Source organism: Mustelus asterias, chromosome 19, assembly GCF_964213995.1.
Source record: "Mustelus asterias chromosome 19, sMusAst1.hap1.1, whole genome shotgun sequence".
In the NCBI taxonomy this organism is placed as follows: Eukaryota; Metazoa; Chordata; class Chondrichthyes; order Carcharhiniformes; family Triakidae; genus Mustelus; species Mustelus asterias.
In genome coordinates this window covers 67,365,238-67,653,595 of record NC_135819.1, presented here as the reverse complement: position 1 = coordinate 67,653,595, position 288,358 = coordinate 67,365,238, and the positions used below count along the sequence as shown (strand labels likewise).

Sequence of the window (288,358 nt, the reverse complement as noted above, 5' to 3'; positions counted from 1 at the left end):
TCATGCCATTAGAAAAGGGGTGGTATGGTAGCACAGTGGTTAGCACTGCTGCTTCACAGCGCCATGGACCAAGGTTCGATTCCCGGCTTGGGTCACCGTCTGTGTGGAGTTTGCGTGTTTTCCCTGTGTCTGCATGGGTTTCCTCCCACATTCTGAAAGACCTGCTGGTTAGGTGTGTTGATCCGAACAGGCCCGGACTGTGGCGACTAGGGGAATTTCACAGTAACTTCATTGCAGCGTTAATGTAAGCCTTTCTTGTGACTAATAAATAAATAATACATAAACTTTAACTTTAAAAAGGGCCAGGAGAATTGCAAACTATTTGGCGCTGGGTGTGAAACGGATTTTTCGGTCCACACACTATTCCAGGATCAAAGTGATCTTCTAACATTGTGGAGAGGTCGGAGAATCGCCCCCATGGCGGTCTATACATTGAAGTTTCTCTGCCTGGAGCATTAACACATTCAGTATGGCATCTCATGGTAAACTTTTCAAATGTATCCTTCATTAATTAACATTTTTTCCCTCAAGTTCTGTTTTCTTGGAATGCTTTGTGTTTCCTGTGTATTACACATTTAATATTTAATATACATTTAACCTCCATTGATTATCTGGACTGTAAAATGTAAAAACCTTGAATCCTCGTATTTCACATCCTTTATGTGGGAACTGTCTTACATTCTGTGATGATGATATCTCCTCAATCCACCATTTTGAACCATGTGCCACTTTGATTCCCTCAGAGGTTTGGACATGTTTTATTTTTAAATCATTTAAATCACTAGAAACCATGGCAGCTTTTTAAAAGTGTCTAATCTATAAATAGATCTTTCCATGTTTTGTATCAACTGCTGATGGTTTATTTTGAGTTCTACCTACCTTTCCAAAACTCTCAAGCTCACCACAATTTGGCATCTAAGCTTTCTAAATGTTTCACTGAAGGTCCTCTACACCTCTTAACATATTGAACTTGACATTGTTTTTTCCTAATTATCTCCCCTCCTGTCTGACGGGGTTTACCCTTGGTTGGAGTATCGGTTCCTTTGCTCAAGAGACCATTCCTTAGATGATGCCACATTATCGCTTTGAAATGAGACCAAAATAAATACTTTAATTTGCAGTAGAGCACCTTTGACTACCTCAGGATGTCCCAAAGTGCTTTATGAGAGGGTGGCACAGTGGTTTGCACTGCTGCCTCATAGCTCCAAGGACCCGAATTCGATTCCCAGCAGCGACTCTGCACCTTCTCCCCATGTCTGCGTTGGTTTCCTCCCACAGTCCAAAAGATGCGCTGGCTAGATGATTTTGGCCATGCTAAATTCCCCCTCAGTATACCCGAACAGACGCTGGAGTGTGGCGACTAGGGGATTTTCACAGTAACTTCATTGCAGTGTTAATGTAAGCCTACTTGTGGCAATAATAAATAAATATTTTTTTTAATGAATTACGTTTGAAGTTTGCAGTGTTGGAAACACGACAGCCAATTTATGCACAGCAAGGTTCCACAAACAACAATGAGATAATCAATTGATCTGTTTTTTGTGATGTTGGTTGAAGGATAAACATTTGCTGGAATACTGGTGTGAACTCCACTGCTCTTCAATTTAAGGGCAAAATTGTACTTTGGGTATAAGGTTACCAACTCTCCAGGATTGCCCTGGAGTCTCCAAGAATGAAATAATCAACTCTTGGACTCTGCCAGCAACCATCAAACCATAGAAAAGTTGCAGCACAGGAGGAGGCCATTTGGCCATTTTGTCTATGCCAGCCTGTGGACAACATGCAAGAAAAAAGACATTGGGGCATTAAAACAAAAAATAGTATTTAGAAACATAGAAAATAAAAACAGGAGGAGGCCATTCAGCTCTTCGAGCCTGCTGCGCCATTCATTATGATCATGGCTGATCATCCAACTCAATACCCTGATCCCACCACTTTTAGCAGTTTTTATGTTATTTATTTTAAAATGATAGGTGGAAAATAAATGCTTTTTTGGGCAGGACAGCCGAAGGTGGGAAGTTGTGCAATGTTACCTCGAGGAATATGTCAGTCTGTGCTGACAATCCTGTTTGGGATATACCCACTTGGACCAGGATTGCAATGTCACAGTGTCAATCCATCTCAAACATTCAACTGGCGATGGAAGAAGAAATTTTCTCCCTGCGCTTTGACTGGATCCAAATCAGATTCCAGAGGTGGAAGCTGGGTTCCTGACCCACCCCACCACACTCTTCAGGCCCGGTGACAACGTCAAACAGAGGACTGCAGTGCCTGATGTAGGATGAAGTTATCTAAAGCCCTGATGTGAGTGTGCGTGAGTCAGGCAGTTGGTTTGTTTTGTGTAAACAGCCACACCATTTAAACAGCTGCCTCATCTTTACTTCTCTTGTTATTTGTTTATATAAAATAACTAACGTCTAATTCTGCCTTTCGCTCCATGGAACTGGGCTTCATACATTTTTTTAAAGGGTTAGTCTCCTCCTCATCTCAACTTTGGTGGTTTGTTTTCTGCACTATCAGTCCTGGCCCTCTGTCCAGGCTTCTCAGTGGATTGCCACATGATGTCAAGTCAGTCAACAGGAAAATCAGGCAAGGTGGTATAAACGAATGATCCATTTGTTGTTGCATGTTTTTCACTCGTTGTCTGAAGTTAAATGTTTCACCCCTGAATGTTTTATCCTTTGTTGAGCAAATATATTGGATGGAATTCTCCCAAAAAAGATTCAAAGTGTTGGCCCCAGCAGGAAAATCAGGGAGATTCCCGCCGGGAGGGTCAGTATGATTCAATTCACAATGCAACCACACTTAGAAAGTTTTTCAGAGCCTGAGGAGATTCTCACTGAATTCTCCCAGTGGGGACCGACAGATGCCAACATGGCCGGTTCCTCAGAAATCAGGTGTCTTTTTTAAAGGGCCCCACAATCGCCAGTCAACCCTACACGCAACCGCCCCCCCCCCCCCCCCCCACACCTTCCCCCCTTCATACTCGCTGGCTAAGACCACCCCTCCAATTTGTTGGCATCAGGCCCCTCCACCTCGCTGGTACCAGCATCCCCCACCCCCGCCCAATGAATGACACCCCACTATGGGGTTGCCAAATCTCCCCCAATCTGGCCTCACCTTCAGGCCTCCTTTCCCCCCCCCCCCCCCCCCTTTTTCAGACCCCCTCACCTTTGTCATTGCCAACTTAGTGCCAAGGGCAGCAGTGCCAGAGCATTACCCAGCCATTTCCCCAACCTCCCGGGGGCTTTAATGGCCTCCCAGCACCCCTGCGTGGCCAGCATGACTAGTTTCCGTTTTGGAAACTATTAGTGTTTGGCGCTGGGTTCCTGCTGTCCTGAGGGTTGGAGAATCCTGGAAGTGAGGGAAATCCAGCCTCAAACCAACAAAGCATATTTAAATAAGACTTAAATATGGGAATCTGGTTCACGCCCTCGCTGGGCGGCACTAGATTATATCGTTGGTGGGGGGGGGGAGGTGTGGGGGGGAGGCAGGGAGAATCCCAAAGGGACAATTCCCTGGCCCAGAGCGGTCTCAGCGCGATATGTGCATGAGCCCATGTGGCCAGAGAATCACCCCCAATAAGTGTCACGGACCCAATACAGGTAGATGGAGCTAAGATACAGATCAGCCATGCTCTAATTGAATGGTTGAATCATCTTGAGGGGCTGAGTGGCCTGTTCCAGTTCCGATGTTCCTAAATATGCACATTGGGTCCCAATGACATCCAATTACAGGTCCGCCAGCACCAATCTCCCCCGGTATCATAAACAAGTGCTTGTTCTCCATTTTGATCCCATATTTGCAGACTACATGATTCCTGGGGAGAGATGCAGTAAAATCAGGTCCTAGCTTTGACCAACATCCACACACGTGCTTTCCAATAAGCTTCACAGGGTAGAGACCAAGTATAGGATTTCTTCCTGCCTCATCCCCACCTTCCCTCAACCTCAACTCTGAGAAATTGAGCTAACCTAAATAGAATCATAGAATCCCTACAATGCAGGAGGCGGCCATTCAGCTCAACAAGTCTGCACTGACGCTTCGACAGAGGATCCCATCCTGGCCGGAATTGCACCCAGGTTCCTGGCGCTGTGAGGCAGCAGTGCTGACCACTGTGCCACCGTGCCACCCAATGCAATTACACACTGGCAAGATTGGGAGGCCTGACAGAGCACCAGCTGTTTTAATGATCTTTAATCAGATACAAGTAAATGCAAATGGCGTTCACGCCACTAGCCAGCGGGAAGACTGACCCACCGTTAACCCACCATTGGGAGAACTACAACGCTGGTATTCTTGGAAGGCTCATGCCCCGCCCCTGTTGCCAGTGAGAATGGAGAATTTGGCGCTCAGCCAACTCTCCAATCACAGCAGCGGGCCCAGAGAATCCCAACTGCGGGCGAGGTCTGAGGATTCGGCCCAACATGTTTCCAAGCCAGCGGATTTCTGACTAGATCCCGCTAGCTTCTCCACTCCCACCCACCACCAAACTTGCCACAGACATTCTATGTTGTAATTCTAGCATTTATCCCTCAACCAAAATGATGAATCATTATCACATTGCTATTTGTGGTTCCTTGGTGCGCACACTTTGGCTGTAATGTTTCCCACATCATAATCAAAACACCTTCTAAAACACCTCAGTGGGTGGAAAGGACTTTGGGACAACTTGAGGTCCTGGAAAGTGCTGTATAAATGCAAGTTCTTTCTTAGTGTGTTTATTCACTCGTGGGAGGTGGGCCTCACAGGCAAGGCCAGAATTCATTACCCATGCCTAACTGCCCTGAAGAAGGTGGTGGTGAGCCATCTTCTTGAACTGTTGCACTCCATGTTGTGTAGCTAAACCCACAATGCTGTTAATGAGGAGGAGTGAAGGAACGGTGATTTATTTCCAAGTCAGGTTGCTGAGTAGCTTGTCAGGGAACTTGCAGGTGGTGGTGTTCCCATGCATCTGTACACTTGTCCTTCTAGATGGTAGAGGCATTGGAAAGAGTACCCGAGGGAGCTGCGATGAGTTGTTACGGTGCATCTTGTTGATGGTATACATTCCAGCCATTGTGTGCCAGTGCTGGAGAGTCAAGAGTTGAGCCATTTGCTGCATTATACCCAGCCTGTGACCTGCTCTTGTGGATACAGTATTTATTTGTCCAGTCCAGCTAAGTTTCTTGTCAATGGTGGCCCCAGAATGTTAATTGTGTGGAGTGGTTACATCATTGAATAAAAGGGGAGATTCCCCCTTGTTGAAGATGGTCATTGTCTGGCAGTTGTGTGGCACAAATGTTACTTGCCACTTGGCAGCCCATGTCTGAATGATATCCAGGTCTTGCTACATATGGATATGGACTGCTTCAGTATCTGAGGAATTGTGAATGGAACTGAACCCTGCTACAAACCCGATACCAATATGGTCACCTTTGAATCTGAACAAGAATGCAGACTTTCCACTGGGTCTACAAGTAGACAACATGAACATTGAGGTGGAAGATGTGTTCACAATCCATTCATTGCACAAGTGTGCAACTTCAACCAGAAACAGTCAATGACCTACAACCAAAGACACTGTGGAAAACTATCATCGAAGGATGGCCAGATACGATGAGAGATGCCAGCCAACCTCAGGTGTTTCTGGCCATACAAAGATGAACCTGGTATCTCAAGATGGATAATTTTCAAAGAGAAACAAGTCCTTGTGCCTGAAGTTCCTGACAGGGCATTTTGTCACAAGCACACCAGGGACTTATGTGGATGAGATGACTGGCACATGGTACAGTCTATTGGTCAGGGATTAACACTGACATCGGAAAATTAGGGTGGATGTGCGAGTATGCCAGAGCCACCAGCCACAGCAATGTAAAGAACCTCTACACCCTCACCAGCCTCCATCAGTTCCTTGGTGTAAAATTGCCACCAATCTAGTTACCATAAACAGAGACAACTTAGTCGAGATTCTTAGGTTACTTCTCCAAATTTCCGGTTATCAAGCAGGCTAGGGGATATGGCAGACACATTGGATGCAATATTCAATCTGTTCAGCTCAGCCTGATGGGAAAATGAGCCACAGTATATGGGCAAACCTTCAGGGAGATGTACGTCAAATGGGGTGTGAACCATGTGATCTAACAACCTCATTGAGTGGATGTTCCATACCATCAAATCACTTATCCTGAAGTGTAGGACAATTAAAGAAGATTTTTGTGTCACCGTGTTAAACCTCTGAGCTACACCTCTGGATATGGATTTACCTTCACCAGCAGAGATCATCTTTGGAAGGCAAGTGAGAACGATCTTGCCAAGCCATCATCCATCTGAACTCTCTGAGATTCAGGATGGCACTTCTCGATAAACAAGAGAGGTTGAAGGTGATGCATGACCAGCATGCAGGTGCGGATGACCTTAGCTGTACATAGATCAAAAGATCAGGGTCACACACTCCACACTGGGGACATGGTTATTCACAGAAATATCCAAAGTGTGCAGTGAGCCCAGGCCTTATGAAGTCATAATATGCAATGGAGCGATGTTCAGGAGGAACAGAAGCCAGCTAAGAGAAATGTTCAACATGCCAATTGCACACAGCCAACATGAAAGAACACACCCAGACGACAGCAATGGTTGGAACACCAGGACAACAACCAAGACACCAACAATATGTTTTTGGATCAATAACAGCCAAGGGCAAACCCACATCTCCAGAAGGTCACACCGTAATAAGATCTGGAAGAATTGTCAAACCACCAAAACAATGAATGGAGTCAGTGACCTCCAAACTCATAAATTATACAATTGTTATTTCTGTACTCATAACGCTTACAATCCCTATCTCTGTATAACTGTGTTTGCTATTATTCAGTATGTATGTGTCTCATTTTTAATGTATGAGATTTATCTTTGGGAAAGAAAATGTTGTAATATTGCTTTAAGAGTGATGGCTGTTTGAGAAGCTCAACATGCAGATGAGCCAGATACCGGGATGCCATCATGTGGCCAGGAGTCAAGGTCTCAGTGCGCTGTAACACCCTAGACAACAGGATGTGTCGAGAGATTGCTCCATTGCTTGTACTGATTTAGCTGTAAATAAATCCTGCCACAGCTCCTCAAGCAAACAGAAACTCTTTTGGATATTGTGTGGGGTAAGTACTTGAACTGAATGAGTTTCATTGCAGTCTCCTCTGCCTATCACCAAATACAATTAATTGCCCCTTTTGCTCCTGACAACAACAAATTTCATTTATAAAGTGCCCTCAACATAGCAAATACATCCAAACACACTTGACGGGAAATTTGATGCACATTAGGGAGTATTAAGACAGTTGATCAAAAACTTGGTCAAAGAGGTTGGTTTTACAGAGCATCCTAAAGGAGGACAGAGAGGTGGGAAGGCAGTGTAGCCGAATGTTTTGGGAGGTATTCCAGAGTTTAAGAGCCAGGCAGATGATAGCACAACATCAGAGGAAATTGGGTGCTGCTCCCGAGATCAAAAAAGGAAAAATGCAGCCATCTCCGAGTATTACAGAACTGGAAGAGATTATGGTTTTGCTTGTGCTACAGTTTACAGAGAATGGATGGTTACAGACTGGGTGATGGTTGATGTTTGGAGACTGAGCGATGGTTGGAGACTGGATGATGGTTGGAGACTGTGTGATGGTTGGAGACTGGGCGATGGTTGGAGATTGGGTGTTGGTTGGAGACTGGGCGATGGTTGGAGATTGGGTGATGGTTGGAGAGTGGACGATGGTTGGAGATTGGGCAATGGTTGGAGACTGGGTGATGGTTGGAGACTGGGCTCTGGTTGGAGATTGGGTGATAGTTGGAGACTGGGCGATGGTTTGAATCATAGAATCATAGAAGAATCATAGAAACCCTACAGTATAGAAAGAGGCCATTCGGCCCATCGAGTCTGCACCGACCACAATCCCACCCAGGCCCTACCCCCATATCCCTACATATTTTACCCACTAATCCCTCTAACCTATGCATCTCAGGACACTAAGAGGCAATTTTAGCATGGCCAATCACCTAACCCGCACATCTTTGGACTGTGGGAAGAAACCGGAGCACCCGGAGGAAACCCACGCAGACACAGGGAGAATGTGCAAACTCCACACAGACAGTGACCCAAGCCTTAATCGAACCCAGGTCCCTGGAGCTGTGAAGCAGCACTGTGCTACCGTGCCGCCCTATTTGGTTATGTGATTGGGGAAAGGCGGGGGAAGGGGAGTGGGAGCTACTGTTACCATCTAAAATCATGGACAGCACCTTGCCTTGGGTGGCAAGGCTTGAATGCTCCTATATGTCCCTGTGACCCGTGCGACTAGGAGCATAACTCCTGGTCAGGCTGACTGAGGGCGGCACAGTAGCACAGTGGTTAGCACTGCTCCAGGGACTTGGGTTCGATTCCCGGCTTAGGTCACTGTCTGTGTGGAGTTTGCACATTCTCCTCGTGTCTGCGTGGGTTTCCTCCGGGTGCTTCGGTTTCCTCCCACAGTCCAAAGATGTGCGGGTTAGGTCGATTGGCCATGCTAAAAATTGTCCCTTAGTGTCCTGAGATGCGCAGGTTGGAGAGATAAGCGGGTAAATGTGTGGGGGTGGGGTTGGGTGGGATTGTGGTCGGTGCAGACTCGATGGGCCCAGTGGCCTCATTCTGCACTGTGGGGTTTCTATGTTTGATATTGGGTGATGATTGGAGACTGGGCAATGGTGAAGACTGGGCGATGGTTGGACACTGGGTGATGGTTGGAGACTGGGTGAAGGTTGGAGACTGGGTGATGATTGATGACGGTTGGAGATTGGGTGACGATTGGAGACTGGGTGACGGTTGGAGACTTGGCGATGGTTGGAGATGCAGTGATGGTTGGAGAGGGTGTGATGGTTGGAGACTGGGCGATGGTTGGAGACTGGGCGATGGTTGGAGACTGAGCGATGGTTGGAGGCTGGGTGATGGTTAGAGACTGGCTGTGAGCCCAGTATCAGTTACTCTGTCCTCAGGCCAGCCATGGTGCAGATTTCTATGCACTATTTACAAAGATTAAAGTTGGCTTAATGTTGGGTGGACCAGCCGAGATCACCATTTACCTGCATCCCCTGCAGTTTTAATCGTACAACGTGTGAAATTATTCTTGAAATTATTGACCATCTCCACTTTCCAGGTCCTCACATGGCTGGCCATGTTTAATTGCCTGAGCAAGGACAGGTGGCAAGCTCTTTGGTTATGTGATTGGGGAAAGGCGGGGGAAGGGGAGTGAGGGCTACTGTTACCATCTAAAATCATGGACAGTACCTTGTCTTGGGTGGCAAGGCTTGAATGCTCCTATATGTCCCTGTGACCTGTGCGACTAGGAGCATAACTCCTGGTCAGGCTGACTGAATCATTCAGGTGAAATGGTAGGGGTCAGACCTAGGTAAAGAGATCGCCCATTGGCGCTCCTAGCTAGGGGGCTGTGAGTTGGGCTAATGACCTGTCCATGTAAGGATGCCCAGTCTCAGCTGGCTGAAGAGCATGGAAGTTCTCCTGTCAGCTTAGACAATAGTTAACCCTGGTCCAACATCACCAAAGCAGATTATCTGGCCATTGTCACCATGTTGTTTATGGGAAGCTGTTGTGTGCGAGTTTGCTGTGTTTCCTACGCCATAAAAAGTGACTACACTTCAAAAAGCAGGAAAGGCACTATATAAATATGAGTCTTTCTTTCTATTCATTCTTCTATTCCACTGATCTCTGTGATCTGGTGGTTTGAGATAGATTTTGGTGCTTGAGCTTTAGTTACGGAATCTGCTGAGACTCACACATGAAGAATAATCACTTTGATGAGCACATTAGAAACTGGGTATTTTTCTCAATGGTCGAATGTTATTCCCTTTTTTGGGTTATGGTGTACAGAGATTTAAAACTTGTTACATCTCATTGACTTTGTGAGACTTTTGTTACTGGCATGGGTACTAGTTTTGAATCATAGAACCTTACAGTGCAGAAGGAGGCCATTTAGTCCACCATGCCTACAGTGGACTAAATGGCTCTTTGAAAGAGTTGATGAATTTAGTGGCATACCCCAGCTTTTTCCCCGTAACTCTGCAAATTAGACCTCGCCAAAAGCCTATCCAATTTTTGTTGAGCAAAGTTTGGTTCAATATGCGAAGTTCTGTGAAATACTGGGTCATTGGTATCAATCTTTTGTGGACCAGTTGTTCAATTGAGTTACTGATAGATGATTCAATGTTGTTTGAGCAGACATCTGATGCAAATGATATTCCGGTGGTTATTTTAAGATGCTGGGTTTCATTGACAGCTGTATTTGGGTCTGTGAGAAGGGGCTCAGGCCAATGATTCTTTCTAATCCCCTGACAGACAGCTCTGTGGCCTAAAGCTCACAATTAGCCACATGTATTGGTGAATAACATCCCTTTGAGCTGTCCTGTAAAAGACAACATAATCAATGAAAGTGTGAAGAGACGTATAATTTATAAAATATGTTTACTCAAACCCCAATTGCACTGTGTGGGACATGTTGCTGATATACCTGATTCCAGACCTCCAAACTGCCAAACTCAGACCTTGGTAATGACAGGAGATCTCCCTCCAGCAGGACGGTGGAAATGCTTCAGGCATGTCTTCAAAGTATCTCCGAAGAAATCAAATGTGTTCACTGGCTTGAGATCGACTAAAATGGAGAAGGTTCATACTGGAAGATACCGAACATGTCAAGAGACTTCCTTGGCAACGTGCAAAGTCCAGGTGTCGGAGTGAGTGCGCAAACCTCCAGACAGCTCATCTACCCAATCCTTCCAGCATCACCTGACCAAATGTGGCATGGCCTCCATATCGTGCATTGGACTTGTCAGCCATCTCAGATTCCATCAAACTGCAGTGGAAACAAGTCATCCTAATCCCGAAGGACTGTCTGAGGAGAAGAAGAACATATTTTTGGGCAGCATAGTGACACAGTGGTTAGCGTTGCTGCCTCACAGCGTCAGGGACCCGGGTTCGATTCTCAGCTTGGGTCACTATCTGTGTGGAGTTTGCCTGTTCTCCCCGTGTCTACTTGAGTTTCCTCCGGGTGCTCTGGTTTCCTCCCATACTCCAAAGATGTGCAGGTTATGTTGACTGGCCATGCTAAATTGCCCCTTAGTGTCAGAGGGATTAGCAGAGTAAGTGTGGGGATAGGGCCTGGGTGGGATTGTTGTTGGTGCAGGCTCACTGGGCCGAATGGCCTCCTTCTGTACTGTAGTGATTTAATGATTTGGCTGATGGCTGATTCAATATCTCCCATTCTACACCATCGTCCAAAATCAACAATATTCCCATTAAGCAAGCAATCATATTTCAAGGTTATATTAAGAGTTGGCAAAGTACAGAATTCATTGTTGTTTTCATACTTTGAGAACAGGAAAATTTTCAATTACTATAAATATCCCATTTGTTCTGCATACAATACACACTAGGGCAACAGACCATTCGGCCCAACCATTCCATGTTGGTGTTTATGCGCTATAGGAACATAAGAGCAGGACTAGGCCATTTGGCATGTCGAGACTGCTCTGTCATTCATTTGGATCATGGCGGATCATCTACCTCAACACCACTTTCTCGCATTATCTCCATATCCCTTCATGTCCTTTGGGGAAGGAAATCTGCCGTCATTACCTGATCTGCCTTCGTGTGACGCCAGAGTCTCAGTAATGTGGTTGGCTCTTCAAGGGCAACCACGGATAAACAACTGGCCAGCCAGCGACGCCCATGTCCCACAAATGAATTTTAAAAATGTAATTAGTCTCCTGAAATTGATTTCTGTCTTGAACACTCTCAACGATTGAGCTTCCACAGACCTCTAGAGAATTTCAAAGATACACCTACCTCTGAGAGAAGAAATTCCCTCTCACCTCAGTCTTAAATTATTTCCCTTTCATTAATCCATGTTAACTCTGCCCAGTCATATAATTATTGTCCAAGTATTTGGTTATAATAGATCCTTTATAATAGATTTTAATATTTTCCCTACTACTGACATCAAACTAACATGTGTAGTTCTCTGTCTTCTCTCTCCCTCCCTTCCTAAATAATGAGATTAAATTTGCTACTTTCCAATCTGCAGGAACTTTCTAGAATCTATGAAATTTTGAAAAGTAACCACCAATGCTTCCATTATCTCTACTGCCACCTCCTTCAACACTCTTGAGATGTAACTCATCAGATCCAAGAGATTTATCAACTTTCAATCCAATAATTTTCTGAGTACTAGTTCTTTATTAATACTAATTTATTTTAGTTCCGTATTTGCACGAGTCCCTTGGTTCCCTGGTATTTCTGAGAGATTTTGTTTAGCTTCTCCACTATGTCCCTGTTGTCCATTATAAATTCTCCTATGCCCACCCATAATGGACGCACAGTTGACCTTGCAAATTTTTTTCTTTTTGCGTACCTAAAGAAGCTTTCATAGTTAGCCGTTATGTCTCTTGCCAGCTTGTGTTCATATTCTCTTTTTGCTTTCTTCATCAGTTTCTTGGTCCTACTTTGTTGGATTCTAAATCATTCCCAATCCTTGGGCTTACCATTTTTTCTGGCAACTTTATTAGCCACTTCTTTAGGCCTAATGCAATCTTTCAGTTATTTCGTTCACAATGGTTGATTCACCTTTCCTTTTGATTTGATTTGATTTATTATTGTCACATGTATTAACATACCGTGAAAAGTTTTGTTTCTTGTGCTATGCAGACAAAGCATACTGTTCATAGAGAAGGAAAGGAGAGGGTGCAGAATGTAGTGTTACAGTCATAGCTATAGTGTAGAGAAAGATCAACTTAATATGAGGGTAGGTCCATTCAAAAGCCTGATGGCAGCAGGGAAGAAGCTATTCTTGAGTCAGTTGGTATGTGACCTCAGACTTTTATATCTTTTTCCCAACGGAAGTAGGTGGAAGAGAGAATGTCTGGAGTGTGTGGGATCTTTGATTATGCTGGCTGCTTTTCCGAGGCAGTGGGAAGCATAGACGGAGTCAATGGATGAGAGGCTGGTTTGCGCGATGGGCTAGGTTTCATTCACAACCCTTTGCAATTTCTTGCGGTCTTGGACAGAGCAGGAGCCATACCAAGCTGTGATACAACCAGAAATAATGTTTTCTATGGTGCAGCTTAAAAATTGGTGAGAGTCATAATGGACATGCCAAATTTCCTTAGTCTTCTGAGAAGGTAGAGGCGTTGGTGGGCTTTCTTAACTATAGCATCAGCATGGAGAGATCAGGACAGGTTGTTGGTGATCTGGACACCTAGAAACTTGAAACTCTCGAGCATTTCCACTTCATCCCCATTGATGTAGACAGGGGCATGCCCTTCACTACGCTTCCTAAAGTCGATGACTATCTCCTTCGTTTTGTTGACATTGAGAGAGAGATTATTGTCATCGCACCAGCTCACCAGATTCTCTATCTCTTTCCTGTACTCCACCTCATCATTGTTTGAGATCTGACCCAGTATGGTGGTGTCATCAGCAAACATGAAAATCGAGTTGGAGGGGAATTTGACCACACAGTCATAGGTGCATAAGGAAGGGGCTGAGGACACACACTTGTGGGGCACCAGTGTTGAGAATGATCGTGGAGATGGTGTTGCTGTCTATCCTTACTGATTGCGGTCTGTGGGATAGGAAGTCTAGGATCTAGTTGCAGAGGGAGGAGCCGTGTCCCAGGCCACAGAGTTTGAAGATGAGTTTTGAGGGAATAGTGGTGTTGAAGGCTGAGCTGTAGTCAATAAATAGGAGTCTGACATAAGTGTTTTTTATCCAGGTGTTCCAGGGTTGAGTGTAGGACCAGGGAGATGGCATGTGCTGTGGACGTTTTGCGATGATAGGCATGAATCCAAGCAGCCTGAGAGACCAGGTTGGGTTTTTGTGTCTTAGAGAAATGTATATTTGTTGTAGACCATGTAATACTTATTTAAATTCTGGACTTTGCCTGTTTACTTTCAAATATTTTAGTATATTTTCCTAAACCATCACAGCCAACTTGCCCCTCATACCTTCATAGTCCCCTTTATTTAGATTAAGATCCTAGTTTTAAAATGAACTAATAACTATTAAACTTAATGCAAAATTCTATCATATTATGGTCACTATTTCCAAAATGTTCCTTTACAGCAACGTTATTAATTCGCCTTTTCTCATTACATAATACTAAATCTAAAATCCCTAGTTGGTTCTTCAATGTATTGCTCCAGAAACCCATCTCGTACACACTCCAGCAATTCTTGTTCCACAGCTTTAGTGCTAATTAGGCTTACCCAGTCTATATGTAATTTGAAGTTGTCCTTATTATTGTATTTCCCATGTAAGGTGCAGTTTTAATTGTCTGATTTATACTGTGTCCAACATTACCTCAACAGTTTTGTGGTCTATGAACAACTCCCACCAATGTTTGCTGCCCCTTGCTGTGTTTCTTAGCTCCACCCAAACTGATTCTATATCTTGAGCCTTCAATCTAAGATCCTCTCTCACTAATATACTGATTTCATCCCTTATTAACAGTGTTACACCACCTGCTTTCCCTTTTTGACTGTCCTTCCCAAATGATGAATATCCTTAAATATTTAGTTCCCAGTCTCAGTCACCCTGTAACCGCGTCTCCACAATGTCAATTAAATCATACCCATTTATCTCTATTTGTGTCTTCAATCATCTACCTTAATGCAAATATAGCATGCAGTCAGATGTCTTGGTCTTTTTAACATTATTCTGCATTCTGATCCTATTCGATATTTGCTCTACTTTGTCTGCCTTCTAGTTTCACTTTTCATAGATTCATAGAATCCTACAGTGCAGAAGGAGGCCATTCGGCCCATCGAGTCTGCACCAACCACAATCCCACCCGGGCCCTACCCCCATAACCCCATGTATTTACCCTAGCTAGGTATTTACCCTAGATAGTCCCCCTGACACTAAAGGGCAATTTAGCATTGCCAATCCACCTAACCCGGACATCTTTGGACTGTGGGAGAAAACCGGAGCACCTGGAGGAAACCCACGCAGACACGGGGAGAATGTGCAAACTCCACACAGTCAGCTGGGAATTGAACCCGCGTCCTTGGCGCTGTGAAGCAGCAGTCCTAAACCACTGCAGTCCTAACCAACGTGCCACCAATTTTTTGCTTCCTGTGATCAGTTTTGCTACCCTCCAAACTGAGTTCCCTCTCAGGCTCACATCCCCTGGCCAATCTAGTGCGAACCCCCCCCAACAGCGAGGATGTTAGTGCCAGTTCTGTGAAGGTACAGACCATCCATCTTGTGCAGGTCACCCCCTGCCCCAGTGCCAGTCCCAATTCCTCGGATATCTGGTGCCCTCCCTCACACACCAATTCTCCAGCCATGTGTTCAGTTACTTAATCCTCAAATCCCAAAGCTCACTAGCACGTGGCATTGGGAGCAATCCTGAAATTACTGCTTTTGAGATTTCCTAACACCTTAAAATCTGCTTTCGGAGTCAAATCCTTCTTACCTATTTCAGTCTCAACCACATTGCTATGGGTCTGGAGTTATATGCGGCCAAACAGGGCAAGGATGGTAGATTATGGGTTTTTACAATGATGAATGGTAGTTTCATAGTAACCATCACTGAGATTGTCTTTATATCCCAGATTTATTCATTGAATTTAAATTTAAATTCCACCAGCTGCCATGGTGGGATTTGAACCCAAGATCACAGAGCATTAGCCTGGCCCATTTGATTGCCAGCCCAATGACATTACCACTACACCACCATCTCTCCCACTCAAGCCTGGTTCCATCATTTTTCACCTAAACCCATCATCTTAACCCTATTCCCTTCTCCCTCGTTTACTTGTCTAGTTTCCCGATGAACGCATCCACTGCACACTGTTCATTTCAATCATTTCCTATGCTAGCAAATTCCATTCATGTAAAGGTTTAATGTTCAATAATTTATAAGATGTCATTCTGGGCTCAGTTGGTAGCACTCTCACCTGAACCAGAACATTGAGGTCTCAAGTCCCTCTCCAGGCTGAGATTACAATGCAGTACTGAGGGAGTGCTACGTTGTCGGAGATGCTGTCTTTCAGATGAGACATAAACAGTCTGTCGTGTCAGCTGGACATCAAAGATCCCATAGCATTAACAAGAGCTGGGGAGTTCTCCCTGTTGTTATGGCCAATATTTATCTTGCTATCATAAAAAACGGATTACCTGGTCATTATCGCATTGCTTTTTGTGGGAGCTTGCTGTGCACAAATTGACTGCCATGTTTCTCTCCATTATAAAGCTTCACTTCAAAAGTACTCCATTGACTGTGATGTGCTTTGGTAGGTCATGAAAGGTGCTATACAAATACACATTCCTTTCCCCCTTTGTTTGGTAAACTGAGCTATCCTCTGACAGGGGAAAACTACTTCCATTTGCTGAGATCTAGGAAATTATGTATCGGGTCATATTATTATCCAGTGAGTCGGAACAGTGTGACGGGCATTCTCGGTTTGACCTCTGGGTGTCACCGCATTTACCAATATATTGGGTAGTTCAGGGCACTCTCCAGGGGGTAGAATGTGATCTAATGTAAGTGCCCAAGATAGATTTCCAGAAATTCCAGCATGTGACTGAAGGAACATCCAGGCCCTGTGTACTTTCGATTCTTTATTCTCTATCCCATCAGGAAAAGTCGGGGAAGGAAAAGACAGGAAGGGCTAAGGTTAACCCAGATTCTGTTCATCTCTTTTAACATCTCGTTATGCGGCTTGGTGCTGAAGTTTGTCTGATAACACAACTGTGAAGTAGCTTGGCATGTTTTACTACGCTGAAGGTGCTATTTAAATGTCAGTTTTTGTTGTTAACTGAAGATTTTTAGCCCTTTGAGGTGACTGTCTCAAGCATTTTGCCCCATTACGGGGCATCGAGGTTGCTGGGAATATGAGAGTCTACTCCTGATTATTTGTTTCATTACTTTCAGCCTTGTGCAATATTTAGATAAACACAACCTTCATATCACTCATCAATCCTGTATGGAAAAAATGTTTGGCCCATCCCATTGTTTGGAATGGCAGTTTTTGTTTAGAATGACGTATTTGTCCAGCCTTTTCTTTTAATGGTTTTATTTGTTGCTAGGGATTGCTCACATGGTCTCCTTTCCAACATTACAACAGCAACTATTTTTAAAAATTATTTCATTGGTTGTAGAGCGCACTGAGACATTCTGAAGGGTGCTATATAAATGCAAATTATTTATTTTCAATGCCTTAGAGTAGGTTTCTCTACTTTACCAATTGGTAATTTACCAATTCAGGGAGAATTTAGCATTGCCAATGCACCTAACCAGCACGGCTTTCGGACTGTGGGAGGAAACTGGAGCACCCAGAGGAAACCCACACAGACATGGGGAGAGCGGGCAAATTCCACACAGACAGTGACCCAAGCCAGGAATCGAACCCTGGTCCCTGGTGCTGTGAGGCAGCAGTGCTAACCACTGTGCCACCGTGCCACCCCAAATGGCACCCTAACCCCAAACTTGCTGTTTTTCCTGATGATAATCCCATGCTGAAGTAAAATTCCATAAACTCCACATCTCTTCATTATCCCACCAGGTATCCGATCTGTGCCACCTTACTTACTTATGATGTGGAGATGCCAGTGTTGGAGTGGGGTGGGCACAGTAAGAAGTCTCACAACACCAGGTTACAGTCCAACAGGTTTATTTGGAATCACGACCTTTCGGAGCGCCTGATGAAGGAGCAGTGCTCCAAAAGCTCGTGATTCTAAATAAACCTGTTGGACTTTAACCTGGTGTTGTGAGACTTCTTACTGTTACTTACTTGCTGTATATGTTGTTGTCCATTATGATTATAAGAAACCACAGGCAAGGCTGGTCCACTTCCTATCCAATGTCTAGGCTTCTTCTAGCAGTAGTCACTGCTCAGTGGTCAAGTTGCAGAGGACAGTAAACAGTCAACCACATTGCTGTGTATTTGGAGCACATATCAAGCAGACAAACTGAGAACATTAGTCTTCCTTTTCTAAAGGACATGGGAGATGCATTTTGACAACGATACAGTAGTTTCATTGTCACCATTGTTGGTATTGGCTTTTTCCCCTCCAGATTTTATTTAATTAATTGAATTTAAATTCCCCAGCTGGAATATGGATGCTCTTTGACGGTTTGTGTTGGTGTATGCATTGTTTTATTTATTCGTGGGATGTGGGCATTTATTGCCTAGCTCTAATTGACCTTGAGAAGGTGATGATGAGCCGCCTTCTGGAACAGCTGTAGGCACACCCGCAGTGCTGTTAGGGAGGGAGTTCCAGGATTTTGACCCAGCAACAGTGAAAGGAACAGGGATATATTTCCAAGTCAAGGTGCTGTGTGGCTACGAGAGGAACCTCCAGGTGGTGTTCCCAGGTATCTGCTTCTTGATGCTAGCAGTGTGGGTTTGGAAGATGCTGCCTAAGGAACGTCCATCTTATAGATGGCACACACTTTTGCCACTCTGTGTCAGTAGTGGAGGGAGTGGACACTTGTGGATGGGATGCCAATCAAGCGGACTGTTTTGTCCTGAATGGTGTCAAGATTCTTGAGTGTTGGTGGAGCTGCACTCATCCAGGCAAGTGGAGAGTATTCCATCACATTCCTGACTTGTGCCTTGTAGGTGCTGGACAGGCTTTGGGGAGTCGGGAGATGGATTACTCGCCACAGGATTACGAGCCTCTGACCTGCTCTTGGAGCCACAGTATTCATATCGCTAGTCCAGTTAAGTTTCTAGATGTTGATAGCGAAGGATTCAATGATGGAATTGCTGTTGAATATCAAGGACCGATGATTCATTTCTCTCTTGTTGGAGATGGTCATTGCCAGGCACTTGTGTGGCATGAAGGTTACTTGCCACTTATCAGCCCAAGCCTGGATATTTTCCAAGTCTGGTTGAATTTGGACATGGATTGTGTCAGTAAAACCATAAGACCATGAAACATGAGCGCAGAATTAGGCCATTCAGCCCATCAAGTCTGCTCCAGCATTCAATGAGATCATGACTGATCTGATATGATTGATAATCCTCACTCCACTTTCCTGCCTCATCCCCATAACCCTTGATTCCCTTACTGATTAAAAATCTATCTATCTCCACCTTGAACATGCTTAATGACCCAGCCTCTATAGTCCTCTGTGGTAAAGAATTCTATTGATTAATTACTCTCAGAGAAGAAATTCCTCCTCAACTCTGTCTTAAATGGATGATCCCGTAGTCTGAGATTATGCCCTCTGGTCCTAGACTCTCCCACAAGGGAAAACAATCTCTCAGCATCTACCTTGTCGAGCCCCCTAGAATCCTATAAATCTCAATAAGGTCGCCTCTCATTCTTCTGAACTCCAGTAAGTGCAGGCCCAACCTATTCTACCTCTCCTCATAAAAAAAGCCTTGCATACCTAGGATCAATCCAGTGAACCTTCTCTGGACAGCCTCCAATGCCAGTTTGCTAACCTTAGATAAGGGAACCAAAACTGTTCACAGTATTCCAGGTGTGATCTAACTACTGCCTTGTATTGTTTGACCAAGATTTCCCTATTTGATCCATTGGTTGTGGGATTGCTTAGCTCCGTCCATCACTTGTTGCTTACGTTGTTTGGCAAGTACTGCTGAATTGTAGATTCATCAGATTGACACCTCATTTTTAGGTGCTCCCAGCATGCCCTCCTGCACCTTTCATTGAACCTGGGTTAACCCCCTGACTTGCTGGATATGCCGGGCCATGAGGTTACAGATTGTGGTTGAACCCACTGCATCTCATGGATGCCCAGTGTTGAGTTGCTAGATCTGTTCGAGGTCTATCCTATTTAGAACAGTGCTAGTGCCACACGACACAATGGAGGGTATCCTCAATGTGAAGACGGGAATTTGTCTCTGCAAGGACTGTGCTGTCGTCACTCCCACCGATACTGTCATGGACAGATGCCTCTGCAGCGGACAGATTGGTGAGATGAAGCCAAGAGTGTTTTTCCCTTCTGTTTGCTCCCTCACCACCTGCTGCAGTCCCAGTCTAACATCGATGTCCTATAGGACCTGACCAGCTTGATCAGTAATGATGCTACTGAGCCACTGTTGGTGGTGGACATTGAAGTCCCCACGAAGAGCACATTCTGCACCGTTGCCGCACTCAGTGCTTCCTCTAAGTGGTGTTCAACATGGAGGGGTCCTGATCCATGGAGGAGTACTGACATGTGCCTGCATTTGTTTGTGTGTGTGTGTTTATATGTGGATCTGTGTCTGTATGTATGTCTGTACATGTGTGTGTTAGCATATATGTATCTGCGAGTCTGTCAGTGTAAATGTGTCTGTATATGTGGGGGTAGACAGTGGCATAGTGGCAGGGTCTCTGGACTGTGAATCCAGTGAATACTCTGGGACATGGGTACATATCCCACCACGGCAGCTGGTGGAATTTGAATTCAGTTAATAAATCTGGAGAATGAAGCTAGTCTCAGGATTGGTGACCTTGAAATTATTATTGACTCTCATAGAAATCCACCTGGTTCCCTTTGGGAAGGAAATCTGCCATCCTTACCTGGTCTGACCTACATGTGACTCCAGACCCACAGCAATATGGTTGACTCTTAACTGCCCTCTGAAATGGCCAAGCAACCCACTTAGTTCCAGGACAATCAGGGATGGGCAACAAATGCTGGCCTTACCAATGACATCCATGAAAGAATGAAGAAAACAAAATATGCGTCTATGGGTCCGATTTTACCATTTTGATTCTAAGTGCTGAATCTGGGTGCAATTCAGATCCGACTTGGAAACCTGTTCCCAGGGGCCCCCATACGCACTTTGCCTGAAAAAAAATCGCGAGTCTGAATCGCACTGTGAGCGGGGCTTATTGCACCCGAAACGCCGCTGTTCCGATCAGAGCTTTGAACTGCGCATGCGCAGTGAGAAAAAAAGGGAAAACTGCTTCCCTGCCACATCGCCCCGGGCTGCAAAAAGCAGATAAAGCGGCCCAGGAGCAAAAAGCGGGAGCGATGGCCTCCACAGATATTGCCCCACCCCCACAACATAACTGTCCCCCTTATCCACCCACCCCCCCAGTACAAGACCGATTGCGACCTCCTGCCCCCCTTCCCCCCCACCGATCCCCCGCAGAGTGGCAGCAGACCCTCCCGCTCCTGCCCCCCCCCCGCTCCTCCCTCCCCCCACCAAAGATCCATCTGGCCTCCCTCCTCCTCCCTCCCCCCCCACCAGAGAATGATTGGGCCTCCCCCCCCCTCAACCAGAGAATGATCTGGCCCTCCCCTCCACCACCAGAGAACCATCGGGCCTCCCTCCTCCCCCCTTCATCAGAGAATGATCTGATCCGCCTCCCTCGCCACCCCCACCACCAGAGAATAATCTTGTCTCCCTCCTCCTCCCCCCTCCCAACAAGAGAATGATCGGACCTCTCTCCACCCCCCCGCCCCCCACCAGAGAATGGTCTGATCCGCCTCCCTTCTTTCCCACCCACCTCTCGCTCCCCCCCCGCCCCCCCCCCCCATCCCACCACCACCACCGATCTGAGTCAGAGAGCCATTGGAAGCTCTTACCTCTTCAGAAGCTGGAGTGCCCGAAACAGATCTTTGCCGAGCTTGTCTGTTTCGCGTCAAATCTGGACGGGCGAATGCGATGGTAAAGGGGGAAATGCTGGTAAAGTTGGGCGTGCAGCCCATTAATTCAATTTAAATGCATGCAAATGCATTTAAATCGCTGATGCGCCCGTTTCGGGCGTGGTTCGGGTCACGGCCATTTTCGGGCCTTGGTAAAGTGGGCATCTGCGCAGACATGGGCGTGGATCGCGCTAATCGCCTCACGCCCGATTTTACCAAGTTTTCGTGCCCAAAAATGGGCGTGACGCAATGGTAAAATCGGGCACTATGTGTTTGCATTGGATATGTGAGTGCGCAGTAAGAGAAATACATCAACAAGCCATTTTATTCTTTTCACATTAACAATTACCCTTTGGTGGAAAATATGCATTACTCTGAGATAGGATTCACTTCACGAATCCTTCGCAGTGTCATTATATTTCAAGTTAATGTAGGTATTACATTATACACAAGCATCACTGTGGTTATTACTCTGTGAGCATTCTGAACCATCGTGGCCACTTGGAACAGTACAAAACCTAGAGCAGAAAGCCATTCACATGAACCTATTACTGAAACATGTGGGCATGTAGTCTATAACCCTTCCTTTAGCAGAACATGACAAATTCTATAGGAGCAGCGGTGGGAGGCTGGTGATGATGGAGGTTGGGTGATGTGGAGTTTGGGGTTGGCGGGAAGCAAAGAAAATGAAGAATGTGTTTTGGTTCTTGTGCTGGTATTTGTCTATTCATTTTTGGTGAATTATTCAATGACGCAACAGATCAAGAGCTGGAATTAACCCCTGATCCTGCTGACCCCTGAACCCTGCCATTGGACTCACCATTTGCTTAGCCTCTTGTTGGAATGTTAATCACTTAACTGAAATGCAAAATGATTCAGATCAGACAAGACACAAGAAAACATTACACTTTGAAATAATCAGAAACTTCCTTTTTTATTAGAATGCTGTAGTCAGTATACAACTGGATTTAATTACACGGGTAGATCAAGGTTACAAACATAATGAGCTTTGAATGTTTCTATGTAAACCATTTACATTATTTACAATAATCATCTCACTGACAGTCTTCTGACAAGGCTAATGTCTGCGGGGCTCATACTAACAAACTCAGTATCTATGCATCTCACATTAAAACACCCAACACGTCCATCCTCATCTCTCATTCTGCCTAACATACTTGCCATCCATTCTTATGCCTGACGCGAACACACCTGGTTTGTGTGTCCCCATGTCTCACACTGTAACGTTGATAGCAAATGGGGTGGTGGTGGGTGATTGAGAATGGGGGTGGGGGTGTGGTGGGTGGTACCATAAGTCTTGTCCACTGCCATTGTCATGGTTTTAACACTTTCCACCTCATTGCACAGTGTCCAGAAAATGTTGTGGGCAGCCAGTCCCCTCGCTGAGAACTGACTGGCATTCCCTGAGTTTATGAGCACTTTATTGTTACTGTGGTATTCCCTGCTCCAGGACAAGGCAGGAAAGGCAATCTGTAATTGACCACTAGGAAGGAATTCTATTCCTTCCTCCCTTAAGATCATATGAAATAGGAGCAGTAATAGACCATGGCTGGAATTTTACCGGCACACCGGCCCGAGGCTCGTAAGATCATGCCCGAGGCCAACAGAGAATGCCGCTCTGCGCGCCTCGCCCACCCCGATTTCAGGGACATTTGTGCCAGTAAAATCAGGGCCCATGTTCCACCATTCAATAAGATCAATGTTGATCTGATAGTGACCTTAACTTCACTTTTCTGCTTTCCCCCATAAACCTTAACTCCCTTCACAATAAAAAAAAATCATCCAACTCAACCTTGAATATATTTAATGACCCAGCCTCCACAGGTTGCTGGGAAGGGAATTCCAAAGACGAACGACTCTCAGAGAAGAAATTGCTCCTCAACTTCATATTAAATTATTTTGAAACCATGCCTCTAGTTTTGGATTCCCCCCATGAGAGGACACAGCATCCCAGCAACTACCCTCTCAAGCACCCCCAGAAACTTAGATGTTTCAATAAGATCACCTCTCTCTTTATTTTTTAAATTATTCTGTCCTGGTTTCTAAAATCTTACCAATCTTCTGGGCTACCACCAATCACTGGAACATTGTACATCATTTCTTTCAATCTGATATCATTCTTAACTTCCTTCTCATAGCATCTTTCTTTCTCAATGGAATATATCCTTTTTGAAAGTTATGAATTATCCCCTTAAATTTCTACCATTACTTCTCTACTGTCTTACCTTTTAACCTATTTACCCATTCCACTCTAGCCAACTCTATCTTTTTACCCTTGTAATTGCCTTTATTTAAGTTTAAGACACTAGTTTTAGACCCAAATGACTCACCTTCAAACTGAATGTGAAATTCTATCATATTGTGATCACACTTCCCTATAGAAAGTTTTTTGCTTTCTCTTCAATCTCTGCTCTGCTGGCCTGGCTAAGATCAGAACCTCACACACACAAATTAACTGAATGGATCTTATAACTGGGGTTGTTCACCAACAGAAGGGGGAGTCCATTGAGGAGTCTCATGGCCTCTGACCCAGTCACCCAGCCAGAACAAAGGAAAACATAGAGATAATGGAAGGGAAAATGGAAAAACCAAGGCCGGAATTCTCCGGCCGTTCTGGTCCTGTCGGCAGTGCACCCCCGCCTGCCAATTTCCCACCCACATGGGGTGACGTCAATGGGAATTCCCATTGACAGTGGCGGGACCAAAGAATCCCACATCCCGCCAGCGGGAAACATGCAGCTGGGAGGCTGAAGAATCTCTCCCTCAAGTCTGGTTACCTTGTTACAATCAGCATTTGTAGCAGAGGTGGGATGGGAGGTCCTGTAGGGTCACATAATTAGTTGGCTATTCTCAAGCCTTGATGCAAACTGGTTAAAGTGCACTCAGAAAATAAAGCTTTTCTGATTGTCTGGATGTAACAACATCCAGGAAACAGCATTTAGCAATCTGATAGGGTGCAGTGAATGTAGAGTCAGTGGGTTGGCTCCCATACCAGCAGGTTAGTGTGTGTCAGGTTCAAAACTAATTCTAACAATGAATAATTAAAACCAGTGCTTACTGACCATGTGACATGAATGACCAGAGTGATGGTCATTCATTAATTCCTCCTCTTCTTTTTCTCCCCAACCAATCTGGTATAGGAAGACCTATAGAAACGAAGGGAACATAATCTCAGGACATTTAACAGGCAATATCTACATAGAATCATGGGATCCCTGCAGAGCAGAAAGAAGCCATTCGGCCCAGTGAGTCTTCACTGACTCTCTGACAGAGTGTCTTACCCAGGCCCTTTTCTCAGCCCTATCCCCATAACCCCACACATTTATCATGGCTAATCCCCCTAACCTACACATCTTGGGACACTAAGGGGCAATTTACCATGGCCAATCCACCTAACCTGCACATCTTTGGACTGTTGGAGGAAAGCGGATCCAGAGGACACCCGCACAGACATGGGGAGAATGTGCAAACTCCACATAGACAGTTACACAAGGTCAGAATTGGATCTGGGTCCCTGGCGCTGTGAGGCAGCAGTGCTAATCACTGTGCCATCGTGCTGCCTGTATGTGAGGGACTATTGATCTTCATTATGAGGACTTGTTTTCAACAGAAGGGTCATGGTTAAAATTTGGTAAAAGGTCTTCACACTCTTCTCCTTGCTGTACACTCAATGGTTGATAATAAAATACATATGCGTCTCCACCCAAAACATTAGCTATTTTTCTCTCCCCGGGGATGCTTCCCAATCTGCTAAATATTTTCACCATTTTCTGTTTCTATTTTAGAATTCCAGCATCTGAAGAATTTCGCTTTTGCCCAGTTCTCCTCTAACTCCAAACATCCTCGTTGCTCCAGCATAGCCAATGCTTGTATTTAATGGTCATTCCCATGAATTACAACGGATTTTTAAAGGCTTGTACTTCATTGTGTTTGTTTTCTGTCGGTTGAGGGATCATTGGCCAAGATAATTTACTTTCTCTTTTTAAATAGTGTTCTGGTGGGAGTGATTCTGCTCCTGGTCTATTGTACCCAGGGCAGAGGCATTACAGCCATGCAGTCTACACTCACAGAATCACAACAGTGCAGAAGAAGTCCATTCAGTCCATCAGGTCTGCACTGACTCTCCAACAGAGCATCCCACCCAGGCTCTATCCCCATAATCCCACATATTTAACCTGCTAATCCCCCTAACCTATGCATCTTGGGACACTACAGGGAAATTTAGCATCGACAATCCACCTAACCTGCACATCTTTGGACATTCTGTAGAACGTTTGGTGAACATCTGAAGATTGGAGTCTGATGATTGTCAATCACCGATATTGGCAGCAGAGTTTCCCTCTGTCTTTCCTTCCTCCCACATTCCACAGGCTTCGAAAAGCCAACAACTATTCTTCACTGGCCTCATCTTCTCAGGTCCCATTCATTTTAGCTTGCAGCATTTTTGATTCTTAGGATGTGAGCATTGCCCAAGTTTGATAGAATTGAGTGGCTTGCTCAGCCATTTCATTGGACAGTGAAGAGTTAAGCACATTGATTGGGGAAGGAGGGCTGAATTCACATATAGGCCAGACCAGGTAAGGACGTTAAATGAACCAGTTAGATTTTTACAATGAGCTCCATGGATCATTTTTACTGATAGCTGCTTTTTAAAAAAATTCACATTTTTGAAAAGCTGCAAACAAATATTTAAACTGCCATGTTGAGATTTAAATTCATATTCACTGCCTCTCGAGCCAACATAACCACTATATTACTACATCCTTCACTACCATATTGTGGTCCACAGTTGTCAATATCTAACACAAATACTTATTTTCGGATTCAAAACCTGTTCAGTTATTACTTCTGCCTCTGGATTGGTTCATGATTGAGACAGGACACGTGGTAAAAGTAACACTGGAAGGTATAGAATATCTTGGATCTCACCACTGGGGCTTTCCCCATCTTATGTAGACTAATGGATAGAGATTGGTTCTGTAATTTGTCAGTGAGTTGTTGTCATACCAGAATGATAGAAGGTGAATGAGATGTACTTTAATCTTTTTTGCCCAGTAATTACTATGTCTCTATATTGTTATTATTTATTTTATTAGTGCCATAAGGCTTACGTTAACTCTGCAATGAAGTTACTGTGAAAATCCCCTAGTCGCCACACTCCGGCGCCTGTTTGGGTACACTGAGGGAGAATTTAGCAAGGCCAATGCACCTAACCAGCATGTCTTTCCGACCCGTTCCCATTCCCATTCCCCAGTCATAGGAAAGGACATTCCACCTTTCCTCCTCGGAGATGCAGCATTGCTGGTCAATTATCTTCCAGTGTTGAAATAGCCAGGATCAAGAAACTGTCCCTTGGGAGATCATGATCCCTAGCATCTGATTTAATTGTTCTATGGACAGTGTGTTGGGGTCTCACTGCACAATAACACCTCCAAAAATAGAATTAAACATTTAGATTGTAATCAATGTGCACTAGTAAAGGCAACACTGAGCTTTGATTATGGGATTCCAGGGTAGTATTCTGGTTCACAAGCAGTTTGGGATTCTTACCTCCCGGGAGTCTTCAGGAATTAAACAAAAAAAGATTCAATGGATAGTGTCATCTTAAAGGGGCAGCACATCAGTCTGTCAAAAGGAATTTTACAAAACAGAAACCTCCTGTGGACCAGTTCAGACTATTCATTGTGGTAATGCCTTTGGAATCTGGTATAAATTTCACTAGATGTGCAAGTGAGTTTACAAAAACACACCAATCTGATGGCAGTAGTTCTAGATGAGGTATAATCCTATGAGCATTAGCTGTTTTTCAGTAACTCATTTAAGTACCCATTCTAAATGTGTCAGCAGGACTGGGTATGGCAGCAGACTGAGAGAGGAGTATCACAGCCAAACACAATCCTGTCCTCACCCCAGTTCCACACTTTGAGCTTCAGTTGGTGACCAACACCCAGAAGTCTGGTTGGTTTTCTCCAGCCTGGCCACTTGTAGGACTTCCAGGTGACACTGCAGCTGAGATTAGCCAACCCAGTGGATTGGGTTTGAAAATGGGATCCTTCTACTCTGGGTGGGCGTCAGTGTCATAAAGGACAGTATATTCAACCAATTTGTAAGAAAATATGAGATAGGAACAGGAGTACACCATGTGACCCATTGAGCCTACTCCACCATTCAACCAGATTGTAGCTGATATTCTTAACCCAGTTCCACTTTCTTGCACTATTACCGTATCCCTTAATTCTCTTGATTTCTCTAATTCATAGGTATTGTTATTGGGACACTGCTGCCTCACAGCGCCAGGGACCCAGGTTCAATTCCTGGCTTTCTTCACTGTCTATGTGGAGTTTACACATTCTCCCCCTGTCTGCATGGGTTTCCTCCGGGTGCTCCATTTTCCTCCCACAGTCCAAAAGACATGCTAGTTAGGTACGTTGGCCATGCTAAATTCTCCCTCAGTGTACCTGAACAGGCGCCGGAGTGTGGCGACTAGGGAATTTTCACAGTAACTTCATTGTGGTATTACTGTAAGCCTACTTGTGACATTAATAAATAAACTTTAAACTTTAAACCTTGATGGCTGATTGTTCAGCATCTCTTGAATCAGGCCTACACAGTTTCTGCCCTGCAAGAGTGAAAGCGCTTTGCACTTTTTGACCTGGACCCATGATTGATTCATACTCACCCACCCACGTATCTAACCCAACGTTGGACTGAAGTGCATCTCCAGAGGACTCTCAAAAAATATCTGTGAAGCACAAATGGAAATAAGTTAAAACATTTGATTTGAATGGCTGAACATTAGAACATCTGGCAGAGAGGGCATTTAACCCATCAAGCTCGTCCCTTCCACAAAACATGTATCATCTATTCTGGATACTACCTCGCTCAATTACTCAGCTGTGAGAGAGTTCTGTCCACTCACTGCTCCCCGAGGGTACCAAGTAGAAAACTCATTGATTTTGATATTTCTGCGATTCAACACTGACCTGCTGTCTCCACCATCCCGAAGTCAGTATCTCACCAAATTTCTTTGTTCTCAGTCTTGTGTTTATCAGCAGAATTGTAGGAAATATTTAGCAGGTCATTGACATCTGAAGCAATAACTCTGATCTCGCTCCACAGATGCTGCCAGATCTGCTGGGTAGTTCGAGCATTTTCTGTTTTTATTTCAGCTTTCCAGCATCTGCAATATTTTATGTTTCTACTGACATTTATCCAGGTCTTTTACCGAGCCAGAGGTCAACAATGAACTCAATGTGAGACGTTCAATGTATTTCTGCAGGATTTGACATCACATAAGTCTACAGTGAGTACATCCTTATAGAGCCCATTCCTCTCACCCAGATGGTTCACCTTCCTTGTATTAATGTCCATTCCCTCACATTGATCCAAATTATAAATCCATCCTTAAATGTATAGTCTATCCACCCGTGCCATCAATCTACCCTCTATTCATTGACCAACCATCATGCAAGATCCCAAGACAGTTCTGATGAAAGGTCATCAATCTGAAACATTAACTCTGGTCCTCTCGTCACAGGTGCTGTCTGAGCTGCTGAGTATTTCCAGCATTTTCCGGTTTTATACCAAGATAGAATTTGTGTCAGAAAGGCCTATGAATTCGCTGGTTGCCCCCATGTATCATCAGTAGACAGTATATTATGAGACATATTGACTCGAGGAACATATGGAGAGCAGGGGACCCAGATCAGAGAAAACAGAAAGCCATTGAGCTGGAGAGAAATCAGCAAAAACAACAGCAATGTGCGTGTACTACAGAAAGATGTCCCAAAGGACTTCACCAAGGTGCAATCAAACAAAAATGAGCACTGAGCCAAAGAGGGAGATGATAAGAGTGGTGGCCAAAAGCTTGGTCAAAGAGATGGTCAAAGAAAAAATGGAGGAAATCCGAGAGATCAGGACCTGCATGGTTACCAATGATGGGACAAAAGGAGGGGGAATAAATGCGAGGCCAAAGAGCAAGGAATGGAAAATTCTGGGACAGTTGTAGGAATGGAGGCGGTCACAGACATAGGGAGAGATGAGGCCGGAACAAGACTAAACACAAGCATCAGAATATTAAACAAGAGGCACTGGGGCACAGGAAGCTACTGAGAGCCAGTAAGAACAGTGTGATGAGTAAATCTTAGTGCTGGACACTGAGATTTCTATATAGAAATACAGAAACTAGAAGCAGGAGTAAGCCATTTGGCCCTTTGAGCCTGCTCCGCCTTTCATTTTGATCATGGCTGATCATCGAATTCAATATCCTGATCCCCCCTTCCCCTCATATCCCTTGATCCCTTTAGCCCCGAGAGCTATATCGAATTTCTTCTTGAAATCAGACAACGTTTTGGCCTCAACTTCTTTATGGTAGTAAATTCCACACATTTATCACCCTTTGGGTGAAGAAATTTCTCCTCACCTCAGTTCTAAAAGGTTTACCCCTTATCCTCAAACTATGATATGGGTAGCAGAATTGAAGATTGTGGAGAATAGGTGTTCAGTCAGGGCAGTATTGAAATAATAGTCTGGATGTAAGAATTTGAGCATCTGATGGACTGTAGCAGTGTTGAAGATGGACAATGTTACTAAAGTAGACACACTCGGTCTTTGTGATGAATAGGATATAGAATGGCACAGAAGAAGGCCATTTGGTCCATCAAGCCTGTGCTGGCTCTCTGCAAGCGCAATCCAGTTAGTCCCACTCTCCCAACCTTTCCCCAAAGCCCTGCAAATTTAGGTTCTTATCCGATTCCCTAGAAAGCCATGATTGAATCTGCCTCCACCACACCCTCAGGCAAAGCATTCCCGGTGGTTACAAATCGCTGGGTAAACACGTTTGTCCACATTTCATCTTTGATTATTTCACCAATCATTTCTACTTGCTGTCTTTCCCACAATAATACTAATAACAACCACATGGTTCTGAATGAACCATTAATATGCACATATGAAAACTATTTTTATTCAGTTTTCTCTCCTGCCCAATTGAAATCGGTCACTATTTTTCAGTTATTATTTAAAAAACCATTACTCAAAATTATTTGTAATACCTGTGCTTTAGCCTAGTAATTTTTTTACAAAGTAGATAGATGCTGGAATTTCCATTTGTAGTCAGAAGCTCAGACTGAAGTTGAATAGGACACTGAGGTTGCAAACAATTTTGTTCACTCTGAGACAACGGCCAAAGGAGGGAAATCAAATCAAAATTGGTGGGTGGGTGGGAGGGAGGGTGGGGGAGGGGTGAAGATGATGGCTTTCGTCTTGCCAATATTGAACTGGTAGAAACAGAAGTTCATTCAAGATTGGATGTCGGACACACAGACAGCGGAGGGGTTGAAAGAGGCAGTGGAGTGTTAACTACATTTCTGTGAAAGCTAACCACATATCTTTGCATTATGCTGCTTCGTCTCGTGACAGCATGTAGATAGGAAGAGATGGGGGCTAAGGATAACACTCTGAGAACACCAGTGGTCAGGTAGGGGGTGGGGGGGTCACATCAAAGGAGGATGGGCAAGAGTAAAAGTTTTATTGAGGGCAAAAGTAACAAACATACAGGAGAGGGAATGGTTGAGCAGATCAATGGTTAAATAAGTATCGTGGCAAACTGAGGTTAGATATTGCCTGTCTACTTCCATTGTTTTGATAATTGACAAGAAAATCTCCAGCAATTTGCTTGTATCCCTCACTATCCAAATTCCCAACCTCTCGTCCTTCCATGTCCCACAACTCCCTACCCCTCACCCCTGGAGAACATTGGGCGCCACGGTAGCACAGTGGTTAGCACTGCTGCTTCACAGCTCCAGGGATCTGGATTCGATTCCCGGCTTGGGCCACTGTCTGTGTGGAGTTTGCACATTCTCCTCGTGTCTGCGTGGGTTTCCTCCGGGTGCTCCGATTTCCTCCCACAGTCCAAAGATGTGCGGGTTAGGTTGATTGGCCATGTTAAAATTGCCCCTTAGTGTCCTGAGATGCGTAGGTTAGAGGGATTAGTGGGTAAAATATGTAGGGATATGGGGGTAGGGCCTGGGTGGGATTGTGGTCGGTGCAGACTCGATGGGCCGAATGGCCTCTTTCTGTACTGTAGGGTTTCTATGATTTCTATGAGGCAACTTGAAAAGCTGGATGTAGCTTGGAGGAAAATGTTCTCCAGGGGTGAGGGGTAGGGAGTTGTGGGACATGGAAGGAAGAGAGGTTGGGAATTTGGATAGTGAAGGATACAAGCAAATTGTTGGAGATTTTCTTGTCAATTATCAAAACAATGGAAGCAGACAGGCAAATATGAAATGGCAAAGGTTTTGCTTGTGACTATTGATAGGGAAATTTATGCTGAATAAACAGTTCAGGAAAGGAAATGAGGGTAGTGATTAATGGGCAAAGTATCCAAAAGGGAGCGGAGGGAGAGAGAAATGATAGGTGACCTGGTCAGGTGTCGGGAGTGCAAGGGAGATCAGGGGAGAGAAAGACCTGAGTGAGGACAAGAAGAAAGAGAGCCAGAAATAATGGCTCAAGCCAGGGGCAGCATGGGAATGGTCGCATGGAGAATTCAGACATTGCAAAGGCAAGTGCTGGTTATAAAAGGCCACAAGGAGGGCAAAGTACAACAGAGCTCAAAAGTTAAAATCCAAAATGGATGAAGTTGATTTGTAGAAAGGGCAGAAATAGTTGTCATCACCAACATGCTAATGCCCAGGTCCAGAAAGCATTGTGGAGAAGGAGAGTATGAGAGGCATGTTGCTGGAGGAGTGGGAAGTCACAATGAGACAAGATGTGTTGCTCTCGAGATTCCCCAAGGTGGGCAGTGGCCTCAATGTTGGCAATGCAGACTAGAGGATTTTAGCATATCTGCAGGGGAGCTATATGCGTAAACCCCAAGGGAGCCAGGGGTGGGTGGGAGGTAAATCCACGGGGTTGTAGGAGACGGTGGGCATGGGGCAGCTAGTCCAAGGAATGGTTGTTGGGAAGTGTGGAGAACAAAACTTGTAAGAAGAGCCGAAAGTTCCAGTGGAAGAGATGTCCCAAAGGATGCCTGGGATCAGTGGCCACTGGAAACAAGTGTCCAGCAACAGACATCATTCATCAGGAGACAGAGCAGGATGAGAACAAACACAAACAGATCAAAGGGGGCAAAGCATAGAACCAAACACTTGCAGCCGAGAAGAGAAAAGCTGAGATTGCAGGAATAGATTGGCTACTGGAATAGAGGCACCTGGCAGACCATAGTCTCGGCAGAAAGTGACAGCCAAGGTTGAGAAGACAATAAATCTGAAAGTCAGGGTGGAGGCTTGTTCCAGTACAATGCACGTGTTATTTAAGGAGCCAAGGTGAAGCTGAGATGTTAGAAGCACTTTGCAAAACAATCCTGAATCTCAGCAGATAATTCCAGCATGTGGGAAATAGACACTGTGGCCTGGATTGCACTCCCACTAAATGGGCAGCAACTGAGTGGCACAGCAGAACCCAGAGCTGAGATACAGCAGAACCCAGACCCAGACAGAGTAGAACCCAGACCCAGACACAGCAGAACCCAGACCAGAGTCACAGCAGAACCCAGACCTGAGACACAGCAGAACCCAGACCAGAGACACAGCAGAACCCAGACCCAGACACAGCAGAACCCAGACCAGAGACACAGCAGAAGCCAGACCAGAGACACAGCAGAACCCAGACCTGAGACACAGCAGAACCCAGACCCAGACACAGTAGAACCCAGACCCAGACACAGCAGAACCCAGACCCAGACACAGCAGAACCCAGACCCAGACACAGTAGAACCCAGACCCAGACACAGTAGAACCCAGACCCAGCAGAACCCAGACCCAGACACAGTAGAACCCAGACCAGAGACACAGCAGAACCCAGACCTGAGACACAGCAGAACCCAGACCCCGACACAGTAGAACCCAGACCCAGACACAGCAGAACACAGACCCAGACACAGCAGAACCCAGACCGAGACACAGTAGAACCCAGACTCAAGACACAGCAGAACCCAGACACTGCAGAACCCAGACACAGCAAACCCAGACCCAGACACAGCAGAACCCAGACCTGAGACACAGCAGAACCCAGACCTGAGACACAGCAGAACCCAGACCCAGACACAGCAGGACCCAGACCTGAGACACAACAGAACCCAGACCCAGACACAGCAGAACCCAGACCCAGATACAGCAGAACCCAGACCAGAGACACAGCAGAACCCAGACCTGAGACACAGCAGAACCCAAAACTGAGACACAGCAGAATCCAGCCAGACTCAGACACAGCAGAACCCAGACCCGAGACACAGCAGAACCCAGACGCAGACACAGCAGAACCCAGACCCAGACACAGCAGAACCCAGACCCGAGACACAGCAGAACCCAGACGCAGACACAGCAGAACCCAGACCCAGACACAGCAGAACCCAGACCCGAGACACAGCAGAACCCAGACGCAGACACAGCAGAACCCAGACCCAGACACAGCAGAACCCAGACTCGAGACACAGCAGAACCCAGACCCGAGACACAGCAGAACCCAGACTCAGACACAGCAGAACCCAGACCCAGACACAGCAGAACCCAGACCCGGACACAGCAGAGCCCCAGTCCTGTTGGGTGGGGGACACCGGGATGTCAGTCGTGGGCAGAAATCTTTTACTGGCAATTCTCGGTGTCAATAATTTCAGGTGGATGGAACAGAATGAATTCCCGGGAATTCACTCAGGGTGAGTCTTTCTGCGGCTGGATGGATGTTTCAAGGGGAATGGCGAGCCCCTGAGGGCAAAGCTTTGTGACAGCTCTCTCCAATCCTGTCTCCTTTCCTTCCCCTTGATGCCTCTTGGCAGCAGTGTGGCTGGGACCAGCAGCTCTGCGGTATTGGGATTGCCCTGGGTTCCGCTCCGCCTGAAGATCTGTATTGAGTTCCTCCCACTTACTGGGGTAAGTGCCATGGCTGCAGTATACGGTGTCTCCTCCCATAGTTTCCACGCGAGTCAAGGCAGTAATTATTTGACAGACTATTCGACCTTGAATAGTTGTGTGGGGAGTGGGGGTTGTGAGTTAGGCTTTCTATGTCCAATACTCAGCTATACGCAGGCATAGTCCACCAGGTCTCACTACATAGCAATCGGGAGCTGGAAACATGACTGGCTCTTCCAGAGGCACTGAGGCCAATTATTGGGCCGTCTGATTGGCTGAGAGGAGTGGACTGCACACCTTCCTGAACTGTGCAACTCGGGCCATTCACCAGCTGAGTGAATTGGCCACCTTTATAATTAATTGTGTCTCTCTATCTGGTACTGGGTCTTCAGTCACTCACATTTAGGCAAGAGACAAAAAGATCCAGGTTTGATCTGATTAAATAAACAGGACCTATTTAAAGTCGAGAATTCCCCCACCCACTCCTGTACCTTTTAAAGCAGAGTACTGGATGCGGAGCTCATAAATTATGCAGAAGAATTTCTATATTGGCTGTATTATTCTCTGTGATAAGAAGTGTTGATTGTCTCTCAATAATTTCGCAGCGTTGGTGCTACAGTTGTTAGCCTTTCTGTAAGATTGTCAGCTCGCCAATGCACCTGTCACCCTCCGCCGCTGCTGAACACTTTCAGTGATTTGAAAGGAGCTCTGGACACCAACTCTCCGTGCCGTCCCAAACTTTAGGGGTTGGGGGCACGCTGGCACAGTGGTTCGCACTGCTGCCTCACAGCGCCAGGGACCCGAGTTTGATTCCGGTTTGGGTCACTGTCTGTGTGGAGTTTGCACATTCTCCCCATGTCTGCGTGGGTTTCCTCCGGGTGCTCTGGTTTCCTCCCACAGTCCAAAGATGTGCGGGTTAGGTGGATTGGCCGTGCTAAATTGCCCCTTAGTGTCAGGGGGACTAGCTAGGGTAAATGCGAGGGGTTATGGGGATCGGGCTTGGGTGGGATTGTGGTCGGTGCAGACTTGATGGGCTGAATGGCCTCCTTCTGCACTGTAGGATTCTATGATTCTCCTATCTGGCCAAGTATTGAGTTCAATGCCAAAATCCTCAGTAGAAAGTGTCTGGATTGTGAGACCCTCCATTTAGCATCAGCAAAGCGTGCAAGAGATTCACTGAAACAGGGCTGAGTTTGAGAGTCACTGGGATTTTGTTGTGTGATCAACATTTCTGCTGGCATCCTGCTTCAGATAGCAAGAGACCACAATTGATCAGTCTTGGAGGGGGCATGCCAGTAAACGTGGAATTGATCGTCACGATATGTGTGCTTAAAACATTGATATCCATCATAATTGATGTCAGAGCGGTCAGAATAGTCATTAGCGTGGCTGGGCACCCTTCAATCAGACAATCTTTTCAGAAAGGAAGTCTTTCTGTCCAATTCATAGCTATTCAACCAGGTAGAGGCAACAGATATTTCATAACAAAACTTAGTGTAAATTTGCAATGAACACAACATAATACATTCAAATGTGCTGTCATGTGTCAGTGTCAGAAGTTCCTCTCAGTGTAAATAGTGCCATTACGTATTTATTCTGAGGCCTATCTGGGTGCACATGTGTGTGTACCTATTGTCTGGACTTCTTTCCTTCAGCATATATGTCTATAGTCTCAATGTATTTCTGTGTGTCCTTTCTTCTGTGTGTGTGTGTATATATATACAACTCCCTGTATCCCTGACACCGAACCATTTGGTACAGAAGGCCATTTGACCCATCATGTGTGTGCCAGCTCTTTAAGAGAGCTACCCAATTAGCTCCTCTCCCTTGCTGTTCCCCCATAACTCTACAACATTTTTCTTTCAAGTAATTATACAACTCCCATTTGAATGTTATTATTAAATCTACTTCTGTGGCCCTTTCAGGTGCCACAGTCCAGGTCATAACATGAAAAGAATTCCATCTTGCCCCTCCTATTTGTTGCCAATTATTTTTGTCTGTGTGTGTCTCTTTTTCTCTCTGAGCTCCGAGCCATTTTCAGTTCCATATCATGCTATTGATCAGATTTCTTGGTTATCCGGATCCTCGCGTGAATATATTTCTTATGTTATCTCTGTCATGTATTCTCTTTTGCCTCTTTAACTCTGTCTGTAGCTGCTGGACTTTTCATAGTTGCAACACTGGTCCTCCATTAGTCAGGTCAACCCAGATCTGATGTACTCTTCCTGTCCACCTCTGTAACATAGCCCCACTTTTTATGGTTGATAGACAATGGGAGTGCTCTGCTTTCTGGCTATAGTTGGCAAGTCTAGAACCACCGGATCCCACTATCTCACCAGTGTGAGTTCTACCATTGCCAAAAACAGCCATGCAGTTATCTCCTCTGGCCCAAGCTGGCAATGTGTCTTTGGCATGTTGTGAAACCGAAGCAGGTAGTGTCCTCCAATGAAGTTCCGGCACTGTACTTCCACACTGAACGGACTCCATGAAGTCATCCAGCACCTGGCTCAATATCAGACAGTGCAGAAATGAGACACAATAGCAAAAAGTCCCCATGGCAAGGAAAAGTGACAAGAGAATCAATACCATCAATACAGCTCAGTTACCAATGTGGCAAGGTCACAGTACACCAGGGAACATTTCACCAATATCGAACAGTAAAAAGACAGAAAGGGAGATTGCAATTGTACTGGCAACAACAGCATTAGAGAGCTAGTGAGAAAGTGAAGACTTTGCGACATGAAGACAAAATGGAAATGTTCGAGAAACACATTGTACCATCTCTTGCCCGACCTCCATCTTCCCCCAAACTTTATTTTCCCTATTGTTACCATCCTTTTATATTCTTCAGTCTTTTAAAACCCATGTTCGGTGTCCCTTGATCATTACTTCTTGATTTACCTCATCTTCTTTCCTACCTTCTGTTGTGCCCTATACTGTGGACTTTACTCCCTGAGTCTCGACCGTCAGAAGTTGTATTCTCTTCCTGGACAATGATGGTTGCCGTGCATCCTTTTCCTATATTGGCACTACACATAATTGCTCAAAGGCCATATACAAAAGCAAAAATGTGCTAGTGCCAAAATGGGCAAAGGAGAGATGCCTTTTGCTTCGATCATCTTAGTCCTTTTCCAAAGGGCCTCAGTTCAATTCCAGCTCTTGTAAGAACTTTGACTAGTTTTTATTTGGATGGAGCTGATGAAATCCTACCCATATTTGTTCAGTTATTCACATTAAGCCAAAGCTAATGCAATGTCACAGCTGGAGTCCAGGCACCAGGGAATGGTTTAAAAGGCTTTTTGGTGGAATATTGCTGATGACATTGAGCTTGTCTCCTACTGTTTCCCAGGAATGCTCTTCATTCTCAACCAGAAAGAATGAATGAGATCTTATCTTAACATTTCTGCTACATTGTCCACTTCAGCACTGCCAGTAGCCCTCTCTCTTCCCACCCAGATGGTCCATATTGGGCATGTTGTCCATCCTTTCCAAATCTCTTTATGGCCTTACTCTCCCTCTTTGCAGTTTCCCCCAGCCCTAAATATGCCAGTGCCTTCAGATACAGGGCTCCTATACATTGACCCTCATTTCATTCCACCTTTCATGATAGAGCCTTGAGCTATATTGGCCACATCCTCTGCAGCTTTTCCAAAAGCTTCCTACCTTGTTACCAAGTACCCCACCTTCAGATGCCCATAATAACTATCGCTTTGCACATATATTTGCTCAAGCCTCCCAAGTTCTTTTCAATTACTGTTCAATCTTCCTCTTCACCTCTGTGGAAGATTCTTCAAAAAGTACCAGATAAAAGCAAGATCTTGTTGTTAAGTTCCCATCTATACATGGGTAAAGTTTCCAGTTTCCAGTCTGTTAGCAGGATTACTGGAGAAAATGAATTGCCTTTGTAGCCTACTGGTGTGAGCAAATATTTTCCCAACGGTTGCATGTTCTGGGAGTTTTTTGAAGAGTTTGTAAGATCATAGCATCAGAAGGAGCACTAAATAATTTACAACTGTGCAAAAGATCACCTTCAACCAGGTGTTCCATTCAGTTCATGGGTTTGGCAATTTAAAATGTAGGCAAGAATTGATATTAAAAAAAACTATTTCACTTGTTGTCCCCGCCTACATATTTAAATCCTCAACTGAAGCTTAAACTCTGGATCTCCTGACTCAGAGGTAAGTGGGCTACTATTGAACCAAGCCTGACCCCTGGCAGAACTTGGCTAAAAGAAGAGTGGAATTTCCAAAGGAAGGGTTCAAACGACAATTTTGTTTTTAGCCATTTCTCCAGGGATTTGGTCAAAGTAACAGTGAGGGATCAGAGGAAGTTCCTGTGGAAATTCTAAGCATGGGTGACTAGTGCAGGTAAATTACATTGTTACTTGTACTTTCAAAACCATATACATTTTGTTGTAATTACCCTCACCACAAACCTTATGTCAAGCTGAGAGGACTTCTTCCTTGAGGGTCCTCGAAAGGGGCACTTTTGTGATTTGTAGCCACCTCAGCCAGATGAGAGCAGGACAGTGGAGCCCCAAAACCTCCTTGGATGAGTTTTCAGAGGACTCAGAGTTCTGCATCACAACCTCCTGGAGCTAGGTTGCAAGGTACGAGTATGGAAAGTGAGTGGAATGTGAAGCCAATTTGCTCTTCCAACTGACTGTATCCCTGTTCATTCACCTTGTTTTTGGCTGGCCTATCATGTCAGCGGGCTTCAGTGGGCCAGATTGAATACTGACATGGAGGTTGCCAATGACTGAACAAGGCAAACAAGTATCCTATTCCAATTATCTCCCAGATGGTGATAGAGGCATTGAAGAACTACCATCTGCCTTGTTTGCCTTACATGTCCCTTGGTTTGTTGTTGAAGATCTTCCAGTCTGTACAGTGTATCACACAGAGAGAGAAATAAAACCATGTAGTGCATCTAGCAACAAGCAAAATGTATTCTGTGCTTGGCTGACAGTACAGTGTGTATAAGCTTAGTCCCTTGGAGGCAAAGTTCTGATGTTGGCTCCACCTGACCTGAAGACTGCATCTTCCTGCATTTTATCATTGTCCTTGGGACTGTAACTGCTTCGGGGTTGAATTCAATGGACCTGAATGTACCTGTCTCAACTGTAGAGACAAGAAAACAAAAATGGTTTTATTAATATCTTTGGATCAGAAATGAGCCAGAAATACAAACAGACTACTCCAGATGCTATAGTGGCATTGAATAATTCATGCTGCCCAAGTTAGAGATAGGAAGGAAGGGTTTTTTTTCATTAATTTAGTAATTGATATTAAGAAGCCTATTAAGAAGATCATTAGCCCCCCGCCATGAGCTCAGTGAGTTCACCCAGGAAGTAATTGAGCCACGCAGACCTTGAATATCCAAAGTTCAGTCACCAGCCCCTGTGGCATAGTCAGGGCACTCATAGAGGTGCCATAATTGATACAGCACCCCTGGTTTAAGAAAGAGAAACCCATCCTGAAAAGTATCCAGTGACTCCTGCTCAAAAGTGCAATGTATGAGGATTGACCTTTTTTTGATTCCCCCTCCCATGGTTTAATAGGCTGATGCATCCATTGCCAAGGCTGATAGATGAGCAATGATTAGTTGGGTGAGATACTGCCTGTGGTACAAGCACAGCGAACTTCTTAAGGAGATGAGGCGGGAGGCTGAATTGGAAAGGGGACAATGAATAGAAAGATAGTTGAAAGAATGATCAGCACTAATGTCAGTAGACAATCACATTAAGCAACATTGATTTTAACATTCCAGATAAAGTAAATGGAATAGTATTGCCTTAAAATAGTGGACAGAGGATATTACATCAACACATACGGCTTTTGACTGCTACGATCAACAGTAATTTCTAGGTTGTCAGGAATAATGTTTGCTCACTATACCTGATGTAGGAGATAATTGTTTCCCAATAGAAGCCCCGTCTCAAACTTACCGGATGATTCTGACTGAGGAGGTGACATCTTCCTCCTTCAGTACCTTGAGATGTTTAGTAATCAAGGCCTCAGTCCAACCAAGTCTTGGGGGTTTGCCCTTTGGCTTTATTTATTGTAACATGGACAGCTTATGGCGATTGACCTTGGCAGCTCCTAATGTGATGTGGGATTTGAGAAACCATCTTGACTGTACGTGTGATCACAGCCAAAGTCTTCTATAGTCAAGAGGGCAGATTCTGCAGTGAGTCGCGGTATTTTTATTTCTGTTGGGAGAATGGAGCGGCTGGAATTGTTAAACAATAAATACTTAGGCTGCAGAAAACTGGTACAGTCCTTGCATTTTGGCTTCCTTCTCTATTTCTTTGCTGTCTTCAGTGTACAAGGTCACATAAGGACTAGGAGCTGGAATAGGCAATCCAGCCCCTTGAGACTGCTCTGCCGTTCAATATGATCATGGCTGATCTCATCTCAACCTCATCTCCACCTTCCTGCCCGCTCCCCAATAACCTTCATCCTGCTACTGATTAAAATCCTATCCATCTCCTCCATGTTTATTCACAAATGTCAAGGACGTTGTTAAAGGTTTCTGAGGAGAAATATTTGAATCATTTCAACTCATGATCAGCTGCTCATATCAGGATGTGTAGGATTCGTAGTTGGACAAGTGCACAAATGTTTGACTTTCTAAAGTTGCTCAACATCCAACAGCATAAAACATCAGTGAGTTAGTGTTCAGAATCTGCCTGAACAATCTGTGTTGACAATAGCTTTTTAAAAATGCTCCTATTTTATGGATAGGTTGTTTCTGTAATAGGGCTGCTGTTGTGGCCAGTTGGAATCAAGATCCCTCCACTCCAAATGCTAAAACTACCTATTGTGTATAATCTCACAGAACCATTGTAGGGGCTGGAAAACATCTTGCTGCTAGAAAAGGGTAAAGGTAACAATAACCATTCCAGCTACTGAACGGTCTTAGTTACTTCCATTTATACCTACAATTCACTTAAAGGAACCCAATGTTCACACAAGGTTCTCTAATGATCCTCCTTATTTCCAGGAGGTAGTAGAACCAAAAGAACCACGTTATTTCTCATCAGGATGACTTAATGCACAAGTCATGCATCATCGTGCCAAGTGCTCACGAGCAAATGGAAAGATCTTGCCATACACATTTTTATGAAGTTGCTTCCCCTTTGAGGCAGATAGTTTCATTCAGTACCCATTACAGTGTATCTTTTGATTTACCTAGTACAAAGCATGGCAGTGTGTTTCAGAAACATTTTTCAATAGATAATCTACAACACATGCACCTTCTCACTACCACTCCAATAGGAAGCCATTGGCATTGCATTGCTGTTGGTGTCTAGTTGTTGAAGCAGGGTTTTATCATACTCCAGGTGGGGTTTGGGTGTTGATGCCTACTAAAGATTTTCCAAGTCGGCATTGTAGCATATTGGTTATTTCTCTGCTCTGTTTATGGCCCTATGGTAATTCACTGATTGTGTGTTGTCACAGTGAATTCTACCAGTGCCATACACAGAACAGGAGTCAGAGTCACCCCAAACAATTCAGTGAAACTGAGGCTAAGCCTCAGACCTGCTTTTTCCATTGTAGTCGATAAGTTGATACAAGGTTGGCAACCTGGTTCCTCTGCCCTTCAAACTATTCACATATGACAGGGAGCAGGGTGCTTCCTGTAGTATATAACAAGCTGATGACACCAAAATATGTGACTGGACGACAACATTATTCATACATTGCATCATTCAAAATAATCTGGAATAGGTAAGAAATGATTGAAGGTTTTAAGAACACAAGATTCTGGGCAGAAACACTCATCAATGAAGCTGATGAAAAATGTCCATTGGCAAGAAACTGCCAATGATACCAAGAAAAGTTGACGTCAGGTGACTTCCAGCATTCTACGATGATTGACCATTTATGAAAGGTTTCTAATCAATGTGAATCTGCCATTAACAGAGGCAGTCAAACATTGGATAATGCATTGTAAGAATACAGCATTGGCTGCTGAGGCATATTTTTTGAACCCTGAACAGTCCAGTACTAGGTTTGCATGTGGGATATTATGGAAAGTTTGCGCCTCCTACCTTCAAAGGGATGTTGACATACTGGGCTGGCAATGATGATTCCAGGATTCTGGCCTTGATCTTAATGTGGAAACGATCCCAGATCTGAACTTGATTCCACTGGAAAATAGAAAGAGAGAGACAGATGTCTGTAATCCATGGATAATGCATACAAAATACAGAGAATGTAGACTATTTCTCTTGGATTATAAGCACAGGATTGCAGGGCAAAATACAGCATTAACAAACCTCAGGACTTACAATTAGAATAATCAACCGCAACTCAAAAAATAAAGTGTGTACGTACAACAAAAAACAATTTATATGCTTCAAAAGAAATTGTAACAACATGGATAGATTGGGAGTAACAACTTGGAGTGGTATATACAGCTGGCAATCAAATGTTTTGAAGGCTTATGCTGCATAACCAGAGAAATGTGATTGATTAGGTATTTGGCTGAGAACAGGAATGTTGGGGGTAGATGGGGGGAGTGGTCTTGGTGGGTGGAGATTGGGGAGAGAAATGTGGTTTGCAGCAAGCAAATGACCAAGGCTGAATTTTTCAGGATGGACGTTCTGATGTTCTGCTTGATAACTTTTGTGGATCAGACAAGAGTCATGCCGAACTCACACCCAGCAGTATAAATGGGCTGGGTGGGATTCACTAAAGTGGGAATTGCATGCGATCTGTGGAGCAAGTCGGTTTAACAAGACAAGTGCTGTTTTCTTGTTCAATATTTTCTTAAGGAGATTAATGGAAGTGATTACACAAAGCATGAGGAACACCTGAACTCCAACCTATTGAGAATAGGGCACCTGGGAACAATAACAGGCTAGTGGTAACAGAGGTGATCAAATGATATCACAAGTGAAAAGCTTGGATGGTTTCGAGTAATCATTTGAGCCTCCCCCCCACCACCCCCCCCCCCCCCCCACCCCCCACCCCACACCCCCACCGATGAATCAGTTAGTTAAGGCAATATAGATAATAAAATGTCAGGTAATGATCCTTAGTCTATGCTGTTACCTGGGCTCAGCCGTGCAACACTGTATTTGGCCTCAGTTGACGTGGTGAGATCTGCCAGGATTTCATGTTCCTTGTTCAATCTATTTGGGTGGGTAAAAAGATAGGACAAGATTGAGTTTGCCTGTGATGACCACCTGGATCAAATAGCTGGAGAGCATTTGCACAATGAAAAATGGAACAAGATCCTAGTGGGTGGCAGGATTTATGGAGCTGGACCCGAGGAGGTGGGGAAGCAAGAGAATTGATGGAAATGAAGTATGAAAGAAAATGATCCAAGACTTAAGAGATTACTACCTTGAAATTGTCACCGACTAGATAATCTTGAAAATTTTACATAGAGCAGATACTTTTGGAAGGTGGATTTGTGGCTGTGCATATGGACCCTGCATGGGGTTGACCATGCCAAGTTGCCCTTTTATGTCAGGAGGACTAGCAGGGTGAATATGTGGGGTTAAGGGGATGGGACTTGGGTGGGATTTGTTGATGGTGCAGGTTCGATGGGCCAAATAGCCTGCTTCTGCACTGTAGGGATTCTGTGACTCTATGATTCTGTTAGGTTTGTTCCTACATCACTAAAGGATGGCGATGCATTACCAGAAAGATTAACAATTGTGATCTCTTTCCTACAGGTGAATGCAGAAGTTGTTTGGGGTTCACTGCACATTTACACCACTCCCAGTATTCACTTTACCATGGTCGCCAGTGAGCTTCCTCACTAAACCAGTTCATGTGTCATTTTTTTGGAGATGCTTAAAGTGATAAATACACTTGCTATTAAGAGCAAGAGAAATACATCCAGTGAAACTAGACCAGCCAGTCAGCGTTTGTCTCTGATTATTTCATCATAGACACCACTCACACCACCTACTTTTAGATGCACTAAGTTTCAATCCCCAACATTCCCTGAAAACAAACTGCTCAATGATATTTAATCACACATTCACTGACACTCATCCACACACATTCATTCACACACAGTGGGGCTGAGATGCTCTAAGGCAAGGTTGGATATTATCTTACACAGAATAAATGGGAAATTGCAAAGGAAAACGCTTCTCCAGTGCTCCCCAGTAATATGATTATTACATTGGCTCTCTCCAGTTCCAAACATTTTGAGGTTTGTTGCATTATAAACTTCCCTGAAATCAGTCAATGCCGCAATGTGACCTTATTTTTTAAGCATTGAAACCCATAGCTGGTAAGCTGATTAACAATGTTCTTTTTTAAAATGGCGTGTCTCTTTAAATAGAAGATGGCCAGTGGTATCCACCCGGCGGGAAAATCAGTCCTTTAATCTCGTGATTAAATCAGGTCCCTGGTCTGAAATGCTAAGTTATGGATTGCTTTGGAGGCAGAACCTGAGAACTGGCGTTTATTTGGCTGTGGACATGTAAACATTTTGGGGCAGTTGTGCCAACAAATGGATGTTTCTACTCCCTGTCTATCGCTGTAGAACCCTGCATATGTGCAGAATGCTTCTGTAAATCACATGCAATGTTGTCAGATGTGGGTTCTAAGCCAGAATCATAGACCACCGAAAGAGGCATTTCAGCCTGTCTTGCCCGTACCAGCTCTTGGGAAGAGCCGTCCAATTAGTCCCACTTCCCCGGTAGCTCGGTACATTTCCTCCTTTCCAATGGTAAATCCAATTCTCTTTGGAAAGTACTATCGATTTCACCAGCCTCTCAGGCATTGCATTGCAGCATGTGCTAAAATGTGCTGTATGTTCCATAGTGTCTTTGACAAGTAACTTAATTTCTACGGAAGTACTGGCATTTAAACGTTTTTTTTAAAACTGGGAAGTTGAAAGAGTCACACTATAAAGCAACTGAATTGAGGTAAGAGATACAGAATTGATCATGGAATCTGATGCAGCAAAACTATCTTCATTTCTTTGCCAAAAGATCATCCCTTCAGTAAATTCCAAAAAGTGTGGCTGATTCCAGTAATAGGTGATTCGGGGTGTTATTTTATTTAAGTTGGGCCGATTGCTACAATTAACCTTAGCTTTAGCCCCGAGGCAGACGATCTCTGCAGGAATAAAGTAAAAAGTACAATCCCCTTAGGGGAAAGCAATACTCTGGGAGTGCGGCAAGGAAAAATAAAAGTCATTTAAAACCCCAGTAACCGGGAGACAGGAATAGGGGGCGATCCGTCAGATCAGAACAGTTTAAAGTTTAGCTTCAACCGAACCCGAGCAAAGCGAATAAAGACTGAATCAGAAACTGGGAAGTGTGTCGGGAGACTGAAGGTAACTTGGCTGCAGAGAGCAGAGGGAAGTCTTCCCAAACATCCGCCGGGATCCAAACTGAAGCTCTTCCCACACATACAGGGAAGGGACACCTACAGAACAAGAAATTCCAGACATTGGGAGGGGATTGATGCAAAAGGATCGTCAAGTGAGGATCTATGTCATCACCTGGAACGCAGAGCGGTGTGTCTGACCAACCAGTACAGATAGCAACTTTTCGACGACATTTAAATTGTTAGCACGTCTGAACAAGTGCACTTTATCAACACACCAACTTGGAGCAGGAGTAGGCCACTCCGCCCCTCAACTAGATCATGGCTGATCTGACTGTACCCTCAATTCCACATTCCAGCCAATAACCCTCCCCCCACCACCACCCATCGCTTCTGAAGAATCTACCTTACCCCCGCCTTAAACACATTCAAAGACTTTGCTTCCACCGCCTTTTGAGGAAGAGAGTTCCAAAGACTCACCACCCTCTTGAGAGAAAAACATTCTCATCTGTTTGAGCGATGCTGGACAGTAAACCACTCGCCCCCGCTCCCCCCCCCCCCCCCCCCCGACCCCAGGTAGAACCCCTGCCAAGATTGAATATAATGTAATGATATATACAAATCTTAATTATTATAGACTAGTTCCCGGAAGGGGTGAGGGTAACACGTTGTGTAAATCTCCAAAACATTACACTGAATATTAAAAATAGCTTTCGAAACATTAGATACAGAGACATTGATCAGAGAGAGACAATTGAGTGACATCTACGGACTTCATGTAAAAAGATGATTTTGTAAGTATTGTGTTAGGACGATCTACAAATATGGTTGCTAAATAATTAATGCAAAACTACATGTGAGGTGGCCGAGGATGTCTCCCGGGTTTAAAGTTGTATTGCTGCTGGGTGGGGTGTTGCATTATCCAAGTGGCCACGAAGGGTTGAATCTGGGCACATAAATTATGCCATCGCAATGAGACAAGACAGACAGCGAGCGGCATGGGTCTGGACAAAAGTACAGTACCGAGTGCAGTCAGGCAGGCCTAAGACCATGATCGAAGCGGCGGATGAAAGCAAATTACTGCGGACGCTGGAATCTGAAACCAAAAGAGAAAACGCTGGAAAATCTCAGCTGATCTGGCAGCATCTGTAAGGAGAGAAAAGAGCTGACGTTTCGAGTCCAGATGATCCTTTGTCAAAGCTAAAAGACATAGAAAGCGGGAGATATTTATACTGTAGGGTGAAGGAATGAAAGATGAATCATAGTCACAGAAACCAGGGGGAAAGACTGCTAATGGCAGCCCATAGAGAGAATAAAGGGTGTGAATGGCCAAACGGCAGAGAAGCTGTAAGCTGTGACAGATAACGATGTTGGGGGAGGGGGGAAGATGGGACAGAGGTAGAATGTAGAAAAGGGGAGGGGGGGGAAGGGAAGGGGGATAAAGTAGGGGGGAAAGAAGGGGGAGAAGAAAAATGAAATGAAGCTGCAGTCTCGGAGAGTAAAGCCAGGAGATTGAGTCTGAGAGAATAAATCAAAGACAGCAGATTCAGTCTCAGAGAAAGGCAATGACGGAAGATTCAGTCTCAGAGAGTTTCAACTCTGAAATAAGACGCAGTGAATGAAAACAAAACAAAATGCTGGATAAACTCAGCAGGTCTGGCAGCATCAGTGGAGAGAGAAGCAGAATTAATGTTTCCACTCCCTCAGACATTTCGTCAGAGCTGACGGGAGAGGTGGTGGACAGAAAATGCAGTCCCGGGTTAATTGACGCATTGCTGTGTGAGAGCGACTACCACCGGGGAGGGAGGATTTCACTGGCATTGCGAACCATTGCTGAATTGTCCACTTTGGGACACTGATTGAAGAATGTCTGGTGGTTAATGAAGACGGGGGGGGGGGGGGAGTCTCGAGTGGTTTATGAAAGTCAGTCGAAGGCCAAGGCAATGCAGCAGTAGCCAGGGGTGGGACTACACTGCAATGCACCAAAGCAGCCTGGCTGCCTTCCATCCACTCCAAACCCTTTCCATTTTCCAATTCACTGAAATGTGCCTCCCTCCTCCCAAAGCCGGGGGAGCTGGGGGAGGAAGGGAAGATTTGGTTAAACACAAATGAGTCTGTTTTTGCTGATTGGTATCTGGTCTAAAGATCTGATTAGCAGCAATATTCAGGATTTAATACTTGTGAGTGACGCCCGTCTCCCCATCAGATAGAAATGAGATTTTCTGCAAGCATTATCTGTCCGTTGCAAAGTGGAGGGTAATGATCTGAGACACTTGATTCAAAATCACAGTTCAGCGGGGAAATTCCAGGGATCGAAAATGTCGGGTATTTAAACGCGGGGAATATAAAAGTTCTGCCCCATGAATTTATTGATGTTTCCCTGGGCGTGAACGATGTAACTCATTTCGTTTAGAAATAATGCAATAGATTCATTCTAGAGAACGCGTGGGGAGAAACAGATTTTTTCAACTTATTTAGTAAGGAGATATTGTTTAGAAGAGATTAGACCTCGAAATACTGCAGTCCCATAAACGTGAGGATGAGCAGGGGAGGGGGACTGATGCACTAAGATATAAAAATGTTGTTCGCATTTCGAGACCCCTTTCAGAACACAGATCTAACCATCAACTTTGAAAAAGAATGCATTCTGGAGGTACAAGTGTTTAAATGAAATAATTACAATGGAATCGATTTGAAAAGCTAGAAGGCTGCATTCATTGTGTGTTTTTTTATTTGCATTCGCTTCTGGTCTGCCTGGGTTTTACTTGCAATTGGAAAGATTAATCTCTCACCCAACACTAAGTAATCCGATGCCCCCGGATCAGCAGAACCTCAGATTTTAAATCATTTTTTTCCCTCTGTTTAAATCCTCTAGGATTCCGGCGCCTGCTCGCTCATCCCCACTCATTGTGCTCTGAGCAAGTGTTTATGAAAACACTGCCAAGACATCAACAATAATAAGTTAAGGATTTTTTCCCCCCGAACCGTAAAAGACTCTTTAAACATTTTGCCTATTTTTGTTCAGTTTGCAATTTCCATCTGCGCCTTTAATCGATTATCCGAACGGCGGAGATCCAACTCCAGGTTCCATTCTCTCAAACAGCTCATGGAGGGAATGGTTACTCCGATTTGTCGAATGGACATTGCCGGGAGCCTTGTAGTTTAAGTTTATTTATTAGTGTCACAAGTAGGTTTACATTAACACTGCAATGAAGTTACTGTGAAAATCCCCTCCATTCATTCCATCTGGAGGAGCGGGAAACACTCGCTCCTTTCATCCTGAAATCTGCATTGGTGAAATTGACTGAATTGGGAACCCGGTCAGTTCCACCCAGCAACGTCTCTGCTTTTATTTTCCATATTAATATTTGATATCACCCCATGTAGACTGGGAAGTCCATGTAATAATACTCCATCTCTTCAACAATCTAGGTAACTCCCAGAATAATGTATCACACCCTTGGAATAATAAATCTCCAGAAATTCTACAACTCGCATAATGAAATTCCCGGAATAATGGAACGTTCTGATAACATCATTCCAGGTTTCATTCTGTTTCCTCGGATCTGGTTTATATTTGAGGCTGAAATGAGGAGCCGCTTCGAAGCCGCGTTTTTGTTACTTCACTGATTTGATTTGATTTATTATTGTCACATGTGTTAGTGATCATTTTGCCAGCAGCCTCTCCCCATCTCCCAAAGCCCGACTTCTCTTTTTGTCCACTCGGGAGTGGCTGGCTACTCCTTTGGTCGGTGGCTGGATTTTGACCGCCCGCTCTGGCGTGTGTACCGAACCCAGGGACAGAGAGGAAAATCTGAAAACTATTCTCCCCCGATGCGAATCTCACATTCGCTGTACTGTCTCCACCTGCGCCACCGGACATACAAATGCACTTGTCATCACACCTATCTGTTCATCAACACTTTCTCTCTTTCAGTCTTCATTTTTATTTTGCATTTTCCATCTACCTTTTTTGGTGGGTAGAATCTGTGACCGGCAAATCTGCCTATTTAATACATACATTCACCACTCTCCCTACACCTGTCATTGCAAAACTCTCTCACTCTAGCAAATATCCGGGTATGATGAGATATAAACAATTTATATGGTTAAAATCTGTATCTCTAATGATTCTTTCTAATTTTAGTCACAACAGTATCTTTATTCACTAAGTTCAACGTATATTCTCCTTGTTTGTCCTGGGGTAGAATGACTGTATCCCAGATTTTGTAATCTCTCTCTCTCTCTCGGCTGTACCATCTTGAAATTGTTCCAACATCTGGACTGACATATTGTGCAGAAGATGCCGCAGTATTGCGACATTCTGTGCATTATCCCTTGCCCCGCCCCAGAAGCACTCCGATTCCCCCCCTCCCTCCGCTCAGAATGCTGATGTGCAGAAATGATTGATTCCAAGCTGCTAAGATGCTGTAAGTGATTTTTTCCCCGACGCCCAAATGGTTTTCTGAGCAGTACTAATTTGTCCCATTTCCTGGTATAATCGATCTCCTTAAACTAGAGTCAGAGCAGGAGGGGGGTGGGTGCGGGGGGGGGCACAAAAAAAAAGACATAAGGAGAAAGGCACAGAATAGAATGGAGAAACAGACGCAGGGAGATAGAGGGGGCAACTAGGGATTATAAGGATGTGGAAAGGGGTCACGACAGAAGACAATAAGATACACAGAGAGGGTCATAAAATACAGGAAGGGAAATAGAGAAAGAAACAGAGAAGGCAAGTGAGGAAGAGCAGAGATACAGAGATGGAGGGAACGGGGGATGCGGTAGAGAGAGAGACATACGAACATAGATTGACTCTGTGACATGCTGTTCGGTATTTAAATAAACCAAGAATTTTAAAGCATCACAGCTCTATTATCTATCTTACTTATTGTCGATTTACTTTCCCCCGTTTATTTTTCGTCTCTATTATCAGTCATTTGCAGGGGCCACTCACGGGGTGAAATTTCGTTATATATATATATAGATAGATAGATTTCTAATAGAAAGTGAGTTAAAGGGATATGGGAAACAGGTGGGGAGGTGGATTTGAGACCAGGGAGAGATCAGCCATGGTCTGATTGAATGGCGGAGCAGGCTCGAAGAGCTGATTTTGCCTACTTCTGCTCTTAATTCCTATGTTCCTGCGTTCCTATATACATTTAACAACGAGATATTGTTGGACAGCATTCTTTAAAAAATCAAGATAACGTTTACAAAATAGGTTTGAATTCCTGGAAAGAAAAATCGCAATGAACCCAGCACTTACCAGGATGGAAATCTGAGGACAAATGAATAGGTGGTTGGGGAGGGGGATTCATTTATAACATACAAGAATCAGAAATTAAACAAGTCATCTTGGTATATTATTTAGCCCTTGACTTAGCCCCTGGGATAATCGCAAACGGGTTGACATAGTGAATTCTTTGAGTGGCAGCGAGAGATCTTTGGGCGAAGATTTTTTTTCGATGTAAATATTGTCTCTTTGTGAACAAACGGGTCCAGGCAACTGCATCAAGTGACAGACCACTGGGCCATTTTTACATTTATCTATTTTAGATGGCAATCCAGAATTTGAAAAGGTGGGGGCATTGATGGGCAATAGAATCGAATTCAATAACCTGGTGAACATATCTCCGGACTGGCACTGATTCCATTTCCCAAAATGTATCCGTGCATTGATTGCACTAGTCTGTGTGTATTAACTCATCTAACCGGTGTGTGTGTGTGTGGAGGGTGTGTGTGGGCGGGTTGTGTGACGGTGGGGATATCTGTGGGAGGGTATGTGGAGGGTATGTGGAGGGTGTGTCTGTGTGAGTGTGTGTGGTGGGAGGGTATGTGTGTGTGTGGGGGGGGGGGTTGGGTGTGAGTGTGTATGTGGGAGAGTGGATGTGAGTGTGTGTGGGGGGGAGGGGAAGTTGGGTGTGTGTGAGGAGTGGGTGTGTGAGGGTGTGTGTGGGGGGAGGTTGGGTGTGAGTGTCCGTGGGAGAGTGGTTGTGAGTGGGTGGAGGGGAGTGGGTGTGTGAGGGTGTGTGTGGGGGGGAGGTTGGGTGTGAGTGTGTGTGGGAGAGTGGTTGTGAATGTGTGGGGGCAGTGGGTGTGTGAGGGTATGTGTGTGTGGGGAGGGAGGTTGGGTGTGAGTGTGTGTGGGAGAGTGGTTGTGAATGTGTGGGGGCAGTGGGTGTGTGAGGGTATGTGTGTGTGGGGAGGGAGGGAGGTTGGGTGTAAGTGTGCGTGGGAGAGTGGGTGGGTGAGGGTGTGTGTGTGGGAGGATGGGTGGATTTTTTTTAAAACAGGGCTAGTAAAACAAACACCTTTTCCTCGCCGTATGCGAAATATTTGGGGAAATCATTGAATGCTATTGGGTTGCGCAACTCCAGACTAGGTCTGGATTGCAAATGTTCACTCCACTCTGTTTCGTTTTCTATGCAAATATCAATAGCGGTTCCAAGACTGTACAAAAAGAGTGAAAACCTGTAGCTCTCTTTACATAACAACCTCTCCCAGTTCGGAGTAATTCATTGTGCGGGAAGCGATTGGGGACCTTGCCGAGAGAGAGGATAAAGCATCTGCCGAACACAAGCCTTTCTCTATTTTCACTGAGCGGTTTCAGGTTAATGTAAAAGGGATCATTACATTACACCTCCTCATCCAGTAACTTTCCCTTGCCCAGAGACAAACCCTTGCATATTCAATGTGATGCAGGTACAATGTCAGACAGGAATAGGGGGGAAGCACGTAAGAACAGGAGTAGGCCATTCGGCCCTTCCAGGCTGTTTTGTCATTCAGTTAGAGCACGGCTGATCTGCAATTTAACGAACCCCCACCCGCAAAGCTTCTATAGCTTTCTTGGGGAGAGAGAATTGCAACTTCACAAAATGATGCCTCGCATACGGCCATGTGCAGGAGGGTCATATGATAATGGGCGCTTTATAGTTCGAAGCTAGTTTATCGTTGCAGGCAAAGACTATCACAGTTGTGCTGATTAATTATCTATAAACTGCATCATCGGATTACTGGGGGGTTTATAGATTGGAATTAAAGACCAGCGCAGAAGCGATGAACCTTATGTTGCAAGTTGTAATATTGATCACAAAATGCATTTCGGAATCTCTCAATTTCGTTTTGCTTTGTCCTCAGGAAATAAAATTCATCACAAAATGATCCGGTCCCTGACTCCTGCAGCCACAGTATCTTAAAGCATTGATATGGGGGTTGTGGGGAGCTAGGCGTCCCTCCCTCAGAGGATTCATGACCCCCTTCTCCACAGACCCCCTCCGCCTCCCACATGATGTTATTCCTGAACAGGTCCAAGCCGCCATCCCAGTTGCGAATTCCACGAAAAAGCTGTGTGAAAGCTCAAACCCTTTCATTAAAGAAATCTGTTTCAGCGCCGGGGAAGGAAGCAACTGAATAAAATAACCACAACCGACAACCTAAAGACCGTTCAAAAACACATTTTTGCTGTGATGGGCTTTTCAACAGAGACAACGTTTGCTGAAAGTCAGACATATAAAGAAAAGGGGCGATAAATATTTAATACCTACCACACCAAGGTGAGGCCGTGCAGACCACAGTCCTTCCTTATTCCTTCACAACACTCTCGCCCTCCGGTCTGAGCTGGAATCGGGATAACAAAACCTTCTGTAAATGCGACAGCTGCATTTAACCCGCACTGAGACAAACAACCGGAGCGGCTGTGTATTTCCAAATGCTTTTCTATTTTATTCTATGTCCATGGACTGTTGGCAAATAAAATGGAAGCAAACTATTGTTTCCTTCTTTTCTTTTTAAGAATTTTCCCTCCTAAAATAATATTTTTTTTAATGTAGTATTGTATAAAATTAACCCGAAACACACAGAAACATCGCTGGCAATTGACAGAGCAGCTCAGTACCAACTGTCTTGTACCCACGCGGAGATGCGGTGTTTTTTAACATCAATTTAGTCCAGTTGGTATTTTATCAAGACCCGGGTTGAATCTGCAGCCGCTTCTTTTGCTCAATCAGCCGGAGCCTTGTGTACAAGAGGAAATTGGTTTTTAAAACATAGGAGAAGATAAGAACTTTGAAGAGTTGGTATCAGGTTATGTATCTTAAATGGGAGCAGGTGATGGACCAACAGCCGCGGGGGTGGAGAGGGAGAATATCAGCGGTTTACGGTCAAAATTCCCCGCTCCAGTGCGCTGGATTCGGCCAGCATTGTGCTAATCACACTGAAACTCTACCCTGTGTTGTTTCACTCCTCCCACTCCCCTCCAATATCTGCTCAAACCTAAACTCAATCAGCTTGGCATTTTGCTTTGGAATGGAAAGAAGCTGAAAACTCGAAGCCCCTCTGCAGACCAGGAATTAAATTATTTCCCCCTCTCCTCTCCACAGATGCTGCCTGAGAATTTCGAGTGTGTTGGAATTCCAGCATCTTGAGTATTTTCCTCTGAAATTGGTGGGGGTTGGGGTGAGGTGTGCAAAGGGTTAACGGATCTGCTCAATCCGCCTTTTATAAAATCTCTCCGATGCGGCAGAGTGCGTGCTCTTAATCTCATCTCGATCTGATTACCAGGCTTCTCTGCACAGACTGAGCTATTCTGGGAGAGACCTGATGCAGAAGGGGAAGTGGGGGTGGGGTTGGGGGGGGGGGGTGAGGAGGGAGTTGGAGAGCGGAACGATGTGCTGACAGGGAAGGACATTGCCGGCTTTAGATCGGATGACAATCTCCTTCTCCAGTTACAGTCCATGTCCCTGAAGTGACTGAGAGCAAGCTGGAGTTCATTGCCCCCTCCCCCCTCCCCTCGCTGTTAAACTGAAATTATCCGCCTTTAATTCCAGTCGGGTTGCATGTTTTGTTCGAATAAATCACATTTTGAACCTTTTTGCTTTAACGGGGCTGGCCCGGCGCACAGGCAGGTTCCAATCCATATAGAAAGAAAATCTATTAGAAAGTACACAAAATACTCAGTATATTGGGCCTTCGCCAGCTAACTAACAATAATCAACACATTTTGACTTTCTGTCTATATTTTGTACATTCAATACATTTGCTCCACTGTCTGAGTGCATCATTATGCGGGCCTGAATTTTAATAGGAGATAATGCTATCCATCTAATGGCTTGCTATTGTTTTTACACTGTTTTTGGTCTATGTCCATTTATATATAAATCCTTTGGCAAAGATCTGGGGAATTTTTTTCTGTAATTTGGCACATGTGAGATTTGCTCCCAGTCTGACTACATGGAGAAGGGTCTCAGTTCTTCCGAGAACAAGCAATGACGTTCAAGTATTAAAAAAAAGACCAAATTAATATAATGCCGAGCGGATTTCGGGGATAAGTCCTTGGGTGAAGGCAAACTGGACCGGAATACAAAAGCTGGCACTGTCCGTGTCGCACAGGGACGCAAAAAGATACAGAGCAACCCTGTCCTAAAAGACCCCGAGACAGTCAGATACAGGGAGTGTGGGAGACAGAGAGAGGGAGAGAGAAAGAGGGACATTGGGGAGAGACAGCAAGAGAGAATGATACAGAGAGAAATGGAGGGACAGAGGGTTCGACAGAGGACGGACAGATAGTGACACAGTTGAGAAGGACAAAGACATTAAGACAGAGACAAGATGAAGTAAATTCTCCAGTCTCTTTAACTCTAAATGTAGTCTTTAACTATTCTCTAAATGTAGTCGTTATTATGGTATTTTAATAAAATGTTAATTCTATTTTAACATTTACGACTGAGAGTCCTAGTTCTATAATAGATTCAGATTACGGTATAGAAATATTAAAATTGCATTAAACGCCTGTAAACGATTCACACACAACACAATTACTTTAAAATACTGTCCATATTCCTAAACTGATATAAACTTGAGATTGTAAAGTGGCAGAACACAATCCTTGGTTAAAAGGCACCATATTCCAAACCTAATTCGCTCTATTTGATTGAAACTGATCGGTTCCAGAGTTTATTGCAAGCTATCGTGTGAAAATAAGTCTCATTACAGATTTATATGAACGAAGAGATGGCCGCCTTTACAGCATTTGAGTAGTAGTTAAGAGAGAGGAATTGAATTCCAAAATGTCTCAATCACAGGGGAAGACTGACGAAAACTCTTGTTTAGAATATTAGAAATGGCACATTTCCAAGACTGAGGTATATCTGTACATACATCGGTACTATGCCTCATATGTTGTCCGAATTCACTATATATACACAACTTTATGTAGACCTATTTGGTATCAGTATAAATTTCCCGTAAACACATTGGAATTTATGATAATTTTGCAGGATATTGCGCTGTTACTTACGATAAAGCACCTTAACTACAAGCAGCGAAGGAACCGCAGAATTTGGGGAGGGGTAGTGGGCGAGATACAGACAGAGGAAAGTGATGATGCAACCTCACTTCAGTCTATAGTTTGCACCCGGTCACATGAACCAATAGCCACGGCTTTGGATAAATCTGTAGGCGTGAAGTCTTTGACAATCGTTGTCACAGGCTGTGATACCCTTGCCCAAGCTTTAATAACCTTTGTGTTTTTCCATATTCAGAAAGAATGGGCGTTTTTGCTACAGCGGGAGTATAGCAGCCCAGCTGTACAAAACATCTCTTTGTTTCCTGCTCGCTGGTTCTTTGTTTGAATAATCTTAATTTTTAAGAAAAACTCAAATTTAGGAACATCCCGAAGGGAGGTTTTTGTGGACATTCTGATTAGCAACCCGAACATTTGCGAAACGATCCTCAAGATCTGCATCAATTAATAAACCGTTAGATTTCTAACAAACATGTAGGGTATGATAGATTGAGGTTTTAAAATAACATTAATCGAAACGAGTAAATAAATGCTTAGATCAAGTTATACTCAGACAGTCTCCTCCCTTTTAAATAGTTCAATTCAGATTGTCCGATAAATAATTTACTTGTCACTAAACTCCTATTTTAGATCCAACTGAACTTTAATTCTTGGGTAATTCAACTTTTTTGTTTGGCAACGAATCAGAATGTGTTCTATATATCTATTTTACATTGGGAATTATCAATGAATTTTAGATATTTCATTTACATTGGAAATTAGCAGAGTTTTAGATATCTATTTTACATTGGGATATATAAGTTTTATATATCAATTTAACATTGCGAGTCATCAATGAGTTGTATATATTTATGTTACATTCGGAATTAGCAATGGGTTTTCTATAACCATTTTACATTCGGAATTAGCAATGGGTTTTCTATAACCATTTTACATTCGGAATTAGCGATGGGTTTTATGTAACAATTTTACATTAGGAATTAGCAATGGTTTTACATAAGTATTTTACATTAGGAATTAACAATGGGGTTTCTCTAATAATTTTACATTAGGAATTAACAATGGGTTTGCTATAATCATTTTACATTAGGAATTAGCAGTGGGATTTATATAAGTATTTTACATTGGAATTAGCAACAAACTGCTTATATCTATTTTACATTCAGTTGCAATACTTGATAAAATTGTGCAACCTTCTGCTTTGATGTCTTTATTTAAAACGACACCCTGTTCCGGCAAAATAAAGGAGGAAAATGTTGACGGGGGCGGGGTGTTGGGAGGGCGGTTCAACCCTGGGACTATGAATCGCAGCCCAGTCCTGATCTCACTGCCAGCTCTTTCTAACTCTGCTTACCCTTACACACAGACTCGTTGACATTTTAATGCAGGCAATAAATGTATGCAAATGACTTGAAACTGAGCACGGAGAGTTTGCACAATTCCACAATCTTTAACGAAATGAAAAGCTGGCGAATCGAATTTCATACCGGCGGCTGCGAGCCGATATTAATGGGGAAGTGTCCTTTAGCCAGTTGATATAAATACTATTAGCATCACAGTTTACCGCCTAAAATCAGTCTCAAACGAGTCGGTGATAACTGTGAGCGCTGTGTGAGTGAAATCCCTTAAATACCATTCCCGAAATCAGTGAAATGGAGTGAAAGTCACTCCGAGACTCTGTGCGTTATTAGCCCATTCGTTCATTCGGAGAGTGCGGATAGTCTGCAGACAGATTCAGAGCCGCCTTTTGGGAAACATTCAAACTCCCGCTTAATGCAATCCACCCGAATCTCTCCCTTTGAATGTGGGCTTTCCCGGACACCCTTTATCTGCAAATTCACCACTGCAGTACTGAAAATATATGATTTCCAAAACAAAAAAAAATCTCTAATTCTCCCGAAAGAAAATGCAGGGTAGCCACCAATAAAAGATTCGCTCCCCGTGGCGAGGTAGACTTACCTGGAATGCGCTGGGGAAGATTCGCCATTTTCCACCAAGGCTTTGATTCTGGGCTGGGGGCCGATCTGCCTCAAGGATGGGAGTTCCTTTTATTCTTTTTGTTTACAAAGAATGGATTGCTGCCAAACTGCGGGAAACAGGATTGAGACTGAGCTTCCTCTCTCTCTCTGTCTTGTAGCTGCTGTTCCAGATGCCACGCAGGGAACCCGCTTGAAGACTAAAAACTCTCGGAGCCCGTCTAAACATATTTTAAAATTTCCACTGCCAATCCTGAAACCCCTCCTCTCTCGATTCCCTGAGACAGACCACCTCCCCTTTCAGCTACACCCCCCCCCCTCCCCCAGCCTCCACTCTCAGTCTTGTGGCTACCTGCTCTAGGGCCACACAAAGGAAACAGTGCACCCAGAACAGCCTGACTTCCGCGATCCTGAGTCACAATTTAGCCCAAACTGACTGTCTCTTGTACCTGTACAAAATGGAAACAGGAACTCTCCCCATGTGTCTGCTATCGGCTCATCCCGCTGCTGCTGGACTCTCCCTCTCTCTCTCTCTAACTACCTTTATCTTCCTCTATTTATCTGCCACCCCCTTCCTTATTCTCTCTTTCTCAGCAGCTGAAGCAGACACTGTCCAGGATAGGATTTGTCATGTAAAGATGTTAGACTGTAAGCATCTTACCTCTAGTCACTAATAGCTAATCCTATCGCACCCTCTCTCTCTCTCTCTCCCTCACCCTCTCTCTTCCCAATGTCACTGACTCTGCAGTCTCTCCAGGTGACTTTTTAAGGTGGATCAGATGAATCGAACGCACCTTAAGAAGCGCAAGGCACATACCATTCCGAGCAATTAGCCAGGATCTACCATCAGATAGGACCGGCGGGGGGGAGGAGGAGTTATTGGGGAAGAGGCTGAGATGGTTCATTCTAGAAATGCCTTTTATTGTCAAATCAAAAAGGACAGGAGGGGTCTGTTTACCAAACTGTATATTGGTGAGAGTTGCCTGTTGAGGGGGAACGGTCTGGTATAAAAGCCTGGCTGTATTTTAACTGGTTGGGGAAGGTATGCTGTCACAGCGCTGCCCAGTTACCTCCTCAATCACTTACCTGTTTCAAAACCGCAGGCTCCCTGTCATCACAGTCTGCGGCTCAAACTCTCTCCCAGGACAACCCTTCTTCTGTCGCTTCCGCCTGTCTCCGCCTTCCCTTCCTCGCCCAGTCACTCGACAGCTCACTCGCTGCCCAATCAGGCGCACAAACTCCCGCCCAAGCTCTCAAAATGCAGCAGCAACACCCTTTCTGTTTTTGTTTTTCAGATTGGGGAATGAGAGAACCGCTTTCCCCCGCACACACAGAACAGTTCCTGACTGAGGGTCTATCCAGGGCCCCTCTCAGTTGGACTGGTGGGGTTGGGGCGAGGGGGGGCGGGGGGCGGTGTTGGAATTACCTGCCCTTCACAGAATGCTGTATCTGTACCCCCTGCCCTGCATTCGTGGATGTGAATTGGTATTTTTGGAAGTGTGTCGATGCTGCTCCCAGTTACACACTGCTCCACCTGTTCTCACTGACCCTCACTCTTAGCCGCAGACATTTCATTTCGTTAAATGTCCAATCACACGCTTCTGCACTTTGTCAGTTTTTGCTGACTTTTCATTTTATTCTCAATCTCCATCTGTCTCTCAATCTCTCACAATCTGGTCTGTCTGAGCCTCCCTCACTGTTCCTTTCTCTCTCCCCGTCCCTTTGTCACTCTGCTGTATCCCATCCCTCTTTCTCTCTCAGTCATGCGACACACACTCTCACACACTGTCTCTGTTCACTCTCATCCGCTTGCTAAGCCATGGAATTCAATGTAATCCAACACCCCTCAACGCACTCTGAGGCACAGGCACACACATTCACTCACACACACACACATTCACTCACACACACACACACAAAACACACACTCACAAAACACACACAAAACACACACTCAAAACACACACACTCAGATTCACTCACGCACACAAAACACACTCACATTCACTCACTCACAAAACACACATACTCACTCACAAAACACACACACTCACAGATTCACTCACACACACACACTCACTCACAAAACACATACACACTTACATTCACTCACACACACACCAAACACACACACTCACAGATTCACTCACACACACTCACTCAAAACACACACACACAAAACACACACACACTCACAATCACTCACACACACACAAAACCCACCCACACACAAAACCCACACACACACTCGCAAAACACACACAAAACACACAAAACTCACACAAAACACACGTACACACACAAAACACTCACACACATACACACACACGTTCACTCGCGCACACTCACAAAACACACACACATACAACACACAGACATACAGACACTCTATCACACGCACACATACTCACACACACACACACACACTCTCTCGCAAACTCTCTCTCACACACACACTCACTAAGCGTGAAAATTCAAATCCCGGAGGCAGCGACTGCTATAGGGGCTGGAATGTATTTTTGAAATTACAATGAATATACACCTTTACAATGTTCCAAATTACCCATTTTAACAAGAACTGCCCGCTTTGGAACGTAATTTCCAGTCTTTCCCGTGGGGCCTCCTGTTTACCGCCGGTTCCCATTCTGAGAGTCCGCACTATTTTGTCATTTCGTCAGAGAGTTTATATTTTAACTCTATTTCCCAACTCGCCCTTTCCCAGGTCAGTAATTCATGTCGCTAAAATTCTTCAAATTGCACTGCCTCCCTTTTGTGTGTGCCTCTCTGAGATGCGAATATCTCTGCATTTGCACCTCTGTCTGAGTGTGGAGATAAGTCTCTGCAATCTGTGTCTGTGTGCGTGTGCGAAACACATCTGACCTGTTCGGTAATCCATCCAGCATGCTCTTCTAGTCATGCTTCCGCCTCCCTTTCTTCCAGACTGGGCGTCTCTCCCTCTCTGTTCTCGGTGCTTTCCCCTCTTGTCTAAACAATTCATAAAGATCGGGTGTCATCATCCAGATGATTTTACTAGCGCCTCCTCTGTGTAGTCTCTTCCAGGCTGCCACCACCCACCCAGCCGTCATCCATCTCACCCTGGAACCACAGAAGCCACCTGTGCTTTAGCTTCTCCCCTCCGCTTACACAGGGAACAACGCATTCTTTCCACGTAATTATATATAATGATCACAATGCCGAAACGGAGAGGTTTGTTGCAGAGTAATCCTTCTCTGGACACAGTTTGTCATTGAGAGGCACAATGTAGTCGTGGACTAAAGGAGCTTAACATGTACAGGGCAAAATATTGTACTGTTAGTTTAGCCATCATTCACTACAGAATCATTACAGCGCAGAAGGTGGCCACTTGGCCCATCGAGTCTGCACTGGCTCTCTGAACGAACGTTCTACCTAACCCCACACCCCTGTCTTATTCCCCCTAATTTTGCATATTCTTTCTTTTCAGATAGAAATCCAATTCTCCTTTGAATACCTCGATGGAACCTGCCTCCAGAATCCTCTCAGGAAGTTACTTCCAGACTCCGACCACCATCTGGGTGAAAAAGAAGTTCCTCACATCACTTTTACTCCCTTGGCCAGTTATCTTGAATCGGCGCCCCCTCCTTTTTGATGCTTTCTCGAATGGGAACAGTTTCTCACTATTTATCCTGCCCTCAGGATCTTGAATACACTTCTCATTTCGAAATCTTCCCAAACTCGTATAGAATTTAAAAAGGTTATGCTTAAGATTATTTAATTAAAAATAAACGTAATAATGTTATTAAACCGCATTCCTACAGTTTGTTCTGTAACAAGATTAATAAATAGATGTGCAATTGACAAGTTCGTCATTGATATAAAAAAGAGTTGTTTCTGATCTTAACAAGGGGATGAAGGGAGAGAGGGAGGGAGTGAGATGGTGTAATGGCAGCTTTCATTTGCTAAATGGCATTAGTGAAGCAGTTGGATTTCTCATGGCCAGTTTTACTGATACCACTTTATTATTCTCAGGTATCTGTAACTCATTTAAATAAATAATCTTAAGCATAACCTTTTTTAATTCTGTACTCAGTTCAAATGCTGACATTGCCATGGTGAGAGATTATTCTGGGTTATTAGTCTAGGTGCCTGGATTATCAGCCAATAACATAGCTCCTGCGCTAAGCACACGAGAAACAGGGCCAGGGGTAGACCATCGGGTCAACTGAGCCTGTTCCGCCATTCCTGGCTGACTTTAGGCTTCAATTCCACTCTCCCTATGCAATATTATTGTTAGTATCATTCCCATTCCTTGAGGAATAATGGGAGATATTAGACAAGTGCATTTCAATCATTTAAATAATTTAAAATATTATGGACAGATTGAACAAGGGATGCTGCTGCTTAGACAAGGGATGCTGATTTGCCCAAACTCAATATATTTGTACTTGCTGCCCATTTCCTTTTAAATACGCTTAGGGCAGGATAGACCAGGAGCGTGAGGCCTGACAAATGCACCTTTAGAGCACGAGCAAACTCCGCAGTAAATATCATGGATTGAGCGGAGTGGGGTTAAAATGGTACTTTAACCCAGAAGAGTGAAACTAAGCTTCAAACTGACAACAGATACAAATACACAGAAAATATTCATTAAAAAGCAGAACTGAGATCCAACAATTGAATGTTCATTATATTCATTTTTATCGCTTTCTGATTACTCACACTCAAATCCAGTTATCCACTCACCCCTCCTCCCTGAAACCCATTTCAATCCAGTTCCCGCTCTCTGTCCATTGACCACTTTAAATCCAGTTCTCACTGTCCATGAACCGGTTTCAGTGCAGTTCCCACTCCCTGTCCATGAACAGGTTTCAATCCAGTTACCCACCCCACCCCACCCCTCCATCCATGAACCGATTTAAATCCAGTTACCCACACTTCACGGGAACTGATTTAAATCCAGTTCCCACTCCCTGTTCATGAACCGATTTAAATCCAGTTTCCACTCACTGCACAGGAACTGGTTTAAATCCAGTTCCCACTCACTGCACAGGAACTGGTTTAAATCCAGTTTCCACTCACTGCACAGGAACTGGTTATAATTCAATTATCCTGTGTGTCTGTGTATCTGTGTGTGTGTGTGTGTGCGTGCGTGTATCTGTGTGTGTGTGTCTGTGTGTATTTCCTGTAATTGGAATCAACATCGTTTTAAACAGAAACCCCACGATAGCGATAAACTAATTGGTAATATTTAATATGTGCAAAATTAATATTTGAAATTAATTTGTCCCCAACTGAAGCGGTTATTTTGAACAAATTGGATTTGATAGGAAATGAACTTGTCTTGTTTTAAACCGTCCGCTAGTTTTTTTTGTTAAAAACCTTATGTGAACACGCGACTTAGATAGAGAGAGAGATAGAGAGAGAGATAGAGAGAAATAGCATAAAATCAAATTGAAACCTCCAAACTCTCCGCCCCCAACACCTCGCAGCCTCGATATTTCACTCATTGCGGTGTTTAATGTAATGTCTTAGCTTTCAGCCAAGTTACCTGCGCTCAGGCCGGGTCTATCTTCCTGTCTCTTCTTGTCCAGGCCCCTCTCTCCTGATCCAGATTCCGTGGAGAAGGGTTCGCCTCTCCCCCTCAGCTCTGTCTCTTCAGAATCGGATGGCAAACTGCACGAAACATCGACTTCCCCCCCCCCCCCCTCCCCGCCCCGTCCCCCACCTCTTTTCCCCCGCACCAGAGGACAAAATAAATAACAGTGAAACAAAACAGATCGGGCTGGAGAGCGAGGGAGAGAGCAGAGGTCAGGAACAAGAGGTGGTTTGCTTCTATCTGCCAAATTGGCACTCCCTTTATACCAATAAGCCTACCCAGCCTGCCCTCCTGTGACTTGGCTTGTTTGCTCTGCTCTCGCTTACCTGCTGTTGGCAATCACTCGGATACTTTTAGAAGCCCCTTTTCCATATTTGATGAACTACCTGAGGCCGATCGTGTTTCTCTAACCACCTCCCCCGCCCCCCCCCCCCCGCCTTTCCTAACCAACCAGCCTCCCTTCTCTCTCAATCTCTTTCCTGCTTTCACCAACCCGAGGCCGTGACAAGGAATCCAACCCAAATCTCATTGTTTCCCGTCCACGTGTGTTAAACCCAATCGCCGGGTAGAATTGTGAGTAGAATATGGTGTGGGGGGGGGGGGGGGTGGGGGGATCCCAGATAAACCTGGGCCAGAACTGAAAGCTGAACTGACTGTCCTCACAAAAGGAGATTGGACTCCAGCGGTTGATGAATATTTTAACGGCCCCGGATTAAGCTCCCACCCTCCACCGCCCAGACTGCACATGACGCCCCTTGCCCCGGCTATCTGCTATCAGCAGGTGTAACACAATCTCACCTGTGTGGCAATTCTCCAGCCCAGTCTGTAACCGAGCCTTGCCGATAACAATGAGGATACAGGGAATTAAACACAGCCTCCAGTGGTTTAAGGCGGCTACGCTTACTGGGCAGGCTGATCTCATTTTTTCCCCCACTTTCTAAATGACAAGGACATTTCAGTCACAATACTGTCCTGTCATTTAGACTGAACGGCCTCATTGCCGGGAACGGCAGCTGCCCGAACCCCCACACAAATCCCCACTCTGCAGCAACTGGGAGAATGAAATGAACTCGGAAAAGGGACCATTCGGGGCGACATTATTGTTAGAAATAGAAAATAAATGCTGGAAATACTCTGCAGGGCAAGCAGCAGCTGTGGAGGGAGAGGGAGAGATCCATGACCTTTCAATAGAATATTACATAATTACTGTGTCAAATCTGATTGCAGCAGTTTGGAGCCATTTCGTTGATGTTTTGCCGAGTGCGCGTGCATGGGTGTGTATGATTCTATGTGTGTATGTGTGTGTGTCTATGTATGTGCGTGTATGTGTGTGTGTATGTATGTGAGTGTGTATGTGTGTATGTATGTGTGTGTGCGTGTATGTGTGTGTGTATGTGTGCGTATGTATGTCTAAGTATCTGTGTATATGTAGAATCATTGACACAATCGTAGACACTAACACAGGGAAACATCAACGAAATAGATGCGTGTGTATGCGTGGATGTGTATGTGTCTATATATGTATGTTTATGTGTGCATGTATGTGTGTCTATATATGTGTGTGTGTGTGAGTGTGTGTATGTGTATGTATGTGTGTCTGTATGTGCGTGTGTCTATGTGTGTGTCTATGTATGTGTATCTATGTATGTATGTGTGTGTGTGTATGGTGGGGGATATCATTCCATGTGTGTGCATGGTTGCATAGTGTGCGTCTATGTGTGAGTGCGGCTGTGAGAGGGTTTGAATGAGTGGGCCTGTGAGCTAATGGACATCGATTCAATTCTAGTTTCGGTGACAGATCCTCGGCCCACACAATATCTTTCATTCTCGAGGTGGAGAACAGCCTGTTCTGTATTTTCGCACTAACCCACTGCTCAGACAATTCAGCCAAAATAAGGAATAGCGATCGGGAGATAAGTCAATGCAATGGCCCAACCAGCCTGAGGTTTCCAATCTAGCCCAGACCCATGAAACGGGAGCTTCCTTTGTCTGCTGGCTGCAGAGATCAGAGTGTGGAATAGTCACGGTCCAGTTCCGACTGAACATGGGTCCAAGGCACAAAACTCACTGCCCTTCATTTGGCAATCTCAGTCAGGGTTGTGGGGAGTGCAAGCAGACTCGATGATAGGAGGGGAATGGGTTACTACATGTTAAACCTTTCCTGGGAGGGATTGAGGCTGATACCTGGGCCCCGAAATGCCAAGTGTTTCACTTCCTAGTATGTTTGCCCCAAGTGCAGCACCAACAAGCGCATAAGGTACAGGCGCAGGAATAGACCACTTAGAACACCACCCCCGCACCCCCCCCCCCTCCAAAAGCCCATCCCGGATCATGGCTGATCTTGGGCTTGAACCCCATTTCCCACCCTCTTGCCATATCCCTTCATTCCCTGAGAGACCTAAAATCGGTCTATCCCCAGCCTTAAATATATTAAATCATGGAGAACCCACAACCCTCGAGAGCGGATAATTCCAAAAACCTCACCAAACTAAACTTCTGAGTGAAAAAAAAATCTCAGTTTCAATGAGTGACCCAGAAGACTGAATCCCCCTACCCCAACACCCCACCCCCCCACCCCCCTCCCCCTCACCCCCACCCTAGATTCCAACCTCTGTTTCTAACCTGTCAAACCCCCTTCAGAAATGTGTATGTTTCAGTGAGATGGAGAAAGAAATTGGCATCTAAGAATCGCCCTTTTAAGTATAAAATGTTGCTGAGTTAGGGTTCACCGGTCCTGTCAGTAGCCCGATAGACAACACAAGATTCAGCCGGTGTCACCTACACCGAGAAACTACAATAACCGGTACATCGATTGGCACCAAGATAAAGGCAAAATACTGGGATGCTGGAATCTGAAACAAAAACCGAAAATGCTGGAAAATCTCAGCAGGTCAGTCAGCAGATTGTCAGAGATTTTCCAGCATTTTCTGTTTTTGCATCATTTGACACATATTTAGCAATATGCTAAATGATTTAGTCATATAAAATCATTTGATGTTATAGAATCATAGAATCCTACCGTGCAGAAAGAGGCCATTCGGCCCATCGGGTCTGCACCGACCACAATCCCACCCAGGTCCTATCCCCATAACCCCAAGCATTTACCCCAGCTAGTCCCCCTGACACGAAGGGGCAATTTAAGCATGGCCAATCCACCTAACCCGCACATCTTGCTATGTTGTTGATATCATGTAAGCTTCAATTTGCCACCAAAGTCACTATCTAAATCCGGTTCCGCAAGGTTCATTCATTCTCTCTGCATGTCCCGTACTTTTCCATTGTAAAGCTTTTTTTTAACAATAATATTTGGGTACAGAGGTATCCGCTAATCTAAGGAAACACGCCTCTAAATTTATTAGACTCCGTGAGTTATTAAACTCTGAGAGGTGGTAACACTGGGGTAGATTTAACACCGGTAAACTCTAGCTGGGATGAACGATAATCTCATTCACCACATAAAACAGAAAGTGATCATTTTCCTATTTATTCGCTATTCGTATATAAAACAACCCAGGCAACGCAATCCTATATTCCTAAAAAATATAAATAAAAATCAGTGTTCTGTGTAAAAGAAAATAGCTGGTCAGTTTCCACCGCCAACTGCACAATTAATAATCACAGCAGAACATTTAAAATGTGTAAAATATCAAATATTTAGCAATTTTAGTGGTCAAGGTAACCTGGCAAAGTTCTGCGTTTTTTAATAAATTTCATTAATCCGTCCCTTCGCGTGTGGAGTGGGGTCAGCACACGGCTCTCTGACAAATTGACAAATGCAAGGTTACACTTCAAAGACGGGTATCATTATTCCACATTATTCTGGATATATCAACAAGTTGTGGAGAACGGTACATCCCCTGACTTATTCAGTTCAGCTGAAAGAAGCAAGAATTCCACCCCCCTCAGCTAACATCGCAACCCCTTTCTTGGGGTCTCATTCAGCTCACAGGAACACACTGAGACCCAGTAAAGGGGCAGGGGAGAATTGTCCATTTTATTTTGTGGGGTGGAGGGAGAGAAGCTCACAAAACCTCTTCACTGTTAATGTTGTGTTTGCGCCTGTATATTTCAGTGTACAAAAAATGGTTCGCTTCTCTCTCTGGTGTTCTTGTACTATTGATATAACCTCGTTTCTTATGTCCAGATGGAGTGCAACTTGCTGTATATGAAATAAGTATCTTCGCAGCATTTATAAGGAGCATTGTAAACTGTCTGTAACGGTCCTTTGACTTAGTGAAGCATCTCAGAGTGTCAGTTGATGTATGTAAAGAACCTGAACGTTATTGCACTTTGAGGTGATGGCCTTTTTAGAATGTTCTTGCAGATTTCTTACGGAATAAGTATATATTTTATGGGGGCGGGGGGAGGATTGTGTCCCCGCAGCTCGCCCGCAGCCTGGGGCAATGCAATTAAAGGGACAGTCCCCCTTTCAAAATAAACCCACCAAATACTCATCAGTCAGCTGCTTTTCTGGGGGCTTATTTCATACAACATTGGAAAGGGACTGGGCGAGATGCCGAGTGAGGAGAGGGCTAGAGTAAGAAGAGGTGTGCAGAGGGAATGGGGCAGGGATGAATAGGCTGCCAGGCTCTGGAAATGATCCTAAACCTGACACAATCTATTGTTCTAAGAGCCAAGAGGAATAGAATGCTTTAATTGTCAGTTTGATTGTGTTCCGATCTTGTGGATAATCACTGCGCCATTCTGCTCCAGGTTAAGGAGGGCACAGAGATGCTGACACTGTGTATTTCTAGGCGGAGAGTGAGGGGTGAAATGTTCACATCTTCCCCTCTGCAGCCCGGTTGCTATCCTTCCAGAGTGTCGAGATCAAACTTGAATTAAAAACAAAAACACATCTGTCAATAAATAAACCCCACTCTCTCATTCCGGGCACCTTGGTACTTGTACGAATCCTGACCGTGGATTCCCAGTCCCAATTTCCACTCTTAAAAGCACTTCCTCCGAAACAAGTTCTGAAGCATGTGTCATTCGGTATAAATATAGAGGGTCCCGAATGGGTTAATGCCGTGCCCTGGGCTGGCCGCTTAACTTCATTCGGTATATTTTTTTGGAGGGGAATGTCGCGTCAGATGTAAACACTTCAGTTTAATGACACGTTGCTGATCACGAGTCTCGCGTTATGTATGTGTGTGTGTACCCTGTGCCAGGATTACGGTCCTTTGATAAAAGCAAAATACTGCGGGTGCTGGAATCTGAACTCAAAACAGAAAATGCTGGACAATCTCAGCAGGTCTGACAGCATCTGTGGAGAGAGATAAGAGCCAATCTTTAGAGTCTGGAAGACCCTTCTAAAGACCTTGTACAGAGGACTTCTTATTCACCAATTTACTTTCTGATTGTACTTTCATTACAATTCCTTACTTTCTGTGTATTTTCTGTGGACTCCTAAGTTGTTAAGTGCTCAATATGTAGTTTTAAATCTCTATTAACCTGGTAAGGCAGAGGTGGATAGATTCTTGGTAAAGGGGGGTTGGGAGGGGGAGATTAGGTTATCTGGGTGTAGGTGGAGTGTAAATTTGTGGTTACTATCAGATCAGCAATGATCTTATTAAATGGTGGAGCTAGCTAGAGGGGCTGAATGGCCTACTCTGCTCCTTGTTGGTATGAGCCATGTAAATAAATGGTCAGGTGTATGTTGAGAATCCAGTTCTACAAAGCAAGGTTCTGTCCAAAGGCTGCTGCTCCCCGGCTCTCTCTCTCTTTCTGTGGCCATTGCACATATCCTGGGCGGGACTTCTGCCCGCGCTCACCCCAAACCGGAAAATCCCGCCTGCAGTCAATGGACCTTTGTATGGACTGCCCCCCCCCCCCCCCACCACCCGCTCCGATTCCCATGGCAGGTAAGATGGGAAAATTTCCCCAACCCTTCCCCCACCCCCACCATGCTTTAAAATAGGAAAAAACATCCCTTTGACCAGAACCAATCTTATTGTACTTAGAAGGAAGGTTTAATTTGTATCAGGTTAAGTTAAGCAGCAAAAGCCTTTTTTCTATATGACTTGCAGGTCTTCCATGGGCTTGTTCATAGTCAGTCAGCCCTGGCTCAGTGGATAACATTCTCATCTCTGACCAAGAAAGCCCATGTGTTCAAACCCCACTGCAAAAACCTGAGCCCCATGTTCAGGCTGCCAGTTCTGAGCAGTCTTGTGGATGAGGTGTTACGCTGAGTCCATCTGCCCACTCAGAGAGATATAAAATATTACATAGCACTGTTTGGAGTTCTCCCCAGACAATAATTCACCCACAATATATATGACAAAAATAGATCATGGTAACATTTTTTTGCGGGAGATTGCTGTGTATGAATCACCTGCCGTATGTTTTCTTATTTGTTCATGGGATGTGGGCATCGCTGACTGGGCCAGTATTTATTGCCCATCCCTAGTTACCCTTAAACTGAGGGGCTTGCAAATCCATTTCAGAAGGAAGTTAAGAGCAAACAACATTACCGTGGATCTAGAATCACATGTTGGCCAGACCAGGTAAGTCCTTCTCTAAAGGGCATGGGTCATAGGTGAACCAATTGGGTTTCGACAATTAACAATGGTTTCATGGGGACTTGTTCTTTTAAATTCCAGATTTTTATTCAAATTTCAACATCTGCTATGGTGGGATTTGAACCCAGGTCCCCAGAGTGTTACCCTCAGTGTCTGGATTAGTAGGCCTGCAACAACACCACTACACCATTGCCTCCTACATGACATCAGGGGCAACACTTTGCAAGCGTTACCTTGACAGTAAAAAGCCTTAGGATCCCCTGAGGTTGTCAAAGGCACTACATAAAAGCAGGTTATTCTTATAGCAAGCTATTACCATATCCCCAACAACTCCCTTTCCTGTTGTGTGTGTTATCACCTCCTAAATCCATGCCAATCTTTCCAAGAACTCCATGTTTGAACCCCTCCAATTTGGTTTCCGCCCTGTCACAGTACAAAAACTCTTATCAAAGTCACAATTTACACCCTATGTGATTTTGACAAAAGTAAACAATCCATTTCATCCTTTTAGACCCTGTGGGTAGTCCTTGACATGGGTGACCACACAATCCTCCTCCCACACCACTCCACTGTCATCCAGCTGGCTGGGACAGCATTCACTTTGTTCCGTTATTATCTATCTAATCGTAACCAGATATATCCCAGTGAGGAGGAAGGATTCTAGGAAGGAGTTAAATCAACCATGGTTAACTGAGGAAATTAAGGATAGTATTAAACTGAAAGAAAAAAAATCATACAATGTGGTAAAGATTAATGGTAAAACAGAGGAAAAAACCAACAAAAGATGACCAAAAAATAAAGAGAGAAAAGATAAACTATGAGGGTGAACAAGCCAGTAATATAAAAATGGACAGTAAGAGTTTCTTTAAATATATAAAAAGAAAGAGAGGTACCAAAGTGAATATAGGCCCCTTAGAGAATGAGATTGGCTAAATACTAATGGGGAACCAAGAAATGGCAGAAGAGTTAAATAAAGACTTTGCATCAGTCTTCTCGGTAGAAGACACTAATAACATTCCAAAAATACTAAATAATCAAGTGGTAAAAGGGGTGAGGGGGGGAGAGGAAAAAAATACAATAATTATCACTAGAGAAAAAGTAATAGGGATATTAATGAGGCTAAAGACCGATAAGTCCCCTAGACCTGATGGATTGCATCATTGGATATTATAGGAAGTCGCTACAGAGACAGCGGATGCATTGGTAGTAATCTTCCAAGAAACCTTAAATTCTGGAAAAATCTAAGAGGAATAGAAAACTGCCAATGTAACACCCTTGTTCAAGAAGGAAGGGAGAAAATAAAGAGATAACAATAGACCAGTTAGTTTAACGTTTGTCATTGGGAAAGTATTAGAATCCATTATATAGGATGTAATAGCAGAGCATTAGAAAGAGAATCATAGAATCCCTATAGTGCAGAAGGAATCCATTGAGTCTGCACCTACTCTCTGACAGAGTGACTTACCCAGGCCTTCTCCCCCACCCTATCCGCATAACCCCACACATTCACCATGACTAATCCAGCTAACCTACACATGTTTGGACACTAAGGGGCAATTTAACATGGCCAATCCATCTAACCTGCACATCTTTGGACTATGGAAGAAAACTGAAGCACCCAGAGGAAACCCATGCAGATACAGGGATACAAACTTCCCACAGTCACCCATGGCCAGAATTGAACCCGGGTACCTGATGCTCTGAGGCAGCACTGCTAACCACTGTGCCACCGTGCCACCCTAGAGAACTTGAATGCAATCCTCCACTACCACAACTTTTGCAGTTGAGTATCCTGCATTCAGGACATTGCATGTGTCAGCAAAACCAAAGTGCAATGGGCTTGCCTCACCCTATGCGAACCATTTGCAGATCATGGTTTCAAATACATAATATAATTAAGCAGCTCAGCATGGCTTCAAGAAGGAGAAATTGTGCCTGACAAATTTATTCGAATTCTTTGCACTGGTAACCAACAGGATAGATAAAGGGAACAAGTAGATGTAATATACTTGGATTTCCAAGAGTGTTTGATAAGGTACCACACAAAAGGCTACTTAATAAGATAAGAGCCCATGGTGTTGGGGCTAGTACACTAACATGGATAGAGGATTGGCTAACAAATAAAAGACGGAGACTTAGAATTAAAGGGGCATTTTCAGGATGACAAGCTGTAACTAGTGGAGTGTCACAGGGATCAGTGCTGGGGCCACAATTATTTACAATATATATTAACGATTTGGATGAGGAAAGTGAATGTACTATTGTCAAGTTTGTGGATGACACAAAAGTAGAAGTAGTGAGGATGACGCAGTCTATAGAGGGATATAGACAGGTTAGGTGAGTGGGTAAAAACTTGGCAGATGGAATATAATGTAGGAAAGTGTGAAGTTGTACACTTTGGAAGGAAGAATAAAGGAGCTGAATATTACTTAAATGGTGAAAGACTACAGAAAGCTGCAGCATAGAGGAATTTGGGTATCCTTTTGCATAAATCATAAAAAGTTAAGTATACAAGTTTCGCCGGTAAAGAAAAGGCAAATAGAATGTTAGCCTTCATTTCAAAGGGAATGGAGTATAAAAATAGGGAAGTTTTGCTAAAACTATACAGAGTACTAGCTAGAGCTCGCCAGGAATTCTTTGAAAAGTTTTGGTCCTTTTGTCTAAGGAAAGATATACTGACATTTGAGCTAGTGCAGAGAAGGTTCACTCGGTTGATCCTGGATATAGAGGGATTTTCTAATGAGGAGAGGTTGAGTAAGTTGTGTTTGAGGTTGGGGAGACGGGGGTGTAACGGTATTGTCACTGGACCTGGGTAAATCCCACCAAGGCAGATGGAGAAATTTGAATTCAATAAAAAGATTTGGAATTAAGAGTCTAATAACAATCATGAAACCATTGTTGTTTGTTGTAAAAACCCAACTGGTTCACTAATGTCCTTTAGGGAAGCAAGCCTGTTCTTACCAGTTGCAGACTTTGTGTAACACTGAGATATTTAACCACAGAGAACAGTTTAACTGATAAAACGTCTAAAAGTGAGACAGAATGAGAGCACACAATTAAGTTTATTTATTAATGTCTCAAGTAGACTTACATTAACAAGGCAATGAAGTTACTGTGAAAATCCCCTAGTCACCGTACTTCGGCGCCAGTTCGGGTACACTGAGGGAGAATTTATCATGGCCAATGCACCCTAACCAGCACGTCTTTCAGACTGTCGGAGGAAACTGGAGCACCTGGAGGAAACCCACGCAGACACGGGGAGAACATGCAGACTCTGCACAGACAGTGACCGAAGCCGGTAATCGAACAGGGGCCCCTGGCCCTGTGAGGCAGCAATGCTAACCACTGTGCCACCGTATCACTGAGGGAGCAGGAGGAGGGTAGGAGGAGGGTAGAATAGAAAAAGGAGAGAATTGGGAGAGAAACAGACTGATTCCTGGGATGATGGGATTGATGTATGAGGAGAGATTAAGTCGGTTAGGATTATATTCGCAGGAGTTCAGAAGAATGAGGGGGAATCTCATAGAAAACTACAAAATTCTAACAAGACTAGACAGGTTAGATGCAGGAAGGATGTTCCTAATGGTGAAGGCGTCCAGAACCAGGGATCACAGTTGAAGGATAAGGGGCAAACCATTTAAGACTGAGATGAGGAGAAATTTCTTCACTCAGGGAGTGGTGAGGCTGTGGAATTCACTACCACAGAAAATAGTCAGGCTGAATCATTGTGGTCGTGATTCACCCATTTTCAGGCTAAGTGCTCCGGCTGGCGAGAGAACGGGAGTGAATCACTCTGGCACTGGGAGTGTCTGTCGGGAGGGATTCAGTTACCTGACAGATGCAAATTCATGCATCCCGCAATTCATGCCAGCCAGCCCCACTGCTCCAAGATTGGGGCGCCATTTGTAAAGAGTACCCCACCTCCCCATCCCCAAAAAACAAAATGATGCCCCTCCAACCCCTCAGCAAAGAGGGGCACCCTCCTCTCCACCAATCAAATAACAGATCACTCCTTCCCTCCCCCAAACACGCAACATGCAGGATTGAGGGTGATCTGACCCTGCCACCTCAATATCCCCAGCCTCAAATGCCCACTCAGACCCCAAGATCCCCACTTGGCCCCACTCCCCTCTCAGATATCTACTCAGCCTCCCACACAGCCCCCCCCAGATCCCCATTTGCCCCCCCCTCAGATGCCCACTCAGGCCCCCCCCCACCCCCCGCTTAACCCCCCCCCAGATCCCCACTCGGCCCCACTCCCCTCTCAGACGCCCTCTCAGCCCCCCAACTCAGCCGTCCCCCCCCCACCGATCCACACTCAGCCCCCTCCCCCCTCAGCCTCACGTTCAGGCCACATGCCTTGGCAATGCCAGCAGTGAACTGCCTCCTGGCACTGACACCCCTGACTTGGCCCTTCGGGCCTTGAGGGGGGGGAATCAAGGAAGTAAGGCCAGTGCCCATGTGCCCCTCTGCTGCTGCCAGGCTACCGGTGTCTGATGGTGCATAGGTCAGGCTTTCATCTGTTTGTGTAGCTAATTATTCCTGGAACAGGTCGCTAGTCTGTCGCCGGGGGCTTAGAGCTTGAGGGGCATTACATCATGCACACACACACACACACACACACATACACACAGACACACACACACACACATACACACAGACACACACACACACACACACACATACTCACAGACACACACACACACACATACACACAGACACACACACACACACACACACATACTCACAGACACACGCTCACACACACACTCATTCACACACACGCACACACACATTCACACATACACACGCACACACACACTCTCACACACACACATACATACACACACACACACTCACACACACTCTCACACACACACACACACTCACACATACACTCACACACACATACATACACACATACACACACACACATACACACACACACACACTCACATACACACACACACTCACACTCACACACACACATTAGAATGATGAAAGAAATGAATGAGATATATGTCATACACTGGACCACTGGGCCCATTGTATGAGAGTTGGCCCTTTTGAAAGAGCTATCAAATAATTCTGCTCCACTGCCTTTTCCTCATAGCCTTATAAAGTTCCCTTGTAGCATCTTTCCAATACTTTTTTAACCATAGAATAGAAACATAGAATCTCTACAGTGCAGAAGGAGGCCATTGAGTCTACACCAACCTTCCCAAAGAGCATCTTACCCAGGCACAACCCTCACCCTATGCCCATAGCCCAATCGCTGGAGTGTGGCGACTGCAGTGTTAATGTACGCCTACTTGTGACACTAATGAATAAAATAAAAAAATAAAAAATAAAATCTATGCATTTACCATGTCTACTTCATCTAACCTACACATCTTTGGACACTTTACCATGACCATTCCACCTAATCTTCACGTCTTTGGACTGTGGGAGGAAACCGGAGCACCCAAAGGAAACTTACGCAGACACAAGGAGAACACGCAAGCTCCACATAATCACCCAAGATTGGAATCGAACCCGTGTCCCTGGCACTGTGAGGCAGCAGTGCAAAACACTGTGCCATGATGTGGATACATTGGTAATAACTTGTCAAGAATAAATAAGAAAATGCAAAGCTGAGAAGTTGATGGTCCAATGTGTGTCTTGGTTTGTCCTTTCCCCTTCAGCCCGAGGGTCTGGGTTTGAAAACAGCCAGAGTCCAAAAATAAAAAGCTGCTATTTCTAAAGTTTGTGATCACAAGGAACTGGGTGAGACTGTCATAAGCACCCTTTACAGTCACTAGAGCATGGGGATAGTCTGAGCTTGGTTCAAACACAGGTAAAAGGGATGAAAAGGGAGAGGGGTAACCCACTTAGCAAGACAAAGGGGAACAATCCCAGCATAGCACTAGGGGAGTGCTGCATTGCCAGGGGTGCTGCCTGTGAGTCATTAAACTAAGGTCCCAACTATACTCTCAGACGAACCTAAAGGATCCTATGACATCTTTTCAAAGAAGTGCGGGGGAGTTCTCCCCACTGTCCGAGTATATGTCCATCCCACAACAAACATGTCTAAAACAGACTATCTGCTCACTGTCACATTTCTGCCTGTGGGATCCACTTGTGCATAAATTGTCTGCCATCTTTCCAACAAGCGGCTACACTTCAAAAGTATGTCATTGGCTGCAAAGTGCTTTGTGACATTCTGAGGTTCTGAAAGGTGCTATATAAATGCACGTTCCTTTTTTCTATCTATTAATTGCTATCTATCTACTTTTATATTATAGTCATTTGGTAGAACAGAACTTGGGTATTGCTGAAAAAAGAGACATGTCGAAGCAAGAATACTGATATAAGGAGAAACGAATGCCATATGAGAAAAGAGTGCTGATTGGTTGGTACATAGGCTTTGATTGGCAGTGGTGTTGTCATGGAGAATGCACCAGGTGATTGATAGTTAACTGCCAAGCATTGTTTGAAAAGATAAACCAGATTTCCTGACCCTGGTTGGCCAAGGCATTGTCCTGAGGAATGAGTCAGTGAATGTCTGTCACTTATTTTGTTCAGCTGAAACAGGCTCAATGTGTGTACATGTTCTTTCTGTCTGCAAAAAACAGGGTCCTATGTTTAATATTTGTAGCTTTCAGTACATGCAAATGTGCCAAACTGCAAGCCTGACTGACAATATTAAATTGGTTGTCAGTGTAGTTCTTAGCACACTGAGAAATATTTAGCAAATGTTGTCCAATCGCAGAATCAATGTTGGACACTGTGTATTGAGTTTTGCAAGCGCAGGCTGATTGGGTACAGTTTGTACCTTATCCATTGTGAACAGTGACTAGGACATCTTGTTTGGTATGTTCCAGTCTCTGGGACACACAACCTACATACCTAGCATAACATCAGCCCTGAAATTCATATACCACATTACTCATTTGTGTGATAGGCTGAACGCCTTTTTGGCTTGATGGCAGCATCATGTACCTGGTGAATACCACTCGTGTTGTTACTGCACAGTAGCATCACCAAGTTTTGAGATACATTGGTCTTCCAAGGTAATGTGGGGCAGACTGGGCACATTTTCGGATCTAAAGTGATGGCCTGTGGTCCATGCATGATTTTGCACGATATACAGCGAGCTGCAGATTGCCTTTGATGTTCCCTATTTTAGCATCAAGCTCACATGGTGAGTAGATGACTTGGGCCCTATTGATAAGGTTACCGATAAGATCAATATTACAGAGTGTGAAACTGTAAGAATCCCAATGCGAATATTGACCAGTGAAGGTAGGTTTGTGGTAGATTATGATAGAGAGACTCCTAGCAGATTTCTGTTGTTTTCCCCTTGTTGGGAATTCTTGCAACATGTCCTGATGAGTGCACGATGAAAAACTTCGACATCTCTCTTTTTGCAGCAATATCTTAACATTAATATTCATCCTTGGGATAGGACATTTGTGGGCAGCTTGGCCTTCTAGCAGACAAACTGAGCGGGGGTAGCATGTGCACAGGCTCAGAAAAGGACACATGGGCACCAGCCTTTGGGAAAGTGAAAGAGAGAGAGAGAGGATACACAGAGAATAATGCGGAAAGTCCTGGGGGATGGGGGCAGGGGGTGGGGAAAGGGCATGTGTGGAGGGAAAGCAGGGATAAGTAAGAAGAAAAATCAGCCAAACCGGTCTGTGCAGTGCCTTGAGATCAGATTCCAAATGAAACAGGAATAATTGGCAGCTGAAAGAACAGCGTAGATTAGACAACTGTTCAATTACACACAAAGATAAAGTTATATATTTCAATAAATAACCATGGATTCAAACGCCGATCATTACAGAAATCAATAGTGACAGATTCAGAAGTTAAATCTGGATGATTTTTCTTCCAGTTTGTTTATTTCTTTTTCAGTCTCTCCTCCTGATTCTTGGCTGGGCTACCAGACATCCCCCCCCGTGCTTCACTCAATGGATTATTCTCTGTGCGTATGCCTCATGTCAATGAGCTATTCGACTGTTAGGGGCACCAGCCTGGTGCTTGGACCCTGCAGAGGGCTTTGTGGTGAAGGTTTTCTAGCTGAAATAGTAACTGTTTAGTTTTCTCATTCTTGATCCAATCCTCACCCAATGTCAGCACATTCACTCTGACCAGTGGGGACAGACAGAGTGCGTTCAGGAATATGGGTGCCAGATGTTTTACCTCTTTCTTAACCAAGCTCCATTGTAGCCCTTTCACTAATGCATCAATGGAGATACGGTAACTTTGCACAGACTTAGGATATAACCTGGGCCCTTCCAGTCTGAAATATTCTAATTATTGTTAACATCTTTCTGTTTCGGGAGAGGCTGGGCTGTGTCCAGGGTGTACGTCTTGTAGTGAACATCATCTGTTGTGGTGTAGAGGCCGGTTCGAGAGTGGCAGTCCCTTCCTCAGCTGGCACAGGTGACTAGCATTGGCCTGAGGTCAACTGATGCTTTTTCCATCCAATGGACTCTCTTTCCTGCCATCTGGTCACTCCTTTTGACTTGTTTTTCCCTCGTCAGCAGCCAGGACTCGGATCCTGGTCAACTTGAGATCATCTCACTTGCAGACAGCGGGGGTCTCGCTTGCAGACAGTGGGGTCTCGCTTGCAGACAGCGGGGTCTCTCTTGCAGACAGTGGGGTCTCTCTTGCAGACAGTGGGGTCTTGCTTGCAGACAGCGGGGTCTTGCTTGCAGACAACGGGGTCTTGCTTGCAGACAGTGGGGTCTCGCTTGCAGACAGCGGGGTCTCTCTTGCAGACAGTGGGGTCTCTCTTGCAGACAGCGGGGTCTTGCTTGCAGACAGCGGGGTCTCTCTTGCAGACAGTGGGGTCTCGCTTGCAGACAGTGGGGTCTCTCTTGCAGACAGTGGGGTCTCACTTGCAGACAGCGGGGTCTTGCTTGCAGACAGCGGGGTCTCTCTTGCAGACAGTGGGGTCTCTCTTGCAGACAGCGGGGTCTTGCTTGCAGACAGCAGGGTCTCTCTTGCAGACAGTGGGGACTCGCTTGCAGACAGCGGGGTCTTGCTTGCAGACAGCAGGGTCTCTCTTGCAGACAGTGGGGTCTCACTTACAGACAGTGGGGACTCGCTTGCAGACAGTGGGGTCTCACTTGCAGACAGTGGGGTCTCACTTGCAGACAGCGGGGACTCGCTTGCAGACAGCAGGAACTCGCTTGCAGACAGTGGGGTCTCACTTGCAGACAGCAGGGACTTGCTTGCAGACAGCGGGGTCTTGATTGCAGGCAGCCTGATCCCATGCCGATAACAAGCTTAACCGAGAGCAAGTTTTTGGGGATGCAGACATCATCCGTTTGACAAACACGACCTAGCCAATAAAGTCACCACTGACTCAAGAGGAAAACTTGCTGGGGAGCCCAGTGCACAGTTGTATTATCTGCAAACTGCCGTATTACCAGCACAGAGGTGTATTACCTGCACACTGGTGTATTATCTGCACACTGGTATATTACCTGCACACTGGTGTATTATCTGCACACTAGTATATTATCTGCACACTAGTATATTATCTGCACACTGGTATATTACCTGCACACTGGTGAATTACCTCTACACTGGCGTATTACCTGCACACTAGTGTATTATCTGCACACTGGTGTATTACCTGTGCACTGGTGTATTATCTGCACACTGGTGTATTACCTGCACACTGGTGTATTATCTGCACACTGGTGTATTACCTGTGCACTGGTGTATTATCTGCGCACTGGTGTATTACCTGCACACTGGTGTATTATCTGCACACTGGTGTATTACCTGTGCACTGGTGTATTATCTGCACACTGGTGTATTATCTGCACACTGGTGTATTACCTGCGCACTGGTGTATTACCTGCGCACTGGTGTATTACCTGCACACTGGTGTATTACCTGTGCACTGGTGTATTACCTGTGCACTGGTGTATTACCTGCACACTGGTGTATTACCTGCACACTGGTGTATTACCTGCGCGCTGGTGTATTACCTGCGCGCTGGTGTATTACCTGCACACTGGTGTATTACCTGCATGCTGGTGTATTACCTGTGCACTGGTGTATTACCTGCACACTGGTGTATTACCTGTGCACTGGTGTATTACCTGCACACTGGTGTATTACCTGCGCGCTGGTGTATTACCTGCACACTGGTGTATTACCTGTGCACTGGTGTATTACCTGTGCACTGGTGTATTACCTGCGCACTGGTGTATTACCTGTGCACTGGTGTATTACCTGTGCACTGGTGTATTACCTGCACACTGGTGTATTACCTGCGCACTGGTGTATTACCTGCGCACTGGTGTATTACCTGCGCACTGGTGTATTATCTGCACACTGGTGTATTACCTGCACACTGGTGTATTACCTGCACGCTGGTGTATTACCTGCACACTGGTGTATTACCTGCATGCTGGTGTATTACCTGTGCACTGGTGTATTACCTGCACACTGGTGTATTACCTGTGCACTGGTGTATTACCTGCACACTGGTGTATTACCTGTGCACTGGTGTATTACCTGTGCACTGGTGTATTATCTGCACACTGGTGTATTACCTGCACACTGGTGTATTATCTGCACACTGGTGTATTACCTGCACACTGGTGTATTACCTGTGCACTGGTGTATTACCAACACACTGGTGTATTACCTGCACACTGGTTTATATCTGCACACTGGTGTATTACCTGCACACTGGTGTATTACCTGCGCACTGGTGTAATACCTGCACACTGGTGTATTATCTGCACACTGGTGTATTACCTGCGCGCTGGTGTATTATCTGCACACTGGTGTATTATCTGCACACTGGTGTATTACCTGCGCACTGGTGTATTACCTGCACACTGGTGTATTATCTGCACACTGGTGTATTACCTGCGCGCTGGTGTATTACCTGCACACTGGTGTATTATCTGCACACTGGTGTATTACCTGCACACTGGTGTATTATCTGCACACTGGTGTATTATCTGCACACTGGTGTATTACCTGCACACTGGTGTATTATCTGCACACTGGTGTATTACCTGCACACTGGTGTATTACCTGCACACTGGTGTATTATCTGCACACTGGTGTATTATCTGCACACTGGTGTATTATCTGCACGCTGGTGTATTATCTGCACGCTGGTGTATTATCTGCACACTGGTGTATTATCTGCACACTGGTGTATTATCTGCACGCTGGTGTATTATCTGCACACTGGTGTATTATCTGCACACTGGTGTATTACCTGCACACTGGTGTATTACCTGCACACTGGTGTATTACCTGCACACTGGTGTATTATCTGCACACTGGTGTATTATCTGCACACTGGTGTATTATCTGCACACTGGTGTATTATCTGCACACTGGTGTATTACCTGCACACTGGTGTAATACCTGCACACTGGTGTATTACCTGCACACTTGTGTATTACCTGCACACTGGTGTGTTATCTGCACACTGGTGTATTATCTGCACACTGGTGTATTACCTGCACACTGGTGTATTACCTGCACACTTGTGTATTATCTGCACACTGGTGTATTACCTGCACACTGGTGTATTACCTGCACACTTGTGTATTACCTGCACACTGGTGTATTATCTGCACACTGGTGTATTATCTGCACACTGGTGTATTATCTGCACACTGGTGTATTACCTGCACACTGGTGTATTACCTGCGCACTGGTGTATTACCTGCACACTGGTGTATTACCTGCGCACTGGTGTATTACCTGCACACTGGTGTATTATCTGCACACTGGTGTATTATCTGCACACTGGTGTATTATCTGCACACTGGTGTATTACCTGCACACTGGTGTATTACCTGCACACTGGTGTATTATCTGCACACTGGTGTATTACCTGCACACTGGTGTATTATCTGCACACTGGTGTATTATCTGCACACTGGTGTATTATCTGCACACTTGTGTATTATCTGCACACTGGTGTATTATCTGCACACTGGTGTATTACCTGCACACTGGTGTATTACCTGCACACTGGTGTATTATCTGCACACTGGTGTATTACCTGCGCACTGGTGTATTACCTGCACACTGGTGTATTATCTGCACACTGGTGTATTACCTGCACACTGGTGTATTATCTGCACACTGGTGTATTACCTGCGCACTGGTGTATTACCTGCACACTGGTGTATTATCTGCACACTGGTGTATTACCTGCACACTGGTGTATTATCTGCACACTGGTGTATTACCTGCGCACTGGTGTATTACCTGCACACTGGTGTATTATCTGCACACTGGTGTATTATCTGCACACTGGTGTATTTTCTGCACACTGGTGTATTATCTGCACACTGGTGTATTATCTGCACACTGGTGTATTACCTGCACACTGGTGTATTACCTGCACACTGGTGTATTATCTGCACACTGGTGTATTATCTGCACACTGGTGTATTATCTGCACACTGGTGTATTATCTGCACACTGGTGTATTATCTGCACACTGGTGTATTATCTGCACACTGGTGTATTATCTGCACACTGGTGTATTACCTGCACACTGGTGTATTACCTGCACACTGGTGTATTATCTGCACACTGGTGTATTACCTGCACACTGGTGTATTACCTGCGCACTGGTGTATTATCTGCACACTGGTGTATTATCTGCACACTGGTGTATTATCTGCACACTGGTGTATTACCTGCACACTGGTGTATTATCTGCACACTGGTGTATTATCTGCACACTGGTGTATTATCTGCACACTGGTGTATTATCTGCACACTGGTGTATTACCTGCGCACTGGTGTATTACCTGCGCACTGGTGTATTATCTGCACACTGGTGTATTATCTGCACACTGGTGTATTACCTGCGCACTGGTGTATTACCTGCACACTGGTGTATTATCTGCACACTGGTGTATTACCTGCGCACTGGTGTATTACCTGCACACTGGTGTATTATCTGCACACTGGTGTATTATCTGCACACTGGTGTATTATCTGCACACTGGTGTATTACCTGCACACTGGTGTATTATCTGCACACTGGTGTATTACCTGCACACTGGTGTATTATCTGCACACTGGTGTATTATCTGCACACTGGTGTATTATCTGCACACTGGTGTATTACCTGCGCACTGGTGTATTATCTGCACACTGGTGTATTATCTGCACACTGGTGTATTATCTGCACACTGGTGTATTATCTGCACACTGGTGTATTATCTGCACACTGGTGTATTATCTGCACACTGGTGTATTACCTGCACACTGGTGTATTACCTGCACACTGGTGTATTATCTGCACACTGGTGTATTATCTGCACACTGGTGTATTATCTGCACACTGGTGTATTACCTGCACACTGGTGTATTATCTGCACACTGGTGTATTATCTGCACACTGGTGTATTATCTGCACACTGGTGTATTATCTGCACACTGGTGTATTACCTGCGCACTGGTGTATTATCTGCACACTGGTGTATTATCTGCACACTGGTGTATTATCTGCACACTGGTGTATTACCTGCACACTGGTGTATTATCTGCACACTGGTGTATTATCTGCACACTGGTGTATTATCTGCACACTGGTGTATTATCTGCACACTGGTGTATTATCTGCACACTGGTGTATTATCTGCACACTGGTGTATTACCTGCGCACTGGTGTATTATCTGCACACTGGTGTATTATCTGCACACTGGTGTATTATCTGCACACTGGTGTATTACCTGCGCACTGGTGTATTATCTGCACACTGGTGTATTATCTGCACACTGGTGTATTATCTGCGCACTGGTGTATTACCTGCGCACTGTGTATTATCTGCACACTTGTGTATTATCTGCACACTGGTGTATTACCTGCGCACTAGTGTATTATCTGCACACTGGTGTATTACCTGCACACTGGTGTATTACCTGCACACTGGTGTATTACCTGCACACTGGTGTATTATCTGCACACTGGTGTATTATCTGCACACTTGTGTATTACCTGCACACTGGTGTATTACCTGCACACTGATGTATTACCTGCGCACTGGTGTATTACCTGCGCGCTGCTGGTATTTGACACTCTGTCCTGCCAGGAGATGTCCAATATTCACCTGAGGCAGTGGAGGTGGAAGCTGTTCAGCTGCTTTTCTTAGTTTGCTTAAGTTGTCCGTGCCTCACTGCTGTAAGGGAAGATATTGAGACCACAAGCCTGACACACACGGAGGTTTGCATTTTCGGTTAGCTTGCTGTTGGTCCAGACTCGAGCGCTGAGGTTTGGTCGCTTAAGCCTTGGCAATCCTGAATTCAGCAAGGGCAGGTTACTGGTAATTGTTGATCCAAGGTGAAGTTATTGAACACGTCAAGAATAAAGTTGTCGATGTCGATGGGAGGTGAAGTCTCCACATCCTGACCCATAATTCTGCTGACTCTGGTTGTCAGTCCAACCTCCTTGCAGGCCCAGGAGAACCAATCGACAAGCTGCTGCTGAGTGAACGTCAGTGTAGAACGCCAGTGTGGCACCATCAAGAAACACACCGCATGGAGCAGGATATTTCACACTTTGACCTGGGTGCATAATCTTACCAAATTGAACAGCTTTCTATTGGCTCTGGCGTACAGGGTAGCGACCTTGCTGCTGAAAGTGTACAATAGCAGCACGGTGAAAAATATGCCAAACAGACGCGGCCCTGCTTTACCCTGGCTGCTGATCCTGACAGCTCCATTGGAACTGGCAAAACTCTGCAGATTCTCCTGCAAAGAAGAAACGATGCCGGGGGGTCCGGGTGGGTGGCTTATTTACCAGATCAGTTTAAACCGTCTGCCTCTGCTGACAAGGCCAAAGGCCTTCTTGACGTCTGTGGAACAATGTCGACTGCTTTGTCCTCTTCACAACACTGCCCCTGTAACTGCCAACGTGAGAAATTCATGTCACTCATTGATCTGCCAGTCCTGAAGCCGCACTGAGATTCAGGGTAGATGCCTAATGCCAAGCTCTGCAATCTGGTCAGAGCCTCGTGAACAAGGACCTTCCCCACAATACTTAACCGGGAGATGTCTCAGTAACCTGCCCTTGCTGAATTCAGGATTGCCAAGGCTTAAGCGACCAAACCTCAGCGCTCGAGTCTGGAGCAACAGCAAGCGAACCGAAAATGCAAACCTCCGTGTGTGTCAGGCTTGTGGTCTCAATATCTTCCCTTACAGCAGTGAGGCACGGACAACTTAAGCAAACTAAGAAAAGCAGCTGAACAGCTTCCACCTCCACTGCCTCAGGTGAATATTGGACATCTCCTGGCAGGACAGAGTGTCAAATACCAGCAGCGCGCAGGTAATACACCAGTGGCCTGAAAATGGCCGCGATCCGATTCATGCCCAAAGCGGGAGCAACGGCGATTTAAATGTGTATACTTCAATGCCAGGAGTATTCGCAATAAAGTGGGTGAACTTGCAGCGTGGATCAGTACCTGGGACTTCGATGTTGTGGCTATTTCAGAGACATGGATAGAGCAGGGGCAGGAATGGATGCTGCAGGTCCCGGGGTTCAAATGTTTTAGTCGAAGTAGGGAAGGAGGTAGAAGAGGGGAAGGGGTAGCATTATTGGTCAGAGATTGTATCACAGTGTCAGAGAGGAGGTTTGATGAGGACTTATCTGTTGAGGTAGTATGGGCGGAGATTAGAAATAGGAGAGGAGAGGTCACCCTGTTGGGAGTCTTTTATAGACCTCCTAAAAGTTCTAGAGAGGTTGAGGAAAGGATTGCGGAGTCAATCCTGCTTAGGAGTGAAAGTAATAGGGCAATTGTTATGGGGGATTTTAACTTGACTAATATTGACTGGAATTGTTATAGCTCTAGCTCGTTAGAGGGGTCAGTTTTTGTTCAAAGCGTGCAGGAAGGTTTTTTGACTCAGTATGTAGACAGGCCAACTAGAGGTGAGGCTATATTGGATCTGGTGCTGGGAAATGAGCCAGACCAGGTGCTAGACTTGGAAGTTGGTGTGCATTTTGGTGATAGTGACCACAATTCGGTTACGTTCACCTTAGTGATGGAAAGGGATAGGCATGAACCTCGGGCCAGTGGTTTTAGCTGGGGGAAGGGTAATTATGAGGCTATTAGGAGAGAATTAGGAAACATAGGTTGGACTAGGAGATTACAGGGACTGGGAACGTCCGACATGTGGAGTTTTTTCAAGGAGCAGCTACTGCGAGTCTGTGATAGGTATGTCCCTGTCAGGCAAGGAGGAATTGGTAGGGCTAGGGAACCGTGGTGCACCAAAAAAGTTTCTTTGTTGGTTAAAAAGAAAAAGGAGGCTTATGTTCGGATGAGACGTGAGCACTCGGGTAGTGCACTAGAAAGCTTTAGATTGGCTAAGAGGGAGTTGAAGAGCGAGCTTAGAAGGGCTAAAAGGGGACATGAGAAGACTTTGGCGGATAGGGTTAAAGAGAATCCTAAGGCGTTCTATAGGTATGTCAAGAACAGAAGGTTGGTTAGGGCAAGTTTAGGGCCAGTTATAGATGGCAGAGGGAAGTTATGTGTGGAACCGGAGGAGATTGGTGAAGCATTGAACCAATATTTCTCTTCGGTGTTCACGCAAGGGGACATGAATATAGCTGAGGAGGACACTGGGTTGCAGGGGAGTAGAATAGACAGTATTACAGTTGATAAGGAGGATGTGCAGGATATTCTGGAGGGTCTGAAAATAGATAAATCCCCTGGTCCGGATGGGATTTATCCAAGGATTCTCTGGGAGGCAAGAGAAGTGATTGCAGAGCCTCTGGCTCTGATCTTCAGGTCGTCGTTGGCCTCTGGTATAGTACCAGAAGATTGGAGGTTAGCGAATGTTGTCCCATTGTTTAAGAAGGGGAACAGAGACTTCCCCGGGAATTATAGACCGGTGAGTCTCACTTCTGTTGTCGGCAAGATGTTGGAAAAAATTATAAGGGATAGGATTTATAGTTATTTGGAGAGTAATGAATTGATAGGTGATAGTCAGCATGGTTTTGTGGCAGGTAGGTCGTGCCTTACTAACCTTATTGAGTTTTTTGAGAAAGTGACCAAGGAGGTGGATGGGGCAAGGCAGTGGACGTGGTATATATGGATTTTAGTAAGGCGTTTGATAAGGTTCACCATGGTAGGCTTCTACAGAAAATGCAGATGTATGGGATTGGGGGTGATCTAGGAAATTGGATCAGGAATTGGCTAGCGGATAGGAAACAGAGGGTGGTGGTTGATAGTAAATATTCATCATGGAGTGCGGTTACAAGTGGTGTACCTCAGGGATCTGTTTTGGGGCCACTGCTGTTTGTAATATTTATTAATGATCTGGATGAGGGTATAGTTGGGTGGATTAGCAAATTTGCTGATGACACCAAAGTCGGTGGTGTGGTAGACAGTGAGGAAGGGTGTCGTAGTTTGCAGGAAGACTTAGACAGGTTGCAAAGTTGGGCCGAGAGGTGGCGGATGGAGTTTAATGCGGAGAAGTGTGAGGTAATTCACTTTGGTAGGAATAACAGATGTGTTGAGTATAGGGCTAACGGGAGGACTTTGAATAGTGTGGAGGAGCAGAGGGGTCTAGGTGTATGTGTGCATAGATCCCTGAAAGTTGGGAATCAAGTAGATAAGGTTGTTAAGAAGGCATATGGTGTCTTGGCGTTTATTGGTAGGGGGATTGAATTTAGGAGTCGTAGCGTTATGTTGCAACTGTACACAACTCTGGTGCGGCCGCACTTGGAGTACTGTGTGCAGTTCTGGTCCCCACATTACAGGAAGGATGTGGAGGCTTTGGAGAGGGTGCAGAGGAGGTTTACCAGGATGTTGCCTGGTATGGAGGGGAGATCCTATGAGGAGAGGCTGAGGGATTTGGGATTGTTTTCGCTGGAAAGGCGGCGGCTAAGAGGGGATCTTATTGAAACATATAAGATGATTAGAGGTTTAGATAGGGTGGATAGTGATAGCCTTTTTCCTCTGATGGAGAAATCCAGCACGAGGGGGCATGGCTTTAAATTGAGGGGGGGTAGTTATAGAACCGATGTCAGGGGTAGGTTCTTTACCCAGAGGGTGGTGAGGGATTGGAATGCCCTGCCAGCATCAGTAGTAAATGCGCCTAGTTTGGGGGCGTTTAAGAGTTCCGTAGATAGGTTCATGGACGAAAAGAAATTGGTTTAGGTTGGAGGGTCACAGTTTTTTTTTTAACTGGTCGGTGCAACATCGTGGGCCGAAGGGCCTGTTCTGCGCTGTAATGTTCTATGTTCTATATTCTATGTTCTAATTCTTGCAGTCACTGTGATCCCCTTTGTTTTAGTACACGGTGACTATTTTTACATCACCCGTGTCTTAAGGCACAAATCCTTTATTGCTGTGGAGACAAGAAAAGTTTGTGGAGATGCTGCAGCGGTGCTGATTTCTCACTTTGGATGATTTTAGGTGGAATGCCATTATATCCTGGGGCTTCACCACTGGCAAGACAGCTAATGACTTTGTTGAGTTCTGGTATGGGAGTCTCAATGTCCATCTCCTCCATGACAAGGAACTCTATTCAACATTCTCCATTGCGTAGAGTTCAAGATAGTGTTCCGTCCACCTGTTTGATATGCTCATTGATAATCATCCCTACCTTTGCCTTCAGGAGAGTTGGTTTCGTTACTGTTGGGTCTGTTGCTTTCTTGATTCCTTCATATGTGGAATCATAGAGTCCCTACAGTGCAGAAGGAGGCCATTCAGCCCATCAAGCCCGCACCAACAACGATCCCACCCAGGCACTATACCCGTAATCCCACATATTTACCCTGCTAATCCCCATGACGCTAAGGGAGAATTTAGCATGGCCAATCAACCTGACCCGCACATCTTTGGACTGTGGGAGGAAACCGGAGCACCCGGAGGAAACCCACACAGACATGGGGAGAACGTACAAACTCCACACAGACAGTGACCCGAATCTGGAATTGAACCCTGGTCCCTGGAGCTGTGAGGCATCCCTGGTTTTAGCTGCAGACTGTATCTGCTACAGAGGCTTAACAAGTATTGATTGGGGCAGTGTGGAGCAGTCTGTTGAGATTTGATTCTGACTGCTCTGAGAGTATCTCGATTTGATTTGCTGGGTTCTCCTCTTGGTCGCAGTAATCGGCCCCGTTTCAGCCCAATGAGCCTCCAATGAGTTAACATTCCTCTGATCCCTTTCCCCATAAACAATGGGCCTGATTTTACCATTGCGTCGTGCCCATTTTCAGGCACGGAAACGTGGTAAAGTCGGGCGTGAGGCCATTAACGCAATCCGTGCCCGCGTCCGCGCAGATGCCCACTTTACCAAGGCCTGAAAATGGCCGCGATCCGATTCATGCCCAAAGCGGGAGCAACGGCGATTTAAATGTATTTGCATGCATTTAAATTGAATTAATGAACTGCCCGCCCAACTTTATCAGCATTTCCCCCTTTACCACCGCGTTCGCGCATCCAGATTCAGCACGAAACAGACATGCTCGGTAAAAGGTCTGTTTCGGGCGCTCCAGCTGCTGAAGAGGTAAGTTCGAGCTTCCAGCGGGTCTCTGACGCAGTGGAAGGAGGGGGGGGCGGAGGGAGGAGGGAGGCGAGTCAGATCATTCTCTGGTGGCGGGTGGCGGGGGGGGGGGGGGGGGGGGGGAGGTGGGGTGGGGGGGGGTGGCGGGGAGAGTGGGAGAAGGGAGGCCCGATCATTTTCTGGTGGGGGGTGGAGGGGGAGGCGGGTCAGATGTATCTCTGGTAGATGGGGGGGAGGGAGGAGGGAAGCCAGATCATTGTCTGATGGGGAGGGGAGGGAGGAGGGAGGCCTGATCCTTGTCTGGCAGGGGGGGGGAGGGAGGCCAGATTGTTGTCTGGCAGGGGTAGGGGGGAGGGAGGAGGGAGGCCCGATCATTGTCTGGCGGAGGGGGGGAAGGAGGCCAGATCATTGTCTGGTGGGGGGGGGGGGTCAGGGGCAGGGGGGTCTGCTGCCACTCTGCGGGTGATCAGTGGGGGGGAAAAGGGGTAGAGGGTCGCGATTAGTCTGGGTAACGGGGGGTGGTGGGTGGATAAGGGGGAAAGTTATGTTGTAGGGGTGGGCAATGTCTGTGGGGCCATCGCTCCCGGGCCGCTTTATCTGCTTTTTGCGGCCCAGGAGCGATGCGACAGCAGCGCAATTTTCAAATGTTTTCCTGTGCATGCGCAGTTCAAAGCTCCGATCATTTCGGGCATGCTAAGCCCCGCCCATGATTCGGATTTTTCTTTCAAGCTGAGTGCGTAAGGGGGTGCCTGAGAACAGGTTTACGAGTCGGATCTGAATTGTGCCCAGATTCAGCACTTAGAATCAAAATGGTAAAATCGGGTCCAATGAGTGCGGAGTTATCGTTGGGGCAGGATTTAGCAGGCCCGTTCCCGGGGGTTCAAATCCCATCATGGCCGCCAAATTTCATGAGAGGCCAAACACGGGATTTGCCCCGGCCAGATTCCCGATTGTGATCGTCCCGGGCCCCTCCCAATGATGCGATCAGAGAAAGGAAGGACGCGGACCTCATTTGCATTAATTTTAATCTATTAACATATACTTAGCGTGGTTAATGTCACACCTTCAGCCCTCACTGAATCTTCCCACCCACCAGGGACATAGATACACATGAAGTTAACTGTTGACAAGCGGAGTACTCGGAGAGTAAGAAGCCCCCTGAGCTTTCAGTGGGGGATTCAATCATCGCAAGTAGTGTGATTTTTTTACTGTGAAACTAACTCAATGCTCCGGGTGCTTTGGTTTCCTCCCACAGTCCAAAGATGTGCGAGTTAGGTTGATTGGCTATGCTAAATTGCCCCTTAGTGTCCCAAGATGTGGAGGTTAGGGGGATTAGCGGGGTAAATACTTCGGGTTACTGGGAATAGGTCTGGGTGGGATTGTCCCTTAGTGTCAGGGGGATTACGTGGGGCTACAAGGATAGGACCTGGGTGGGATTGTTGTTCGTGCAGACTTGATGGGCTGAATGGCCTCCTTCTGCACTGTAGGGATTCTATGATTCACTTTTAGCAAGACCAATTTCAAGCAGCATTGTCCACATTGTGCCTTGTGGGTTCTCTGTCAAGTACACCTGTCTTACACGTGTTAGCAAACTGCAGAGGGTCAACGGTAAGGTCAGGTTGCAAGGTCTTTATATTCCAGCTTGTGATGAAGACTTAAAGTCTTTTTTTCAAAAACCCATTGATGGGACATGGGCTTCACTGGTTGGCCAGCATTTATTGCCCATCTCTAATTGCCCTTGAGAAGATGGTGGTGAGCTGCCCTCTTGAAATGTTGCAGTTCATCTGGTGTAGGTACACCCACAGTGCTGTTAGGGAGGTAGTTCCAGGATCTTGATCTGGCAACAGTGAAGGAACAGCGATATATTTGCAAGTCAGCATTGTGAGTGACTTGGAGGGGAGCTTGCAGGTGGTGGTGTTCCCATGTATCTGCTGTCCTTGTCCTTCTAGACAGTAATGGTCATGGGTTTGGAAGGTGCTCTCAAAGGAATCTTGGTGAGTTGCTGCATAGTATCTTGTAGATGGTACACACGTTTGCCACTCTGCGCTGATGGGGTGGCAATCAAGCAGGCTGCTTTGTCCTGGATGGTGTTGAGCTTCTTTAGAGTTGCTGGAGCTGCATTTATCCAGGCAAGTGGAGAGTATTCCACCACACTCCTGACTTGTGTCTTGTAGATGTTGGACAGGGTTTAGGGAAGGTCAGGAGGTGAGTTACTCGCTACAGGAGCCTCTGATCTGCTCTGGTAGCCACAGTATTTACATGGCTAGTCCAGTTCAGTTTCTGGTCAATGGTAACCCCCAGGATGTTGATAGTGTAGGATCCAGCGATGGGAATGCTATTGAATGTCAGGGGGCAATGGTTAGATCCTCTCTTGTTGGAGATGATCATTGCTTGGCACTTGTGTGGCATGAATGTTACTTGCCACTTGTCAGTAACATTCAGGTCTTGCTACATTTGAACAGGGACTGCTCCAATATCTGAGGAGACACGAATGGTTCTGAACATTGTGTAACCATCAACGAACATTCCCACTTCTGACCTTATGATGGAAGGAAGATCATTGATGAAGCAGCTGGATTGGTTGGGCCTCGGACACCACCCTGAGGATCTCCTGCAGTGAATCCTGAAAATGAGATGATTGATTTCCAACCACCAAAATCATCTTCCTTTTCGCCAGGTATGACTCCAACCAGCGGAGAGTTTTTTCCCTGGTTGCCATTGACTCCAGTTTTGTTAGGGTCCCTTGATGCCATATTCAGTCAAATGTAAAGCTAGTATTGCCTGGTGCATAGATTAGGAGTTCTCAAGAGATGACTCTCTAAGCTCTAAGCCTCTACTGAAGCGAGCAGGCCATGGTGGGGCAGTGTCTAACTGACTAGGGCTTGCCCAGTTTGAAGCAGACAGCAGCTCTCCAATGAGATGGTAAGTAGCCCCTGGCACTCTTGCTCTCTGCCAATCGAGTGAGAGTTTATAACTGTTTCTTCCTGTGCTGTGCCAAAATAGGGCATGAAGCTGGGCAGTGTCCTCTCCAGGGTGCAGGCCTGGGCATTAATGTGGAGACCCTGAGTTGCCCAAACATCAGGAACCCCCTCTTGATGTTGCTAGTATTGTCCAAAGGAAAGGATGAAACCAGTATTATTTGGTACCAGCCCTGCTGCAGGAGTTATCAGAAAGCTACCTGATCCCTTACACATTGTCACCTACAGGACTCCATTCCGGATTTTCTGTCAGCAGTTACTCCCTTAGATTTCTCTCCTGGGAAACTCACAAGGCAGCAGAGCTATTGCATATAGCTGGGGGCCATGTACCATGTGTCTGGGTCTCAGACCTTCTCCAAGTCCCCTGCAGTTCAGCCTGGGTCTGTGAGGTACCCAGTTTATGTGTGTCACCATGGGGAGGTGTCACACACGGCTTACTGATGAACAGGCTATGTACTGGCAGGAGAGGCTTCGCACTCGACTCTCCGCAATAATTAAAGCGATAGCCAGCGGTGAGAGTTGAAAGCAAAGGGTGAAAAGCTGACTGACCACTACCCATCATCCACAACACTAACACACGTGATGTGTCGTATCAACCGGACACGCACAAAAATATTACAGACTGAGGATATAACTGTTCTGACATTGAGTCTTTCTGTCTCAGACTCTGGGCGTGGAACTTGGTTCTCAGACAGACTGTAGACATACTCTGGCATCTGCTTAACATTTGTTCACTTGTTTATTAATGCGACATTTAAACAGGGAACAGTTTACAGAATAGACACATAAGCCGGAATTTTACCTGCCACGCCCACCCCGGAATCGAGACAGGCATGGCTCGCAGAACTGAAGTGCCCTTTGGCCTCTGGCGAGGTTTTACGAGTCTCGCCAAACGAGGTCATAAAATACTGGCCATAGTTTCTAAGCGTGGTTCTAACCTCTCTCTCTCTCACGCTGTCTCTCTCTCTTGTTCTCTCTCCCTGTCTCTCTCTCTCACTCTCTCTCTCGCTCTCTCACTCTCTCGCTAGCTCTCTCTCTCTCTTGCTCTCGCTCTTTCGCTCTCTCTCTTTCTCTCTCTCCCTCTCGCTCTCTCTCATTCTCTCTCCCTCTCATTCTCTCTCTCTCTCTCTCTCTCGTTCTCTCCCTCTCTCTCTCTCTCTCTCTCGTTCTCTCTCTCCTTCTCTCTCTCGCTCGCTCACTCTCTCTTGAATCTAACACATGACTGATTGGTGTCAATGGTGCATCATCACCCACATTGTACATGAATGAAGTCCATCTGTTAACCTTTCATATCACACCTTCACCCAAGAACTATCCTATTTTTTAACAACAAAATGAAATCATGGGTGGGATTTTCCGGCCGCGCCCACCCCAAGACTCGCCTGAGGTCAACGGACCCTGATAGTCCGTGTCCCACCCGCTACGATTGCCGTGATGGGCAGGATGGGGAAATTCCACCCTATGTCTTTTACTGTTTACATTACATTCCCGTAACTTCCCTTTAGAACAACAGATTCTATCCTACTTCAATTCCTACTCTTCCCCTCCCCAAGTCACAATGCTGGAGGATTTAATCTCCCTCAGTATCCTCAACCTTTAAGGAAGATGTCTCAGAGACATGAGGACTTTCCTCTGCCTTACCAGCAATTTATCAGCATCACTGCCAGCATAACTGGAAAGCTGAGTATCGGTTCCGGGATGACTGAACTAGAAGGACAACAAAGACTTTGGAACGAAAGACTGATTCAAAAGAGAAAACTGCAGAGAATCATCTTTAGACTTTCTGGGACTAAGAAAGAAGGGCTCAGGACACTCTGAGGAATTGTCACTCCCTTGAAGGACTCTGGGAAGAAGCTTCAGAATAGGAATGACCTTCAACTCCAGAAACAATTGTCACAGCTTTAACATCCACTGCTGGCGTAAAGACAGAAAAGGCATTGAAGATGAACTGTGGGACAAGACCTTTGCAGCTTGAGAAGTGTTAAAGATTCTGCTGCAGCTTCTGTGCTGGCCTCCAGCTCTGAAGGAGAGAAGACTTTGGGACTGAAGTATGGGGACCAGTTGATTTTCACAATGGGGAGGTACCAGCTATCGAACACTGTGATCCTCTCTGCACTCTGACCCAAACTCAGACAAAGCAACCTGTCTGGAAGACTCTGCATGGACAACAGGAGGTGAAGTAGACAAAACCTCAGTAAATTCAGTGGAACGAAGATCTGAAAGTCGCTCAGCCACCAAAAGCACAGCTGATTGTTTGAAGAAGACAACAGGGGCATCCTGAGATACATCCGTCAGTGGGAAAGATGGATCATTCTCTAGGACTTGAACAAACAAGTGATCACTCAATGCTGCAATGGATTCTTCCTCATCACTCTCTGGGATGTGCCAACTCAGGTCCAGCAGATCTTCATGGGAATGGTCACCTCTGCTATAATGCCTTCTGTACCTCTGGCCTTACTTTGTGAAGAATTGAGAGAATTATAATTCCATGTCTGCCATGGGCCTAGTGGATGGTGTCTCTGTGGAAGAAAGGAACTTGTTGCTGAGTGTAAACTTGCTCAGCTGCTGAAGACTGGATTTCCGCTGCTTTGAAATAAAAGGTTGATGATTGTTGCAAGAAAGACATTCAAATGTTGAGCATCGTTTGTTTTTTTTCCTAAGATTCCCAGAAGTATGCCAACATCGCCTCTCAATATGTTGATTGTGGACAACGCAGAGAGAATCGATGATCGATTGTCACTTGTAGTGAGGAGCTGCAATAATCCCGCCTTCAATTGGAATGGTAATGCCATCTGAACCTCAGCTGAAGCCAGGCAAGATCAGCCGCTGATATGTTAACAGCTGCCCCAGTATCAATTTTAAAAGTAGTATCAAAGCCTTAATCTTGGACTATAACAGCCAGTCATCTGAATTAAGGCTATCTACAGGTGGCACGGTGGCACAGTGGTTAGCACTGCTGCATCTCAGCACAAGGACCCCCAGGTTCAATTCTGGCCTCGGATCACTGTCTGTTTGGAGTTTGCACATTCTCCCTGTGCCTATGTGGGTTTCCTCCGGGTGCTCCGGTTTCCTCCCACAGTCCAAAGAAGTGTGGGTTAGGTGGATTGGCCAGGCTAAATTGACCCTAGTGTCAGGGAGATTAGCAGGGTAAATATGTGGGGTTATGGGAATAGGACCTGGGTGGGAATGTGATCGGTACAGACTCGATGGACCAAATGGCCTCTTTCTGTACTGTAGGGATTCTATGATTCTATGATACCTCCCCTATGAATTTTGTACGATCATCATTTTCTGGATTTACCATTTCTTGGAAGGAATGTGTTTTGTAAATATTGGCTGGTCTGCTTCTCTGATTACACACATCAACTGGGTACCTCACAGACCCAGGCTAAACTGCAGGGGACTTGGAGAAGGCCTGGCACCCAGTTACTGGATTTGCAGGAATGCTTGAAACATCCAGTTTTTTGGCACTGGAAGCATTCCAGTCCCCTGTTGGGCAATCTTGGCATCAATGCTGGGATTTTGCAAGTAGCTCAAAATGGCTGCTGGCATGGGGTGCTGCCTTTTCATTGGGTTTGTGGGCTTTTATGTGGGTACAGAAGATGGTGAAGCCACTGCCCGTGGGCCTACACAATCAATGGCGTCATGAGAAGCCTTGCTCTAAACTTGGCCTGCCTCGCATACTGGACTACTCGATCCCATGTAGGATCAATTTTGGTCTACAGAACATTGGAATGTTTTTCATTCCAAACACCATGATATGCAATCATGGATTAGTTTGTCTTTCAGCACCCCATATCCACAAGACTAGCTAGGCAATAAAGATCAGTTAGAAATCGATTCCTCAGGTCATTGTGAGTGCTGATTAAAGTGTGCTTGTTCAAATACTCAATTTTACATCAGGCTAAAGTAAGTGTCGAAGGCTATAATAACAGAATCAAAGTGCACGGTGGACTCCTGGAGAACATCTGCTACTGAACCTACTGCATAAAGAAAGTTTATTTATTTATTAGTCACAAGTAGCCTTACATTAACACTGCAATTAAGTTATTGTGAAAATCCCCTTTTCACCACACTCCGGTGCCTGTTCGGATACATTAAGCATGGCCAATGCACTTAACCAGTATGTCTTTTAGACTGTGGGATGAAACCGGAGCACCCGGAGGAAACCCACGCAGACACGGGAAGAACGTGCAAACTCTGCACAGTCACCCACGCCGGGGAACGAACCCAGGTCCCTGGCACTGTGAGGCAGCAGTGTTAACCACTGTGCCGCCGTGCCACCCAAACTTGAATCTTTGGCTCTTTTTTGGTGATGACCTGATGTTACTCGGTACTGGAGAAAACAGCATTTCCATAACTCCCAGTGCTGGCCTCTTGCGGGTCCTCAAGGCTGACAACTGGGCAGGAAAAGGGCAGGTCTGCTCACCAGATACAGTCCAGTTTGCCTCTATCCTCTCGAATCATAAAATCATAGAAACCCTACAGTGCAGAAAGAGGCCATTTGGCCCATTGAGTCTGCACCGACCACAATCCCACCCAGGCCCTACCCCAATATCCCTACACATTTACCCGCTAATCCCTCTAACCTACGCATCTCAGGACACTAAGGGGCAATTTTAGCATGGCCAATCAACCTAACCCGCACATCTTTGGACTCTACTGAAATTTCTCCAGCTGCTTTCAAAGGTCTCTTCACTCTATGGTTCTTACATTAACACTGATGTGTCTTTTACGTCAACAATCCCGTTGATGCCACCATGTTCTATGATTGGGTCTTTCTGTCTCAGCCTTTAGACATGGAACTTGGTTCTTAGACAGACTGCAGACACACCCTGCTCTCTGTTTCTTAGTGCGACACCTAAACAGCTTACAGAGTATGCACACTGCTCCTAGGTATGATTCGAATCCATCTCACAACAACAATGTAACACATGACTGACTGGTGTAAATAGTACATCCTCATCTACCTCATATAGTAGCATGTCCCATCTGTTAACCCTTTAGGCCTCAATAACCTGGTCCCTCCCAGTCTAAAATATTACAGACTGAAGATATAACCTGCAGTCTATCACAGGATCACAGAATTGTTATGGCACAGAAGGAGGCCATTTGGCCCATCGTGTCTGCACCGACTCTCCAAATGAGCATCATGGCTTAGTGCCATTCCCCTGCCTTTTCCCCGCACCCCTGCACATTATTTCTAAACAAATCATCGAATTCCCTCTTGAATGTCTCGATTGAACCTGCCTCCACCACACTTCCAGGCAGAGCATTTCAGACCCCAAACTCTTGTGTGAAAAAGTTTTTTCTCACATCTCATTTGCTCCTTTTGCAAATCACTTTTAAATCTGTGTCCTCTCGTTCTTGATCCTTTTACGAATGGAAACAATTTTTCCCTATCTACTCTGTCCATGATTTTAAATGTCTTTCTCAAATCTCCTCTTGGCCTCCGCCCCTCCAAGGAGGACAGTCCCAATCTCTCCAATCTATCCTCATAACTGAAGTCTGATATATTAATGGCTGAGGACACAACGTGGCCCCTCACAATCTAAAATATGTTCGACTGAGCGTATAACCTGGTCTCTCCCAGGCTAAAACTAGGTTATAATTGGGGTCTTCCAGCTTGACAGACAAGGCTTCTATAATGCTTATCAGAATGCATGGCTGCGCACTATCACAGATATAATAGAATTGGTCCTGATGTGTAAATGAGAAGAACTGATAACACTAACATTGTACACTGCTGTGTTTATTGACAAATTATATATACATTAAATTGTTCTGTTGGTTTATAATAGTTCTTGTCTCACTCATGTGTATCACCTTCTAAAAAATCAGGAGCTTATTTCAGTTGATAGTATCTAAGTCACAAAGCAAGGGGAGTTCATTTATATAGGCTCCTGGATTTTGCTATCGTATGACTAGACATTGGGTGGTAATGGCAAACCCCTGATCATAAGGGACATGGTGGCCTGAGTACAGGACAGAGCAGGTTGTCGAAGCTAAGAGAATACCTGGAACAGATTGAAACTTGATACCGGGCTGCTGAGAGAAATAAAGAGAGGGCCAATTAGCTCACTGCCACACTGCTGAGGTCAGGGAGCTGCAACTAGAAGCAGGCATCAAATGATGATAAAATATTGATGGAATGGAATTAGATGACTATTGATGTGATGCATTTCCCAACCTGACAACAGTCCATCAAGATTGCATTTCAACTTTCAGTAATCCGGTACAGAGAGGGGGAGATAGACAGAGAGCAGGAGAGAGGGAATGAGAGACTGAGCTGGGAGTTGAAGGTAGACAGCTGGAAAGAATGAGAGAAGGAGCCACGGAGACAGAGAGAGTGAGAAAGAGGGTGAGGCAGAGGAGGAGAGAGAAAGGCTGGAAGAGAAAAAGAGAGAGAGAGAGAAAGTGAGAACAAGTGATAGAAAGAGTGGGAGTGCAAAGTGCAAAGGCAAGAGACAGAGTGGAAGGGAGTGGAAGGGAGACAGAAAGAGCAAGAGAGGAAGACGCAAATAGAGTGCAGGAGAGGTAGATAAGAGGCTGAAAGAGGGGGAGTATTAAAGAATGTCTCTTTCCTCCGATATTCTGAAGGTTTTATTCCCCTTTGGGTAGGATCAGAATCCCGCTCAGACTTCTAAACCCTACACTGTCAAATTAAACGATATTTGGAATAATCTGCTGACTGAGCCATCCTGCTAACTGACCTCAATTATATTGTTCACAATCTAAGTGACAGCTAGGTGGAAATTTAGTTCTGGATTCAATTTGTTGTTTTATTTCAAGCACCTCCTTCACTCTTCCCTAAATTGAAAATAAAGCATTGTGATCCAGGCCCTCTGCACACACAGTGACCCATCTCTCATTGTGAAACTATCCTCAGGTGAAGGCCTTTATCCCTTCCTTTGGTTATCTTGCTGAGAGGTCATTGACTTGGAGCATAGAATCATAGAATCCTGACAGTGCAGAAGGAGGCCATTCGGCCCATCGGGTCTGCACTGACAACAATCCCATCTAGGCCCTATCCCCGTAATCCCACACATTTACCCCACTAATCCCCCTAACCTACGCATCCCAGGACACTAAGGGGCAATTTAGCATGGCCAATCTGCCTAACCCGCACATCTTTGAAGTGTGGGAGGAAACCGGAGCACCCGGAGGAAACCCACACAGACACGAGGAGAATGTGCAAACTCCGCACAGACAGTGACCCGGGAATCGAACCTAGGTCCCTGGAGCTGTGAGGCTGCAGTGCTAAGCACTGTGACATCATGCCCTCTGTTCCTCTCTCCACAGATGCTCCCTGGCCTGCAGAGAATTTCCGGCATGTTCTCTCCTGTCAACCCTCTGGCCATCCCACCATGTCTTTCCCTCTTTTAGTGAAATAAATGGAAGAAATGTCCATTTCACCCCCAAAAAATTGGAAAGGCACAGCTCAGGAACATGTGCTTTGTGAGAAAGATCCTTAATTAGGAAGAAAAGTAATTCCCCCTATAACTAAAAGAGGAATCGATTAATTGATACTACATCTGAATCCGAATTGTGTTTATTTGCAACTTAATCTTATCTTCTTCAGTGCTGTCCATATTGAGATTCAACAAAGTTATTAATTACACAGGGGTGGGGGCGGGGGGGGGGGAATAAGTGAGATCAGAATACATCAACGCACAGGTCACTGTTCCTCGTCGATTGTGCTGGAGTCTTGGGAGCCCGAGTGACAAGAATAAGGCAAATGGTTTTAACTCTTAAAATGCCAGTCGCTGGATGTGCCCTGCTAACTTTCGGGACACAACAACAACTTGCATTTCTATAGCGCCTTTAATGTAATTAAACGTCTCATTGCACCTCACAGAACCATTTTGAAACAAAATGAGGAAGTTCGCCACATAAGGAGATATATTAGGGTGTTGGCCAAATGTTTGGTCTGATCGTGGATTTATGGAATGCATTAGAGGGGGAGAGTGAGGTAGAGAGGCAGAGAGGTTTAGCGAGGGAATTCTAGGACTTGGGGCCTTGGCAGCTGACAGCACAACCACCAATGGTGCTCAAGGAACTGGACTTAGATGAGCACGGATATCTCGGAGGTTTCTAGGGCTGGAGGATATGACAGAAATAGGGAGGGCTGAGGCCATGGAGGAATTTGAGGAATTTGAAGATGGAGAAACCATGGGTGAGAATTTTAAAATCAAGGTATTGTTTGAACAAGAGCCAAAATGTCGGTCAGTGAGCTCAAGAGCGATGGGAAAACAAGGTTTGGTGTGATTTAGAAGAGACACCAGAGCTTTAGGTGGTCAGAAGTTAGTGGAATGTGGAATGTGGGAGGCCAGCGTGGAGTGCTTTAGAATAATCAAATCTCGAGGTAACAGTGGAATGAATGAGGGTTTCAGCAGTAAATGGATGGTGAAAGGTTATACCAGATGTCCACCATATCCATTCAAGTCTGTTTCCTTCAGACTTAGGTGAGTGGAGATGAGAGCTACATCAAGGCTATTAGCCTGGATGAGAGAATCATAGAATCCCTACAGTGCAGAAGGAGGCCATTTGGCCCATCGAGTCTACACCGCCTCTCCAATTGAGCATCTCATCCAGGCCCTATCCCCGTAACCCCACGTATTTACCCCACTAATCCCCCTAAGCTACACATCTTTGGACACTAAGGGGCAATTTAGCACAATCAATCAACCTAACCCACACATCTTTAGACTGTGGGAGGAAACCAGAGCTCCCAGAGGAAACCCACGCAGACACGGGGAGAATGTGCAAACTTCACACAGTCATTCAAGGCTGAAATTGAACCTGGGTCCCTGGTGCTGTGAGGCAGCATTGCTAACCACTGTGCCGCCCCAAAGATGGAGAGAGGGTGGAAGTTTTACTGGAGGCTACATGAATGGAGGTGAGGATGTGATTGACTATATCGGTAGCTACAGGGTAGTTGTGGTGAACAGAGGGCCAAAGTGCAAAGGGCCAAACAAGGGGCCAAACAGATGTCAAAAGTGCAGTGCAAGCAAAGTATTGGGAGAGTTTTCTTTCCAAGGGAAAGCATAGAAGGAAGTCATGTTCAAAGGCAGATATGGGTGTGGAGTGACATAAGGAAGTTATCAGACATAGATTTCTCAGTGATTGATACAACAGGAATAGCAAGGCCACGTGAGATGGCAAGGTCAAGGAGGTGACTGTGAGTAGGGGATGGAGAGTTTGCATAGAGGGAAAGATTAAGGGTGGATAGTCGGGTACAGAACTCAGAGGAGGGAGAACATGATGAAATTACTGAAGGATTGTTTTTATAATAGCAGGCTAATAATCCAGAGGTCTGGACTAATAATCTGGATGTGGAAATGCCGGCGTTGGACTGGGGTCACTCCATCTGACGAAGGAGCAGCGCTCCGAAAGTTAGTGGCGTTTGCTACCAAATAAACCTGTTGGACTTTAACCTGGTGTTGTGAGACTCCTTACTAATAATCTGGACACAGAAGTTCAAGTCCCATCATGGCAGCTGGGGGAAATTTCAATTTAGTGAATTAAGTAAATCCAGAATAAATGTTTATCTCAGTAACAGTGACCATGAAACGATTGATTAAAGAAATCCATCTTGTTCACCAACATTGTTTAGGGATGAAATCTGCCATCCTGACCTGGTCTGGCCAATAGACACCCACAGTGATTGACTCTTCATTGCCTTTGACAAGCCACTCAATTCAAGGATAATGAGGGATGGACAACAAATGCTGCCCTTGCTATTGATGGCCACGTCCCATGAATGGATCAGAAAAAAATCAGTGCTGTTTCTGATTATTCAACAATTTAAGTGTCATACACTCTGTGTAAAATAGCTCCTTAGTCAGTAAGGAAAGTGATACATGAAAAAATACTGTTTATTCAGCAGGTTACTTACTAAATTATATATGCAGCAATATTGTTCTCGCAGGGTGTAAGTGTTACTCAATGCGTAACCTCTTAAAATTCTTTCACACGCAAAGATCGGCCATGATCTTATTGAAGGCGGAGTAGGCTTGAGGGGTTAGATGGCCTACTCCTGCTCCTAATTCTTATATTCTTATAGGATGTTGGCTAGGTCAGTACTTATTGCCTATCCCTAGTTGCCCTTGAGAAGGTGATGTTGAGCTAGCTACTTCTTGAACCGTTGCAGTCCACCCAGTGTAGGCACACGCCCAGGGCTATTAGGGAGAGTGTCCTAGGATTTTGACCCGGTGACATGAAGGAGTGTCATGCAGTTCCAAGTCAGGATGGTGTATGGAAACAAGGCGTTGCCGATTAAGTGGACTCCAGGACAAAGCAACCTGTTTGATTGGCACCCCATCTACCACCTTAGGCATTCTCTCTCTCAATCACAAATACATAATGGCAGCAGTGTGCACCATCTAAAAGATGCACTGCAGCAACTCACCAAGTTTCCTTCGACTGCATAGTCTAAACCCGTGACCTCTACCATATTGAAGGACAAGGGCAGCAGATGCATGGAAACACCACCACCCACATATTCCCCTCAAAACCACACACTATTCTTACTTGGAATTATATTGCCTTTCCTTCATAGTCACTGGGTTTAAATTCCAGAACTCCCTTCCTAACAATATCGCAGGTGTACCTACAACAGATGGACTGCCACAGTTCAAGAAAGGGGTTCATCACCACCTTCTCAAGTACAATTAAAGATGGGCAACAAATGTTGCCCCTAGTCAGTGACACCCACATCCTGTGAATGAATAATTAAAATCTAATTAGACTGTTTATTCACCATTTAAAGTTTATTTATTTGTCACAAGTAGGCTTACATTAACACTGCAATGAGGTTACTGCGAAATTCCCCTCGTCGCCACACTCTGGCACCTCTTCGTGTACACTGAGGGAGAATTTATCATGGCCAATGCACCTAACCTGCACATCTTTGGACTGTGGGAGGAAACCCGAGTGCCTGGAGGAAACCCACGGGGAGAATGTGCAAACTCCACACAGACAGTGACCCAAGCCGGAAATTAACCCTTCAAGAGTTACTGTAAGGACTCTGGTTGCTGCTGTTTCTGAAAAAGACAGCATTTTCATGAAAAGGCAATTCAGCAGTTTTAAAGAAGCTGGAAAACTCTTGACCCTGGTTAATGCTTCCAAAAGGGTCACGTGATGGTTTATGGTTTTGAAAATAAAACCATGCCTCGAAAAATGTGTTATGAAGTTGATAGGCTGGTTTATTTCTAGGGAGGAAAAGCGAAGGAGCAACTGCTTGGGTAAAGAATACAACAGCTCCTGAAGATACCAGTGATAAGGAAGGACTGTAGAAAAAGGGATAATTAGCCGTTGATATCTAAGGAAATAAAGGAAGATATCAAATTGAAAGAAAATGCATACAAAGTGGCAAAGATTAGTGGGAAACTAGAGGATTGGGAAATCTTTAAAGGTCAACAGAAAGCCACAAGAAAAGCTATAAAGAAAAGTAAGATAGATTGTGAGAGTAAACTCGCTCAGAATATAAAAACAGATAGCAAAAGTTTCTACAAATATATAAAAAGAAAAAGAGTGGCTACGGTAAACATTGGTCCTTTAGAGGGTGAGAAGGGGGATTTAATAACGGGAAATGAGGAAATGGCCGAGGCGTTGAACAGGCATTTTATGTCAGTCTTCACAGTGGAAGACACAATTAACATGCCATAAATTGATGACAAGAAGGCTAAGGCAGGTGAGGACCTAGAAATGATTATTATCACCAAAGAGGTAGTGTTGGGCAAATTAATGGGCTAAAGGAAGACAAGTCTCCTGGCCGTGATGGAATGCATCCTAGGGTAGTAAAAGAGATGGTGCGGGAAATAGCTAATGCACTCATGGTAATTTGCCAAAATTCACTGGACTCTGGGACAGTTCCAGCAGATTGGAAAACAGCAAATGTTTAAAAAAGGAGGTAGACTAAAGGAGGGTAACTATAGTCTGGTTAGCTTAACTTCTGTAGTAGGGAAAATGCTTTAATCTATCATCTATGAAGAAATAACAAGACATTTGGATAGAAATTGTCCCATTGGGAAGACACAGCATGGGTTCATGAAAGCCAGGTCACGTTTAACTAATTTGCTGGAATTCTTTGAGGACATTATGAGCGCTGTGGACAATGGAGAACCAGTGGATGTGGTGTATCTGGATTTCCAGAAGGCATTCTACAAAGTGCCACAGAAAAGACTGCTGCACAAGATAAAGGTGCACAGTGTTACGGGTAATGTATTATCATGGATAGAGGATTGGTTAACTAACAGAAAGCAAAGAGTGGGGATAAATGGGTGTTTTTCTGGTTGGCGATCAGTGACTAGTGGTGTGCCTCAGGGATCAGTGTTGGGAGCGCAGTTGTTTACAATTTACATAGATGATTTGGAGTTGGGGACCAAGTGTAGTGTGTCAAAGTTCACAGATGGCACTAAGATGAGTGGTAGACCAAAGTGTGCAGAGGATACTGAACGTCTGCAAAGGGATATAGATAGTCTAAGTGAGTGGGCAAGGGTCTGGCAGATGGAGTACAATGTAGGTAAATGTGAGGTCATCCATTTTGGCAGGAACAACAGCAAAATGGGCTATTATTTAAATGGTAAAAAATTGCAGCATGCTGATGTGCAGAGGGACATGGGTGTCCTTGTGCATAAATCATGAAAAGTTGGTTTGCAGATGCAGCAGGTAATTAAGAAGGCAAGTGGAATTTTGTCCTTCATTGCCAGAGGGCTGGAGTTTAAAAACAGTGAGGTTATGTTGCAGCTGTATAAGACACTGGTGAGGTCACACCTGGAGTACTGTGTATTGTTTTGGTCTCCTTACTTGAGGAAGGATATACTGGCACTGGAGGGAGTGCAGAGGAGATTCACTAGGTTGATTCTGGAGTTGAGAGGGTTGGCTTATGTGGAGAGACTGAGTAGACTGGGACTATACTCATTGGAATTTAGAAGAATGAGGGGGGATATTATAGAAACATATCAAATTATGAAGGGAATAGACAATAGACAACACACAAAGGGTTGTGAATCTGTGGAATTCCCTGCCCAGTGAAGCAGTTACGGCTACCTCATTGAATGTTTTTAAGGCAAAGATAGATAGATTTTTGAACAGTAAAGGAATTAAGGGTTATGGTGAGCAGGCGGGTAAGTGGAGCTGAGTCCACGAAAAGATCAGTCATGATCTTATTGAATGGTGGAGCAGGCTCGAGGGGTCATATGGCCTATTCCTACTCCTAGTTCTTATGTTCTTAAGACTTAGAACCAGTTGAAAGCAAAAAAGCGAATGGAAGTCATTCCGAAGTCACTCTGTATTCTGTAATCAACTTACCTCAACATTTCCACAAAGTCGGCCTGAAAAGTGGTGCAAGAGTCATTGGCTATTTCACAAAGCAGTGCTGAGACCAAACATATAAGCCGGACACCATTTCAAAGACTCCACCACCTATCGCTCTCCCTCGAACCATTGACTTTTAACCTTTTGGCAAAATTCCTCTATCCTATATTTTTTTTTGGTGAGTGATTGTGTGTGAGTGTGTGTGTGAGAGTATGTGTGTGTGTGTGTGTGTGTGTGTATGTGCATGTGTGTGTCTGTGGGTGTGGTGTGTGTGGGTGTATGAGAGTGAGTGTGTGTGTGTGAGTGTGTATGTGTGTGTGCATGTCTGTGGGTGTGAATGTGTGTGTGTGAGAGTGTGTATGTGAGTTTGTGTGTGTTATGTATATATAAAGTTACATGTAATGTTATATTTATTCATTCGTCACAAGTGGGCTTACATTAACACTGCAATGAAGTTACTGTGAAAATCCCCTAGTCGCCACACTCCGGTTCGGGTACACTGAGGGAGACTTTAGCATGGCCAATGCATCTAACCAGCACGTCTTTCAGACTGCGGGAGGAAACTGGAGCACCCGGAGGAAACTCACACAGACACAAGGAGAACGTCCAAACTCCACACAGACAGTGACGCAAGCAAGGAACTGAACCCGGTCCCTGGCACTGTGAGGCAGCAGTGCTAACCACTGTGCCGCCCTGTGTGTGTGAGTTAGAGAATTTAGAAAGTGTAATTATTATATTTTCACGTTTCATGCTGTTTGGTGATAAGCTTTGCATTCTACTTGACAAGTCTGGTTTTATAATAAACACATAATTACGTTGTTTATTGAAGACACTTGGGTATTGAGTGGTAAATTTGAGATTCACAGGTAAGCCAGATATCGAGCAGCATAGCTAGCTGAGGAAATCATTTACATATATATTGAGACCCGTGGGGTCGAGAATCTAGAGAGACAGTGCATTCTTCCCACCTCGGCCAGAACAGTGTAGAGGGAACTTTATTCCGCATCTAACCCGGGCTGCAGCTGATTTAGGGAGAGTGCTCGATAGCGACATGGTATGCCTGAAAAAGAAAGGATTAAATTATCTCTTACCTTGATGATCGTATTTTCAATCAACAATTTATTTAGTAATTTAGCAAGTAGTTAAATAAGCCGTGTTGGTAACGTCAGGCTGGATAACATGATATTGCAATCCTAGCTGGGGAGAGTTTATATCAAAATGATGTGGGTAAAATGTATTGTCAATCAGCAGGATTCAAGGCTATAGCATTCCCTTTTTAATCTTCGCCTCATGCATTAATAATGAAAATAGATCCGACTGCTGAATAATTTTTAGGCTTTGATAATCAAAGGGAGATGAGCTTCGGAACGTGCAGTGTTCTGTTGGTGCTAATCACCAGGTGTCTTCTCAAAGAAAGGTTTCAGACCTTTTGTTATTCCCCTTTAAGCCCACTTCCCTCCACCCTCTCCCCATGGAAATCATCATCTTTGTCTTCTCTGACGATAACTGAATCTATCAGTATGAAAGTTTGTTGCTTCCCCTTCATTGCCAACCCTTGGCCATTTTCCTTTGGTAGATGGTTCCAAATTTTACCAAAATCCAGCAGGTGTGGAAAACCCAGTTGACCTACACCCAACCGCCACGGGCAGAATCCGGTAAATAATTGAGCATAAGGAAGGAAAATTATTTGTAACAATAAAATTAAAGACCATTTGGCCCACATGGCCTTTCCTTTCCCATTAAACCGTGTGCAATTTGCATCTTCATTAATTCCAAATCATCACCAGGATAGCCGGAGGTAACTATTCCAGGTAAATATGAATAAAATTCCACTGATTTCTCTCTAATGTAGGGACAGCCAAGTTTTTGGCCCTTAAAGATGGAGTGGAGAAGGTACATGGGTACATATCAGAAAGCCACAGGGACCCAAATACAGTTTAAATGAATAATCTTATGAATTTGCAATCTGTGAATATAGTAACATTAATATGAACTAAAAACAGATAATGCTGGATAAGCTCAGCAGGTCTGGCAGCATCTGTGGAGAAAGAAACAGAGTTAATGTTTCGAGTCCACAAGGCTCTTCTTCAGAACTGAAGAGAGGTAGAAATGTGATGGGTTTTATGCTGTTAAAGAGGCGGGGAGCGGGGGCAATGGTGGTAGTAATGGTACGGTGGGACTGCAGTGCCCAATGATATGCAGCCCAATGAATGCTTTCTAAAGGAATTTGGATGACCATTTGAGGGAAATAATCTTGTTGGGCTACAAGGATAAACTAATTGCTCAACAGAGAGCCAGCATGACTCAATGGGCCAAATATCCTCTTTCTGTGATGTAACTATGCAGTGGATTTCCATGGAGACAGGGAGCTTCTGTGGATCTTGAAAAATAGCAGGCAAGATTCAGATGTGGAAATCCTGGCCCAATTCCGACAGATTTAATTTTTGCTGGTAGGGGAAAGGGACGGGATTCACAGAGGAGGGAAACCTACAGTTAACAGGAGCATTTAAACCCAGTGCTGAGTTCAAACACACCCCATTAGGGCTGGTATAAGGGCCTCAACCCAGGGTCTGGGAGTCGCAAACTGGTGGAATCAATCGAAATGCTTTTGAAGGGTGAATAAGATCTGAATAACTGTCATGTTTCGAATTTTCTAAATCCCTACTCTTTAATTTTGAAAATAAAGAGTCAGAGTTAAAAAAGAACCTCTGCTGGACTGCTTTGATTGATAGGCATGGGTTAGGAAGAAGTAGCATCTGGTCTCTCAGTTTCAATGCAGTTCTTTGTTGACTATTCCCCAAGAGCTATCATTATATCATTATGAATGCTTGGCTACATTTCAAAAGCTACAATTATCTCAGCAGGGACTCCTGAGTTCAAAGCTTGATTGACAACTTTTTAAAAATTCTTTCTCAGGATGTGAGCAGCATTGGCTAGGCCAGTATTTATTGCCCATCCTTAATTGCCCTTGAGAAGGTGGTGGTGAGCCAGCTTCCTGGACTGCTGCAGTCCACGTGGTGTAGGTATACCTACAGTACTGTTAGGGAGGGAGTTCCAGGATTTTGACCCAGTGACCGTGAAGAAACAGTGATATAGTTTCAAGTCAGATGTTGGGTGGCTTGGAGGGAATTTACAGGTGGTTGTGTTCCCATGCATCTACTGCCTCATCCTTCTAGGTGATAGAGATCACGAGTTTGGAAGGTGCTGTTGAAGGAACCTTGGTGATTTGCTGCAGTGCATCTTGTAGATGGTGGACACTGCTACCACTGCGTACCCATGGCGGAGGGAGTCAATGTTTAAAGTGGGGGAAGGAATACCAATCAAGTGAGCTGCTTTGTCCTGGGTGGTGTCAATCTTCTTGGCTATTGTTGGAGCTGAGATCATCCAGGAATGTGGAGATAATTCCGTCACACTTGTGCCTTGCACGTAGTGGATAAGCTTTGGGGAGTCAGGAGGTGAGTTACTCTCCACAGAATTCCCAGCCTCTGACCTGCTCTGGTAGCTACAATATTTACATGACTCCTCCATTTCAGTTTCTGGTCAATGGTAACCAGCAGGATTTTGATAGTGAGATTCAGTGATGGTCATGTCACGTAATGTCAAGGGGAGATGATTGGATTCTCTCTAGTTGGAGATGGTCGTTGCCTGGCAATAATGTGGCATGAATGTCACTTGCCAGTTATCAGTCCAAGCCTGCTTCAGTCTCTGGGGAATCATTAAAGGTGCTAAATATTGTGCAAAAATCCCCACTTCAGACCTTATGATGGGGGGAAGGTCATTGGTGAAGTAGCTGAGGATAGTTGGGCCTAGGACACTACCCTGAGCAGCTCCTGCAGAGATGTCCTGGGACCGAGATGATTGACCCCCAATAATCACAACCATCTTCCTTTGTGCGAGGTATGACTCCAACCAATGGAGAGTTTTCCCCTGATTCCCATTGACTCCAGTTTTGCTGGGGCTCCTTGATGCCAGACTCAGTCAAATGCTGTCTTGATGTCAAGGGCAGTCACTTTCACTCGAACTTAAAGAGGCTATTAAAGGATTCACTATCTTTGATGTGACTATTGATTAGAAGTTTGTTTTTATAAGAGATTAACCACTTCATAAGATTTAAAATTTTAAATAGATTTTATGAATAGGAGTTTCTTCACGAACAAGCGAAAGCTTATTAAATTGTTAGAATTTGTTTTCAATTCCACATGGTTTCAGTGGTCTGCCCATAGTGGATACTGGGTAAGTGGCTACGGAGATGGCATGGAGGTTATGACTGGCCATGGGGGTTTGATTGTTAGTCATGAGTTGGCATTGAATTGGCATTGAGGATATGAGGGGCTACGATGGGGGTGGGGGGGGGGGGTGCGGCTGAGTATGTGTGAGGGGTGAGTGCTAGTGGGCCTAACAACTTCTTAAATGACTGGGACAAAGTCTCAGAGAACCATGATGAGCCTTCTAACCAGCCCAACTCGGCATTCACCACCCCCTGGCCACCCACACTCTACTTCCAGAGTCAGCAGGCTCGACTCTATCCTGCACTCGTACCTTCAGAAGTGCAAATCACAAGTTTCAGGGTAATTTTTACCCAGGCGAGTCTGGTGAGTCGGAAAATTTCCCGACTCAAACTACCCACGTCAGTAGCCAAAATTTGACCTTCGATTTGACTCACCTCTGACCTGTTGCATTTTTCAGATGGTCCAGGTGGCACAGGAATGATTTTGTTCCAGACAATATTTGATCAGCTCCATCTGTATTCATCTTCTGAACCTTCTCTCATTTCTATCCAGGGAGCTAAATGGCAGCTTGGCTAAGTCACCAACACTCTTGTGTCGGGTTAGAAACTTATGAGTTCCACACATGGACCTCAAGGACTGCAGAGGTTGAAGAAGATGGCTCAGCCTCACTTTCTCAAGGGCAATTAGAGATGGGCAATAGATGCTGGCCCTGCCAGAAATGACCTCAATGAATGGATGAAAAAAGGGAAGTTGAAACCCCATTCGATTCCCGAAGTGCTTCGTTGATTGAGGTGCTGTCGCCTGGATGTGATGTTAATCAAGGTCTCGTCTGCTCGTTCTTGTGGTTTAAGTGGATGTTAAAGACCCCATCCTATTGAAAGAAGAGCAGGGAAGTTTCCTACTGCTAAGAACACTCTTCCTCCCTTAATCGATAGTTTCTGAATCTTTTATTTGGCCATGTGGCATGTGTGATGCTGCATTTTCCTCTCAACTTGCACAAATGTTCATGGAAACAGTTATTTTTGCGTGGGGCACTTTGGGATGTTTCTGTGATAAATCGTAAGGTGCTATATAAACATTTGTTTCTTGTCACTAGCTCATTTTGAAAAAGATTTATTATCAGTGCTTGATGCAGAGACATTGCCAACATTTAAAAGGCATTTGGACAGATACATGGATAGGAAAGGTTTAGCGGGATATGGGCCAAATACAGGCAAATGGGGTTAGCTTTAGATGGACATTTTTGTTGGCATGGACCAGTTTGGCCGAAGGGCCTGTCTCCACGCTGTAGATTCTATGATTCTATGATCAGGACTTGATTCCATTTGAAAAGATTGCAGTACAGGTAATTATGTATATATATTCCAAGCGTCACTGGCTAGACTGGCATTTATTACCCATCCATAATTACCATGGAGAAGGTGACGGTGAGCTGCCTTCTTGAACCATTGCGGTCTCTGTGTTGTAGGAAGACCCACAGTGCAGGAAGGGAGTTCCAGGATTTTGACCCAGAGGCAGTTAAGGAATGGTGATCAAGTTCTACGTCTGGATGGCGAGCGACTTGGAGGGGAACTTACAGGTAGCGGTGTTCCCATGCAGCTGCTGCCTTTTCAGAATGTGCTGAATAGATTATGGGGGAGCCATCTCAGTAAGACATTGGGAGCTGCCTTGAGTGTGACTTCATGCCGTGTGGTTAGTGGTGTCCTCAGTGACTGACCCTATGCAGGACCCTTGTCGTGTTGGCTGATTCTCGAGTGTGACTTCAAGACGCAGTTAGTGCTTCTCCTCATTTCCTCCACTAATGCATGTTGGAGTTGATTTATTAATTATTGACTAAAAGTAACCAATGTAAGCCATTGATAATCAGGCCCTAGGATCGTAAATCAAAGCATTTTAACTTCCTGTAATTAAATGGATGGTTTTACATTTGGAGCGTGGATTTCCACATTGGTCATTTTATCTTCAAAATGCATTGGAGGGGATGCAAAGGAGTATCTCCTAAATGTGTATCACAATTGGTCACTGAGTCTTTTCAAAAAGGAATTGGTTGATTATCTGTCCGCAATTTAAACTGAAAGTTTTTGGGATAAATTGCGGCAGAGCAGAATGGTTTATGGTACCTGCCGTACACTACTCTAAGCACAGTAAGGAAGCCCAAAGCAATTTTGTTGTTTTGTCCTTTTGATAGATAGAATAGATAGAAACCCTACAGTGCAGAAAGAGGCCCTTCGGCCCATCGAGTCTGCACCGACCACAATCTCACCCAGGCCCTATCCCCATATATTTTACCTACTAATCCCTCTAACCTACACGTCTCAAGACTCTAAGGGGCAATTTTAGCATGGCCAATCAACCTAACCCGCACATCTTTGGACTGTGGGAGGAAACCGGAGCACCCGGAGGAAACCCACGCAGACACAAGGAGAATGTGCAAACTCCACACAGACAGTGATCCAAGCTGGGAATCGAACCCAGGTCCCTGGAGCTGTGAAGCAGCAGTGCTAACCACTGTGCTACCGTGCTGCCCCAGGTAGTTTCCTTTTCTCAGGAAGATGTGCTCCACAGGACTCGGCTGTGCACTGAACTGGACTGTGTTCAAACAAGGAGAGATGTGGCCTGGCCACGGGGGAATCCATCTAGGGAGCTAGGCAATTCAACACCTAGGTTAAAAATCTCAGAGAGAACCTGCGTATCACGGAAGGATTTGCTGGAGGGGATGGCCCTTAAAAATATTGATCTGAAACCTGTGGGAAATGGGGCAGAGAGAGTCTGGAGGCACATCGAGCCCTATCTCTGCAATTGTTACCCTGAGAGGTAAAGAAACATTTATACAGCTCTTATCATGAACCTAGGTTTTACAGCCAATGAACATCTTTTGAGGCTTATCCATTACTGTAATGTGGAATACGCAACAGTCAATTTGCACACAGCAAGCTCCCACAAAGAGAAATGTGATCAATGACCAGGTCATGTTTGTTGAGGGATAAATATTTCCAGGCCATCCAAAGATAACGCCTCGGCTCTTCTTTGTAACATTGCTGTGGAACTGTGTACGTCCACCAAGACAGCAGATGGGACTTTGATTTGACTTCGTGTTGAGAAGTCGGCATTTCTGACAGAGCAGCACCCACCTTGTTCTGCGGTTGAGGTGGGACTCGACTCCACAACCTTTTCGATTCAGAAGCAACAGTGTTACTAACTGAGCCACCAGCAATTATAAGCAATGCTGGACATGGGTGAGAAGCTGTTGTCTTTGATGGATCCAGTCAGTTGTAATCTGAAATTCAAAACAACAGCTTGCATTTATATAGTGCCTTTAAAATGTTCCAATACATTTCATAGAGCCACATAAAGAGATGAGGGGACAGCTGGTCAAAAGCTTTGCCACAGAGATTGTTTTTTAAGAAGTAAAGTGAAATGAAAGAGAGCAGGAGAGGGACAGAGAGGGTTAAGGGGTATTAGCGGGAGAGGGACAGAGAGGGTTAAGGGATATTAGCGGGAGAGGGACAGAGAGGGTTAAGGGGTATTAGCGGGAGAGGGACAGAGAGGGTTAAGGGGTATTAGCGGTAGAGGGGAGGTGAGCGTTGAGGGGTATTCCAGAGCTTAGATAGCAGGCAGCTGAAGAAATGGCTGCCAACGGTGGAGCATTTAAAACTAGGGATGCGCAAGAGACCAGAATTGGAGTAGCACAGAGATCTTGGAGGGTTGTTGCGTTGGAGGATGTTATCAAGATTGAGAGGGGTGAGGCCACAGGGAGATTTGTAAACGAGGATGAAAATTTTTAAATTGCGTCTTTGCTGGACCAGGAGCCAAAGCAGGTCAGTAAGCACTGTGGGTGATGGGTGGCAACCACTTGAAATAGGATAGGAATGGTTTGGATTGGTTCCAGCTTGCCAATTGTGGTTGGGTGGAAGACTAGTCAGGAAGCCATTGGAATAACTTGTGGCAACAAATGTATGGGATGAGGTTTTATCAGAAGATGATCAGAGACAGAGGTAAAAATGAGGGATATTTTGGAGGTAGAAAGTGGTCTAGTTGATGGATATGTAGTTGAAGGCTCTGCTCAGGGTCAAAGGTTGCAAATGAACTGGTTCAAGCTCAGACAGTGGCCGGAGAGAGGGATGGAGTTGGTGGCTAGTGGAGGAAGGAAACGGCATTGGTCTTTCCCGGAAATTTCTGCTCGTCCAACAATACGCAGTGTGACAACTCGGTGGTAGCAGAGGTGAAGGTGAGAGAGGTGGTGGTGAGATAGAGCTGCGTGTCATCAATGTACAAGTGTCTTCAGATATACAAACCCTGGTGCAGAAACGATGGCCGGGACTTTCCAGCCCTTCCCACTGGCAGAGTCTTCCGGTCCTACCAAAGGCAATGCCCCCTCCCCCACCCCCAACCCCCACCCCACCATGTGTTCCCAGGCAGCACAGCCGGAGATCGACGCAAATGGCCATTTACTTCGGCAGGACTGGAAAACCTTGCCAGCAGCCAATGGCGAGCCACCTCCACCTCTGGAAAATCCCACATGGGGGAGGGACGGTGGGGCTGGAAAATCTCGGCCAATGCTTCAAAAAAAAATTTGAACTTACAAAATAACGTCAAGAGAAAACAATCTACAAAATGCGGTGGTTCTGGGGGAGAGCGCGGGCTAATAAAATATGGAACAGTCTTTTCATGGGTGGATGAGTCACGGACATCTTGTACATTGGATCCTGTAACTGAAGAGCCAGCCTCCTGTGGTCTTTTGTTTCCATTTACCCATTTGCTGAGTATGTCTATTTTCTTAACAGACATAAAGTGGTTCAAATTTCAAGATAAAATCAACCCATCTATCAGTACGGCTGAACCCACTGTTGCCCATCTCACCAGGGCTTGAGGGACCAGAAAAAGGTGGAGAAGAACATTAAACCAACACAGATGCATGCACACACACACAGACATTGCGTACATACCTGTACACCTAAATACATATGCACACACAGAAATGGACACAAAGATATGTGAACCCAGATAATATACAGGTTATGCGCACAAATAAACACTAACAGTCACTCATTTAGAGATGCGTACGCTCACAGATACAGACACACCTAAACACAGATGCATGTGTGGGACATCGCTTGACTAGTAATCCAGCTAACTAATGCACTGGGGGCACAGGCTCAAATCCCACCATGGCAACCGTTGGAATTTAAATTCAATTAGTGATCAGGAATATAAAGCTAGTGACTAACGGTGACTGAAACTACCATCGGTTGTTGTAAAAACCCATCAGATCCCCTATAAGGGAAGAGAATCTGCCATCCTTCCCTGGCCCAGCTAACATGTGACTCCAGACCCACAGTAATCATAGAAATCATAGAAACCCTACAGTGCAGAAGGAGGCCATTCGGCCCATCGAGTCTGCACCGACCACAATCCCACCCAGGCCCTACCCCCACATATATACCCACTAACCTACGCATCTCAGGACTCTAAGGGGCAATTTTTAACCTGGCCAATCAACCTAACCCGCACATCTTTGGACTGTGGGAGGAAACCGGAGCACCCGGAGGAAACCCACGCAGACACGAGGAGAATGTGCAAACTCCACACAGGCAGTGACCCGAGCCAGGAATCGAACCCAGGACCCTGGAGCTGTGAAGCAGCAGTGCTAACCACTGTGCTACCGTGCCGCCCCTTGCCTCTGAAACAGCCTCGCAAGCCTCTCAGTTCATTGGCAACAAATGTTGGCCTGGTCAACAATGCTGACATCCCATGGAAGGAGGACACGCACACACATGAATACCACGCTCACCAGCACAGACAAACAGGAGACCACAAAGCAGGCCTGGGACCACTAGGCCTCGGCCCTCCTGAGGACCCCCCTCAAAAGCATCGCAGACAACAGTGCGCAGCAGTCAGCAGGCCACCTCCACCTGTGCTGTGGGTGTTGGGGGAGAATCGAGGAAAATTAAAAAGTTTTGAATGAGCCCTGCTGGCACAGGTGTTCAATCATTGTGTATAGTTCCTGCACTCCCAAATATACCTAAGATTGCAATGTCTGGAAGTCTCATAGAACATAGAACATAGAACAGTACAGCACAGAACAGGCCCTTCGGCCCACGATGTTGTGCCGAGCTTTATCTGAAACCAAGATCAAGCTATCCCACTCCCTAGCATCCTGGTGTGCTCCATGTGCCTATCCAATAACCGTTTAAATGTTTCTAAAGTGTCTGACTCCACTATCACTGCAGGCAGTCCATTCCACACCCCAACCACTCTCTGCGTAAAGAACCTACCTCTGATATCCGTCCTGTATCTCCCACCACGAACCCTATAGTTATGCCCCCTTGTAATAGCTCCATCCACCCGGGGAAATAGTCTTTGAACGTTCACTCTATCTATCCCCTTCATCATTTTATACACCTCTATTAAGTCTCCCCTCAGCCTCCTCCGCTCCAGAGAGAACAGCCCTAGCTCCCTCAACCTTTCCTCATATGACCTACCCTCCAAACCAGGCAGCATCCTGGTAAATCTCCTCTGCACTCTTTCCAGCGCTTCCACATCCTTCTTATAGTGAGGTGACCAGAACTGCACACAATATTCCAAATGTGGTCTCACCAAGGTCCTGTACAGTTGCAGCATAACCCCACGGCTCTTAAACTCCAACCCCCTGTTAATAAAAGCTAACACACTATAGGCCTTCTTCACAGCTCTATCCACTTGACTGGCAACCTTTAGAGATCTGTGGATATGGACCCCAAGATCTCTCTGTTCCTCCACAGTCTTCAGAACCCTCCTGGATTCTTTCTTCCTGCTAGTTGTTTTAATGGTCACACAAACTCCTCCTGTTCTTGGGGGAGTTGGGGGGGGGCGGGTACCAAGGATGGATCTTCCTCCCCCAAATACATGGCTGCAGATGGAGACGTTGCTCTTTGACAAGGGTGATGACTGCCATGTGCGAGAAGCCTCCCACTCACACTATCCACTCACCTCCACTGCCCTCGAGACCTCACGAAGAGACCTTGTCACAATGGAAAGACTAACCGCATGAGCCCTTGTCAGGCAGGTCCATTCGCCCATGAGGTTTGCAGTCACGACTTGGCTGCTATTCATCAGCATTCCCCCTGTAGTTGACCCCCTCCCTCCTTCTCACCCCTTTCCCTAACTCTGCCTGGAGAAAATGACCAATGGCTCAGGGTGAAAGGCAGCTCTACACCTTGCTTGGATCTCATTGTAGTGAGAACCCTGTGGGCCAGAACATTGCCATGTGCCCTTCACCTATTAGTGAGGCACAGCAAATGAGAACCTCTCAGTCTTCACTGTTTATTCAGGTTTCACTTTAGTTATCCAGCTGTGCTGACCTTTAACCCCACCCACCTGAGCAGGCCCTCCGACCAACTCAATGTTTTACAGTTGGGCATTGAGAATGTTCTCTTGGTCTGGGGCTGGCTCTGTCCCAGGATGGTGTGTGTTTCATTTCAAACTGTCTCCACCAGCTTTTACCCTCTCCCCTGTCACCCATTAACATCCCCCATTACTATCAACACCCGATGTCACCTTCACCCTCCCCTTGATTACCCTTGAGCCTCTCCTCCATCATCCTGGACCCTATCGCTGTTAATGCCTTACCTCCCCAGTCATTGCTCCAACGTCCACCCTGATCCTACCCACTCCCGTGATCTATGTCACCATTGTCACAAAATGTCACCAAACTTAAACTTACCTCAGTCTGAAGTTCAGAGGTCAGGATCTCCAGTTGCTGATGCTTTGGTTGGGAACGGGTCATACACGGGCAGTTTGGTTATTTTACATTCTTCAAGCTGAGGGCGAGTCACGCACTGCGCTGAAGAGAAATAGAAGAAAGGTGCAAAATCTCAGGTCAGGTAGCCTGGTCCAGAACATTATCGAGTGGGTTCCCACGGAGCAGGACATGGGAGGGGAACAGGGAGAGGACAAAAAGCAGTTAGGGGGTCAGGAAGAGGAGAGGAGAGGAGGGGAATTTAACCCTGTAAAGGGGTATGGCGTGATGTATTTTGGAAGGACTAACATGTCAAGGGAATATATAGGGCCCGGTTTTACCAAAACTTCGCGCCCGTTTTCGGGCGTGAAATCACGGTAAAGTTGGGCGCCGGGCCTATACCGCGATCCGCACCTGATTCCGAGCAGATCACGGCTTTACCGACACCCGATTCGGGCATGGGTCCGGCCCGCGCCCGAATCGGGCGGCCCGACGATTTAAATGCATTTGCATTCGGCCGGTTCTGCTTCATCTTCTTAGCGAAGAATCGCTTCATCCTGAAGGTTTTGTGGGACGGCATGGCCGCATGTCCACTCCGGGAGGAGGGATCAGCCGCATTCAGACAGCGGAACCCCCCCCCCCCCCCAATCTGGGTCCCAGCCCCCCTCCTCCTCCCACCCCCTCCTCCTCCCCCCCCCAGCTACCCCCTCCCACCCCCCCCCAACCAGAGGATGATCGTCAGAGAGCCGCTCTCTCCGCTTTCTGCTTTTTTTTTCTTTCGCGCCCGGGCGCGCTCTGTCAGATTTTTTTTGAACTGCGCATGCACAGTTCAGAGCTCCGATTGGCCCGCCAGCACTAAGCCCCGCCCACAGCGCTAATCGGACCGGAGCCGGCAAAACGCGTATGGGCGCGCTGGAAAGAGGATTCCAGGCACAGATTTATTTGACGCCCGGATTCAGCACTTGGACTCAAAATGGTAAAATCAGGCCCATAATGAATGGTAGGACGCTAGGACGTACAGAGGACCAGAGGGATCTTGGGATGCATGTCCATGGATCCCTGAAGGCAGCAAGACAAGTAGATAAGATGGTAAGAAGGCATATGGGATACTTACCTTTATTAGCTGAGGCATTGAATATAAGTAAGAAGTCTCACAGCACCAGGTTAAAGTCCAATAGGTTTATTTGGTCGCACAAGGTGGCTTGTGCTACCAAATAAACCTGTTGGACTTTAACCTGGTGTGGTGAGACTTCTTACTGTGTTTACCCCAGTCCAACGCCGGCATCTCCACATCATTGAATATAAGAGCAGGGAAGTATGATGGAGCTGCATAAAATGCTGGTTAGGTCACAGCAAGAGTACTGTGTGCAGTTCGCCACACTATAGGAAGGATGTGACTGCACTAGAAAGGGGGCAAAGGAGATTCACCAGGATGTTGCCTGGGCTGGAGCATTTTAACTATAAAAAGAGTCTGGTTAGGCTGTAGTTGTTTTCCTTCGAGCAGAGAAGGCTGATCGAGGTATACAAAATATGAGGGTCATGGGGGTGGGGAGGGGGCGGATTCTGCCCCAAGTCTGTGACCTCGTGGTGCAAATGTCTCTGAGCACTGAGGAGCCACTGTAACAAAACAGGAATTTCTCACTATTAATACATGCAACAAAGAACAAAGAACAAAGAACAAAGAACAGTACAGCACAGGAAACAGGCCCTTCGGCCCTCCAAGCCTGTGCCGCTCCTTGGTCCAACTAGACCAATCGTTTGTATCCCTCCATTCCCAGGCTGCTCATGTGACTATCCAGGTAAGTCTTAAACGATGTCAGCGTGCCTGCCTCCACCACCCTACTTGGCAGCGCATTCCAGGCCCCCACCACCCTCTGTGTAAAAAACGTCCCTCTGATGTCTGAGTTATACTTCGCCCCTCTCAGCTTGAGCCCGTGACCCCTCGTGATCGTCACCTCCGACCTGGGAAAAAGCTTCCCACTGTTCACCCTATCTATACCCTTCATAATCTTGTACACCTCTATTAGATCTCCCCTCATTCTCCGTCTTTCCAAGGAGAACAACCCCAGTCTACCCAATCTCTCCTCATAGCTAAGACCCTCCATACCAGGCAACATCCTGGTAAACCTTCTCTGCACTCTCTCCAATGCCTCCACGTCCTTCTGGTAGTGCGGCGACCAGAACTGGACGCAGTACTCCAAATGTGGCCTAACCAGCGTTCTATACAGCTGCATCATCAGACTCCAGCTTTTATACTCTATACCCCGTCCTATAAAGGCAAGCATACCATATGCCTTCTTCACCACCTTCTCCACCTGTGTTGCCACCTTCAAGGATTTGTGGACTTGCACACCTAGGTCCCTCTGTGTTTCTATACTCCTGATGACTCTGCCATTTATTGTATAACTCCTCCCTACATTATTTCTTCCAAAATGCATCACTTCGCATTTATCCGGATTAAATTCCATCTGCCACCTCTCCGCCCAATTTTCCAGCCTATCTATATCCTGCTGTATTGCCCGACAATGCTCTTCGCTATCCGCAATTCCAGCCATCTTCATGTCATCCGCAAACTTGCTGATTACACCAGTTACACCTTCTTCCAAATCATTTATATATATCACAAATAGCAGAGGTCCCAGTACAGAGCCCTGCGGAACACCACTGGTCACAGACCTCCAGCCGGAAAAAGACCCTTCGACCACTACCCTCTGTCTCCTATGGCCAAGCCAGTTCTCCACCCATCTAGCCACTTCTCCTTGTATCCCATGAGCCTTAACCTTCTTAACCAACCTGCCATGTGGGACTTTGTCAAATGCCTTACTGAAATCCATATAGACGACATCCACGGCCCTTCCTTCATCAACCGTTTTTGTCACTTCCTCAAAAAACTCCACCAAATTTGTAAGGCACGACCTCCCTCTTACAAAACCATGCTGTCTGTCACTAATGAGATTGTTCCGTTCTAAATGCACATACATCCTGTCTCTAAGAATCCTCTCCAACAACTTCCCTACCACGGACGTCAAGCTCACCGGCCTATAATTTCCTGGGTTATCCCTGCTACCCTTCTTAAACAACGGGACCACATTCGCTATCCTCCAATCCTCAGGGACCTCACCCGTGTCCAAAGAAGCGACAAAGATTTCCGTCAGAGGCCCAGCAATTTCACCTCTCGTCTCCCTGAGCAGTCGAGGATAGATGCCATCAGGCCCTGGGGCTTTGTCAGTTTTAATGTTCCCTAAAAAACCTAACACTTCCTCTCTTGTAATGGAGATTTTCTCTAACGGGTCAACACCTCCCTCCGAGACACTCCCGGTTAACACGCCCCTCTCCTTCGTGAATACCGATGCAAAGTATTCATTTAGGATCTCCCCTATTCCCTTGGGTTCTAAGCATAATTCCCCTCCTTTGTCCCTGAGAGGTCCGATTTTCTCCCTGACAACTCTTTTGTTCCTAACGTATGAATAGAATGCCTTAGGATTCTCCTTAATCCTGCCTGCCAAGAACATCTCGTGACCTCTTTTTGCCCTTCTAACTCCCCGTTTGAGTTCTTTCCTACTCTCTCTGTATTCCTCCAGAGCTCCATCTGTTTTCAGTTGCCTGGACTTAACGTACGCCTCCCTTTTCATTTTAATCAGATCCTCAATTTCCCTGGTTATCCACGGCTCTCGAATCCTACCTTTCCTATCTTTCCTTTTTACAGGCACATGCCTATCCTGCAGCCTTATCAATAGTTCCTTAAAAGACTCCCACATGCCAGACGCGGACTTACCCTCGAACATCCTCTCCCAATCAACATCCACCAATTCTTGCCTAATCCGGCTATAGTCAGCCTTCCCCCAATTTAGCACCCTGCCCGTAGGACAGCACTCATCCTTGTCCATTACTATCCTAAAGTTAACAGAGTTGTGGTCACTATTTGCCACATGTTCCCCTACCGAAACTTTGACGACCTGACCGGGCTCATTTCCCAGAACTAGGTCCAGTATAGCCCCCTCTCTAGTCGGGCTATCTACATACTGTTCCAAAGAACCTTCCAGTACGCATTTTACAAATTCCTCCCCGTCCGGTCCCCCAGCTCTAAGCACTTTCCAGTCTGTGCCAGGGAAATTAAAGTCCCCCACTACAACAACCCTATGTTTTCTGCACCTATCCAGAATCTCCTGACATATCCTTTCCTCCACTTCCCGTGGGCTGTTGGGTGGTCTGTAGTACACCCCCAGCATAGTGACTGCACCCTTCCTGTTTCTGAGTTCCACCCACAGCGACTCAGTACATGACCCCTCTAAGTTGTCTACCCTCTGCACCGCGGTAATATGCTCCTTAACTAATATCGCTACTCCCCCACCTTTTTTAGCCCCTCCTCTGTCTCGCCTAAAACACTTATACCCCGGAATATTCAGTGACCAGAATTTCTGCACAACCTCCACTTGGACAGGTCTGAGCAGTGAGCAACATTGCTTTGTCAGATTTCTGCATTATTCCCAGAGCCCTGGACAGAAACAATAACAAATGAGTGAGGGCGGTGACTCACACATGCAACTCAAACCTGTGACCTTGCACATTCATGAATATTGAGTTATTTCCTATCTCACTGTAGTTTTCTTCTTCTGTTCTCTGCACCTTGGCTAACAGCAGCAGCGTGATGTGTAGGAGAGTAAGTTGTCCACAGTGGGGAGTGATTGAGAGAGTGGGAACAAATGGCAGAGTGATTGCGAGGGTAGGAGTGCTTGGGGGAGGGAATGATGGGTGAAGGAGTGACTGGGGAGGGAGTGATTGGAAGTGGGAGTGACTGGGGAGGGAGTGATGAAGGAGGGAGTGACTGGGGAGGGAGTGATTGGAAGTGGGAGTAATGGGGAGGGAGGGTCTGAGGGGAGGGGAGTGGGAAAGTGCAATGGGGTGTTGAAGCAATTTGGGGACAGGGGTTGGATTGGGTTTGGGGAGGAGGTGGGTGGGGGTGAGAGAGGTGGGTGGGGGTGAGAGGTGGGTGGGGGTGAGAGAGGTGGGTGGAAGTGGTTGGAGGCTTGGGATGAGATGGGTGGTAGTAGGGGGTTGGGTGTGGGGTGGGGGAGGTGGGTGCAGTGGGTGGGGCGTTGGTGGGGGGGTTAGGACGGAGGTGGGCGGCAGTGGGCGGTGGTGGGTGGCGGTGGGTCGGGGAGCTTGGTTGAGGTATGGGATGAGCTGGGTGGTAGTGGGGGCGGTGGGTGTGGGGGTGGTGGAGGTGAGTGGGGGTGGGGGAGGTGGACGGGGGAGATGGGTGGAGTGGGTGTGGGGTTGTTGGAGTGTTTAGGGAGGAGGTGGGCGGCGGTGGGTGGGGGAGCTGGGATGAGCTGGGTGGTAGTGGGAGGGTGGGTGTGGGGGTGGTGGAGGTGAGTGGGGGTGGGGGAGGTGGGTGGAGTGGGTGTGGGGTTGTTGGGGTGTTTAGGGAGGAGGTGGGCGGTGGTGGGTGGCGGTGGGTGGGGAGATACTGTGATTTCTCTCCCACTCCCTCAATCTCTTTGTATTCGAAAGGTTTCCATGTGACATCTGTGTTTTGCAGAGTATTTTCTTATTGCTGCACAGAGCTGCATTTTCCAGCGATTACCTTTGCCACATGAACCCCGGGGGCCTGTGCAGTCTCCGTGGAATATTGCACAGCAATATCAGAAGCTTCCAGAACGTTCTACATGATAACCATGCAATCAAACAGCTACTAATTATAAAGCTGAGATATCATTCAAACCTTCTCTGCCTATCTCCTTACTCACACCAGGTTCCATTCCCCCTTGTGCCCACTGACCTATACTGGCTCCCAGATCAGCAATGGCTTGTTTCTAAAATTCTCATCCGTGTTTTCAAATCCCTCCATGACCTCGTCCCACCCTATCTCTGTAATCTCCTCCAATCCCCACAACCCTCCGAGTTATCTGACTGTAATCTGACCTGCTGTGTGCCCTCGATTTTAATCGCTCCACCATTGGTGCTTTCAGTTATCTGAGTTTGTGGCTCTATAATTCCCTCCCTAAACATCGCTTTAGGAAGCTAATTAAAACCTACCTCAATGATCCAAGCTTTTGGTGATCTGTCCTAATATCTGCTTATGTGTCTTGGTTTCGAATTTATTTTATAATGGGACCTCGGAGGATTTTACTCTGTTGAAGGTGTTATGTAAATATAAGTTGTTGTTACCTTTTGAACTGTATCTGGTTGAAGAATGGGACAATCCAGAGAATACTGCTTCAAATGACAGCCTTATTCAAACCCCAACCCAGGTACCGGTCTCATTTTGTCCCTCAGCCTTTGTAGAAACCTCACTTTGTGCCTTAGTCCTTGTTTCAAGCTACCGCCCCACACTTTACCCCATCTTCCACACCTCCCTCCATCTACTCTCCACTGGCGTACCCTGGACCTAATCCCAACAACCACACTTCACATTTATTACGTATCAGTGTTTGAGGCAGTTAATATGAACCGTGGCTCGAATATATGAGATCCGTTGTTGATAAACTATGTTCTTTTTAACATTTTTTAACATTATTATCAGAACAATGGCAAGACCGCATTTATTGCCCATCTCTGGTGACCCTCACAAATCTGAGATTGATAGACTTTTACTAAGCATGGGTGTTATTGGATATGTAGCTCTGGGAGTTAAGATATGTTTCCAGCATAATCTCATTGAAAGACGGAATAAGTTCAATTGGCCAAGTGCCCTCATATTGTGTCCACGCTTGAAGAACAGGCTCCTGGGCTGAATGGCTTTCCCTAAGGTGCTGGAGGACCTTCACCTTGAGGCACTGAGATCCTTCAGGAGATGATGCTTCCCCCAATGTTGTTAGGTGGTGAATCCCAGCAATGACAAAGGAACAGCCATATATGTCAACGTCTTTGGAAAGGAACTTGGAGATGTGATGTTCTTGTCATAGAGTCATAGGGTTTGCAGCACAGAAAGAGGCCCTTTGGCCCATTGTGTCTGTGCTGGCCGTCAAGCAGCTGTCTGTTCTAATTGCATTTTCTGCGCTTGGTCTGTAGCCTTGTACGCTATGGTGTTTCAAGTGCTCATCTAAATGCTTCTTAAATGTTGTGAGGGTTCCCGCCTCTACCACCCTTACAGGCACTGAGTTTCAAATTCCCACCCCCTCTGGGTGAAAACATTTTTCCTCACATCCCCTCTAAATCTCCTGCTCCTAATCTTAAACCTATGCCCCCTGGTTATTGACCTCTCTACTAAGGTGAAACGTTTCTTCCTCTCCACCATGTCCCTCATAATTCTGTACACCTTGATCATGTCCCCCTTCAGCCTTCTGTACTCCAAGGAAAACAGCCCCAGTCTCATTGCTGAAATGCTGGTGAATCTCCTCTGCACCATTTCTAGCACAGTCACATCCTTCCTATAGCGTGGTGACCGCAGTACTCTTGCTGTGGGCTAATTGACATTTTAGGCAGTTTGATCATAACCTCCCTGCTTTTATATTCTGTGTCTCGGTTAATAAAGGGAAGTATCTCATATGCCTCTTAACTACCTTATCTCTTGTCCTGCTGCCTTCAGGGATCTTTGGACATGCACCCCATGATCCCTCTGATCCTCGGTGCTTCCCAGTGTTCCCCCATTCAATCCTTTCTCCTCCCGAAACACTTCTAGTTACTCTCTACTGATATTGCGTTGTCATTTTCCATCCCACTCGTAGGCTGACCTCCCTATCCTCGCTCTCCTGTACTGATCCAATGAAGCTCAATGGAAACTCAAGGATCAGTAGCTCAGCTTCTGATTTGTCACTTTACAGCCTTCCAAATCCAAACTGAGTTTAACAATTTGTGATCATAATTCCGGGCCCCTTTCTTTTGGAGAGTAGCCCCTAGCGATGATTCACGTTGCTGCCATTCACACCTCCTCTAAACCCACCTTTTGTTGCTTTATTTGTCCATCATCACCCCCATTTACACGTCCCTTTTCTCACTGAAATCACACCATTTTCCACATTTTTGTCATTCCTCACAACCCACACACCCATCTACAACCCCCACACACACCCACACCCCCCCCCACACACATCCACCTCCCCATACACACCCACAAACACCCACACACCCACCCCCCATCCTCACCCACCCCCCACCCACACACACCCCACACAGACACATCCACCTCCCCACACACACCCACACACACACCCACACCCCCCCCACACACACACACACCCACACTCCCCCCACACACACCCACGCCCCACCCTCACCCACCACCCCACACACACCCCACACACACACATCCACCTCCCCACACACACACCCCCACATACACACACACCCACAACCCCCCCCCACACACACACACCCACACCCCCCCACACACACACACCCCCACGCCCCACCCTCACCCACCCCCCCACACACACACACCCCACACACCCCCCACCCTCACCCACACCCCCACACACACACCCCACACACACCCCCCACACACACCCCCCACACACACACACCCCCCACCTTCACCCACCCCCCCCCACACACACACCCCACACACACACATCCACCGCCCCACACACACACCCCCACACACACACACCCACACATACCCACGCCCCACCCTCACCCAACCCCCCCCACACACCCCCCACACACACCCACGCCCCACCCACCCCCCACACACACACACCCCACACACACACATCCACCTCCCCACACACACCCCCCACCCACACCTCCCCCACACGCCCACACCCCACCCTTACCCACCCCCCACACACACCCCCACACACACATACCCCACACACACCCACACCCCCCCACACACACCCCCACGCCCCACCCTCACCCGCCCCACCCCACACACACCCACCCCTCACCCACCCTCCCCACACACACACACCCCACATACACACATCCACCTCCCCACACATACACCCCCACACACACACACACCCACACCCCCCACACACACCCACGCCCCACCCTCACCCGCCCCACCCTCACCCACCCTTCCCACACACACACACCCCACACGCACTCATCCACCTCCCCGCACACACCCCCACACACACACAAACCCACCCCCCCCACACATACACCCCCCCACAGCCCCACACACACCCCACACACATACACATCCCCCCACACACACGCACACACACGCCCACGTCCCCATGCACACACACACCCACGCCCCTACACACACACACCCCCACCGCCCCCCCACACACACACACCCACGCCCCCACGCACACACACACACACACCAACGCCCCCCACACACACACACATTCCCCCACACACATGCACACACACACCCACCCCCCCCCCCCCCCACACACACACACTCACCCTCCCACACACACACCCCACACCAATCCCTGTCTCTGTGCTTTCTTAAAACCTGTTATATTTCTAACTTCCTCCATTTTAGTTGAAAGGCCATCAGCCTGAACGCTAACTTGGTTCCTCTCTCCACAGATGCTCCTGACCTGCTGAGTGCAACTACATTCCCTGTTTTCATTGCAATCTGTGTCCTGGGAATTGGACTGTACATGGCTGTAACTCAGCACACATACCCCACACACACACACACCCCCCCACACACACATACACACACATTCCCCCACACACACACCTCCACACACACACATTCCCCTACACACACCCCCACACACACACATTCCCCCACACACACACCCCACACACACACATCCACCTCCCCACACACATCCCCCCACACACACCCCCCCCCATACACACACCCCACACACACACACATCCCCCCACACACACCCCCCCCACACACACACCCCACACACACACACCCATCGGACTGTACATGGCTGTAACTCAGCACAGTGTAAATCAGACCCTTTCTCCTCAGAGGTTGTGAGCATGGGTAGAAGTGAGGCTCGTGTAACCGTGGCGATCGGAGCCCCCGTATTGTTATGGCCTCAAAATCACGGGTGAAATGTCTTGTTGCTGGAGCATTCTTTAATCAAAGGGCAGCTTATACCCTCAATAAGCTTTCCATGGGGGTGAGGTTGGGGGCAGAATTGGGGGTGCATTGTGAGGGGGGGGGGGTCATTGAGCTTTTGGCACAGCAAGAGTTAAAGTGAGAAGTTCCGGTTGACATCCCCGCACCTCAATCCATGGGCCATATTTCTGGTGGAAAATAGCAGGAATTATAGATGAGTGGAAGCTCATTAGTGGATAGTAACACAATCAAGGGGTGAAACACTAGTGGCTCTCAGTCACTGGAGATCCAGGGATTGTTTTACATTACGGAATAAGTGTGCTTTCTTTTTAATTAGCTGCTGAGCGTTTCTGTCTGTGGTTTGATCTAACATTACTGCCATCCAGTTTCTCTCATAACCTGTTTACAGCCATGAACCCTCATCAGAGGATGAAGGTGCTCATCCTTCATCTCTTCCTGAAGACTTGGATCCTGAGTGAAGGAGTCCATCAATACAGATTGAACTATCAGTGAACAAGAGGAGGTGGCAAGGCCGCCATTGTTGTCTGACTGACTCCACAAAGGTTTTGCGGACCCTGAGCTCAACCTCCTCTTCATCCCTCTTCCCCCTCTCCAGGACAGGCCTTCCCCTCCCCTCATCCTAACACCCAGGTCCAACCCGTCTATGTTGGTCAGACATCGGACTTCCGTTCCTTCATCTATTGAGCTGTAGAAAGTTGGGACACCAGCAGCTCTGTAACATCACCCGACCCAGACCCTGCCTCAGCTCCTCTGCGGCTCAAACCCTCACCCATGTTTTAGTTACTTCCTGACTCAGCCAATGCTCTCCTGGGCAGCACTCTACCTTACATCCTCTCTAAAGCCCTGGCCTCCTGGGCACTAACAGGGCCTTGATTTTAACATTCTCACCTTCTCTCACACTCATCCTTCCCCCCTCTGTAACCCTCTCCAACTCTAAAACCCCCTCAAATCTCTGCGCTCCTCCAATTCTGGCCTCTTGTGAATCTCCAATTTCTATCTCTGTGCCAATGCCGGCCTTGTTTTTAAGCCTCGTAGTCACAAAGCACTGAAACTCCCTTTTTAAACCTCTCTGCCGCTCTCTTCCTTCTTTGAGACGTTGAACCAGTTTTTGTTCACCTGTCCCAACATCTCTTAATGTGACTGGATCTCAAACTGTATTTGAATACATTACTGTGAAACACCATGTGAATATTATACCGCACTAAAGGTGCTATATAAATGCGAATGACAGTTGTTGTCTGTGCAAGAGGCCAGGGCAAAGTTTCTCAGCAGAGTGGCAGGAGAATGAGGGGCGCTGGGGGAGGGGTGATGTGCTACTCATCTTCATGTTCCTGGGCCAGACAAAGGAAATGGTCAACAACAGTCCCGTTCCTGATTTCTGTCCCGTGACTCCCAGCTGCTGTCCTCTCATTGGGAAGCACTTCCAAGCGATCACTGGATGAGGCTGGTTCCAGTGTGTTTTAACCCTCAGTGTGCTGGCTGTTCAATATCTAGTCTCATATATGTCGAAGTTTCTCTTTGGCAAGGGAAGAGAAGGTGCCGGACTCCTGCGAAAATGCTTTCAGCAAGTGTCCGCACTTGTTGGGAGAGGAGGGAGTTCAGCAGCAGAGAGATGAGTGTTTTAAATTTCATTCATAGGATGTGGCATCATTGGTAAAGTGTGGTGCAAATGTTACTTGTCAGCCTAAACCTGGATATTGTCCAGGTCTTGTTGCATTTGGACATGGACTGCTTCAGTATCTGAGGAGTCGCGAATGGTGCTGAACATTGTGCAATCATCAGTCCCCATTTCTGACCTTATGATGGAAGGAAGGTCAGTGATGAAGCAGCTAAAGATGATTGGGCCTCGGACACTACCCTGAGGAACTCCGGCAGTGATATCCTGGAACTGGAGATGATTGACCTTCAATCACCACAACCATCTTCCTTCGTGCCGGGTATGACTCCAACCAGCGGAAAGTTTTCCCCCTGATTCTCATTGACTCCAGTTTTGCTCGGGCTCCTTGATGCCAGACTCGGTCAAATGCGGCCTTGATGTCAAGGGCTGTCACTCTTGCTTCACCTCTGGGATTCAGCTCTTTTGTCCATGCCTGAACCAAGGCTGTAACGAGGTCAGGAGCTGAGTGACCCTGGCAAAACCCAAACTGGGCAGGTTAATGCTAAACCCTGTTGATGATCCCTTCCATCACTTTAATGATGATCGAGAGTAGAATGATAGGGTCTTAATTGGCCAGGTTTTTGTGTATAGAATATATCTGGGCATTTTTTCACATTGTCAAGTAGATGCCAGTGTCGTAGCTGTCCGGAGCAGCTTGGCTAGGGGCATGGCAAGCTCTGGAGCACAAGTTTCAGTGCTATTACCGGGATATTGTCCTGGCCCACAGCCTTCGCAGTATCCAGTGCCTTCAGTCATTTCTTGATATTGTGTGGAATTGATCAAATTGGCTGAAGACTGACATCTGTAAGGCTGGGAACCTCCAGAAGTGGCAGAGGAAGCAGAAATGGATCATCCATTCAGCACTTCGAGCTGAAGATTGTTGCAAAGTCTTCAGCCCTGTCCTTTGCACCGATGTGCTGGGCTCCTCCATCATTGAGGATGGGGGTATTTGTGGAGCCTCCTCCTCCAGTGAGTTGTTTAATTGTTCACCACCATTCACGACTGGATAACTCTGTCTTTCACTTGTTGCTTCTGCTCTTTGACATGCAAGACATCCTGCGTTGACATCTCATTTTCTCTCCTGTTGCTCCTGGCTAGCCCTCCTTCACTCTTCATTGAAACAGGGTTGATCCCCTGGCTTGGTGGTAATGGTAGAGTGGGGGATGTGCAGGGGCCATGAGGCTACAGAGTGTGGTTGAGTACAGTTCTGTTGCTGCTGATGGCCCACAGCGCCTCATGGCTGCCCAGTCTTGAGTTGCAAGATCTGTTTGAAATTTAGCACAGTATCAGAGTTAGGCCACACAACATGATGGAGGGTCTTTCAATGTGAAGATGGGACTTGGTCTCTACAAGCAGTATTGCTCCTCGCTACCATGGACAGGAGCCTCTCTTGTTGGCTCCCTCACCACCCGTCACAGACCCAGTCTAGTAGCTATGTCCAGCTTGGTCTGTAGTGTTACTCTGGAGCCACTTTCGGTGATGGACATTGAAGCCCCCACTCAGAGTACATTCTGCACCCTTCCTCCAAGTGATGTTCCGTATGGAGGACTACCGACTCATCATCTGATGCTGGAGGGCGGGGGAACATGTTTGATGTCCAGAGTCAATGTTGAAAACTCCCAGGGCAACTCCCCCTCCTCTCCCAATCTGTCCTGCCAATGGAGTCACATGTAGACCAAACCAGATAAATTCTCCTAAAGGACTTCACTGAAGACTTCTTCATTTCACCGCTTACTCCAATTCAGCGCTGTGAGGAGTTAGAACCAAGAAGAACAAAGAACAGTACAACACAGGAACAGGCCCTTCGGCCCTCCATGATGCCGATCATGATGCCCAAACTAAACTAAAAAAAAACTTCTGCCCTTACTCGGTCCGTATCCCTCCATTCCTTCCTTATTCATCTGCCCATCCAGGTGCCTCTTAAATGTTGTTAATGTCCCTGCTTCCACCACCCCCTCTGGCAGCGTGTTCCCGGCACCCACCACTCTCTGTGAGAAAAGCTTCCCCCGCACCTCTTCCTTAAACTTTCCCTCTCTCACCTTGAACCGGCGCCCCCTTGTAATTGACACTTCCACCCTGGGAAAAGCGTCTGACTCTCCACCCTGTCTATGCCTCTCATAATTTTATAGACCTCTATCAGTTCTCCTTTCAGCCTCCGTCTTTCCAGTGAAAAGAAATCTTAGTTTAATCAACCTCTCTTTATAGCCAGCGTCTTCGAGACCAGGCAACATCCTGGTGAACCTCTTTGCACTCTCTCCAAAGCTTCCACGTCCTTCTGATAGTGTAGCGACCAGAGAGCCTATCCCAACAGACTCTGGGTGCCAGGCAGAATACACCCAGGACGGGATACCAGTCCATTACAGGATGCACAGTCTCACACACACTCACACACACCACACACACACACACACGCACACACACGCATAGACAAACTGAAGGAGAATTTAGCATGGCCAATCCCCCTAACCTGCATGTCTTTGGATTGTGGGAAGAAACCGGAGCACCCAGAGAAATCCCACACAGACACAGGGAGAACGTGCAAACTCCACACAGACATCGAAGGCCGGAATTGAACCCAGGTCCCTGGCGCTGTGGGGCAGCAGTGTTAACCACTGTGCCACCGTGTTGCCCGCTTTACCGAACAAAGATGGATTTTTTGATGATTTCATGGTCATCATTAGACTTTTAATTCCAGATTTTTGTTGAATTCAAATTTCGTCATCTGCTTTGGTGGTATTTTGAACTTGGATCATTACCCTGGATCACTGGATCATTACCCTGGATCACTGGATCACTAATCAAGCGGCAATATCATTATGCCACTAACTCCCCTCTGCTGGCATTATGCTCTCCCGAGCCTCCTCTCCCAGTCTCCACCCGTCAGTGCAATTGATGAGAGGTGTCACACTGCAATATCTAAATGTTCTGTTCCCATCCCTCACTTCTCGGGACTTTCTGCACCTTTAGTGGGTAAGAACACTGCAATTTCAGGGACATTTACACACAGAAACAGGCCACTCGGCCCAACTCGTGCTAATGTTCCACAGCTGCCTCGTCCCACCTACTTCACCCTAATTAAGAACCGCTCACAGCTGCCTGAAATCTGCAGGGTAGAAATAAGTTTATTTTTTCTCCATAATTGCTGAAATCTGATGGCATTTTAAAGGGGCAACATCTTCATGCTTTTGCAACCTCCTCGTTCCTCCAGCCCCTGCCTTTGAGGATATAATTCCTGTCAGAATCCTCAAGCAGGAGAATAAAAGCAAGCTCTTTCACTCATTTTCCCCTCAGGAAGCGCTAGAATATAATACTGCCCCATCCCCTCTGCCACACAGGCACTGCCCCTTTAAATAGAACCTGGTCCCTGTTGTCATGTGGCCTGCATGCTCCTATGTTCCCATAGCAGCACCCAGCAACAGATACCCATGACCTCATCCCTGGGCTGCAGTAAAACCACCTGCAGACAACCTGTTTATCGCAATGCGGAGCAGGGGCTGAATATTTCATTGCATGCTCTCTGCAGTGTTTAACTCATTGGGTGCCAAGTCCATTGTAGAAAAACAAGCTGTGTTTATTGTTCCCCATCTCTCTCGGCGTGCTTTTTACTGCAGTCAGATTGTGTCACTCTGCCCAAGGATAACAAATAAAAAGAAGGGGGAAAAGGGGCACTGAGTGTGTGATAGAAACCAGGAACAGCTGGAAAAACACCACACTCTTACCCAGCATGGGGAAGGTCAGTGTCAGAATGGATGTCAGTCCTAAAGAAGGGTCTCCACCTCATCCGCTTTGCTCCAACCTTGATTGATCTGCTATGTCACAGAATCATAGAATCCTACAGTGCAGAAGGAGGCCATTCGGTCCATCAAGTCTGCACCAACCACAATCCCACCCAGGCCCTATCCCCATAACCCCTAGCATTTACCCTAGCTAGTCCCCCTGACACTACGGGGCAATTTAGCAAGGCCAATCCACCTAACCCCCATACCTTTGGACTGTGGGAGGAAACCGGAGCACCCGGAGGGAACCCACGCAGACATGGGAAGAAATTGCAAACTCCACACAGGCAGTCACCCAAGCCGAGAATCGAACCTGGATCCCTGGCGCTGTAAGGCAGCAGTGCTAACCACTGTGCCACCGTGCTGCCCATTCTGGAGTTTCCCACTATCACTCGTGATCTTGGTTATTTCTGGAGAATAATTCCAGATCTGCGGCACGGTAGCACAGTGGTTAGCACTGCTGCTTCACAGCTCCAGGGACCTGGGTTCGATTCCCAGCTTGGGTCACTGTCTGTGTGGAGTTTACACATTCTCCTCATGTCTGCGTGGGTTTCCTCCGGGTGCTCCGGTTTCCTCCCACAGTCCAAAGATGTGCAGGTTAGGTTGATTGGCTGTGCTAAAATTGCCCCTTAGTGTCTTGAGATGCGTAGGTTAGAGGGATTAGCGGGTAAATATGTAGGGATATGGGGGTAGGGCCTGGGTGGGATTGTGGTCGGTGTAGACTCGATGGGCCGAATGGCCTCTTTCTACACTGTAGGGTTTCTATGATTCTATGCACAAGATCAAATTGATGAATAATTCTAGGTTGGAACAAGAATGGAAAATTGAAACATTCTAGATCTGTACAAGAACAGATCAATAAATAATTCTAAATTTCTGCAAAATCAAATCAAGGAAAAAATCTAGATCTCTAGAAGATCAGATCAATGGATAGTTCTAGATCTCCACAAGATCTGATCACTGCTTGATTCTAGATCTGAACAGAATCAGATTCATTCATAATGTGAGATCTGAATAAGAACAGATAGGCAACACGGTGAATTGCGTTTGTATTCTCTGGATGAAATGGTAAAAGATATAGGCCGGAATTTTACCGGCACGCCGGCCCTGATTCCGGTGGCAGACGAGGCTCGGAAAACAGCATTCTCCGTTGGCCTTGGGCGGGATCGTACGAATCTCGGGCGGACGTGCCAGTAAAATTCCGCCCATAAATTTCAGTCTGGACTCCAGTCTCAGGCAGTGACTGAAAGCAAATCATACGGAGATTTTTGAAAATTCATTTACGGGATGTGGGCATTGCTGACGAGGCCAGCATTTATCACCCATCCCTAGTTGCCCTTGAGAAGGTGATAGTGAGCAACCTTCCTGAACCACTGCATTTTGTGAGGTGTAGGTACATGCATAGTGCTGTCAGAGAGGGAGCTCCAGGATTTTGACCCAGCGACAGTGGAAGAACGAGGATATATTTCCAAGTCAGGATGATGAGTGACTTGGAGGGGGACCTCCAGATGGTGGCGTTCCCAGTATCTGCTGCTCTTGTCCTTCTAGATAGCAGTGGTCGTGGGTTTGGAAGGTTGTTGACAATGTCTGACTGGTTGTTCATTGAACTATTTCACAGTAACAAAGGTAGTTGTTGTTCGCTCCCATTCCATCTCTCCAATGTCACTGCAGCTCTCCCTGTGATCAGAATATCAAATAAATGAAAGATTTAAATGCCCTTTCTTCGGTTAACAGTTGGGCTGAACTGCCCCATTGCACGGATTCCAGGTCATCAAACAAAGCTGTCTGCTTCCTCACTCGTATCAATCCTGTTGACAAATCACCCTGTGCTCCCAGACCAACAACCATTCAATGTTACCATTCTCATCCACATCCCCATAACCTTGTCCCTCACTAGCTCTTTAATCTCCTCCAGCCCTACAACCCGCTAAAGGTTTCTCTGCTCCTCTAATTTTGGTTCCTTGGGTATCATCGATTTTAAGCTGTTCTACCTTTGGTGGCCATGTCTCCAGCTGCCTGGCCTGGAATTCCCTCCAGAACTGTCTCCTTCTTGCTACCCATGAGGGAGCATGCATTTCTAAATATTGACCCAACATGTTGTTTAAGCTGACTTTAAGCTGCAGACGTGGGGGGATGTGAGGAAGAGTGTTTTTACACAGCGAGTGGTAATGACCTGGTGGCCTACACGTCAGGAGAAGAAGATATGGTGAATGATTACTAAAGGAAATTGGACATTTGTGGGAGATGGACTTGCAGGGTTATGGGAATAGAATGTGGGACTGTTCTACAGAGAGCTAGCATGATCTCAATGGGCCAAATGACCTCCATTTGTGCTATAATGATTCTATATCGGACTTCATAAAGAGTGAAGCGTCACTGAAAAAAAAGTAAATATTTGACACCAAAAAGGAAACTCAACTTCACAGAGGGACTTCAGCAATTATGGGGATATAGGAGTTTCATTTGTTTCAAGGCTGGCCCCATATTTAAACCCTGCCAGTTCTACAGTACAGCGTCACATCAACTGGAAAATTTGGTTCCATGCCCATCGGAGTTCAAAGGTCACAGCAACATACAAACCATTCGAGCCTGCTCCACCAATCAGTTAGATCAAGGCTGTGCTCCACCTACCTGTCTTTGCTTCATATTCCACGATAAGCTTACCCAACAAAAATAAATCTATCAATCTCCGTCTTGAAACCTCCAGCCGCCCCTCAGCATTCACAGCCTTTTTTCGGAGAGTGTTTCACATTTCTACTACCATTCATGGGGAGGTGACGACCGAGTGGTATTATCGTTAGACTATTAATCCTGAAACTCAGCTAATATTCTGGGGACCCGGGTTCGAATCCTGCCACAGTAGATGGTGGAATTCGAATTCAATAAAAAATATCTGGAATTAGGAATCTGCTGATGACCTTGAAACCATTGTTGATTGTCAGAAAATCCCATCTGGTTCACTAATGCCCTTTAGGGACGGAAACCTGCCATCCTTACCTGGTCTGGCCTACATGTGATTCTAGAGCCACAGCAATGTGGTTGACTCTCAACTGCCCTTGGGCAACTAGGGATGGGCAATAAATGCTGGCCCAGCCGGCGACACCCAAAAAAAAAAGAAAATAAATCTTTCCTGCCTCCCTCCTAAACGACTTGGATCAAATATTAAGATAATGTCCCTTGTTCTTGAAGAGGAAGATTTCTGTCACTGCTGTTGAATCATTTCGATATTTTAAACACCTCGATCAGATTGTCCCCAGATCTCCTGTCCTCTTTTCAGGTCAAACCAAACCAAGTAAACAAACTCAGATTAAATCAGGACAAAGTAAAAGGGGCAGCTCCCCAAAAAGGAGGGGGAACAGCCCGAACAGAAACCAAAGTACAAAGGAAACTTAAAAACATCAAATTAAAATGTGATTATTAGGGTCAATAATGCACCCCAACCCCTGCGGTGCCCAGCGGGCGCGGAAAGCGTCAACCGCGCCCGTGGACACCGCATGCTCCCTCTCCAGGGACACCTGGCCGCGAACGTAGCCGCGGTAGAGGGAAAGACAGTCAGGATGGACGGCCCCCTCGATCGCCCGCAGCCTGGACCGGTAAATGGCGCGTTTCGCCAGGCCCAGGAGCAGGTTCACGAGGAGGTCGCCATCCCGACCCTCCCCTCTCCGCACCGGGTGTCCATAGATCAGGAGCGTGGGACTGAAGTGCAGACAAAACATCAACAAAAGGTTCTTTAGGAAAACATAAAGGGAGTGCAGCCTAAGACACACAACAAAGACATGGTCCACGGACTCCACAAGGCCGCAGAAAGGGCAGTCTTCAGAGCCCGTGAACCAGTGAATCCTACGGTTGTGCGGAACTGCTGCATGCATCACCCTCCACCCCAGGTCCCCGACGTAATTGGGGGAGATCCCTCCGTAGAGGGACCTCCAGCGGGGACCTCCGCCGCCCGGCGGCAACAAGGCCCGCCAAGGTGTATCCGGGCGACAGGCGAGGAGGCGGTAGTGGAGGGTGTGCAGCAGCAGCCCGCACAGGAAACGCCTCCGCGCGGTAGAAAAAGGCACGGAGGGCATTTCCGCGAGGCGGCTCAGGCTGTGGGGCACCTCACCCGGTGGGGGGGGGGCTGAGGCTTTGGGCCAATGTGGAATTCCGCCCGAACAGGGGAACGCTCGGGCTTTTTTCTTGCATGGTAACACATGCCACGTTTATGTCCTTACTTCCCAGAAGCTAAAACCAGTAAAACTTGGAAATGCCTAGCACTGGTCTAAATTAGAGGTCCATTTTAAGCTAGACAACACCAGTTTGGACCGGATTCATCCAGTTTGGACCAGATTAATCCCAAGTCTCATTCTGGTTAATTTGCTTTGTACCCTCTCCAAGGTCAATGGGTCCATCCTGAGATGCAGATGCCCAAAAGTGTATGCAGTCATCAAGCTCATTGTAACTCAGGTGAACTCTGAACCCTTGAAGTGGTTCAAAGCCAACCTGGACAGACAGAACGAAACAGTCCTGTTGCAGGAGAAAAAAATCATTCGCATTTCAGGAAGGGTCTTTCAGAACTTCAGCACATCCCAAAGCTCTTTCTGGTCAATGAAGTAGTTTTGAAGTTTATGACATTCTCCCCATGTCGATGTGGGTTTCCTCCGGGTGCTCCGGTTTTCTCCCACAGTCTAAAGATGTGTGGGTTAGGTAGATTGGCTATGCTAAATTACCCCCCAGTGTCAGGGGGATTAGCAGGGTAAATGCTTAGGGTTACGGGAATAGGGCTTGTGTGGGACTGTGGTCAGTAAAGACTCGATGGGCCAAATGGCCTCCTTCTGCACTGTAGGGATTCTATGATTGTTGTACCAATGGGAAAATTAATATGAGTCAGGATTAGTTGCAAGGCCTAAAGGTGAACATTCTCAGCTCTGACTCAAAATAGAACTGGCTGATGAACAGAGAGGCAGTGTTACTTTACATTACAACAATAAACATGTATAATGGTCTCTGCCGACTCAATGCTCCAAGAGTTAATCCCACAGCCCCGTCCTCTCCCCTCTGCACCTGCCACTGATTCAAATATTTATCCAGCTTCACTTTAACTATGTGACGGTCTCTTCCTCAAACTCTCCCTGTGGCAAATGGTTCCAGTGTCTCTCTTAGTGGCAATTGTAAACTGATGTCCCTTCTCATCACTGATTCCCCAACCCAAGGCAATTGTTTATCCCTGTTCAATTCTTCATGCGACAGGATACACTGCAGCATAGCTGACCTCACCATGACGTGCACTGTACAGTTTCAACAGCACCATCCTCTCCCAAGCCAATTTGCCCAGCACTGAGGCGTTAATCACTCAGAATTAGTTCCGCTGGGCAGGACATGTCGTTCGAATGTCCGACACCAGACTCCCAAAGCAACCGCTCTGCTCGGAACCCGCTCGTGGTGGCACACTCGCAGGAGGACAGAAGTGCTTTATGGATGTCTGCAAAGCATCCCTGAAGTTGTCAAGGAGCCCTGCCGACTCCGAGGAGAGCCCCTGGCTTGTGACCAACCAAAATGGAGAAGGCTAAGTCAGGGAGGCCCCAAACCCCATCGAGAGACTCTATTGGGAAGGGAGGGAGTCCAAAAAACCCATCTACCCACCGCTTCAAGCATCACCTTGTGGCAGCTCTGCAGATCACGGGTTGGAGTGATTCAGCAATCTCACACCCATCGAAATGGAGTGAAAGCAAGTCATCCTCAATCCTGAGGGATTGCCTCAGACCATGCAGTGTAACCGATCCCCTTAAAACTGCAGCCATTCTGACCAACTGGTGCATTGGTGCCATCTTCTGGAGCAGTGACGGCACTGCAGTCCTCCTTCAATCCCTGAATCAAACCATATTAAACCATCACTCATTGGTGATCATCACTCATTGATGTTATATATTTAACTCCTGTTACACAGGAAAATCGATTTTCTTTCCTGGTCATTTTATCTCAGTGTGTTGGCAGAATTAGTCATTAATGTTCATCCATAAGGCAACTAAATATTTTGTCTTTGTGTTCCAATTACAACTATGGGATGGATCCTCAGAGATGAATTAATATGCGATAATATAGTAAGTGGTGTCTTAGTTGAAAACCTGTCAGGCCTGATACCAATGAGGAAAAATTTCACTTCAAAGGCAGTGAAAATAGCACAACTAAACAATTAGGGAGCAAAACAGAGCGGTTGGTTCATGGGGGAAGCAATGTCCCTTAGAAATAAAATGACTGAAGCAATTCTATATGTCAGGCTGGAAAGAGAAATCACAGTGAAGGAAAAGCCCATGAAATTGGAAAAAAAGTGAGTCACGCTGGAACATGGGCCAACAAACTGCTTTCAACAAGATAAAAAATCTCCTAATTTCACCAGGAATTTGATTTATTATTGTCACATGTATTGAGATACCGTGAAAAGTATTGTTTCTTGCACAATATAAAGACAAAACATACCGTTCATAGAGTACATAAAGGAGAGGGTGCAGAATATAGTGTTGCAGTTACAGGTAAGGTGAAGTGTAAGATCAGCTTTCCTGACGGAAGAAGGTGGAAGAGAGTATGTCCGAGGTACATGGGGGTCCTTAATTATGCTGGCTGCTTTCCTGAGGCAGCAGGAAGTGTAGACAGAGTCAATGGATGGGAGGCTGGTTTATGTGATGAATTGGGCTATGTTCACAACCCTTTGTAGATTTTTGCGGTCTTGGTCAGAGCAGCAGCCATGCCAAACTATGATACATCCAGAAAGAATGCTTTCTACAATGCATCAGTAAAAATTGGTGAGAGTCGTAGTGGACATGCCGAATTTCCTTAGCTTTCTAAAAAAGTAGAGGCGTTGGTGGGCTTTCTTAACTATAATGCAGCGTGGAGGGACCAGGACAGGTTGTCGATGATCTGAACACTTGGAAACCTGAAGCTCTTGACCATTTCCACTTCATCACTGTTGATGTAGACAAGGACATGTCCTCCACTGCGCTTGCTGAAGCCGATGACTATCTCCTTAATTTTACTGACATTGAGGGAGAGATTATTGTCATTGCACCAGTTCACCAGATTCTCTATCTCTTTCCTGTACTCCGTCTCATCATTGTTTGAGATCTGACTCACTATGGTGGTGTCATCAGCAAACTTGAAAATGGAGTTGGAGGGGAATTTGGCCACATAGTAATAGGTGTTTAAGGAGTATAGTAGGGGGCTGAGGACACAGCCTTGTGGGGCACCAGCGTTGAGGATAATCGCGGAGGAGGTGTCGTTGCCTATCCTTACAGATTGTAGTCTGTGGGTTAGGAAGTCAAGGATCCAGTTGCAGAGGACGCACTATGATCCAGAGTCGCCAACAATTGTAGCAATGGACACATCATCTCCAGGCTTGAGTGCAATGCTGTTTGAAGTTCAAAAAGATGGATAAAAAAGACCAGTTTATTGTACCTCAGGATCTCTCACAAGCAGAGAGAAAACATTTTCAACCATTGAGAAAGACACATTAGCAGCCATACGGACCTGTGAGAAGTTCTCTGACCATGTCATGCGATAATGTTTAAAATTGAAATGGACCACAAACCTTTGGTTATTCCTCTTAACCAAAAGGAAATTGCAAAAATACTACCTAGAATTCAACATCTTAGACTGAGAGTCATAAGATATGATTCAGTTATTGAGTTGATTCAAGGTAAGTACCAGATTAAAGAAGGTGTATTATCAAGAATACCAGTGGAAGTATTGAGAAAGTCCAACTATATACTTCACTCATTATCAAACACTTACCAGCCACAGAAAAGAGATTACAAGGGATAAAGTAAGCACAACAAAGGGATGATGAGTGTATTAAAATAATACTCCAGAGTAAAATACAAGAGCATCCAGACCAGTACTTAACCAATACTGCACAGCACCATGGCAGAGGCAGTCATTACATCACTGAGAAGACTCTTTGTGACACATGGCATCCTGAATGTTGTGATATCAGACAGCAGTCCTCAGTTTTCTAACAAGCTGTTCCATAACTTTGCAGAGTAATGTGGTTTCATGCATGTGACCATTTCAACTCAATACCCTCAGTTAAATGGAGAAGCAGAAAGAGGAGTTGGAAAATCAAGGAATTAGTGAAAAAGAACAAAATATCAACTTTCAAAAAAGAACCTCTGGGATGAGGGTGTCGTTGCCCAGACCAGCATTGATTGGCCATTTCTAGTTGCCCTTGACAAGTTGGTGGTGAGCTGTCTTCTTGAACCACTGCAATCCCTGAGGTTTAGGTACACCCACAGCACTGTTAGAGGGGGAATTCCAGGATTTTGACCCAGCAACAGTGAAGGAATGGTGATATATTTCCAAGTCAAGATGGTGAGTGACTTGGAGGAACTTCCAGGTGGTGGTGTTGCTATGTATCTGCTGCTTTTATCCTTCTAGATGGTAGTGGCTGTGGGTTTGGAAGTTGCTGTCTCAGGAGCCTTGGTGAGTTCCTGCAGTACGCCTTGTAGCTGGTACACACTGCTGCAACTGTGCATCGATGGTGAAGAGAGTCAAGGTTTGAGGAAGAATTAGCAATCATGTGGGCTGCTTTGTCCTGGATGGTGTCAAACTTCTTGAGCGCTGTTGGAGTTACATTTATCTAGGCAAGTGGAGAGTATTCCATTACACTCCTGACATGTGCCTTGTGGATGGTGGGCAGGCTTTGGAGAGTTGGGAGGTGAGTTACTCGCTTCAGGATTCCTAGCCTCTGACCTGCGCACTTGTAGCCACAGTATTTATATGGCTAGTCCAGTTCAGTTTCTGGCCCCAGGATATTGATGGTGGGGGATACAGCAATGCTAATGCTGAATGACCCCTTCTATCACTTTACTGATGATCGAGAGTAGACTGACGGGGTGGTGATTGGCTGCATTGGACTTGTCCTGTTTCTTGTGTACAAGACATACTTGGGCATTTTTCCACATTGTTGGGTAGATGCCAGTACTGGAAAAGCTTGGCTAGGGGTGTGGCAAGTTCTCGAGCACAAGGCTTCAACACTATTGCCGGAATATTGTCAGGACCCCATAGCCTTTGCAGAATCCAGTGACTTCAGCCATTTCCTCATATCATGTGGAATCTGTAATGCTGGGAAGCTCCAGAAGAGACGGGTTTGTTCATCCACTCAGCACTTCTGGCTGAAGATTGCTGCGAATGCTTCTGCCTTGTCCTTTGAACCGATGTGCTGGGCTCCTCCATCATTGAGGATGGGGATATTTGTGGAGTCTCCTCCTCCGGTGAGTTGTTTAATTGTTCACCACCATTCACATCTGGATAACTCCATCTTTCACTTGTTGCTTCTGCTCTTTGACATGCAAGACATCCTGCACTGACACCTCATTTTCTCTCCTGTTGCTCTTGGCATGTCCTCCTGCACTCTTCACTGAACCAGGGTTGACCCCCTGGCTTGGTGGTGATGGTAGAGTGGGGGATGTGCAGGGGCCATGAGGTTACAGAGTTTGGTTGAGTACAATTCTGTTCCTGCTGCTGATGCCCACAGTGCCTCATGGCTGCCCAGTCCAGAGTTGCAAGATTGGTTTGAAATTCCTCTCAGTGGTTAGTTAGGCCACACAACACGATGGAGGGTCTGTTCAATGTGAAGATGGGACTTGATTGGGAAGGAAACCAATGTAATCCTAGACATACTATTTAGATCCAAATAGAGAGAGGGAACCAGAAACAAGTTGAAACTTGAGGAGACATATAGTTTGGATGAAGCTTGGGAGGGTGAGGGGATGGAAAGGGCTAACTTCGGGAGCACCTGATATTGATGTAACAATGATACAATAACCAAGAGACTGAGATCTGGTGGGAAGCAAAATACTGAGATGTAGATAGATTTGGAAATAAACAAGATTGACTTTTATGTTTAATGATCTACATCAGCGTTTCTTAGGGTAACGGACAAACCCTAAAGAAACCTATCTCGATGCCAAGTCAGAGGCAGGATTTGACAATAGTTTATCAGTATTGAGAATAACAAATATGACTTCTCAATCTAAATGAGCAAACAACAATATTAAGGCAGGTTTCCAAAAGCATAGCTTTAAGGAGTGTCCTGTAGGAGGAAAATGAGATGGAGAGTTGTGGGGAGGGAAATCCAGGCTTCGGGGCCTAGTCAGCTGAAGACAGAGCCACCAACGGTGTAGCAATTAGAGTTGTGTATTCACAAGAGGCCAGAGTTTAGAGGAGGGAGGATATCTTGGAGGGTTGTGGAGTTGGAGGAGATTACAGAGACAAGGAGGGACAAGGCCATGGAGCCATTTGAAAACAAGAGCGAGAACTTTAAAATCAAGAAAATGCTTGTCCGGGAATCCATCAGCAACACAGGGACATGCTGCTGGTTAAAACATGAGCAAGGGTTTTGGATGGCTTCAGGTTTACAGAAGGCGGGAGACCAGCCAGGAGTGCATTGGGATCTAACTGTACAGAACATTGGTGAGACTGCATCTGGAATATTGTGCACATTTTGGTCCCCTTGCTTGAGGAAGGACGTAAATGCATTAGAGACGGTTCATGGAAGGTTCACTAGATTGATTCCAGGAATTAAGGTGTTGTCTTATGAAGAGAGATTGGGCAGTTTAGGCCGATACTCGCTGGAGTTGAGAAGAATGAGAGATCTAATTGAGGTATATAAGAGAATTGACAAGTGTGGTAAAGTCAAAGGCGGCTTGTTGTGGTTTCAAGCAATAATTGATTTATTAACAATTATGGCTGGGATTCTCCCAAATAAATTCTAAGTTCCCAACATGTGGGAAAATGGGAGTGAATCCCGTCTTTTCTTTGTGTGATTTCCAGAATGAATCTCCAACACTGTGCATCACAGAGTGTCTCAGCGTGATTCACGCTGAAAATCAGGGAGCGGGGCTATTCCTGCCCAAGAGGCCGGCAGCATAGCCCTGACCGGGCCACTGCACATGCGCTGATCTGTCAGCATGAAGATTGGTACATGTGCAGTGGCCCCTCATTGCCGACCTCCAGATCCAGCCCCGCAAGCCCTCATCGCTGGCCTTTTGACCCCCTCCACCTCCCAGATCACTGGCTTCACGGACCTCCCTGAGCCAGCCCCTATGTCCCCCCACCCTGGTCAGCTCCAATCTACCCAACCCGACCCACCTCACCCTGAACAGTCCCAGACACCCCCCCCAGTCCCAATGACCAGCCCCAACACCCGCCTGGCAGCCCCGATGCCCCTCACCACCGGAGGGCCAGCCCCAATCGCCCTCACACGCTCCCTCCCCCACCAATCTTCTGGCAGAGTGCAAGCAGGCCCACCCTCACTGACCATCCCCACCAATAGCCCCGCCCAGGAGGCCCTGTCCCCTGGCCCCGCTCCCTTGGCGCTGATCAATGCCCAGTGGGCAGTGCCAAGGTGTCTGATGGGCAGTGCCAGTTTGCCCCTTTGGCAGTGCCACCCCACCCCCGACCTTGCAGAGGGGCCTCAATGGCCTCTGTTCCCTCCAACGGGGTCAGGCCGCTAATCATATGGAAATGGACATTCAGCCACTTAGAATGAGCATCAACCAAGATGAAAAACTCATGTCCCACGAATGGTCCTGCAAAGTCTGGATGTAGTCTTCACCATGGCAGAACCAGCCACTCCCACTTGGATATTCGTCGTAGGCCTTCACAGCTCCAGCACCGGCTGACTATTCTTTTGATTTCTTTAGTGATGGTGGCCACCAAACATAAGTTTGGGCAAATGCTGTTATCTACTGGGGTGTGCATAATGCAATTCCTGTAATAAAAGCCATTGCCCCTGGGGTGGCATTATAACACAAGCTCCCTCCCCCCCACAATAACACAGTGTCCTCACACTTTATCTCCATCCTACGCTGCTGGTAAGGTTTAATTTGCTCTGAGTTATCATCACCTTCCTTGCATCACCATCCTCATAACTTTTGACTGGGTCCCTTTTGATCCAAGTTTTTATATGAATAGCTGAAACTGGAAAGACTTGATCAGGTGCAGCGGCAACACCATTTCAAAGTTTATTTATTAGTCACAAGTAAGGCTTACATTAACACTGCAATGAAGTTACTGTGAAATTCCCCTAGTCGCCACAGTCCAGTGCCTATTGGGGTCAATGCACCTAACCAGCACGTCTTTCAGAATGTGGGAGGAAACCAGAGCGCTCAGAGGAAACGCACGCAGACACGGGGAGAACATGCAAACTCCACACGGACAGCGACCCAAGCCAGGGATTGAACCCGGGTCCCTGACGCTGTGAAGAAAGTGCTAACCACTGCGCCACCGTGCCGCCCCGCTGTAATATTGGCTGTAATTCAGAATGCCGTTGGATTAAAAGATGCTGAAAATCTCAGCCAGATTGATAGAATCTGTGGAGAGAAAAACAAAGTTAGCATTTCAGGTCAATGGCCTTTCATGAAGCCCGATGCATCAGCCAGCTTCACTGGCCTGAAATGTTGGACTGAATTTTACCTCTTCTTGTGGTACCGGTGGTGAAGGTACTGTCTGTGGCAGAGCTAAGTGGCTGAGTGTGTCCACATTCAATATTTGTGTACCTGGTTGATGCTGGAAAGAATAGCTGTATGATCTTGTAATTGTGTCTTTGTCTATATATGCCGTGTTTGTGAAACCTGCCTCTCCACTCACCTGATTAAGGGGCAGCGCTCCAAAAGCTCGTGATTCCAAATAAACCTGTTGGACTGTAACCTGGTGTTGTGAGATTTCTTGCAGTGCCCACCCCAGTCAAATGCCGGCATCTCCACATCACAAGAATTACTGGCAGACTTTATTTGTCTGAGAATTCTTTCTCTCAGTATCTGACAAGGTTCTTGATGCAAATATAATTGGTCTTTCCTCTCCATTTGACATCTTGTGGGATAAAACTGCTCCCATTCCATTTGGTGATGCATCATATGTTTGTTTGGATCAAAGTGTACAAGCAATGTTGATGACTGGTAGGCCTGCTTTACTTTGGTAAATGCCTCTCTTTTTCGGTTTCCCCCATTTCCATCGTTGATGTTTCTTCAAAAGCTAAAATGTGGCTAAAATTGTAGACCTGTTTTGTAAGATTCTACCATAATAATTCACCATTCTTAGGAATGATTTTAAATCTGATACATATTTAGGTTGTGGCACTTCATCAATGGCTTTAACTCTATCCTCCAAAGGATGTAAGCCTTTAGCGTCTGTCAGGAAACCAGGTACGGAACTTCATCCACCTGGAAAGTACATTTCTCTCATTTCAAACAGACATCTGCTTCTTAAGTCTTCTTAGACCCTCCTCTAACTTTCCCCTATGCTCCTTAGGGGACGCTCCCATAATAAGGATGTTATCCAGATACAACACTATGTCCTGTAATAAACTTTCCATCGTACACTGGAAAATGGCACAGGTTGACAAGATTCCAAAAGGTAAACATGTGTACCGGTATAACCCCTTGTGGGTGTTGATAGTAACTAACCTCTGGGAATCTCCATCCAACTCCAGGTGCTGGTAGGCGTGCCTGAGGTCTAACTTGATGTACTTAAAGCCCTCTGCTAATTTGGCAGAGAGGTCCTCAATTCTCAGAATAGGGTATCTATATGTTTACTTATCTAATTATCTGTTATCTATTTACTTGAGCTCCTCGATTTACAGCTAATTTATAATCCCCACAGATTTTTACAGTGCGGTCTGATTTGAGAATAGGGACTCTAGATGCAGCCCATTCAAAACTCTGTACAGGTTTTATGACATCTAAGGCTACCAATCTCCTGAGCTCCACTTCCAGCTTATGATGAAGTCCATAAGGGACCAGGCGGGCCTGAAAAAATGTAGTCGTTTCTTAAGGATTCAAATATATTTTGCCTTTAACCTCTTTTATTCATCCTGGTTCCTTTTGGAAAACCTCAGAGTATTTGCACAGTAACTCTTGAAATCCTTCATCGCAAATGTTTAAAATCTCCAGCCAGTCTAATTTTATCTACTTCAACTAGGGCGGCACGGTAGCACAGTGGTTAGCACTGCTGCTTCACAGCTCCAGGGACCTGGGTTCGATTCCTGGCTTGGGTCACTGTCTGTGTGGAGTTTGCACATTCTCCTCGTGTCTGCGTGGGTTTCCTCCGGATGCTCCGGTTTCCTCCCACCGTCCAAAGATGTGCAGGTTAGGTTGATTGGCCATGCTAAAATTGCCCCTTCGAGTCCTGAGATGTCTAGGTTAGAGGGATTAGTGGGTGGGATATGGGGATAGGGCCTGGGTGGGATTGTGGTCGGTGCAGACTCGATGGGCCGAAGGGCCTCTTTCTGCACTGTAGGGTATCTATCTATCTAATTTCGACCCATCAGACAAGATCGGTGACCCTCAATGACTGGAATAGGTAGTCGAACTGTTTGGTTTTTGTAGGATACAGTAACTACTGCTGAACCCTACTGTCTTCAGCATCGCTCCTGTATAAGTAGACAAAATGGCTTCTGAATCATTCAATCTCAAGGGCTACAGACCTTTTTGAAGGTAACAAGATGTTTGCTCCCTATGACTGTGGCCCCTATATCGACTTCCATTTTAAAAGATCTGCCGTTGACCATCAAGGCTATTTCTATAGGAGGCACCCTATTGAGTTGGATCAAATGTAAAGTACATGATTTGGATCCCCTGCTGTGCTCCTCATCCAGTTTTTTTAACAGAGTTAAACTAACCATTGTTTTTTTGTGCATTCTGTCCTGAGTGCGTCACTCTGCACCATGCTTGTAAACGATCCTTCCTCTTACAACATAAACATACGTCATTTCTGCACCAGCAAGTTTTTTGGGAGTGCCCCCTCCTACACAGCACAAGCAAGCTCCCACCCCCAGTGCTATAACCCCCATCCTCTCGGTCTCTGCGGCGCCCTCACTCGCGCTGCTCATGGCAGCAGCCATTTCCTGCCGCAAACGGCTCACCTCATTGGGCACGCTTTGTAGTTCACTTCCACCCTGCTCAGCGCACTCAGTCACTCGGGCCATCCCCACAGCTTTTTATATCGAGATTTTCATCTCAGCCAGTAACTTCTTCTGCATTGTAACATCGTTGATCCCACAGACCAACGATGGTCTCTTAACGTCTCCCCTGAAGCTGGGCCGAACTCTCAGTGCTCTGCTAACCCTTGCAATCTGGCCACAAAGCTGGAGACAGTCTCCCCTGGCTCCGGGACTGCAGAATGAAATTTATACCTCAAACTGACAATTGAAGGCCAGGGGTTAAAATGATCTTTGACCATTCCAGCTATCTGCCTTTATGTCAGCAGCTTCAGGTTACGTGAAGACTCCTCACGAGTCTGTAAGTTTGAGGCCACAAATTGTGAGTAGTATCACCTTTCATTTTTCCTCCACTGCGATCTCATTAGCTACAAATAAATAACACAACCTCATCGTAAAAACTACTCAATTTCGGTCTGAATTCCACTGTTTTTGAAATACGAATATGTGCTTTCTTGTATTCTCAGCTTCCATTCTCTTTGATTACACGCAGCATCTACAGGAACAACACTTCACAGTCAGCACTCCTGTCCCAGGCCCTGTGTGCATGGGTTAAAGGTCCATTTTCAGGGGACCCCGTTTCCACTTCTGGGTCAAACGGCTCAATCTTTCCAATTAAAGGTATTTTTATATACCTGTCTCTTCTTAGCGTCAATGCTCACTCGCCACCCCCTCTAATAGCACACCGCAACAACTAACGATGTTTTTCCTCATTGCCAGTGTAGTAAAATCGAAGGTGACTTGTTGTGGCTTCAAGCAATAATTCATTTATTAACAATAATATAATCTCTATATATAAGATAAAGGTTTGACAGAACTGCAATATATGTCTACACTTTTCTCCCCCCTGGCTCCAACTGAGGTTCCCCCTCACCCCAGGACATGCCCCCTTACTCCCAATTGGCTCGGCTTCCCACGCGGCCTCTCCATGGGGTGTGGCCTGATCGCGTGGCCCTCAAAGGATCGCTCCTTTAAATGGGCCACATTACCACAACAGGGTTGATGTAAAGTGGACCTTTCCCCTTGATGGACATTCTAGAATGAGAGGCCATAGAGCGACAGACTTAAAACAGAAATGAGGAGGAATTACTTCACTTAAAAGGATCGTGAATCTGTGGAATTCTCCAGCCCAGAGTGCAGCAGGTGTGAGAACACTAAACAAATTTGAGGAGATCGATAGGCTTTTAATTAGTAGCAGGATGATGAGTTATGAGGAGTGGCAGGAAGATGGAGATGAGGCTGAGATGAGATCAGCCATGATGGTATTGAATGGCAGAGCAGGCTCGAGGAGCTGGATTACTGGCTCCTGCTCCTAGTTCTTTTGTTATGAATAGTCAAGTCGAGAAGTAACAAAGGCACAGATGAGGGTAAGGGGCTGAGAGCCCTGATGTGTATTTGGTGCGTCAGCCTTGACTCAGCCCCCTGAAAATGGACCTTTAACCCATGCACACAAGGCCTGGACCAGGAATCCTGACTCAAAAATGTTGTTCCTGTAGATGCTGCGTGTAATCAAAGAAATTCTGCTTCTGAATGGAAGCTCCTGAGAATAAAATAAAACACATTCTTATTTTTAAAATAGTGGAATTCAGACCGAAATTGAGTAGAGCAGGATTTTTAAAATTTATTTATGGGATGCGGGGATTGGTCCCTGCATTTCAGAGTCACATGTAGGCCAAACCAAGTAGGGATGGCAGATTTCCTTCCCTAAAGGGCAATAGTGAACCATATGGTTTTTATGATAATTTTTTATGGTCATTATTAACATTTTAATACCAGAGTTTTACTGAATTCAAATTTCACTATCTGCCACAGTGGGATTTGAAAACAGGTTCCAGATCTTCCCTTGGGCCTACTGGATTACTAATTTAGTGATAATACCACCTCCCCTGGATAAAGGGGCACAGGTTCAAACTAATTATAGTATCAGTGAGACCAGTGATAGTACTGTAATCAGGCCCTGGGTTGAACCCTGGACAGTAAGAGTTTTAACAACACCAGGTTAGAGTCCAACAGGTTTATTTGGTAGCAAATGCCATTAGCTTTCGGAGCGCTGCTCCTTCATCAGATGGAGTGGAAATCTCGATGGAGTGGATTTCCACTCCATCTGATGAAGGAGCAGTGCTCTGAAAGCTAATGGCATTTGCTACCAAATAAACCTGTTGGACTTTAACCTGGTGTTGTTAAAACTCTAACATATCGACATTGAACCCTGGATCCAGGAAGCCCATACTCCAATCAGCCTCTCCATTATGGTAACAAGTGAGTGCTGCAGTGTCAGAGGCTCCATCCTGTGGATGAAATTTTAAAATGAAGGCAGTCTCCCCTTGGATTTGAAATATCGCAGGTCCTCTTTGAAAAAAAGCAGAGTGATTCTTCCAGTGGCCTGACAAATCGTGTTTCCCCCTCAATACCACCAAAAAACTGAAGAACTAGTCATTGAGTGATCTTGCTGTGTGCTTATGATGCAATTGGCAACAGTAATTGATTGGCTGGGGAGTGAGTTACAACGTCCCACATTCACACTAAGCTATTATTGCTTGTTTTTTAAATTAGAAACACAATGACCAGGAAGCATCAGTGGGAGAAAGAGACATGTAGAATCCTGTAAGAAACAGCGAGTATGGAAGCTAACCTGTGCCGAATGGTTAAGCTCACCTCCACCTATCTTGACATGCTTTGCTGATTGTATACAGCGAAGCTCTAAAAAAGTACTGGAAAAGTCTAGTAGAAAGACCAAAACATTGGAAGTGCAGCAAACCAAGGGAGCTGGGAAGCAGTGAAGCCTTTTTTTTTTAAAAATCAGGAAAGAACTAGAAGAGACAGGCAAGAAGACCATGGATCTCAAAGAATGAAAATCTTGCTTGACCAACCTTACTGAATTGTTTTAAGGCGGTAACAGGGAGAGCAGATAATGGTAATGCAGGGACTGGAATGAATCTGGATTTTTAACAAGCATTCAGAGAGAGACCCCATAATGGAGATTGTGCAGTCCGGGGACAAGTGTGAGCTGGCTTCAAGACAGAAAGATTGGGAGTAACGAGTCGTTATTCAAAGAGGCACAAAGTGGTGTTCCACAGGGATCAGCACTGTATCCATTACCGTTCACCAATTACAGTAACAGGACTTTGGAATCCATTTGACCTCAAATTTGATGGCGTTGTGGCAGGAGTGAAGGAACAGATAGTCAATATAAAGTACAAGAGAGGATATTAATAAACTTGCAGAATGGACAAATAATTGGCAACTGAAGTTTAACAGTCATGCGGGGTAGTATATATTGGGAGGAAGAATTAGGGAGGTCACATTATTTGGGAAATGAACGTCTAGGGTGGACTAGAGGAATAAAGTGATCTTGGAGTTCAAGTGCACCAAGCTGCGCTTCTGATAAACAAGACCATTAAAAAAAGCAAATCAAGCCAGAGGGTTGAATTGAAAAGTAGGAAAGTTATGGTAAACCTGTATCAAACCTTGGCTCGATAACACCTAGAGAACCGTGCGCAGTTCTGGTTGCCATATTACTAAAAGGATAAAGAAGCGCTGGAGAGGATAGAGAGAAGATTTACAAAGATGATACCAGGATTGACAGGATGGGTGCGGCTAAAGGGGTGTCCTCCATTCTCCCGTGTTTGGCGTGGGTTTCCTCCGGTTTCCTCCCACAGTCCAAAGGTGCAGGTTAGGTTGATTGGCTATGCTAAATAAAACCTATTGTCAGGGGGATTAGCAGGGTAGATGAGGGGTTACAAGAATAGGGTCTGGGTGGGATTGGATTCGATGCAGACTCAATGGGCCGAATGGCCTCCTTCTGCACTTTAAGGATTCTATGATTCTAATGTAGATTCTGATAGTGCCTGTAGAATGTTGCCCTCTAGTGGGGAAGAGCATAACTAGAGAGGCCATCAATGTAAGATAGGCTTTCTAGATGCCTGTCAGGAATTCGGAATAAACATCTTTATCTTAAGAGTGGTGAGAACTCACTGTCAGAGGGAGTGGTTGAAACAAATAGTACACATTCATTAAAGGGGAGGCAAGAGGTGGGAGGTTTAGGGGGGATTTGAGGAAAACTTTTTTTAAACCCAGAGGGTGGTGACAGTCTGGAATGTGGTGCTTGGGCGGGTGGTGGAGGCGGGATGCCTCACATCCTTTAAAAAGTACCTGGATGAGTATTTGACTCACCATAACATTCAAGGCTATGGGCCAAGTGCTTGCAGGTGGGATTAGGTGGGCAGGTCAGGGCATTTCATGCGTCGGTGCAGACTCGATGGGTCGAAAGGCACTTCTGCACTGTAGAATTCTCTGATTCTGTGAAAGCAAGCGCAGGAAGGGAGTAGAGGGTTGTGGCAGTGGATTTAGAGGAGGAAAGATGGGAGGGGGCTCAGGTGGAGCATTATTATCATTAACTAGTTGGGCCGAATAGCCCGTTTCTGTGCGACAAATCCCATGGTAACCACAAGTGGCTTTTCATGTTTCTCCATGGCCACATCCCTCCCTATTTCAGTACTGCCCTCCTTACTACCTCGCAAGATCTCGGAATTCCTCTAATTCTGGTCTTTTACATATCTCCCAATTCCTTTTCCCCACCATTGATAGATGTGACTTCAGATGCAGAGGTCGTAAGCTCTGTAATTCCCTCCATAAACTAGGAGGTGCTTTGGGGGGGGGGGGGGGGGGGTGTTTAAGATTGCACAAACCTATCCGTTTGGCCCTCATCTAATCTATCATCTTCTTTCCCTCGGTGTCCATTTTTGCTGAGATTTGAATCATGATGGAGTGAAGGAGGAGAAACTGTTTCCAACAGCAGAAACCAGAGACAGTTTTAAAGGCGATTGGCAAAAACACCAAAACTTACATGAGGAACCAATTAGATTTTAAATAGTGTGAGGTGCTGTAGGCTGGAAAACACTGGGAGCAGATTCAACGGTGACGTTCAAAAGGGAATTAGCTAAATACATGAATGGGGGGGCAGGAGGTGGAAGGACATAGGGAAAGTATAGGATTAATTGGATAGCTTGTCATCAAACCAACACAGACGCAATGGGCCAAATTGCCTCTTTCGGTTCAGTACTATTATACAATTTGATCTTGAGGACATATACTGGGTTTAATTTTTCCCTACACTACAGTGACTGCATTTCGAACTTAACTGGCTGTAAAGTGCTTTGGGACATCCTGAAGCTGTAAAGAGTATGAGATATTTACATATGTAACCAAAAGGCCTTTTTAATGGCCACAGATCAGTTTTCTAAATGTTGCACCATATTGCCAGTAGGTGGCAGCATATCAGCACTTTCCTCCCATCACTCCAAAAGCCAGGTGTGGGGAGCCAAGAAATTGGATCTGTTAGAATCAGGACGCACACCATTTTGATTTGTTTTGTTCTCTCCTTTTACGTCGATTCTGTAAACAAATTACCTCTTAAACCTGAGCACTGATGACATCAGACTGGAGAAGAGTCCTTGACCAGTTAGAAGGACTTAGTGAGCTTCAGAGAGAGATAATGAAGTGAGCCGTGAATTACTGGACATTAGCCAGTTGTGTGCCAGCCCAGCCATTGCAAACTCTTGGGTGCAATTAACTCTTCCAAGTCCAGTCATTAAGCAGGGGAAAGGAGGATATTTAGTGGTTTATAAAATGCTACAGCACAGATTGTGGCTATTTGGCCCAGAATGCCTGTGCATGTAGGTACACCCACGTGTACCTGTTAGAAAGAGAGTTCCAGGATTAGAAAACAAAAAATAACATCCAATCACTTAAGGAAATGATGTGTTCAAAGATGGAACGAATTATAATGGGGGATTCTCATGAGGCCAAATTTACAGGAGATCAGGTATCTCAGAAGAATATAGAGATAGGGAGGGGCAAAGCTACAGAGCATTTTGAAAACAAAGGCTGAGAACTTTTGAATCAAGGCATTGCTTGATAATGAGGGACACAGATCAGCTAGATAGTCAATATCTTTTCCCAAAGGTAGGGAAGTCTAAAACTAGAGGGCATAGGTTTAAGGTGAGAGGGGAGAGATACAAAAGCATCCAGAGGGGCAATTTTTTCCAGAGGGTAATGAATGTCTGAAACAAGCTGCCAACGGTAGTAATAGAAGCGGGGATTTGCGGGCAATTGGGACTAGTTTAGGAGTTTTTTTAAAAAGGGGCAGCATGGCCAAGTTGGGTCGAAGGGCCTGTTTCCATGCCGTAAACCTCTATAACTCTATGCTTTACTGGGGACCAACGTTGGTCAGTGGGCACAGAGGTGAGGGGGGAATGGGACTTGGTGCAAGTTAAGACACAGGACAGAGATCTGGATGACAGTTCAGGCAGTAGAAGGTGGGAACCTAGTCAGGATTATTTTGGAAAAGTCAAGTCGAGGTAACAAAGGTGTGAATGAGGGTCTCAGCAGCAAATAAGTTGGGACAGGGTGAAGTCAGGTGATGTTAGGGAGGTGGAAATTGACAGTCCTAGAAATGGCACAAATGAGGGTGGGAGCTCATCTCGTGGTCAAATGTGACACCAAGGTTGCAAACATACTGCTTTAATTTCCTGGGAGGAGGACATGTCAGGAGCTGGGAAATGGAGTTTGAAATGGGGATTGCAAACAAAGGCTTCAGTCTTCCCAATATTTAATTGGAGGATATTTCAGCACCTTCACTACTGGACATGGGATTGTTGGAGGGGTATGGGATGATGGCGGAGAAGTTGAACTGGCTGTAATCGGCATACAGGTGAAAATTCACATTGTGCTTTTGATAATGTCACCAAGGGGTTACATGTAAATGGGAAATAGGAGGGCTTCAAGATTAGATCCTTGTAGGCATCAGAGGCAACGGTGCAGGAATGGGCAGAGAAGCCATTGCGAGTGATACTCTAGATTCAATGGGATATGAAACCAGCCCCACCCAGCTGGACAACAGTGGAGAGGTGTTGGAGGAGGATTGTGTGCTCAACTGTGTCAAAGGCTGCAGACAGGTCAAGAAGGACAAGGAGAGAAGGTTTAACTTTGTTACAGTCACATGAAGTTGCAATTTATGACTGATGAGAGCCAACACGATAGCACGAGACAGAAACCTGATTGGAGGGAATAAGGAGTTCCATCAAGGATGGGAACACATTTGGGAGGCATCGAGGGAAGTTAAAGATAGGAGAATAGCTTGCAAAGATGGTGGAGGTCAAGGATTGGTTTTGTAAGGAGAGGGGTGATGAGAAAGAAATGTTAACAATATTGGTTAATATGGAGATCAAGAGGGAGAGTTGGGCACTCAGCAGTTTAGCGGGAATAGGATCAAGAAATCAGGAAGTGTGCCTCATGGACAAAATGAGCTGAAGGGGGGGGCAGGTAAGATAGGAGAAACCATGAAAGATGAGAGCGGAGGCCAAGGGTGGGGGAATATTAGAGAAAGTTTGGTCAGTTAGGCAAGTGGAAGGGAGAGATGGGGCAGAGACACTAATAAGATGGTCTCGTTCTTGGTGATGAGATGTTCATGCGTTCTTATTGCTGTAGGTGAGGGGGCAGGGGAGAGGGCTTTGCTGGTGTTTAATTCTACAGTCCAAGCCCCAGTCAGTACCTAATCGTGATCCACACTTTTTCCACCACGGCTTACAGCATCGCTCGAAAAACCTTGTCAGTTCTTTTTTCTTTAACCCCCAATCCAGGAACATTAAAACCAATCACATCATCCTTCGAATGCTGCCTTCGCCTCCTTTGTACAGGTGCCACCACTGGCCTGCACTAACTCACTGAGCCTTGGGAGGAGAATCAAGGTCAGAAGACATTATTCTCTGCTGCTTTTCTTGGACAGGTATCTTAACGTCTGGAATTCTCTTCCAAATTCCTTCCCCAAACTACCCTCCCACTCCCCACTCCTAATCCACCAACCTCAAAAGTCTTTTCCAAGCCTGCATCTTCAACTACACCTCACTAGTTGTCTTCCCTAAACCTGCTTCCAATTATTCCTCAGTGTCAGAATTCTCCCCCTCCCACATTGCATGAGTTATTGAATTTGTTTTTTTTATATCTGTTTTAAGGCACATTGAGGAGCTAAGCTTCACATATAAATCAATCTTTAAAATCGCCTAACACCAGAGATGGGAAAATTGTTCATTTCACAGGAAGTCAAGAACAGGAGTAGGCCATTCAGCCCCTCTGCCTTTTCCATTGGATTATAGTTGATTATGTACCTCAAGCCCATTTACCGGCATTTGTTCCACATCCCTTACCCAACAAAAATCTATCAATCTCAGAACGCAGTGATTTCCAGCGTGCACAACCCTTAGTGGGAGAGAGTTACAAATTTCTTCTATTCTATGAAAAAAGTGCTCTTAAATTTCCTCTTCCCAATTGCCTAGCTCCAGCTTCAAGGTTACATCATCTTGTTTGCGATACCCACAAAGGAAACCATCTTTCTTAATCCACCCCATCAAATCCTTTTAAATCACCTTAGTCCTCTACATGCAAAAAAAAATACAAGCCACATCTATACAACCGACCCTCAAAATATCCCCCACAAACTCTGGTATCATTCTGCTGAATCTGTGTTGTATTCCCTCCCAGGGTCAATATATTTTGTCAAAACTGAACACTACTACAGATGGAATCTGATCAAGTTCTGGCCATCATTTATTCCCCCATGTATTCAAGCTCTCACGATTAAAAGTACATGCCTTTTTGTACCCACTTACTAGCTCTTAATGATTTGTCTACTTGGACACGCAAACCTGTTTGCTCCGCCACAGTCAGCAGCTAGTGATGCCCATATCCCACAAAGGAATTTAAAAAAAACTTGTATTCATTGTACTTTTGGTTCAAAGTGGTGACTTCACACTTTCCCACATTTCATGTCATTGTCATTCACGTTCTCAGAGTATCAAATAAATGACCACAGGATCGACTTCTGCACAGAATTGAAAGATTTTTAAAGTTAGAACCGTGCTACATATCAGGGTAGCTTTAGAATAAACCCAACCCACATTGTACACTTGCATAGAATGAGGTTGAGTTGACATGAAAACAACTCTTCAACACAGGAATGTGGCAGTGTCTTGCAGTGCTCCTGGAATAAGGACCGGAGTCAATCCTCATTAAAAAGGGAGACGCTGATTAAACTGGGCATTACCAGTGAGTTGGGGAATGAATGTGGGCTTTAACCCACCTACTGCACAATAATCAACCAGAAACTAGCAACCTGCATCACAAAAATCAATTTGAGATGATTAGACAATGCTTAAAAAGTCCATATTCTAAAACAACTTGTATTAATATTGTGCCTTCAATGCAATACCTCGGCCTCAAGGCACTTCACAGAAGGGTTAGATTGCAAAATTTGACACCAAACTACACAAGGAGATATTAGGGCAGATGACCAAAGCATGGTGGAAGAGGTAGATTTTGAGTATTCTAAGGGAGGATAGCAAGGTAGAGAGCCGGAGGAAATTCCAGAATTTTCGGCCTTGGCAGTTGAAGACACAGTGCCAATAATGGAGCAATTAAAATCAGGCCTGCTTAAGAAGCTAGAATGAGAGTGTAGATATTTTGGATGGTTGTTGGGCTGGAATAGATAGGCAGCTATCTACCCCAATATGCAGTCAGAATCAGTATAGTGACAGCTGTCGGGTAAATAAATCAACTCAAGGAGGGCTTAAAAGCTGGCAGCTTAAAAATAATTTTAAACAGTGAAATCCCACCGTTTCAGACTTCCTCTTTCGTAAATTCGCTTATCCCTGCAAAGGCTTTTGTGACTTTTGCAGGGCTAAATGTTCACTTATCCATGGTTTTAAAAATGAAAAACAGAAGCCATCTTTAGAAAATGCCAAAGAAAAACCAATGTTTTTTTTTAAAAGCAAGGTGTCCGAGGCATTTTCTGTGGTAGAAAACGTATGCGGCCTGTACATCATCTGCGGCTGTTTGCGTGTGGGTGTTCCTTGTTGCTGTGATTTAATTCCCAATCACAGTCCACATCCACTCAAGTGCTGCAAGCATGACAAATCTTCCATTATTTTAACTGATTTCTCCAATAAATTTAAGAAGTTTTGTTTTTGATGCTTAATACATGTAAAATTTTAGAATGGCTGCAATCTAATCAATTCCCATCGTAAAGCATGCTCATCATTTGCTGGTTTGTGTGAACACAAGCCCCACCCATGGCAGCACTTTACCGCATGAACAAGGAGTAACGCCTGAGGTTAGACAAATGAAAGATGATCACAAGATTCTGAAGGGGCTTGACTGGGTTGTCACAGAGATCCTTTCCCTGGCTGCAGACTTTGGAACACGGGCTCACAGGTTCAGTTAAGTGGTTGCTTATTAAGGGCTGAAATTAGGAGAAATTTCTCCACTTAACATGGGGTGTGAATCTTTGGAATTCTCTTCCTCCGGGCGCTGTGAACGCTCCATCATGGAGTATATTCAAGTTGCCGATTTTTGATCTCGGAGATTGAGGGATTATGGGGTAGTGGACAGTAGAATTGTGGTTCATCAGCCCTGATTGTATTGAATGGGGGAAAACAGGTAAAATGCCAGTGTACTCTTGTTTCTATTTATGACGTTCAGTCCCTCCAGGTTGTCATTCTTCTTCAGAATCCTACAATTTTACTCTCAGGATCTGGCTGCCTCCCATGACAATTGTGGAAATTTGATTTCTGTTGTACTTACTGTCCTCTTGTTCTACAGATGTGGATACTTGGCTCCTGCACACGAGCAGCAGCCAAGATAGCAGTGCCCCAAGTTTGCCATTCTGACGCCGGATAAGTGAGGGTAACCTGCAGTCTGTGTGTACAACCAATGTAGTGACCAGGCTTTAAAAAATTCTTAACAAATTTCTACCTAAACCATTAACCTCTCCTTGGGGGGGGGTTTATTCCACAACTAATATCACTCAGGAAGTGGCCTTTCCTGATTTAAAAGCCAAAATAACGTTAAAAACTATTCAACAGCAGGAGCATCACGAGCAAGCCATCATTCAACAATAGGGACATCACTACCACTTTACTCAAGTCAGGTTTTATTTTCAGAAACAGCGGTCATTGGCAATTCTTCCACTGCACCGCAAGAACACAAGGTTCTGTGGAACAATTGCTGCCTCCACAGGCACCCAATCCCTCTCCCCAGCCACAACCTCTCCTGCAATACATCAATCATTCCAGGAGAAAAACTTTGATCTTCTCACACCATCTTTAAAAACTGAGTAATTGTAGATTGCAGGCCAAATTCATGAAAATAACTTCTGAAAAATTTCATCTGTTTTTCATCTTTTAAATGGGAAATTTGATCAATTTTCAGCAACTCATTCGGACACATTTTTATCAGTCTGCAGTGGGTTAGAGTAAATAAGACAAAACTATTGCCACAGGCAGGAGGGCCAATAACCATCCAACACAGATTTTAGGAAATTGGCGAAAACACTAAAGGGGACAGAAGAGTATTTATTTTCAAAACGCAGTCTTTTTTATTTGGAATGCACTGCCTGCAAAGGGCAGTGGAAGCGGATTCGATAGTAATTTTCAAAAATAAATTGGACGCATATTTGTAAAGAACTATGGCGAAAGGGCAAGGAATTAACTGAATCAATCCATAAGAACAAACATTTCCCATTGAGAATTCTGCATCATCTGATTGACTTGAAAAAGTAGATGAATTACATTGAAAAATTGCCGTAGTAAATGCTAGTTCTAGCTTAATCAAGTCAACATGAGGGGGAAGAGACAGTTAATGTGAGCTTCCGCAGTACATAACAGACAAGAAATGGTATATACAAAAATGACTGAGCAAAACAAACCACAAGCAAAAGTTTAATATATAAACCAGCACAGGAAATTTTGGACGTTGGCAAATTCCTCTTCACAAAGAACACATGGAGAGAATTCCTGATTAGGGTAGGAGAACCAGACCCTTAGCCATTATTTAAGCAGTTGGATGTGATGATGAGAGGGGTCTGCTCTGAATGGGTGGGGGAAAAAAAACTTGCAATTACAGTGCACCTCAATACATCCCAAAAATCTCCACAATTAATAAATTTTCAAACAGTCATCATAACTACACTGGTTTAGCAAGACCCCACAACCAAGGAACATCATGAAGTTAGATTCTGTTTTTGGTAGTGTTACAGAAAATTAGCCAAGACAGAACACTTTGCTTTTTTTTTCAAATAGTAACCATGAGATTGTTTTTCCATCGGAACAGGCAGGTGTCTGAATTTCTCATCCAAGAGATGACACTTCTAACACTGCAGCATCCACTCTGAATCACAGAATCCTACAGTGCAGAAGACGTCTGATTCGGCCCATCGAGTCTGCACTGATGCATGAAAGGCCCTGACCTGCCCACCTAACCCCACTTGCCAGCACTTGGCCCATAGCCTTGAACACTCTCTGCACTGCACTGGAGTGCCAGATGGACGAAATGGCCTTGCTCCTTTGTATCTATCTTATGATCTCAAATATTGCTTGTCGCAGTGAGCAGGCTTTCACCATGTTCAGTTTCAGGGATTCTGATTACATTTGTGAAACTGGAGTGTGATACTGATGATCAGTTTTACAGCCAAACACAAAACAAATGGATTTCTTCAGTTAGGGGCTGAGCCATATGCACCAGGAAATGATCAGGCTTCTTTCTCAGTTGATGCTATGTCGACCAAGCATACTCAAGGTTGCATTGATGGAGGCAAGGATAGGTGGTTTCAAAGTCTCTGCAAAATGGAGGGTGAAATTGACCAGCCTTTCCATTCCCAATTGCTACCCTTGTACATGGAGATCAGAGAACAGACTTCTGACTCAGCTCAATGCTGCCCTGCCCCCCAAAAAGCTTCACTCTGACTCAGTTTACAAGAGTCACCTGGGCAAAATAATGCAGGGTTTTGCAGATGCTGGTGAAGAACTCAAGTGAAAGGTCCATCCCTCCTGACTCCATTAACAAACGAAATGAATTCTTCAATAGTGTTCAGAGCACTGCACAGCTGCCCATCTCTATGCCATTGACGCCGTGATGCATAAGAGATATTAATACAGATGACCAAAGATTTAGTCAAAAGGTAGATTTTAAGGAGCATCTTAAAAAAGGGATAAGATAGCAAAGGAAGGAAATTCTAGTTATTCTGTAGGTTCCAGTCAGCCACTGCCCACAAAATAATTGCTCTGTATTTTATTCACATCTAAGGATCCAGTAAACAGCCAAAAGATAAATTAGGGCCATGCTGGAAAGTCACTTTTGTTCAAATAACTCAAAGGCACTGGGATGAAACAGGTGCATTCTATAACCAGAATGTTTACACCAGATTGGTGATAGATTTGCTTCAGGCTCATGAATATTCAATGCCATTTACAGTTTTTGATTGAGACTGGTTGTGGCCCATATGCTGGGAGAGCACCATCCAAATCTAGTGCAAGCAGAGGAGAAACTTGGAAAAGGAAAAAATTGCAGGAATAAAGAGCAGCCGAGTGGGGCTAATTGGATACCTCGGTCAAAAAGCCAGCATAGGCATGCTAGACCAAATAACCTCCTCCTGTGCTGTACAATTCTAAATAGTGCATACAAAATACATTAATACATGGATTATCAAGTACTCTATTTCATTTATACATTTAGACAGTCATGTTTAAAAGAAATAGTTTATATTTATGCAATAATTTATTCAAGCTTTTTATATTTGATTGAACTGAGAGCACATTCATACTTAGCATCATTTTCAATGTGGCACTGCTTGTACAGCCCATATGGCACCATGTATATCACAAGAGGACATCAAGGCATCCTAAAAGCAAAACACTGCAGATGTTGCACATCTGAACTAAAAACAATGTTGGAAACACTGATCAGGTCTGCCGGCTTCTACAGAAAGAGGAGGGAAGGGTTAATGTTTCAGGTTGATGATTTTTGTTTAACAGTTCAGCAGCAACTGAACCAGAGAAAGATCTGGGATTAGGGAAGGGCAGAAGGTGAAGAAGTGATAACAATGCAAGAGCAGGAAGCAATGGTGAGAGAAATTAGAGAAACAAGAAATGCATTCAGAAGATGTGTGAATGGTTACCAACAGGGGACCCCATCCCAAGCTTTGCGCAACCAGCTTCAGCTAGGGGTGCCGCCTGGATGATGCTACTCAGCCACCTCATGAAATCTCAAGCGATAAGTTGAGTGTGACTGCTACCATCAAGGAGTCTGAGCACAATTGAAATCTATGGGAATCAGGAATAAATCTCCACTTGCCAGAATAATACCTAGTACAAAGGACGATGGTTATGGTTGTTGGAGGCTGATCAGCTCCGCTGCAGGAGTTGCTCAGGGCAGTATCCTAGGCTCATCCATTTCACCTGTTTTAATGACCTTCCCTCCACCATAAGGACAGAAGTGGAGATGGTCACTGACTGCTGTGCTCAGTTCCATTCAAAGCTCTTCAGGAAACTGAAGCAGTTTAAACACATGCGAGATCTGGGAAGCATTTAAGCTTGGGCTGCTAAATGTCAAATGACATGCATGGCACAAGTGCCAGGCAATGACCATCTCCAACAAGACATGTAACCATAACCCGTTTTCTTTCAACACTATTACCATAATCAAATCACCACTGTCAATATCCTGGGGAAACCAATGACCAGAAATTGAACTGGACAAGCCACATAAATACTCTGGCTACAAAAGCAGTCAGAAATTGACTATTCTGTGGATAGTAACATTCTACACCCCAAAGCCAGTCCACCATCTATAAAGGCATAAACCAGGGTTGTGATGGAATACTCTCCGCACAACTGGATGAGTGCAGCTCCAAAAACATTCAAGAAGCTCAACACCATCCAGGACAAAGCTGTCCATTTGATCAGAACTTCACCCACCACCTTAAATATTCACTCCCTTCATGCAATGTGGATACCATCTAAAAGATGCACTGCAGAAACTTGCCTGTTCCTTCACAGCACTTCCGAAATTCAGTCTCCTCCACCTAGAAGGGCAGCAGCAACAGATGCATGGCAACACCATCATCCCCCAGTTCCCTTCCCAATTGCATGCCATCCTGAGTTGGAACCATATTGCCATTCCTTCATCATCAAAGTCTGGAACTCCTGCCTAACATGACTTTGCAATTATTTTCACCACAAAGCAGTACAAGAAAGTGACGTGTCATCACTTTCCCGGGGCAATTAGGAAAAGGAAAGAAATTGCACCGTCAGTAATGCCCACCTCCTGTAAAATGGGCCAAGTGCAAGCCTACAACCTTCCCTATTCCAAATGTTCTTAGGATAGGAATCCCCCTAAATACACAGCCAGAGGGGAAGTCTCTACACATCTGTCTTTACTCCTCCCGCTGTTTTTGTGGGCAACTGAAACTTTCTCCACTTTCAGGTTTCCCTCCTCTTGTTGGTCTACTGTAACCATTCACACATCCTCTGAATCTCAGATATATCTTGTAGTAAATTTCTCTCAGCTTTGCCTCCTTGTCTTGCACCATTTTTGTCATTCAATGGTCTTCTATCCTCCACTGAATTTCAGATTATTTCTCCTCTCCCCTTTTCCTTCCCTGTTCCTCCTCAAAGTTATTCCTCTGTAACATCTTAAAGTTCATGTCACAAGTAGACTTACATTAACATTGCAATGAAGTTAGTGTGAAAATCCCCTAGTTGCCACACTCCAGCACCCGTTCGGGAACACTGGGGGAGAATTCAGCATGGCCAATGCACCTAACCAGCACGTCTTTCGGACTGTGGGAGGAAACCAGAGCACCCGGAGGAAACCCATGCAGGCATGGGGAGAGCCCACACAGTGAGCCAAGCTGGGAATCGAACCTGGGTCCATGGTGCTGTGAGGCAGCAGTACTAACCCTTGTGTCCCTGTGCTGTCATCTTTCAGATCTGGGAAAAGATCAACCTGAAAGGTTACTTCTACCTTCCTCTCACCTGTTTCAATACCAAGGTAGTGCAATTGATGCATTCCATGCAATTCCTTTCACATACTGATCACAACACACAGTAACTTCCACCAAAACACAATACCGTTCACACAATCACTAATCCAAACACCTTTCACCCAATCACCAAAAACGTTCAGACTTGTATATAACATTCATAACACCACAAGTGTCAACGCAGTTTACATACAATGAATTACTCTGAAGTTTAATGGATATCTAGAAAACCATGGCAACCATTATTCATATAGGATGATCCCATAAGCACCAGTTAACTGCCCAATTTGTTAGTGTTTGGCAGCGTTGGTTGAGGGAGGAATGTTGGCAGGACACTGGGAGAACTGTGTAGTATCCTTGATATCTTTAATGGGCTCATGAACCACCAGAGCGCTCAACACTTCTGTGGGGTATGGAAGGAATACTTCCTTTTGTAGAAATGGGTCGTCTTGCATTGATCTCCAGGCATTAAAGGTGGTCACCACAAACTGCCACCTAACAGCACGATGCATTTAACACCAATAAAACAGAGCAGTACTGCACAGTCACTCGCTGTAATGAGTTAGCGGGAGAAGCCCTATCTTCTGCAGAAACCAAGCTTATCCTGGCTGCCATGTCATGACCTATATTAATGAAACATACAAGTCAGTTCACAGATTGTACATAACCTCCAAGTCGCTCATACTCAACGATCTGTGACAAACAATTACACATGAAGAGAAACTTTCCTCCATGCACACAAACAAATAATCCAGGAGTGTCAGTGCTGTCAATCAGGCAGCATAGTGACTAAAGCTCCTCCTTGATCACTCAATTGGAAAAGTCTCAATTGAAATACTCTCAACTCAGGCTCTTTGTCAATCGAAAGCAAAATATTGCTGATGCTGGAAATGCGAACTACAACACATATAATGTTGAAAATTCTTATGAGGTCAGACAGCATCTGAGGAGAAGATGATATAATATTTCAGGCCAATGACCTTTTGTTAGAACTGATGGCATCAATGTGAAACATTATCTGTTTCTCTCAACCACAGGTGCTGCCTGAATTGAGCATTTCTTGTTCATTTCTCGTGATCAATTTGGAGTGATCTATCCAAATCTCACTGTCATCAGTAGAATAGTATAAGCAACTGGGATGCACATTTCCCAATGTTAAATATCCCTGCAATCGAATAAAGGAGTCTTTCACAGACTACTAAATGACAACATAAGGAGGCAAGTGAAAATGCAGAAAAGCAGCAGATTCTTTAGCGAACTGAAAACTGCAAAGTCTTACTTTGGAAATTAGCCTCTGACACAAATTGCTTCTTGCCAACTGTGCTTGTTAAAGCATGTACAGAAGCACATAATTTGGGGAAGTGGACATTGCCTTTTCACCTGGATGTAAATCCAGCCCAGATTGATGGATTGAAAGGTACCTCTGGCTGACGTCCAAAGTAAGTTGGAAAGTTCCTACCCGAATATAGCACAATGCTCTCATCTGGGAGGTGATTAAATGCGTGAAATGGAAAATATTCCAATGGTATAGTCCCCCATTGTGGAGATCCCTCAATTTGATCCATATGCAACTCACCAAAAAAATTAGACGGCATATTGCAAGTTTACCGTGGGCACAGTCAGGCTGTTCCTGAAAGGACAGGGGGCAGCCGGGGTGGAAAATGAAAAATGTAATAGCAGAGTGGGACTAATTGGATATCTCTTTCAAAAGAGGCAGTCCAGACACTGTGGCCCAAATGGCCTCCTTTTGTGCTGCAAGATTTCAGTGTTTGGGAGGTGGTGGTGGTAGGGGTGGTGGGGGGGGGGGGGGGGGGGGGTGTCCTGGAAGAGGAGCACAGCAGCAGGCTTTGCATCTCAACATGGTTTATGCCTCCTGTGGGTGTATAAAATGTAAATTGTTTCATTCCTCTGTATTTCACCCCTCACCTTGATAAGCACAAATTTCATACAATTGGGGAGGAATGGATGAAAATCAATACAAGCTGCAACGGAGAAGGATCCAATTTTCCTTTGTTGTACAGCTGTATTTACAATTGCTGGCACAGAATCCCATGTAGGGAGAAAAAAAATCATTTCAATCAATGCCAAAATCAACTATTGTAACAATGAAAATATACATTTTTTATTTGAAATCACCAGCGAGCATACTAACTAACCCTAAATAAGTCAAACAGGTATAAGTCAGCACATAGCAATAGGCCATTAAAAAAAAAATCTATATAGCAAGATAGGGTGCCGGCAAGTACTTCCCCAATAATAATACAACGTGCTAATTAGAGTAATCAAGTTCACCACTACCTAGTAATTACTTAATACTATCCTTCAGGTTAAAGCCACAAACACTAGGTTTTTTTTATAATTAAATCTGCTTTACGAACCAAAGTCCTAAACAAGTTGTATTCTTCCATATCATGCCACAATAAAAAAGGATGTGTAATCTGTACGTCCATTTTTATTCACGAGGAAAAAAAATAGAAACAAAAAAAAACATGCAGAGCAAATAATGTGTTAGTTTTTCTTTTGCCTAATAAACCTTCCATTGTGCTTCGATTTTACTGAAACTTTCTGTTCTCTCTAACGCTGTTTTTCTCTGGTCAAGAAATGTAAAATGTCATTCTTGCTTGGATGATATCCTGCTCTGCACCAATCCGTTGCTCGCTTTTTCTTGCTCTCTTCCATTTTGGATCAAAACATTTTACGAGTTAGGTATACCAAAGTTATGAGATAGCATGCATTTGGGCCTCACACAGCTACTGGAATGTGCGGTAAGATGCACCTCAAGTTGGAGAAATGACCACGGAGAGAAAAAAAAATCTAGGGTGATAATATACCAATGCTATCCATAAAAACCTGGTTTTAGTAATAAAAAAAACTTGCTTTTTTGTTTTTAAATATGAATATTATAGTCTGCTTTTCAATGGTTAGGAAATTATATAGTCTGTCTCTTTGAAAGAGGGTGGTGACACTACTACAATTCCATATCCTGGGCCTCATCCTCGGAGAAGTCAGACATGGAGCTCTCTGATGAACTTTCACCTGCACCCTCCTCTTGTTCCTTTAGCGCCTCTTCTGTCGCGTATTTCTGGATGTATTCTGTGAAGGGGGTTGAGGGAGAGGGAGGGCATGGGGGAAAAAAAAAAGAGACTTGCATTTATTATAGTACCAATCACTTCTCAGACACAATAGCAAGATATTTTTGAAGGCTATGCTTCTCAGCAAGATTGCACAAAACAACCAGTTAATCTCTTGGTAGCTTATCGACCCAAGCTAGCGCCTTTGCTCCTCTCCTGGACAATGCAGCAATCCCTCCAAACAGCACTGGAATGTTGGTTCAGACCACAAAGTCAAACTCTTGGTGGGCTTGCAATCTTCAATCACTGCCCGAGGCAAAAGTGCTATTCAAGTGACAGGAGCAACACAATAAAAACAGTCTCATGAGAACAGAGATAAGTAAGCCTTGTAAAGAGATTTTATTTAGCAAATGCAAATCCCTGAAGACAACCAATAGTCCCCTCATCTGCTGAGTTGAAGGCGATTAGGCTGCCACTTGGTCTGTAGAGGGGACTGAAAGAGACCAAAAGGATTACGCTTCTAGTGGGACCAGTCATCAGAACTCAGGATCAGGTAGCACTGCTTCGCTGACTAAAGTCACGTGACCATTGCAATCACTAACGGACACGCGCTTTGCTGGCTTGGCCAGCATTTATTGTCCATCCCTATCTAACTGCCCTTGAGGTGGTGGTGGTATGCTGTCTTCTTGAACTGCTGCAGTCCATGCTGGGACGGGGTGGCATGGTGGTGCGGTGGTTAGCACTGCTGCCTCACAACGACAGGGACCCCGGGTTCCTGTCTGCGTGGGTTTCCTCTGGGTGCTCTGGTTTCTTCCCACAGTCCTAAAATGTGCGGGTTAGGTTGATTGGCTATGCTAAATTGCTCCTTAGGTGTTAGGAGGATTAGGAGGGTAAAATATATGGGGTTAGGGGGATAGGACCTGGGTGGGATTGTTGTTGGTACAGGCTCGATGGGCCAAATGGTCTCCCTCTGCACTGTAGATTCTATAAAGCCATTGTACTGTTAGGGAGGCAGTTTCGGGATTTTGAGCCAGTTACAGTGAAGAAAGAGCAATATATTTCCAAGTCAGGATGGCAAGTGACTTGCAGGGGAATTTCCAGGTGGTGGTTTTCCCATTTATCTGTTGTCATCGTCATTCCACATGGAAGGTACCATCTAAAGAGCATTGGTGAGTTTTTGCAGTGCGTCTTGTGGTGCACACTGCTGTTACTGTGCGACAGTGGTGGAGGGAGTGGATATACTGCCAATCAAGGGAGCTGCTTTGTCCTGGATGGTGTCAAGTTCTCGCGTGTTGTTGAATTTGCACTCTAGTCAAGGAGAGTATTCCATTAAACTCCTGACTTGTGCCTTGCAGATTGTGGACAGGCTTTAGGCAACAAGGTGATTGCTGCAGGATTCCTAGTCTCTGACTTGCTCTTATTGCCACAGTATTCATATGGCTAGTCCAGTTAAGTTTCTGGCCAACAGTAATCTCCAGAATGTTGAGAGTGGAGGATTCAGCGTTGGTAACGCCATTGAATGTTAACATAACAAGAAGCGAGGTCCAAGCATTCCACTTGTGGGCCACTTAGCTGTGGATTCTCAATGGTGTGTGTAAATGATTCCAATGCAACATACTCTTCCTCAGCAGGGCTAAGCTCTTCCACTCGTCATGCTGCTACTGATCTAAGAATACTCAATACAAACACTGGATTCCAAGTATCCCAAGAACTAATATCCCTCCTCTCCACAAATCTTTTTAAAATAAAACTTTGGACCATTTTTACACTGTTCAATACAAAGTAAGCTTTACCTTTTATTTTCTGTTTGTACTCTTCTGGTCGATGGAGATACATAGCTGCAGCATCACCGTTTAAAGGATCAATTGGATTTGGATAAGCCAGCAGCTGGGGCAGGAACGACTCAAATATATTTGTGAGATCTGTAGGAAAAATACACAAATGTTACTCCCTTGTGTAGTGACAAAGCTGTCTCGATCGGATTAAAAACCAATCCCAAAGACAGTCAGCTTTTTCAACAAGTTGGGCAACTTTAATAGGTCAGGGCAATCTAGGAGTGGGGGAGGAAATGAACAAGATAAAGTCTCCTTTATCCATAATCAGAAATCCAGAAAACATTTTCCAGGGCAGCATTATGGTGGTTAATACTGCTGCCTCACAGCGCCAGGAACCCGGGTTCAATTAGAGTCTTGAGTGAATGTGTGGAGATTGCACATTCTCCTAGTCTCTGCATGTGTTCCCTCCTGGTGCTCCGGTTTCCTCCCACAGTCCAAAGATGTGCAGGTTAGATGGATTGGCCATGCTAAGTTGCCCCTCAGTGTCCCACGGTTAGATAGATTAGACATGGTAAATGGGACAGGGTAAAGGGCCTGGGCAAAATATTCTGTCAGAGTCGGTGCGGATTAGATGGGCCAATGGCCTCTTCTGCACTGTAGGAATTCTATGATTCATTTATCTTTGGCCAGCATAGCGTCAGATACGCACAGATATAGATCACTATGCCAAAGTTCCCTGAAATCAAACACAGAAACACACACAGAGATCACTATTTCCTTAACTGCGCACTCTCTCCATTTACTTAATCTAGGAAATTAGAGACAGGTTTTAACAGCCAAGATTCAAGAATCGGATACACAGGCAAACCTGGAATTTTTAAAATTAATTTTATGGGATGTGGGTCACTGGCTAGACCAGCATTTATTGTCCATCCCTAGTTGTCCTTGAGGTGGTGGCGGTGAGCTGCCTTGAATGTAGGTGTACGCACAGTGCTGTTGGGGAGGGAGTTGTAGGATTTTGACCCAGCAGTGAAGGAACGGCAATATATTTCCAAGTCAGCATGGTGAGTGACTTGGAGGGGATCCCGCAGGTGGTGGTGTCCCCAGGTATTGGCTTCCCTCATCTTTCTAGATGGTGGTGGTCTTGGGTTTGGAAAGTGCTGCCCAAGGAGCCTTGGTGAGTTCCTGCAATGCATCTTGTAGATGGTGCACACAGCTGACACTGTTCGTTGTGGAGGGATTAAATGTTTGTAGAAGGGGTAACAATCAGGTGGACTGCTTTGTCTTGAATGGTGTCAAATTGTTCAGTGTTGTTGGAGCTGTACTCATCTAGGCAAGTGGAGAGGTATACCAACACACTCCTGACTTGTGCCTTGTAGATGGTGGACAGGCTTTAGGGAGTCAGGAGAGTCGTCACTCACTGCAGGATTCCTAACCTTTGACCTGCTCTGGTTGCCACAGTATTTGTATAGCTAATCCAATTGAGTTTCTGTTCAATGGTAACCCCTAGGATGTTGACAGTGGGGGATTCAGCCATGGTAATGCTGTTGAATATATAGATCCTCTTGTGTTGGAGATGGTCATTGCCTGACATTTGTGGGGCACGAATGCTACTTGCCAGCCCAAAATGGATACTGTCCAGGTCTTGCTGCATTTGAACTGCTTCAGTATCTGAGGAAATGCTGCAGTCATCAGTGAACATCCCCATTTCTGACCTTATGATGGCAGGATGGTCATTGATGAAGCAGCTGAAAATGCTTGAGCCTAGTGAACTCCTGCAGTGATGTCCTGGAACTGGAGAGATTGACCTCCAATCACCACAACCATCTTCCTTTGTGCCAAGTATGACTCCAACCAGCGGAGGGTTCCCATCATTCCCAGATTCCCATCAATTCCAGTTTTGCTAGAGTTCCTTGATGCCCTACATAGTCAAATGTTGCCTTGATGTCAAGGATTGCACTCTCAAATCACCTCTGGCATTCGGTTCTTTTGTCCATATTTGAAGCAAGGTTGTAAGGAGGTCAGGAGCTCAGTGACCCTGGCAGAACCAAACTGTGGGCAGGTTATTGCTAAGTGCTGCTTGGTAACACCGTTGATAACCCCTTCCAACATTTTACCGATGACTGAGACTAGACTGATTTGGAGGGGGGGGGGGGTGTAATTGGTTAGGTTGCATTTGTCCTGTTTCTTGTGTACAGAATATATCTGGACAATTTTCCACATTGCCAGGTAGATGCCAGTGTTGCAACTGGAGCAGCTTGGTTAGGGGCGCAGAAAGCTCTGGAGCACAGGTTTCAGTACTATTGTCAGAAAATTGTCAGGGCCCATAGCCTTCGCAGTATCCAGTGCCTTCAGTCATTTCTTGGTATCAGAGTGAATCAAATTGGCTGAAGGCTGACATCTGAGAGACTGGGAACCTCCAGAGGAGGTAGAGATGGGTAATCGACTCGGTACTTCTGGCTCAAGATTGTTGCAAATGCTTCAGCCTCACCTTTCGCTCTGATATGCTGGGCTCCTCCATCATAGAGGATGGGGATATTTGTGGAATCCCCTCCTCCAATTGTCCACAACTGGATGTGGCAGGACTGCAGAGTTTAGATCGGATCGGTTGACTATTGTTGCTGCTTATGCTGTTTGGCACGCAAGTAGTCCTATTTTGTAGCTTCACCAGGTTGACATCTCATTTTTAGGTAAGCCTGGTGTTGCTTCTGGCTTGCCCTCCTGCATTCTATATTGAATTAGGGTTGATCCCCTGGCTTGGTGGTAATTCTAGAGCGGGGGATATGCAAAGCTATGACGTTACAGATTGTGGTTCAGCCTACAGCACAACATGGATGCCCAATCTTGAGTTGCTGGATCTGTTCAAAATCTATCCCATTTAGCACAGTAGTAGTGCCACACAACTAGATGCGAGAGTATCCTCATATGTGAAGATGGGACTTTTTCTCCACAAGGACTGTGCTGTGGTCACTCCAATTGGTGTAGTCATGGACAGATGCATCTGCGGCAGGCAGACTGGTGAGGATGAGGTCAAGTATGTTTTTCCCTCTTGTTGGTTCCCTAACTACCTGCAGCATTCCCAGTCTAGCAGCTACGTCCTTTAGGATCTGGCCAGCTCAGTCTGTGGTGATATTACCGAGTCACTCTTGGTGATGGATATTGAAGTCTCCCACCCGTTCTGCGCCCTGCCACCCTCAGTGTTTCCTCCAAGTGGTGTTCAACATGGAGTACGGATTCATAAGCCAAGGGTGTGGTAATCAGCAGGGGATTTCCTTCCCCATGTTTGACCTGGTGCCATGGGATCAGAGGTCCAGAGTCGATGTTCAAGATTCCCAGGGCAACTCCCTCCCAACTGTGGCGCTACCTCTGCTAGGTCTGTCCTGCCGGTGACCTAGGCCAGATGCATGAATGGTCATGCTGATGTCTGGGACATTTTCTGTAAGATATGATGCTGTGAGTAAGACTATGTCAGGCTGTTGCTGGACTAGTCTGTGAAACAGCTCCTCCAATTCTGGCACAAACCCCCAGATGTTAATGAGGACTTTGCAGGGTCCATAGGGTTGGGTTTGCCATTGTTGTTTCTGGTGCCCAAGATGCTGCTGAGTGGTGCGTCCAGTTTCATTGCTTTTTGTTCCATTTGTAGCAGTTGAATACAACCGATGGCTTTCTAGGCCACTTAGGAGTCAACCACATTGCTGTCGGTCTGGAATCGCATGTAGGCCAGGTAAGGATGGCAGGTTTCCTTCCCGAAAGAACATTAGTGAACCAGATGGGTTTTTAATTAAAATTATTACATCATTAGACTTTTAATTCCAGATATTTTATTGAGTTTTAAATTCCACCATCTGCCATGGTTGGATTCGAACCTGGGTCCCCAGAGCTTAACCCTGGGTTTATGGATTACTAGTCAAGCAGCAATACCATCTCCCCAGTTAGCTACTCAAAACCCAGTTCTACTCCAACAGCCAGGGCCATCATATCCATAGGCCAATGGTGTCTATGTTTTTACATTCACAACTTGTTAAAGCCAGTGACTGCATATAACTATGCAATGCAACCACCCTCACAAAACAATGGGCTGCCCCAAATAAAAAGTTTGCCAACCTGTCCACCGTACCACACCCCTTCCTGAAACTTCATGAGTCTCGGCACATTTAAACTCTTGAAAGATTGAAGATTGAGTAAAAGCAGAATTCTGAATATTCAAATTCACCAATAAGGGAACAGCTTTTTCCTGTCCTCCAGATGAAGGGAAGATTGATGAGCTTTAGTCAAAATTGGCTTAGTGTGTGAATGAAGGAATCAGCAGAGGATTCATGGGTCAGGTCAAAGGAGCTCACAGGATGTGTTGGCTCGAAGATCTTGACACCCCAACTTGGAGCCCTGGCTCTTCAGGAAGTAGAGAAGAAATAAACCCAGTCAGTGACAGATCTGCCCTCCATATCCTATTAGTGGCTGGCCAACGATTAACAGAAGCAATATCATTGGTGTGGGTTATTGGAGAAAAGGCCTTTGCAGATCAAAGTCCAGGGAATCTCGTATCCATGTACTGTACATCATTTTTCTTCCTCTTCAATAACTTTCTAGCCATAAATGAGCATGTTTAATTCCTTTAATTTCAGTCATAGACCTATCTTGGATGATAAAGGGTGGGAAAGCATAAAGCACAATTAAAGAACAATTTAACAAACTCTTCATTGGATGCAACTACTGCAAAGCAGCTACGAAGGCAGAAATGAGTGAAAGCGTTCATACCACATTACCAAGTCTAAGGGCACATTTGCAATTCTCATGTCCTGACTTTGAAGTAAGTTGTGCTCGTTTACTCCTCTCGAAAATGTCTCGCTGGATGCTTCAGGTACCTTGTCTATCCAGCCTCTATACCTTGTCTATCCAGCCTCCACAGAGGTGTAGTGGCTGAGCATGTCAACAAGCTGTTGCACCTTAAACTCAATCTGCTTCTCGGAAGTCTATTGATTAATGTTCCTCTGTCGACCCTGGAGTCTTTGGGATGAATTTAACACTCCAATGATTTTCCAAACTAAAATCACAACTCAGGATTTTAATCATTTGTATTGATTGGGTTCTCCTAGTGTTAGTCAATTAGACTGATGTTAGGTTTTGGTTCAGAAGACAGTATTATTGCTGGTTATGCAATATCAGTCATGAAGCACTTTGTGCCTTACAGTTCCACAGGATGTCTCAATGTGAATGAGAGCTCCTTTTTTACAATGATATTGGAACATAGACTGATTTAATGCCAGAATGCAATTGGAGATGGTCTAATTGTGTTATTTAAAAATTTAAACCAAGAGAAAAATCTTAAGGGTGCTGGGTTCCCTTTGAAGTGGTAGGGGTCACAGGTTTGGATGATACTTTCGAAGGAGCCTCGAGGAGTTGCTGCAGTGCATCTTGTAAATGGTACGTACTGCTGCCAATGTGCAGGGGTGGTGGAAGGAGCGAATGTTTAAAGGTAGTGAATAAGATGTAAATCAAGTGGGCTGCTTTGTCCTGTATTACGTCAAGCTTCAAGGGTTGTTGGAGTTGCACTCATCCAGGCAAGTGGAGAGCATTCAATCATACTCTTGACATGTGCCTTGTACATGGTGGACAGACTTTGGGGAGTCGGGAGGTGAGTTACTCACTGCAAAATTCCCAGCCAGACCTGCTCTTGTAGCCACAATATTTATATGGTTCTTCCAGTACATGTCAACGATAATCCCAAAGATAATGTCTGATTAAGTGAGCTTAAAGACTAATAGCACTTTTGATCACAAAAGATCTCAAGAGGAAAACAAATTTGTGCTTTGGAGATACTAGCCACAAAATCATATAATTGTTATTCAGAGCCAACATACAAAATTGGAGCAGAGGTAGGCCATTCAGCCCTTTGAACCTACTCCATCGTTTGGCAAGATCATGGTTGATCCATGATCAAAGTTTACATTTCCATCTACTCACAATAACCTTAGATTCTTGTTGGGTACAGGAATCAATCTCCACCTTAAGGATATTCAATGATCCTGCTTACATGGCACTCTGAGGCAGAGTTCCAAAGTCACAAAACCCTAAAAAAAAATCTCCTAATCTCTGTCCTAAAAGGGCGACTCAATTATAAAACAGTGCTCCCTAATTCTGGACTAACCCACAAGAGGAAACATCCTTTCCACATCCACCTTGTCAATACCGTTCAGGATCTTTATATATTCCAATCAAATCACTTCTAAACTCCTGTGGAAACAAGCCCAGTCTTTCCAATCCACTCTTTCCAGGTATCAATCTACCAAATCTCCTCTAAACTGCCTCCAAAACATTTAAACTCATTCCCAAAAAAGGAGACCAAACTGCACATAATATTCAAGATGTGACCTCTCCAATGCCCTGTATAACTGAAGCATCAAAACATAGAGATTACGGGCAAAAGATAAATGTCCACTTAGTATTGTACTGGTGTACTGTACTACTTCTTGGAGCACCACTAATAATGATCAATATCTCATTGTACTTTTCACAACTACAAATAAAGTAAATTATAACTGCATCTGTGCTTCTCTCCCACTCTCAAGTTTTGTCTCCCTCTTCAGACGATAGTGAGAAGTGTGCTCTACTTCCTGCACCTCATTTTCGCTTAACTTTTTCCATTGTAGGTTTATATGGCCAGGAAAGATAGACTTACAAAATATTCAGCTGTTAGTTTTAAGAATATTTCTGCAAGTGCATGAAAAATAGACAGGCAAATCCAAGGGAGAATGCACCGCACACAAGCTGTTTAATGGCTACATGCCTTTTCAGCTTCATTGTCATCTCCTGAAAGCATCAATTCATGCCAGGCCATAAAGGCAACCTAAGTGCCATGCCCCAGTTGCAATTCTGTCAGTGAGTGATCTGTATGCAGACAGGCTATTTGACCTCAGCAAAAGCATTAGGCTGGAAAGAAATTAATGTTACAGTAAAAAAAAACTGGACATGAGAAGAACTCTCAAACTATCAACCTGAGGGGCTGTGGGGAAAATGTTTGAGACTTTGGTGAGGGATACTAAAGAGGATTATCTGGAAGAATGGAGTCAGATTGCAGAGAGCCAGCCAACTATGGAACTGAATTAACGCACCTATTGTTTGATCACCCCGGGCTTAAATGGCTGTTAATGATAGCTCAGCTCTCTCACATGCAATCAGGCTCCTTCAAGTCAGTTATAATTTTCCCCCCACCTTCCAAACCAACTGAGGTCATTGTTGGAACAACTTTCCTGAGATGGAAATAATTAAGTTCACTGTATTACCAGTGTTCAACACTTGGCTAAATAATGTGGACTTAAAATCAATGCAAATTGTTTAAATCTGCTGATACTACATGAGGGCAAATGGAATCAGAGGGGCAACTCAAATTACAAAATGGGTTGGACAAAATAAATGTGGGCAGATGACACAATGCCAGTCCAAAGTAACGCAGGTAGAAAGGGAAAATAGACAAAACATGCAATCCATGAAGAATAATGCTGGATGAGACCAAGGTGCCTTCTACATACTCAAAGTCCAATCAGTCGGCCTTTTGGCCAAGATCAAGTGTAGTATGGTCGGTAGCCCATGGTCGGCCGCACTTGGTTGAGGTCATTGGGTTACACTGAAGCTTCATATGTTTCATATGAAGCAATTTTTTTAAGCGGCATCTCGGCCTTTTGGCTAAGATGCAAATGAGCTCAAGTCTTGGAGGAGGAACCTCCCCCTTCTCCAATCAGCTTGGCTCATGTAGATCAGGCCCAGGACAGGGTGGTTTGGTCGCTCACCCTGTCTTGTCAGCCTGGATCTGAAATGTCTCAACTTGTTGAGACTCTGAATTGGATTTAATTTGATCGAATTGGAAAAGTATATTTTTAAAAAATTTACACAGGGGTCTTGGAGGGGGAACCTCCCCCTTCTCCAATCAGCTTGGCTCATGTAGATCAGGCCCAGGACAGGGTGGTTTGGTCGCTTGCCCTGTCTTGTCAGCCTGGATCTGAAATGTCTCAACTTGTTGAGACTCTGAATTGGATTTGATTTGATTGAATTGGAAAAGTATTTTTAAAAAGTCCAATCAGTGCAGTGTAACAATCAAAAAAGTAATTTAATGTTGAATTACATGATCAAACAATGGGATACAAGTTAGGCCTTGATCAAAGTATGCTATACTGTGATTTGTCCCACACCTTGAATACTATGCAGAGTTCTGGTTGCTCAGAAACAAGGGAGATATTTGCACACAAATCTCTAGAGCGGGATTTGAACCGACAACCTTCAAGACTTGAGATTGATCATAATACCGATTAACTGAAACGTAAAATATTAGTGTATCTCATCTTGAAAATCACAAAAGTAACATAAAAGATAACAAAATGCCAAAACACAATGCAAAATTGAAGGCAGTATATTAAAAAGCAACAAAATGGACTTCTGGTATCAGAAGTTCGAGGATAGACTGGACTACAATGAGGAAAGTAAAGAGATGACCGTAGGTGTGTAGGGGAATGTGTGACGAAGGTAAATCCAGAATATGTTAAAGTAAGTTGCAAGACTATCACAAACTCAAAATAGAAGGCAGATTTACACCTGCTAAAATAAAATTGTTCATCTACAGACTGATGGACATGTGAGATGGATGGCCCGAACAACGCTCTCTTGGGGAAACCATTAGGATGAACGAACTTGGGATGATTAATAGCCTGCCTCAGCTGCAATTTCCTATGTTTGTGGTTGTTGTGACATTTGAAATTTGGTTTGATTTTCATGCAATCTTGATGGTGACCCATTAACTTGTGTTTCTAGTGTGACAGCTAGATGAAGTATGCAGTTTCCATAATTCACATCTGCCCTTATTTATTATACATCAGACTTTCTTTGAAGGTGGAAATCTTGTTTTTATTCATAATTGTAGAGGCGAGGTAGTTTGAGGGACAGGTCAGGATAGGAGATAATGGGAAAAGCACTAAGATCACAGAGAAAGCAAGATCTGAAAGAGTGCCAAGATGAAAGGAACAAGCTGAAAATCAAAGAACAATTTTTTGAAAATTGACAACAGGTCCAACAGGAGAAAGAGTAAGTGAGGGGAGAGAGAATACTTGAATTTCTTTGGTACCTCTCACAAACTCAAGACAACTTTGGACAACAAATGAAACACTTGGAAATTTTGGAATGGCAGCAGCTGATTTATACATTGCCAAGTCCCATAAACAACAAATTGGCCTGTTTAAGTGACATTAGTTGGAGAATATATATTGTCCAGAACACTGAACTCCCCTATCTTTTACGCTCAACTGAAGGCAGACAATACCTCAGGTTAAAGTCAGCACTGCACTGGAGTGTCAGCGTGGATTTTGCACAAATCTCTGGAGTGGGATTTGAACCTACAATCTTCAAGACTTGAGTGATTGATCATAATACTGATTAGCTGAAATGTAAAATATTAGTGTATTTCATCTTGAAAAGCACAAAAGTAACATAAAAAGCTAACAATGCCAAAAGAACGCAAAAGTTGTATGATCGGGAATGCTCAGTCTGAAAGGATGGTGGAAGCAGTTTAATCGTAACATTCGAAAGAAAATTGAAGAAATACGAAGGGGAAAAATGTAGAGCTTTGGGGAAAAGAGGAGTGGGACTAATTGGATAGTTCAACCATTTGCTGTACGTTAATTATTGCTCAATGACACTGAGAAATTGCAAGTACAAAAACAGATAATGCTTGGCCTACCGCTGAGTTTTTGCATGCAAGTGGCACTGGCAAGTGGTTGTGTTTAAATCACCTTTCAGTACACCATATTAAAAAGGAAACATCCTATAGCCATTTAAATTTGTCAAATGGCGTCAATTTAAAGAAAGGTCTCAGTGCTGGTCAACAACCAGCCAGGTGGCAAATCCTGGACATGGAAGTACACCTCTAACCAATACAAATTTACTGTTCAGGTTAAAAGCAAATCAGATGTTGGTAAAACTTGTCCAAGTATGATAAAAACTTAGCTGCACTGTTGAACTTAACTACCTTGACTTGTAATTCGAAGGTCATACAGGTCATACTAGGGTGGCACAGTGGTTAGAACTGCTCCTTCACAGTGCCAGGGACACGGGTCACTGTGTGTGGAGTTTGAATAGAATAGAATAGAATCACTACAGTACAGAAAGAGGCCATTCGGCCCATCGAGTCTGCACCGACCACAGTCCCACCCAGGCCCTACCCCCATATCCCCCCTCTAACCGACACATTTCAGGACACTAAGGGCAATTTTTTTTTAGCATGGCCAATCAACCTAACCTGCACATCTTTGGACTGTGGGAGGAAACCGGAGCATCCGGAGGAAACCCACGCAGACACGAGGAGAATGTGCAAACTCCACACAGACAGTGACCCAAGCCGGGAATCAAACCCAGGTCCCTGGAGCTGTGAAGTATCAGTGCTAACCACTGTGCTGCCGTGCCGCATGTTCTCCGTCTCTGCTTGGGTTTCCTCCGGGTGCTCCCGTTTCCTCCCACAGTCCAAAGATACGCAGCTTAAGTTGATTGGCCATGCTAAATTGATCTTGGTGTCAGGGATTTAGCAGGGTAAATACGTGGGATTATGGGATTGTGGTCAGTGCCGACTCGATGGATCGAATGGCCTCCTGCACTGTTGGGATTCTACGATTCTATGAATGATAAAAACTTCACGTAAATTAGGCACTGGTCCTGCAGCAAATAGGCGATACATCAATGTATTAACAGTCTATGAACTGCTCAATCCTGGCAAAGCCCTAACCCTTCATCTCTTAATTTGCTGCTTAAAGACAAAGAAGCCTCTCTTTGGAGTCAAATGACTTTTTAAGCAGAAGATTGATTAAAATGTATTTAGGCTAGTTTAATCCAGAAAATTATTTCTCGTCTTCCCAGAAAGCAAGGCACTCAGATTTCTGAGATCCAGCAACTGGAGAGAGAAACATTTAACAGATAATGCAGATTACGGATTGAACTCCTCCAATTAGCAAGTGACTGTCCGAGTATCCCTTTACTTGGGCTTCTGAAGGCCCTCTTCCAGGCCCATATGTACCATTTAGCTGACACAAGGTGGTGTACAAGTTTTTTTTCCCCCAACCATACCAGGTTTCATCCACAGGTGGCATCTTGATACTAATCAATCAACCTTCTCTAGAATATTTAATCTATCTATAATTATCCTAGAGCTTTCAAAACCAGGTGCTGGAACTACACTGATTCCTTTCTCTCAAAAGCAATTTTTAATGGCTGGCTATTCTAAATACCTATCACAATTTGAAGAGTCTCAATATCCCTTCCTTGCAAAGAGCTTGTCACTTTGGTACTGTGCGCTCCAGGGCTGCGGTTGCAAGTTACATTGAATCACTTTGTACTCATATTATCACTGCTTCTTAGCATTTTAAAAACATCTTGATCATGCCCTGTTCTCACTTCCCCAAAGAACATTTTTGTCAGCTAAGTCCAAACCCCAGTATTATCTTCCTAAATGGTAACAAAGGTGAAATACAGCCTGTGCAATTAATGAGAAAAATCACAATAGTCTTTTTTTTCTAATCAAATGCCCATAAAACACATCCCTGTACTCATCAACTTCACAGGTCCACAACAGTTGATATTTTCAGTGAAATTATAAATGAACAAATCCAAAAAGTGCTTTGTTTTGCAATGAATTCCCACTTATTAACTTTTCATTACTAGACATACAGTTCTTTACATCCAATGGTGCCTTTTCTCACTGCAACTTAATTCTTATCTGAATAGCCACTTAGGAATATCAGCGGGATGCAGAAATTCATATGAACACAGTTCTTATAACTAAATAGTTTACTGAAAGCTCCAGCATCATCTTCAATGAATACAAATTCACCATACAAGCAGATCAAAAATCTCCTCAAACCCATCTCAGAATAAACAGGCAAATGAACAATTTGATTAATTCAGCATTTCTACCCTGCTTTGCAACTTCACTTCCCTTCATCCAGCTACTCAGTTCTTCAATCATTTTACTAAATTGTCAATACAAAGGATGATGCATATTCACCTGTATATAAATCCAGTACCATTAATTGGATTTCATCAATCTAGGAAAAAAGCACTGGGGACTTTCATGCCACTATTGCAATGAGGTAAAGTGTTGCAGATCGAGGGCGGGAGTGGGTACTTTTTGTATCACCCCATTCCACAATAATAGGCAACAATTCTTTTATTTTCCTTATTGACTGAAGGCACTCAATTGTCCATGCTTCTTACTATATATATGATCAACATACTTTAAATTACTCTGCTTATCGATTTTAAGACACAAAATTCCTGTTCAATCAATTTTGTCTCTTAATCAGGCCCTTATGGTTCTGGATAGTATGCCATTACATACCTACTACAATCTTTCAATTTGCTAAGTCAGGTTTAGATCCAGGATGTGACTGGCTTATTGGGTTTGGGAACATGAGCAAGATTAGCTACACATTGCAGAAACACACTTAGTAAAATGGTTGAAGAACTGAGTAGCTGGATGAAGGGAAGTGAAGTTGCAAAACAGGGTAGAAATGCTGAATTAATCAAATTGTTCATTTGCCTGCTTATGCTGAGATGGATTTGAAATGATTTTTGATCATCTTGTATGGTGAATTTGTATTCATTGAAGATGCTGGAGCTTTCAATAAACTATTTAGTCACAAGACCCGTCATAAAATATTCATTTTGCTCCTACCTCGACAATCAAGACAGGAACCCTAGCTCCACTTAATGCAGGAGTACACTGGCATCCATTGAAAAAACGGATGTAAAATTCCCCGCCCCCCCACAAAAACTACTCACCATAAAGAGCTGTCCACGTCTGGTTAATTACATCTAGACATACGGTTCCTGATCTAGAAATAGAAGCAAAAAAAAAAAGAGGAATGCCTGAAACAGGGTTAGATGCCAGTAAAATTCTTATAACTCACGACCTTATTTAAAGACCATGTCAAAACCAAGCCCAGCGGTAATTGGAGTGGCCAGGGATCTGTGCAAAACATAGCAGTGTCAAGCCTCATCTTCAAGGAACCAGAGTAGTACAGCCAACTCCTATAAATAAACTTATGCTGAGGATTTAGGTGAATGGCCTATGTCAAAGAAAGAGTTCCAATGATGGTAAAGGAGTATGGTTTTCATTGTGTGAATATATATACATAGCACATGCACATGAGCCACATTGCGAGCCCAACTAATAATCTGAAATTGTCAGTGTAATTCTTATCGAATTGTTTAGCAGTTTTGAACAATTGCAGAATCACATCAAATGTTGGACATCATGTTTCAAATTTTGCAAGCATGGGCTGATTGGGTATAGTCAGTGTTTTGTTTGTTGCAAACAAACGAAGGGATGTGCTGTTTAATATGATTCGCCAGTTATTTGGATGTATACCCTAGATACCAGGCATCACATCAACACTGAAATTCATACACCACATTACTCGTGTGTGTGATAGACAGAATGTCTTTTTGGCTTGACGGCAGTACCTTGTTAGTGGAGAATATCATTCGTGTTGCTGCTGCATAGTAGCAGCCTGAAACAACTAGTTTTACCTGTTGTTCAAATCTTTGGGGCACCTTACCCTTCCAGGGCAATCTGAAGTAGACACACACTTTTTAGGACTGAAAGTGGCAGCCTTAGGCCTATTCAAGATTTTGCGTAATACAGAGAGCAATCAGATCAGATCAGGGTAGCCATGATGTGCCCTATTTCAGCATCAAGCTTGCATGGTGAGCAAATGGCTTTGGCCCCATTTATGATCTTGTTGATAAGGCCACTATTATAACACATGGAACTGTAGGAATCCCAAAGCACCTTGACCAGTGAAGGCAGGTTTGTAATCCACAGTAGTAAAGAACCCACTGGCTGATTTCTCAATTCGCATGTTGAGAAAAGGAAGCTCACTTGACTGCTCCATTTCAAAAGGTGATTTTGAGCTTGCAGCTCATTAAGCTGCGTAGGAAATTTTTATATGTAGCCGAGGATTCAAATATAGCAAACATATCATCTATGTAGCAGAAATATGCAAGCAGCAGCAGGTTAGGTATCAATCCGTCAAAGACACGTTTCTCGTGGAGGCCAGTGAAGATGTTTGAGAGAGCTCAGCCTAGAGGGGTGTTGTTAAAACTGAGGGGTGTTGTTAAAACTGAACACATGAACCCAGCAACTCCTGCAACTGAGTTCAATGAATACAGATTCAAACAATGACAGTTTGTCTAGATCACCATGATATAGTGAAGCAGGGCAAATGTCTATGGATTCCTTTAAAGGTACATTGATGAATAAGCTAGCAAGGTCGAAAGACTACATGTACACAGCATTGCTATCAATATGCAAGTCCTGTATGATCTTAATAAAGAAAATTACCGTGTGGGGAAAACTTGATCCGAACTAGTAGTAGCAATTTGCCCAACTATTCTGCCAATTTACATTGTACAGAACCAGTCATAGATAAGATAGGACGCACAAAGACATAATTTGTGTGCGCCTTGGGCAGTTCATACATATGTGGACACAGTCAGCCATGAGGACGAATACCATCACATTTATCATCTAGCAGCTTGTTATTCTTGCACCCGTCCAGCAACTGTTTTGGTAATTTGCTTTCGAGCAGGGCTGTCCAGTCATGCCGAGTGGCAGGTCTAATAGATAGGAATTTGATCTCGTCATTAAGAACTGGGTGCATTTTGTTTGTGGAGTCTCCATAGCAATGCCTCTACCAGAGTGCACTTGCCAACCGATCAACATTCTTTTCATGTGGTACAATTGTTGCTCCCTTTGCAATTGCTATTCTTGCAAATTCTGTCCTGATGAGTGCAAGATGAAAAGCTTCAACAACAAGTTTCTTTTCTTCCCCCCCAGTAATACGAAGTTTTGTACTAACAAACAACTGGAGGTCATCTTGCTTAAGTTAACTTGGACAAACCATTGACATGGGGAAGCAATACAAATTGCGTGTTACATGATACTAAACTGCAGTCTAAACTGAGCGGGTCCAATCATGACGGCTGATTTGTATGCTCAACCTCTGAAATAAGGCAGCTTATCAATTCATATCTGGTCTCATTTTATTCAAGAGTTTCTACAAGCTACAATTGAGCAACCGGCGAGCACATGAAAGATGTGACTCTCCAAATTAGGTCAAAAGAAAGGATGACTGGTTCAGTTCTGGGTTAAGCTATTATACAAATAGCAGTAAAGCAGTACAAGCCTATTTCCATAAAAGCAAGATGCTCAGACTACTTCTGGGAGTAATTCATGCCACTGAGCTAATATTGAAGACAATATCCTTCTAATGGAAAAACTAAAACAAAAAATTCTCTCCGCCTCCATTACACTACACTGAAATTCTGGTTATACTGATCACTATAGTTTCTGAATGCACCAACTAATAATAACCCAATTTTTTGTTTAAACTTCTTGCTTCATTCTTCCCATAAATTGATCTCAAAATACTTTGTTCATGCCTCTCCCCAACTTAACATCTTCCAAAGACAGCATCTCCTTGTGGGTGTATAGTGCCAGAAGTACCACCTTCTCATAATTTCATGTGGGGGCCTAGCAGTCATATGACCATTTATGACATGTGCAATAAAATTTATTTTGTTGAAGGAGAGAAAGAGGAGGTAATTTTGTGCATTTAGGCAACAGATGCACAGACAATGGAAATGTAAAACTGTCATTTCTTGGGAATTGATAGTCACCGTCAGCTAGTCAACCCAACCATTCATTCTCCACTTCCTCATCCCAAAACATTCCCATAGGTGCTTCAGGGAGAAAAAAAGTTACTTACGCTTCATCAATGTTCGGATGGAAGATTTTATTCATGAATCCTGTAAATAAAAACAAAAAAAGTCACCTTCACCAAAATGGAAAACCAGTAACATTTGGAAGAAATGGGTGTATAAATAGTTTCTGCTCTTTTGGGACAAGTGGCGAGCCAATCCATTAAAAGAATTGCAACATTCCACAAAGAAAGAGAAAACATTTTACATGGGTGGCACGGTGGTTAGCACTGCTGCCATACAGCGCCAGGGACCCAGGTTCAATTCTGGCCTCGGGTCACCGTCTGTGTGGAGTTTGCACTTTCTCCCCGTGTCTGCATGAGTTTCCTCCAGTTTCCTCCCACAGTCCAAAGATGTGAGGGTTAGGTGGATTGGCCATGCAAAATTGACCCTATTGTCAGGAGGATTAGCAGTGTAAATATATGGGGTTACGGGGAGCGGGGCATGTTGATTTGCCTCTTCGTGTCCCGGAATGCGTAGATTAGAGGGATTAGCGGGGTAAATAATTAGGGTTATGGGGATCGGGCCTGGGTGGGATTGTTGTCGGTACAGACTCGATGGGCTGAATGGCCTCCTTCTGTACTGTAGGGATTCTATGATAGACTGTATGAAATTGAGTTATTGTAATTGTGCTGTTAGTTTGACTCCGACTAGCCTCAAGTTATTATTATACAATGTGTGCTTTGAGTTACGAAGACTAATTCCGTCTAGTCATTTTTGAAATATTGCTTCCCCACCCAACTTGCATCATTTTGAGGTTTACCTCCTGAAAGACAAATCATCAGAGGTCATATTTCTTTGTTGCTTGTGCAAAAATTCCCTGTCCCTAAAATCTGAGGTCGATAAAGTGTGTAGACCAAACAGATGAAGGCAGGAACTTGGTGATATTTTATGCTATTGCTTTCAACATGCTTCAAAATTAAACCTAGCACAGATGGGCTTAAATTATGCTAGAACATTTAAACTAGAAATCAGATGGTCCTTCAAGCAGAAGTTAGGCTCCAATGAAATGCTTACTTCATCAACCAAGCACCACCATTCAAACACAACTGTAGTGGGTTTGAGCCTTTCAAATCAGATGTCTTATATTAGAGAGAAAGACAAAGACACCATCACAGCAAATATCAAACTGCCACACTAAATGCTGATTGCTGTTTCACCAGGGAAGACTTGGCTTATCCATCTTCCAATTATATTCCCTGAGCTGAAGGATAAGAGTAATCTGATTAACATTAACGCAATTTTCAAACGCATTACCATTTGTTTTTCCCCTTTTTTCTTGAAGGGACTAGATTACATTGGTCTGTAAATGAACACTATCCAACAGAGGTAAGGAACTAGATCACAATACGTCAGCAAATTATTTGCTGTAGGGGAAGTATGCAGCAGAGCTTGATCATATCCTTAACTGGCACTACGAGAAGTTCCCTTTCCAGCAGACAGGAAGTGAGCCAATAAAAGCAGAAACCTAAGCCAGAGCAACTGTAACATCCCAACTGATGCCTGAACTGAGATCAGCTCACACAACACAACTGGAGAACAAACTTAAAAGCTTTCCAATTACATGGTTCATTTCTAAATCAGATGTGCAAAATTTGCATTTATATAGTGCCATATCACATGAGCCAAACATTCCAAATTCGTGTTTTAGGAAGGCAAATTTGAGAGCCATTGCCCACACAGTAAGATTTCACAACTAACAATGAGATGAATGGGCAGTTTTCAGTTTTGACATTGTTGGTTGAGGGAGTGATGTTAGCCAGGACACTGGGATGGATAACCGATGCTCTCATTCATATGTGGCATTGGGATTTTTAATACGCATCTGAACAAACACACAGGACACAATTTTCATTTTTTTGTCCAAGGGACAGCAGTCATTGAAACTTTATTGGAGTTTCAGCTGAGTTTGAGAGAGTGGGCTTGAAGCCACAAATTCCAACTGAGGGAAGAGTGCCATCAACAGAGGCAATCTGAAATTATAAGAGGTGGCAGTGCCCACAAACAGACTGAGGCAAAGCAAATTTTGAAAAGAAGAGTTTTATACTTTGTGGTAACAGGTTTCCAGAGATAGAAATCATAGAAACCCTACAGTGCAGAAGGAGGCCATTCGGCCCATCGAGTCTGCACCGACCACAATCCCACCCAGGCCCTACCCCCATATCCCTACATATTTACCCACTAATCCCTCTAACCTACACATCTCAGGACACTAAGGGGCAATTTTAGCATGGCCAATCAACCTAACCCACACATTTTTGGACTGTGGGAGGAAACCAGAGCACCCGGAGGAAACCCACGCAGACACTAGGAGAATGTGCAAACTCCACACAGACAGTGACCCGAGCCGGGAATCGAACCCAGGTCCCTGGAGCTGTGAAGCAGCAGTGCTAACCACTGTGCTACCGTGCCGTTTGTGAGGGAGTTAAAGCTCTGAAATACTCCCAATCCATTTCACCATCATTACTACATGGAGAAACAATTATTATGTCCCTTTTCCCAAAGGCAGGTCTGCCAGTTCTCTGCTATTTCCTGGGACAAACTACGAAGACTGTCAAACAAAAATTAATGAGTATGTGCCCCATTCATTGTAGAAACCCCTGGTAGCTCTTGGAACATAAAAAAAATAGCAGGAATTCACCATTTGATCCCTTGAATCTACTCTGCCATTCATTAAGACCATGGATGATTTACCTCAACTCCCCTTTTCCACCCTATCCCTATAACCCCAGATTCTATTAATGTCCAAAAATGCATCAATCTTAGTATTGGAATATACTCATCAACTTAGTATCCACAGCCCTTTGGGGTAAACAACTTCAAAGATTCATAAACCTGAGAGAAGAAATTTCTTCTCATTTCAGTCCTAAACAGTCAACCGTTCATCCCGAAGCCATGACTCTTAGTTCTAGACTCTACTGCTGGGGAAAAAGCCTCCGAACATATACCCCCTCCAAGTTCTCTAGGAAGTTTATACATTTGATGAGATCAGCTCTCACTCTAAACTCAAAAGAATTCTGCTCCAAGGCAAAAAAAAAGTATTCCTTCGACCACGCAAACTGAACATAACATTAGGTGTGGTCTCACCAAAGCCCATGCAATTGCAGCAAAAGAAACTCTAATAGTTCAATCCCCTTTTGATAAAGTCTAACATAGTATTCGCCTTCCAAATTGCTTACTGTAACTGAATGTTGATCTTGTGATTTGTGCACAGACACCAAGATCCCTCCGAATACTGACACTTGCTAGTCTCAGTTAGTGTTTTCCAATTCTTCTGACCAGAATGGATAATTTCTGCTGATTCAGGAGATTTTTAATTTCACTCCAGAAATCCAAACACTGCCATCACCAAAATGACGGTTATGCATAATTGTAGGTCCAAGTTATTTTTATGATAGGTTTGGTTCAATATGAATGCCCAGCAGTGAAATTATAGATTATATCCCTGCCAACACAAGTTTTAATAGCAGTATGGGTGGCTAAAGGTCTGTCACTGATAAGGTGATTAAGAGCATCAAGCTTGCAGCATATCACACAACACCGAGACATATTTTTGTTATAGTAAATTGCTAACCAACACCTAAATAATCCTGGTGATGAGCTGCACTGTTAATTAACTCTGAATTCCCACTTATTAACACACTAACCAAATGTCATTAGCAGCAAACATTTACAATGCAATTAAAATGTTCCATCTTGTGCACGCGCTGTGTTAGAAGCCATTCCATATTGGATAATAAAAGGTTTGGAGCTACAAGCCTACAGCTCACGTGCTAAATCACAAACTTGAAGACTAAGCAGTATGTAGGCATTAGCAGAACCTGAATTACAGCCATGAACTCACTGCCAGCTGTTCCCTATCCTGTAGAATGTACGCTGAATAATAAGTTTTCTATTAGGAAGGTGGGTCTGTTTTGATTCTATGCTTGGGTAATGTGAGGGTACTGTTTAAAGTTTACTTAGTGTCACAAGTAGACTTACATTAACACTGCAATGAAGTTACTTTGAAAATCCCCGAGTGACCACGCTCCAGCGTCTGTTCAGGTATACGGAGGTAGAATTTAGCATGGCCAATGCAGCTAACCAGAATATCTTTTGGACTGTGGGAGGAAACCGGAGCACCTGGAGGAAACCCACCTCAGACACAGGGAGAACGTGTAGACTCCACACAGACAGTGACCCAAGTGGGAATTGAACCCGAATCCCTGGTACTATGAGGCAGCAGTGCTAACCACTGTGCCTGAATATTAGAACTTCCCCTCTCCTTGATCCTCCGGTCAGGACTGGTATCCAAATTAATTATACACTAACATTCACCATACCATGTGCTTTGATACTTGCCATTTCTAGATTCTACATTAATTCTAGCAGTATAATAGAATATCTAATGACAGCTGTCACAAAGTGCACATTTAGGTGGAACCAAAAATAACATGATCCCTGGTCTGTATAGATAAGTTATCTCAGCCAATGTGCTATCTATAACTTTCCACCTTCGCCCAGTTCTGTTAATTCAGAACACTCATTTCAAAAACCAGATGACTAACTGATCAACGCCTCAGTTCTTGTATATTGTAATATTCCTTATATATTGCATTCAGATTTATCAAATTAAGTGAATTACAGGCCAAAACACAAGGTCAATTGTGTTAAAATACAAAATTCTCGTAGTAACTCGACATTCTGTATAATAATTATTAGAAGAACATTTGTATATCAATACACTTCAGTGCCTGATTTTTTTATGGTGTGTTGGAATTGTTGTTCGCGCTATTTCATTTTTAGTTTTGTTCAGTTCAAAATGTATTCTCCAGACACAAATCAATTTTGAAAACAAAATCTAACTAGACCTGGCATTGGATGTTTTTCGAAGTAGATATTTTACTGAGACTGAACGTATGGCCATTGCAGTTCATTAGAATCCTGTGGACAACATTGCAGACTAACCATTTGGACATGATTGTATTCTACATCCATCAGCATTTGACCAATGCTTCATTAGATGAGCCAGTAGATAGCATGAAACCATCATTCGAGTGAAGGAAATACTTTGCTTTACGTGTGCAGGCCAAGTAGAAACACCAATAAGAAACTTTTTTTTAAACTCATGGCTGGGCCAGCAACGGAGTGGCTTGCTAGGCCATTTCAAAGGTCAGTTAAGTGGACCTGGAGTCACATTTGGATGGCCTTCTCGAAAGGACATTAATGGGTTAAGACAATCAACAATGGTTTCATGGTCATCATTAGATGTCATTAGACTTTTAATTGATTTATTAAATAAATTTGTTTTGAATTCAAATTTCACCACCTGCTATGGTAGGATTCAAACCCAGGTCCCCAGAGCATTGCCCTGGGTCTCTGGATTACTAGTCCAGTGGCAATACCATTAGACTGGCACCTCCCTTATTGCTGTTCAACATTCAAGGCCTGACTCTTTAAAAAGCCTTGTTTCGAAAATGTGTCAAGTCAAAAAACAAAATGGGAATAGGAGGATGTTCAGGCCAGGTTTCAAGTTCTGACTTTGTTTTAAAAAGGAAAAGGTGCCTGGATGGCTCTGTTGAAAATTTTCCCAGTTCTCTCCTGAGAACACACAATGAAACCTAGGAATATTGATATCTTTGAACGCTGTGCCTCAGATGAATATTTTGGTCCTCCAGATCACTGATGCTGGTCATGGTAGTGGTCTGTACGCAAATCAGACCGCTATGTATAATGGGTGTCAGCATGTGGGACTGGAGGATGCCCAGATAGCATCTGACCCAAAAGAAAATAGTTCCTGGCTGAGTACTGATTCACAACATCAGCTGCTCCAGTTGGCGCTCAGACCAGATAAGAAATGTGGCTTCTATTAAAATCAATGCTTTAATATGCATACAAACATCAATATTAAATGTCACTGGAGTAGTGAACAGTCAGTCTGTTAAAAAAGGGGTAACCCTCAGGATATTTACAACAAGATTGGTCCTATGGCCCCAAGTACATTTTTGCATCAGTAGTTTGCTTAGAGTTTTTGCCTGATTCACCTTCCCATTTTGATATCCGCAGATCTTGATCGAGTGCTTGAGGGATAAGACTAAGGGGAAAGAAATTACATTTCAGAAATTTTCAGACAATTCATTCAAGAACTGGACTTGTTCAGATACTGGATAGGTGGCAATCCCATTGTTAAATTCGTAACAATTTTAAAAGTGAGGGACTTCAAGCAGATCTGTTCTATTCATCCATGAGCAAATGTTCCTCAGGTTGCAGTACATCCTCTGATTCAAGCTGTCCGAGATTTAAAAATGTTTACAAACTCAGCTCCAACAGCACAAAAAGCCAAATGGGCACAGCCATGGCAGGCAACTGGCTTAGCCATTCACTTTCAGATCTGACTGAGATGTTAAGGGGTTAACATCCCATGAATCTCCTATGATCTTGGCCATTTGTAAAAAAGGTGTGCAAGCTGAGCTCCTGCAAAACTGCAAACGCAGCTGGTTGCTGTAAGATAAAGTGAAGTAAATTCTTAACTTGAAAGCTGTGATTAACTGCATCTTGCTGTTTGGAACAATTTCTTATAAACGAACTCAGCTTCAACAGCACAAAAAGCCAAATGGACACCGCCATGGCAGGCAACTGGCTTAGCCATTCACTTTCAGATCTGACTGGACACAAAATACCAGGGCTGTAATCTGCCAAAACTGTTCACTGTTTCAGGAATGCCAAGCTGACAAAGGTAAACTATGCCCTCCTTGTTCTCCTCGACCTATCCACCAACTTTGAGATGGTTCACTAACTCCTTCTCCAACGCTTCTCCTCCCTCATCTAGAAGGGTGGGATTGCACTCATCTGGTTCAATTTTCATCTATCCTGTGTTCTGACACAGAAGTGATGTTTCTGTCTGCGTGACTTTGGAACCCCCCCCAAAGGGATATACCTCCCCTTGTAATCTTAAGTTAGTGTGCATGGGATAGTAAAAAGTAAAGTTTATTAGTCACAAGTAAGGCTAACATGAACACTGCAATGAAGTTACTGTGAATTCCCCTAGTCGCCACAGTTCAGCGTCTCTTCAGGTCAATGCACCTAACCAGCACGTCTTTCAGAATGTGGGGGGAAACTGGAGCACCCAGAGGAAACCCATGCAGACATGGGGAGAATGTGCAAACTCCACACAGACCGTGACCCAAGCCAGGAATCGAACCAGGGTCCCTGGCGCTGTGAAGCAGCAGTGCTAACCACTGTGCTACCATTTGGTTTATTAAAGCAGGATCTGCCACTCTCTATCATGAAAAATTAACAGGTCTTTATTTTTAAAACTGATGACAACCTTATTAAACAATCAAACTCTCCAATAGAATGCTATTCCAATTACAAGACTCATTCAGGATTAATTAAATGAATTACAGAATATAGTCACTCTAAAGTAATATAATGCTCGGCGTCTGTTGGAAGTATGAACTTTCTTCTGATGCTTCGGTCTGGAATACTTTGAGTTGATTTCTCCTTCTATTTAGATGGCGATTTGAAGAAGCTATATATTAAAACTGCAGTACTTCATACGAGAGCCTCGCCATTCCCGCAAGAGGCAGCAAGCATGCTCTGTCATCTCCCCTTGTCGGGGTTTAAATACCTGCAATTACCCCTCAATATTCCTGCAATTTGAGTAGCTTGTGACTGTTAACCACATTCAAATTTGAATTCAATTGGTTCTGTGCCTCTGAGTGCTTACTTTAAACTCATTGGTCCAATTTCAAAACCTGTTTTGCTCTGGTTGCTGCTTCGGATATACATGTTGCAAAGTTGGCTTCTGCAGCTTCAAATCCCAAGCACAAAGACATGTGTTTTAAAGAGACAATGCTATACGATTTATTTTGGTTTTCTTCGCATTTCTTTTCAATATTTACATTTGTCAAGCACCACATTTTTAACCTTATACATGTCACTTCATAAACACCTGTCACAGCTAAAGGATCCCCTACCTACCCCATTATCTCCGATGTCCCACAAGGAACTACATCTGACCCTCACCCAATTCTCATCGACATCTTACCTTTCAGCGACATCACCTGAAAACTGTCAGTTGCCACATGTAGGCCGCCGCTACACAGCTTTACTCATCATCAATTCTCGCTGAGCCACTAGTTGTCAGGCTGCTTTCCTGAGATCCAGTATTTCCTCCAATTAAATGTTGGAGAAAAAACAAAGCTATGTTCTTCAGTCCCCATCACAAAATCTGATCCATAGCCAGCTACTTTATCTCTCTCCCTGGCAACTATTCATAACCTTGGTCACAGTTAACCCCAAGATGAGCTCACATTCTACCATCCAATAACTTGAGATCATCCTGAACATTGCTGCCTTTACTCTCAACCAGATCTCATGCACCCATCACCCATGTACTCACTGACCTACTCCAGCTCACGGTTGAAAACTTCAATTTCAAACATTATGCTTCTTTCAACATCTCTGTAACGTTAGGTCTCCCTGCTTCTAATCAGTTAGCCCTACAACCTCAGATACCTGCAGTCCTCCAATTCTGGTCTCGAGCATCCCCAATTTTAATCACAAACACCTGTGGTGGCCAAGCCTTGAGCTGCCAAAACCCAAGCTCCAGAATTCCCCCTCGACTTCTTTCCTGTTTTAAGATGCTCCTTAAAATCTACCTCTGACCAGGTTTTTCTTCACCTTCGCTAACATTTCCTTCTGGAGCTCAGTGTCAAATTTTGGTCAATAAACTTCTGTGAACTGTCTTAGAACATTTTCCCATGTTAAAGGCACTGTATAAATACAAGCTGTTGTTCTTAAAAGTCAATGGAAAAATTTTCAAAAATTAAGTGAACCCACTGAACAGGCCCACAGCCACAAAATACACAGTCCACAGGACAAAGTTATTTGACTCGAAGAATAGGACTATTTTCTTCACTTCAGCCCAGTTGTGTCCTGCGTGTCTTTCGGTCCACCAGCTATCAAAAGATATCAGAAACTTAAATTTCTTTTTACTGCCAGGTTCTGTGAACTAAGCTAATCTGTTCATTCTACACTAAATGGGAGATCACAAATAGTTTTAAATAATTGAATTGTATTTGCAATTTTTTCCCCCAGATTTAGACAACCTGACACCCCATTCTCAAAATACCCTATTGCCCGACCGTGCAGTGGATGTTAATGGAGACGTGGAATAAAGCAAACCTGTGGTTACTTCCCACTTGGGAAAAAGCCACCATCTCCAATTGTTGCCTTACCCCAACAGGCCCGTTAAAGAAAGATTTTTCTAAGTGAGGAATCAGACTCCATGAGAAGTGCGCTGCATCACCTCTCTAAACTGAGGTGGTCATGTCTAACGCTTCCTAAACTGAGGTGGTCATGTTGAAATCAGCCTACTGTGAATGAATGGACAGGGTTCAAGAATGTAGACATTTATCCATATGTCATTCTAATACAGAACAAGAGAGAACAGCTAATGTGGACAGAATTGATTTAAATTGTGTGCTTGGAAATTCTATCTTCTGGTCACAATGATACTGAAAATCGAGAGAATAATTTCAGGTCTAAGACATCATCGTCAAAGGATAGGCAAACATGGATGATTAAATAAATATATTGGTTGGCAATAATGATGCAACATGGAGCTAAAAGGGTTGTTTGGTTAAAACATAGGCATTTAAAAATCGAGTTTAAAAAAACACAGGAGTGTAAAATGAAAGTTAATGCAATATAAATAAGGACGTATGTTTTTACTGTAGTGGTTGCAAGACGTAAAAAAAGGCTCATCCAGTAAAGACCCCTGCCCCCAACAGACACTCCAACAACTGTGCAGCACTCCGTTCAATGACCCAAGTGTTTTAAAAGATTAATCCACCAAGAACTAAATGACAGAAGAAAATGGTGTAGAGATGCAAAGCTTTACTCGGTCAGAACCAAAACAGGCTTACATAAACATGTACTTCTCCGAATGAAGTTTTAAGACAAATGTTTTGAAATTAAAGTTAATTATCAGTCGTATTACTGCACCATCTCTAGCTTTCAGCATCTGTTTAAAGGATAAGGAGGGAATTACTAATATCAGGCCAGCTGCACCTTGTAAGACTCAATCCATCGCACAAAATCCCAGTCATAGCACAGCTTAACCTTTACCCCAAATGCTGCTACCGACACTGTAGTAACAAATGACAAATTGGTTAATATCCTATTATAATGGAATGAACTGCACTGAACAGATTTGCTCAGTTTATCTAATGTCTGGCTTTAAAATTCTGCTCAAAACATTGCTACTTCAAAGCAGTTAAAAATGAACCTGTCCACGGACCCAGAATTAAGAGCCTCAAACTCTGGAATAAGTAAGGGGCGCTGAATTCAGATACCATTAAACCATGCCTACTTTATTTTAAGGACTGTGAGGCAACAATCAATGACGAAATAATTTCAGACGTAGAAACTGACAACGTTCAGAAACTGGCTATTAAACCTTATTGTAATCTTCATGGCAACTAAGAAAACGACATATACACTGTCACAAAAAGCTATTTCAGCCCGAGCACATAGCGCACGGAAAAAAAACCCCAAAATTCTACTGGGAAAACAAAGAGCAGGAGATTCAGTTGTATGCTGTAAGGGGGAATTTAGAATAACTTGGGATTAAAAGACTATCAGTTTTAAAGTAGGCTTACATTAACACTGCAGTGAAGTTACTGTGAAAATTCCCTAGTCGCCACACTCCAACGCCTGTTCGGGTACACTAGAGGGAAAATTTGACATGGTCAATGCGCCGAACCAGCACATCTTTCAGACTGTGGGAGGAAACCAGAGCACCCAGAGAAAACCCACGCAGACATGGGGAGAACATGCAGACTCCGCACAGACAATGACCCAAGCTGGGAATCGAACCTGGGTCCCTGGCGCTGTGAGGCAGCAGTGCTAACCACTGTGCAGGGTAGATTAGATCAGGGTAGAGTGGAGTATAGACAAGCTACAAATTGCCTGGAAAATATGGTTTGCATAGGGGCACATATAATCACTGTTCGAGAATTTAGACATGTATTTTTGAAAACATATTCTGTATTTAAAACGTATACCTTGGCAAATGACAACACTAAGGCATAATGGAATGTAGTCAAGTAAAAAAATACATTCCTCGGAACAATGCAGCTACTAAGCGAAGGGAAGAGCAACTCTCATCAGTGCCTCTAGACAGTCCTAATGAATAGGATACACATTAAACCAGATAAGAAGGGCTGGAAAGTATCAGGGGACAATGAGGAAGACTTTCAAAGTCCACGAACTAATCACGTAGTCTCATACTGTCAGAGGGTAAATGTTATTGGTCAAGATAAATAATCTGTACTAATTGGCTTATACCCGGCTGGGGCGAGAAAGAGGTGGGCAAATGACTTTGGAAAATTGTATAATTGTAATACTGAGAGTGACGTAATTTCAGAGTAGATTTGGAACTGCCCCAAATCACTCTCCCTCATATGTTAACCAAGCTTGGAAAATAAAAGAACATCTTTTACCAGAGTATTGTCTCCCCAAGTCTGTGTACTAGCTGAGCCATAATGACGTGAAAGCCAGCATAATACAAAGTCTCTGAAAAACACTCCTACATATGCAAGTCCGCCACAGACTGAATGGTGTGCATGGCGCAATCATTTGGAACACAACACAGCTGGTCACACCAAGTAGCAGAAATTACGGAAATACTTATAAAATTTTATGAGCTTTACAAACCTTCATTTTACCATATGAAATAGGAACAGGAATATGCTATTCAGCCCTTTGAGCCTGCTCTGCCATTTAATAAGATCAGGGCTGATCTAATACTTGCTAAGTCCACTCTACAATGCACTCCAAAACAAATAATAGAACAGCTCTTTAAATCCATCACTCTCTATAAAATGCACAGTTCCATCCATCAAGCCAACAATGGTATGTCACCAAGTTGAGATGGCACTCCAGCTGAAATACTCGAACATAGCAGTCCAACCATGAGACAGCACATCAGAATCTAACAGTTCTGGGATGGAGTGATGCTTCCAGTTCAAGAATAAGTCTGTCACACAAAGACAATGGTTAAACGCCCTGTTGGTGAAAGTAACACCTCGCTCTTGTCTACTGCGAGATTTGTGATGCAAGTTAAAAATTGTGGACTGGGAGACCAATTCAGGAAAATTAAAGTTAGAACAAAAGCTGTTCATGATTACCCTCAATATGATGACTACTCTTAATACTATGCAGGCAAGAGCTGTGAAAGATTTTGACAAGTTTAATTGGTGAGAATTAATGGTTACATGACTGCATTTTGCATATGCACGACTGCATATGACAACATGGTGTCAGGCCAGAGGAGCAATGTGCAATTTAGGACAGGAGAAATTATATGTAATTTAAGACGACCATAAGCAAATGTTGAAATTTAAGCTAGCAATCTGAAGGCCGTTAACTAAAAATGCATTGCTTCACAACCGAAACCTTAGCGGTCCTTTCTCAGTTATAAAACAGCTGTATGAGCAGTTGGACAGAGGTGGTGGTGGCATTGGGGTAATGTCGCTGAACTCTGATCCAGGGGCCCAGACTCTTGGACAGGAGTTCAAATCCCACCATGGTGGAATTTAAATTCACTAAAATCTGGAATTGAAAGCTAGTATCAGTAATGATGACCATGAACCTACTACTACCTTTTGTCATAAATACCTATCTGGTTCACAAATGTCCTGTAGGGAAGGAAATCTGCCGTCCTTACTTGGTCTGGCCTACACGTGACTCCAGACCCACAGCAATGTAGTCTTAACTGCTCTCGAGAGCAATTCAGGATGGGTAAATGCTGCCCTTGCCAGCGAAACCCACATCCCATGCACAATTTTTTTTTAAAACTGTTCTCTCACTGGAGGAGCATTTTTGAGAAAAGGAATCCATTAAAAACCATCAGCAAACATTGTCATCTTCAGCTGAGAACTAATCAAACTGAAGAATCTTTAGTTTCTGCCAGTCCAGTCCACGTCACCTTCACCTTCCACTGAGTTCAGTCCAGCAAATGTCTGACCTAGAAAGCATCATTGACAGAGGGATGCGAGCTCAATATTCACTTTTAAACTTTACTTACCATTTCAAGGAACATTCAAGAAAACAGTTTCCAAATTATGATACAATTTGTATTTAAAACAGTAGAGAATTAACTGGTGCACTAAGTTTATACACCTCTGCCACTAGTTTCTCTTCAAATTCAGTTCAGAAAGATGGGATGCTAGTCCCCTCTGCTGCTGGTTGCCAGCACCAACCGTTTGCACACAGGCCCATCTCAATTTCAAGTCAGCATAGGCACACAGCATGTAGCTGCCCCAATTTTAGCAGTCTGGTTCAGTTACAATACTCAAGTCAACCATAGGTTCAAATTCATATTAGGGCTGAGCACAATCTAAACTGAGATTAGTATGCAGTACTAAAGGGAATTTTGCATTGCTCTGGATGATTGCCATTGAATTAAACATCTGGTGGACACTACCTCTACTATTTGAACAGCAAGGACTCCTTCAGGTCGACACCCCACTCAATTTCATTTTCAGAACAACTACTCATTTATGTAGCTCTGGGGTTGACCAAATGGCTGCCACATTCACCTACAGAATAATGATGCAACTTCAAAATAATGAACTGTACGCAAACAATTTCAGGAAGTTTGGAAGATGGGTGGTGAGACATTTATAAATACATTTGAAATTAAAACTGCCAATAAATTAGACACATGAACAGACTGACCCACGGATGCAACACTGCAATGCTATAATAGTACAAGGGAGGGATTATTGCATCAAGGTCAGACGAGGTTAAAACCTATTAAAGATGGCAGGGCAGGTGCTGTGTTGTGGGTGTTCGTGGATTCCAAGGTGTCTGCAGTCAGAATCTGTGACATGAAGAGTTCTGCTCAATGATTAAGCTGAAGGCTGAGCTGCAAAAGCTGTGATACTGGGAAGTTATCTGGATACTTTGTACCAGAAGGCTGTCACACAGCTTTAGATTGGTTCTTCGGATTTGCTCTGTGGTCATGGACAGGGCATTGTCATCATAGAAATCATAGAAACCCTACAGTATGGAAAGAGGCCATTCGGCTCATCGAGTCTGCACCGACCACAATCCCACCCAGACCCTACCCCCATATCCCTACATATTTTACCCACTAATCCCTCTAACCTACACATCTCAGGACACTGAGGGGCAATTTTAGCATGGCCAATCAAACCTAACCCGCACATCTTTGGACTGTGGGAGGAAACCAGAGCACCCGGAGGAAACCCACACAGACACGAGGAGAATGTGCAAATTCCACACAGACAGTGACCCAAGCCGGGAATCGAACCCAGGTCACTGGAGCTGTGAAGCAGCAGTGCTAACCACTGTGCTACCATGCCGCCCCAATTGTCATTGCAAGCAAGGTAGGTAAGGGGACTCAGATGGCAGGAACTGGAGCCCTTGCAGTTGTCCAACAGGTTTGAGGTTTTTTTCAGCTTACTTGGATGACAAGCAGGGGCTGCAGGGCAGATGTACTAATTGAACTGGGCACCATGCTGCAGAGAGCTATTCAAGTGGGGGGAATAAAGTGGAGTGTAGTGGTAGTAGGGGAGAGACTCCAGGTGGCTGTGCTGCCTGCCTGGAACCAGAGTTCAGGACACCTGCTCTGGGCTGGAGAGAAACGTCACTGGGAGGGGGAGGATCCAGTTGTCATGGTTCACGTGGGCACCAATGACATGGAAGGACTACAGAAAAGGTTTTGCTGAATGAGTATGTGCAACTGACAGCTAAATTAAAAAGCAGAAACTCGTGGGTAATCAGCTCTGGATTATTACCCGAGCCATAATTGGCAAAGGGCAAATAGATGAGACACACAAATGCATGGCTTAAAGTTGAGTGTGGGAGAAATGGGTTTCTGTTCATGTAGCAGTAGCACTAGTACTGGGGAAAGTGGGAGATGTACCATTAGGACAGTCAAAACTGCAAGTGTTCTGGCAACCCATAACTAGGGCGAGAGAGGAGGCTGTAAACTAAATAGTGGGGTGAAGGGACAGAGATATAGTAAAAGGAACCAAAGTAATGGGAGCACAGCAGCAATTTAGGTAATGATTGCCAGTGTGACAGGAAGGGAAAAAACATACAATCAAATGTACACCAGCAGATAAGGCCAGAAATTGCAAAAAATGTTTAAACAAGAGTTTAAGACCCAGTATCTGAATGCACACATTTGTAACAAAAGGCATGAATTGTTAGCAATTCATGAGATAAATATGTGCGACTGGATAGCCAGGACAGAGACATTGCTGAAAGCTGACCAAGGTTGGAACCTAAATGTTGAAGAGTATTTGACACACAAGGACAGGAAGCTAGGAAAAAGTGGTAGGATAGCTCTATTAATAGTAGCATTAGTTCAGTACTGAGACACAATGTTAGCTTGAAAGATTAGGATGCAGAATCAGTTTGGGTGGAGAAAAGAAATAATAAAACTAAGTCACATTTTTGAGAACAGTCCATAGGCCCCTAATGTTAGTCACACTGTAGAACAGAGCATACATTATGTAAGTGAGGCAGTAAGAAAGGTATTGAAATAACCATGACACACCTGAATCCACATGTAGATTTGGAAAATCAAACTGATTAAGGTAATTTGGAAAATGAGTTCAGTGTGTTTTCAGGATAATTTTTTGTTACAGCAGCATGTTCTAGAGCAAACCGGAATGCGTGATGAGGCAGGATTAATCAATAACCTCATGGCAAAGGAGCATCTAAGTGATTGAATTTAGCATGATAGAATTCAATGTTCAGTTTGAAAGTAAGTGTGGGCCCATAACTAGTGTTTTAAACCCAAGTAAAGGTGATTAATTATAAGGGCATGAAGGTGAAGGCAGAGCTGGCTAAGGTGAACTGGGAAACAAGGTTAAAAGGTGGAACAGTAGAGTGACAGTGGCAGACTTTTAAGGAGCTATTTAATAACTCTAAGTAAGGATTTATCCCAGAGAGAAAGAAAGACTCTTTGAGAAGGATGAATCACCCATGGATAAATAAGGAAATCAAGGATAGTATTGAACTGAAAGAAACACTGTACAGATCTGCAAAGATTAGTAGGTCAGAGGATTGGACAGACTTTAAAAACTAGCGAAGAACTAAAAAGATAATAAAGAGACAGAAAGAGTACGAGAGAAAGCTAGTTAATAATAAAAAACAGATAGTAAGAGCTGCCACAGGCATTTGAATAGAAAAGAACTGAAGCTAGTGTTGATCCTCCAGTGTGCGTGTCTGGGGGACTGATAATGGAAAACAAAGAAATTGTGGAGCCGTTGAACTGGTATTGTCTCTGTCTTCAAGGTAGAAGACTTAGAAAACTTCCCAAAAATAATTGAAAATCGAGGGGTGAAAGGGAGCAATGAGCTTAAAATGATTACCATCACCAGGGAAAAAGTGCTAAGAAAACTATTAGATTTAAAGGCTGGCCAGTTCCCAGGAGCAGGCCTGCATCTTAGATTCTTGAAATAAGCATAGGTAGTAGATGTATTGGTTATAATCTTCCAAAGTTGCTTAGATTCTGGATCCAGTGACTGGAAAATAGCTAACATAACACCTGTATTCAAGAGGGAGGAGGCAGGAAACAGGACTTTGCAGGCCAGTTAGCCTATCAATTGTTGTAGGGAACGTGCTAGAATCCATTATTGAGAAGGTTTAAGCCAGATACACAAGAAATCACGACATGATCAGGCAGCGTCAACATGGCTTTGTGGAAGGGAAATTGTGTTTAACTAATCTATTGATGTTTTCTGATAAAGTAATATTAAACGTTGATAAAGAACAACCAGCAGAGGTGCTGTGCTTGGATGTCCAAAAGCCACTTCATGAGGTGCCACATCAAAAGATTACAACACAAGACAACAGCACATGGTGTACATGTAGGGGGTAACCTATTAGCATGGATAAAGGATTGGTTAGCTAACTGGAAGCAGAGTAGAGATAAACAATGTATTTTTCAGATTACCAAATTATAACCAGTGAAGTGCCACAGGAGTCAGTGCTGAGTCCTCAACTATTTACAATCTGTATCAATGACTTCAATGAAAGGGCCAAATGTATGGCATCTAAATTTCCCAATGACACCAAGATAGGTAGAAAACTAAGTTGTCAAGTGGAGATGGTGAGTCTGCAAAGGGTGAGAGAGCAAATATTTGACAGATGGAGAATAATGTGGGTAAATGTAAACGTGTCAACTTTAACAGGAAGAATAGAAAAGCAGTATACTATTTAAATAGACAGAGATTGCAAAACTCAGTGGTACAGAAGGATCTGGATGCCCTGGTACATGAATCAAAGTTAGTATGCAAGCACAGCAAAAGATTAGAAAGGCAAATGGAATGACATTCATTGCAAGAGGAATGGAACATAAAAGTGGAGAAGTTTTACTGCAGCAATATAGGTCCTTGGTGAGACTACATCCGGAGTACTTGGATCTCTTTATTTGAAAAAGACATACATTGCTTTAGAAACAGTTTAGAGAAGGTTCACTGACTCATTCCTGGGGTGAAGAGGTTATTTTGTGAAGATTGAGCAGGTTAGGTCACTAAGGTTTGGAAGAATGAGAGGATGTACAAGATCTTGAGGGGACTGGATAAGGTGGATACTAGGAGGATGTTTCCTCGTGTGGGAAACAAGAACTCGGGGACAAGTAAAAGGGGTCTTCTTTTTATGACAGATGAGGATAATTTTTTGAGTCAATATAGTATGGAATTCTCTTCCCCAGAAAGTATTAGAGGCTGCGCCTTGAAATTTATTTAAGACTGAGTTAGATAGATTTTCATTGGACAGGGGAGTTAAAGGTTGACATGCATAACAGGAAAGTGGAGCGAGACCAAATCAGATTGGCTGTGATCAGATTGAATGGGCTCAAGCTCAAAGGGCCAAATGACCCCATCCTGCTCGTAAGTCCTGTATTCCAATCTTTGAAAGTATGAAAAAGCTGCATTAAATTACTTATATGATTGTATATGCATGAAACAGTACCTGCAGCATCGTCACTGCCAACTTGGAAGAAAAATTGGGTTGTTTCACAATTGCCAAATATTCAATTTGAACATGTTGTTAGTGGTCCTCCGAACATGCTGTTCGAAATGCCTGAGGAAGCAGCCTTCGATCATTGCAGGGGTAGCTCATTCTGAATAATTTTAGGTTAAAATTACTCAGTACTTATTTTTGGAGGGGATTTTTGCATCGAGTAAAAGGTAGTTGGCCCTACCACTTGGATGAAGATCAGAATACATCAAAGTGACTGTAGCTGTTACAGTCCCATCACCTCCCCAAATACATAGCTTAACATACAAACTTGACAGAAGCCAGGCTTGCCTCCAGAATGTACTACAGCTCAACATGCTGGCAGGCAGCATTGTCTGCTTGTACACTCTCCTTGCTGCGAGTTCCAGCCACATTCCAACAGCAAGTGAATTTCAATGGCAAAGTGATCTGAAATAGTATGGATGCAGTCACATGTCAAAGAGTTACTGCAAATGAAATTACCACATAACAATCTAAAGAAAACCGAGAAGATATCTAGCATAAAGCAACAATAATTGCAGTGTCTATTGCATTATACAATCCACAACACAAACAGGCCATTCAGCCTAACTTGTCTATGCCAGTAGTTATGCTCCACACAAGCCTCTCTCAACATTGCTCCATCTCATTGTATTATATACACAGGTCCAATAGTTGCAGTTACCTCCTTCGGTTCATATCATAAAAGACATTAGCCTCTTTCTTTCTACAAGTGTGCCGATCTGAGCTTGTACTTCCCAACAATTGAAAGCCACTAGGCAATTAAGAACCAAAGTTTTGGGTTTTTAAAAAAACAACAAATACCACAAGGACACAAAATAGACTGCTAAATACATATTCAAAGTTCACTTTTGCTGCTCAATGCTAATTGGCCAATTTAACTTAAGGAACGGCTTTGCAAATACCATCCTTCGAACACGAGAATATCAGAACAGGGAGATAGTACTTCTTGCAGCTCTGGTCTCAGTAACTTAACTTACTACTGAATAGTTAGCAAAACACTTAACAGCAAAGGTCTCATAACAAAGATAAAGTTGCACATTTGAAGTAGTTTAGTTTTTATTGCAATATTAAATGCAAATATGACAAAAATGATTGTGTCAATTATTTAGTCAGTTTCATTCTGAATGGTACATGATACCTCAACAGAAATGATCACATTAAATCCCTCTAATGCTCTCCTGTAACAAGATTAATCTCTTGCTTTCTTTCTTACCAACCCTATTGTAGTCAAAGGATCAACCTTAATAAAACATTGGTCCAGCCTCAACTAATGTACTGTTCCAATTCTGGGCACAGGACTTTAGGAAGGATGTGAAGGCTTTAGAAGGTACATAAAACATTTAAAGAAAAGTTGCAGGGATGGGGAACTTCAGATATGTGGATAAGTTGGAGCAGCTGTGGTTGCTCCCCTTGGAGAAGGTCAAGAGGAGATTTGACATCAATGTATTCAAAAGCATGAAGGGTTTAAACAGCAGAGAGAAGAGACATGCTTCCAGTAGAAGGGTCAAGCATCAAGCATCAGAGGACAGATTACAGCTGATTGATAGAAGAGCCAAAGGCAGCATTAAGGAAAAGCATTTTTACATAGCAAATGGTTAGGTGTTGGATTGCATTTCCCAAAAAGATGTTGGATCCAGATTCAATCATGGCTTTTAGAAGGGAATGAGCACAAAATGCAAAATATTTCCTGTTTCCATGTCCAGACCTAAAGTTGTGACTCTTATTGGGGTACAGAAATGCAACGACATCTCTCCTTTATCTCTTCCAAATGGACTCTACGCCAAGAGTGACAACTTATTTTACCACGGAGAGCATCATACTCTAGCTGACACTCGTACAATTCTCAGCTGCACACCATCAGATAAGAGTATGATCATGAGCAGAGAAACTGACCAATCTCCCTGTACCTTAGCTAGGAACAATCCAGACTAAATGTAGCACTCCCATAACGGGCGAAAGTCAAACCTAGGACCTTGGTCTAGTTCAATTACACATTAATATTTACCATTTGGGACACTTCAGGGTGTCATTAATTGAAGACTGGTACAAGTAAAATACAGTTTTTCCTGAATTAAGTACTCAACTGCATAGGATTCCTCTTTTAGAAAATGGCTAATTTCCTTTTAAAAGCAAAGGAACTTCCTCCCGTGGTTCTGTTCTCCAGAACCCTTTACATGTTTAGGTTATAATTATGCACATTTTAACTTTGCAAATGGGTCATGAAGTTATAATTTCACTTGCATCCTTCTCATTTAAAATTACCAGAGGATAAATACAATATAACGCGACACCTTTCAGTCCACTCTCACATGACATGACACGCTGTGAACACAGATTAACCTTGCTTTGAAAGGCAGCACTGCAATAAACAGGGAGAATAATAGGATCATACAGCATAAAAGGAGGTTATTTAGCCCATCATTAATCTCTGAAAATTTACTTGAAACTTTAAAAGACTGTTGATGGATTACAAGTTCTGGGAGGAATGTGCGGCAGGGCATGTAAATTTTAAACCGAGTTTCTAGAAACAACTGATAAAATGGTCAGATTAGGATTTATCTGAAAAAGCTTGCCAAATCAATGCACATCTTAATCAAGGTGTTCTCTCCTCCCCCCCAAGTTATTTTTGAAATTCTTGAATTCCACAGCAATAGCTACAAGATGAGACAGAAAGGCCTCAAAGAAAATATCAATTTAAAAAGAATCAATAACCCATTATAGATTGTGGGAGGAAACTGGAGCACCCGGAAGAAACTCACGCAGACAAGGGGAGAACGTGCAAACTTCACACAGACAGTGACCCAAGCCGGGAATCGAACCCAGGTCCCTGGAGCTGTGAGGCAGTAGTGCTAACCACTGTGCCGCCCATCTTCCAAATTAAAAGACATCGTCAAGAAATGGATATCACTAGGAAGGCTAACATTTATTTCCCTTTTCCAGTTGGCCTCAAGAAGGCAGTGGGCCTACAGTTTGTGTAGTGAAGGAGTTCCCAGAGCTATAAAGTAGAGAATTCCAGGGTTTAGACCTAGTGATAAAGGAAGAGGAGTGTGTGCCGTGTGCCTACTCTTCTGAAAGAGCTCATCAGTTAGTCCCACTCACCTTCTCTTTCCCCAGAGTTCTATACATTGCTCCTTTTAAGTTCATATACAATTCCCTTCTGAAAGTTTCTACTTCGATGAACCCTTCATACAGTACATCCCAGATCACAATTTGCTGTGCAAAACAATTCTTGCCATCGTCTGGTTCTAGGGCGGCACGGTAGCAGTGGTTAGCACTGCTGCTTCACAGCTCCAGGGTCCTGGGTTCGATTCCCAGCTCGGGTCACTGTCTGTGTGGAGTTTGCACATTCTCCTCGTGTCTGCGTGGGTTTCCTCCGGGTGCTCCGGTTTCCTCCCACAGTCCAAAGATGTGCGGGTTAGGTTGATTGGCCAGGTTAAAAATTGCCCCTTAGAGTCCTGGGATGTGTAGGTTCGAGGGATTAGTGGGTAAAATATGTGGGGGTAAGGCCTGGGTGGGATTGTGGTCGGTGTAGACTCGATGGGCCGAATGGCCTCCTTCTGCACTGTAGGGTTTCTATGATTTCTATGATTTCTATGATTTACCAATTATCTTCAATCTATGTAGTCACTGACAGGAGTTGCAGATCCTCCAAGAGATAAAGGTACACTGCACAAAGAGATTCCATTGGCTATACATATACAGATGTACATTTGAGCTTGTGCTAATGAAGCTGAACTCAACCAGGATAATGGACAGTTATCAATCACCCTCGTGATTTGTGCCTTGCCAATTGTGGAGTGTCTTTGGGGAGTTAAAAGGCGAGTTACTCACTGCATAATTTCCAGCTTCTGATCTGCTACAGTATTTGAATAGTCCAGTCTAGTTTCTAGTTGATGGCAAGCCTCAGATGTCAATGGTGGGGGATTTAGCAATGGTAATAGCAATGAATGTTTAAAGGATTCTCTCTTGGTAGAGATAGTAGAGATGGTCACTGTCTGGCACTTGTGACACGAATGTTACTCATCGCTGTTCAGGTCTTGTGTATAGGGTGACACAACAATGTCTTCAGCTGACCAGATCGTTAAGCTCTGAAATTTTGTCCCTAAACCTCTCCGCTTTTTAAGCCACTCCTTAAAACATACCTCTGACAAAGCTTTTCATCATTGGTCCTAATATTCCCTTATGCACCTTTGCATCAAAGGCTGTTTTATAAATCGCTCATTTGAAGCACATTAGGACATTTTACTATGCAAATGAAAGTTATTGTTTCTACACCATTCCACCCTGCATCCTTTTGTGATGGAAGTCAAGACACATTACACTGTCTCCTATTTAAATCCTTCCCAGAATCTCAACACTGTAGTACTACTTTATTGCCCTTAGTTTTCCCTTCCCAATGTTTGAGTCAAATAACTATTTGATTGATCTTACTTTCTCTCATTCTTTTCAGCAAAGTTAGTGCCCTGTACTTCAAGTATTGACTATTGAGCCACATTTTTCAATACAAGTATTTGGTGAGGCCTCCTCCTTGGAGGCCTCACCAAAATACTAACACCACAAATGCACATCTAACACTAAAATAGGCATTTTTAGATTTGCTGTGTGTTTTGTCAATGCGTGCAAACCTACCTGTGTGTGTAGATGTGTCTCATTTATACTGGGCTGTGTATCATAGAGTCATAGCTGCTGCTGTGCTGGATGTGAGGCACAGAACAGTATAGTTTCCTACTTCAAACATCAAAGCAGAGCTGAAACAAATTGCTGAGCTGCCCAGGACATAACATTGCACCATGCTAACAATGTGCTGCTTCACAGCAGGCTCACTGGAAGCATGAGCAACAAGCAGCAGCTAACGGAGAAACCCAAGAAATACAGCATGACACCAAAATATCATTCAGGAATTGACCTATAATGCACGATTGCTGTATTGTTAGTGGGTGGGGAAAGGAGAAAATGGAGAACTATACAGGAGTAAAATATAGTTGAGGGTGATTCTCAATCCCGCTGCGCTGACTTTTTAGCACAGCACGCTGGGAGATTTAGGCGGCGCTGGATTGGCGCAATCCATGCTGGATGCCCTGCCCCGAGCTCCCACTGAAAAAAAAAGTGCGATTTGCTCCAGTTTTCATGTGAATTCGACACAAGAATTTTTTTGGGAGAATCGCGCCCCCTTGTGCCTCTGTCAACAGCTAGTACTTTAAAACTTGCCATTTGGTAGCTGCCAAAACATTGCAGTAAATTCACAACTCAATTCAAAACTAAGATATAAAGCTGCTTTAATTCACTAAGACAACATTTTAACATTTTTCATTCCAGTTATTTTTAAACAGGTGAGCTCCTGTTTTGTTACAGGGGAAAAAAATGACTGTGGCACAGCAAGCGCCAATTTACCTTGTAAAATTTTGGATAGCAACACAGTTTGTTACTACTAGTTCTGGTAAGGTTTATAACCAGACCTAGCTTTAAGGAAATCCAAATAGAAATACAACTCTGGAAAAACAATAGCATCTACGAGAAGGAAAGCTGAGTTAACTTTACCAATGACTCCAAAACAGTAACCCAGATCTTTTTCCTGATCCTGATTGACCTCTTTTGCGCTTCCAGCATTTTTTTTAAACCTTTAAAAAAGTCATATTTGCACACTGAGCATCGTTTCTCATCAATTTTCTCTCATTCAAAAGGTGTAGATACCTTATTCTGGGATGGTTTGGGCACACAGTCACTCTCTACTGGCTGTGAACTAGAGGTGCTGAGAGAGTAAGTGTCCACATGTTCTTTAATCACAGGGCAACAGAGCAATTCCCACTCACACCGTGTCACACAGCTGCAACTCCAGCAGAAACTGCTGTGGAGCAGTCTGGACTAGGAGCTTTAGTCATATTTAACTTCCCATCCTAAGATAGCATGACCAAATAGAGCAATCTACTGCCATCTGGTAGCAATGCTCCTTCCTAGTTTGTATGCTTTAGCTATTTGCTGGAGTGTGACGGAATGCTCCCCACTTGCCTGGATGGGTGCAGCTCCAACAATACTCAAAAAGCTTGACATCATCCAGGACAAAGCACCATATCCACTCCCTCCACCACCAATCAATAGCAGCAGTGTGTACTATCCACAAGACGCACCATGGCAATTCACCAAAGATCCTTAGGCAGCACCTTCCAAACCACAACCACTTCCATCTAGGAGGACATGGGAAGCAGGTACATGGACCACCACCACCTGCAAGTTCCCCTCCAAGCCACTCACCATCCTGACTTGGAAATACGTTACCGTTCCTTCGCAATCGCTGGGTCAAAATCCTGGGATACCCTCCCTAATGACATTGTGGGACAACCCACAACACATGGACTGCAGTGTTTCAAGGCGGTGGCACATCGCTAACTTCAAGGGCAACTAGGTATGGACAATAAATCTTGGCTAGCCAGCGACGCTCATGTCCCACGAACGAATAAAACAATTATGCCACCTTATATTCCTCTTATACCATTGTATCACTGGTGAAGACCAGCCATCTCAACACAAATACATAGTTATGCAAGTACTTACCTATAGAAGGAGATTTGAATGGGTATTTGTCTGGTAGGTCCACTCTAACTTTCCATACACCACCTTCATAGGGAGCTAAAAAAAACAAAAAAACAACTGAGTGACATTCAGACAAACAGTTGGATAAATAAGACTAAAATAATTCCTCAAATACACACAAGATCAACATTTATTTTCATGCAGTGGAATTTAATTTCAATTAACAAAACTGCAATTTCAGTCATGAAACTACTGGATTGTTGCAATAACCCATCTGGTTCACTATTGCCCTTTTGGGAAGAAAACCTATTTTCCTCACTGGATCTACTGTCCTTAACTGGCTTACATGGGTCTCTAAGCCAACAGACAACAGCTCTCTGAAATGGTCTATCTAGCAAGCCACTCAGTCCTACAAACTAGTTACAGAAGAGTAAAATTGGATGGACCACCTGGCACTGGCTGCACCAGCAAATACAATGGCTCACCCTGCCCATCAGACCCTGCAAAGTCCTCATTAACATCTAGGGGCTGGTGCCAAAAGTGAGAGAGTTGTACCACAGACTAGTCAAACAACAGCCTGACAGTCATACTCACCAAATCATTCCTTACAGCCAATGACCCAGATTCATCATCACCACGCCAGAGGTGGCAACACTGATATACAGTTGGGAGTCCTCAACATCAAGTCTGGGCTCCATGAAGCTTCATGGAATCAGGTGAAACATCAGCAAAGAAACCTCCTGCTACCCTCAACTGATGAATTCGCAGTCCATGTTGTGCAATTGCAACCGTCCGTGCTTTTTCAAAGTTCTGCAGTCTGGCTGGGTGAACCTTAATGCTCGGTAGCATTGCAATTGATCAAATTCCCAAGGACATATCAGCCAGACTGGGTCTGTGGCAGGTGGTGAGGGAACCAAGGGAAATAAACTACTTGACTTATTTACTAATCTACTGGTCACAGATGCACCTGTCAATGTCAGTAGAAGCAATCATCTCAGTCCTGTAGAGACCAAGTCCCATCTTCACACTGAGGATACCGCCCATTATGTGTGGCACCACCACTGTGTTAAGTGGGGGAGATTGAGAATGCGTCCAACAATTCATAACTGGGGTGTCTATTATGCATTGTGGGCCATCAACTGAGGCAAAATAGTATTGGGCCACAATCTGTAACTCATGGTCTGACATATCCCTCATGCCAGCACTGCTATCAAGCCATGGGATCAACTGTGCTTTAATGAGGGGACAGGAGAACAGCCCAGGAGCAGCACCAGGTATACATTGGAGGTGTCACCCTTCTGGTGCCACAACAGATGCATGCTAAACAGCAGAAGGCACATGATAGACAGAGCTAAGCGATCCTACAGTCAACAATCTGCTGACACAGTCACAGATGGTGGAAAATAAAGCAACTAATCAGAGAAGGCTCCAACTATATATCCGCCATGTCAATGACAGGTCCCCCATTATGTCAGTGCAAAAGAAAATGCTGAAGCATTTACAACCATAGATGCTAAGTGGATGATGCACTTCAGCCTTCTCCTGAGGCCCCCAGCATCACAGATGCCAGTCTTTAATATGATATCAAGAAATGGCTGAATACATAAGTAGAGCAAAAACTGAGCCCTGACAACATCGAGGCAGTAATGCACAAGACTTCCGCTCCAGAATTAGCTAGGGCCCCGAGGGTAATAAATCAAATCCAATTCCCACCTGTCAGTATACTCTTGATCATCAGCAAAATGACAGAAGGTGCCATCAAGCAGTGCTATCAAGTGACACTTGCACAATAACCTCCTGATCATTGATGCTCAGTTTGGGCTTTGCAAGTGGCACTTGGCTCCTGACTTCATCATGCCCTAGGTCCAAATATAGACAAGAGAACTGAACTCGAGAGGCAACTTGAGCATAACTTCTCTCACCATCAGGGCAGCATTTGATAGGGTTCCTTCATGCCACATCCTAACAAAACTAAATTCAATGGAAATTATGGGAAAACTCCCACTGGTTAGTCATACCTAGCACAAAAGAATATGGCTGCAACTGTTGGCAGCCAATGACCCCAGCCACAAGCTATCGCTGCACAAGTTCCTCAAAGTAGCATTCTGGGCCCAACCACCTTCAGCTCTGTCATCAATAACCTTCCCACGATCATAAGGTCAGAAGTGGAGAAATTTGGCTGACGATCACAAAGCGCCCAATATCCTTTGCGACTCCTCAAATACTGAAGCAGTCCAAATGCAGAAAGACCCGGACAATATCCAGGCTTGGGCTCACAAGTGGCAATTAATATTCGTGTCACACAAATACTAGGCAACCATCACCACCAATCATGTCTCACAAATTTGACTGAGGTTTTTGAAGGGGTAACCAAGGTGGTAGATGAGGCAGTGCAGTTGATGTTGTCTACATGGACTTTAGCAAGGCCTTTGATAAGGTACCGCATGGTAGGCTGTTGCATAAGGTTAAATCTCAGGGGATCTAGGATGAAGTAGCTAAATGGATACAAAATTGGCTTGATGACAGAAGCCAGTGGGTGGTTGTAGAGGGTTGTTTTTCAAACCGGAGGCCTGCAACCAGCCATGTGCCTCAGGGATTGGTGCTGGGTCCACTGTTATTTATCATTTATATTAATGATTTGGATAAGAATTTAGGAGGTTAGTAAGTTTGCAGATGGCACCAAGATTGGTGGCATGGTGGACAGTGAAGAAGGTTATCTCGGATTGCAACGGGATCTTGATCAACTGGGCTAGTGGACTGACGAGTGGCAGATGGAGTTTAATTTAAATAAATGCGAGGTGATGCATTTTGGTAGATTGAACCAGGACAGGACTTACTCAGTTAATGGTAGGGCACTGGGGAGAGTTATAGAACAAAGCGATCCAGGGGTACAGGCTCATAGCTCCTTGAAAGTGGAGTCACAGGTGGACAGAGTGGTAAAGAAAGCATTCGGCATGCTTGGTTTCATTGGTCAGAACATTGAATACAGGAGTTGGGACGTCTTGTTGAAGTTGTACAAGACATTGGTAAGGCCACACTTGGAATACTGTGTACAGTTCTGGTCACCCTATTATAGAAAGGATGTTAAACTAGGAGTGAAGAGATTTACTAGGATGCTACCGGGACTTGATGGTTTGAGTTATAACAGAGGAGGCTGGATAGACTGGGACTTTTTCCTCTGGAGCATAGGAGGCTGAGGGGTGATCTTATAGAGGTCTATAAAATAATGAGGGGCATAGATCAGCTAGATAGTCAGTATCTTTTCCCAAAGGTAGGGGAGTCTAAAACTGGAGGGCATAGGTTTAAGGTGAGAAGGAAGAAATATAAAAGGGTCCAAAGGGGCAATTTTTTCAGAGGGTGGCGTCTGGAACAAGCTGCCAGAGGTAGTAGTAGAGGCGGGTACAATTTTGTCTTTTAAAAAGCATTTAGACAGTTACATGGGTAAGACGGGTACAGAGGGATATGGGCCAAATGTGGGCAATTGGGACAAGCTTACGGGTTTTAAAAAAGGGCAGCATGGACAAGTTGGGCCGAAGGGCCTGTTTCCATGCTGTAAACCTCTGACTCTATGGCTGAGAAAATCTAACAATCTTTCCCTCGAAATTCAATGGCAATACCATTGCGGAAATCCCCACTAACATCTTGTACTGTTACCAATGACCAGAAATTGAACTGGTTCAGGCATATAAACATTACAGCTACAAGAGCAAGTCAAGGGCTGCGAACTCTGTAGCAGGTAACTAATCTCCTATGGACGGCACGGTAGCACAGTGGTTAGCACTGCTGCTTCACAGCTCCAGGGACCTGGGTTCAATTCCCGGCTTGGGTCACTGTCTGTGTGGAGTTTGCACATTGTCCTCGTGTCTGCGTGGGTTTCCTCCGGGTGCTCTGGTTTCCTCCCACAGTCCAAAGATGTGCGGGTAAGGTTGATTGGCCATGCTAAAATTGCCCCTTGGTGTCCTGGGATGCATAGATTAGAGGGATTAGCGGGTAAAATATGTAGGGATATGGGGGTAGGGCCTGGGTGGGATTGTGGTCGGTGCAGACTCGATGGGCCGAATGGCCTCTTTCTGTACTGTAGGGTTTCTATGATTTCTATGATAACTCCCCAACGAACAGTGACATTATCCACAAAGACAATATTAGGAGGGGTATGAGGATATTAAAATGTTGTTGGAAAAATAAATCTTTTGGAAATGGAATAGAGCTCACAGTTAAATGGCTGCTTCTTCCATTTGTATGTGGATGATGAATAGGATGTATAACAGATTCATTAAAGATCAGTTTAAACAACAAATTTCAGTGCCTTGGGCAAGCCCTATTCTGGCCTCCTTAAGGTGGTAGTCACCAAGAGCTCATTCAGTTCTAAAAAGTAGAAACTTGTTCTAATCAATGGAAATAATACTTGGCTTTCCTAGTCAACTTCTCACCATCAAGGTGGCTTCTTGGCACAAAGTAAAACTAAACTACAGGAAACTGAACAATCACTTCAGAAAGCACAGTCCTGGACACACATCGACTTCCTAATCACCCCCCTCTCCCCAAATCCATCCCCCATAAACCCATGAGTGAAATAGGGAAAGAGATCAAAGTCAACTCTCAGCAGCTGGACAACAGATACCACTTTTTTTTTTAAAAAACGCTCAATAGCACTGAACAAGTTGAACAAAACACATGCAAGCAATCTTATATTCAAAGTATTTTTACCAACAGCTACCAAACACACAATGCAACATTACAATGCTGGAGATGTAATACTTATGGCTCAAAATTTTCACATCTTATGCTGTGTAAATCTTAAGTTATCACACATCTACGTAGGGGAAAGAGAAAGTGAAAAAGTAAAAACAAAACACGTATCTAAATCTTCTTTGAATCCATGGAGCCAGAATCAACCCATTTGTTTTCAATTCCCATTGGTCTCGTCCCCTGTTGGATGGTGCTTGCTTCTCAGAGTATAGAATTATAGAATAATTAGAGCACAAAAAGAGGCCAGCCTGTCCATGCTATATCTATGTGCAAGAGCAGATCACCAAATCAAACTCCCCCACAAGTTGTCATTTTAATTATCCAATGCCCTTTCAAGGCCTCAGTTGAATCTACCTCAATCACTCTTGGGCAGTACCTTTCAGATCTAAACCATGAGTTGTGCATAAAAGGTTTTTCCTGATGTCGTCATTGCTTCTTTTGCCAATTACTTTAAACCAGTAATTTTCAATCTTACAGCCATCTAGAAAAGTTTCTCCCTATCTACACTGCTCAGACCTCACATAATTTGGAAAATGTATAATTCTTTTAAAAAATGGATGCTCTGTAGCACTGCATCCAAATGACTACTATTCAAGCAGGAGGTGCATTTTGAGGGGGTGGGAGGAGAGACCACGGCAGCCAAATCAAATCTTGTCCTCACTCATTTCCAGCAGGGTCACTGAAGCAGTCCAGAGTAGGAACGTTTCAGGTTTTTCCTTCATAACACCAAGGTACAGAACACAATTGTGCTCTCGAGCACTGTTCCGGGGCCAACTTCTCAATTAGTGTATTTCTGGTCCATATGATTCAGCTACACTCTGGTAAACCCATGGGGAGTCAGGAATTTTCCAGCTCAATGTGAAATACTGTTATAGACATATTCACTGTTGCATTAATGAGATTCAACATTAAAAAGTGTTCACTGCATATAAATGGCCTATTTCACCACAATTTATGGATCAATATTTTTCATATTAGGTTCCATAGTTCAAATGCAACCTCTGATTATTACCAAGTAATACAGAGCTGTAAGCAGAGCCATCTAATCTTTTGCTGTCCAGGTCTAGTCATTAGAAATGGTTAATTCTAGGAACCTATGCATATACTCTTCCCTCTTTGTCACACTGACATTTATTTAGATTTGATTCCAGGAGACTGGTATCAATGAACTGGTTCTTGGCATTTGCACTACCAAAGAGTTGCTTCTTTAACACACATCCTTGGAAAAGTCTCCACAATTCTGTTCTCCTAGATAAGGAAGTTGGATTTGGTGCAAATTCAGGAGCTGAGTCATGAACACCAACATCCCAAAATCTGACCAGAACAAGTCGGAGAGGAATGACGAGAGGAAAGAGGCAACCCTGGAGGCACTATGGATTAGAACAACTGCCAGGATCAGGTCTTAAACCAATAAGTCAGCAAAGAATGGTTGATGGCTCTTCGCCCTTTCATTTTACATTATATTTAAGTTGAGGAAAAGGAAAGAAAATACATCAACACCACTTAAGTGCCAAAGCTAAATCCCAACACTTGCTCAGTGTTAACCACTGACAAAAACCTTGTTGCAAAGTTGGCAAATCGAGAGCACAGATTGTTCCAAAGTCCACAACAATAATGATTCTTTGTTTGAATGAGATCCAAACTACCCAGAGGCCCCTCAGCTCCTCCGTGCAATCAGCCATATTTGACGGGTGACATACTCAGAATATAAGTATTTGGTTAACTTTATTCGTTTGGAGGAAAATGAGGAAAACAGTGATGATCAATGGTGCTTTTCTCACATTGTTGACCGTGTGTTTTTTAGTCCTTGATAATGATCACGGTACGGTACGGTAGCAGTGGTTAGCACTGCTGCTTCACAGCTCCAGGGACCTGGGTTCGATTCCCGGCTTGGGTCACTGTCTGTGTGGAGTTTGCACATTCTCCTCGCGTCTGCGTGGGTTTCTTCCGGGTGCTCCGGTTTCCTCCCAGTCCAAAGATGTGCAGGTTAGGTTGATTGGCCATGCTAAAATTGCCTCTTACTGTCCTGAGAAGCGTAGGTTAGAGGGATTAGCAGGTAGGGCCTGGGTGGGATTGTGGTCGGTGCAGACTCGATGGGCCGGATGGCCTCTTTCTGCACTGTAGGGTTTCTATGATTCTTCTATGATTTTTTCTATAACTATAACCAAGGATCAGAAGACCTTCCAAAAAGTGTTCCAATGATGTTGGAAGAATAGTGAAAATTTAAATGTTGTTGTAGGTGTGTGCACTGATTTTTCAAATGGTTACAAACCTACATTGAAGCAATCTTTATAGAACTAATGGACCCCAAGAACACCTCATAATTCATGTTACTGAAACTACAAATCATTCATAGTCTATGGCAGATTTAGTCAATGTGTGCTTCAGCAGTGAAACAAACAAGTGCAATTGAAAGTGTGATACAGATGAAACCGAGTGTTGGGGGCATAAATAATATTTGAAGAAAACTAATGCTATAACAGGCATGTCAAAATGAAAGGTATTCAGCAACAGCAAGGAGGAAATAAATTTATACTGAAGCAGCATAATTCCTTCTATTACCAAAATCAATTATGGAGACTATTTTTCAGATACCATTGATGTATACTGCTGCATACAAATAAAAATGTGCAATTTTCAATAGTGGATTTCATTTATCCCAATGTACTTTCAAGAGCAATATTTAAATTTTTGATTTTAGATAATTACTTCGTGAAAGGGTTCCATGTTAAATCCATGGATGTTAAATTTAAATCCAGTAAATCAAAAAGGGTCCAATGCAACTTGAGAATTTGCTTTCCCTAATCCTCTTGCAAGTTCATGGCAGTTTGATTTACCTTTTTTGTGTTACAACCTCAATTTTAACAGTATTCTTTGGAAGTCAATCCTGCTCATCACATTAATTGCCTCAGTCAAGACTATGGTTTAGCACTGGAAATGTGCTGCAAATTCAGGCATTTTGGATCAAACATGGCGGTGTTTTTGGATTTCCAAAAGGCGTTTGATAAGGTGCCTCACAAAAGGTTGCTGAAGATTGGGTCACACGGAGTTGGGGGTAGGGTGTTAGCGTGGATTGGGGATTGGCTATCCGACAGGAAGCAGAGAGTCAGAATAAATGGGTGCTTTTCTGGTTGGCAGATGGTAACTAGTGGCGTGCCGCAGGGATCGGTACTGGGGTCTCAACTATTTACCATTTATATAGACAATTTGGAGGAGGGGACTGAGTGTAGGGTAACAAAGTTTGCAGACGACACAAAGATAAGTGGAAAAATGAATCGTGTGGAGGGCATAGAAGGTCTGCAGAGAGATTTGGATAGGCTGAGTGGGTGGGCGAGGATCTGGCAGATGGAGTATAACGTTGACAAATGCGAGGTTATTCACTTTGGGGGAAATAATAGCAAATTGGATTATCTAAATGGAAAAAAATTGCAACATGCAACTATGCAAAGGGACCTGGGGGTCCTTGTGCATGAGACGCAAAAAGCAGTCTGCAGGTGCAACAGGTGATCAAGAAGGCAAATGGGATGTTGGCCTATATCGCAAGGGGGATAGAATATAAAAGCAGAGATGTCTTGCTGCATCTGTACAGGGCATTGGTGAGGCCGCAGCTGGAATACTGTGTGCAGTATTGGTCCCCTTATTTGCGGAAGGGTATATTGGCCTTGGAGGGAGTGCAGAGAAGGTTCACCAGGTTGATACCAGAGATGAGGGGTGTTGATTATGAGGAGAGACTGAGCAGATTGGGTTTGTACTCGTTGAAATTTAGAAGGCTGAGGGGGGATCTTATAGAGATCTACAAGATAATGAAGGGGCTGGATAGGGTAGAGGTGGAGAGATTCTTTCCACTTAGAAAGGAAGCTGGAACTAGAGGGCACAGCCTCAAAATAAAGGGGGGTCAGTTTAGGACAGAGTTGAGGAGGAACTTCTTCTCTCAGAGGGTGGTGAATCTCTGGAATTCTCTGCCCACTGAAGTGGTGGAGGCTACCTCGTTGAATATGTTTAAATCACGGATAGATGGATTCCTGATCGGTAAGGGAATTAGGGGTTATAGGGATCAGGCGGGTAAGTGGAACTGATCCACTTCAGATCAGCCATGATCTTATTGAATGGCGGGGCAGGCTCAAGGGACTAGATGGCCTACTCCTGCTCCTATTTCTTATGTTCTTATGTGACTGCCTATAACAAGGTCTCTGCTGCATCTAACCCACAGCATCACATCTTGGACCTTCTTGCAGATATCATGGAAGATGCACTGCAATTCCTTTAGGATTGCACTTTTTGAAGACAAGTGCAAGCAAATGTTTCAGTTGCTCATTTTAAAATTGCTGTTACAATCCCAGTTGGTGTTAACCTGGCTCAGAAGACCGTAACATGGTACTTTTTTTAGGAAAACGTGGAGGAACAGAGTCACTGGGATGTCAATTAGTTTTTAAACAAAAAAACTATTAAAAATGAAAAGTTTGGTTAGAGTTCAATACTCCTCCACTCTCCCTTATCTTCACATATTTTAAGGATAACACCCAATTTTGAAACCAATGTTATGTTTATATTTATATTGTGTTTCAAATGGCAGATGCCACTCAAAATCACTCTTCCGTGGATTTCTCCTCAAATCCCCCCCTCAGATGATTCTCGCATGAAAGTTTCCAAACTCCATTTTCTGAAAGACACTTAAAATCTTATTTCAAACAATGCCTTTTCGTCAGCTGTTTTCATCAACAATCCATCTCTGTGTTTTCCAACTATCTTTCAAATGAAGCTTCATCTCCACCGTTTTAACAAGGTCTTCCTTTCTGGATTCTTTTGTCTTGAATGCTTTTACACAAAGTTGGAGATCCAGCCATCAACTGCTCCACAATTATTTCAACTAACATCTCAAAGTGTATAAGATATCACAAATCTTAGATTCATTCCAGGTATCTTTCTGGTTTCTCACGAACCAACTCCTATTCAGCTCTATCTTCACTGGACAGTACCCTGTTCTACTCCAGTTTCCTGTTCTTTTAACTTCAGACTTCCTGGAAACTTCACCATTTCTCTCCCTTCTTTAACTAGCCATTCTTTCGATTTCTGGCATTTGCTTCCTTGCCCCTTACTCCATTGTATTGATTTTTTTCTGGCAGCCCAGAGAGATGTGCTCTCCCCGAAAAGCTCCGACTCCTCTGAAAAACTGAACTCAAAAAACTTATTTTCCCAAGGTCCCCCTCATTGCTAGGCAACATCTTTTTTTCTCCAAGCATGTTTACTTTACATGTCAAGCACAACAGAAACAGGTTGAACTAAAACCAAAACCCCCTTACATACAAAACACCTTTAACATGAATCTAACTAAACTTCTATCTTTACTCAAAAGCACTAAATTAAACCCACTTAAACATATACCTAATTTCCAATATTTAACAATACAAAGAGAGCTCATTTATACTACTTATTTTCCTGACATTGCCGTATTGGTGGTGTTATTTTTACCTCTTTTACCGTAACAGATTTTACCATCTTTTTAAAACCGAAATTAAAAATAAACACCAAAAATCATAAGGCTCAATGGTTACCATTCTGTGTCAAGTGTAAGGAATATCATAGAAGAGGGAGGGGGGGGGGGGCATGTAGGCACAGTGGTTAGCACTGCTGCCTCATCAGGGGCCCGGGTTCAATTCCAGCCTCGGGTCACCATGTGTGGAGTTTGCACGTTCTCCCACTGTCTGCGTGGGTTTCTTCCGGGTGTTCCAGTTTCCTCCCACAGTCCAAAATGTGCAGGTTAGATTGATTGGCCATGCTAAATTGTCCCTTAGTGTCAAGGAAATTAGCAGGGTAAATACATGGGGTTACGAGGATAAGGCCTGGATGGAACTATCAGTGCAGACTCAATGGGCCGAATGGCCTCCTTCTGCACTGTAGGGATTTTTTAAATTGTAAATTCATAATAAAACAGGCAAAGCTTCGAAAGGATATGTATTCAGAGCTTGCAAGTGCATCAGTATATATTTATGAGTGCAACAAAAGGGCTCAACCAGCATTCGCAGACTGTTTTTCTCACTAATTTTCTCCCACTGTGGGGGCATTAACTCCTTACTTTTCCATGGGTGTCAGTCATTCACTGTATCAAATCCATGTGAGGGTTCTTGATGCCCAAACCTGCAAGGTTATTGACTTCATGGGATATAGCGGAGCCAGTTCAGATCATTTCCTGACATGCATGTTAAGAGAGGGACAAAAAAAAGATGGGAGAGAGGAGTGTAAACTTTGGACAATTTTGCTCTAATTTGGAGTACAATTTTAGGATCTAGGATACAACTCCAGCTGAGGTCACCAAACATAGCATGAACAAAGGACAGCATCAGTCCTTTGTGATCCATCTGGCAGGTTCACACTGCCTGAGAAACTTATGAATCCATTATGCAGCTAAGTCAGTTTCCTGTTCATTGACCGAGTCCAAGACAAAACCATATATGGCTAGCAAAATAGGCAAAAGAAATTACCCCCAGAACCAAAGGAAAGGGTGCCTTGCATTAGAATTACGTCAAAGTACTGCTGTAGGTTCAATATTACCCTAATATATGTAATTTAAAGAAACTGCTTTACTTTCTCTTTCTAGTGCATGTGAGCCAGTTTCCTGGTGATGTGCAAAATAAAATTAGCGGCATAGGATCATTTTCAGTCCTGCAAACATCTTGCAAGATCAGAAAACAATCTTACTGTTTGCTTTATGCAAGTAGCATGGAAAACAGAGCAATAAATATGTGCATTTCCCCAATGGTATCATACCAACTACTTCCTCCGTCAGCAGATTCTCTTGCTTAAAACAGCAATTCCGTCCGTATTACATCAGACTCACAACAGCCCGCTGATACTTCATTGAAAGAATAATTCATTATTGTTGATCAGCACCACAGTTGAGCCTCATCCTCTCTCACCCAGTGCACGTGCATATCCAGCACTGTCACAGGGTTAGCAATCAGGAACAGAAACAGATTCTGCCTCCCTTCTTACCGAATTCAGCAGCCTCAAGGTTGAGCGAGATTCCCTCATTGTTGCCTTGGCTGATGCTTATTAACTCAGTGGAGACCAAGGTCAAGCCTGGGACTTTCTTGGTCTGTATGGTGCATTAACTCACCATGCGTTAATATATATCCACTGACACACAAGGCAGCCGAAGACTTGTCCTAGGACGAGGATTTATAGTTCATCAGTAACAAGATTAGCAACTGTGCTGGGTAAATAAATCTTTCACCATTAAAAGGTTAAAGTCTCTCTGAAGCAACAAATCAAGCAAATACATCACAGTTTAAAATGGACATAAAAAGTCATCCCCAGACCCAAGATGGTTAATAATCATAGTTTATCAAGCCACAAAGACAGGATGAGTCACTGTTTCAAACCCCTGCTCATCCTTAGTTAGCTGACTTCAACCAAAGCATGTGGGAACAGTACAATTGATCTCAAGTGTTCCTTGTGTAGGGACAAAAATAGGATATTGTCAAGCTTCTTGGTCCTGATTAACGTCCAGTACATAACACGGGACAGAGCAGGGTGGATTTTAAATTGACAAAAAGTCAGACTTGATCGTAATACCCACCCGAGAAGGCTGAGGTTCATATGTTACAATGGTCACTTTGGCAAGGGACTGGAGAGAGCTTAACTTTGCTTAAATTACACCCCAGCCAGAGGTCTTCATGGTGCTAAGAACATAACCTAACAGAAAAAGTCATGTCTTCATCTAAGATCTGAAAATGCAACTTCTATTAGAAGGGACAGCAAGCAGACGAACAAACTCTGGCACCAAAATCAACACATTTTGATTAAAAAGAAATATCAGAAGTCTCAACTCACCTCACAAGCATGTGGTGTAAAATAAGTGAACTCATAATGGAATTGCACAATGCTGTTAAATCACTCAAATTGAGGAGTTACGTGCTCTGTTATCCCTTAACCCAATAATTGCAAGGCATGGACTTCTCAAAACATTCTCGTTCAAGTTTAATTGAACTGTAGATAGCACTGCTGCCTCACATGGCCAAGGACCTGGGTTTGATTCCCGGCTTGGGTCACTGGCGTTTGCACATTCTCCCTGGGTCTGCGTGGAATTCCTCTGGGTGCTCTGGTTTCTTCCCACAGTCCGAAAGGCATGCTGGTTAGATGCTTTGACCATGCTAAATTCTCCCTCAGTGTAACCCGAACAGGCGCCGGAGTGTGGGCAACGAGGGGATTTTCACACTAACTTCATTGCAGTGTTAATGTGAACCTACCTGCGACACTAAAATAAATTTAAACTTACATGTATAGCAGCAATGAACAAATGGGAGACATTGGTCAACTTACTTCCTTGTGGTCCATAAAACTTGACTACAAATTCGTTCAAACCACCCAGTATGGTTACTTCATGTTTGCTTTCAATTCTGAAAGGGAAAAGTGTCAAGGAAAACACCGGAAACAAAATGCACATACAATTTCAAAGAAATCACTGCAGGAACTTAAAATAAACAAAACTACTTAATTCAGTTAATATAAATGCAATATACTGTACTGGGTTCTGAGCAGAATATGATCTAGTCGGAATACAGCAAAATATTGGGAATCTCAAATACTATCAAGATAGGTTCTTCAAAGTTTAGGATGAATTAGTCTTATTCCAAACTATATTTTGTTAAAACAGCACATTATAACCAAAGAGCTTAGTTAAAGTTAAATCAGGAATAAAGTAGGAAACCAGGTAGACAACCCAAAATCAACCAAGACTATGGACACAACAAAGTACATCCTATCCAGTCAACCCGAGGGCTGGTGCCAAAATTGAGACATTTGCCCCACAAACTAGACAGGCCTGACATCACCACAAGTCACCAAGTTACACCTTACCGCCAATGTCCTAGACTCCTCCATCACCATTTCTCAGTCTGTTCGGTCTTGCCACAGGTCAAACATACCAAAGTAGGCAGCATTATTGGGAGGGAATGGCCTTGGAAGTCCTCACCATTGACTCAGGTCCCCAATAAAGTCTTGTGGCATCAGCTCAAACATGGGCAAATGAATCTCCTGATTGCCAGCAACCATCCTCCCGCAGTTCAGTGGTCCATGTTGAAAACTACCCAGTATACAGAGGATCCTATTCAGACATCTCCCAAAAGATTGTACCAGCAGTTCAGCAATTGAATTCACAACCCAAAAATGGTCCCACCATTCAGAAAAAAATCCAAGATGGGAAAATTCAACCTAATACCTTCAGTCTTCCCAATATTTAGTTAGATTTTGACATTTACCATTACTTGATTCCTACTGTCATTATTTTAAAGTGTGCAGGATTTCCAATACATTGCACTAAATATAATAACTTGGAATTATCTCTGCTAATGTAAAATTGTCTAGTTAACTGAAAACTACAATCTCCAAAGTTGAAATTTGCTTCTCATACCTCCTCTTTAGAGCTCATGAAGTGCCTTTTGAGCCTTGTGTTGATATCAAAGATAAAACCACAGCTCTCTTCAACAATCATCAGGAGTGAATACCATGCAACATTTATAAACCCTCTGGAAGCTGCAGCAGCATTCTTGAATGGACTGCCTCATGGAATACAATAACTTACACATACTTGTTGACCATAGTCAGTCTCAAATGAGAGAGAAATAGCCAACAAGTCACTGTTTCAAGGATTCCCAGCTGGCACCTTTGGTAGTGGATGCAGTTTGAAAGTGAAGTAATATTCAAGGGTACAATGCCTGAGAACACTGAATTATATTAAAGAACAATGCAGTTGAATTTGGTTGTTGTAACCTATTAGTTAAGTAAAAAGGCACTTGTTTACACAGTAGCCAGCATCATTGCATGGGTGCCCAGCTTTCTCTGAAGATTTCAGCAGTTTTTTTTACTGACCTAGCTTTAAAAATACCACTCTCGTCTATTCCATTACCAGCTACTCTTCTTGAAAAATGAAGAACTTTGCCATCCAGACAACACACATTTCATGAAATTTTTGTTACTAACATGAAATTGGTTACGAATGGACTTGTGCACTTTTGACCAAATTTAAAGCTTTTGGAGGTCATTAGTGCAAGAAGTGCAGACCCAACTATAAAGCAGGCATTTGTTTTATTACAAAGTGCATTACAAGTGTCAGTGTCCTATAATCACAGTCCAGTTGGGGCATTCACTATTTTTCTGCCCATGTCCTTTGTAAGTTTTTTTAAAAAAATTAAATCCCCTTTGCTTATTCTTGACGGTGCACAAAGTTTGGTCACTGGTATCCTACCTAAACAGCACAACCATTTCCTTTTTTGTAAGCTTGCCTTGAAAACAATAACTTAGTATCATGTTCTCTGAAAGTTATCAGTTCACCAAGCCTCCCAAGACACTTGTGATAAATACAAAATCCAGAAAGGCCAGATAAAATAAACAGAATATTCGACTAACTCAAGCTTTAGCATTCTGAAGATTCTGTTTCAATGAAAATGTTGACAATGCATCTAAGAAAAATGAACAGGAGGCAACGCAGTTCCTCGAGCCTACTTTGTCATTCAATAAGATCATAGATTATCTTCTCCTTCAACTCCACTTTCCCAATCTATCTATCCTCAGATCCCTTAATTCCCTTGGTAAACAAATATATTGATCTATTCTTAAATACACAGAACTGAGCAGCAACAGCTGACGGGAGATAAAAAAATTCTAAGATCCAAAATCCTGAGTCAAGAAATTTCTTATTCTGCCCAAGCTGGCAGAAACCAAAGTCCAAGATAGAGTCCTAGTTCTAGACTATTCAGTCAAGGAAGACAGCCTCTCAGCACCTCTCCTGTCAAGCATGCTGAAGAATTTTATATGTTTTCATGTGATCACTTCTCATTCTTTTAAATTTCAGAGAATACAGGTTCACTCTGCTAGTTTTTGTTCATGGGTTGTCCCATAGAGTCTGTATAGGAACTGATCCAATAGTACAATGCAAAAGAATCTTGGGTTGGGAAAATATGGACCAATATAATAATGCAGACTTTGTAGATCTACACGGCATGGGAAACGGAAAGTTGTATATGTGGCACGATCCATGACTGTAACATAAGCATCTTCAATGTCATTTCCTCAGAACACATTAAGCGAGGATATAACATGGTCTGTCAGGGTGAGGAACAGAAAACAATCAATTGGTCGCTTAGCTCTTTCAAACACCAGACGATCAGCCATGTGCAAAGCCTTCAGATATTCCCTAGTTGCTTCTCATTCAGTTATGCTAATCATCTGCCCCAAGTACAAGGTCTTAAAACAAAACCACCTACACAAAGTTAAACAATGCTTTCATTAAAGTTTAAGTCATACAAGTTAACAGTCCCAACAAGATGTTCCTTTGCACTTATCAGATAGCCTGGCCATGTTACAAATACCGTGAACACATGATCTTGCATATAAATTCCCAGCCTGATGATACTGCATTGGGAAATAAGCATTTTTGACTTGATACAAGCCTTCTCCAATCATACTGTACTTCTGATTTAATTTATTGTCACATATATTAACATGGTGAAAAGTATTGTTTCTTGCGCGCTATACAGACAAAACATACTGTTCATAGAGAAGGAAAAGGCAGTACAGAATGTAGTGTTACAGTCATAGCTAGGGTGTAGAGAAAGATTAACTTAATACTTCAGCTCCTTAGAGGATGAAACTCTTCTAAAACTAAACAATTAACTAATTATATTGCTCCAGCACATGGACCTTGATGTGGCATATATTTCAAATCTAACCAGCAACACCATGTAGATGAATTCCCCCAAATGATTGTCACAATGACAGGGACAGAGGAGGAACAATCCTGAGGCTGCTGTTCATGATGTTGGTTTGCCTTTACTGCAGTGGTGGGGTAGTAAACCAGCAACTAGTAAAAGACAATTCCACTTATTTTTTCCACTGTGATATTTACAATGGCTAAGCGCAGACTCAAGTCTCAACTTTTGTTCCCCTCAACACTATGAATCCTTACCCGAACAGCTGAAATTTCTTTTTGACTCCAAATAAATGTTGAGATACTGTTTTTAAAATAAAAATTTCTCTAGTACAAATACTGAAGTATCAGGTACAAAACTGTAATATCAAATTAAAATTAGTGAGCACTGCTGGAATTGACCAAGTCTAGTTTCAATCAATGCACTGTCAGGCTCAAATATTCTCCAATCTAGTTCCACTGATGGGACCGCCATCAAAGCCACTGGATTATAATGCCTGAAGTTTTTATCACATGGAAATTGAATTGTTTCTTGCTGTCACTTCCGAAAGGTTGCAAAAAAAAAGTCATCTTGGACATGAAACAATGATGCCAGACCTGCTGAGCTTTCCAGCATTTTATATTTTTACATCAATCACTTTACTGGGCAAGACTCAATAGCAGGTGAAATCTGCTCTTCTCACCCACCTCAAAAGCACAGATCCTGGAGGGTCAGGGAGTCTAACTACTTGAAATGTAAAGCATTTTAACAGGATTTGCAGATTCTTGGGATAGAGTTGTATTGTTAGGTCACTTTCCTAGCTTTGGTTGCCTTACTGGTGCCATGTAGTTTCTGATATCTTGCAATGAATAAAAGCCATCTGGATATTTTTGAAATATCAAATTACTGGGCACACGTAAGCCAAGATTGATCCCATCCTTTATTTGTCCAGTACGTCCAAAGATGTGTAGGTTAGGGAGATGACTGATAAGGGCACAGGGTTACGGGGATATGGCAAGCATAGGAAGGATGATCTTTTGGAGAGTTGGTGCACTCAAATGGGTCAAATAGCCTCTTCCTGCCCTGTAGGGATTCTACGGATCTAATATCCACACCCACCTGCAGCAAGGCTCACTGGATAACAATTAGGAGCAGCAACCATTTCTGATTTTCCCCCTGGCAAGAAAAGATCAAATCTTGGATGCATCCTTTCGCACCAACTAAAATCAGCTAATTCAGCCGGCCAGCAACTAATATTTGGATCTTCTTGCTTTCTGCCACTTGAAAACACACGAGTCATCAGCGAAATGTGACTGGTAAGATTTTGTTTTTAACATTTTAGTCCAAGAAAAGCCACTCCAGAATTAAAACTTAGCTGGATGTCAAAGAGTCAGTGCCACTTTTTAAAACACACAAAGCTCAGCAGCCATAAAACAGTTGTATTTGGAAAAAAATACCAAATGCCTCTGGTCTGATCAGAAATCGAGGTTCATAGTTTGCAAAACTGCCTCTTATAACCACATCCATTTGGAATCTCAATACATCTAGAATTCACACCAAAGCCACAGGACTACTAGATTAGATTTCACCCAAATATGCTGTATTTTTCTCAAAGAAGAAAAATGGTGAAGCAGAAACAACAATCCCTGAGAACTTGGCTTCCAAGAAAATGCAGCACCGCTTTTAAATGAACTTCAGTAAGGAAAACAGATATGAGTGCACCAAGTGCTATGAAAGTGGGTAACACAAAACAGGAAGGTCTTAAATTTAGTTCATGTTCTCAAGAGTTATCTGTTATTAAAGTAATAATACTGTTCCATAACTGGCCTCATCCTGATTAAGCAAGGCGAGAGAAAAGCAAGAGAATCGGAGAATGCAAGAGCACAGAGGCAGAGAAGAAAGAGAGAAAGAAAAGGAGAGATGCAGAAAGAAATAAAGGAAGAAAAAGCTTAATCTGGGCATCAGCTTCTGATCACTACCTCGTGACTCTTGCTACAAAATGCACATGTAGCAAGGATCAGGTTCAGCTGGGGAGCTCCATGCTCAAACCACCATATGAGCTCACAAACAAAAAAAAATGACTGCTTGCAATCACAAATCAAGCTGGTGTCCATGGAATCATTCTGCAGCATTTTTAAGATGGACAAAATTGGCAGGGAACATTGAAACAGCACCCTCTAGTAAGGGGAAAGATCACAATCTTGCTGCAGCAAAGCTGCAGTAATGTGATTGCAGAATAATACCCACTCTGGTGACTGCAGAGAACTGTAGCAAGACCCAAAAATAGCAAGAATCTCCAACCCTTCCACATACTTAGCCAAGGTGAATTCTAAAATCCCATACAATACCAATTCAATTAGAAAATTGAAACCTCAGTCAAGGGTTAGATGGATTGTTATCTGAACCAAGGCATTTGATTACACAGCCTAGTCACTCCCTCCCAACTATTTAGCATTCTGTATTTCACCGGACCTTTTGTTTACCTCAGGTTAAGTTCATACAAGGATAAAATGTCATCTGGTCCTCCATCCCCACTTGAAAATTATGCCTCTTAATCAGAAGACTTTGGAATCTAAAACCAAACATGAATTGCACATGAGCTACACTGGAGCTAGGTGACAGCTCACTTGTACGATGCAGAATTGACCTGCTAATGGGTTTTGGAAACTGGTAGACATATACCCAATACATGCCAAGAAATGGGCAAAGTGTCTGAACTCTCTAACCCATATGCAAGCAGTGTCTCCCCCTCAGTTCTCTCTCCCTGCAAAGGATTTTTTCAGACAAGTCAACCCACCAGCAGCACAAAAGCAGAGAATTCCCCTCACCTGCATGATATAAATGACAAATTTCTTTCCCAATTCCTAGCTTCAGTCTAGACTCTGCCATGCATTGAAAAACAGAAGTGATCTCGTCGGACTCAATGACGACATTAAAAATTGGCAGAAGATGAGGAGAATGAAGTTAGTCAACAAGAGTTAACATTAATGATCAATGAAATTACAGCTGGAGAACAAATCACACAAAAGCATACTCAAATCATACAATGCTCTGCTGACACTGCATCATGATTACTGTGCCCAATCTTGTTGGGACATAAGGGAGCTAATCAAAGCTTGGAAGCGGTTCAGAGAAGAGTCATTATATAGATCCCTAGTGCCAGAGGACTGAGTTATGATCATTTATAAGCTTACGCTTTTGAGTCTTTAAAGGAGACAACTGAGCGATAATTCTGTCGGAAAATATCCTTTAATTCATCTAATGTATTTGATACCAAGCCATGGCAGGAGGACAAAAGAGCACAGGTTCAAACAATAAAAGGCAAAGAAATTACTAATGTTTGAAAGTTCTTACAGCGATCAGCAAATGTAGAGATAGCAGAGGTAAAACCATCAACATTAATCAAATTCCAGCACAGCCGGCACCCATTTGGTGCGTCATTCCGATGCCAGGCCTCTGTCTGCTCTGATCCCACATCCCTTCTCTTGCGCTGAATTCTTTTACAGTCGTCTCCTCCTCTGAATATCATGCTGCTTAAATTATTTGATCATACATTCTTAAGCACAAAATTCCAACTTCACAGCTACTTAGATTGTGAAATTCAGATCACATAATTCAAATTGTATTCTGCAAAAACAAAATTACTCCAATTGCGAGGAATCATTCGATAAGTCCGCTTTTTCAAATATTTTTCCAATTCTACAAATTCTAAGCTCTGCCTCTATTCATATCCTGCCAAAAGTGATATCCATTCTCCTCTACTCCTCTAGCTATTCCTAGCCACTGTTTTGGTAGTTTGGCACGATGACAGGGCAGTGAAGTTCTTCCAGCTAGGCAAACTAAAACATGTACAATGGTCTTCCTCACTTCTGATTATGAAAATTATTTTAAGTGCTTGCCAACAAGATAAGAACATGGTTGACATAAGCTTTGTTGTCTGTCATCTTATATGGGAGCATACATTTCACTGTCCCCAACCCACAATCCAACCCCCAAATGTTTTCGGGTAGACAAATCAAGTGGATAGTCAATAAAACCAAGGGAAAATTGCTCAGCATGCCCAATTTCACCTCAGTTCAACACTGGCAAATATTTTTAAAAGACTCAAAAATTTCCTTTCATTAGGTTTAACTGTATTCACTGAGTTGATATATTACACAAGTAAAATCACATGTGCCACGCTGCCAGCAGAATTTCTCCATGGTGCGATATTTTCTTACTGCATTGTACACTGAAAAATACTTCACAATACAAGTATTGATTCTGTCCCTCCAAACTTCAATTAATTATCGCTGGAGCGAACATTTCAAGCTGTATAACAGTAGCGTGAATTACTAATAGTTACAGGTATTGTGAAGAAAGTAATTAGAGGCAAATTAAGAATAATGTATAATAATTGTTCCACAACGTATTGGTCTGAATATAATAAAACCAGCTCAATGATGACAAAATCTAAACTAGGCAATTCAATACAGCACAGCAATTTGCTTCAATACAGCGAGGTTCATCCATTACTGCATGTAGGCCAATCTTACATTAACTAAAAGGGAAGATTTAACAAGAGCCAACCCTGGGAAGCTGTGCAACAAACTGGGAACGTACATTTCGCAGCCTGTGGAAGATTTTCCTTGATCAAGTTATTCTGGTAATGACCTTTAAATGGCATGATCACCTCCAGTTCCCATGGAATGCACTGGGGCAGTTTCCAACATCTGGAATCACTGAAGCAGCTGTGTAAGGAAGGGTGATGCAATCCTAAGGCTTACTGATTTGCCACAAGCTGTAGACACAGGTTCTTGCACATTAGTTTGGAGGCCATGTTCTAATTGCTTCTTCAATTTTTACTCATGACATAAGCAACTCGTCAAGACAAGAAAGTTTCTGAAGGGCAGGGCAAGGAATGAATGTTCAGTGGGAATGGTGGTGGGGGCAGTGGCGGCGGGGGGGGGGGGGGGGGGGGGGGGTGGTTGATAAAAACCATGGACAGCATATTGTAGTTGCAAAATACACAAACCAAACCACACCCCCCCCCCCCCCCCCCGGTCCCGCTCCCAGGTCACAAATCACTGGTTAGACTGAAATTGAGGCCCTTTAGTTAAAATGGTAGCAGCTCCACAATCAAGCAGCCCCTCCCCAACAATGACTCCAACCCATCAACTCAGGCAATCTGCTTTCAGTTGATTTTTTAAACAAGCACTTTAATTAAAGCAGGGAGAAGGGGGCATTTTAAATGAAAAAAGTACTCTTCCTAAATTTTCCTTTCTCTTCATACACTGCTATCAATTTGCACGGGTCACAGTTACCAAGTCTCACATGCGAACATAAGGACGATGAAAAATAAGCTCCTTCAACAAGAAACAATAATGGATAAAAATGAACACCATGCGATGTCTAACCAAGGACTCGGCCTGTAGTTCTATTATTCAGATCTGTGTGACCTCTACTTCACATGCAGAATTATAACTTAGTTCAGGCAGAATGCTCCACATTCCAGATCTGATTTAGAAAAGGCTAGATTGCAGTGAGCTGCTGTTTCTCCAAGCAACACACATGCTCAAAAGCAAAGGTGAGAGGTGAACACAATTTATCAATGTCAGCTCGTCAAAACGACCAGACCGGAGACTTGCCTGGAACATTGGAGAAATGGATCCGGTACAGCAGCCTACCTAGTTTGAAAAAGAAATTAGAGAAAAGGGGGAATTATAGACCGGTTAGCCTGACATTAGTGGCGGGGAAAATGCTGGAGTCAATTAAGAATGTAATAACTGAGCATTTGGAAAGCAGTGACAGGATTGGTCCAAGTCAACATGGATTCGCTAAAAGGAAGTCATGCTTGACGAATCTTCTGGAATTTTTTGAGGATGTGACCAATAGAGTGCACAAGGGTGAACCAGTGGATGTTGCATATCTGGACATTCAAAAGACCTTTGACAAGGTCTTACACAAGAGATTAGTGAGCAAAAAAGCTCATGGTATTGGGGGTAATGTACTGACATAGATGGAGAACTAGTTGGCAGACAGGAAGCTGAGAGTGGGAATAAACAAGTCCTTTTCAGAGTGGCAGGCAGTAACCAGTGGGGTCCCGCAAGATTCAGTGCTGGGACCCCAGCTATTCACAACATAAATTTAATGATTTGGATGAACTGGTGATCATGATGGTGATGATCTAGTGAACTGGTGCGGTGACAATAATCCCTCTCTCAATATCAATAAAACGAAGGAGATTGTCATCGACTTCAGAAAGCGTAAAGGAGAACATGCCCCTGTCTACATCAATGAAGACGAAATACAAAGGGTCGAGAGCTTCAAGTTTTTCGGTGTCCAGATCACCGACAATCTGTCCTGCACCCCCCATGCCTACACTATAGTTGAGAAAGCCCACTAACGCCTCTACTTTCTCAGAAGACTAAGGAAATTTGGCATGTCAGCTACGACCCTCACCAACTTTTACAGAAACACCATAGAAAGCATTCTTTCTGGTTGTATCACAGCTTGGTATGGCTTCTGCTCTGCCCAAGACCACAAGAAACTACAAAAGGTCGCAGATGCTGCCCAATCCATCACGTAAACCAGACTCCCATCCATTGAGTCCATCTAAACTTCCTGCTGCCTCAGCGAAGCAGCCAGCATAATTAAGGACCCCACGCATCCTGCTCATTCTCTCTTCCATCTTCTGTTGGGAATAAGATACAAAAGTCTGAGGTCACATACCAACCGACTCAAGAACAGCTTCTTCCCTGCTTGCTGTCAGACTTTTGAATGGGCTTACCTTGCATTAAGTTGATCTTTCTCTATACCCTAGCTCTGACTGTAACACTACATTTTGCACACACTCCTTTCCTTCTATGAACAGTGTGCTTTGTATGTATAGCACGCAAGAAACAATACTTTTCACTGTATATTAATACATGGGACAATAATAAATCAAATCGAAGGAATTGAATACAATATCTGCAAAGCTGCAGACGACACTAAGCTGAGTGGCAGTGTATGCTGTGAGGAGGATGCCAAGAGGCTGCAGGGTGACTTGGACAGGCTGACTGAGTGGGCAAATACAATATAATGTGGATAAATGTGAGGTTATCTACTTTGGTGACAAAAACAGAAAGGAAGATTATCTGAATGGTGGCAGTTCAGCAAATGGGAAAGTGCAACAGGACCTGGGTGTCAAGGTGAACAGTCACTGAAGGTTGACATGCAGATAGAACTGGTGGCGAGGAAAACTAATGGCATGCCGGCCTTCATTGCAAGAGGATTTGAGTACAGGAGTAAGGATGTCTTGCTGCAGTTATACAGGGCCTTGGTGAGGCCACACCTTGAGCAGTGTGTGCAGTTTTGGTCTCCTAGTCTGAGGAAGGACATTCTTGCTATTGAGAGTCCAGCAAAGGTTCACCAGACTGATTCCTGGAATGGCAGGACTGACATATGAAGAACGACTGGGCTTATACTGACTGGAATTTAGAAGAATAAGTGGGGATCTCAGAAATATATAAAATCCTGATGGGATTGGATAGGCTAGATATGGAAAGAATGGTCCTGATGTTGGGGAAGTCCAGAATTAGGGGTCATAGTCTAAGGGGTAAGCCATTCAGGACTGAGATGAGGAAGAACGTCATTCAGAGTTGCGAACCTGTAGAATCTCTACCATAGAAAGCTGTTGGGCCCAGTTCGTCAGATATGTTCAAGAGGGAACTGGAGGTGGCTTTTGCGGCTATAGGGATCAAGGGGTATGGAGAAAAAGCGAGAGTGGGATACTGAAAGTGCATGATCAGCTATGATCATATCATGGTGGTGCAGGCTCGAAGGGCTGAATGGCCTACTGGTGCACCTATTTTCTATGTATCTAGTGTCATTCTGAATAAAAGAATCAGCATTCTTGCGGAGAAACACTAACAAAACCACCCACCAGCAATACTTTAATGGCATTTCTCTCCATGTTACCAATTAATCTATCACCTTAAAATGACAACAACTATGCCCATATCAATATTCACCACCTTCAGTGCACTCTCCCACCACACGTCAACAACCCCTCCCCGGACAAACATAGGTTAGCTCTCCTACTTAGCCACTCCCATTCGGCTTATGAAGTGAATAGCATGCCTGTTATGGAAGGCCCAACCAAAATAAGGGGAACACTAAATTACATTTTTGCATCTTTAAATTCCAGATATTTTTCTCCTGTTTGTTCTCTGATTGATCCGGAGTGTGAGACCCTGTATACTGAAAACTGACTCTCTACTCACCTGATACCTAGGAAAATTTTACTGTACCCACAGGCCCAATACAAAACCTTTATCACTGGATTTCAGGTAACTAGATACATCAGGTACTGCCACATGAATTTCTCAGCTTTAGAAGGCTGTAGAATAAACACTCTACCAAGTCATGTCTGAGCTATAAACTGTCTTCCAGATTTATTAAATAGCAATATCATGCGAATAACAGCAATGACACAATATATTTGTAGTTGGAGGGTCAACTACCCTCAAAGATAAAAACAACATGCTCGTGTCTGCTGCAAAATGAGAGATCTCCAGTGAGCATTGGTTAGCACTGCTGCCTCTCAGCGCCAGGGACTAAGGTTAATTCCGGCCTCAGGTGATTGTGGAATTTGCACATTCTCCCCGTGTCTGTGTGGGTTTCCTCCCACATTCCAAAGATGTGCAGGTTAGATGGATTGGCCATGCTAAATTGCCCCTTTATGTCAGGGGGATAATGCATGGGGTTACAGAAATTGGGCCTGGGTGGGATTATTGGTGCAGGCACTATAGTGATTCTATGATTATTTCCCCAGCTCATGCATCACATATGGTCAGCAAGTATCTAAACAGTGTCTTCAATTGCCAATCTTAAATTCTGCAGAAATCAGAAGATAAATAAGAAACACTTGTGATATAAACAGGGCCTAATTTTAAGGCTGATAACATTGGATATCCTAAATTAAAGAATTGGGCATATTAAAATCAAACACGGTCAAACCTTGGGCAGGCCAATTGTACAAGTACACAAACATGTCTGGGCCTGACCCATCAAAGGTCGTTGCACTCTACTGATACTTAGCAGGAGATCATCGCACCTCATTGAAATGCACCGGCCTATTGTTAGAAGCCCAGATCGGGCCAGACTTTCTGTCACCGAAAGTTCCTGCAGTTACATGTAAGCAATAGCATGGAGATGGGACACCTGGGGGCGGACCCTGGTGTCCTGTCAGGCAGACACAAAGAAACCCACTGGGTATTGGAACCCCCTCCTGGGACCTCATTGGCCGGAAGCCAGAGAAGTTTCTGGAAAGGCAAGCAGGCTGGGGATAAAGGAACACATTTTCAGACAGACCTGCGGCAAACACTCGACGAGGGAGATGACCTTGACCATTCGGAAGACTGACCAGAGAAGGAAGGAAGGAAGAAACTGCCATCGAGACTCGCCTTCGTGACGACGGACCAGAGGGACTCAGAGAATCGAGCCTGCAGTTTAACCAAGCCATCTTTGCAGGTAATATACTTGAATCTGGGGTATCCTCTTGTTTTATGTGGGTAATTTAAGGGTTAGTGTTATTAATAAACTTGTTGAACATTTACTTGCGTTTGTCCTTTGTCCATCTTGCAAAAGAGCACCGGGGTAAAACCTTGGAGTAAGCAAACTGGTCGAAAGTATCTGAGAATTAACAGGTACAACAACACACTCTCTAGGAGGACACTTAGCAATTGCACTGCACTGACCCAAGACTGTACATCAATGGGGAAATTACAGGCATGAAATAATGCTGACCCTGTTTTACAGCCACAGTACATTCTGGTGAGAAAACACTTGTCTATTCAATAATGACAATTAACCGCAGAAGTAGTTTTTAAACTTTAAAACTCTGGACAACAGGTTGAAGGGGATGTGGCAGACAGCATACAATTACAGTAACTCTTCGGTCCTGTGGCATTGCTAAATTCTGCAAACTGTTCCAACCTTTAAAATGGAAGGTTGCACTAAATAAATTATAGTGACAACTATCCTACTTCAACTGTAGTTTACAATGTGCTCTATTTATATATTCAGCAGAAATTAAGCTTTCAGAACTTACAAGCATTGCCCAAAACATGAACTAGAACAGCCCAAGATAGTTGGACCAAGGACACTGTTGGCAGAGTACTTCAGGGCAATGTTCTATGGTTCTGATGATGGGCTTCCAACAGTTATGAACATCTTGCTTCAGGTTAGGTTACATCTACAACCACTGGGAGGTTTCCTCGTTCACTTCTACAGTTTTCCTTGGGCACCTTGGTCACACAGCTTTGATACTGTCTGTTCTATTCCTAGATCGCTTCAGCCAAGTGGCTCTTACACCTATTTTTTTTGAAGGGTGTGACAAGGGCTGCAAAAGAAAGGTTCTGGAGGCATCTATTTAGTGAACAGAACATTTTAAAGCAGTTGAATTCATAGTTCAAAGGACAGTGGTAATGCTTCGAGAAACTGGGCACCAGGTGTTTGGGGATTGGAAGAGGGCAGAAAGCAAATTAGCCAAGATTTCTGCACCTGACCAGTAATCTGCTGGAAACATGTGCAAACAAACAAGGACAAATTGGTTTTGGTATGACATTACATCCATAATTTCAAGCAACTGACAACAGAAACATCCGCCCAGGGCACCATGTCCCAGTAAATATTACAGTAAGAAGTCTCAACACCAGGTTAAAGTCCAACAGGTTTATTTGGTAGCACGAGCTTTCGGAGCACTGCCCTTTCATCAGGTGAGTCACAATGATGAAGGGGAAAATGGTGAAGCTCGTGCAACCAAATAAACCTGTTGGGTTTTAACCTGGTGTTGAGACTTCTTACTGTGCCCACCCCAGTCCAACGCCGGCATCTCCACATCATGGCTACCAGTAAATATTAGCACTTTCAGATGAGAAGTTGAAAAAAATGAGCAGAAACAAGACTTTGACCAAGCAAATGTAGTTTAACTGAAAATGAACTATAGCCACATCCAAGAGTGAAACAGCTTCAGGCAGAACAAACAGAAGTCAAAGTCACGACTTGCAATGGCTCCCCTTGCCAGGCTGACCACAACTGAATCTCATCTTTGCTCATTTGCTCAGCTTTCCAGTCTTTTCACTGGCAAACAGTATTTGAATATCATGCTGCTTTTTAGCCATCTGCATCAGGTCAAGAATGCCACAAAATTCAAGCCAAAGATTACAAGAATAAATGAGCACTTGCATCATATGACAACTTCTATAGATGTCCCCAGGCACTTGCCTGAGAGTGAAATAGAAAGATAGTGAACAATAAGCATGGTATACACTGCACACAGTTGATCATCAAGGCCAGAGATTTCCTGTACTAGTTTTTATAGCTTAATTGGGAAGGGAATTTCCCAGATTCTCTTTACTCAAATTAGCCTGGATCAAGATCAGATGTTCTCCTTCTCCCACATATGTATGTGCGTGCGTGAGAGATGAGTATGTAGACTGTGACTCAATAGGCATCATAAATTGCACTGGACAGATTGGATGGGCCAGAGGGTCTTTACCTTTACATCATTGTTTAGATATTCAAAAGAGTATGTAAGGCAGGTCCAAGTGAGAAATTAGAAGGCATTTAAAGCTGTGAAACAGAACAGTGCATCAGAATGCAGCAATATGATGGCGAAGGACTGAGACATGGGTTACTGTATGAATAGGAGAGAATACACAGTTGGGAAAGCAGAGGACAAATGCTAGGACATGTGGCTGCAGAGGACTGCAAACAGCCTGGAAAAATGAAAGTGAGAAGGCTGGAAGGCAAGGATTATAAATTTGAAGTCAATACGCTGACATAAATCATAAAAAAAATAAAAACCCTACAGTGCAAAAGGAGGCCATTCGGCCCATCGAGTCTGCACCGACCACAATCCCACCCAGGCCCTACCCCCACATATTTACCCACTAATCCCTCTAACCTACACATTTTTTTTAGGATTCTAAGGGGCAATTTTTAACCTGGCCAATCAACCTAACCCGCACATCTTTGGACTGTGGGAGGAAACCGGAGCACCCGGAGGAAACCCACGCAGACACGAGGAGAATGTGCAAATTCCACACAGACAGTGACCCGAGCCGGAAATCGAACCCGGGACCCTGGAGCTGTGAAGCAGCAGTGCTAACCACTGCGCTACCGTGCCGCCCAAGAAACCTGTGAAAATCAGCTGCAACAAGAATGATGTGTAGGAGGCTTTGTAGGGATATAAACTGCACATGCCTGAATGTGCATGCTGACCTCCCAGCTCCATGAGAAATACCACAAGACTCAATGTATCACAACATTCCAGTGTACAAGTAATTCTTGCATTTTTTGAAATCAACAAACAGCTGATATCACTCAAAGTGACCATGATGCTGCTTGATTGCTACAAAAACACATTCTTTAGGGAATTAAAGCTACTGTACTTGCCCTGTCTGGTTTATATGCAACGACTTGGCAAATCAATGTGGTTGAATCTTGACTGCCCTCAAGTGGTAAAACAAGATGCATCAAAACTATGGTAGCGGCAGCCCACTACCACCTTTACTGGGTAACTAGCAGTGGATAATAAATAGTAGTCTTGTGGGACACACACATCATGAACCTGAATACAAATAAAACATATTTTTCTTGTGACCCACAAACCCAGGGATTTTAATCATGTAGTGCAATACATTTGTCTATCAGGATAAAAACGTAGGCTTTTAAAAATCTGTATTCAGGCTTGTAAACAGTCTTGCAGCTGCTAATCTCTAAAAATGGAGTTTAATATGAGGACATGCTGATTTGTCCAGTGTGTAACAAGACAAAAGTAGCATTCGAGAGGAACAAACAATGGGGCATTACTGCTCACATAAAAGCTGAAGTTGGCCAGACAATGAAAAATGTGTTGGGCTGTAGTTCTTTTCAATAGGAGTTGACCAATTAGGACACAGGTTTTGTTAAAAAAGGAAAAAGTTTACCCAATTATATGGACCTTCTCTGCAAGTCTTCCTCCTCTATTTTGCTCATGTTCTATTTTCATGAAGTCACTGATAAATGTTTACAAGTGGGAGAGGATAATGACCTGTAATGTGGGACAGAGGGAACATACTCATTACAGCTACACATTGCAAACTTCCCACATTGCTGACTTGAAATAACAGTGTACCCATGATTAACAGCTTTAAACTGCAGCCTAAATCAAAAATAGGGACACAGGGTTGATTGAGACACAATTTTGGTTAATGTCCACCTGTTGAATATTGAGAGCATTAACTTCCAGCCGATTTTCATGCAACTATTAATTAATCAAAAGTGTTTGGACAAAGCGAATTGCACCCAAGTGCTGTGAGTGAAGCAGGGTGACAGGACAGGGGATAACTGGATCAGGGCATACAGCTAAGACAAGTATTGTCATTTCGATACAACTTCTATAAATTCCTAGGTTCATACATTTATTTTGGAAACTCCCAATGCAAACTGGTCATGCTGTAATTACATGCTAACAGCAGTGGTACCACTCAGGTCAGGGAGCAATAGAAGAGATTGTAATTACTGCACAACAAGTTCACATAGGCAGTGGCTGGAGGAATGTGTAATAGAAAACACTGAAAATGATTTAACATATGGATTAACATTAACTGAGCAATGTATGTAGAAATTAATTTGCATTACAAAAATGGAATGAATGTACTCGACTGCATCATTTACACAGTCACAAAACCTTCCACAGTGTGGAAAAGCAGCAAACATTTAGCAGAGAAAAGTCAAATATTGCACTGGTAATATCAAAATACAAAAACTAAGGGCAGAATTTCCAATCAAAATGGATTAGGGCACCAAGTTCGGCGAGCCAAGTTCAAATTCATGCCAGACTGATGGGATGCAACCTTTCTGCTGGCTGAAGAATCCTATATAAAATTAGATCAGGCAACATCCACAAGCTGGTCAAAAAGACACCAAAGAAATCTAACCTTCAGAGGCCACAAGAAGAATGGTGTGGGCACGAAGATTGTCAGAAGTTTTTAGTTACTCTACATTCAATCATACCAATCTACGTTTGTTCGATGTTGGCACAAGGTGCCTGGAGAGAAAGTTTTCCAAATTTCTACATCAACATTCCCTCTTGATATGCACAAAAGCCACATTTTATAAAAATTAAACTGAATTCCCATTATCAAAACACATCAGGGCAACAAACAAATTAAGTCATATCCTCAGAGGGGTTAGAGGGGAAAATAAACACTGGAAACAAATATTAGCCAAGTTTAGCACCTTACCTGATGCTGACATTAGAATAGGCATGGAACAGGAAGATGCAGACCTAGGCAAAACATATTCAATGGGGCCAAGTGCTTAAAATTAGGACATAGCAAGGAAGTGAAAAAAGTTTTATGTAGGCATTAGTACAGTAAAACAGCTATTTTTGAAAAGTCTCATGCAAACAAAATTGAGCTGATATTAAAATACAGTCAAATTACTCAATTACTTTGGTTAATTAGAAGTACATATTGGCTCATGACTCCAGTGATTTGAAAATGACCTCAATTTAAAATGTAATTTTGCCCACTGCTGCTCTTTCAAGCAATAATGTGCTGCTGCCATTTCAACAAACTTATCAGGAAGAGAACAGTTCTTCACAACTTCCAGTGATTCAGTGATACTGAGTGTAACAACCTAGAAATTGACTCCATAGTTCATTTTTGATCTAAGCTCTTAGTTCAAGTTGCACCTTGCCTCTAAAAATCTAAGGGATGGACTTGTATACAGCTCATAATCACAATGAATTATTTTGAAGCTCAATCACTTATGCAAGAAAAAGGTACAGCCAGGATTCCTGCTGGCCCCTCATCTGTGATGCTCATTGGGAACCATGTGCAGACATCAGGTAATCAAGCAGACATGGTGAATGGCTCCTCAATCACAAACCAAGTAACCCTGCTGACAGTGTTTCCAGCATCTAGTTTCCCCTTTAACATCACCCCTCTCCCACCCTCCACACAACTTTTAATTTCCTTTTTGCCCTGATCTGCGTTGATGATGGGGATTGTATCACTCGCTCTTTTTTATTACATCGGTTTTATGCCCATCAAGAACAAATGCTAACTCTAGGAATTGGGAAAATTTTCCCCCCGCCGAGGCACGGTGTGCCAACATCTAACAATCCCAGGTCAGTGTGGTTGAATTTAGAGTAACTCAAAAAAAATGCCGCTGCAACAATCTTAACGTCCACACCATTTTTCTTGTGTAATTAGCAGTACTACGTTGAAAATTGGGGTAGCATTTCTTCTGCTGGAACCAGAGAAACTTCATGCTCGTACCTCAAAAGAGGTAGAATAGCAATAAAATACATTGCTCATAAGGTTCTAACATATTTGGCTTGACCAGCATTTACTGCACATCCCTAATGTTTCTAATGTCATTAAAAAGATGGCAGTGAGCTGCTTTGTTGAACTGCTGCATTTCATATGATGTAGATATACCTACAGCACTGTTAGGAAGTTCCAGAACTTCCACCCAGCAACAGTAAATGGACAATGATATAATTCCAACTCAGAATGCTGAGACTTAGAAGGGGAAACTTGCAAGTGGTGATGTCCCCACACATCTGCTGCCCTATCTTTCTAGGTGGTACAGATCACCGGTTTGGAAGGTGCTGTTGAATAAACCTTGGGAAATTACTGCAGCGCATCTTGTTAATGGCATAGTTGCGACTGTACATGGCAGTAGAGGGTGGACGGAGTACCAGTCGAGTGGACTGCTTTGCCTCGAATGGTGTCGAACTTCGAATTTTAATGGAGCTGCACTCATCCAGACAAGTAGGATGCATTCCATGACACTTAACTTCTGCCTTGTAGATCGTGGACAGACTTTGCAAGTCAGAGTTACTTGGCACAGAATTCCCAGCCTCTGACCTGCTTTTGTAGCCACAGTGCTTTTATGGCTGATCCAGTTAAGTTTATGGTAAGCTGTAACCCATCTTCCCCACCCAAAGACGGGTAGTGTGGGATTCAGCATGTTAACACTGTCGAATTTCAAGGATGTGGAGATGCCGGCGTTGGACTGGGGTAAACACACGAAGTTTAACAACACCAGGTTAAAGTCCAACAGGTTTATTTGGTAGCAAAAGCCACACAAGCTTGTGTGGCTTTTGCTACCAAATAAACCTGTCGGACTTTAACCTGGTGTTGTTAAACTTCTTACTGAATTTCAAGGAGACATGGTTAAATTCATTAGAGATGGTCATTGTCTGAAACTTGTGCAGCACAAGCTGTTATTTGCTACTTATCAGCCGAAGCCTCAATGTTGCCCAGGTCCTGCTGCATTCATTATCTCAGGAATTGAGATTGGTACTGAATACTGCAATCCATCAGTGAACATCCCCACTTTTGACCTTATGATGGAGAAAAAGTCAATGATGAAGGAGCAGAGGATAGTTGGGCTGAGGACACAACCTTGAGAAACTCCTGCAGCAGTCTTTTGGCTGAAATGAAAGGCTTCCAATAACCACACTCATGTTCCTTTGTGCTAAATGTGACTCCAATCTGCTAACAGTGCCGAAGCAAGCACATGAAATACGAGTATGCTTGTGCTGGAGAACTGCAGGATCCTGAAGAACTGTACCCTCACACCTCAGAAGAGGTGAAAGCATCGGAACAAAATGTATATCTAAAGTGCTATTTGGTAACGAACAGATGGTCACTTGCACCAATAGAGAAAATTGCCTCCTGAACAGGCACTGTTCCATGATCTTTATAGCTAAATTGTCATGTTGATCCATGAAAGCTCTTGGCCTCTCCTGGCTGGTATTAAAAGGTAATATTTTTGAAGTATTGCCAAATGTCCTTCATTCTCCAAATAGTGACCTTGGTTAAATCCAAATACACTTAAAATTTTATCCAATAGCTACATTTTAAAAATCTGCTTTCTCTTGAATGACAATTTTTTCCCCTCCCCAAAATACTGCTTCCTTGCGGAGTCCCACAGGCAGTTATTATTGAGAGTTTAAACAACAAGCATGGAACATCACAGCAGAATTCAAACATTTCTTCACTAATTTCCACACACTCGTGGATAATCCCCAAGATTTGGCTAATGGCTTGATTTTCCCCTCCCAAATCTAGAGACACTGAAGCCAAGGATAGCATCCTACCACTGGCCATATCAAAGATCCTTCACCACAGACCTGACACCTTGCTGGTGTGCGCATCTCAAATCTCATTGGAGAAATATATCGAGCCACTGGGGATTCTAAGAAAGCTCTAACATGCTCTTCTTTATGTTTATTTGGTACCATAGGACTCTGCTTCAGTGGTTCAATAAAAGCTTTCCGAAAACCTGATTCATAGCCACAATACAAGGCAGTCTCAAGAGCTAATGGGGGTAGCAAAAGGGAACTCCATTGAGCTGGTTTTCAATTGCACACTTGCTGTCCAACAAGTGCCTTATGAATCTCCCCATGCCAAACATTATCACAGAATAAAGAACTGCTCACTGTGAATGGGCTTAATATTGGCTGAACTAGATTCTACTTGCATGAAGTAATCTGAAAACAAATCACAATTCTCTCATCTGCACCCGCCCAGAGTATTGAGGTACGAGCAGCACAGGTTACAGTGCGGTCACTCATATTTCAGTTAACATGCAATGGCATAAACTAAAAATATCCAGCAGTGAAATTATAAACTCTATCCTTCCATTCTTGGATTGTGCAGGGATGAAGTAGTGTCTGCCATGAGATACTGGTAATGATGACAAGTCAAGAGTATCTTACGAGTACTGCATTTTGGCTAGAGTACAATTTTCCCTGTCAATGGTCAGTAACCAGAAAGCCAATGACAGCACTAGTTAGTGAATTACTGGCTCTCAATAGCAGATTGCTACACAATACAGAATTAGCTGTCACATAGGCCACAGGAACTTTTAAAAAATGAAGTAACTGCTGCCATTACTAATTTGACATCTTATATATGTTTACATGTGTAATGTCCCTTCCTTGAATCTTAAAGATATAATTTTGTCCATACCCATCACCTGACTGCCATTCTGAGAATGGAATGATCTTTGTCAGTGGAATGAACAGACTGAAGTAACATTCATTATTGTAATGGTAGCAAATTCCAACACTCAGCTGTGGGCTGCTCCTAACCACCAGGCTTTTCATTCTGCAGTTACAATACTTTTGAGTATTGTTTAACCTATTTTGGAGGCTCGCACCATTTTAGTCATCTTTACTTTGATCTGTGGACAGTAACTGGCCAATTTGCGTGCTCTAAACATATTTCTAAAACTGCAACAATTGTCAGTGATGCAGTGTTCCGTTCCAGGAACCCACAGAAGTCAAGATAATCATCAAACCACAACCTATAGTGAAGACCAGGAGTCAGTAAAAATAGGAACGGTACAGATCTTACCAGTCACATATTGCCAAGTAAGCCCTTTGGGGAAGCAGCAGGACTTGATCCCCTCAGCTGAAAAGCACAAACAGTGCACACTTCAGGAAGATGTACATGAGAAAGGGCAAGGGCACCCTCATCATTGTGACCAAAATAATTCCAAATAAACTCATTAGAATACAATTGTTCAATATGATCCAATGGCTTTCATCTAAATGCTTGTTGTTTCTATACATTTATAAACACTCCATGTATCATCCTATATGGAATGAGCTCAATTGCTTCCAAGCTCAGCTAGTCACTTGAGCATTACTCACTGTACAAAATACCAAAACACTCAGTTGGCATATCTTGTACAACTTCACTATCTTTCCTTTAGCTTTAATTCACTTATTCAAAAGCATTATGCTGAATATTAAAGTGTGTTGTTGCCGAGACCCAAAAAGTGGAAGCTCACTCTTTCTCACCTGTTCCCATCCTCATGCCCCAAAAGCAGGTTGACTTCTTGCACCTCTCAACAACTGACAACACAGTAAATCTGGGCAATTGCCTCTTTACTGATCTCCAGGTTTTTTTTCATAAAAGACACCCAACTTCCTGGTCAAGAGATGACTTTAGGAGAGAAATAAGAAATGCCAGTTTTTTAAAATCAATTTACTCAAGAAGTAGAGCTGATAGAACACAGTCACCTTACTCGGCCTGCTCGCTAAGCACACTTGTATCCTCTTATTTTTAGTGAAACCCATTTTCCACTTCACTCATGGAACCAGCTAACAAACCTGACAGACATGAGCATTACAGTTAGGTCTTGTTCAATGATATTTCAATATTAAATCTACACTATTCCTATAAAAACCTTCACAGAACAGAACTACACCTATCATTCATCAGACATCTGAGGGAGTATGATCAGTCCCTAAAGCCATTTGTTTTTAAACCAATCTTTTGCTTGCCAAGCTTTTCCCCATTGTTTCAAAATGCACAGACAACGACAACATGGTCTTAAGTAGTCATTCTTAATAGGAGGTTCAAAACAGTGCTGGCAGGTGACTCAGCAAGAGTTTACAGAAACCTGTTCCTGCCTACCTTCATCCAAGAATGGTAGCCATGAGATGGAGACGCCTGCATTGGACTGGGGTGGGCATAGTAAGAAGTCTCACAACACCAAGTTAAAGTCCAACAGGTTTATTTGGAATCACAAGCTTCAACACCTGATGAAGGAGCAGTGCTCCAAAAGCTCATGATTCCAAATAAACCTGTTGGACTTTAACCTAGTATTGTGAGACTTCTGACTTCATCCAAGAACACACAAATTCCAGTAGGGGACAGTGGGCAGGAGTCAGATGAGTTCATCTGATGTTCTGGGCAATATTCTTCCCTCAACTAACATTGCAAATGCAGATTATCTAGTCATTATCCCATTGCTGTTTGTGGAGTCTTACTGTGTGCAAATCTGCTGTGTCTCCCCCAGAACAGTGACTACAATTTGAAAATCAAATGAAAGGAGATACCGACTCCACTTCACAGTTGGCAATTTACTGTGCATCCTCAAATGATGCTCTTTAAGACCAGCTGATTACAGCAACATGTTAACAGTTCTCATTTGAGGTAGTTTCTTGTCTCATTTTGAGTGCTCCAAGCTGAGCACTAACTTAAGTGCCCCTCTGAACCTCTGGCTATGTAGAACTATTGAGGTTGCATCTCCTTCTCAGATCCACGTGCCTCAATTGATCACCACCTCCTCTGCAGTCATAATATCACGCAATGTTGACCAGAATCATGGAGTAGATTAAGAGTGATCTTACACTGCTAGTGAAAGTATTAAGTTTCTCAACATGTAGTTTGAAAACTACCTGGTAGCTTTCTGTGCCTCAGTCCCAACAGATTAAACTGAATGAGGCAATCTCTACCCATTTAGAAAGAGCGCACCAGTGGGAAATTCTAAAGTGATGCTCATGAGAAATAATTTGAAAAAGGGCAATAAAATATGAGAAGCAAACAAGAGAGAGGAATTAGACTTTCAGCTGGGGTGTTACAATTAGCCTCAGCACATGTGGCTAGGTGAAAAAAAAACAAGCCAGGGATCCCACTCTTTAATACTGTAAAGCAATCTCTATTTGGTGGGGGGGGGGGGGGGGGAAGAGGTACATTCACACACGGAAAGGACAGGGTTCAGCCTTCATTCTGATGCCTCCCAGTTATCAAGAAACCTATTCACGTAACATGAAGGCTCATACATGTATGACAGCCACTCAGCAGGTACTAGATAAGTGACCAGCTCCCAAAGAACTACACAACACTCTGGACTGCAGAGCCTGGAGGGCAAGCAGGATCATGGCAAATACAGCCCAACACTAATTAGCTCTCAATCCAAAACTACAAAGGTATGACATGTCCACATTGGAAGAACTAGGCAAGGGAAATACTATCTCAGTATCATCTTGGCACTTCAGCACCCATTCAAAAGAGAATGGTTGCAATATTGAACAACAAAGAAAATTACAGCACAGGAACAGGCCCTTCGGCCCTCCAAGCCTGCACCAACCATGCTGCCTGACTTAACTAAAATCCCCTACGCTTCCGGGGACCATATCCCTCTATTCCCATCTCATTCATGTACTTGTCAAGACGCCCCTTAAAAGTCACTACCTTATCCGCTTCCACTACCTTCCCCAGCAATGAGTTCCAGGCACCCACCACTCTGTGTAAAAAATCTGCCTCGTACATCTCCTTTAAATCTTGCCCCTCGCACCTTAAACTTATGCCCCCTAGTAATTGACTCATCCACCCTGGGAAAAAGCTTCTGACTATCCACTCTGTCCATGCCTCTCATCATCTTGTAGACTTCTATCAGGTCTCCCCTCAACTTGCGTCACTCCAGTGAGAACAAACCAAGTTTCTCAAACCTCTCCTCATAGCTAATGCCCTCCATACCAGGAAACATACTGGTAAATCTTTTCTGTACCCTCCCCAAAGCCTCCACATCCTTCTGGTGGTGTGGCGACCAGAATTGAACACTATATTCCAAGTGCGGCCTAACTAAGGTTCTATAAAGCGTCAACATGAGTTGCCAATTTTTAAACTCAAAACCCCGGCCAATGAAGGCAAGCATGCCGTATGCCTTCTTGACTACCTTCTCCACCTGCATTGCCACTTTCAGTGACCTGTCTACCTGTACACCCAGATCCCTTTGCCTATCAATACTCCTAAGGGTTCTGCCATTTACTGTATATTTCCTATCTGTATTAGACCTTCCAAAATGTATTAGCTCACATTTGTCCAGAATAAATTGTTCATTTGAGACAAGGAATAGATCGAAATGATTAAAAAAGGAACTAAACAACATGGTGAAAAGTGCTACAAATTATTTTAAATCACATTAGATTTCTTCTGTGGCATCGCATCAATAAAAAAAATTCTCAAGAAATAACAAGGCCTGTTTTGTAATCTTGAGGCTTGAAACAATGGGCTTGGCCACTTATCAGAAACAGTTTAACCATATTAATTTGACAATAGTAGACACTGACAAACCTGACTCCAAGCTCAAACTTAGTATCAATATCAATGTCAAGTTTCCTATTGCCCTCCACTATTTCATCAAGATAATCCTAGAAATACTACTTCCTATTTACAGAAACAGACCTGGTAGCAATAATGTAATTAGTTTAGTATATGTCAATATACAAAGACAAAAATCATTGCCAAGTGGAGCAAGTTCAGATCCCACCATTGCCTTACCATCATTCCACGACCATAGGAGGTTAGATAATCGTTCAAAATAATCCTAAAGTGATTTAGTAACAATGAAATAGGATCAGACTATCAATTTTTAAACTCTGGAGTATTTTCTGAGCAAGATCTAACAGCAGATATCCTCCGGATCAAGGAATGTAAAGCATCAGAAGTCAACAATCCATGTGACAGGGGAGGCAGTGGCATTATCACGGGATTAATCATCCAGGGACCCAGGATAATGCAATGGGGACCCACGCTCGAAACCCACCACAGCAGATGGTGAAATTTGAATTCAGTAAAAATCTGGAGTTAAAGGATGACTATGAAACCATTGTCAATTGTCATAAAAACCCATCTGGCTGATTAATGCCCTTCAGGGAAAGAAATCTGTCATCCTTACATGTGACTCCAGGTTCTTAAATGCCCTGTGAAATGGCCTAGCAAGGCATTCAGTTCAAAGGCAGTCAGGAATGGACAATAAATGCTGGCCCAGCCAGAGACACCGACATCCCGAACAAGAAAAATAGCAGGCTTTGCATTGCCCCAGCAACAGCAGTCTTTGATAAACAGGTTCAGGACAGGCCATGGACCCTGTACAACTAACATCCATCACCGAGGCCTCGGGATAAACCCGTTATGCACTTGTGGAAAGACACAAACAATGCTGCACATTACAAGGAGTGACCCCTCTACAGACTCATGCGGTGCACTAATCACCTTAAACTCAGCAAATGAGGAGGCTATCATTTGGCTTCAGGGATTTGCATTCATTAAAAATCAATCAATTGGACATGTATAGCAAAGGAAACAGGCCACGCTGGAATAAATGATACCTATTTAAAAATTGTTTACTTCTCAAAAGAAGCTATTGCATGCAAGTTATGAAACACCGGAAGGGAAGTATCAGGGTGTTTTGAATTTTAATCAGCCACAAGACGACAGATCAGTATCTCTCCCAGAGCTCCTCTCCCCCACCTTACCCCTATAATTAGCAAACAAAAGAAATAAAATCATATTACAGCTCCTAGTGGTTTTGCTTTTACAGCCCCTTTCTCTATAATGTCGAGCAGCTCCAGTTAAGTTTATGGCTACAAACGAGCTGGCACAGGTCTCACCTGTTGCTTGCAATGAATGTTAACATTCACCATCTTGGAAAATAAAATCTCACAAATTACAAATCTGGCACATGACAGTGCATCTGGTTACATCCCTCACTATCAATCATAGTTTGCAGCACAAGGGCGAAATAAAACATTCCATAGCAGTGGTAAACTGACACCTTCACACTGGCATATAAAGATACCATTACCATCCTGTGCCAAAATGCTCATTTAAAGATCCTGAGATCAGGTTATTTATTAATCTACTTTAACATAAGGATTCACTTCATACAAGCTGAGTTTTTATAAAGATCCATTAATACCGTCTGAAATATTAAGTGTTGGCTTCTATTCCAAAAGGCAAGTAACTAAAACTGCTTCCTCATTTAACTGCTCCAACTCTCCCCTGGCATTTTGACTCAATGTCTCATGTCTAGCTAAGCCACTGGATGCAATGAACAAAATGTGTCAGTAATGTATGGTACTCTGCCATCAACTTGTAGAACAAAATGGCTGACAGCAGATAAAGATGCTTAGTGAAAATCATAGTTAGTCAAGTGACACTATACTAACAGCCCTCAGTCTTGGACCGAGTGCAATATGCAGAGAGCAGAATGGTGATACCACTGACAACTGCGCTTTAAAAATGACACTGTCAGCCACAAAGGAGCTGTTGTATTTGCACATTTAGATTCATCCAGTGGCTCCCTCTGGGCAGCTAACTTTTTATCTTGAGAGGATGAGGCATCTTCTACACGAGAGCATCTATAAATAAATTTCACATTAAAACTTCCATAAAAGTTGCAGGAGATAATTTTCATAACTTTGCAGTTTATGTGGCAGTTAGAAAATGGAAATAGCAGCACATAAAATCAGGGAAGGACAGGTTTGAGCTCACTACAGAAAAGAGTAGAAAGTGCTAAGACCTTTTGGTGGGGGGGGGGGGGGGGGGAGGAGAGAAAAGAGAGAGGAGAGAACAGGGACTTTTGGGAGACACAAAAAGTAAACAACCCACTGAGTTTGAATCAACCTGATGTGAGGCAAGGAAGAAAATCCTAATAAACTTATCAAGTGGCTTATCAGCCACTTGCCACCACGTTTTGTGAATGAAAATCACATCTCAGTCCACATTGTAGCAAAAGCCTACCCTTCTGCATTAACAGCAGAATCACAAGAACATTGACTTATCCTGTGTGTATTTAAAGGTATGCCTCACTGCATCAAGAGGATAAGAATGTCATAAGCCACACAACATGCTGCCTGATCTGCTGAGTACTTCCAGCACTTTGTCTTTATTAAAGCAAAGTTCAAGTGGGTTTCAGAAATCATCCTGCTGCAAAACTGAATTGCAATCTGACACTTCCACCATTTATAATTGTAAAATCTAGAAGGTCCTTAATAAAATTTTAAGAACACGCTGACAGTTAATAATAATGCAAAAATGACCCTAAACAGATTGGTGTTACTGCAGAACAGTCAAGTAATCCACAGAGAAAAGAGTGCTTCTGTAGCAAAAGTATAGTAAATAGATAAAGTGATTGCAATATTTCAGGCCTCATCTGCAACTGGACATGACAGCAATCCAGAAAGGCAAAATTGAGAGGTTTACCATTTGAACTCCAAGAGGAGATTACTACTGGTGATGCGCAAGTAACCTGCAAGCTTGTTTTCCTTACAATTGCATTTGTGGGAGAGTAGTTATGTACAGTATTAAGATAAGAATGTTCAAATATCAGAGGCTATTTGGGACCAAAGCTTATAACCCCGCTGGTATCCTAACTCAGAGCATCCAGCTGCATTTTGAATTAAACACACTCTTAACAATTAGGAAGCAGAGTTATTCATTTTGTTTCCAGTTAGCAACATTAAAAAAATATCTAAACAATTGTTTGGGTAAAGGCCAAGCTAAATGAAGTAATTAGCCAAAATAATGACAGCTGAAACAGCTACTTGAATATTTTACTTTCTTTGTTAGCACTCTGGCAGTGAGCAGAGTTGGAAATGTAAAACCCAAAAACATTCGCACACCCAGCATTTTTAAAATTCAAAACATGGCAGTCGTCACATCCTTCATCACAGTCAGTCAGCTAAGCAACAGGATTGCAGTGAACTTCTCCCTACCTGTTACGTTTAATCTTTGTTGCCAAGCTAACCAGTTGATAAATTGTGTCACTCGTGTGCAGTCACACCACATTCTGTTCAAAATGCAATTTCTGCTGACGTAAACTTCAGTCTGGATGGTCAAAGTCTCATTATTGTCCTTAACACAGCTGACAGGCTAAAATCATGCAAGGGTCCTGTTCCAATTGCATTTCCCCAACTCCCATTGATTCATCAGACAAGACTATGATAACCTTCAGCATTCAATCAACCTGCCAATACTCATTGCTAACCCTCACATTTACAGCCACCACCTGGGCACCACAATAGAGCCAGAAATCCCCAATGGAGCTATTTCACTCCTTTCCCACTTCCCCACCACAACATGTGCCTAATTCTTCAAGAAAGGTTAGGAAGGAAAGTGGGGAATTGAAAAGTTTGAGGAGATGGTGGAAGGGGTGACAAAAAGGAGAATTCTTGTCAGAATACTTTGTTTGGAACAAGTACGAAATATTATCAATAATTTCCACAACTAAATGCTCTGATTACTATTATGCTGTGCCACAGTAGTGATTAACCTGAAATACACATGAGTTTTGGCAATGCTGGAAAGTACAACCAAGTCATTCCAATTATAACCCTGTGTAAACAATGATAGGAACTTGCCAGTTGATGGTTTAAAAACAAAACCTCAATTGTCCCTTCAGCCCACAAATATCAAACAAATTTTCATTAAAATTGAGTCTCAAGGCATTGGCTGGGATTTTCTGGCCCTGCCATGGCAGGATCCACCAAGGGGGCAGCCAGAAGTCTACTGACTTCGGCAAGACAAGATGATCCTGGCAGTGGGCTTGCGCAGAAAATCCCAGCCATCACCTTGAGACAATGCATGCTCCAATCAGCATTTTTATAGGTCATGAAGATGATGGAAATAAATTTAATTTAGTTTTTAGTGGTGGTAACCTTGAATGCAGACAATTACAACAGAAAATTAACAATTCAACAAAACCAGCACAATATTTGAGGTTCTAATACAGTCCAACCTGAAACAGGAGTGAGTCTCTCCCTCTCATAACTTGATTGGCCTGTTCATTTCCAGTTTCCTTCCTTTAATCCCCAAAACAAGTCAATAATTAGGAAATGCTAATATATTTTGGGAGTCAAACATGGATCAGCGCATCATAATAAAGTGATTGTTTCAACCCAAATGTTTCTCCCCACCAGAATGTGCAGGAAACAAATCAGTGCCCAAATTAAACCTTCTCTTTATATGCAAGTTCTTGTTCACCTTCTAAGTCGAGCGCAACATTTTAATTTCGAAAGTGCAACTCTTTTTTAAAAAAGACCAATTTCCTGTTGTAACACCTCGCTGATTTTGTTTAAAATTAATATTTCCTATCACCTCAGCCATTATAGACAGCCTACAGGTTATGAAGATAAAGAATCATCCCTTCCAGCTTAAACCTAATGTACCTCATTCGAACAGCAAGTAATTTATCACTCATGCTCTCATGTATTATCCTTAAGTCATTCTGATGTAGTCTCAAATAAATCAAGCAAAGCATTATACATTCTTCATTGGTTGCCTTCTTGCCAATATTGTTCCATGACTACCTCCTATGTCACCCAACCAGTTCCATCTTGATTCACTGCTACAAGATTATAAAAGTTTACATTCACTTTGCTAATCCTAGTAGAGACAAAAATGAGCTGCATGACTCCAAAAGTTCTGAGCATCGCGTTAAAGCAAAGTCAACTGAATGGAGAAAGTGCAAAATCCCCAAAACAGGAAAAAAATAGCCAGGTTGCATTTCTGTAAGAAACTGCAGATGTTCCTTTAGAAGTCATGCTTTCTTTTATTCTTCAGTTGCAAACTGTCTTTCAAGAAAAGAGTGAATAACGCCATAGTCAGGTTTTGTTTGGATTGTTTTTGTTTTGAACTACTAAGTAGAACCTAACCATGTTTGTATGAATGTTAGATCATGCAGAGATTTGATAATTAAATGCTCAGTCTGAATGACAACTTCTAAACTAAATCTTGATATACAAGTCAAACTCCATGGGCAGCATGATGGCACAATGGTTAGTACTGCTGCCTCACAGCACCAGGAATCTGGGTTCAATTCCAGTTTGGGTAGACTGTATGGAGTTTGCACATTCTCCCCGTGTCTGCGTGGGTTTCCTCCAGGTGCTCTGGTTTCTTCCCACAGTCCAAAGATGTGCAGGTTAGAGGGATTGGCCATGCTAAATTGCCCCTTAATGTCACAGGGATTAGGAGGGTAAATACGTGGGGTTACAGGGATAGGGCCAGGGTGAGATTGTTGTCGGTGTAGGCTTGATGGGCCGAATAGCTTCCTTCTGCACTGTAGGGATTCTATGATTCCATTGACAGCGAGTCAGGATAAAGTGTAGTGTTTAGGTGAAGTTACAGGGTGGTGGAAGATTGACAACAAAGAAAGGGCAACCGGACCAGCACACAATTCGATCTCCATTTTAAAATGATAGATTCTGTGGTTGTCTTTATATTTCCATTTCAACTGAAGTCCTATATCCACTACCAAACGGCTATGTAGATTTGCTGTACTGTAATTACATCCTCCCACCTGTGGCGACCGCTGCAGCAACTCTATAGTGGCAGGGGAGGCAGAGGTGTAATTAATTATAAATGTGGGCATTAAAAGCTCTATTTTTTGCATATTACTTACGAGTTAATCTTCCAAAGAGCTACACATAATCAAAGTCACCACTCCCTTCTTTTTTATGGATATTCACAACCAACACTCATGACATTTGATCCTAATCTAATTTGTATCTTCTGAAAGGTTTACAGGGTAAAAATATCAATTCCAAGGTTTTTGGTAGGGGCGAAGGCTTTAAATTGGGCAAATTTTGTTTTAAGCTTGATTTTGGTCATTGGAAATTTTAGATGCAATTGGGAAAAAAAAGCAGTTTGAAAGACTTCAGTTCAGATTGCATTAGTCAGGTATTAACATGGTTGAAATTAAATGAAATGGACGTGGAAATTTACAATGGGAAAAGATTGACAAAAACATGACAACAAGTAGTGAAGTGGCTCAAGTTAGAATGTGCACAGATGTGACATTAAACTGGTCAGATTTTAATGTATTGCAGGTATGCCGGAAGACAGGTGGGTGAAGGTGAATTGCTACCAAAACCTAAATTTCATTAAACCAGAGAACCAGTTGATGGCTATTATCTAATCCCTAGGTTCAGCTGACATTTACAAACCACTAAAGTTCAACCCTCTAGTTTAAAAAAAACACAAGTCTTGTTAAGCAGCAACTTGCAGTCACAGCAAGCAACTGCTTTAATTTGCTTCAGTCTTAACTCAACAATGAGCAGCAGCCAGTGCTCTCATGCTGTGCAGAAGTATTTAATTCCCTGTGCTCAATGATTCAGGCCTCATTCTGTTCCCATCCCTTGCTACCTGGAGTTTTATTGAATCACCCCAGAATACAAAGCAACAAATACATGAACTTCTCCTGCTCTCCAGCCTAGTAGGTGACTGCACTGCCCAAATGTGCCAAAGATGAGCAGATTCAAAGATGTGCGGGTTAGGTTGATTGGCCAGGTTAGAAATTGCCCCTTAGAGTCCTGGGATGTGTAGGTTAGAGGGATTAGCGGGTAAATATGTGGGGGTATGGCCTGGGTGGGATTGTGGTCGGTGCAGACTCGATGGGCCGAATGGCCTCCATCTGCAATGTAGGGTTTCTATGAATACTATGATTCAAGTATCCAATTTCATTGAGTTAACCGACTGCACCCAGACTACACAATTCCGTTGGGAGCGAGGAAGGAGCGGAAAAACAGAAAACAAAATTTAACCAGCCTGCTCGCCACCCAGTAACCTTGCTGAAAAGTGTGCGTGGCTATCCACAAGAACAGGGTCAGACTTGGTACAAGTCAACTGTGAGGATTCAGGGAATCCTACTGCACAAGGAGGCAGCATCTTCAGAGGATAGGGTGGAAAATAATGTACCCATTGGCTCATCAGATAAATCAGTGATAGGATTCATCATTGGAAATAATTTCTAATGTTTGTTATAGAAGTCTGATAGGCTTCTGTTAGAAGTCTACAAGATTATGAGGGGCATGGACAGAGTGGATAGTCAGAAGCTTTTTCCCAGGGTGGAAGAGTCAATTAACTAGGGGGCATAGGTTTAAGGTGCGAGGGGCAAGGTTTAAAGGAGATGTTCGAGGCAAGTTTTTTTTTAAACAGAGGGTAGTGGGTGCCTGGAACTCACTGCCGAGGGAAGTAGTGGAAGCAGATAAGACAGCGACTTTTAAGAGGCGTCTGGACAAATATATAAATAGGATGGGAATAGAGGGATATGGTCCCCGGAAGAGTAGTTTTAGTCCACATGGACAGCGCAGGCTTGGAGGGCTGAAGGGCCTGTTCCTGTGCTGTAATTTTCTTTGTTTCCTAAGAACTCAAACATCCTTTGTAACACAGAATTTCCAATCATTTACCTACAGGTTAAATTTTCACCTCTCCTATTTCTCCCCCCCCCCCCCCAAAAAACAAATTTGGTGCATGTGTGGTTGGGGGGAGGGGGGGGGTGAAATCAATGCATCCCTTCTAAATGGTACAAGTTCCAACTGGCTGAAACTAAAAAAAAGGAATATCAAAGGCCTCATCCAAGTTAAGGTTGCTTGACGTTCTATTAAACTGATGGCCTTTACCCCCTTTCCCAAGGTAAAGGGCTATTTCAATATTACAAATTGATCCTCACATCATAAAGATTGTATTTTTAAATTCCAAGTCTCAGAATATGCTTAATGGGACAAAGCCATCGCTGCGCCAGCACAGAATTTCCCCAGTTCATTGGTCTACCACAGCACAATAAGCCTAAGACAAATAATGAGAAGCCCAAAGCACGGTAAGTTTCAATTGAGGACAAGCAGCTTATCTAAAGAAATTTAAACACAGATCAAGTCTTTCAATTAAGGCAACAAACACAATAGCTCCATTCAGTCAATGCAGAAAATCAGTGTATTAATTTCACAAAAGTGACAGCCTCATAAGATTTGTGAAAGAGTTGGAATAGGCAGATCTGTTAAAAGGGACATTTGTTGCTGTGCTGCCAGCCTTTCACTCTGGTGAACATTCTGGAATTGCTTGGTCAGAGGTCTCTTTTCATACTGTCATGTGCCCTGACAAAGAAACCATAAGCTTTTTACTGCGGTTTTTCCTTCATTTAAAACTTGGGAGCAAACAACTTCTCCCAGCTGACACAGCATAATCATTCGTGCTTCACACACTTTTTTGTCTTGCCAACAGATATTCAAGAAACGTAACTATAACAGATCATTTATTCATTTTGGGGACCAATGGTGTGAATTGACAGGTGAACTGAGACAATATCCATCTACTTTAATTTTCCTCTTCCCTCAGTCAGCAGTGAAGTTTATAGGGTACAATTCCACTAGTGTTCATTACCCTTCAGTACTTCACCCTAGTGAGCATTCTTCATGCATGAGTCAAGCAGGCTATTCCCACTTCAGAGGCCATCACAACTGAGCATAATCCTATTCTCACCCAAAATGACCAAATGTCCAAAGTCCCAAAGGGTGGGGAGGGTAAGGTTATCTGATAATGACAAGGACTAGGAACCCTTAGATGCAGCTTTCCCCCTCTTTGTCCTATAGGCTAGAAGGCCAAATTTCTGGTTTCAGCCTTGGCAATTTTTACTGCCATGGATGAAACCACCTAACTTAGCTCAGACCGGTAATCAACACTGGAACCTTGAGATCTGCCAAGAAAGAACCTGCATTTTCATAGTGCCTCATCACATCACTCAGAAGATCTTAAAGCACTGAACAAGTATAGAATCTTTTTTTACATGCAGTCACTGTTGCTATCTAGGTCTGTATTGCCACACTAAGTTAGCTATTAGCTGCATATAGCTAATTGGGAATTCAGTTACAGCCATTGTATTTTTGAATTTTAAATTAAAAATTGATACTATTGTTGGACATGTGATGTCAATGTTCATTCACATTGCATACATGTGTACTTTAACCTTTTTTGTAGGTTTGCTAGTAAAACAGTAATGACAAAAATCGGAACATGCCAATGTTTTCTGATTGCAGTGCACACTTAAGGATCTGCTAATATATTGTGCAACACAGGTGAAAACACCAAGTTTCAGCACAATTTAACATGAACACCATTTGGTGGAGAGGGCGACCATCATTGTGGTCTGCCTGAGTAATCACAGCAGCAGCTTTAGGCCAGAAGAAAACAAACTCATGGAATAACTAGCAGCTTCAAGAGGGCACAGAGACAAAGGCTTGCAGCACCTCACTGTGATCTGGATGGAGAACTGGGCAGTCTGGGGCATCATATTGCACAGGTCAATGTTCTCAGTAAATTGTGAGGCAGTCAAAGGTCCCAACTACTGAATAAAAACTTTAAGGGTATATCTGGATGTGCTGCACCTGATCAATTTGTGTCAGATTGCAAACTTTGGTGAAAGAGAAATATGTCAAAATTGTGGACTGAATAGTGATAGATGTTTGGCAGGTAAATACTTGAAGTGAATTTACCTGGAGGGCCTTATTTAACTACAGGCTGTGCATGTGGCGAGTCAGCAATTTCTACTGGATAACACTGATGTAGGTGGATATGGCAGTCATTTTGCACACAGCAAGACCCCACAAACAGCAATGAGATAAACAAGACAGGGTATTTCCTATGCATTCCAACAACCAACACTGGTTCTGAGGTAACACTATAATATAAAATATATAAGAACAATTCTACAAGTTTATCAGTGCATCCTTCAATAACTCAAAACAGACTGCATTAACATTCAAACCAGTGCAAAGAATGTGAAAGTATCATGCAGCCTAATGGTATTACTGCTAGACTATTAATCCAGCAACTCAGTTAATGTTCTGGGGACCCAGGTTCGAATCCCACCAGGGCAACTGGTGGAATTTGAATTCAATAAAACATATCTGGAATTAAGAATCTACTGATGACCATGAAAGCATTGTCAATTGTCAGAAAAACCCATCTGGTTCACTAATATCCTTTAGGGAAGTAAATCTGCTGGCGTAGAAAGAGTCGACAGCTTCAAGTTTTTAGGTGTCCAGATCATGAACAGCCTCTGTCCTGGTCCCCCCATGCTGACATTATAGTTAAGAAAGCCCACCAACTTTCTTACAAGACTAAGGAGTTTTGGCATGTCAGCTACAACTCTCACCAACTTTTACAGATGCACCATAGAAAACAGTTTTCTGATTGTATCACAGCTTGGTATGGCTCCTGCTCTGCCCAAGACCGCAAGAAACTACAAAGGGTTTTGAACAAAGCCCAGTCCATCACTCAAAACAGCCTCCCATCCATTGACTCTGCTTACACTTCCCGCTGCCTCGGCAAAGCAGCCAACATAATTAAGGGCCCCACACACCCCGGACATTCTCTCTTCCACCTTCTTCTGTCAGGAAAAAGATACAAAAGTCTGAGGTCACGTACCAACCAACTCAAGAACAGCTTCTTCCCTGCTGCTGTCAGACTTTTGAATGGACTTACCATGCATTAAGTTGATCTTTCTCTACACCCCAGCTATGACAGTAACACTACATTCTGCACTCTCTTGTTTCCTTCTCTATGAACGGTATGTTTTGTCTGTATAGCGCACAAGAAACAATACTTTTCACTGTATGCTAATACATGTGACAATAAATCAAATTAAATCAGTCCTTACCTGATCTGGCCTACATGCGACTCCAGAGCCACAGCAATGTGGTTGACTCAACTGCCCTCGGTCAACTAGGGATGGGCAATAAACGTTGGCCAGCCAGCAACACCCATGTCCCGCGAATGAATTAAAAAACAGGACCCAGAGAAGGAAAGCCAGTCCATTTAAGCATGGAAGCCGCATTTTTCAAGGAAAGTCATGAATGATTTTGGGACTCCACCAGTGAAGCATACATCTAATGCATAGTGCAAACCATTGGTTGGAGTCGCTGCAAGCCAATTTTCCCCATTTACTCAGGTTTCTTAGATTAAAATGCTCCAGATGCACTTAGTTGAAGCTTTCAATTTCCTCCAAAGGCACTTACCCCTTTCCTGTGCTACTTTTTCCCCTCAGTTTGTTCCACATCAAATTACTCTGATTCTTTTCAGCACCTTGCAAGCAAATTACTATTGTTGAAGTTGAATTACTTGCCTCAACTAATGCAAAGAAGCTGTTTCGGTGTAGCTCAGCTGAATACAATCACGAGGGTTTTTTTTTTAAAGAATTTCACCACTTGCAGCTTCCTTCAGATTGCTGAGGTAATCAATGCGCTGCGTACAATGCAAAGGCTTACCATTCCTTTATTATTTCCTGCAGCTAAATGAGAATCAACACTTTTTGAAACGCAAGCGAATGGAGTCAGATAGGATGAAAAAAATACTTTTGAGGGCCACAATGCAACAGTCGGAGATGAATGCCACAACCCCGTATGAAAAACGCTAGAAGAACCAAGTCTTACATATAAAGATGAGCTCACAGCAAATTAGAGTTCATTAAGCTTTGCAGTTGCATTATGCAACCTCACAGAAATCTTCTCTAGCCCTATATCCCAGTCCTTCTCCTGATTTACCTACTGTGTTTTTCCACTGTTCTCCACTCTGGTGGCACAAATCTTAGCTATTGTGATCCTAAATTCTGAATTGTTTCTTGAATTGCTTTATTCACAATTTCACTTTCCTGCCCCCACCCCCTCAAAAATATCCTTAGAACATACCTCTTAAGACTGTTCCTTTGTTCATTTTACACCTCTCCTACTTGGTCTTCACAGTTCCCCCTGTAAAGCATATTGGAATGCTTCTCAGAGTAAATACACCAACACAAAAGTAAATTATTAGAAGCACACTGTTGGCAACTGAAAATTGCTATACACAAAGTTTCTTCATTCCTTCATGTAACCCATCACAAAAAATGACAATCAAATTTCTTTTTCAGCAATTACAATCTGATGATTGACCAATTCAATAACATACAATGTCAGGGATTCGGACTTCAGTAGTCACTAACACCATGTGTTAGTTAGTCAGAGAACAGGTTCAAATAGCCACAATTTTTAATCACAAGTAAATGTCAGCTGATGAATACACATTCTTTTTGTACAATGATGGAATTGGGAAACGCACTTCAGAAATCTACTTCATATATGATCTTAGGCCTGCTGCAATCCTGAAATGCTAGTTACTCCGATATTTATGTGCTTTAACCGGTCAACCAGTGAACACCCAATTCAATTTGTTGGCCTGACATCTATAATTGCAAACTGTTATTTATTGATCCTGCAGATTACTTGAAGTAGGAAATAAAATTTGCAACTCCCATCCTTACAGCACTGTGCGCACCTACACATGGACTGCAGCAGTTCACCACCATGTTCTCAAAGGCAATTACGAATGGACAGCAAATGCTGGCTTTGCTACAGATGGTCACAGATGAAAGAAAAAATATAATACTTTTCACAAAGATGCCCAGAATACCTCAGCCAATATTGAAGTGATATTTCTGATGTAATGCATGAACTATACAGCCAATTTGTGCACAGGAAGGTCCCAAAAACAGCAAGGTAAATGACCAAATTGTTCTTTTTAAATATAAGTTACGTTGATGGAAGGCTTAATATTGGCCAGGACATTGGTACGGTTTCACTGCTCTTCGAATAATTAGAATTTTTCTGCCCACCTGAAGGGTAGTTACAGAAAATGGAAAGTTGAATCCAGGAGTGAGCTCTGCATGACTATCACTTTCACTGCTCACATAATGCCTCTTGATTGGCTGGATTACATTACAATTAAAATAGACTGTTCCTGTTCAATCCATTAACACCCCAACCCGAACTGGCTCCTCAGCAAATCACCTGCCAGACTTGAGCCAAATCCTCCAATTGCCCTTCCATAGCCCACACAAATTACAAAATTGTTCCGGCACAGGAGGAAACCATTTGGCCCATTGTGTCTGCACCAGCTCTCCAAATGTGTGTCATAGCTTGGTGCCATTCCCCTGCCTTTTCTGCATACCCTGCACATTATTTCTATTCAATTAATCACCCAACACCCTCTTGAACGCCTTGATTAAACCTGCCTCCACCATACTTCCCGACAGTGCATTCCAGTTCCAAACCACTCATTTAAAAGTTTTTTCTCAACTCTTTTGCTTCTTTTGCAAATCAGTTTAAATAAGTGCCCTCTTGTCCTTGATCCTTTTACAAGTAGGAACAGTTTCTCCCTATTTACTCTGTCCAGCCCGCTCTTTTGAATATCTCTATTAAATCTTCTCTTAGCCTCCTTCTTTCCAAAGCAAATAGTGCTAACCTCTCCAATCTATCCTCATAATTGATGGTTCCAGGGATGAGAAATATTCTTGTAAACCTCTTACGGACTCTCCCGTAATTTCACATCCTTCCTATAGTGTGGTACCCAAGAACCATACACAATACTCTCGTTGAAGTCTAGCTAGTGTCTTGTACAAGTTGAGCATAATCTCCTTGCACTTGTACTCTCTGCTCCTATTAATAAAGCCCAGAATTCTATATGCTTTGTTGACAGCTCTCTCCAACCGTCCTGCCACCTTAAATGATCGATGCACATATACACACACAGGTGCCTCTGCTCCTGCATCACCTCACATTTCATCTGCCACCTACCTGCCCACTCCACCAACTTGTCTATATTCTTTTGAAGCTTGACACTGTCCTCTTCACAGTTTACAATACTTACATTTATGTCATCCACAAACTGAGAAACCGTCCCCTGCACACCAAGATCTAGATCATCCTTCCTAAATCCCCACACTTTACCACATCTGCCCCCACTTTCAGAATTCTCATTAAAGAAAAGCTAACAGCATTTCTAATCACCTCTGCTATCCTGCCTTAACTTGGATGTGACTCATGCTAACTGCAAAGTGCCTTTGGGTGTTTAACAAAGATATTTTTATAAATGCAATCTGTTTCTCAATTAAATAATGCTTTTCTGCACTACATTGAAGGAGTCAATTATAAAACATAAGGTAACATTAAAATAATTTGCATGGAATGCATGAGGGATGAGGTATCTGCCACGGAAAGAATTTTAATGCCACTGTTCTAGTCGATAATGGTTTATCATTACTCTTTAACAATTAACTTTGCTATGTCACACTGACAGATGTTTCTGCTGGAAATGGAGCATTTTAAATTTCAAGCATCCAGTGTCAATGGCAAGAAATGCCAGTTCAAATTACAAACTGAGTGAAGCTCCCTCAGTTGGCTTCAACTTTGTCCTTAAGCCCCAACCTCATGGGCATCTGGCACAATTCCAAGATCAGCCATTCTGGGGCCTTTTTTTTGTCGCTGAACGGGTGGCACTGAGCTCTGGCCCTAACTCCATTACACAGTGTATCATATCAATCTGTAAAGCCAGGCAGACTTGCATTCATTGATTGGATTCAAATCCACATCCTAGAGGTGAAAGACCAATGTCTAACCCACTGTACTTTGCATTCTCTAGTTATGCTTTATACATATTTGTCCTGATAATCTTTACCCACAAGAGCATTAAATATTTTGAGGGGACATTTGCAGAATAAGCAAAGCAAATCACAAGAAAGCACAAGAAATAGAAGCAGGAGCACCCTTCAAGCCTGCCCTGCCATTCAATACGATCATGGCTGATCTATGCTGGCCTCAACTCCTTTTCTGTGCCATTTCCCCAGAGCCTTCCATTCCTCGATCTATCAAATATTTATCCACCTCCACATAAAATAGTCCTCATGACCCAGCCTCTACCACCTTTTGGGCCGAGAATTCCAAAGATTTACCACCCTCTGCGAGAAAAAATTTCTACACACCTCAGTTTTAAATGACCGGCCCTTTATCTTTTAACTATATCCCCCTTTTGGAGATTCTCCTGCTTGTGAAAACATCACACCATCTACCCTGTCAAGCCCCCGCAGGATCTTGTATGCTTGAAAAAGGTCACCCCTCACTCCAAGAATACAAGCCTAGACTATTTAGTCTCTTGACAGGACAACCTTCTCATCCCAGTAATTGGCCTGGTGAATCTAGTTTGTACTGCCTCCAATGTCACCATACCCCTTTTTTTAGGTAAGGGGACCAAAATTGTAACTCTGCTGCTTACTGAAGTTCTGTATTCATTTGGTAACAGTCTTTCCCTTTTTCACTGCTACGACAACATGGTTTTCCCTGAGCGACAGAGGGCTGCAGTCTCCAACTTCTAGTCATTTTCCTCAACTGGCCAACAATCAGCATTTGCACCCAGCAAAATATAGAAACCATAACCAGACTTACACAATTCCAAAGCCTGGATTAGGCCCCATATAACAGTGCATGAACCAAATACTATGTTGCCCATGAAGACACCAAATTTACTGCAGGGTGAGAGACATTTGTCCAACGACATGCATCACGCCTTCCTTGAGATTTGTAGAGTACAGCCACCACTTCCTGGGTGAGGATTAAGAACTGCACAATACTTTGACATTCCTTCAACAACACTACAATCTCATGAAAAGCTTGTTTTGTCCCAATACTCTATAGAGAAGGCACTGTTCCATAACGCCATCCTCCTTCCTCTTATCTTCAACATACTCACAATTTATCGTGATCCGTGTACCCCAATTTGAAGCAACCTTCAGATGTAGTTTGAGAAGTTGATTCTTCACACAACTATGGTCTTCATACAGATATTCACACATACTTACGTCAGGCTCAAACGTGCAGGCATTACCAATCACTTTCAACATCCAACAAGTGGTTCATAAGGGGTTACATTCTACCACAAAATCTCCCCTCCATGCTGAATTTTTCATTTGTTTCACTTGAAACTGTATTTAACTGGTATTCATCCATACATACTCAAGACTCGTTGGAAGGAAAGATACCAAAGCAATGAAGATGGGCAACTTCTCCTTCACTGAGTAAAAATCAAAAAGGGGACTATAAAAGTTACATAAAATGGTATGACAATCTAAGATGCTGTAGATCATTTGGTCAGAAATGCCATACAAAGGAAAAGGAGCAAGAAGACCTCCGAGCTGCTCTCATACTTAAGTGCTCAATAGATAGGTGAGAAAAGTCAACAAGATCAACCAGAGCACAAACAATTCCAACCAAATTGAAAGAAGACGTGCTACACAATTCATTCATTGTGAATAACCATTTTTAGTGCCACTACAACATGTACACAAACAGGTATGCAACATGCTTCAGTCCGTAACAGGTAACAGTTCATTGCTTTAATTTTTCACGGAATTGGAATTCACTTTTTTCTCTTTCCCAGCTTGCAGAGCACCAAGCAGCTCTGTATTCAAGCCATTCCATATGCAGCTTCCAAGAGGTGCACAATTGTAAAACACTTCCTTTAAACAGATATTCCTCACCAGCTTTTCAGCAGGACCCAATTTACCAAGAGCTCCATCAACACTGACTCCCCCATACAGCACACTATTCAGGGACCAGTTCCAGCTGGAAATGAGCATGTTTAACAATAAATCTTGCTCACATTCAAACCATACAAGTATCAAACACTAAAAAACACATTTCATGACTGGGTTATTTTGTCATTATCACTGTTTGCATTTATTCACTGCTTCTGTGATTCGCTTTTAAACATAATCTGGAGTGATGCACCAGTGCATTAGTAATGGAGAACTGTATCATTTGTTCTGCATCATCCAGTGGATACATGGCCCTACATTTAACTTCAATTCCAAGTTTCAATCATTAAAAAAAAATGGCACATGATGCAAGACTGAAACACACTAACTCCCCATTTAATGTTCCCCTGTTTACCATCGTATTTTAAATGGGGCCCATATTCTCGTTTCGCATCACTACATTTGTTTTAATGTTGTTTCCCCTCTGTGACGTGGAGGCCACACGACCTGACTGACACCATTTGAGTGACCTATTCCATTGCCTAATGCACCCTCTGGGCTTACGACCTCACCCATTCCTAGACTAACCTTCTCATTGATCTGCCTATTCCCTGACTCTCCCGTTCATTACTTCCCTTGCCTGAATACTCGCTGGGAGCGGAGGCTCTGGAGATGAGCAGGGAGAGGCAAGAGCAGCTTCAACTTGCAGGAAGTAAGTTCTCCTCAAGTGGGTTTGCCATCAGCTTCAACCTTTTTTGTAGATAAATCCCCTGATAACAGATCCCTGATCTCAGCAATGAGATAGTTTACTTACCAATCGATTGAGTATCTTTGAGACACTGGTCCAGGACATGGCTCCTCTCTTTTGCAATAAAACCACCTGGGCAGCAGCCTTGTTTATTCCGCTTCCACCTGCCATCGCCACTCCCGATGGTTTTAAAACCTGGGTGGGGGTGGAAAGGGGGATTTATGATCGAAAAGGGGTGAATCTATTCATAAACCCATGAAGAGCACTTATCTTCAGGAGAGGAAGCGATGAGCAGGGAAGTTGGGAAGTGGGAAGTTCAGCAAGAGAAAGGACGAGCAAATGAGTGGCAGAGTCCACAAGACTGGAGGGTCTTGGTTACGCAACAGGAGAGGCCGCAAACCATGAGGGTCAGCAGTGAGAGGAGGGTGGGTTATGTAACGGGAGAGGGCGCAAGCAGAGGGTCAGAAGTGAGCTGGCTAATAAGTTTAATGCTTTGCTGCTTATTTTCTGATCAGGAAGATCCTAGATAACCCAACTACAGATTTCATATGTGTGTTAATGGGTAAATGTGACACAGTCATTTCACAAAGTTGCAATTTTTAGGAACGCAACTACAACTAATGGTTTTCAAAGAGATAAAGAATTGTCTCAGTGTCTATTCATTTAACCAGCACCAATAAAACAATTAATAACTTGGATCTGCACATCACTTTAATATAAAGCAGCCCAAGTGCTTCACAGGAGCATTACAAAACAAGATTAGATGCCAAGCCAGATAAGGCAACCTTAAGCCAAACGTTTGATCAAAAAGGTAGGTTTAGTCTTAAAAGAGAAAGAGGCAGAATCAGACAGATTTAGGGAGGGAATTTCAGAGTTGAGGGCCTAGGCAGCTTAAGGCATGACCACCAATGGTGGAGTGATTAAAATTGGAGATGCTCAAAAGGACAGAATTTTATGGTCATGGAAGATTGTGAAGCTGACGGAGGTTATAAAGATCAGTAAAGTGGCAAGACCACAGAGGCATCTGAAAACAAGAGAATCTGAGAATTTAGAGATGGAATTTGGCACAGGTACCGAAAGGCAATCGTCTCCTTGCTGTTTATCAGGTACTGCTAGACACAATACAGCTGGTGTATATTCTAAGTAACTGGCACTACATTTTACAGAAATGATAAACCACTAAACAAAATCTGGTCATGTATCTCGTTATATTTCGTAGAATCTTGAGTTTGCAAATTGGCTGCCATGTTTCCTACAACATTACACATCAAAAGTACTTGATTAGTTATACAACTGTTTAGGACAACCTATGCTAGTGACAGGTGCAGTCCATTTTTTAAAATAGCTTTATTTAAAACGAGATCAATAATGAATTTGATAAGTACCTAACACCTACTTTCTCATTTTTTTTCCTGCCCACTACCAACTATTTGGGAAAAGTGGCTCACTCCTCATGAGTGTAGAGGCAAAGAAGCAAATATGCATAGGATTACCGAGGTAAAGGTTCTACCAGCACCAACACAGTAAACTACTTTCCTATTGCCAACTATGTTGTGAGGGGGGGGGGGGGGGGGGGTAGGGGGAGTATGGGAAAGAGGGTAACCATTTTACACAGCTTTGCCCTTATTGTTTCATCTGTAACCTTACATGAAACATGAATATGCAATAGTCTGAACATCTGGGTGGTTTGGTCACCCTTACTAACACCTTGCCACAAGGTGCTGTGTTCTTAGTGTTTCCAACATTAAGCCTTCTTTACACAAAATCGTCAATTGTTTGATAGCAGAGAACTTGAATATTGTTGAAAGAGAGACAGGCTGCAGGTTTCGTCCTGCACTCATCGGGACAGATTTGCAAGAAAAGCAAAATTCAAAGGGTGGAGAACGCATCTAAGTGTTAAGTTCAAACCAGGCAGAGTGACTGATTGGTGAAGGCGCACACACGCACAGGTGCACACAATCTTAAATTGGTAATCAGCATAATTCTTAGCATCAGGATTGTTTTGCATATGCTGTCCAATTGCAGAATCACGTTGACTTTGGGCATTATGTTTTGAGTTTTGCAACCACAGGTTGGTTGGGTACTTTGCCTGTTGCAATCAGCTGAAGGTATGTGCTGCTTGTTACATCCCAATGATTGATGGATTGTATCGGTTACATGCTTGGCATCACACTGGCACAAATTCATATCACAACTAGTGTGATGGGCAGAATGTCTTTTTGGGTTGATGGCAGCATGTTAGTGGAGAATATCGTGTGTGCTGCTACTGCTAATAGCAGCATGAAATAGCTAGCTTCATCTGTTGCTGAAATTGAGATACCAAACCTTCCAGGTTCCACCTACCCAAGGTAGACTGGGCACTTTTCAGGCTGAAAGTGGCTTCCTGAAGAAGATTAGGGCACACGGAGTTGGGGGTAGTGTGTTAAAGTGGATTGGGGACTGGCTATCCGACAGGAAGCAAAGAGTCGGAATAAATGGGTGTTTTTCCGGTTGGAGGAAGGTAAACTAGTGGCGTGCCGCAGGGATCGGTACTCGGGCCGCAACTGTTTACCATTTATATAGATGATCTGGAGGAGGGGACGGAGTGTAGGGTAACGAAGTTTGCAGACGACACAAAGATAAGTGGAAAAGTGAATCGTGTGGAGGACGGAGAAGATCTGCAGAGAGATTTGGACAGGCTGAGTGAGTGGGCGAGGATATGGCAAATGGAGTATAACGTTGATAAATGCGAGGTTATACACTTTGGAGGAAATAATAACAAATGGGATTACTATCTCAATGGAAACAAATTAAAACATGCTACCGTGCAAAGGGACCTGGGGGTCCTTGTGCATGAGACGCAAAAGCCCAGTCTGCAGGTACAACAGGTGATCAAGGCGGCAAATGGGATGTTGGCCTATATTGCGAGGGGGATAGAATATAAAAGCAGGGATGTCTTGATGCACCTGTACAGGGCATTGGTGAGGCCGCAGCTGGAATACTGTGTGCAGTATTGGTCCCCTTATATGAGGAAGGATATATTGGCATTGGAGGGAGTGCAGAGAAGGTTCACCAGGTTGATACCGGAGATGAGGGGTTTGGATTATGAGGAGAGGCTGAGGAGATTGGGTTTGTACTCGTTGGAGTTTAGAAGGATGAGGGGGGATCTTATGGAGACTTATAAGATAATGCGGGGGCTGGATAGGGTGGAGGCGGAGAGATTCTTTCCACTTAGTAAGGAAGTTAAAACTAGAGGACACAGCCTCAAAATAAAGGGGGGTCGGTTTAAGACAGAGTTGAGGAGGAACTTCTTCTCCCAGAGGGTGGTGAATCTCTGGAATTCTCTGCCCACTGAGGTGGTGGAGGCTACCTCGCTGAATATGTTTAAAGCGCGGATGGATGGATTCCTGATCGGTAAGGGAATTAAGGGTTATGGGGATCAGGCGGGTAAGTGGTACTGATCCACGTCAGATCAGCCATGATCTTATTGAATGGCGGGGCAGGCTCGAGGGGCTAGATGGCCTACTCCTGCTCCTATTTCTTATGTTCTTATGTTCCTCAGGCCCATTCATGGGCATCAAGATTGCACAGTGTGCAAATGGTTTGAACCCTATTTACGAGGTTGTAAATAAGGCCAATTTTATCTTTCGATTTGATTTATTACTGTCACATGAATTAGCTAGCATACAGTGAAAAGTATTGTTTCTTGCATGCTATGCAGAAAATACATACCATTCATAGAGAAGGAAAGGAGTGCGCAGAATATAGTGTCATAATCATAGCGAGGGTGTAGAGAAAGATCAACTGAATGCAAAGTAGGTCCATTCAAAACTTTAATGGCAGCAGAAAAGCAGCTGTTTGAGTCGGTTGGTACATGATCTTAGACTTGTTTATTTTTTTCCTCCGGTGGGAGAGAGAATGCCTGGGATCCTTGATTATGCTGGCTGCTTTTCTGAGGCAGCAGGAAGTGTAGACAGTGTTAATGGATGGGAGGTTGGTTTGAGTGATGGACTGGGCTTCATTCACAACCCTTTGTAGTAACTTGCAGGCTTAGGCAGAGCAGGAGCCATACAAAGCTGTGACACAAGCAGAAAGAATGCTTTCTATCGTGCATCTCTAAAAGTTGGGAGTGTTATGGCAGACATGCCAAATTTCCTTAGTCTTCTGAGAAAGTAGACGTGTTGGTGGGCTTTCTTAACTACAGCATTGGTGTGGAAGGACCAGGACAGGTTGTTGGTGATCTGCTCACCTAAAAATCTTAAGCTCTCGACCATTTCTACTTCGCCCCCATTGATGAAGACAGGGGCTTGCCCTCCACTACGCTTCCAGAAGTAGAGACTACCTCCATCGTTTTGTTGACATTGACGGAAAGATTATTGTTGCCACACCAGTTCACCAGATTCTCAATCCCATTCCTGTACTCCGTCTCGTCATTGTTTGAGATCTGACCCACCACGGTAGTGTCATCAGCAAACTTGAAAATCGAGTTGGAGGGGAATTTGGCCACACAGTCATAGGTGTATAAGGAGTATAGTAGGGGGCTGAGGACATAGTCTTGCGGAGCACCAGTGTTGAGGATGATCATGGAGGAGGTATTGTTGCCTATCCTTACTGATTGTAGTCTGCGAGTTAGGAAGTCTAGGATCCAGTTGCAGTGGGAGGAGCCGAGCCCCAGGCCACGAAGTTTAGAGATGAATTTCGTGGGAATAATGGTGTTAAAGGCCGAGTCTGACATAGATGTCTTTGTTATCTACGTGTTCTAGGGTTGAGTGTAGGGTCAGGGAGATGGCGTCTGCTGTGGATCAGTTGTGGCAATAGACGAACTGTAGTGGATCCAGGCAGTCTGACAGGCAGGAATTGATTTGTGCCATGACTAATCTTTCGAAGCACTTAATAATGATGGATGTCAGAGCCATCGGACGATAGTCATTAAGGCACGCTGCTGGCTTTTCTTTGGTACCAGGATGATGGTTGTCTTCTTGAAGCAGATAGGGACTTTAGATTGGTGTAAAGAGATGTTGAAGATTTTGTTTCGAATACCCCCGCCAGCTGGTCCACGCAGGACCAGAGTGCTCGTCCGGGTACCCCATCTGGGCCAGTTTCTTTCCGTGGGTTGATTTTTCGGAAGGCTGCTCTGACGTCAGCAATGGTGACCTCGATACAGATTCGTCTGAGGCTTCCGGGATGGAGGGCGTGCTCTTGCTGGCCTCTTGCTCAAAACGGGTACAGAATGCACTGAGCTCATCAGGGAGGGGTGTATTGGAGCTGGTGATTTTACCTGCCTTCATCCTGTAGCCTGTTATGTCTTGCAGACTTTGCCATTGTTGGCAGGAGTCCGTGGGGCTAGCCTGAGATTCTAGCTTGGTCCGATACTGTCTTTTGGCATCTTTGATGGATCTCCATAGATCACACCTTCCACACAAGGCATGTAGGAACCCCAATGCTTATATTAAAAGTAAAGTTAATTTATTAGTCACAAGGAGACTTACATTGCCATGAAGTTACTGTGAAAATCCCCTAGTTGCCACACTCAGGCGCCTGTTCAGGTACACTGAGGGAGAATTTAGCATGGTCAATGCACCTAACCAGGACATCTTTCGGACTGTGGGAAGAAACCGGGGCACCCAGAGGAAATGCACGCAGACATGGGGAAAACATGCAAAGTCCACACAGACACTCACCCAAGCTGGGAATCGAACCCAAGTCCCTGGTGCTGTGAGGAAGCAGTGCTAACCACTGTGCCTCTGTGCCATCCTATTAACCAGTGAAAGAAGGCTTGAAGTTAACACCAGTCGAGAACCCACTAGCAGATTTCGCTCAAGTAGCACATCAAGGAAAGAGTGCTCATTTGACTGCTCCACTTAAAATGGTGAATTTGAGCACAGAATTCAAAGCATGTTCATTAAGTAGATGGAGAATCAAAATCGAAAAAATCTTCAGGGGCTTGCAATGCCAGCAAGTTCTTCCAGAGCAGACAAACAGCAGCACTTCCCCTTTCCCAAGAGAGCTCTGGTGCACCACTTATTGCAAGTGGGACAGCTTCTAAAGTAGGTGGAGCACAGGAAAACAGTTTCATTAAATCTAACTCTCAAGTGTAGTCACGAAGTCACCTGTTTACTCAGTTTTCAGACAAGGAAGTTATGCTGCTTACTGCAAATTCATAAAACTGGATGGTGACATTTGTCAGACTGTTACTTGATGGAGGCAACATCGGTAGGTCACTGAAATTGTTAGGTGGCTGAGAATCCCTAAATTCTCTCTGGTACATCTGATAATTCATTCTCTGATACACATGAATGAAGGCAAGTGCAATACCAGCAGAAAATAGACTCAAAGTCTGGAATAGTTCTTATGGAAAATTGCTAGTTTGAACAAAATGGTAGTTGAGCTCACCCTGGGCAAGATACTGGAGGGCTACTGCCATTTGTGGCCATGGTCTGAACCAAGTAACCAGTGATCGCCAAGTCAGCTTCACGGAGAAGGGCAACGAATGTAACTGCAGCCATGGTACTGAGAGTCACTATCTTTAGGAGAATAGAAAAGTGGAACAAAGAAATTGTTAAATAAATTTAAATCCTGAACAGACAATTCAGCCTATCGTCCCCTGCCAAACTTTAAGGAAACAATGCAACAGAACTGTGGAGAGATTTATTAGCCTAAATGAAAATGCAAATAACAAAGGAAACAAATGCTCTTATAGAATCATAGAAACCCTACAGTGCAGAAAGAGGCCATTTGGCCCTTCGAGTCTGCACTGACCACAATCCCACCCAGGCCCTACCCCCTTATCCCTACATATTTACTCGCTAATCCCTCTAACCTACACATCTCAGGACACTAAGGGGCAATTTTAGCATGGCCAATCAACCTAACCCGCACATCTTTGGACTGTGGGAAGAAACCGGAGCACCCGGAGGAAACCCACGCAGACAAGAAGAGAATGTGCAAACTCCGCACAGACAGCGACCCAAGCCGGGAATCGAACCCAGGTCCCTGGAGCAGTGCTAACCACTGTGCTAACGTGCCGCCCAAATCAGCATACAGCCAAATCAGTGACATATTTAAAAGCTAGAAAACACTGATTTATTACACTGGCGACAGTCTAAAGCACCATTTTTATGATGCTGAATCAAGTATCCTCTAAAGATGTGTATTGAGAAGCTTAGATTACAGAAAGACATCTGCAGAACAGTAAACTGGCACAATTTCCAACCACAAGAATAAAACACACTTGCCTAACAGGAAACCCTTTAAGACATGGCCTTCCCCAATGTTCCAACGGCAATGCTGTGAGGTGCTCATGGGTTCCAAAGCCTGTTAATATTCTCTGCACAATCTCCCCATATGTTTCTTACAACACAATCTGATCAGGCACCATTTCCAGTTCACCAACACAATGTGCAGACAAACCTCAGCAACTTTTCCATAACGTCTAACCGCAATCAATGGTACAGAAACGACTCATCATCTAGGGAAGTCCTTGATGACACACACGCACATCTCCCTTAAATTTTCCTCCTCTCACCTTGAACTTATGCCCCCTTGCAATTCTCACTTCCAGTCTAGGAAAAAGCCTCTGACGATCCACCCTGTCTATGCCTCTCGAATTTGTAGACCTCTATCAGGTCTGCCCTCAGCCTCCACCTCCATGGAAGTTCCTGCTCATTTTGCAATGACCTACTACACATGGTTAGTTAATAGGAGTTGCTACATCATCACCCTTCCCTGCCTAACCCACAACCCCAAAGTCTAGGCTCACACCTGAAGGGTGTTGCTAACTACAGTGGCTTGGCTGAAGTACCAGAGACACTCAAGTAACCATAATGCAAACAAAAACAATGCTTTCAGGACAAGAACCAGGGAAAATTGACAGCGAAAAAGAATGTGAAATGACAGATGGAATTATAGAAAAGGGCTTAATTACTTCAGGAATAAGAAAATAAGGATCCATTTTTCTTTAAAAAAAGAGATCCTGTTGGCAATCCACTGGATCACTTCCAACTGCACTATGAACATACATTTTGCTTTATAAAATTAAGAGAAAACGACTAAAAACAAGGACACAATTGTGCTCAATTCATCACAACATATCTCCAGTCAACAAACTGGGTAACACTTGACTTAAATGCTCATGTTACAAGGTCATGCAAACATTTCCACATCTCAGGAATCAGAGGCCTCTGTTTACAAGAGCCCTGTGTTATTCCACAGAGCACCTGTTGAATACAATTTTTAAATGTGGGCACACGATCACAAAGCAATTCAATCCTCCAGTGAAATTGATGAGCAAATATAACACTGTAGTTACCAACACCGCCAGACAGTCCTTTTAAAAAAAAACTATCTGCTGTCTTTGGGTAAATAAGTTAACAGAAGTCCTGCTTATACCTTGAGTAAGCAGCTTTTGGCATAATCTTTCCAAATCTCTACATAATTTTCTGATGTTTACAAGGTAGTTTTAGAGATAACCACAAAAGAATAAAATGGTTAATTGCTGGAATTTTTGCTACTTTCCCCCCAGATAGGGTTAATTGCAGCATTTCTGATTACTATACAGAGAGCTACTCTGATCTGCCCTACAGCCGAACATTTAAACCACTCGAGAAACATAATGAGCTTGTTTGCATTAGGCCTCTGAAAGGAAATCAAGCCCAGCTAATTTTCACCCACCATTACTTCCTCACTGTTCCAATATTTACAAATAAAAATAGGACGACAACTTCAAAAACAGAAGGCCGATTTCAGGAAAAGCATTAACGACTGATTTTTACATTGGCTTCTAGAAGCCAAAGAATTTGTTGATCTAACAGATTAAAAAGCCAATCAATTCCACAGATAAGCTTCAATTATGTTTTTTCATCTAAAAACAGTCTGGCATTACCATTTTGGTTCAACTATTACTTGGGTAAATTTGAAGGTATTAACAGTTGGATGGTCACAAAGTCTCATCTCCACATTGCTAATAAAGTATATATACTTTATTAGTAAATTATTAGTAAATTATATACTGCCAGCTTCATTTCCTTTTCTCCCTCGTCTCAATCACCAACACATTACTCTTAACCATAACCCATTGTTGATGCTCCAGCAAATCATCGCATCTCCCTTGTACTCATTTTTATACAATAGAGCAGACAAATCACACACAGCAGCTAGCAGGATCCACAGACAGCGCGCCAAGATTTCCAAGCTTTTAGAATCATAGAATCATAGAAATCCTACAGTGCAGAAGGAGGCCATTCGGCCCATCGAGTCTGCACCGACCACAATCCCACCCAGGCCCTACCCCACAGATGTACCCGCTAATCCCTCTAACCTATGCATCCCAGGACTCTAAGGGGCAATTTTTAACCTGGCCAATCAACCTAACCCGCACATCTTTGGACGGTGGGAGGAAACCGGAGCACCCGGAGGAAACCCACGCAAACACGAGGAGAATGTGCAAACTCCACACAGACAGTGACCCGAGCCGGGAATCGAACCCGGGACCCTGGAGCTGTGAAGCAGCAGTGCTAACCACTGTGCTACCGTGCCGCCCAAACTATGGTTTTACCAAACTATGTTGTGGAAATCGACTTTAAAAGGAAACTATTGAACCAATTCCTTCTTGAAGTTACTAAACAGGCTGGTGATTCCCTTCCAGTACCACAAATCACAGCTAGACTGATGGCAAGCTGGTTGCTCGGAAGCAAACAGAGTGATACAAATCAAGCAAACCATTTTGACAAATGATCCCGTAATCAAAAAGTCGATTATGTTTGATATCAGCCCAACTAGCAAAGTGCTTCCAGGATTTTCTGCTTTAGTTTCGGGTTAACAGAACAATTACAATCTTCTAACCTCCTTTCTTAGAGGCATCATTTGTTTTTTGAGGGGGTTGGGGGGGGAAAGAGAAAAGAGAGATGTTTCACAGGAAAGGAGAGAGAAATCGAGTGTGCAGCAAGGCTGATTACAGCTAACTAATTCAACTTGCATACTATTCTCTGGAGATTAGATGGCTAAGGTGTGATTTGACAGATTTATTTAAAATAATGAAAGGAATTGGCAGAATACATGGGAAACGACTTGTCAATATCTGGGGACTCCAGAAACAAGGACACACAATCTTATCTTAAACCAAGCTGGTTAAAAGCAAACCTAGAAAAATCTTCACATGAAAGGGTCATAGCAATGTACCACCCCTGAACGTAAAAATGTAGAACCAACTGAGGTGCTTAAAAGAGAAGCAAGTTATTTATTTGGGTAGAAAGGGTCTTGAGATATGGAGAAAAGATGAAGAAATAAGATTTAAAAAGACAGAACTTCTTTGGCAGTCAAAATTAACTTAATTAACTAAATATCCAGAAGTCTGGGCAAAAGCTGGAACAAAGGAGAAATAAATTGAGGCATGGAGAAATTCAACCATTACACCGGTAAACGGTGTTTTAAATCTTCTAGTCAAATTATTAGCCTGCTTTTTGTTTTTTCTTTCTGGGCACTGCTAGCAACCAACCACCACATATCACCCACACCAGTGACAGCAAGTGGTGCAATGCGATGACTAGAACAAGATTTTCTACATGATCCTTTCACTGCCTTCCCACCTATTAGGATGCAGCATTAAAAATAATATGCATGTTTAACTTGTGCAACGTCCCAAGGCACCTCATAGGAATGTTATCAAACTAAATTTGACACAACCACGTAAGGAGATATTAGTACAGGGAACTTGGTCAAAGAGGTAGGTTCATAAGGAGTATCTGAAAGTGAGAAAGGTAGCGACAGAAGTTTAGGCAGAAAATTCCAGATCTTTGGAACCTAAGAAACTGAAGAGACAGCCACCAATAATGGCATGATTAAAATTGGAGATGTGCAAGAAATCAGAATTAGAGCAGACTAGAGATCTCAGAGGATTGTAGTGTTAGAGTAGGTTGCAGGAATCAGGAGGGGAAATGCAGTGCAAGGATTTGAAAACAAGTCTGTGACTGGTGGACAGAATCATGTACAAGAAAGCAAGAGAACAATTTGCGATGTAACTAAAACACCAATTAACTCCACATTGTTGTTGTTGCTTTGTGCTGAGTATTCTCCAATACACCAATGTTCATATCTCAACCACAACTTTCAGCCTCTTTACATGTCTCAAAGAGGCTCCCTGTTCCCAAAAACAGGTCAGCTCTCTTAATTGCTCAATTGATTACTGCATAGTATAAGGAACTGAATCATACAGGCAAGCAAGGTCCCATTTACAAGCAGGTGTTCATACAGACTTTACCAATTGTATTGGGAGCATCAATTGGAGCACAAGTTACCTCAGCATCTCTAGGCTATGAGGGGAAGAGTCAGACAAATAGCAAGAGATGTTGCTGCTAATTACAATTCAGTGATCAATAGTGGAAAGCAAGTGACAACAGACAAGGACAAATCCAGGACCACGGCAATATCGACCAAGTGTCAACACTCGCCTTTTAGGCTTATATGTCAAGAGTGATCATGTCAATTGAGGTGCCAGAGATCACTTGCCATCCATGGAATTAACCTCAAGGTAAATCAACACCTTGAGTAAATAGAGAATTTAAAAAATATAGAGAAAAAGTACACTCCCTGATGGCAAAGTTACCCATTGAGCCATCAACCCTAGGAAGCAGATTTGATTCTCAGTATGGCATTAGCTGACCCAATACTAGGTAAGCGATGGAGTGTTACGAATATTTTCCCATGTTACTGGAAGGAAGAGAAATAAAGAATAAAACACCCACACCCGAGACGTTGAGCGTCTTCAAGACAGAAATTGATAAATTCTTGATTTCTCGAGGAATTAAGGGCTATGGGGAGAGAGCGGGTAAATGGAGTTGAAATCAACCATGATTGAATGGTGGAGTGGACTCGATGGGCCGAATGGCCTTACTTCCGCTCCTATGTCTTATGGTCTTATATCTTCAGTGACCTGTGTTGTAAAGTGAGTGGCAGTGATGCCCAAATAGTCGGATAATGGTCAGAGTACCAGAGATTGACAAGCAACCATACCTTCAAGAGAAGGTTGAGAAAAAAATGGAATTCCTTTACAAATACAACACCTGAAAAGGCTTCTTGAAGCTTAACTGTTAGAAGCTCTGAATCCCACCACAATCAGCATGCATATTAAATAGTTCTGTAGTCTTATATGCAAGGGAAGTCACAGCATAATTTGTGACCAAATAGTGTATTATCCCAAACTGACCATAATTTTCATGTGGTAAGCAAGCCTTTATTCAGGCAGGAAAGGTTTGATGAGGATAATGTTTAACATCCTCTGGAAGTACAGTGCCTCCCCTTCAATTGTTGGCACAAGTGATCACCCTGTAGCTGAATAGCCTTTCATGTTGCTGTGCCTTCAAAGAAATAGCCCATTACCTTATGCGGACATGAACAGAAATCACTGCATTCACGAAGAGCCTCATCACATCAAAATTCAATGATCATACCAGCAAATCTCTTTTTATAAACTAAGTAGTCTTTATCATGGTAATATTTCATGAAGTCTCAGGACAACCTTTTATCAGTTCACTGCACTGTACAGTGCAAATCGCTGGTGGAGGACTGATCTAGAAAAATAGAAACAATGCAAAGAAACAGCAGGAAACAGATTGCTGCAACAAACAGCCACACGAAAATGAGCAATTGCACAATTTATCAGCTCAGTTCTGCCCAAAAAATAACTAATGTACATTGGCACTTTCACGGTATTATACAATTAACGGTTTGGGGACAGAGGTGCAAGGAACACAACCTTCACTCAATTGCAAGAAAAACAATGATGGGTTTAAATATTACAAAGAACTGAATGAAATGTTCTACAGTTGCTGCTCAATTACCTTAATTAAAGGAACAATTCATTTATATGAACTCTTAAGCACCTATGACAGAGATCAATTATTTTTCTCTTCCGCCTTCTCCAACTAAAAGGAGTGACCATCTGCTGGAGTACAATCATTCTTCACATACAAGCAAGCCCAGATCACAAGCCAATCAAACAACAGAGCTTCACACCAAGCCTGACCCTACCTTCATCAGACATTCAAACAAAGCAGGTACAGCAAGTAAAGAAAGCTGCAATGCTCTATCTCACCCTCAGCACACTCCCCGCTGGATTAGAGATAAACTACAGAATGAGAATCAGTTCAACCTCCTCTGCCTGCAGGCCAGATCCAAGGTAATCCCACCCTCTGCCACTGAACTACAATGTGCAGATGATGTTTGCGTGAGCGTACATTTGGAAGGTGAAGTCCAAACAATCAACACCTTCACTGAGGAGCCCGAGAGCATGGGCCTCACACTAAACATGTGTCAAACAAAGGTCCTCCAACAACCTGCCCCAGTCTCACAGCACTGCACCACCCACCCCCAACCCACCCTCCCCTCAAAACATCCAGCCACATGGGTTATCAAAAGACCTTGAACATCATGGACCGTTTCCCATACCTTGGGTGCCCACTGTCAACAAGGGCAGACATTGACAATGAGGTTAAAAACCACCTTCAGTGTACCAGCACAGCCTTCAGCTGCCTGAGGAAGTGTTCGAAGACCAGGACCTCAGACCAAGCACCAAGCTCATGGTCCGCAGCACAGTAGCGATACCCCCTCTTCTATATGTCTCAGATGTGTAGTTTGTATAGCAGGCACCTCAAAATCCTAGAGCAGAACCACCAGTGCTGCCTCTGCAGGATCCTGCAAAGCCATTGGTAGGATAGGTGCACCAAAGTCAGTGTTCTCGCTCCGGCCAATATGCCCAGCATTAAAGCCTCGACCATGCTCAATTAGCTCCTCTGGGTGGGCCACATTGTCCACATCCCTGACACAAGTCACCCGAAACAAGCACTCAACTCGGAGCTGCGACAAGGCAAGCAAGTGCCAGGATACTTTCAAAGCCTCCTTGAAAAAGTGCAACATTTCCACCAACAGCTGGGAATACCTGTTCCAAAACGGCCCACAGTGGAGGAAAAGCATCTGAGAGGAGTTTCATAATTGAGAGCAAGCTAAAATCAAATGCCTACAGTGAAAGGAGCACATGGCAACCCTACCCATCCACTCTTCCAACCACTGTCTGTGGTCATGTGAATGTGACAGAGTTGTACAGTAGACACATCAGCCACCTGAGAACACCTATCTGGTGTGGAAGCAAGTCACCATCAACTCGGAGGGACTGCCTAAGGGGGAAGATGGCAAATGGAATGTTGTCGTTGATTGCAAGGGGAATAGAATATTAAACTGGGGATGTTTTGCTAGCTACACATGGTATTGGTGATACCACATTTAGAGTACGTGTACAACTTTGGTCTCCTTATTTAAGAAAGGACATCAATGCATTCGAAGCCGTTCAGAGACGGTTCACTCAATTAACACCTGATATGGAGGAACGGCTGGGCACACAGGGCCTGTATCCATTGGAGTTTAGAAGATGGAGGTGATCTTATTGAAACATGAGATCAAAGGAACTTGTGGGTGCTGTACGTTTTCCCTTGTGGGAGAGACTAGAACTAGGGCACGCTATAAAAATAAGGGGTTGCCCATTTAAGACAGAGGGGAAGGATTTTTTTTCTCTCAGTCGTGAATCTTTGGAACTCTCTTTCTCAGACAGTGGCAGAGGTAAGCTAAATGAATACTTCCAAAGCAGAGATCGATGCTGGGCTAAGAAGTGAGTGAAAGGTTATTAGGGGTAAGCGTAATGTGGAGTTGAGGCCACAATCAGATCCGTCATGGTCTTATTGAATGGCAGAGCAGGCTCAAGGGGCTGAATGACCTACTCCTAATTTATATATTTGCAATGTAAACTAATCCTATTATATATTAGTTCAGTGTTGACTTTGCCAATGTCTTCAATTAAAATTCATCTTTACTGAATAGTCCAATAAGAAGGACTAAGACTTCAACTGACAATTTTCTACATTTTGCCTTGGTCCCAATATTACACTGGGAGGTGCGCTGAGTGCTGTCACTTGCCTGCTGCGAAAGGAAAGAAATCATAGTAGAAGTCATTACAAGGCCACATCGCCCAGCAACCAGTTTAGAGAAACATTTGTGGAGCCTTGGAAGCAGGTGCTACAAGCTCTTAAGCAGCCTAAAAATAAAGGGAATGAAGGTTCATATCTTTCAAGAAAAAGAAAGGCAGCTCAGTTGGCAAACCCTTTATGTAATAGTGGGAGGAGGAAGAAAACAAATTTCAAAAAAGTATAAACCCAAACCATGTTCACTATTTCAATGCTACATTTTGCCCTCCACATGTCCTCTTTCTACCAAATGTTGTGGATCTCAGTGGGATGAACTTAACACCATTGGAGGAATTCCATAGCCAGCTAACAGGATGTAAAGTACTCCCGAGCAAGACTGGGCTTTCCTCGACAGAGACCAGTCCTTTACTAAACAACTGCAAACATGCCTTCAATGTGAAGATAATCAATAACAGGTTTCAACTTAAACATTAAAGGTGGATTTTATCTGTCAATTTCTAACACCCAGGATACCAATTACACAGCAATTCTGTGAAACAGTATAGAAGTGCAAGAAGTTTTTCTTAATGCCTTCAAATCCCACTTGTAGTACATCCTACATGAACTGAAACTAATTTCCCTCAGGTAAAAAATTAATTAAAAATATTGAACACCGATAAGGATGGCAATGGTTTTTGAACTTTGCAGCCACTAATGTACGCAAAGGTACCAGCCAATCTATGTCTGGTTAATCTGTTATAGTAGCGGTGGTTAAGAAATAAATGTTGGCCAGGCAACCAGGAAGACTTACCTGCTCTCATTCGAGTGCTGCCATGGGATAATTTACAGCCATCTGAACGTGCAGACAGGGCTTCAGTTTAATCTCTCATCCAAAAGGCAACACCTCCAACAATACAGCATGCATAGAACTCAAAACTTGCTTATATGTTGAGAACTATGGAATGGTTTTTGACTCAGGGCCGACTGACACTACTGAGCCAAGGATAATACTCGAGCAAAATCTGAATGGTTTGTAAAGTCACTGAACCCAGGAACAGTACGCACAATTCCAGTAGTTTTTAATTGGCTGACTCACTGCTGCTTTCCCGTTCAGGTGTCGCCACTCTGTCTTGTGTTATCATTCTCATATTTTTCAAACTTGTATTATTTGACCTGGAAACAGTACATTTTCTTCTCACCAGGCAGAACTTTCAGTTTACAATCCCTCAATTCACCATCCCATTAGGAAAAACTAAACTAAAGGCAGAGGTTTCCTAAAACACAATGCTTGAACACTACACCCAAGCAATACGCTCAGCTGTTCTGACAAAGCAATGCCCCTCTGATCCACCAGTGACACTGCAGATATAAAATTGCCATACCCAACAAACATCACAAGTGGAAACATTGATCAATAACAGCACGTGTTGCTGAAAGAAATAATGCCTCTTTAGCACTGCATAGCGCAAGAGACCCAGGTTAAATTCTGACCTGGGGTGACTCCTGTATCTGCGTGGGTTTCCTCCAGGTGCTCTGGTTTCCTCCCATAGTCCATAGATGCTCAGGTTAGGTGGATTGGCGATGCTAAATTGCCCCTTAGTATCTCAAGATGTGTAGGCAAGATGGGATTAGCCATGGTAGAGCAAGATGGTGGGCCTGGGTAGGATATTGTCAGAGAGTCAGTGCTGACTTGATGGGCCGAATAGCCTCCTTCTACACAGTAGGGATTCTATGATTCTATCACTAAATGTCTGAGCCATACAGACCAAAAGACCCCAAGGGTGGCACGGTAGCACAGTGGTTAGCACTGCTGCTTCACAGCTCCAGGGACCTGGGTTCAATTCCTTGCTTGGGTCACTGTCTGTGTGGAGTTTGCACATTCTCCTCGTGTCTGCATGGGTTTCCTCCGGGTGCTCCGGTTTCCTCCCACAGTCCAAAGATGTGTGGGTTAGGTTGATTGGCCATGCTAAAATTGCCCTTAGTGTCCTAGGATGCATAGGTTAGAGGGATTAGTGGGTAAATATGTAGGGATATGGGGGTAGGGCCTGGGTGGGATTGTGGTCGGTGCAGACTCAATGGGCCAAATGGCCTCTTTCTGTGCTGTAGGGTTTCTAAGATTCTAAGTTTGACCTCTGTTCTATCCAGAATTTACCATCAGGCAGGGCTACAACATAAAAGAATATTAAAAATAACTTTAAAAGCCCCCAGATATAGACGTAAAATCATCCATGCTCCTTCTTCGATAATCACCCAGAAACTTTACAGTGCGTGCTCGATAAAGGCAGGTCAGGCTCACATGTAGCCTACCAGCATTCAATATCTGGATTTACAAATGGCGAATGCTGGCTTGGCAAAGTACCAGGGTCAGCTGGGCATAGAGCTCAACCCCAGCAAAAACAAGCCTTAGGGCAATGATGAGCATTTGCTGAAAATAGGAGGTGAAAAAAGTCCAGGTTGTACCAGCCAATTGGTATCAGGTTATTTCAACACACAGAAATAAGACCATTAATTAACGCCAAAACTAACAGCATGGTTCAAAAGATTTGTGTATTTTCCACATTCAACATTTTCTTTCAGCACATTGTAGGAAAAAAGTTTGCTTAAACAACATTCAATATCGCGTTAGTAGATTTCTTATGCACTTTCATTTGTCACCTCAAATTAGTCCCATCACCTCCACACAACAGGCCCATAAACCACCAGAACTTCACCCTGCTGTTAAACAACTCGAGAAACTCTCTCCAGACTCCCCCCACACCTCCAAAAAAAAAAAACAGGCATTAGACACTAAGAATATTCGCACCCTATATGCATCCTGGAAATCCTGCTAACAGAAATTTGTATTAGCCTAGACTTGATAACATCCCACAAATGCATAGCTTAATGAACAAGGTGCTGTATGAATACTGAGGGAGCTTGAACAAATTCACAAGTGATTCAATTTGCTATATAATCTGTATGCACACCAGCAATCCACGCAGAGTCAAAATTTGGTTATTTTCCTGCCTTGAATTGGACTGTAGAAGGGCAAAGGGTCACCTTTGGCAAACACTATTGTACGTTAATGCAGAAGTGCTGATTATCCTTTGCCACAACCAGTTCCATTCTCCTCCCATAAAACACACAAAACATTCCACAGTTAAAAAAATAGCAATGCATGCTTGATTCAAGAACATTAACTTGGACAAATATTGAATAAACTTGCTGGATACCCACTGCCTGTCGGTTGCTTCCAACCTTGGCAGCAATTACAAAATAGCAACATGATTGGCAGTTAGATGAATTTAGACAACCAAAGGTTTACCAGGCTGATTCCTGGGATAGCAGGCCTGTCATATAAAGAGAGACTAAGTCAGTTAGCTTTGTATTCATTGGAGTTTAGAAGAGGGAGGGGGATCTCATTGAAACTTATAAAATTCTCATAGGATTAGACAGCGGAGATTCAAAAAGAACGTTCCGGATGGTGGGGGAGTCCAGAACTATGGGTCATAGTTTGAGGATAAGGGTAAATATTTTAGGACTGAGATGAGGAGAAATTGCTTCACCCTGAGAGTGATGAATCGGTGGAATTCACTACCACAAAAAAAGTCATTAAGGTCAAAACAGTGTCTTTCAAGAAGAAAGTAGATATAACTCTTGGGGCTAAAGGCATCATGGGATATGGGGATTTTGGGGGGGGGGGGGGGGGTGGCTTCCCCGCTTCTATTTGCTATGTTTCTTAATGGGTTAAAACTGTTCTTCAATCCCCAAAACAGAACTGCACTCATGATAATTCATCACTTAATCATTTGGGCCTTTTGGTCTTCCAAACTCCAGTTTACAATGAATGTCTCCACCCCCTTCTCCTCTCCCCTACATTCCACTATCGGTGGCAGACTTCAGCCAAAATGATCTGCACACATTTTCTAGTCATTAAATTCCTCATTCAACTTGGCATCTTACTTGTAAAGTGTCTTCAGAACGTTTCAATCAGTTTACTGCAATTTCAAAAGTTCATTTTATTACATTCAGGTTCTGTCTGCTGATGGAGAACACAAGTACAGATACTGACAGTCAGACATATGACTGATGCAAAATGATGATAGCACTGGAAACATCAATGATGGACTAATGGATTGGAGCAAAGCCGTTTATAATACTCAAGTCATACAGGGCAGAAGGCCCAAGTTTGATTTTCAGCTTCTGCCATATTCGGTACTCTGAACCAGTTATAGCAATTGAAGAGTTCAGTACATGTACTGAGAAGAAACTAACCAAGGCTTATTTTTACCATACATTTAATTCCTGTCAGAAGGCATTCGTGTATGTATGTCAGAGACCTGAATCTAGCACCATTACAGTGTCTTTAAGAGTCAATTTGACCTGCTGCATTCAATGTCTAGGCTGCAACCATGAACCAGCATTATAAGACTGTGAATGTCCAGAAAGCGTTAACACCTTCAAGAGACCAGGCCAAAATTGATTTTAAAAAAGTCCTCCATGAAAGATTATTATAACAGATAATCTTTATTCATTCATTCACAGGATGTGGGCATCACTGGCAAGATCAGTATTTACTGCCCATTCCTATCTGTCCTTGAGGAGGCAGTGAGATAGAGCTAATTGATTCTACTACAACCAATGGATTAGCTCAAAGCTCTGCAGTCCTTCACATCCAAGCATGAATGGGGTGCACAATTAAATAACTAATGAAAGAAAGAGACTCCACAAACATCCTCATCCTCAAAGGTGGCAAAACTCAGCACAAAGACAAGGCTGAAGCATTAGCAACCATCTTAAGCCAGAAGTGCCAAGTGGATAATCCATCTTAACCTCTTCCTGATGTATCCACAATCTCAAATGCCAATTCGGTCCACTCTGCGTTGTCAAGGGCTGAAGGCATGGGACACAGCAAAGGCTATGGGCCTGACAATATCCCAAGTGCAGCACTGAAGATTTGTGTTCCAGAACCAGTTGCACCCTAGCCAAGCTGCTCCCTGTATAACTACATCAGTATCTAACAAACAATATCAAAGATTGCTCCAGTATATCCGGTCCAAAAAACAGGACACATCCAATCAGGCCTCGCGTGTACATTACTTTAAAGGAACATGTCTGAATATGAGAACCACATATTCAACTCCAGCATAAGACCTTAGTCATGATTTCAACACCAAGCATGGCAACAGAAACCTTTGTAGAATGCAGTCAACTTCTGTACAAATCTGCCAGCAATGCTGCAAAGAGTGAAATGGCAGGCACAGTTGCCTGCCAAAACATGGCTGCAGAAATGTAGAAGTAATTATGTGAGACGAGGAGACAGGACAGAGTGAGCCAGTGACAGAACATCAGACTAGGCATTTGGTGTCACAAAGCCAAGACAGAGGCAGGGAGAAAAAAATTCTACAATCTTGAGTACTCCCCAGCAGCTGCTGACAGGAGATTTGGCAGAGGTCTGGCAGAGTCTGTCACCTGGGCTACAATAGCAAATCAGGCAGATAAATTCAAACGACCAAAATGTACAACAGGGGAATGGCCTAAAAATAAAAAAAATGTTGCCATTGACTTTTTTTTAAATAAGGGACCAGCCAAACTTTAAAATGTAACTAGCATACAAGATGACTACATTTTCTTACATGACTGACACTTGATATAAAAAAAATACTGGAAAAACAATACTTCAGAAAGTATAATCCAAGATAACAACCTCCAACTAATGACCTTCTGAACACACCTTTGCGATGACAGATTTAAAACTAGTTCAAGAACGTTTAATTCTGAAAGAGGTAGGAACAGAAAACTGAACTGCTAGTTAGTAAGTAATCTGCCGTTAACTGTGTGCCTCCACCCAAAGGAGCGCTAGACGCAAGTAGTCTTTCCTCTGTGGTGTCAGCTGGTGCATGTGTTTGTGTTAAGTAAGCTCCACCTCCAACTCAATTCCGGCTGGTAACAGCACAGCCAATCTGCTCTTTGCAGCTCGCTTTAGGACCAACAGTTGCTGTCCAACGAGTTCCAGCAGGTAGCACCACCAAAAAAAACATAAACCCAAAATGGATGAGGGGTTAACAAGATATTAAATACATCAGATATTCGTGACACAAACCTCTTTGTATAGAGAAATTCAACAATGTCACTATAATACCTTCCTAGAAAAGCAACAAAAATGACCCTTACAAGCCAGCACAGGAAGCCAAAAAAGTCAATTATTCACAAGAAAAAAGACAAACCTCTGGACAACACCGTAGCCATTCAAGAAAAAAAAAGTAGAAATTCTATCAACTCAGGTGGCGCAAATGTAATGAAGCATTAACATGTCACCCGATTAAGAGCTGACATCCGCACTCAAATTCCTTCGGTTTTTCTTGCTCTCAACCCCCCTCCCCCCCCCCCCCCCCACACACACCAGTAAAACTAGACAGATCAACAGGCCAAAAATACCCCACAAATACACGTCAGACAATCCCCGATCTCTATTGTAGCTGAAAACACACAAACGGGGTTTGAAGAGATGTGACGCTGCCTTTTAATCATAAATCGTGTGTTGAAACGTTAAATCTGGCCTTCAAACGTGTGACACACAGCATACAATAAAACTGGGGCTAGATCTTTTCTAAAGATAAAAGGCCGAACAAGAACCACCATCAATTCAGAATTGAAAAGGCTACGAATTTAAAATTTTTGAAAAAATATTCACACAAAAGGCCAACCAAATGTTTCTCCAGAAAACACTCAAAACACTGGGTGTGGAGGAATAAAACTTCAAGAGGGGAAAAAAAAAGAGGAAGCCTCGAAATCTTTCACCATGTGGATGTTGTCATTTTTCTTTGATTATATTGCATATCTCAAGAACATAACCGCTCTCCACCACCACCCCCCCCAAACAAAAAAAACCTCAACCATAACAATCGTGTCAGTTACATTTTAACAGTTAGGGACAGACATTATGTACAAATGTACCAACTGATGGGCTGAAGCAGCGGTACAATGTGTAAAAATTATAGATTTTTTCCTTCTACACAAACAAACGGCGCATTTGTCACGATAATTAACAGACGAGACAAAGAAGAGGGGGAGGGTGGGGGGGGGGGAAAGGGAGAGAGAAAGAGCGTTGACTGCTGAAGCCTCTCCGAGTGAGTGGGGGGGAAAAGAGAGAGAGAGCCGCTACTCTGAAGGATACAGTTTGACCACATCGGTGTCCATTCGCCTTTTCCCGGGGCTCGGGGAGGACATGTTGGTGCTGCTGTGGAGGAGGTGGCGGCGGCCGGCGAGCTTTTAATTCCTCCTCTCTCGGGCCTATCTTCCTCCGAACCACCCCCCCACCACCACCACCCCGCGGTACAACACAACACACACACACACACAGAGGGAGAGAGGGGAAAATAACCAAACTCTCTTCAGGTGCAGTCGAGAGACGGAATCCCCTTGCCCGGGGGGGGGGGGGGGGGGGGATAAAAATAAATAATGGGTGGCTATTCAGTCAACAGCGGGTGTTAACAGCGGGGGGGGGGGGGGGGTAACTGTGTGTGACTGAGTGTCTGAGGGGATTCGTCCCCCTCTCTCTCTCGCTCTTCACTCGGGCGACGCCACTTTGTCCTCCTCAGACTCTGAAGTGATTCTCCGCCAGTCTCTAGGGTTCACTTTAATAATGGTCGTCCTCTGATTGCGGCTGTTTGGGGGTTTTTTTTCGCCTCTCTCTCACGGCACTCCCTGCTCCTCCTCCGCCGCCGCCTTCCCCCTTTCTCTCGCTCTCTCTCTCCAGGTCCCTCTCGCTCTGAACCTCTCTGATCCTGAACCTTCTCTTCAACCCTCGCCCGTGACGTTGACGTTGTTGTTTGTCTGCGACGCCAGCGTCACCTCTACGTCACGACGCATCGTCATCGTCACTAACCCCCCCCCCCGCCCGCCAGCAGCCATTTCTAACCCAATGGCCTTCTGGGACTTGGAGTCTTTTCCTCTGTCATCGCTTCGTGAATTTTTTTTTCTTCTTCTTTTCGTGAGACTGTTTATTGTTTCATGACCTTTGTGTGATGACAAATGGCAAACATTAAAAACAAAGGCGATGAAGTTGACCATTACGTCATATAGGAATGTACCAACAGTGCGCATGCGTTAATACCGAAAGGCATGAGGGGAGC

The 288,358-nt window shown here is 44.0% G+C and overlaps 1 protein-coding gene across 1 annotated transcript; it reads right to left on the bottom strand.

Annotated features, from left to right (window-relative positions):
* Positions 1 to 160,085: 160,085 nt before the first annotated feature.
* ube2h (ubiquitin-conjugating enzyme E2H (UBC8 homolog, yeast)) lies at positions 160,086 to 288,039 on the bottom strand. The gene is made up of 7 exons (XM_078235801.1): positions 287,401 to 288,039; positions 222,487 to 222,563; positions 209,440 to 209,514; positions 184,845 to 184,884; positions 181,855 to 181,907; positions 169,063 to 169,191; positions 160,086 to 167,291 (listed from the first exon to the last, which is right to left on the bottom strand). Exons 1-7 carry the CDS (start codon positions 287,451 to 287,453, stop codon positions 167,167 to 167,169), a joined length of 552 nt encoding a protein of 183 aa, XP_078091927.1. The 5' UTR covers positions 287,454 to 288,039; the 3' UTR covers positions 160,086 to 167,166.
* Between the last annotated feature and the right edge of the window lie 319 nt (positions 288,040 to 288,358).

Excerpts from the sequence above, each read along its gene's own strand:
- ube2h (XM_078235801.1), bottom strand. The coding sequence starts at position 287,453 with ATGTCCTCCCCGAGCCCCGGGAAAAGGCGAATGGACACCGATGTGGTC. Across the intron at positions 184,885-209,439 it reads ATTCAAATCTCCTTCTATAG|GATTCATGAATAAAATCTTC; the intron begins GTAAGTACTTGC and ends TTTTATTTACAG. Across the intron at positions 181,908-184,844 it reads CATCCGAACATTGATGAAGC|ATCAGGAACCGTATGTCTAG; the intron begins GTAAGTAACTTT and ends TTCTATTTCTAG.